General features: G+C 38.9%; 1 protein-coding gene across 1 annotated transcript; it reads right to left on the minus strand.

Annotated features, from left to right (window-relative positions):
* Window positions 1-38323: 38323 nt before the first annotated feature.
* ANOS1 (anosmin 1) lies at window positions 38324-193819 on the minus strand. The gene is made up of 15 exons (XM_059821007.1): window positions 193622-193819; window positions 161313-161360; window positions 106916-106978; window positions 103505-103727; window positions 97966-98150; window positions 88665-88794; window positions 78835-79037; window positions 75993-76140; window positions 69925-70074; window positions 50714-50716; window positions 50438-50532; window positions 48057-48228; window positions 46582-46802; window positions 43687-43828; window positions 38324-43022 (listed from the first exon to the last, which is right to left on the minus strand). The coding sequence occupies exons 1-15, from the start codon at window positions 193817-193819 to the stop codon at window positions 42964-42966; spliced, it is 2040 nt and encodes a 679-aa protein (XP_059676990.1). The 3' UTR covers window positions 38324-42963.
* Window positions 193820-288358: the final 94539 nt, after the last annotated feature.

The following is a 288358-nucleotide window of genomic DNA, read 5'->3' on the forward strand; positions in this document are numbered from 1 at the left end:
TGCAGTTGAGACCTTGCCATTGAGGTGTAACCTCTGACCTCTAGTGCAACATGCAGCAGAAGAAAGCAAACTCCCTGGTCTGTACAGAACACCTGCCTCAAACATCTGCAAGCAGCAGAGTTGGCAATTTAATGAACTGGCCTGCTCACAGCCCTGTGATTACAATAGCTCTGCAAAAATCCTTAAGGAGGCCAAGACTAAAAGTGCTCAGGATAGTATGATTTATAATACTAAAATGTTGACCTTTTACAGACTTAGTATGATCAAGCCTCATACTTGCCTGTTACAAACACCAGCCACTTGCCTGTTGTATGCTAATGCTTGATGTGCTTAATGTTTTTATTCTCCCTTTTACTTATGGACTTGCACCCATTTGGAACACGCAGTGGAGGGAAACCCCACTGTAAAAGCTTGGAGAGAAAACCTCTGTTTTCCCATTTTTCCATTTGTAACAGTAATATTTATATCTGCTTACACAGTGATTGGAGATCTCTGAATAAAACCATTTTTTTCTTAGAGTTTGCACAATCCAGGCCAGTGTAAGGATGTCATATATAAGTCCCCATAGGTAATCTAGACAAAAGTCCCACAGATCTGTCTTGTCTCTCAAGCTTGCTGGGAGCTCTGCTGTAAATAACATAGTGTTTCCACCCTTGGGGTTTTTTGGAGGGGGGGTGTGGTTGGTTGGGGAAGGGAGTGGTACCTGAAGGGAAAACAGTATGTAATTTCACCCATTTTGGTTGTTTCAGAAACATAGTCTGCTTAGGAAAGTGTTCTGCTGTGGGAGCACGCAAAGCCTCTTTGACACCCTTGTGGGTCACTTCTCCCTACCTACCAAGGTCTGTATATGTGCCTACGATGAAGTAAATGGCACTTGTTCTCGCAGCTCTACACCACCTGGCTATGCTTTGTGACAATCTAGTCAGATATAAGTACTTTTTAATAGTTATTAAGCAAGCTTAGTAAGTATGGCAATCATGCCGTATTCTGAGCAGTACATCTCCTACTGGAGTTAATAGTTCTCACTTGCTGAGGACCTGAAGTCACACTGAAATCAAGGAAAAATACTGGTAAGCAAAAAAGACTACCCAGGATAAAGTCCAACATGCCCTTGCTAAAACACAGTATAACTCTTCTTCCACTGCAAAACTTGTAAAACAATTTTCTGCTGAGCCTTTACCAAATATAAATCTTACTTAGTTATCTAGAGCATCCTAATTGAGTCATTAGCTCTTCCAACTTATCTGATCATTGCTCAGCTTATCTTTCCTATTTGGCCTTCTTTGCTTCTTTCTACTGCAAAAAGTGCACAATATAGTCCATGCCTTTCACTGTAGTAAGACTGATAAACCTCTAAGGTCCCTAGGATTTTAAATGAGGAGAGCTTGCCCTTTGTTAGCTTGAGTGTTTGGAAGTTAGGTTCCCAGATATATTTATGTACTGCAAATTGAAATTGTGCAGAGTGTAACTTGAGTGCCCAGCCTGATTTCCTCAGATAAATTATTTTCCTAAATCTCTTAAAAACTGGGATTCTATCCAGTCATTGTCTATAGTAACACCTGTAATGCTGGTACCCTGACCATCCCAGACGAGGAGATCTGTTGAATATTCTGAAGTTCCCACTCTGTTGAGCTCCTAAATCTCATTCTAATTAATCTAAGGCACAGGGGTGGGATAGCACAGGTAGAAGACTCAAGAGACAGATTCATCTTAACATGTTGCGCTGTCATGGTATGACAAAAGATCACTAGGTCTGAGAAGTGCTTGCAGGTGCTCAAAATACCCCGCTCAATATGATTTGGAAATTAAGTCAGTTGGTTTTGAATATTGAACAACTCTTCAATGTCATGGAAGGAGGAAAATCCATTAAAGAAAATTTTGTTTAGTTATATAATCTTCTGCAAAAGTTGCTTTCCAGCTCAGTTTTTAATGTACCAAACAGTCATGGTTTCTTTTAAATGTCCCTAAATTTTTCTTCCTATTGTTCTGTTGTGAGAACGATTCTAACCTAATTAGGAAACTCCTTTACTCTCACGGAAAAGTTGTGAGCGTGTAGGGACAGAAACATCTGAGAAAGGACAGATTTACAGGTTCCCAGTTAGTTACATTCCAGAACAGTTCTCTGCTAGTGCTCCTCTTACCTACCTCTGAATCGGATGCAGTGTAAGTTTTATCTGATGAAAATCCCTAAGAAAAATAACAGAAAGACTATCTTTCTCAACTGAATCTCTAGTCTCATAGGCATCTACAAGAGTAAAGAATTAAGATGGTCTGCAGGAAGTGTATTCACTACAAATTATGTAATTAAACACCAAGTAACTCAAAAGTGCACAACTGACTTTATCCATATCCATGTTGGATCCAAAAAAGGAATTTTTTTTCTTTTTAATGGAAGAATCATCCATTGCCTAGAATTAAAAAATCCTGTCACTAGTGGTGCATCTCACGGATCACTACTGGCTCCTATACTGTTCAACATCTTCATTAATGACCTGGATGATGGGACAGAGTGCACCCTCAGCAAATATGCTGGGAGGAGCGCGTCATATACTAGATGGCAGTGCCACTATTCAGAGGAACCTAAAACAGCTGGAGAAATGGGCAGAGAAGAATGCACGAAGGTTAGCAAAGGGAAAAGGAAAGTCCTCCACTTGAGGAGGAATAAACCCTGTAGCTGTACAGGTGGGGGCTAACTGGCTGGAAAACAGCTTGACAGAGAAGGACCTCTGGGTCAGTAGACACCATGTTGACCATGAGCCTGTAGTCTGCTCTGGCAATGAAGGCCAATAGCAGCCTAGGCTGCATTAGGCCAAACGTTGCCAGCAGGTCAAGAAAAGTGATCCTTCCTCTTTGTTCAGCACTGGGCAGGCACATCTGGAGTGCTGGGTCCAGTTCTGGGCTCACCGGTACATGGACATAGTGGAGCAAGTGCAGCAAAGGACCACAAAGGTGATTAGAGGACTGGAGCATCTTCAACACGAGGAGAGGCTGAGAGAGCTGGGACTGTTCAGCCTGGAGAAGAGAAGGTTCAGGGGGGATCTTATCCATGAGTGTAAATATATGATGGGGAGAGTAAAGAAGAGTGAGCCAGACACTTCTCGGTAGTGTCCGCTGACAGGACAAGGACACAAACTGATACACATGAAACTATGTCTGAACATCAGGAAACACTTTTTTACTGTGAGGGTCGCTCAGCACTGGAACAGGTTGTCCAGGGAGTTTGTAGAGTCTCCATCCTTGGAGATATTCAAAACCTGACTGGACACTGCCCTATGCAACCTGCTGTAGTTGACCCTGCTTGAGCAGGGAAGCTGGACTAGACAATCCCAAGAAACTAGACAATCCAACCTCATCTATTCTGTGTAATTCTGAGTAATTCAGCCTTTTTATGTTAAAATCAGATGTCAGTTCTGGGATCCATCTTACAGGCTACATGGGACAGATGGCCAAGATGGCTCTCTGATCTCAGTATTAAAAGCACCGACTCAGCAGTGTTAATAACAACGTCATTTCTCTCTGTGCATAAATTCTCTGGCTGCATTAGGCATAGCAGGCCAGATAGAGTCATCCCCTGTGACAGGTTGCCACCTTATCCACTCTGCTTCAGGGTGGACTGTAGGGAAATGGGAAAACCAAAATCTATTCTTAGGTTAGTCAAGGGCTCGTATAGGACCCAGAAAAAGTTCTTAAAGGGGCTTTAATCTAATAATTTTAAAAGTTGGGCAAAAGTAGCCTAGCTTCTAGGACTCTAACATATGACCAGAGACATAAGAACTTTCTGAGTAAACACTGACATGATAAGGTAGCAAAGCTCTTCTTCCTCTCCAAGCAGTTGAGAGGCTAATTGTCTCCTTGAGCATAAAACAAGATGGATTAACTATCTGGGATGTTCAAGATGGTTCTGGCAATACATGCAAGTTTCATATCAGCTACTTGATCCTCAGTCATCAACAAAGTAACCCTTCCCACATGACAACTCACGTGATGCTTCCTTTTGACTTTATTTTAAAAACAATACTTGTTTTTAAAACTTGAACATATGTTTTAATTTTTTTTTCTCCTTCAGAAAACATACAGGCTCAAAGAGCCATTTACGGATGGAAAAGACTGTTTTTCATTAACAATTACTGGCGTGATAAAACAAAATAAAACCCTTTCATAGGCTTAATTTCAACAATTTTACCTTTCTCATCTTGCAAGTTCTTCAGTTCTTTTAAAATCATACCACATAAAGCAGAAAGAAATAGTCATTGCAAATTAAATGATAGGATTTTACTGTAAAAAAATTCAGAAATGAAAGACTGTATTGTGAAAAGTGTATGAAATAATTAGCACACTGAGCTGTTATGAAAGCTGCTGGCACTGTTTAGAGATTAAGTCAGCCTTTGGCATTGCTGATCATTATTACTTCAGTGTTGTATTTTTAAAGGGGGATTTTAATGAAAGGCTATTGGATTAGTAGTTTGGGAAAAAAGGTCTACTTTATGAAGCAGATTTATAATGAAAGACCGTGTTGATGGCAAGGGCAACAAAAGGAATATACTTCTGGTAATGCAAATTTCTAGATATGCTTTATGCTGAGCTTTTACCTGAAAGTACAACTTTGAGCAACAGCTAGCTTGTCTGTGATCTTGGGAAACAACTGAATCTTTTCCTTTGCAAAAGAAATAGAACAAACCAAATCCAAACCAGGTTCAAATGTAGCTTTGAGAAATTTGGCAATATTCTCTTGAAAGGGAATTTCAAAAGAGTGTGTTGATTCCTAGAGATGTGTCTCAATCCATTTCCTGATTCTCTCGTATTTTGTTTCCTTTTTGGAGTTAGAATGAACTGTTGACTTCCTCCTCTCCTCATGGAAAATGGAATTTTTAATTGTGTCACTTGTTAGCTTAGATATATGAGAAATATTTGGCAATCAGCAAGCCTCTCAAAGCACAAGGCCTGAGTTACCAGGTACAGGTTTTATCAGGGCAATAGCCATTAATATTTGTGAAGCAGTTCATGAGGACAATGTAAGTGAATCACACTGAGAATCAGCAACTTTTTGCTTCTGTTTTCTTTTTTTCTGATAACATTTTATGCAGCTGTCTAAGCACAAATACATATTGAAAAAATAGATATTGAAATATTGATACAGTAATTCACAGGAGATACATTGCTGTATATTCACTGCAGATCTAGGGTACACTAGGGAATCCCTACCTTAAGGTTAATAAGAAACACTAGTTCATCAGAAACTAGGGACTAAACATTAGAAAAGGATGTTTGTCATTGCCTCACTCCATCTGATCAGATTAAAGCAAAAAAGCAGATTTTGGAGTATTCATATTTTCTTCTACAGGAAATCATACAACTTCCTATAAGCACAAATGATGACACGACTTAGATTTCCAAAAATCCATTTCTGTTTGGACATAGTTAAATGCTGCTCAACTTTTGCTGTGATCTTCAGTTCCATTGACTTATACAGTATTTAAGCAGATCCAAACATACTGACCTGAATTAAAATGATCGCCAGAGCCTCAGCTAACATAGTATCATCAAACAAACCTGACCAGCAGTGAAGCTTGTAAGGTCAATTTAAGACAAGGTGATTGTCTTGTTGCAGAATCCACAAATGAAGGCCTCGAAAGTCTGAGAGACATTAAAAATATTTGCAATAACTTCTCTACTTTTCTTTTTATGCAGGGCAGAATGCTTTGGAAAGCACTTTTAGCAATACTTTCCTTTGAAAACATTTACTGGTATATAAATATTGTTATTAGCTATACTACTACAAGGGAATAGGATGCAAAGAAGATAAGGTAATCTAACAAGACAGAAATATGTTTTTTTCTTTCAAGAGCATTTCGAGAGAAGTTAAAATTGAGAATTGTATTGTTTATGGCTTTTTTTAAAACTGTTCTGGTCAAACACGAAGTAAGCCATGCTGCTGAAAGAAATCTCTCGTTTATTCTTCAGGTTCCAATAAGGACCATTATAATCATCAGAAATAATGATAGATCTCAATCTCATCTGATTAGATATTGCAAGTGGAATGAAAACCAGTTTTCTTTGGGATAAGAAACATTTATTCTGAAGGTATCTTAAAAATAAATAATTTGCAGGATACAAAATTAAAGATTAAAACAAGGGCTATATTTTTTATCTATTTAATATGTTGCCCTACGCAATCTTGGGAAACTTGATAATTTTGTAGTATTTCTAAATCACTTTGTTCTTATTCCTTTTATAAGCTGGTGGAAAGTAAAGTAATTCTGAATAATCAGACATCTTCTGTTAGCTACTTTATACCATCAGCTCCTAATTACACCAAAAAATTAACATTCCTTAGAGAACTTTACTGTTTACTAGGATGAAGTTAAGTCTGAGATTTACCATTTCACCAAAAAATCCGTATTCTGTGTTAGAATGAGGCAACAATTTTATCTGTGAACATCAGATGATGCAGATTTTTAAAATGCAAATATATGTAAAGAAACACTCCATACAGACTTAAGCCATAAAGAAAATTATTCTATTCATGTTTTTATATTAACTTCTCATTAATATGGTAATGTCCTATCAAGTATAAATGTAGTGCTTAGAATCACAGTAAAGATTAAATAAAAGTAAATGACTCTGTCACAGCCTCAATCTTTTATAGATACTTTCCAGGTGACTGGTATGCCTGACGGTTAAACAAAGCAAATATGGACCATTTGGAACTACTTGGAAATCCTTTCATCATTTGGTTAAAAGAAATGTGTCCCAAATAGTTCAGCACATCATTTTCTGGAAACCATTTAACTAATTTATAAAAACAAGGCCACTGTTGAGAGTGTGGACTGCATCTACCAGGCATAATGATGTTGCCTTATGTTTTGTTCATTCTGGAAACAATCAGTCACACACGTGCCAGGAATAATAGTTACTACATGTTCAGAAAGCACCCAAACACCAGAGACATATGTATCTCATTGACTAAGTGGAGAGTATAAATCTACACGAACAAGCATCATATTCTGATATTCATAAGATATTTTATTTCAGCTGCTGACAGTTTCAGATAATTTTTATACCTAATGCATCATAGTTCAAAAATACCATGGAGATAAAGTATGTGAGTGAGAAAGAGAGGGCTGTGGTGAACTGAGAAGTGAAAGCTGCAGAAAAAAGACAAACAGAAGACAAATGAATAGTTTTCTGTGACAACTTTTCAGAGCAGCTGGATATATCAAGCAGACATCAGTAACAAAATATCCCATTTCTAAAATTCAATGTAATATGCAGTTGTAAAATAAAATTCACACAGCCCAATAATATCTGTTAGAAATTAAAACCAGGATGTCTCAGAAGCACAATCTACTTTCCTGGGACCACTCACAGGATTAAGTGTTATACAATTTCAGGAAACTCAACAGAATCAATTCCATAACAATTCTGTTCATAAGTAAGTATTACTGGAAGGAACCTGCTTCCCTAAAACTCCCTAATAATCTTTTTAGAAAACCAGCCACCCATTCTACCTTCTTCTAAAGGTTTTCCATCCCGGTTAACAGTGAACTGGGGAACATTGCTGTATACAAAGGAAAAAGAATACTGAAGGCTAAATCAGTTGTATCTGATTAGAAAGATTTTGTTAATAGCTTGTCTAATAGTTGATATATTCCTGAGGACTACAATGTGTCATCCAGTCTATGAAGAATCTCAGCCCTTGTTGGAACTGGAAGATACTTTGCCCTCATGGGTGATGGACAGCCACAACACACTAGCATTATTGACAACAGTATCTTGTTGTCTTGTGTAGTTCACAAAGTATTTATGGGGATATATCCTCTGGTGACAGGATGGGCAGCACAGTCTTCCTTTTAGCACTCTGATGGGAGAAAGTATGTCCCTCTAGTTACGTGATTTAGTTTAATGTAAATTCAGAATAACTACACACAGGCCGATAGGTTGAAACAGATGTAAATCAGCATGTTTGAGTCAGATTTAGTAGGTGAGCTAACCAGTAAAATGTACGTTTACACTGAGGCAATAGACAGAAAACACAACTGACCTACTAGAGGCAGGGTACAGAAGTCACTGCCTAGGGGCCCACAGGTTGCCTTAGCATAAAATCAATGAAGGTTCAGATTTGATCTTGCAGGATGAAAGGATTAGTGTATCTGAGAAATGTCAAAGAAAACAAGATTACAGTGCATGTGATGCATAAAGAACCGAGGGTTAAGTATGCACGGGGTCTCTGCTGGGTCAGTTTGCTGGATCTGCTCCTTTTCTCTGAAGGCAGAGTAACCTACTAGCAAATCTTTGCTGAAAATGCATTATGAACTGTGCTTGCATTATGGTTCATCTTAGAAGCATTACACATCTCATATTGAGAACTGCATCTTTAAAGTGTGATTAATACAGAATTAGTTGTAGGTAAGCTAATGGAGGACTTGATGGCTGTGATGAGACACACAGCCCCACACAGCCTGGGAGTGATTGACCATAGGGGTGATCTTCCTGGTGCCTGTGGGACCAAAAGGCACCACCAGGCTCCCAGGGGTCCCCCACCCTTGCACAGGGCCCAGGACCCCATGTCAGCCCCCTGGGTGGCTGGCTCATGACCATGCTGCCGAAGGACCATCACGGCATTTGTTCTCCCTGCTTCCTGCACCATCATTACTACCATGCGGTTTTTGCACTGAACTCTCTGGAATAGTAAGAGGATTGTGCTGTAGCCCACTAGAGTGGTTTTACTATAAAACGAAACTGGGGGATGAGTGATGCTGCCTGAGCTGCCACATGAACGGGTGCTAGGGTGACCATGCAGGGGGACCTAAACGGTGTGGTTTAACAGAATGCCCTGATTCCATCTTTTCCACACTGCCTCTGGAGAGTAGTGCCAAGAGAAACTTATTCAAACTCTGGGCTTTGTCCTGGGCCTCGCTAGTTGGAGCGGTTCTATCTATGGCAGGAAACAAACCAACAATTAAGCAATGTGGCCGGTCAGGCATCTGGTACTGAAGCTTGCTACACGGACCTCTTTCAGACAGACTCACAGAGGCAGCGCATATGCCTTAATTGCACAAAGCAACTGAGCATATTCTGCCTGAGAATTTATGATGCTTTTCCTAACTCCGCTTTATCTATCACAGGAGCACAGGATGGTTGAGGTTGGAAGGGACCTCTGGAGATCATCTGGTCCAAACTCCCTGCTCAAGCAGAACCATCTAGAGCTGATTGCCCAGACCATGTCCAGATGTCTTTTAAATATCTCCAAGAATGGAGTCTCCCCAAGCTCCCTGGCCAACTAGTGCCAGCACTCAGTCAGCACTCAGTCACCCTCACAGTGAAAAAGTGTTTCCTGATGTTCGGAGGGAACCTCCCGTGTTTTAGTTTGTGCCCATTGCCTCTGGGCCTGTCACTGGGCACCACTTAAGAGAGACTGGCTCTGCCTTCTTTACAGCCACCCTTCAGGTATTTGAACACATTTGTACCTACTGTGGCTTTGGGCTTAGGAAGGGAGAAGCAGAGACAGTGATTTCTTCTGTAATAATGAATTAAAGACACAGCATGGGGTTCAGGACAAAACAACTGACTTCTTATTGTAACTCCAGAAGTAACTTTAACTCTGGTATTTCCTAATTTTCAAGTACTCAACTTTTCAACTTAAATATACTTTAATAAGTTTGGAGGATGTAATGGAATATACATTTCCCTTCAGCTATAGCACAGCATAAAATTCAAATAGTATCTCAGTTTTTGCACCCATCTAACAGAGTTAGGTGCATCAGTTGCTAAGAACTGTGTTTGACTTATTGTATCTTTACATTAAAAAGGACTTAATTTAATATATATTATGATTTGAAAACCTTGTGTCAGCCAAATTGTCTTCTCAAAATCATTTGCGATAAGATAAGCAACAATAAATTTGCTCTAGTCTCACCTGGAAAATCAGCTTTGGTATCATGTTTAAGCTAAAAACTGAAAAGTAATACAGTCTTCACTTTGCAATTTACATAATTCCTATTTTAATGAAAAGGAAAAATAAAAGATAAAAATCACTGGCAGAAATATTTATTATTTTTATTATTTAGTTATTATTGCTCATATACACACACCCCCTTATGATACGCATGCATACACATATATATACATATGCTGTTTCTAGATACAGTGAGGTTTTATTGATAAACAAATGTTATCAGGGAGAATCTCTGACCTGGGTCAAGCTGACAAGGCAAAACTGATAGGTCATGAAGGTCAAGACCCCTTTCAATTAACCCCACACCATGTGAATGGCATTAGGTAATTAATGCTTTAGATGTTCCAAGGTGGATTAATTGTGTGTCTATTAGCATTTAGACATGGAAGTAGTTATGAGTAAAACTTACAGTATACTACTACAGTCTACATTACCTGTAAGATGGTAAATACTGATACTTAAAAATACTTTAAAAACTAAAGAAATTTCATAAATTTCTGTTTCTAAGCAATAAATTACCATGATGACCAAAATACTGTCATTACTCAGAGGAACCTCCCTTCAAGGCTTCAGAATGAGGGGTAAGCACGCTACCATTTCATTAAAGGAGTAGCTATAGGCCCTTATTCAAAAAGCATTGAAGTCAATGAATGACAAGAATGCTAACCAATGACAAAAATATGGGTAGTCTTTAAAATCATTAACAGACAATAAACTTTAAAGAAATGCATATTACTGATGTATGAGTTACAAATTTATTCAATTTGGCACCATAACTAGTTTTTATGGCTAAACCTTTCCAACATTCATCAGCATCTCGATTTTACTTGAGAGTACGTTCATAATTCCAACATTTATAAATACTTCTGAGCAAGCAGACCACAAAGGGTTTTTCACTGAATTAGGGCTCAGAATATTTGGTTTACTCCTTTCTCTACTAGTACTCATTGATTAAGAAAATTTCATTTCCATTCTATGTAAAAAGGGGGAAAAAACAAGAGACATGAGAACTGGAAAAGTGGGAATGTTTTGAAAGATTTGCCTCTTCTTGATTATCATGTTCTATTTAGGCTGACAAATTGGCTTTTAATACCATAGAACACTTTTGGACTTTAGGTGCACTGCAGCTGGGTACACACAGGAGTGCAGCTGCCAAGCATTCAGGGGCACGACTTTTAGTTCTGACCTGGCTTGATCAGAAAATTGCACCTCTATTAGCATCTACAGTTTAGGCCACATAATACTGCTACAAAATTCATCAGTCTGTATGTTTAAATGCACAGATTGCTACAAGTAGATTACCTTTGTACGCTGGCTTTCTCCCTGTGTCAAGACATGGCCCTTGAGCAGTAGTCTCCAGTCTCTGCAGCTGTCCCTGCCTCTGCTCAGGATCAAGGCGATCTAGAGAACACCTTTCCCGGTGAGTGGGTTCCTGATCCAGGACCTGTCTGCTGGAAGCAAGACCAGCTGTGGTGTGAGACATGAAGAAGAGCCCTGGTTACAAGCAAAAGTACTCTGCTATGTTTGTGTGCTTCAGTAACAGTGAATGACTTATGGCCTAAGGCCTGGAAAATAAAAAGTGAGAAAAGTTCTGAGCAGGTAAATAAATGCTACCTCACGTGCAAGAGAAGAAGAGTGGTTGTGTGTAGGTACCTGGAAGAAATCTGAAATCCAAAGCTCTGTAAAGCTTTGGAGCAGTTCTGTCCCTCTAAATAGCATAGGGCGCTGGCCACAGTAAGGGCTCACAAGATAAGCTACCACTTCATTGAAAAAGAGAATCCAGTTCTTCATCAGTTTACTAAAGTGACTGATGTTACATACATGATATTGGCATCCCTTAACAGCTGTGTCCACAAAAAAGAGTATAGCAATGTTCATAAGAGGGAGAGACTATACTTCAACTAAGCAGGTTTTAGGCTTTGGATTTTTATAATACAACAAATTAGATTGAAAGACTCACTTTTTCGGAGCACAACAAAAAACTTGTGCTTGTCTTAGCTCTCATTCAGTTTCTCATCTATATGCAAACTTCTAGTGCACAAACAAAACTAAAGAACCATGAAAAAGCCTCGCAAAACACCTCTGTATCCACCCCATTCTGATTTTTCTTTTTCTTTCTCCTGTACCTCAGCAAGCCACTCTCAATGAAAATTTAGGGAATATATTTTGCCTAAAAAGGACACTTTTCCCAACATTTCTGCACCTGAAAATACCAGTTAATCTAAACTAAAATCTTTGCATTAAAAGCTTTGAATTTCTATCAAGGATGAAAGTATTTATCAAAACCAGAATACAACTGCCAATAAGAGGAGGAGCAACACAAAGGATTATCTCACAGACCAGACTTGCAGCTGGGTCTCCACCATTGCAAGAAGATATTTGAACAATAAAATTTTACTTTTTATGGGCTGGATGTCTGTTTTTACATGGCCAGGTTTATTCCCATGTAGAATAAAGTATGGAGGTTCTCTGAATAATCCTTACCTTTTTTTAGGCAGAGGGTTCGGTAAAGAGAGAAAGAGAGAGACATTGTGTTCTCTGTGGGATCTTCAATTTGGGCTGCACTTTACTAGCTACAATGAAGTAAAAAATAATCTCCTTCCCAAAACATGGTGAGAGAGACAAAGTGCCTTATAACAGTCCTTGCCAATGTTTTATTGCGAAGACTAATGCAGCAGGATTATTGACCTTTTGACCTTGGTTAACTACATCTTCAAAAAATACCATTTGCTCCATGCATTTTCCCTATGAATGGGAGTAATTTTTTAACCTTGTGGTATTTGTTAGGCATAGTTCAGTCAGGAGTAGGGAGAAAATAGATGTTCTAAACATAGCTGATGACTTTATGAATTCTGAGCTTTATCATTGTAAAAGTTGTTTACAGATAGTTTTTTCTTTTTTTGTTAACTTTGCATTATAAAAAAAAAAATTCTTCCTATCAGCTTGAGAAAAGAGTAAAAGATTGTTATTTCTTTCTTGAAATCCTCATGAGTTACACACAAACTGCAATGCGAAGTATCATTAATGTATATGAGCAGTCTGATTATATTTTTTGTTACTCATTTAAAATGAAAATAGTACATACGTCATTATAGGTTGTAGATCTTTAGAAACACAATTCTTCTTTCATCTGATGTCCCAGCTTCTTGGTTTACGTGTTGACTTTAGTGACAGAAAGCACAAACTTGATGGCAGAATGAAAGGCTGAAATCACTGCATTAATTATCATTATTAAAAAGATTTGTATTTCTCTTTGCACACAGTGTGTGTACTTACATTTTAACTGAGAGAGAATCAGCGCTTCCATGGGCTTTTAAATGTCAGAATTATTTTGGGAAGATACATCCATTTCAAAGCTTTTCTTTTTTCTTTTTCTGCTGAGAGCACGTCACAAGGAAATATTTCTCCCTGTTCAGTTCTTTACACAAATAATGACTCTATCAACATTCAATCACGGTTATTTTTGCCCCTTTTTCAAAGCCAGAGAAGCAATACTGTACTACTTCACTTGTGCTGGTCCTCAAAAAATTTCTTTTCTATATTATCACAGTATAATATTCCATTCATCTTGATAACTTTTGTATATAAATATGTTGCCTTTACAGTCTCAGAGCTAGAATTTTACAAAACCCAGAAATGGTAGAATATGGGCTGTGCTAGTAGGAACATCTCCATTCCAATCCCATTGATTCACTGAGCCTTGACTCGGTGAATTATAAGGGATAGTAAGACTTCCAGCTACTAGGTTAATTACAAAATATATTAAGGACATAGTCCCAATGATGTTTTGTTCTAAGAGTAGTACTAACACAAGCCTCAGCTGCACTCATGGATTTCAAAGGTGTCAGAAACCACATATTTTCTGCTTTCATTACAGTGCTGATAACATCAGAGCTACCAGGGTCTGTGAAGAGTACTATAGTTAGTAGTTAAAGCTTTCTCATCTGTAGCAAATGGTATGCATGTCACTAATAAAGTTTACTGTTTTACAAATGTGTAATAAAAATACATCACATGTTTTAGTGTGAAAAGACAAAGTCTCAGGTGTTTCTGAGATTTTATGTCAATCTATCCACTTCTGGATGAAAAGTAAATGCTAATTACCCCCAAATGGCACTTGTGAGCTAACCAGCTATTAAACTGGGGGAAAGAGGTGAAGAAAGGACAATAATCCCACCTCTGCAGGTTTTACAGGCTAAAAAATGGAAAAAATGTCTTTTAGATGTAAAGCAAGATAGAAGATACTGTATACAGTAGCACTGTAACAACTGATGGACAAAAACATTCTTCAAATCAAATATTTATCTACCTGATAAGAAGGAGCCAGTTTTGGAAAAATATTCAGCTCTTCTCTAGACTAAGCTGTTCATTGTTCTTGAATTAATATTAGTTAAATCACTCAGTATCTCCTTAATCTTGGTTGCCTTTCCAAAAAGGAAATAAATCATAGTTTCCATTAACTGTAATGAAATATGATTTGGCTAATGTTAATGAATTGTTCTAGAATGTGATCAATCCATTTCTTCCAGAAGTATTCCAAAGCACTGTATGTCCAGTACTTGGATTAATAAATAAATGTGTAGGAAAAAAGAGCAGGGAAAGGTAGGCATTTGAGAAACGAAATTAATCAAAGTGGTTTCTTTTAAAGTTAACTTGATTTTTCTATGCTAGACCAAAAAAACTTTAACACCCACCCTCCAGGTGTGCACATTCAATGCTGTTTACCTTTTTTACTGAAACACCAATCACAGAATCACTAAGGTTGGAAAAGACCTGTAAGATCATCAAGATCATCAACCAAAAAAAAAAAAAAACAAACCACCACCATGCCCATTAAGCCATGTCCCACAATGCCACGTCCACACATTCCTTGAACACCTCCAGGGAGGGTGACTCCACCACTTCCCTGGGCAGTTTATTCCAGTGTCTCACCACTCTCTCAGGAAAGAAATTTTTCCTAATATGCAGTCTAAACCTCCCCTGGTGCAACTTGAGGCCATTTCCTCTTGTCCTGTCGCTAGTCACTTGGGAGAAGAGACCAACACCCACCTCTCTGCAACCCCCTTTCAGGTAATTGTAGAGAGCCATAAGGTCTCCCCTCAGCCTCCTCTTCTCCAGACTAAACAACCCCACTTCCCTCAGCCGCTCCTCATAAGACTTGTGCTCCAGACCCCTCACCAGCTTCGTTGCGCTTCTCTGGACACGCTCCAGCACCTCAATGTCTTTCTTGTAGTGAGGGGCTACTCAACAATCAAGGGATGAAACCTTAGTATTTACAAAGTACAGTGCCGCAATTGCTCTGTGCTCATTAATGCTCATTTATTAGTATGCTGCAGTTTGAATCCAGAGGTCATGACTTGCAGTGAAGTTCTGGTGGATCTCTTCACTACTAATGCCATTCTTTTGATAGAAATACATAGAAATAGAAATTTACAGGAAATTTTTTGAAGTTGTATTCATATCACACAAACTCTGATGCTGAGTGTATCACATAGATCTCATAATAAGATATGAGTAACTTTTCTGGGTCTATTATTATTAATTGATTTTTTGTGTGTTTTGGTGCACAATCCCATTCCGTTATTGTATTACTCTGAAGTTGGATACTTCCTTTTCCTACTACAAAACACAACAGACACACTCCTCAAAAGAACACTGAAGCATCAGGAATATCCTTGTTTATTTGTTTCTAGACTAAGTGACCCTGAAGTTAAAAGACCCTTGGTGGCCTTTTCAAAGTTCCTTAATATTTTATATTTGATGGAACCATATTTGGCAGTGTGGTCCTTGTGGTGCAGGGACTACTTCATGAACGCCAGAAAGGTTTAGCTTTAACTTCAGATATGAACTCAAATCTCCATAAAAATCTTCTACTAAACCCCTCATCTGTTAGTTGAGTCTTCATGGTCTTCATATTTGGCCATGCACCTTTAGTGTGCTAAAATATTCATTGACTTCAGTCACAAACCTAGTATATTTTCCCTAGGTATTTAAGCAAAAAAGCTAGAGGAATAAAGGAAAGGATTTCTCTTTAGAATCAAACAATTTCTCTTATAACTTCTCTTTTTCTTTTTCTTTTCTTTTTCTGTATATATTAGCTAGTGCAGAAATACCAATATTTTATTAGAACTCTTAAGAGCCTTCAAAGCCATTCAGAGCATTAGATCCTAACCCTTATATGGCCCTATTATACCAGTTTGTGAAGTGGAACTAGAAAACTTCATTAGCCTCTCAGCTGAGTATACAACACCTGAGTGTTAGCTAGTCCTCCCAGTATAGAGGACTCATTATGAATAACCTGGGAAATATTCTGGGAGAAAATGTGGATCACTCCCAAATCACTCAAAAAATCTTCCCTTTCATCATAAAATCCCTGGATTCCACCACAGGCTGATGCAATTTAGGGGCTGCTTCAAGGATTAAGGGGAGAACAATGATTGATTAGTGCACAGAAACAGGATTAAACTGCTCTGGGTGTTATCCCAATCACCAAGCATAAAAGCTCTGAAGTACCATCATATTGTTAATGCCCAGAAATAGTTACATTACATATTTCTTCTGAAGTATTAGCACAATATTCATAAATGTTTCACTATATGATTATTATATTAATCCATTATGGAATGAATGTCACTGTTCATCCTTTGATAGTATCCTGTAAAAGAGGTTATAAGTATAGTAATAACTTTTAGACATGCTTCACTAATTATGCTATAGGAACATACTGAAATGCTAATACACTCAATACAATGTTTGTCATTCTAGCATGATGTTTTACTGTTAAAATACTGTTCTGTGAGCAGTGGCAGTGATACTGCTCAAAGGTAGCATCTGTAGTTCTACAAACATCCGTATCAATTTTTTGCAACCATTTGAATACCATTTTTATAATGGCAAAACTGATTTCCACCCTCATGAGTTTGACCTGATCAATGAACGCACCTTTAACATTTAGCACATAAGCCTTTTGCTTAGCTTTTGCTGAATATACACTTAACAATAGAAGTTTAACTAGAAGGGTCTGTTTCTCACTTCTGCAGTTGATTTGCCTACTGAAGGCAAGCTTCCTATTAGCTGTGAGGATCACAGCATTTATATTCAGTGATGTGTATTATTCAGCAAATTCAGTCAACAATTTTTAGTCCACCAAAATCATTCAGTAGGCATGCTTAGAAAGCTTTAAGGGGGGTAGTTGCATGTGCCTGGAAGCTTACTTTAGATAAGAGTAGTTCAAAGCATTTACATCAAAGCCCTAATTTTTTTGCCATTAAAGACTGTGGAGGTGAGTTTGGCAGATGCAAAGTCTTGCATTCAAAGCCAGAGGCAAATGGATATATCTCTAGGCTTGTTCTGTTCATGTTTTTATTAATTGCAAAGAATGTATTGCTTTAGGCTTACTTTGTACTATAGATAGCAGAATCACTTCAGCAGAAGTAAGAATTCTTTAAATCACCCACAGAATTATCTTAGATACAAACATTGAAGAATTTTGTGGTCCCTATTTTGCTATGAAAAAATACTTCCGATTTCTCTTTATTTTTTACAAGAAGAGCCATTCCTTTCACCAATAGAAGACAGTTTGCAACTCTAATGGTACTAATTCTCCAAATTGTTCTGAGATGGATGAAAGAGTTAGGGGAAATGGGAGGAGAAAACTCAGTGGGGATCAAGTGATAAAAACCGATATTTTAGAAGTTCTGTGGCTCTAGACTACAGTGACTCTGTGGATAATTACAAAATTTTTATTCTTGAACCTGACACACCTGCAGTGACCCATGTTGCCCCCATTGACAGTAGCAGACAGTCAGTGTCTCTGTTGGTTCCTCAGCTATGCGTGAGAAGGAACAACAGAAAGAAGGGCATTTTTGTTGATGGTGTTCATTATCTGTGGGAGTTGCAGTGACAAATATAAAGGAACTAAGCAAGTAAGACAGAAGAGCGGTGAAAAATAAACTATACATAAGCTGCCAGTATAACTTTCAGGGTAAAAAATAATCTTCATTCCTTCAGGAGGAAAGGAAAATCATGGATTTAGACAGCCTTATTTTCATGCACTTCTTATACACCATTCCGAGTCACAGCTAGAAAACATCCTAACCATACCAAACTCATTCTGGTAGGGAGGTGACTGTTGAAGACCAAGAGGTAAAGAAAAAGGGAACACACACCAAGGTCATCTTGAGCAGAAAGACCTGTGTGTTTGGGATCCCAGATGATTTTGGTTTCAGCTATGGAGAGTCATGCAGCATGAAACAAACTTCAGAAGAAACTCTTCAAAAGCCCTAGCAGAGTTGGGAAGCTCCTTATCCAACATGTCAAGAGAGTTGATGTGCAATATTTGTGGCGGTAGCAGCCCCTCCAGCTGGAATGAGATCAACATGCAGTGACCTTGAAATGCCTGGAATACTAATGTGGTAATTAACATTAATACTAATGCTACAATTTGCAAGTGAAGTCTGAGGTAGCTGGAGTCATCTGTGATTGCAGAAGCTTTGCTCACTGGGTTTTCACAAAGATTGGGGTGTGGGTGTGTGTAACCAATCAATTTAACAGTCTTAATTAATTATATCCCTACGAAGTGTAGACACTCAGCTAGATACTTTCCCTCCAACTGGAATGGAAAGATCAGAGGGGAGCCAAATTCTTTGGTCTTTCCATAAGCGTTAAATTATCACTGGGGTTCCTCAAATTCCAAGGCCATGTTTGCCCTTACTAAAGATCACTCTGTTTCACACATACAAATAAAGAACTCTCGAAGAACGAAAGCTCTGCCTGTGCTTGGGGCAAAAAAGAAAAGCTTTCTCTTTTGTGATGAGTAAAAGCTCAGAGCAGTGTTTTCAAGCACATAGGACCAAGTTCTCAGTATCATTGTCAACTGCAGAAGGTTACAACAGGAAAGAAGCAGCAACTCAGCAGGATAATGTAAATATATGCTGGGGAAGTAAGGGTAGCACTTAAGAAATGAAGGAAGTTTATGTTTTGGGTTAACGATATTTTCTCTGGAAATTCTTGGGAGGTCTAACTGTATTCTGGGAGATCTTTGGTTTCTCAGGATTGCAAAACTTCTGAATTCTCCCTCGCACACAAAAAAAGTGCCAGTGTTACGTACTATATAGTTGTGCTAAGAAGTGAAGCTCTCTGTAGGAATAACATTTTCACTGCATTCCAGTGAAGCCACTAGTAGATGGTTGGATGGAAAAAAACCTTTCGGGAGGGTCTGCCCAAAAGACAGCATTAGCAACACAGGGATAACAACTGTCAAAGTTGTGCATTTGCTTCACCCATGCGTGTGTGCATACTGATGGAGTAATTTGAGTATGTTTTTAAAGGCATGATCACTGCTTGGTTGGTTTAATAATCAAGGATTTGAAAAAAGGAGTTTTTCTACAGTAGGGATTAAATTATCTGTCTTTATGGTTTGTGTTTCTTTTTGCCCCCTTCACCCTTTCTTCTTATTACCTGGCTCCTTACTCCCTCCCTTCTCAATATCCTATTTACCCACTGCTGTTTAAATCGCCCACCTCCTCAGCCCTGCTTTTGGTGCTGTTCTGCTCCCATCTTTCACCACACTTTGTTTGTTATAAATAAGATGTGATCATAGTTGCACACCTGCTGTTCTTATTTCATGATAGCATCAGAACACTACTTTCCCAGCAACGTGAGACCGACAGCAGTCAGAGCTTTTTGTTGGATTTTTTTTTTTTTTGCACATCTTTTTGAATATTTGGCATTAAGTGAAAAGCAGTATTTTCCTTTCACATTACTGCTGTTTTGAACAAGGCAGGTTTCAATTTCTTTGAAGATAAGAGAACAAAAAATCTATTCTTTGGACACGTCTTTGCTATTTTGCTGTATAATGACAATATTGACTCTTCGCCTCATGCCATTAAATCACCTACCTCAAGGCCAGGGAAATAAAGATGCTTAATTTCTCTCACTTAACCTGGACATTTATTTTAAAATCGCGTATGTCGTGTGTTATGGGAGAAGACTGTCTCATAGGTAAAGCATATACATCATGACCATGTCCATTTCAGATTATCTAAAATGTACATCCCTGCTTGTTCTACCTTTACCTCTCCTTTCAGTAAGTTATTTCAGAGTTGCTTCCTCTAGTTCCTAACCATTGGAAGTTAATACTTTTTTTTGCTTTCAGTTTTGTTTGCTCAGCATTACCCTGACTTGTGCCTTGAACATACCCCATCACCATCCCCTTCAAACTGTTTGCGCTGTTAACAGTGCCAGCTCTCTATTTGTTGCCTTTTTTCAGCCCTTTTTTCCAACTCTTGTCATGTGTTTGCTGTTGCCATCTGCTTGCTGCACATTTACATCTCACTTAAAAACCTGTCTATGTTCACGTGGGTTGCAGATGGAGAACTCTTTTTGTTGATTTGTTCACAAGTTAATTTAGTATCAAAGAAAAAGAAAAAACTTACCTGAAGTGATTACTTTCTCTCAGTCTCCATTTTACAGGGTGGGAAATGTAAATTAGTCTTGTGTAAAAATGTAGAATCAAGTATAGTGTTGGTGCTAAACAACTTTTTCATATGTATTTATTAACTGACACAGAGAAATATATTTAGGAGCAACAGCTATAAAAAGTTTTCACAGTTCCTTACTTTGCTTTGAATTAGGCTTTCAAGTTATCAGTTGCAGTATCTGAGTTAGAAGGTAATCTCTTGCAGCTTTGGGATAAATGTATAATGCTAAGATTACATGGAATGCTATTACTATTTGCATATCCCTCAAATCAATTAAATAAATGAAGCCAATAAAGCTACAAGCCAAATAAAGCATTATTATCACAGCAGATTTTAGTCATGATTATGTACATAGAACTCTGAAATAGCACTGCTTAGAATCTCTGACTTCATCCAATTGCCTTTGAATTTACATTAGTAAAACTCAAGCTGGAAATTCATTAATTCTCTTTGCAAAGAGACTTCTATAGTAACTTGACAAATATGAGTGTTGCTTATAATCATTTTATCAATGGAAATTAATTCTACTGTGTATTTGGTAGATGTATTAGAATATTAGATATCTTAGAATATGTGGAGTCTTCAATACTGAGAGTATTTTCTGTTATTATTGACGTCTTGTAATGCTACATGTGCACAAATTTTATATGAAGAATTTGAACTCTATGTGATCATACTTTCACAATATGTATATTATAAATGAATATACATGTTCAAGTCCAGTATTGTGAGTTTTTCCTTATTTTGACCTTTACTGAGGAGTTTAACTTTTTTTTTTTTTTTAAGATGAAAATGCAGGTGTTACCTCTTGGGTCCCACTCAGGGAACAGTCAGTTTATGCCAAGAATCTGTAATGTGGAAATAATTCAGACTTCTGCAAAAATATACACAAGAAGTTGATTCTTTTGCACCATGTGTACATTGACTATGAAGAAAAATGGGGAAATTCTGAATTATTATTTTTGTTCTAACCATCTGTCAGCAGCTTTCACCCTTTTTTTTCCCTTTGACCTACCTAGTTATCTGTATGCTCTAATGAAACTGAGCTACTCTGGGACACTGAGAGAACTGAAATGAAAGAAGAACATGAGGTAGTCAAAGGTTCTTGTTTAATGAACCTTTATTAACTCCTACACATTCCTTCTCATTATGTTGATTTGAGTCTTAGAAAAGATTTTAAAAATATATTCAGAGAAACTGCCTGCTGTGGAAAAGTTTGGTTTGAGAGGAATGTGGTGGTATGCCAGCTCTTTCAGCATGGAAAGATAAAAACTAAGAATGCTTACCAATTAAGGCAATGTAATTCAGCAAGCCAGAGCCAACTGCAAAATAGCCCTGCTAAGACCGAGATGATATAACTGCAGCATAACAGTGCAATCCTAGTAAGGATTTGTGAGAGTCAGTTCCTGTAAGAGAACCTTACAATAAAATTAATTTGTGGCTGAAGACCTTCACCAAGCAAAGTAACGCCGAGGAGGAAAAGAACTGCCCCATTGTTTATGGTGTGACTAGATAGCATAAACCTGTAGAGACTAAATAAACCATTATTAAAGTCACTATTGAGCAAGGAGATAATGGAGTATTGCAAAAATACACTTTAATTGGTAGCACCTTAAAGTCAAAATAGCTTTGTTGATTTATGGTAGCTGAGAATGTAGCCTTTTATCTTCAATGAACTCCAACTCAAGGAGCTTTGAATCATATAGGACTGAAGTAGTATTACTTCCCTCAAAACAGTTTCTCAGTATGTGGATGTTGCTACAGGGTGAATTTATTGATTGCATCTTTGATGCTACTGACCAAAAGGAAACTGCACTGTATTTGCTCAGATTGCAAGCTCAACTTTCAGGATTTCAACTTCAGAGCTCCTGCCTTGTGGAATGAAAGAAAAACTTACTAATTTGCTCTTGACCTTGAGGGATAACTGTCATGAAAGACATTGTCCCCCATTAAGTAGCTTAATATTTCTCTTGCTTTTCTTATTTGTAACAAGAATACAAACTCTTCCCTGACCAGGTTGTGGCAGGAAGGATGTGCCTTTTTCTACCTTTAGCAGTCAGTCTAGCTATAGTTTTAGGTGTTCGGTCCAGGTATACTTGCATTCCTCTTTGGTTGTACAGAAACAAACCAGTTTGTGCAAATCTCTGATATAAAATATGCTGTTATCTTAATAACATGACTGTAGGTGAAACTGATTATTGAGCATTATTAAAAGAAGGACTTAGTCTACGCAGATTCTGAGATGCTGTAGTAGCTGTGAGGAGATTACTAAAACCATCTGCATACCAGACGTTGGACATGGAGCAGCAGAACTGACAGAGTTGCAATTATCTGTGACATTATGCAAAAGTTAAATCAGGACTTAAGTCAAAATTTTGCAGACTAGCCGCATGTCAATTAAAGATCTGAATCAACATGCTGCCCTCATTTTTACTTTCTTGTTTCAAACACAATTATACAACATAAAAAGCTAGTCAGTCCAGCATCCTCAAACATGCCACGTTCTCTCTGTATTGATTTTCTAGCAGTTGCCTGTTCAGAGAAAGCAGTTTAGGATTGTACGTTTACTACATACACTTAAAATTTTGTCAGCACATCTACTTCTTTCTCCTCCTGAAGGTACGCAACTGGATGGTAGCATTTGTGGGAGGACACCAGCTGTAGTGTATCCATAATAGTAGTATTGGGACATTGGAAGGGGAGGCAGCAAGCAGAAGAGAGAGAAAAGAAGACCAGAAGGGAATAATTATCTTGCAATATAGATGTCTTGTCCTAGCAGCAGGCTTTAATTACCTTATTAAACTAACTAAATTTGGTGGGTTTTTAAAAATATCCAATAAAGTCAGAAATTCTAGAGTACAAGGTGAGTATTTTTCTTTTGAAATTCTCTGTCTTTACTTATTTTCTACCAAAGAAACACCTAGAAGCCTGAGGATATATTAATATATGCATTATAGGATATTATGTAAATCTCTAGCCAGAAGAATTCATTACCTAAATAGATAACAAAGAAATTGCTGTTATCTATGTTTCACTAGGACAAAAAACAGGAAACAGCAAAATTCAGTGATTTGCCAAAGGTTATACAGCAAATTGTGATGCTTTGAATTCAGTCACAATTCTTCTGTCTTCTAGTCCTGAGAAAGAGGTTAGCCTTCCATGCTGACAGGATGAGTGTCTAGCAGCATTTCTATTTAGACCTGTGCAATAAGACTGTACTGAACTATGTCAGGACTCGAACTCCTTTGACTATACCCACTTCCATGGGTAAACCCCGAAAGACAATGGAACACACAGCCACTTGGTCATTCCTTTTTCCACACACAGTGAACAGCATTAAGGCAATGTCATATGCAGAGCTGACAGAAATAAATTTCACAAAAGTGTTGAATTATTTAGTAACAGCAGAAACTTCTAGTCAATACTGATGTTTACTCAAGTGGCAATATTTCTAGGTGATGAATAATTGCAGACATACAACCAATGCATATATACCTTTCGTATATACCTTTGACTTTCTATGTGCTTTTTGTCTATTTAGCCAATATTTATTCTTCCTCTATTGTATTTGTCTATTAAAAGATAGCAAAACGAAAGCAGTCTAATATTTTTTTTCAAAGCTTTACTTATTTTCTTAGCAATTTCAAGACTTTTTTTTATCTAAAGCAAATGTTAATATATGACCTTCTACAATGGCAGTTTTACATGCTGAGGTGACAGATTTTAAAATATATCTGGTAACTTTCATCTCTCAGTCATAAGCGTGCTTCAAAAACAGTGAGAATATGCTATGACCAGCTTTGATGACATTCCTGGAAGAGTATGGTATAGCTCAGAGTTGACAAAGGGCAGCAGAACAGAACTGTCATTGAACCATTTTCTAATTACCCAAAAGTTTACTGACAATTTTGGCCACAAGTCCAAGTAAATCACATTACATATTTGCACCAGCTGCATGGGTTTAGTGCTGCAATTTTTATCTCACGAACTAAAAACATTCCCGAAAGTACTCTTGAACTAGTGGAGAATTCAGCTGCAGTAAAATGTCTGATTCTGTTAAATTAACAGGGAACACACCATGTTTACATTCCATGTTTTCATTTGAATGGAAGAATTTCTGTAGAAATAGCTAGTTATTTTTCTTGCATTCTAAAATTGGAAATGATATAGAAAAGCACTGGTAGGTTGTGCATGACTGGAAAACTCAGTGCTTGTGCTGAGGCTGTAGGAAGGGCGACATCCTGTAGTGTTTTCTTGGTCCTGCCCTCCAGAGGGGAGACTGGGAACATTTTCATAGCGTTCTGCAGTCCCCCTCTACTCTGCAGGTCTAGGCTGCCTTCTGTAATCCAAGGCTGCAGAGGCAGGAGGAAGGACGTCGTGGTTTAAGCCCAGCCGGACTAATCACCACACAGCTGCTCACTCACTCCCCTTCCTCAGCTGGACAGGAGAGAGAAAATATGAGGAAAAGGCTCGTAGGTCGAGATAAGGACATAGGGAGATCACTCACCAATTACCATCATGGGCAAAACAGACTTAACTTGGGGAAATTAGTTTAATTTATTACCAATCAAAATCAGAGTAGGATAATGAGAAGTAAAACCAAATCTTAAAAAACCAACACCTTCCCCCCACCCCTCCCTTCTTCCCGGGCTCAACTTCACTCCCGATTTTCTACCTCTCCCCCCGAGCGGCGCAGGGGGACGGGGAATGGGGGTTGCGGTCAGTTCATCACACGTTGTTTCTGCCGCTCCTTCCTCCTCACACTCTTCCCCTGCTCCAGCGTGGGGTCCCTCCCACAGGAGACAGTTCTCCACGAACTTCTCCAACGTGGGTTCTTCCCACGGGCTGCAGTTCTTCACGAACTGCTCCAGCATGGGTCCGTTCCACGGGGTGCAGTCCTTCAGGAACAGACTGCTCCAGCCTGGGTCCCCCTCGGGATCGCAAGTCCTGCCAGCAAACCTGCTCCAGCGTGGGCTCCTCTCTCCACGGCTCCACAGGTTCTGCCAGGAGCCTGCTCCAGCATGGGCTTCCCACAGGATCACAGCCTCCTTCAGGCATCCACCTGCTCCAGCGTGGGGTCCTCCACGGGCTGCAGGTGGATATCTGCTCCACCGTGGACCTCCATGGGCTGCAGGGGGACAACCTGCTTCACCATGGTCTTCGCCACGGGCTGCAGGGGAATCTCTGCTCCGGCGCCTGGAGCCTCTCCTCTCCCTCCTTCTTCACTGACCTTGGTGTCTGCAGAGTTGTTTCTCTCACATATTCTCACTCCTCTCTTCTCCGGCTGCCGCTTCCCGGTTTTTCCCCCCTTCTTAAATATGTTATCACAGAGGCGCTACCACTGTTGCTGATTAGCTCAGCCTTAGCCAGTGGCAGATCCGTCTTGGAGTCGGCTGGCATTGGCTCTATCAGATATAGGAGAAGCTTCTAGCAGCTTCTCGCAGAAGCCACCCCTGTAGCCCCCCCTACTACCAAAGCGCTGCCACGCAAACCCAATACAAAGGACCAAATGATATCTTTAAACTCCAGATGTAAAGAGCAGTCAAAAAAATCCATCAATTTAGACATAAATGAGATGTAATTCGTAATGTGATTGAAATAACAGTGAAACGATCTATGTTGGGGTTTTTTTTTGGTTTGGTTTGGTTTCTTTTTTGGTTTTTTTTTTTTTCCTCCACAGTAGATGTATATTCTGGAACAAGAAACCCTACCTAGTTAAAATATAAGAAAAATATGTTTCTTTTTCTTCACGTTCAGATGACAACTAAAGAGTTTCTTTTCAATAAGATTCTTATAAATGATAGAAGTATCTGTCACTGTGCTGTTATTTGGAGCTTTGGTTCAGTGGCCATTAATCTATACTAACTTTACTAGTGATTTTTTAAATAGGATTTATTAATTTATTAATAAGATTACTCATGGACATAAGAAATACGCCTAGTGTTATGTTTACATATGTAAAAATGATCTTTGGGACTTATGAGAAATGCCAAACAAGCTTTTAGTCTTGTACTATTGCACATGTATAACACCAACACATTAATAATGCAGACAAAACTCAATTTAAAAAAGCTACCATACTTATGGCAGTTTCTTCTTAAGATCTCCATTTCATACTACGCACCCTTTTTACATAAGCACTCCATATTCTCTGAAGTCAAAGGAACTGCTCTCATAAGTAATGCAATACTATTAGCCCTTTTCAATTTTAACAGCAGCCTTCTTTTAGAAAAAAGACTCTTTATAAAAGCAATTAGAAACATTCCTGTATTAGCAACACGGTATTGTCTGAATTGCATACCTCTTCACATATTTTTTGGAGAAGTATAATAGTGTATCCAGAGCTGGGAGTTCAAGTTCTATACAGAATAAAAATATAAGCAACTCATGTTGGAAATCAGTAGTTTTCTATTTAACCAATAACAGCTCAAAGGCTGTCACAGATAAGTAAAAGCCTCTAAAAATCTAATAAACCTCTGAAAAAATCAGTCTAGGAACAATTCTTATTTAAAGTGTTTTGCATGATGGCATTACAGGGCATTGTACATAAGATGGGAGACTGTCTGCACCCCCATTCCTTGACATGAATTCTGCCATCACCACTTTGGCAACTAGCTGGCAGGAGAGAGAGCTTTCTTTGGAATCTCGTTCTTTTACCAGTATAACCAACAGCAATATGCATCCTTGAGCTCAGAGTACCTGGTGGCACTTCTTGGGGATTTTCTCACTGTCCACTCAGGTTGTGCTGCACCTACCCAGATATCCAGCTCTCATGAAGACAGGGAACGAAGTAAGAACCTGGTCCTCATATAGTCAAAGCTGGCTAAGACCTTTAAACATCCACATGCCTGAAAGCAAAATGAATTGTGCTTAGGACAGAAGTTTATTTCAATGGCTTTTAAGCCCTGGAAACCACACAAATCTCTTCAGGCAAGGTTCTCTGGTACTTTATTGTCCTCACTAATACAAAATATTTTCCAAATACTTAAATTTGAGTCCATTAAATATACATCATCCTGCTTCTCACTGCAGTACATTTCTAAATAGCTGGAAATAAATAATGCTTCTTTGCTCCTTCTGTTCTCTAAATTACCATACTCCAGAAGTCCTTCATTTTTTTAATCATGTTCTCTGAACTCTGATCATTCTCTTTGCTCTTTAATTTTTCCACAGCCTTTCTTAAAGTGAGTTTCATTCTTGGAGTAATACTCCCGCAGAAGCCATAGTACTGCCATGTAGAAGGAAAAAATATTTTAATGTTGAATGCCACATTCCTGTCTAAATAATTCAGTATCGTTTGCTTTATTTTCTTTTGCAACAATACAATATTTTTGGCTTATGGACAATTTTTCATCAACCTATGAATTCTTGTCTATTAGATGACTACTTAGCCAATTGTTCCGCAACATAGTGTCCAGCAGATTATTCTAGCTCTAGCAAAATACTTTTTTGCTTATCCCTATTATAGATAGCCTTTTAAAATAGACCATACCATTAACGTGAGATTACTTCAAATTCTAATCTTTCTTTAAGAGGTACTTCCTTTATCAAGTCTGCAAATTTAATAAGAATACACCCTATTTCATCCTCTAAAATGTCCATGAAAACAGTACATAATCCTGGACAGAGCAGGAATCCCTGTAGTACATTAGTGGATAAATTCTTCAAAATTGACATGTACCATTAGCAATTACTCTTTAAACATTTTTTTTTTTTTTTGAAACAAAGTTTCCATATACTCTGATATTTTTATTTGAATAACATTTTTCTAATTTGATCTTATGAGTAGGGGACAAAGTCAAAAGCTCTGCTAAAATCAAGATATGCAGAAATGTTCTTTACTACCTTCAAGACTTGTTGCTATGTCATACGAAGAAATTATGTTACTGTTACGGTTTGCCCTTTACAAATTCATGTTGGACATTATTTGGTTGCCGATATTATCTTCTAAGTTCTTACAGGTTGTGCCTTGTTATTCCTTTCCATCCTTTGCTAGGTGTACTTCCTTTATATTTTTGCTTTCGATGTTTGTTCTAACATCCATCTTTACTGACCTGCCCACAGGCAGTATATGTTCTGATATATGACATCAATACCTTGCAAGTTAGTCAAGGCGCAAGTGCAGCTTGGTATTGTTTCTCTAAGAGACTCCAGCTTATCTATAACATCCTCTTCTGCAGGATTTTGCCTCCTGAGTTTATTAGTTGGTAACACCAACATGTTCCATAAACTTTCTGGACTGCCTGGACGGGATTCATATCATCCTACTTTAAGTATCTTCTGCATAGATATCTGTATCTTAGGTTTCCATTCAAACTTCTTTTTCACAATGTAAAAAAAAATAGACCTTTTTAATGCACAGTTACTCAGATCTCAGCACCTTTTATGTGCCTCTACTGACTAGAGAGTAACCAGCACACATACAGATGTCCTTTCTGTAAAATTCTGCCCTTAGTCAGGTGAGTTCCTACCTCCACGTCTTGCTGTATTCTTTCCATAGATTATGGTTGAGTAGCAACTAGTAACTACTAAGTAATTACAGTATTACTATCAAGTCCTACGCTTGGATTATTCTGATTTTAATCTCCGGGACCATCACCATGATAGCGTCCATCTTCTTTCTCCTTTAATTCCAAGCAGTATAAAGAGGGTTCTGACCACCTACAGGAAATTTATGCTTCTCTGTAATCTGGATCTCAGAGCATATGTAAGCACCTTTCACATTTAAGAATATTTTCTTGACTTCTTCATTAGCCTCCTGCTTGCCTTTTCTGAGCGAGTGATACCCTTCAATACTAATGCTATGACGCATGTGAATCATCCAACAAGTTTTTAGTCAACCAATTGTCATTTACAGCAAAATGTTGGCCATGTAATAAAACCTCCAGTTCCTCCTACTTAATCCCTACATTATTATAATATGTTTGGTGGACAGACCCACCATTCTCCTTTTTGTCTCTCCTCTGACCTTACAGTAAGCACTTCTTTTCTTGCCAATATTTAGACTTTTGTTAAAGGCAGAATAGTGCATACTAATCTGCTGGGTTTTGTGAACCTGTCTCAATAAATCAGTAAATTGGTGTGAGAGAGAGGTACAGTTTGTCCTTGTGCTATGGGGTTGATGGAACACTATTCCATGGTCAAGGCAGCTGACGTTCTGCTGGCAGCACCATCTGCTCATTCACATATTTATCTGCATGTCACATCTGTCCCTAAGCCTTGACCTTTGATGAGCAGAATTGACAGAAAAGCCACCTGAGCTCTTGACCCCTTCACCTCCCCATTCCCAGAGGCTTACAGTAGCTTTTAATCTGTGTAAACTCATTCCCAGTAGTGTTATTAACACCCACATGGAACATAAGCATGGGGTAGTGTTCAGTGGGTCAGAGGAGCCTTGGCAACATTTCAGTAACACCAAGGATTTGGGTTCCTTGGAGGCAGCATGCCTCACAGAATGTCAAGCCTTGTCAACAGATGGGTCCCACTGTCACCCTCATCACCACTGTCATTAACAAATCTTATAATCTCATCACAAAAGTGGTGTTACTTGGTGTTTTTCATGCAACCTAATCCTTTAAATTCTTAACTTCATAAGAATTTCACATTCTTCTCTTCCAGCCTCCCCCCACCCTGTTACTGTTACTCTTGTAAAATTATAACTTTTCTGTTTACACAGGAAAGCTCAGAAACATAAGTCCTGAGTGGCAAAAAAAAAAAAAAGAATGTAAATTAAAATGAAACAAAATGAAAGAAAACCAGATACTTTTTCTCTTTAGAGACGCCTATGATTTTTCAAGCACATACGAGTTTGGTAATTCCAGAGATTATTTTGCCAACCACAATTAAAAGTACAGTAGAAAAAAAGAACACAAACTCATCCATCTTTAGGGGTAAGTGCTTGAAGAGAAGATAAATGTCTTTAGTAATAAGCTTTTGCCTTAGCTAAACCTCTGACTGCATTCTTGAAATACTTCCTAAAATATACTTTTGTAAACAGTGCATGTTTACCGTGGAATGAATCTATACACAGAGAGTGCAGTGCCATAGACAAAGTCACACTTCTGAAACATTTTAAGGGACACCTGATATAGTATCAAATCAATCTTTTTGTGACATAATGATTAGCTGCTGTGAGCATGCATCCTTCCCTTTCTTTAAATTTATAACAAGAAAGCAAGTGAGGATAAGAAAATTTTAGGGAAAACCTCTGAAATGAAGCCAAAAGTATAAACATTTTATGGTGCAAATAGTGACCCATTATGGAAAAAAAAATTGCTCATCATTATAAACATTTACTTTTTTTGTCGTTTTTAGACCCTTTATGGGAGAAATAGACTCATTTTGAAGAAGACTAAATAAGAAAGACAATCAGCTGCAATCTAGCCTTTTAAAAGATTTTTCATAGCTCACTTATTCAATCACCTGGGAGGAAAGAACAGGACACTAAATATTGGAAAAAGGAAACTTCTCACAAATCTGTGAAGCACAAAGCATCTCGTAATGTATGCAATGAGGAATGCAACAATATTTCTAGATCATCTCTATAAAAAGTAATGGTGATGTTATTCTTTAAAAAAAAGTAAGCAATCTAAAATGTATATTATGCCCAAACAGGCAAGTCTTTTGCCACAAAACAGTCAGTGATCAAGAGAAGGTAAAAACTTTGTAAAGTTGACATATAAACAAGAAGTGCAATTTTGAGACTGAGGAACACATAATAGAGTGTTTAGTAATTGAAATTTTAAAAACATCTTGCAGCTAACAATTGAATTTCTTCTTAAAGGAATGATGGAGAAGCATCACTGTCCAACTCAGGCAAAATTCAAGATATCCAATGAAAAAGTAGGGGGACAGTGGTCAAGAACAAACAAAGGCAAAATCCCCCGAGAAACAAGGAAGCCCATAAAAATGCTTTTTAGAAGAGTGGATTTCCCATGGCAAAATTATGGCTGTTAGGGACAAGGCAGAACACAGCAGAGAGGAGAGAGGGTCAGGCAAGAGGAGTATCCAGGATGTGTAAAGGAAAAGTCAGAAGGATTATCTGTCAAAAAGAAAGAATTAAAGAAATCACCTAATCAAGGGTAAGAGCTTCATGTAACCTAGGATCTGTTTTCAAAGTCAACAATGATGAGCAGGTTGGGTTTGCTAATCTCAAAGCTGGCAGTACTGCTATTAAATTTAAAATGGATTTAAGGGCAGAGGTGACTGTGATTTGTAAAGAGACTTTACAAGAGATGATCCCTGGAACCAGATGGAGCAGTTGTGGGTAGTGCTGAGTAGCCCTGGGGACATAGAAGTTGCCTTGTTTAGTGCAAAGTCTACCTTAGCGGCACAGGGAAGGGCTGTGAGTTTGACAAACTCAGCATTAATGGGATTCCAAACACTAAAATGCCTAACTAAATCACAGTCATTGAGAAGGAGATTAAAAGCAATTGGAAGAAGCTTGGTGTAAATTTGGCAATAATAACTTAAAATCAGTGTAGAATTTACTGAAACAAGAGACCTTATTTCATGCCTTTTTCTTATGCATTTTTGCCATTCTTGCTGCTCATACAGCAGGAAGAGTAAAGAACATGGCAAAAACCAAAGTAGCAGTCATTATTAAACTGATAGTGTGGTGTGTCCTTACAGTGTTGATGCTAGTCATTGCTTAGCTAAACCATACATACATTTTTTAATGACATCGACATGTCTTAAGAGTAATACAATTTTAATAACTAAATGCAGTATTCCAAGATGTCCAGCCTCACTGGAATGCTGCAACTAAAGGCTTCCCAATATTGCACAGGCTTTTTTGATTCCCATGACACATTAGAAATATATTTCGCAGATTGATGCTATAGAATTTGCAGAAATGTTCTCTCCAACAGTTTCTGGCTGATTTAGTCACTTCATTTTTTATATCTTTCTATCATTTCTAAGAAAGTCTAGGTGATATTTAAGAGAAAAATAAGAATTTTTGAATCACATTTATTAATTTTTTTTCACTCTTCACCTCATTAAAAACTTTCTTGTTCCCCTCTCAAGTCCTTTTTTTGATGGTTTTCTTCCCACAGTGGCTTATCAAATTATCTTTTTTCAAGCTATGGCTCTGTTCATTTAAGGGGAAGCTAAGTATTCTCCTACCATGGGAAAGTTTACTAGGACAATGATAGCAGCCTGCCAGAGACCAGAAGAAGCTTTCTTTTTTGTTTTTACAGTGTGCTGGCTCCATGGCAGTGAGATAGCTATTGAATTTGCTGGCAGACTAACTATACCTGGAGCCGCCCAGCAGCCAAGATGCAAGCAAAGAGATGTGCAGGGAGACCAGTATTCACATCTGGTCTCCTTCTGTTTCTGGCACCAAACCTCTGGTGGGCTATACTTGCTGATCTTTATCCTCTCCTTCACAAGTCCGTAAGAAATTCCGTAAGTTTTATTTTCTTATCTGTGGCTGTGGGTTCATTTAAAGAGTGACCCTTTTTCTTGTTTCTGAGTCATCATGAACTATCTAAGGAGGAAGAGAAACATATACCTGATCTATAAGTATTTCATTATTTCCACATTCAAGATGATTGTAACATATGCTTTGCAATGCCTGGAAATGGCTTTCTTTCAATTGTAAGGCAGCAAGTCATGCATTTAGACTTGTCTTTTCGAATGTAAAGGAAACCTATTGATTTCAGAAGTCTAAGCTTCAGAATATTTCACAGTAACTGTTGCTAAAGCCTCATTATAAGTTGCTAAAAACCGGAGCAACACCCCTTTCTTTCATCTGAAGCTAACTGGTTCAACAGGCAAAACTGGAAACTGATGATTATGCAGAAATGCTTTGCCTGTATCACAGTTTCCCCATAGTGAGGACAGTTGAGGAATTAGCATAAATTCTCTAGGTCTTTTCATTGGCTGTCTTCTCTTGTGTGCAAATTGCCTCTTATTTTTAATGTTTGACCCTCACTTTTCTGTCTATAGCAGGACTTCTACAGAGAGATAAAAACTTTTGCTTGAAACCTAATGCCTTGCCAGAAGGACTAGGCGTGTGAGGCTCTGGATTTCAACTGTGGTGTGTAATGAGTCTCCAGGTGGGCTGAAACCCTGCCTTTAGGAGGAATGTTTTCTTTCAGCTGACACCCAGTTGCAGCTCCTGCTTGTGGAAGCTCAGGACCTCATTACTGTAGGTGCTCTCATAGTACATAAAAGCAGAGCCCACTCATTTTCAGTCACTGCTGAAACAACACAAGCAGAATCCTCCTTCTGGTTTCCTTCTTGGAAGCTCCCTTCCTCCACCCAGCTCAAGAGCTACAGCCTCTTTGCATGCAGTGCCAGGGTTTACTCTTTCTAGCTTGTAGGGTCTTGATTTACTCAGCTTATGATCCAACACGTTCCCTCTCCTTTCAGCAACAGTGTTTGACAGCGATGAAACTCACGCAACTGTCCCTCTGACACTAGATGATATTTGGGTGACCAACTGAGATGGGGTAGACCACAAACCCATGGATGTGAGGACCACCTGCAGGGGAAGGCTTGCTTAGGACAGGTCAGTGTGAATTTTCCTGAGCGCATGGCAACCCAAGGGAAAAAAGGAAGAGAGGGACAGCAATTCATATGTTCAGCACAGAGGTGAAACAGTAAGGCTAGTGGAGCCCAGGGATGTGCTCCCACAAGGGTCCAAATCCCACATCTCAAAGTTTTGCTCAAACACTCTCCAACTTGGAGAAGCTGAGCTTCCTACACAGTTAGTGCCAGCAGTAGACACAAAAACCTGTCAGAGCAGCAGGCAGTGTCAGTCCCAGCTATAACCCCAGCCATGGTGATACTTTGCACTGAGGTCCCAGAGTTTCAGATCTGCATCTGCAGATGTCTGGGCTAACAGCAAATCAAGGTATTCCTATGAGTCTTCTTCAAACCAAAGTTCCATGGAAGTAGGTCTATGTGGATTCCAGCACAACGGTCTTTGTGCCAGTCGGCTTTGCATCTTGTCCACCCTTCCCACCCTCACCTAGTCCCCTCAGAAAGGGGTGAAGGTGTGAGGTGCTCCTCTCTCCCCTTGCTGTGGACACAGGAGCTCAGGACCATTCTGCTGCCCCCTGAATGGCATGGTGTGCTCTGCCCCATTTGCTTCTTCTCATGCAGTCAGTTACACTTCTTCGCTCCCAGCTAAGATCAGTGGGCACCTCTGTGCTGAATCTCTCTTCCCTACTCACCCTACAGTTCTGCAGTGGGACAAGAGGCCTTTCCACAGCATTTTCACTGAAGGCACCCCTTTCTTCCCACTCCCAGGCAGCCACCCCCTCTCCCCCTGCCATCCCCAAGCACAAAGGGTTCAACGTCTGCAGCACCAGCAGAGCAGAGCTTGTGAGGTAACTAATGTCTGACAAAATAAAAATACATTGAGAAGCTGTAGGTTTCATTTTCTGCTAGCTTTGAATTCCCAGGGCCAGTGTAAGAAGGGTTTAATCACAAACCTACTGAGAATAAAAGAACCTATAAGCCTGTGCTTCAAAAGAATATTTTACAATTTCTTTGTGATTTGACAGGCCCATTATGCAATTGAAATTGTTTATGCCATGTGGTTTTTCCCATACAATTTCCTTGAGAGTTAAGATGTCACTATTTGTCCTACTATTGTTTCACAAGTAATTAGTAAGAGAGGATGTGGAATCCTCATCCTTGATTATCTCCAAAACATGAAAGGGCAAGGCCCTGAGCAGCCTATCAACTATGAATGATAGCATGCAATAAACTATTCTAGAGATTCTTAGGTTAGCTGAGATAAGAGAAAAAGTTTTCTAGATAAAGTCTAACAACAGCTACCAAAACCACTGACTACATTATTCGACTCATAGTTTCCCAATAACTGTATACATAATTTTGAAAAATAAGAAGATTTTTTTCAGTCAAAGGTTGAATTTCAGTGAGAGAATCCCAAACTGAACTGTTCACCCAACTGAACTACACTGTTCTATACAAGTTTTCTGATGAGTGATTCTGAGAATGATATTAGGTAAATACTAACTTTTAAATGAAATTTAATGCAATAAAAGGATTGATTTCTTGTTATTGGTTTCACATATTTTATAAAGTTACTTACAAAAGTTACAAAATTGCCTACAAAATAAATGTGGGATCATCTTATGATTTTATTAAAGTATTGAGTATTCTCTATTAGTGATTGGAAAGAAAATGTATAAAGATTATTTAAGCTGTGTCAGCTTTGTGCTTTTTGATATTACTTAGGCACAGAAGTTTATATTGTTCCTGCTACATCTGTCTCCAGACTTCTGGTATTCATCCACATTTCCTGTTTTGCAGACGAATTGGAATCAGTTTTGTTCAGCCTAATTGATGTATTTAGCTAACTTGAACATAATTTTTTGTCTTAATGGCATTTGTCAATCTGCAAATATGAGTGGTACCTATCAGTTTAATATGCTTCTGTGTGCTTGCTACAATTTCCTGAGGCTAGCACAGCTGTTGTTTAAAAAGACAGTAAGGTTTCCTATTCTCCAAAACTATAATATATACATAATAATTTAAATGCGATACAGCTGCAGATATATTTTATATCTAAAAACTAATATTACTTTGTTGACAAGAGGCCCTTTATTGAAGTCACCTCTAAAATACATGAATGAGTATATATATTATTTTAATGGCTTTATTTTTTATTGGAAAGGTAGCATAAACCTAAATCTTCATAGCAATGAGCAGAGAAGAGAAACATGCTTTGAGTATGTCATGTATGACCAAGATAAATACCTAACTGCAGGTATGTTCACTGAAAGTCTGAAATATTTATATTTATATTTCAAGCAAGTATTGCAGCACATCTCAGAAAAGAAATATAAAAGGTTATTTTGAATCTTTGCAGACAACTACTAATACTGGAAAATGGACGTCTGCAAAGAAATAAATACATCAGTTGATTATCTTCTTTTTGTGCCACGTATGCTCTTCTGTCCTCAATCTGCTTCCTGTACCTTTCACTTAGATAGAAATAACAGAGTAGAAATTACAGCCTATCACTCTGCATCTACTAATAACTATGCAGACTGAACCATTTAAATCAGGCAACATTTTCTAAATAAAATAATAAAAATATGAAAAATATGTTGGCTAATCAATACTAATCGGCAAACCTGAAGTTACTTTTAAACATTGACAATTCTGAACCTATTGCACATATGTATTACTGGACAGCTTGTGAAAAAGACAAGCAAGCTTTATGTGGTGCACAAACATATTTGCATACAAATATAATGGGATATTTCTGTGTAGAATATTTGCTTAACTCTCCTGAAAAATGACAGCCCACTATTTCCAAAGTTGATCTTCCATTGAGATGAAACAGACCTCCTGGATGTAGCTTATTATTAAGTAACGTGAATAAATCACCATCACAGGTGAGGAACTGGGTACAGCAAGCATTCATAAATTGTTTAGTTTCTGTGCCACACGGCACTCTCAGTAAATGCTTATAGCAAGGCATGTATTAAATATTAATCTATGCTCCTGCCAGCACCCTGAGTAGAAGCAGGAAGGCTATTAAGCACAATCCGAAGGGGGACAGAGCAATTCGCTTCTGCTGAACTGCATCCCCTTCAAATCTGCAAGTCTTGCACACGGGCTGTATTTCAAAGCTTACATTCTCAGTGTTTTCTCCGGTGATTTCTCTACCTTTACAGGTGCTGCACTGCCACTGACAGGCTAACAGCCAGTGTTTTGGCTCAAGGCCTTCCTCAAGGAGGCTGGCATATATTCACACAATGACAATGCAACACCTGTAATAAAAGAACAGAAGTATAGAGGGAGGTTTTTTGTGCTGTAAAGAGCTTTCATTGTATTAATTTTTTTTATGAAATGGAATCTTTTCAGTGCATTCTGGTTTTAAATGCACAAAAGCCAAGTTGCACAGAAGCACAAGGCAAAAAACCCAAACCCAAAATGATCGATACTGTTCAATATATAGCAAATTTTCTTTATTTCATATGATTCATATCATCCAGTCATTGTCTCTTTTAATTCAATGTTGAATAAAACATTTATTTGAAGTTATGGAAGGAAAAAATGAATGGATATTGTGAATTACAAATTTTTATTATGACAACTTACCTGTCCATGGTGATAGATCATTCTTGCCTGGGTTTACTGAACCATAATGGCAAACGTCATTGAAATAGTCTGACTTGCAGAGAAATTTAACCATATGGGTTTTTCTAAACATTATCTGGTTATGGAAAAGGAAAGCCTAAACCAAAAATTTAAGCAGTTTTTCTAATGAGAAAGCAATACCAGGAAATTTTTGATTTTATATTCAAGTTAGCAAAATCTAAATGTTTATTAGGTAAGTCAAGAGTAAGTCAAAGGCTCATCCCCAGACTAAAGATATTGTATCTCAGAATAATAGCACATCCATGACAATTTGAAACAGTTAAATGTTTGTACTAATACAGATATTTGTATTTATTAAAAAATATAGAATTTAAATTATGGGATACGGCACTTCTTTAAAATAGAAAATACTACAAATCTGGTGTATACATGGATTTCACCATGATTTTGTACCCTGAAAATCTTGACTTGCAGGATCAGGCCACTCACATAGATCCAGCAACATTTTGATTATTTTAAGGTAGCATTACAAAGGGTGAACAAATCTTCACTGTGAACTATTCCATTAAAACAGAGAAAGGGATGGCAAGGTTTTGAGTCTAATATTTTACTTCAAGGATTGCTTTTCAACGTAAAAGACTCAAATGATACCTAAATTTATTTTCAGACTATTTTGATCACTTTCTAAAGAAAACAAAATGCTGTAGTAAACAGAGGATAAAATGGTATGACTATACACAATGAAATATAGATATAGCAAAGGTACTTGGTGTGATGCTGACTTTTCTTACATGATTCTATGTCTTCAACTTAAGAAAAACAAAACTATAAATTCTGTATGGAGGAGATAATGTAGCAAGATTTAGATGTAGGATAGTTTATTACCTAAACAGTATGTACAAATTCTAAACACGAAAATAATGAGTAAAGGAAATCAGACTCTATTTACATTTACATTTTTTTACAAATTATTTTTTACAAGTGTATTTTTTCTCTAAATAACAGGACAGACACATAAGACCAATCTTTTTGTATTACATACATAAATAAATATTGACTTTAAATGAGTGTTATAGGAACATAATTTCTACAGCCAATTTGAGTAACAGAGAAGCAGTTCTGTTACCTCTACTACAATATAATTAAGTAAAAAGAAAAAATTTTACATATAGAGCTCTGTTAATTACTTTGTAAATTGTACCTTACTAATATATTCAGTAGAGGTAATACAGTCGTTACACTTCATGCCCACAACTGAACAATGAGTTTTGGCATGCAAAACCATATATAATCATTAACATCTGCAGGTATTCATTTACATTTTTTAAATAAAGGGTTTTCTTAATTATTTAAAACTACATGCAACAGCTTATTAGCATCATATTCCTGGTTACAATGCACAAGTTTGCATTAACATTATTCTTAGTAATTGATGTTCACAGGTACTGATAAAAAGGGTAGGAATATACTTGGCACATAGTATAAGAAAATGAATTAATAAATAAGTCAATATCACGACTACATTTACATATACACAAGACAAAAAATTTTTTTTTTATGTTGTTGTACACAGAATTTAGAACTGTCTGGGCCCCACACTTTGTTCTATAAGGCCCTGATTTAAGACGGTATTCAAGCAAATTTTGACATCCATGCTTTATTCGAGAGATCACTAAAGCTCATTCTTAACTGCAAAGGTTTACTTCCATCCCACTGACTTATTTTGTGCATATGGAAGTTTCTTTGTCTGCACACCTTCCTGAATCAGGGCCTGCTTATCTGAAACTCTCCCTGACTCCAGATGAGAGCATGGAGATGAAAGTATAGTGGAATAAATTGACTCAGTATTTAGTTTTCTACACAGTTCTGCTAATGCCAATAGTAAAATTCCAATTCATATTAGCAATGAGTATTTCTTTGATTTTGTGTGTGACCAGGCCAAACATTCATGTTAATGTTAGCATTGCCACACCATGTCCTCAGCTCCTTCTGAAGCCACTAAGTTGTGGATGTTCAGCATTTCAGAAGTCAGACTTCTTATTTATTGTCTATGTGCTATATTCTTAATGAATATTCAAGATCATACACATAGTAGTACATCACAAGCTCTGTCTTATTTGAATTTCTCCTGCTCTATAAACAAATCAAAAATGGTCAAAAAAGATATAACAAGAAAAAACCATTCTCTCCTTAAACAAAAATCACCAACGAACAAAAAAAAATCCACTTCACAAAGGAGTTAGCAAAAATGGCATAATCTTACAACTCTCTTTTAAGAAATAATGATAAACAAAATGCAACCTGAAGTCAACTGACAAATCCATCAGAATCGTACATAGCAAATAATACATTAGTGTAAAGGTGCAGAATATCAAAAACCATCCCAATATGTATATTAACTCTGTATTACACAAGATCATTAGAGAAAATAAATCCTTAACTAGTGAAGCAAATAGTGAGTTACAACTCTATTGCTGAATTAAATGTTTAATGTGACTTAGGCTAGTAAACTAGGACAATACCCTATACAATTCAACAAACAGGGCTTTATGAATTAGGCACTAACAACTTCAAATCTGTACTGCTAAATTCAAAGAATAATCAGGTAATCACTCATAGTTTGAAGTTAACATCCATTCATGAGCTTTGTTGACCTTGTATTTTTCATTTTTGATTTGGAGGGTGACATGAAAGGTGACCCTCCAAAGAAAGTGACCTGATAAGCTGATTTGTAGAAGGAAAAAAATAATTTACATCTTCATGGACTCTATGTAATACACTTGTACAATACAATTCTACTTTATCAATTTTTTTTCTTGTTTTCCAGAATCTACTTTAAAAGGGAAAACCCCTCCATGTTCTTCTAAAGTACACTGTTACTTTTAAAAGTTGAACGCTTCAAAGAGACTGGTATCGACAAAGAGTATCCATTTTGATTCATTTCAGAAGAATGAGGCTTCCCCTTAGGAACCAAGACTAATGGTATGATCATTCAGGGCTGCTAACTTCCAGTTTATCTCCAAGCCAGATTTGGCATTATTGTAATAAAGACCGACATCCATGTTCTATGCTTTACCATGTCACTATGAACGAAACATAATTTCATTAACGTTAATCAAGTCACCACAGATTTGCTCCAGCATAACTAGAATAGACTGTGATTGAAAGGTTTGGACAGAAGTTTTCAGAGAAGCCTGAGGTAATTACTTTCCCTGATCCCACTGACTCCTGCTCTCAGCAAACACCATGGAGATCACTTCTAGCCTTACCAATGCCCTGTGCCATTTAAATGTTGAAGCAGCGCTGCACACCGGTCTGATTCAAATTGTGTTTTCTTTGTAAAGACTTGTACACATGAAACATTTCAATGCTGACAAAAGTCTCTGAGACTCTGGCCTTCTGCCAAAATTGAAAATAAACCTTTATACTACCTATTTTATGAAGAATAGTTCATCTATTTGCTAGTGTATTTTGGAAAAGGGGAGATGACAGAATGATAGAGGAAGGAGTTAAAAGCACCATAGCCTTTAATATTTTTAAAACTACTGTTAAAGGCTCAAACCATGTAGCAACAGAAATTTTCTGGAAAAGTTCTTGGCCACTGAGTACATATCAAAAAAGACAACAAGCAAAGTAGAAAGAGAATGGCAAAAAAGAGCCCTTTAAAACCAAAGGTAGAAATGTAGGAAAACTGGAATGAGCAAGTGATCAGAAATTAACTCAGTTTCCTTCATCCCCTGTGGTATCAACCCACATAAGATAAAAAGCTATAAACTTCAGTATAGACAAACTGTATTTGAGTCTTTTGTGAATGTTCTACTGTGATAAAGATAACTCTGATCCTCAGTTTCAGGTATGTATTTCTTTTCTCCATATTTGCTTTCCACAAAACAGTTTGTCATCAAGAGACGGAAAATATATTTACCACTAATGTCTGAGCTCCTCTCACTGAATATCTCAGGCAAATATGAAGTACAGGTGAGTCTTTAGCATCTGCTGGTAGAAAAAGTGGCCACCTTGTCAAGTTTGACTACTAAGTGTTTGAGCTCCGTTAGCCTCATCATATGATGGTTCAGGGAGCAATGGAAACTGCCAAAAAATGCAGAGGCACTTTGAACATCTTCAACATGAGAAGCTGATTATGAGTATTTGTATGGACGTTTATTGGCAGATACTTTCCACCCTCTTGATAATAAATCCAAGCAGTTTCTGTTTACTATCGAAGGATGTCTCTCTGTTTGGCAAATTATTCTAGACAGTTTATATTGCACAATAAGGCAATATCAATACCCTTATGGTTAAAAAGGGCACCCTTCTGTCTAAATTTGGAAAATGCATTCAAATAAACTATAAGCCAATGTTTTCCAGATGCCAGAATATTGTCACATAATTCTTTCTGTAAGCAGAATAGCATGGAGCCAATACATCCATCCTTCTGTTCAAAAAGATCCACAGGGAAAAGAGATACGTGCATCAAAAGCCAAAGCCAAAAAGTAGCTCTATGGCTACTAGAATAATAAACATGCCTCAGAATTTCAATTTCTAAAATGTTCGAGTTAACTATTCAAATTTTCAACTAGAAAATTGGTGTTTCTTTTCAAGATAATATTATATACCAAAAAATTATAAGTGGGATTTTAAAAGTAATTCTTCCAGGCCCTATCAATTAATTGTATTAATTGCCATAGCTTTTCAACAATTCTTTTAATTGCCATTTGTTTCTTTACAATGGTACATCTACGCTGTATATTTTTTAGCTATTAACTATGTTAATAGAAGATCTACATGCTAAAACATTACCATTTCAGAACAGATGGTTGATACAAATGTATCATCATTCTCCTCTGTGGTGATACTGCAATTATTAAATACTATTTTAGGGTTTCTGCTGCTGGTATTTATTTTACTTATGTCCCTATTTCTGACATATGGAGATCTTCTTCAATAGCAAAATACACTAGGGCTTAAACTGGTGACAGGCAGAGCTTTAAGTAAAATATATCATTTAAACACACTGATGAGAACATGGCCTCCAGTGTTCAAAAGTATGTATACATCCCAGGACAACTTTGCAAATATTAACACTGAAGTCACTAAGAGACAAAGCTGTATACACTGCACCATTTCAAATCTACTTTAAACATAGAAATACAAAAACATTATAATGCACACACTTTTGATTTCCTCACAGGTGTTGAGTTGGATGCGATCTTCCGTTTCTTGAATAGTGGTGATATTGAAATGATACTTGCTGTATGTTTCATCCTGGCCTTGGTGCAAATACGATTCATCATGGCTAAACTACAGAGAAGTAGATACAGATTGTACAGGATGGTAACTTCCACTGGAAAACTGGGTTCATTGCTCCTACAGATGTGCCTTTTCCTAGCCTCCATTTGGGAGCTCAGTTTTTCTCTCGGTTATATTAGAAACAGTCTAATATTTCTCTGGGGGTGTCTTGTAGTGATGTGGATGATGTTGCTTCAGATGAGGTCCTAAACAAAAGAATAGGAAAATATGCACATATCAAACCCTGAACATGTAACACCATCATTTATCCATACTAAATGATCCTTCAGCTTGTAAGTAAGTGAACTGCCTGTGCTGACAGCTATGTGCATGTTCAGTCTGACAACTTTAGTGACTGTGAGAGGACAAAAGGATTCAAGCAGATGAATCTTGGACTAATTCATTATATATTTTTGTTGAGCTTCACAACATTGAGCTGTACTTTTCAGAAACTTATAAAATGCTGGAAATGGCCATTAGGATGTCTGCACTGCTTTAGAAATATGATCAGGCTCTAGCCATGCTGGACTGAATGCACCCAGAAAAATCTAATCTTGAAACCTAAGCAATCCCAGGCCTAGGTAGTACTTGGAGGACGGACCATCTTTGAATCCCAAGTGCTACAGGCGTAAGTCAAAGAGCTGTGGTGGAATGAATGGCAAATGTCAGACCACAGAAACTGAGTGAGAGAAAGACTGCATTGCTGATGGACAGTTATGGGGGGAATAAAACCCAGTATTTTCACGCATATTAAATTCATGGAATGCTGCTGGAACCAATAAAGACTCTAAGGCTTGAGCTAACTGTTTACATGTGGAGGACTGAAGTTCTGTAACATGTAACTACATGTCAAAACAGGGCACTGCTTACTGTGGGGTGAAAATGGAGGAAGGTCGGGTGTTCGGAACAATTTTATTGTAGCTGGCCCTTCCCCACCAGTCGTCAGCACTTGAACTTCCAGGCGATACAGCATCGATGGCCTCAGATTGGGCACGGTAAGTACATAATGATCCTAAAAATAAAAAAATTGTGTTAATTCTCAGAGCATCTACAAATAAAACATAGTTGATCCACTCACACAAAGCAGTGGTTTAAACAGGTTCTATCAGTCTCAGCATCCAAAAATTATTTTCTTAGAAGTCTGTTAAAATGATTTAATGTATGCACCACTTTGTTGAGAGGGTTTGCTTTGAATTTTTTGCATGCCATTGCCTTTGAGCATACTTTTTTACCATAATGTGTTTTCATGCGTAAGAGGTCCAAGTTGTTCCTTAGTGTTCTTGAAAATGGGTGATGTGCTCATCACTAAAAATAAAATAAAATTTTAACTTCCTAATCATTCTTTTTAACAAATGTGTTTATTATATAAACTTGTTTTTATTTAGGATCTATCTGTGAATTCCACTAATTGGTAAATTAATTCATGACAATTCGCAGGTCTGGCCCCCTGCTGCAGCTAGTGAAAATAAGTGTGGCTACACAGATTTCAGTATATTTGTCCCAATTACACCATAAGAATCTGTCCTTCTGTTCTTAATGCCATTTTTGTCATGATGGCCTCAATTTTCACTGCTCCATACCTTGCGTAGTCACTTACACCTGTGCAAAATAATTTCAGAGTAAGTTTATAAATGCTCCCAGATAGATAGGAAACTTGACTAAAGACTAAAGAGCACTAAGGTATAAAAAGCCCTGATTCACCTTATTCCCAGCTGAAAAAGACCAGTCTGGAAAGGGGACAGTGGGGCAGTGACACGGGACAGTGCTGGCATAGTGTGCTCCTGTAACCAGGCAGGCTGGGCTGGCCAGGAATTTGCAGGGCAAGTTCCTCTGGCTGGCACTGCACCCAGCGCCATACAGGGGGACCTAAGTGGACTGTGGGAATAATTAATAATTTGCTGTTACTGCCAGAGCAGACAGTAAAGGGGAAAGGAGAGACAGAAAAGGTGGGGGTATACATGTAGTTTTACTGCCAAATGTGTATTCTGAGATGGGGTTGCTCTTAATAGACCTTGCTGAAGCTGTTCCACCTCGTATAACATACTGAATGGGTAGGAGAGAGAGAGAGGAGTGCATACATCGCACCCATACACTTGCTCTACCCATTCAGGCACTCCTCAGTCAGTGGGGACCTGTGGTTTTCAGCCCCTGTTGTGTAAATATTAAATTTTTATCAGTCAGAGGCTACCAACAAGAATGACTGAATGATTCTCACCATAAAATACCCTACCATCTGGTGATTTCTGAGAGGTAGGAGATACTGTTTCAGCGCAAACCAGAGTTTTCTTACTCAGTTGCCATAAATAGACAGAGAGATACATATAGTGATAGATAATTAAATAAAAGGAATGTCCAGGCTCTACAGTAGTGAAAACAGAGGAAAACAAAGATAAAAAATTAAAGCATAACACAATGCAAAGGAGTGTTTTAAATAAAACTTTATATATATTTCAGACCTAACTGGACCAAAAGCTTAAAAAAAAGGAATAGAAATTCTGAATAAAACATATACCTGCTCCTAAAAAAGAAGATGAAAACTGAAGTGAAAAGTAACATCTCATGGTCTGTAACTTTGCTTATCATTGTGCTAAAGTGGCTGTTTGCAGCCAAATGTCTGTGACCGAGTAACCACTTCAGGTAACCTTGCAAGGTGGCTTGCTGAAGAGAACAAGCCTTAACCTGCACTGTGCTTCTGCTCTGGACTGTGGGTCGAGCTTTGAGTGAATTGGTGCAGATCACACTGAGTCTGTACTAAGCTGCAACAAAACAGCTCCGCACACTGCATGGTGGCTTCGCCCATAGTTTTAGAAAATCCACAGTCAACTTTGTTGCTCTCCCCCAGAACAACAGCCTTTGAAACATAGGTGCCTTAGGCCTTAGGGCAGTCTGCTACGAATGAAGACAGAATGGTGAGAACCTTGCCTTGGAATTGTGGAAAACGTGTTGAATGTAAGATGTGTCCAACAAAACATTTTACACATTCTTTGATGAAATGAATGTTGTGAAAAGATTTTCAGCCAGCCCTGCTGTAGATAGAGTCGCCTTGATCCACTTCCCTGAAGTGAATGGAAAAACTCCCAATGTTGTTAGCTGACTGGATCAAGGCCAGCTGCTTAAGCCCTTTTGTTGACTTTGGTGGATCTGGCAACAGAGTCTGAATGAAGTGCTCTTCACCTGCTTCTGCCAGAGGAGGAACTGAAATAGCAAAGGCCATCTTAAAGCAAATAGGGGGAAGAATTCAAGTTGCTAATTCTCACACCTTCAATAAACAGTGAAATCTAGTTCTCCTTTAAATTATTTGTCTGTCTGACAATGGTGTGTATTGGCAGAGGGGGAAGTGATTTTTATTTTTCTTAGAGCAATGAGGGACTCAAAGGAAGAGAAATTCTCTTAAATCCATCGACTTGGACACCAAATAATTAGTAAAACTAAAGTAACTGCCAAGTTGCACAGCCTGATCATGAAAAGAAAATAAAAACTATCTATTGCCATGCAGATGATCTTTTCCTCCCTTCAGGCATTTCTCAGACAATGGTAGCTAATTTGACAATTGTGAACATTAAAATGTTTGATGTGTCATCAAGAAGAGTAGCTGTGCCTTGTTTCTCCAGCAAGGAGGGAAAATTAAGCACTCCCTGCTCCAATTTGCCTGCAGAGCCAGAGAACGCTATGTGTGACATCTGCATCACCACTAAACATTAAAAATAGGCCACATATGCATACACTTATGAAGCCACTAGCAAAGGAAAGTAACAAACAACTTACTGCTGGCAGTATCTGCGACTGTGAAATGATGCTGTTGGGTAAGCTGTTCTGCCGGCTTTCTGTGGTTACTTCTGCCCAAGTGACTTGAAACCCTGTCATGGGCTGGTGAAGGTCTGCCTTAGATATCTTCCAGGAAAAATGACCAGTGATGTTACCTTCCTGGACAATGAAAGACGCAGATAGATTCTCCGGTTTGGCCAACACTTTGGGTAGAACTGGCACTACAAATTTGGAAAGCAAAAAAAGATAAGCTAAACTTTGAGAGATAATGTTCAATAATGATCATTTCACAAATCAAGGTCAGACAGAGCTCTCTTTCTGGTGTTACCCAGGATCCTGCCAGCTTTCTGCCATCACATTTTTGGTGTTAACCAAAGTCTATCTTTGATATATTCCGTTGGCATTTTTGTGCCAAATTTAAACTTGAAATCAAATCCTGTCAGCTGCAGGCGACAAAAAGGAAAGCCTATGGCATGTAAAGGCTTAAGTGCCTCATTCACAGGCAACCATCCTGCTGCTTCTCTGTAGATCAGAATACCTGAGCTCTGGTTTTCAATTTTGGGACCACAAGAAAACCCACAGGATAGCACAGAACTCCACGATGCAGGCAAAAAGTAAAATTCATGCTCTAAAACTGTCGTACGAGTTAATAGAGCCACTCTGATTAGGGGAAACGTATAAGTGAGTTGCAGTTGCCGAGGAATGAATTTGTAATGCTGGAAACTGTCAGGAGGGGCAGTCAGGAAATGGCAATGGTGGTCAGCAAGACTCTGAGGTGACACACGAAGCAGCGGAGTTCCCCTGGGGACAGCAGGGACTCAAAGTGAGAGGGCCACCCTCTAGCTGAAGAGAGAGGTTTCCAGACTTGGCTGTGCAAAGCCATGGCTGACCTGACCTAGTGCTGACAACAGCCCTGCTTCAAGCAGGCGGCTGGACTAGCTCACCCCAGAGGTCCTTACCAGCCAACATCTCCATGAGTCTACAATTTTCCATAACCTTCTAGCTACACCTACCATAGTGGCAACACTGTAAAAGGTATGAGTGCCTTTATTTGTTATTTGAGAGCAGAATTACCTAAACAAAATCAAACTGAAAAAGTAGCTTGCATCACTAGCAAAACATTCAAAAGATGGGTCATGCCAGCATAATGATGTTTACAGTTACCATCTGTCATTATAATGAATATAACTGGGAAACTGTTCCTCCTTACAAAACTGAAAACTGTAATAAGAAATGCAATCATATGTCTATAAAAAGAAGTCCACTAAAATTATCACCTAATTGACAAAACAGTAATGTGGTAGCCAAAATCTATACTGCTTTGTATTTTAGTTGATTTTTGACATAAGCATGAGTCATATTTTTATTTGTTCTGAATCATTCATTTCCCATTTAGAATTGCTTTTAAATACCTTTTTTTGGTGATTATAAATGCATTTGAAACTATTTGGCTACTTCTTCAGATCATGCCTTACCTCCTTCAGCAGGACAATTAATGTGCTTGTGGTTTTTTTCTTTAAATGCAGAGCAAGGTGGGGTAACAAAGAAAATACTCTCAGCCTTAAAACGACCTTTAGATTTTGCAGGCAAAACAGTTACTTTATATTTGCATGAAAATGACAGGTCCTTCAGAATCATGTAGTTTTCCTAGAAGAAAAACAAAAAGATCACATGCTGCAAATAGACCTCTAGAAAAAAAATAAAAATTGAAAAATGAGGTTGGCAGAAGATGAAAAGTTTACCTCAATAAAATATTTTTCTTATATGATTAACACATGGAAACATGGCTTTCACTTAGAGAACAAAGCAAATATTGCTTATGTTATGATTATTTTCAGTAGCAAACTACATTAGCATGGTGTTTGGATATGTCCCTCAATTCTACAGAGTTCCTTCGCCACGCTGCCTCAAAGCAACTGGCTTCTAACATTTAGAACAGTCCCTCTGACATGATGGCAATGGGGTTAGCAATGTGAGGATGTAAATGCTAATAGAATTAAATAAATGTAAGAAGGCTGAGTTAAGCTGCTGTAAATGACAGGCTTCATCTACATTTAATTTTTTAAAAGCGCATTCGAAGTCCAGCATGGCATTATGGATCCATTTTCTTCCCCTTTAGTACATTAACTACTTCTACCTTCTTATCAGGAAGAAAAGCTCCACAGCTGAATTACAAAGCACAATTGTCTATTTAAAGACAATGACCGGAGAAGAAAACTTTACATAAAGTGTAAGTGTCCTGCTAAATTTTTACTGTTGTCTAAAGTACTTCAGAAATTCACAGCCTGAAAACTTTAGCACAAATCATAGATGAGAAAAAAATGTTTGGTTTTGGTTTTTTTTTTTTTTCTGGGAAAATGCCCAATAATACCTTACTGGCTAAGGTCAAAAGTCTTTCACTGCCATTTAGATCTTTACTTCCCTACAGAATCACTAATTACCAGCATTCTTCTGCATAGCTCCCTCTTTTTTCTAATCCCAAACTGGATTAGTCTAACCTACACTTGGAAGGTCTTTTTCAATGGGATGCAGAGATTGGGCTGAGAATGGACTTAAGTCCCCGCCTTCTACCTGCTGGGAGAGTGCTCTAATAGGCTTGACTCCTGCTTAAAATTGTGACAGGAATATTTTTATGTATTGTGACAGGGCCTAAATTCTCAACACTGGAAACATAAGGCCTTTATCCAGCTTGACCTATCATATCCAGTACCAAACCTTTTGTAGCATCAACTTTCTTCTGTTTGCTTGTAATTATTTTCTTCCTCAAAAGAAACACAGAGTTTCCCAAAGTAGATTGGACCAATTACCATAAGGTGATTGAGAGGAAATAAATGAACTAATCCCACAATGCATTTGGGCAGATGTATAAAGAGTCTTTCCTGACCTTTAGTGGAAATAAACTTCTTAAAGGTAAATGTTCTCCTATCTTCAATGTGCATAACTTGAAATATTGGGACTCATCATACCATTATGTCACAAAAAATTTTTTTAATCCACCTCTAATATTTGCTTTGCTGTCTTCATGAAGCAGTAAATCTTACAAGCTAACAGCTTTCTGTGTGAGAAATGATGTCTTCTGATTTACTCTACTTTTACATGCCATTAACTCCACTGATTTGATCCAGTATTATAGGTCGGGGCAAGAAGAAAAGGTGAATTGTTATTTCTCCCATTTTCCAGAACCCACTAAATCAATTGTGATGCACCAATCACATTACTGTGTTGTTCAAATAACGTGTTACAGAGATGGATGACACTAGATTGCCAACAAATTGAGTACAAAGAACTGCCACTGCAATATATATTTGGGCTGACACGTACTTACATAAAGCTTTTCTCCTTATCTGATATCTGTCCAACTTCCAGATTTACTGTCTAGTTTTTTTTAACTATGGTCCTTTTTTCTTATTCTGTTTTTCTCCTCAGGGTTGTGAAACCCACCTGCATGTCTAAAAGAAAACCTAGTTTATTAATGACTATTATTACTGTTCAATATTTGCACTGTGCTAGAGTCCTACAGTACTAATTATAGATAAAGCTTCATGTTCTATATGCTGTAGAAATATGTAAGTACTTAACTAAGAAGTTTGTTTGCCTGCTCTTGTTTTCTGAATAACACCGACAAGAAAAATATGATTTTAGCCTAGTGTGGATTTGAAAAAAAAAAGACAAAAAAACCCAAAACAGTTCAGATGCATCATTTTTATCTTTTGCAGAAGAGGAACATAAAAAAGAAACATTCTTACTTATCTATGAAACATGGTATAAAGCATACTGTGTTATGTTACAGAACCATCCTTTCTCTTGCTGCTTAGAAGCTATTCAGAGTCAAGCAGAAGGCTGAATGGAGACTTACATAAGTCAGCTCAGTTACTTTCCCAAGTCCTTTGGTGTCATTGTGTGCACAGGACTCCAGTAACCAGTGGACTTGGAATTGATTCATGCTGATATCTAAATGATATAAAAAGAGAGGAAAAGACATATAATTATGCTTTCACCATTGCAAATTTTCTGGCTTCTCTGGATAAAAATAGAAGGAGTTTTAAGTATTGTAGAGCTGGTAGTTCCTCACCTGTTCCTAAGCATCCTTCAATAGAATGGAGAAAACACTATACACATACGTAATTTAAACCTTCTATCAGCTAATGGAGATAACTTTAAAAATAGTGAATTGGCATTTTCAGATATGCAAACATATACTGCTTACATTTTTTTTAAAATCAAGTATTTAAATTGAGCATTAAAAAAAAAGTCTCAATGCTGCTACTTCTAAACATCCTGCAAATGATGGAAATGGTTTTGCATCAATTGCCTGTGAGTGTTTATAGTGTCAGAGCATTGCAATAGTGCTGCCTGGCACTGCTTGAGAAATCTGTGCCTAAAGACATGTGAAAATGTCTGTAAATCCCTGAGCTTTCTCCTTTCAGAATATATCATAAAACCTGTTCAGTATCTGTTCCAAGTAATATTCTAGTCTTGACTTAGGAGTAATACCAAAGGCCTGAGTTTGCTCCCATTTAAATCAATGGCAAAACTTGTCGCAGTATCAACAGTATAAACTTTCAACCAATTCCCAGCTCTTCTAGCTTTTTGTCTAATACTGATTGCATAAGGAAGGAAAACAAAGGGGAATAAAGAATTAGTCAAAAGAAGAAAAACTCATCAGGTAGTGCACATACATCCCGTCATTTTTCTGGACTTTTAAGTTCTCCTTTATACAGGTGATGCAAAATTATGTCTGTTATTAATTAGCTTGGTATGACATAGCCACTAATGCCAACTGCCCGATTGCGGGTTTCAGGAGGGAAAACAAGTATCTTTGATGCCTTAAGGGCTGATCTGGCATTAGACTACTATGAGCAATTTGGATGCAGAAGGGAAGCATTGTAAACTAAAGAGAAAATAAGTAGTGTCTGAAAGTAGCTCAAATGGTATTCTGGCAAAAAGACTGATCAGAAGCTCCTTGAAATACATTTTTGCAGCAGCTGTCTTCATAACAGCATGTATGCTAATTATTTCTGTGATTTCTTTGGAAACTCAACTTTTTTTTTTTAAAAAGAAATATATAAAGAAATAACTTGCTGCCTTGTGATTGTTCCCTCTCATTTAAAAATAAATAAAGGGATGTGCTTTCACTTGTCCTTAGTCGCTGGGCTTTCCCACTTCATGTGCCTATTGGATGAAGACACAAACTCACAGTGCATTTGTAAGTAGGTTTCATCTGATTTCATCTCTTCCAGTTCACTCAAGTATTGCCTATCACCTGCTTGTGCCCCTCTCCTGGGACAAACAAACAAAACACCCAGCTTCTTGGGACCTGAAAACTTTGTGCTGCTATATTAATCATGCTATATTAATGATGTACAGTCTGTGCCAATTAACCACAGTGAATCTGTTGTTGATTGTATATTACCTGATAATCACAATTTATTATGTTAAACTATCCGCACGTATGGTGGACTGCTCTTTGTAAAGCTACAAACTGGCTATTTTCACTTATAATAACTTTCACTTGCAATCCATAAATAAATCACTCTGTCTTTGGTAGTGATTATCCAAGCTAATCAAGCCTTGCCATTATCCGGTCATCAAGAACTGGATAAGACACATACCTCAGGTAGGTCACTGAATATCACTACATGGGCAACCAGGGAAAGATAAATCCCAAGCATCAGGAGCTTACAATAGCTCAGCATCCAGATATATTAGTGTAGAGGTTTACTAAGCCTCTGTTCAAAAATGTAATTAAACAGGTTGTAACCCAAGATATTTGGTATTTCCAGTTCCTGGCACAGTAGAATTCTGTTTAGATTTTATTGCAGCTCCACCTTCATTCCTTATGTGAGCTTCTACCCTCAGGCAGTTCTTTTCTTCCTTCCTACATATCCTCTGCTGCATTAACAAACCCCTAGTAACCCATTCATAAATAGCTGTGGTTTCTGATAACCTCTCTATTTGAGCTAGAAAATCAGGAGGAGGTTAAAAAAAATGTTATTTCACTTCCTATCAACTTGGACTGTAAATGTAGGATGAAGGTTTTTAATAAACATAATTTAATATTGTTTTTAATTTAAACAAAATGAACAAATGAATCTTACATTTGATAGTGCTCACATCTGGTATTCTGATAACAACCTATATTGAAAAGACAGGATTTTCTTTCTTTTCAGTGAGTATGTAATTAAAGTTATTTCAAAAAGGTTTTTGCATACATACATAAAAGTACATCAACTGCTATAAACTGGAATGCATTAGGACAGCACCAGATAAGTTTATCCAAAACTTTTCATTAGAACAGGCTTTTTTTACTTCCCTAAACTTTCATTTTCAAGACTAAAACTTCTTCAGTTCTTATCTCCACCTTTGTGATTCCTGTTTTCTAAAAGATTTGAACATAAGCATATTAATTGCTTTTTGTTAAAAAGAAGACTGTAAAAACAATTGACAACACTAAAAACATCTCCTTTTAAAAAATCTATCCTGTCAGGGTCTAAAGCCTGAGTAATTTGGGTTGCAAAACTGAAATATAATAGGGAAGTAGATCCTACTTGAGACAAAAACTTTTTAAAAAATAGGGAAAGGTGGGACATTTTGTGATTAAATAAAGCTAGAAGCATGAAAAACTCAAAAGTGTATGTGCATGCATGAAGTATGCATATTAAATATGAACAGTGGTTTAGAAATTTTCTTTAAATTTTTTAAAAGCAAAAGGAGACAAGATGTATGGAATGATCTAAAAAGTCACATAAGAGACTTCAAAACAAATGATAAAAATATGCATTTGTTTTATAAAATTGCTCTTAAAGCTCATGGCTTTAGAGTTTCATTTTTATGCAACATGATACATTTGACTTTTTGTTTACAGCACATGCAAAAGAAAAGCTTCTCCCAGCCTTCCTTTCAGCAATATACACTCTCCTAGTGAGATCACTACTATAATTTTATTTAGATTTTTGTTTTCAGCTGTCCATTACAAAGTCAGTGGTAGGTACTGGACAAGCGATCCAAGCTGCAGTCTACCTGAATGTCAGCCACTACCACAAAAGCTAACGGTCCTGAATTAAGCCCAGCTGAAGTTAATACATTGTAACCCACAGCCACATCTTTTTTGAAAACTCATTTGAGTAGTTAATATTAACAGAATATCCAGTATCTAACAGGACTAATTTTGGCCAGTTTTATCAGAAAGCTCTGCTATCCCTTCTAGAATAGGTAAATAACACTGCAAAGAAACTGCCAGAATCCTTCAGTCTGGTTCCCTGATATTTCAGATCACAGAATCACACAGAAACACAGAATCACGAAGGTTGGAAAAGACCTGTAAGATCATCAAGTCCAACCATCAACCCAACACCATCACGACCACTAAACCGTGTCCCGCAATGCCATATTATGTGATGTCACATTAAAAAGCCTTACTTGCATATAACCATCCTCCTTCTTAATAGTTTGGATTTTCTTGATTCTGTACTTTGAATTATAAGTCTTTATAAAGCTTTATAACTTCAATGTTCTCATGGTTAGAACGTATACCATTTAACACTAAAAAGACTGATGCTTGAACAAACAGCAAGCATTCATCTTTCCCAGAACTCAAAATATTTGTATAGAAACACTGAACTTGAAGGACATACTAAGTGGTAGCACTCATTTGAGCAGCTCTAAGCTTCTGAAATTAGTCAACATAATAATCATTTAAGTAAGAACTCCTTAAAGGACTGTTACAGCAGACAGCTTATTCAAACAGCTTATTCAAACAATTACTTTAATTCTCAAGCGTCTTTAAAAAGAAAAAAAAAAAGAGAAAAAAGAAAAAAACGAAAGAAAGAAAAACAAAAAAAAAGAAAAAGCAAACCAGAAAAATTACTTTAAAAATCCCTGTAAATTACTGTCATGGACATGACCTTCAGCTGCTCAAGCTAAAGATTTCTTGATGTTTCAGACAGTTGCACAAAACTAATCCTCTCAAATAACTAATAGCTAATGGTAATTATTTTGGCTATGATTTTTAAAGTAAATTTTCTGAAGTATAAAATGAGTTCCTAGCCTTAAGAAAACATTCCTTACAGACATCACATGAGCATGCTCTTAAAATTCCACATATGCTTAGTTGTTTTACTGAACAAGGGTATGCAGCCAACATTGTTGGACAGAAATCTTAATCTCTAACTAGAAATGTATTGATCAGGGAGTGCTCTAAAGCATGTTGAAAAGATGTCTGTTTCGATTCCCTCTCTCTTATGTTTCACCCAAGAAAGTCTTTAACTCCACATGAGTATCTCCACAAAGCTATCTCTCTATTGATTGTGTTTATGAAGATGTTCTTTGTCAGATTTATCTTCTTTCTCTCCCTCCCCAACCTAAACTCTTTAGTTCCATTTCAATTAAAATAAATAAATATATTTCAGATTTTTTTTTTTTTGGGGGGGAAATGCACATGTATTCTGTAGCTTTAACCTGTAAAAGCAGTTCAAAATGCCATTAATGCCAATGCCAAATACATCTGTTTGCCACTTTGAAAAGTCCAGGTTCATATGCACGATTTAAGCATCTTACATTGAAAAGTTTTGCTCAAAGTACTGCAACATAGCCTAAATCATGGCTGCATGATGGTTAATAGGAATACCCTAGGCCTACATTCTACATTTGCTAAATCTCATCATCTCCCCACAGAATTTGAAGCTCAAGACCCATTCAGAAAATAACCCAACCCAATGCGAGGTAACTGCAACTTTTCCTAGCTGGAATTTCTGGTTTAAATAGTTCTACAGTTTATTGGAAATAAACTAAATAAAAAAGTAATCTCTTTTCCTCATCTTTGCCAACGTTTTCCACATTCCTGTTCTGCTGTACATTTCCATTACTGTCAGCCATGTGAATAATTTCATCTAATGTGGTTTCTTTTTTTCTACCATGTTACTGCAAACAGCTCTTTTCTTTGCCTCAAATACTTTTTTCTGCTTTATATTACATTTATTGTTGCAGAAGGGTGCCAACTTGACAATCATGAGGAACTGAAGTCTGCTTTGTAGCTAGAAAACTGGCATAGCATAGGCAGGAACGGCAGTGAAGTTTGTTCACACAACCCAACGCCACCAATTGAACAACAACGTACTATCACTCCAGGAGACCAGGTAAACAGATTTAAAAGGTATGTATTTCTTGTATATATGTATATATTTCTTGCTGTGATTCACAGCAAGAAAATTGCAGCATACTGTTTTGGGAACTGGGGCTAGTACTGCCGCTGGTTTGCTGGAGGTCTTTAGGCAAAGCACTTCATGGCTCCTTACCTCTGTTCCACCCGTGTCAAGTGGTGATAATGATAACAGTCTCTGTTGTAAAAGTATTTCAGCTATAGAGTTGTATATTATTCTGTTTGATGGGTGGTTGTTGGATGATGAGTCTCTACAGTTTGGTATAAAAATGCCAATTAATGCCAGCTGTGACAGCACTATTTACGCAAGCAACCAAATTACAAAAATTTATTAGAAAGAAAAATTAAATGGGATTTGCTGGAAAACAAGATTTCAGAGCAGACATGTTCAACAACAGCAGCTCAAATTAAGGTTTAATTACAATCAAAATGTCTGTCATCAATAAACACAGTAACATCAAGCTGATTTCTGTATTATGAAGTAATTAACAAGCAGTGTCTGATAGATTTTCCCATTAGAATAAAATACAGTAAAAAAGTAAAGATTATAAAATAAGACATACTAATATGAAAACCTTTACCTGGCAGCATAGAAGTATTACTTTAATATAAATAACAAGCATATGTCAAATGAGTATTTCAGTAAAAAAGCAAACGGTGTTCTGTATTTTTTGTCAAGTTACCTCAGCAAACTGACTCCCACCAAAATATATACATATAATTAATATGCTAACAGTATGTCAAAAAGAGTAGTTATCAAAGTTTGGAAGATAATTGGCCACATGGAAACCTGCTGTCTTCATTCAAACCTAACCTTTCTTCAGCAGAATGCCATAAGAAGGCTGAAATTTCTGTGAAGCTATTCAGTAAGAAAAATACTGAAAGAATTTGTTCTGTATGTAGCTAAACCTTTGGATTTATTACATATTGTTAAATCTGATATTTCATACAGCAAACTGCAATGATTATTTGTGACTGGCCACATGTTTTTTGTTTTTCTTCTTATACTGGGGGGGTTGATCTTACAAGCTTCTGAGCACTCTGGCCCTGATTCAACAAAGCACTTAAGCATATGAACAGTCATGTTGACTTCAATAGTTAAGAGTAGCTAACAGATCAGGCCAGAAAGTTTAGTACCCACCAAGATCAAGACACTAATGACCATACAAACTATAGTTAAAAGATGGTCTTGAACATGTCTTTCATTGTCTTAGACTAATAGGAAGAAGGAAATACAGCAAAATTAAGTAATTTCCTTCCTGGATCATGTGTCTTGCAGCATAACTGCTCTAAAAATAGGCTATAGCAAGGGGTAAAGATTTTATGTTTAATATCACAGCACAGGGCAGAATCTGCTCAGGGCACATGAAGTGAATGTCTCAGTATCTACAAGCTTGATTAATTGTTTCTATGGCAAAGTTATAGTATGATTTTGGGGAGCTCTGTATAAATCCTGTGTCAAAAAACACACCATCCAGGACAAAAATTATTTATTTCATTGTATTGAATGGTGCAGCTGTGATAAAGTAAAACTGGTAAATGGTGACATTTATGATGCCTTGCATAAAGAAAAACATTTTGTCATCTCTGAAATGCCCAAAGATGTGTGCAAGTCAAAGGCTTCCTGAAGAAATGTTCCTGCCCTATCTTCTTCCAGTATGCAACCCCTGATACACCTTTACAACTGTGTATCTAATACAACACCGCACTGCTTCCAACCCACCATTCTGGCAGAAGGATGAGCAGCAGTGTTTGCTCTGCAGCATAACCTGCCTGTATTTCCACACCAAGAACTATTATGAAAATGGTTGAGAGAGAATATAATGAAGTGTCTTCTGCTCTCTCAGGCTTGTGTTCATCTGTTTATCAGGCCACTATTCTTCTCCATGTCAACACAGAGTTCTACAATATGCAAGTTTCCATCAATACTTTTTCTGCTAAAACTCAGTTGCTGGAGATGTCCTGAAAAATATGCACGGAAGGCTTAAATATGGGGAAAATCCAAGTGAATAAATGAAGCAGTGTTATTTACTACCAGTTGCTTCAGTTTTGAAGACACGATTAGTATAAAGAGATCCACATGCTATTTATTGCATTATAATAACAGCATGACTGAAGAACAGTTTGAGAAGGAATACTTCAGTGTACTGCAGAGAAGCAAAACATGATCTCAGTCAGTACTTGATCATAACACTTATTTATTTCTTCACATCTTGGTTCATGAGCCATTCTATGCCTCTCTGAATCATGGCATTTCTTGCACCTGAAGCTAATGATAGGACAAGAAATAAAGGTAGAATAACAAGTGTTATTTTACTTATAGTAGTTTAGCAAATGCAAAGTGAGTTATCAGTCTTAGGATACGTAGGTAAATACAATTTACCTTCAACTAATGATAAAATGCTGCATTGATGCGCTAATGCATTGCGAGACTCTGCACTCCTCTTTTCCCTGTAAAAACTATGTTCTTGATGTGTTCTGTCTCAGGCATTTTAGGTAAGTTCTCTTAAAAAAATGTAATGAAAACAGCTCTGGCTCTTTAGCTGCCTGTGCATTGATTCACCCGGTGGTATACAAAAGGCAAAAAAACCCTGAAGTGTCAAATGTTTGGTTATGAAATTAATGGTATCCGTGACACCTCTGAGAAAAAAGAACTTTTTAATAATCACCTGTTCAAGCAGTATGATTAAAATAAACACCAAAAGCCTCAGCTGACATTTAAACTTCATTCAATAAACACTTCCTAACAAGGCAAACTATACTGTTTCCTGCTTTTACATGGAATATAAGCATTATCATTTAAATCGCAAAGATTTTGTTTCTCACATTATGCCATTTAAAACAAACTTTCTTTCTATAGAACACATTCTTTGTATAATACAATACAAGCCTTTCCAAAAATGATATTAGCAATTAGTGTGTGATTTAAAGACAGGCCTAGGCCACCGTATTTGTGTCCATATCTACACCTAGGAAGCCTCAAGGTTTAAAGATGTTTATATTGAGCAATTTAAGTTTGGGATCATCTCCAAGCCAGATTACCTCTACTCACTGCTTTTCCCACACACAACATCCTATAAAAAGTGAGTTCAACAGTATCTCACTCTGGTTTTCTGTTACAAGGAAATTTGCCTCTTGTAAGCTCCAAGTCTCACAATAGCTGCTTGTAGCCTGGATAGAAGCTTCCTGCATTACTCCCTCATAGCCAGATTTTCAAAGGTATCTAAGCGTCCAAAAACTGAACTTAACGAAAAAGAAAAAAACCCAAACAAACAAGTCCAAGGCTTGCTATGGTTATACATGTACTGAAAATGTCACTAGGTACTCTATCATTAACTTCAGCCTTTTGTGTAACTTTGAGAAATCTGGACATTAATTTAGGTGAGGAGGCTATATTGAGGGTAGACCATCTGGGAGTCCTTCCCAGTTCCAGAGTCAAGGTACAGACCCAGCTTACCCCTAACTCCATAGTGAGAGGAGATGCAGAGATGCACCTACTACTCCCTTCTCTCTCATACCCTGTGCAAGAGCCGTACGGGTGGGTTTGCATGCATATACAATGCTCCATCAAGTTCCAAAACTGGACTTTAATGGTATGCATCATGGCATGCCATATCAGGATGTTGCTTTTCTGAACTGTTATTCATAAAGTTAACAGCATTAATATGCAGTTTCTAATCTGCAGTTTAAGACTACTGAGTCTATGCGAAAAAGAACAGAGCAAAACCAGGTTAAATATCTATAAAATCATGTGCGTACAGACAGGGTCAAATGAGCTTGACTGTCTTCTGGGTCTCCAATGTAAGAATTAGTATTCAAATGAAGCTAGAAGAAGTGGTTTCAAAACAGATAAAAAGAAGTGGTTCTTCATAGAGCAAGCACTTAAAACTCTGGAACCCTATAACCCAGGATGTTTCCGATGCCCACAATTTATGTGACCCTGATGGGACACTGGATATTATCATGGAAGAGAAATGCATCAAAAGTGAATAAATACAATGAAATTACACTGGGTTCAGGAAATCCCATTAACTAGAAGTTGTCTGAAGCTGGGACAATAATCTGCAGAAGTATGATTACACACTTGCCCTATTCTTATGTTCTTTTGGGTTTGCTTTTGGCCACTGACAAGAACAGAATACCCGGTGGGAAGGAACTTTGGTCTAGGCTGCTATGGATATTTTTATATTCAGTTTATGGTCACAGGAGTAAAAGCAACTGCTGTTTAAGAACTCATTATTCATTAGCTGCATACATGTGACATCTTTAAATTTAGATTATAATTTCAGTGTCAGATACCCTTTTTTGGTGTATTTCCCTCCAGCTCTAGCTACTCATTCAAATAGTCCAGTTTCCTTCCCTGTCTGTAGTGTTTATGCAACTGGTTTTATGGCCACCTTATAAACTAGGCTAATTAAACAATATAGGTTAAAAAGAGGCATGTGGAGTTATTCAGACTGCCTAACAACAGACATTGCCATTGACAATCTTTGTGACACTGTGTATATATGCAAATATATAAATTTCTGTATTTGTTGTTAAAATAATTAACCTTATAGGTTGTCGTAGTACTCAAGAGGTAATAAGAAATGTAGAAAACTGTGTACTAGGTAGACAGATATTATTGAAGGAACATAACGATACTGTTTTTGGAAAAATATTTTTTCCTGAAGAATTAAAAATCAGGTAAGAGTTTATTTATTAGTTGGCCAGTTAATTTTTTCAATGCTTGAAGTGAGTTAAGTCTTGATAAATGATTTTGCAATGGAATATTGAATGTGTACCTGCAGTCTGACTGCAGGTACTCATGCCACATAATGATGGTCTATCTTTGGACTGCACTCATGGACCAGGTAATTTGCATTACCAATTTGCTGTCCACAGGGTGCATGGACAGCATACACTATGTAAACTTTAAAATGAAGCAATAAGTGGATCAACCATACAAAGTGTTAGAACTCATTCGATGAATGTTCGGGACCAAACCAGTCCAATACAGCCACAATCTGCGTTCAGCAGATATCAGTGGGTGCCTGCTAAGCAAAATCAGTCTTCTGTGCTGCCTGAGCTCCAGGACCACAGCGGGTAGTTCTGATTTGGATTCTGATACTTGATTTCCTGGCAGACTTTGAATCAGTTCCAACTACATTCCTGGGACTAATCGCTGGACAAATTTGCCCCTAAGTCTCTCATACAAAGAGCTTTAACCACCTACCCTGAAAGGTATGGAAGTTTGGAAGCGAGTGAACAGCATTCAGTAATGGTTTTCTGTTGTTCCTGTGGAAACATGAAGAAATGCAGTAAACTGTGCCCTTGAAAAGGCTCCCCAGTATTGTCCCATTTGCAGGGGAGATGCCACTGAGGTTGCCTCTATTGTAAATGTGATTTTAAAACTTTACTATTTGTCCCACTAATCAATTGCATACTATTTGAGAAGTTGGACAATATCTGCTCTACCAAATTATATTATTTGTTGATTTTTTTCATGACTCCAACCAGCACCATTTTAAGTATTGTTAGCACATCACCTTTGGACATAAACCAAATAGTCCAAGTCCTGTAGTCAGTTTATACAGTACAACTGGAGATGGTCAGATGCTCCCCTTTTCAGTCTTTCCAGACAGCAGAAAGGCAAAGAGGTTTTACAAAACAGCAGTGGGATAACAAAAATTTTATTCCTGGAACTACATTAGGTCTACGTAAGACAAAGTTAGGGAGGAGTAGGAATCACACAGAGGATTCTTCTGACAGGATATTCTTTTAACTCTGGAATAATTTCCCACAACAGTTAAAGCTGACAGCATTACCTACCTCCCCATGCAGGATGCTGGGGAAGCCCATAGGATACAGGCTTCTGAGTCAGCTGTAGCACGTGTGGAAAAGCAAAATCATGCAATGTCTACTGATGAATTTGTAAAGAGTTGCTCTAGTTGAAGATTCCCATGCTTGGGACCAGCTTTACTAATTAAATCCCTAAATACAAATGCACATTACATGTACCCACACAATCAGCCTCTGCTGAGCCAATGTCTCTGTATTTGCATAGAAATATGAGTGAAATATATTGGTGTATTCTTCACTATAATTAACAGCGAGGTTTCCTTGTTGAAAGAACCATCTGGACCACAGTGATACCTTCAAATACAAATATTTTACTGCTTAAATATCTATAATTAGAAAATGGCCAGCTGCTCAAACACTGATCTTCCTAGTGCAACAGTTAGTACCAAACTAAATAATTCCTTAGTGTTGTGCAACTACTGCTGAATTCTTTACAGTAACAGCTAGAAACTCCAACTGGCATTGAAGGGTTTCATTAGCTCCAATGGCACTAGTTCCGTGAGAAAGGACCATAGGATAACACAGGGAAAGCTTTCAATTATTTTAAAACCTGCCATATGAAATACCTTATTGCAAACAAAGAGTCAGCACATACAGTCACTTAATTTATCTCCCTGAACTAAGTGAAAGTTAATTCTGTTTTCCTAAGATCTGGTTTTAAAAGCATTCATGGCAGCTTTCTGTTTGCTTTGCCTTGCCTTGCATTTTATTCTTCCCTGTAATTTAATTCATTATTCTTGTTTGGTTGATTTACCAGACAATGGAGGATTCTTTGCCTCTCACTGCCTTGAGTTTTTTTTTTTTTTGTTTAGCATTTACCAGAAACACAAAGAAAGAAGCCTGAAGCCAAGTCTTAATGCATTTTAAATATTTGCCTTTTTAAGCAAAACCAAGGGTCAGATATATTGTTTTTAAATATCTAGAAGTACTTTAAATGTTTAATTTAAACAGGGGACGTAAATGCTTATAGACTTTACTCAAAGAAAAGTGAAGGAAACTAAAGCTTTACCTGAGCCAGGAGAGTTACATTATACTCAAATAACAGGCACTACAAGAACAGTAGTGAAGGCAGAGTAATGGTTTAGAAAATATTATTGTGACATGTTGCTTTGGAAAGAAATTGTCATACTAAATTATATTCTAATATTTTAATGTATTATCATTATTGCAGCAAGTGATGAGAATTGATGCAGTGAGCTCATAAAGAATATATTTTATTTTCCTTCTATGGGAATTATCTTATTTTCATACCCTGAACATACACAAATTTGTAGCAACTTGAAGGCTTTTCATCTGAAGTCCAAAACCTCAGTTCTCTAGTTGCCAAACCACTGAGCAACAGAGGAAACATAAGGAACTTTTTATTTTCGCACTTTCAGTCTTGATTACTGCACAGGATACTGAGGATCTTAATTATTCTAAGTAGCTAATCCTTTTAAGTAGGGGGATCAGAGTGCATCCATTCTTGGTAATGGATGGTACTCTGTAACTCCAGCACCAAGGAGTTAAAAGTGATTGTTTAAGTTGATTCCACTATTTGACATAAATAGCACATAATTTCTAATTTCACACAGTTGAGATGGCCAAAAAATCTGGCCACAAGCAAGTTCTTCTCTTCATTTACAAAAGTGGGATTCATGCTGTTTAAGGAATGTACTGTGTTTCTCTAATCCTTGGCCTAAGTCAGAGGCAGCAAGTGAAAGACATTTTCTTCTTTCAGAAAGAAGCTATTGTATTCCTATAATTACAATATGCTTTTGTGATGACTCTGTGTTGCAAAATTATGAGCATTTGCTAAGCACCCTGTACTGCTTGAAGTGTGGAGTTATTCTTGCTAGCATGCCTCCTGAAGTAAAGTTATTATTGCCATCATACCGAAGCATTCAAAGTGAAAGGTTATTTCAGAAAGAGATTTATTTTAATGTAAAGTCCAGATCCTACATTCCATTCATGCCTCATGCTTACTAAGGCTAACGGGACTTAGGAAATGGCACTTGAAGAACAGGTCTAAATAAGTCTTTCCTGCTACCAAAGTGAGGTGCGTTATGATGCACAGAAATAGGATCTTTCATCCACTTACTTAGACTTTAACTCAAATACTGTGTTCAGTTTCTGAGTACTGATAAGCAATTACTTCTTTACTGTAAAATAAAGCCAGTTCAGCAATAGTTTGCAACACTCCCTCTATTGCAGTTGTTGCACACGATAGAGGTCTGATGAATTCTATTCAGAGGGACGATATAAAACTAAGAGCTTCAGCCCTGATGTCATCATTATGGTCTTTCACTGGCTTCCTAGAGCACATCTGCAAATGACACTGAAGAATACATCTTCTTTGTAGTAATGGAAGAACTATCTTTGAATGTCAAGAGACATCACCGTACATTCTGGAAATCCTAAGGTACAGTGCAATAAAGTGCTAGGTGGCCTCTGCAGCCTGATATTCATTAAGGACAAATTCCCTGTCATTCAGAAAACAATAACAACATCTGTTATAGGGCCTTACAGATAGGACTGAACAACTTGATTTAACTTCAGAGTTCTACTTTGAGCAGATGGTTGGACCAGCTGACGTCCAGACGTCCCTTCCAACTCGTTTAAATTATTCTATGATTCTGTTCTATTTTGTTCTTTTTAGAGAGAGTAAAATGGTCTGAGACTGCAAGAAATCCACATAAGTCTTTCCTTCTCTTTGATTCTGTAATCTGTGGTGTGCTGTGATGCTACAGTGTTGGGAGGCAGTGCAAAATTCTTCTATAGAGCCACCTTGGGTTTGGACAGAATAAATAAATAAACAAACAAACAAACAAACAAACAAACTCAGGTCGAAGTAGAATGGTAGGGCCACTGAATTCAGGAATACAACAAAAATTTCTGAGCAGTTACTACTATAGAAAATTACTAACATTCTTACAAAGTGAAGACTGCTGTTTCAGTAGTTGTTAAAGTTTTTGTTACAGTTAAGACACTCTATATCAACATATACTGGTTTAAATGTCTTCATCTTAAAGAAGTCAAAAATCTAAATAACATATCTATCTCATCACCACTGTAACCACCTCTTGTTAGGACCATGAAGTCCATCACAGAAAGTACAAAAAAAATTGAAAATCAAACCAGATAAAGCAAAGATTGATACAACCAATTGAATTTTGCTTAACATACAAATGTGCAACATATTCAAGCTTGAGATTCTTGAATTACTTCTTATGTCATAGGAATTCTTACAATTATCAGTACACTTATTTCACATGGTTTCATGATATTTTCTTAATTTTTATTTGTTTTAAAGGCATGAAACCTAATTTAGGATTATAGAATGACTGTATTGCTGTATCAAAAAAAGTGGGTTTTTTAATAGCAAACTACAAAATAATAAGAACATGAGAGCAATCAACAGGGACTCCTGTTTTCACCCACCACATAGAAGACAAAGAGGTCCATTCCCTGTCAGCAATGATTTGAACTCTGATTGCCTACCTGCAATGAAAATAGCCTAGATGCTAAGCCATAGAAAAGGCTGAGGTAAATGATCTCTCAGTATTTCCTATTATAGTTGCTGTACTTTTATACTTCCTACAACTCGCTAAACACAACTTGAGTCAGTGGAATTCCTAAAGGAGAAAGACCTGTGGGTACAGTTCCCAACACAGCTGGCTCCAGTAACTGCTGCCTTTCATAAAGACAAGATACAGACAATATGCTTCTCCTGCTGTGTTCCTTGCATGGTGAAAAAGACTTGCTCTGCAGTAAATCGTTACTAGTAAATCTACAGTCAGTACCTCATCCATGTACTACGTAACCTCCAAACTCCTGTAAGAGCTTATAGAAGCTGCTGGCTTCTCAGGAGCAGATAACTGGCTATATTTCAGTTCCTCATGAGACAATGACTCCTGCTGAGTTACTGCATATGCTGTCACTCAGAACACAGATATTTTATTTTTAAAAAAGAAAAGAAGAAAGTAAGTGTCACAAACTGCCATATTCTGCCCCTCTTCACACACCTTTGATATCACTGTCAGTTATGTGAGAACCAAGGATGAGGAAAAGGCTGAGGTACTTAATGCCTTCTTTGCCTCAGTCTTTAATAGCCAGACCAGGTATCCTAAGGGTATCCAGCTCCCTGAGCTGGAAGACAAGGATGGAGAGCAAAATAAACTCCCCATGATCCAGGAGGAAGCAGTTAACGACCTGCTATGCCACCTGGACACTCACAAGTCTATGGGGCCTGATGGCATCCACCCAAGGGTACTGAGGGAGCTGGCGGAGGAGCTTGCCAAGCCGCTCTCCATCATTTATCAACAGTCCTGGTTAATAGGGGAGGTCCTGGACAACTGGAGGACTGCCAACATGACGCCCATCTACAAGAAGGGCCGGAAGGAGGATCCAGGGAACTACAGGCCTGTCAGTCTGACCTCGGTGCCAGGGAAGATTATGGAGAGGTTCATCTTGAGGGCGCTCACAGGGCACATGCAGGACAACCAAGGGATCAGGCCCAGCCAGCACGGGTTCATGAAGGGCAGGTCCTGCTTGACCAACCTGATCTCCTTCTACGACCAGGTGACCCGCCTAGAGGATGAGGGAAAGGCTGTCAATGTTGTCTACCTGGACTTTAGTAAAGCCTTCGACACTGTCTCCCACAGCATTCTCCTGGAGAAGCTGGAGAATCGTGGCTTAGACAGGTGCACTCTTCGCTGGGTAAAAAACTGGCTGGACGGCCGAGCCCAGAGAGTTGTGGTGAATGGGGTGAAATCCAGTTGGCGGCCGGTCACAAGCGGAGTCCCCCAGGGCTCAGTTTTGGGACCAGTCTTGTTTAATATCTTTATCGATGATCTGGACAAGGGGATTGAGTGCTCCCTCAGCAAGTTTGCAGATGACACCAAGTTGGGTGGGAGTGTTGATCTGCTCGAGGGTAGGAAGGCTCTGCAGAGGGATCTGGACAGGCTGGATCGATGGGCCGAGGCCATTTGTATGAGGTTTAACAAGGCCAAGTGCCGGGTCCTGCACTTGGGTCACAACAACCCCATGCAACGCTACAGGCTTGGGGACGAGTGGCTGGAAAACTGCCCCGCAGAAAAGGACCTGGGGGTGTTGATCGACAGACGGCTGAGCACGAGCCAGCAGTGTGCCCAGGTGGCCAAGAAGGCCAACGGCATCCTGGCCTGTATCAGAAACAGTGTGGCCAGCAGGAGCAGGGAGGTGATTGTGCCCCTGTACTCGGCACTGCTGAGGCCGCACCTCGAATACTGTGTTCAGTTTTGGGCCCCTCACTACAAGAAGGACGTTGAGGTGCTGGAGTGTGTCCAGAGAAGGGCGACGAAGCTGGTGAGGGGTCTGGAGCACAAGTCTTATGAGGAGCGGCTGAGGGAGCTGGGGTTGTTCAGCCTGGAGAAGAGGAGGCTGAGGGGAGACCTCATCGCTCTCTACAACTACCTGAAAGGGGGTTGCAGAGAGGTGGGTGTTGGTCTCTTCTCCCAAGTGACGAGTGATAGGACAAGAGGAAATGGCCTCAAGTTGCACCAGGGGAGGTTTCGGCTGGATATTAGGAAAAATTTCTTTACTGAGAGAGTGGTGAAAGACTGCAACAGGCTGCCCAGGGAGGTGGTGGAGTCACTCTCACTGGAGGTATTCAAGGAACGTGTGGACGTGGCATTGTGGGACATGGTTTAGTGGGCATGGTGGTGTTGGGTTGATGGTTGGACTTGATGATCTTACAGGTCTTTTCCAACCTTAGTGATTCTGTGATTCTGTGAAAAATGAAAGCAACTTCCACTGCATGGCTGGGGCATATACCTAAACACCCTAGTGCATTTGACAGAGCTTGCTCCCACCACGTGACCAAAATGGACCTCTGAGTGTCCCCCTTATATCACTGGATGTACACAGATTCACACAAGATGAGTCAGCTGTACAGTCAGCCACTCAGGAACTCAATTGGTCCATCCCTGGTACAAGGTGACAGTATGTAAATCCATGTAATTTCTAACAGATCAGTGCCATTTCTGTCTTTGAAGATCTCCAGTTGTGGAGATTACACCACTTCCAACACTGTTATTTCCAAGCTATAAATATAAAATATTCCCTGACTTAATTACCTCTTGTGTCAGCCACTGTAAGAATGTTGACTACCTTATTTTTTTTATAGGCATTTATAACTTTTACTACAAATATTACTTCCAGATACATAACACAGTGTGAGATTCAGCTCCAGATTTAGATGTCAACATTTAAGTAACTACGGTGTAACATCTACTTATAAGCTCAATATCCAAGTTACCACTATAATTAGTGGGCACCTAGTTCAAGATACCTACTTTGGAACAAGATGAATATTGCTGTACTGGTCATGATTTTTCCTCCATTAAGTATAACAGTGAGTTTGGAAAACTACTTCTAAGGTGTATTTCACTAGGGGTGCTGGCATTTTGGCCATAGGACACATAATCTTCCTTGTGGAAAAAGGCTGGCAGGAAAAGGGCTGCAGCTGGATCAGTTATTCCACTGGGCTGAATCTTGCCTGTACATTGTGGGTTGTGCAACCCTGCCTTACACTTGTGGGAGACATCAAGGTCTCCTCATCTTTGAATGTCGTTACTCAATTTTTTCAGTTCAAACTGCTCAGAATTGAACCTCAGCTCACAGAGACATGTTAGGTATCTCTAGCCTTCTGCAAATGAGTTGTCTAGGCTCCCTTCCGTACTCAGTAAGGATGAGAGGCATCTCCAGAGAATGATTCAGCTGCTGCCTGGGATGAATTGCTTCAGAAGTCACCTGCTTTACTTTTTTGACTATAAAAGGAGCTTGGACATTGAGTTGACATCTCACTTCCAGAAGGCTGAAGCTTAAGGTGATCAGTCCCAAGTTCAGAATATATAACTCTCACTTTGGATAACCAAAAGCATATTGTTAGGTAAACTTTTATTTAAACTTTAAATTATTCCAGCTTTCCATGAAGTTAGGCAAAATAAATATAATGGGGAAATCTAGGAAAAAAACCACTAGCATAGCCAAGATAGGGACAAACATTTGTGTATGTAGTGAGGCTGAGCCAAAGCTTGAAGATTTTATGGAGGAATAAGCATTTGATTTGAAAGTATTTGATATAGCAGGGCTAAAAAGGTAACCATTAAAAACAGGCACGCACTTTTCAGAAGCAAAAGATACCTCTCATAATCCACACCATCCACTGTGACATATTCTTATGTTACATAGCATAATTGAATGGTTATATAGCCTCTCCTTGTTCAGGGTCGTGCTGCATACATCTAAACCTGAAAGAACTTAAATTTTTCTAAAATTCTCTGAAAAATTCCAGAAGACAAGGTGATTATCCATTTCATAGCCCTTTATTTCAAACAGAAAAACTGAATGGATTTTATACATGTGCTACTGCTACACATGTAGATTGCTCCAAGTTAAAACACTAACAGTGTTAGCACATTTTCAAATAACAGCATATGAACATGTTATGGCTAAGCTGGAGCAATGTATAACAACCTATATGCTCCTAGAGGGCAAGAAAGGAAAATCCCTTTTTTGATTTCTGAATCTGATTAGACACTTAAAATTGATGGCATTTTCCTTTAGACCGGAAGACTTAAACATAACATTGTTGTTAGAGTTTTCTGAAAAACAGAAGGGTGCATGCAGCCCAGCAGAAAACCAACTTAAAGATTTTTCCAGTGGTTGTGGCCAACTATTCATCCTGTTCTAATTCAAGGTGACTGATAAAGTTTGGCATAAAGCCTATTGTGGCCTTACTATGAGCCAGTATAACTCTAAATCTTGTGGTTAAAACTACAGTTTAGTTTTTGTGACACCACTGCATGATTTCCATATGCATTCATTTCCTGACTCATTTCTCAGCTGACAAAAAGTCCAACAAGTGACACTGCAGTGGCATCAGCAGAAAATCTGCCCGGGAACTGTATGTGTTTGGAACCCTCCGACCACACTCCAGGGAGGCAACATTCATAGCCACAAAAGCTCTGTTGAACCTAAGGCCAAATTCTGCTTCCCTATTTAAAACTTTACAGAAGCAATTTCCACCGAACTAAAAATTATCTCAGCTCTGGGAAGATTCAGTGTCCCAACATGACTGACTGTAATTTTTGGATAGCTGATTCATGTCATTTCCCTCTGGCAGATATTTATACATCCATAACACAAAGAGGAGAGGCAATGTTTCACTCTAACTTAAAGGTGAAGGGAAGGAAGGATGGGTGTAGGATTTAACTTTGAATGATTGTACAAGGTTCATTATATTATACCAATGTTCTATAACTCTACGGCAGTTAATGAGAGTTTCTCCTTAGAAAAAATAGTAAAATAAAAATTTGACAAACCTGTCTTCTTCCAGTAGACTTTGACCTGAAGTTGATTGTCCTGATAAAAAGGAGTTCCAATTTTAAGAAAACGAGTGGTTTTCCTTCTTTGAAATGTTGGGTAAGGATCTATCAGTCCTTTCTGGGGTTTCCCAGCAGATATCTGTTCCTCTGCAATACACAGAACAATTAGGATTTATTTATTTAAGTATAGTGCCATACAATGACTATGTTAACAGTGCTGAAATTCAGAAAATAACACTATCTTTAATCCAAATTATCTTATATCAGTATCTTACCTAAATGAAATTAGTATAAAAACCAAACTGTCCATAATGGTTGCAAAGCATACAATTTGTTTGAATTTCAGTCAAAAAAAATATTTTGGACAGAGAGAGAAAAGACGAATATATTTTAATATGAAAATGCTCTGTAAATTTTCAAAAGAATAATAAGGAAAGGGAGTGTATTTATATCCCCAAGAACAAGAAATGTTAACACATTGACTTTTTAAACAGGCATAGTATCTAGCAGTAGTTCTGTATAATCATTCATGGTCTTTATGTTTGTGCAATATTTGAATATACACAAAACCCAAGAACGACATTGACTAACCCACAGAGTGCCACATGTGGTTATTACATCAAAGTAAATATAGTCCTTTGGTATGCTACATGAGAACACTCTGGTCAGATTAAAGATCTTTCTTGCCCACTTTCCTGTTTCCAACAGTGAACAGTGAATGCTTAGGAAAACATTGTAAGAGCAGAATTAACTTTGAGCAATTCCCTTGGTGTTATGTGCCTAGCTTCCAACAAGCAATGGTAATGGGATGTCCTTCATCAAGCATTTCGTTTGGCAACAGGTCATCAACATCTAGCAGGGTTGACTATTTCTAGATATTTTCAGTTGAAAGGGCAGCAATGCAGCTGTGCATTTTCATTGCACACTTGCAAATATATCAGTTCTGATTAAGAGGACAGTATTTGCATCAGATTAACAAAAAAACTGTATTTAATTCAATAATACACCTAAACGAAAAGTAAAGATCTAATAATTAGGAAGCGGCAAATTACTAACTATATACTTGAGAGAAAGAGGGAAAGACTCAGGTTTCAATAATTACCATGAGTAACATGTAAACTTGAACATTGTGCCCTACATGTAGTTTCAGCTGAAACCCACTTGCTTTTTGGCCAAATTTTACTTTGCCAGTCCTTTGCTTAATCTGATAACAATTTTACTTTTTCTTTGCGTGTTTTAAATTAAACTACCAAACTTAAGCAAATTCTTTCTCAAGGTAACCATAATGTTTATACTACCTAAAAGGAAATCAAAAAGTGATACAGAGAAGTACGAACTTAAATCTATTAGGTATACCCCAACTTAAAGTATTTTAATTTTACTAAACCTCTGCTTTGTTGTTCTCTGTCTGCTACACTTACAGAAAAACCAGGACACCAATTTAGAATATTTCTATATAAAGATCAAGAGAGAGAATCTTGCTGCATTTCCCAGAAGTGAAGCATACAAATATAGTGACGCAACATATTTCTGAGTGTGGGGAAATATAATACCAGAGGGCCAGGATCAAAGCTCATAGAGGTCTGTAGGACTAAATACATCAGCAGGTTATGGACTAGTCTCTATTCTGACAATAGGAACAGAGACCTAAAAAGCCAGAGCTTAATTCCACAGATAGCAGAGCAACTGACAGTGGGACTTCAGCAAAATTGGCATGTTGCTTCTGGAACTACTTACCAAAGGCCATGGAAGTCCCCAAATAAAGAAGGGGTGTGAATGTTGTGTCCTAGACAATATTTCAGACAATAGTTTTTTTCTTTTTCATATTTCTCCATCTGCTTCTGAAAATTCTCAAAAGTACCTCAAGCAGAACTGGCTCTGTACCTAACTACCTTCACTGAGATTCAGAAGATGAATTAGCACCTCCTCCAGGAGCAGTTTTTATTTGCTTTTCTATGTAAGATATAATTTAGGCATTTTTTTTAAAATGTCCAAAAAGCTCCAAATATACTTCTCAGCAGAGTGCTCCATGCACTAAAATGTGTGATATCAGTGGTTTAGGCTCAAAGAATCTTGTACCCTTTACTTCATGGCTTTAATAGAAAGGATGCTCAGATTTGTCTATAAACTTATTATTGAAGTATTCTACTGTAAAACAAATACGTATTTTAGTTCTCGCAGGCACTGATTTGCAGTTAAGAAAATACTGCTCGTTAACTAAATGGATGTTCATAACTTGAACATAACAGTCAAATACTTGAAGTATATGAGAAAACAGAAATATTGCTCTTAGTATAGTATTACTCTGGTTTAAAAAACAATACAACAATTAACAAACCTTTTAGTCCAAAAAGGTCACCACAGTAAAGTGAAATAAAGCACAAGGCATTAGAAAGTCTGTATTAATTAGACGTTAGTAGATAGCAGACTTTCACAGAGACTACTGATGGACTGTTTTCTGAAGTAAAACAATCAAGGAGAGGACAGGTTATCCAAGCAAAACTGTGGAAGGAATTTAAATCTAGCTGTGATGATGATAGGAAAGAGGTGCCACTGGAGTGGACAGAAAATTATGAAACCACCAAAGTCACAGGTGAGGTATAGGGTAGATGAACTCCATTTGGTAGAGGATTTGTAAGTAATAAATCAGATGTGATCTCCATCAGATTCTGAAAAACACAATGTTTTGGAGAGGGAAAAGTGAAACAAAAATCTTCCTCTCCCAACATAAACCCATTGGTGATATAGACCATGAGAGACACGCCATTAGTGAGACCACAGAGAGTTGATACAGCACTACCAGTGAAGTATAGAATCGTACCAAAACCGACACAGTCCAATCTCAATTACTCAGCTTCAGTTTAGAGGGGTTTTGTTATATACAAAGTCTTTATTTACTATCATGTTTAATGACTATGACGATGTGACCTAATGTCAGGACTAGCAATAAAGCCTGACAAACATCCGTTCATTAATTATCCCTGCTCCTAAGAAGGGAAATTTTATAAAGCTGTTCTCATAGTAAAATGAGAGAAAGAAATTCAACAGCTTGGCCAATGTCACTTTGGCTAGATGTGTATAATGGCACCCAGAATTCCGTCCCAGTTACCAGGACACAGCTCAGACTTATATTCAGGTGAAATCCAGGCAGCAGCCTTCTCCTGGGAGCTGATGTAAAGTAAACACAGTTACATGTTCTTTCTCAGAGCTGTGACATAATCTGGTGAAATGCCAGTCAAGATGACTGGACTGAAAACTAAACACCTTAAAGGTTAGCACTGAGATCCAAAACTTCACAGAAACTTCTGATCAGAAGAGACAAGAAGACCGGGGGGGGGTGGGGGGGTGGGGGGTGGGGGGGGGTGGAGTGTAAAAAGAAAGGAAATTTTTGTTTGTTTATCTAGCAAAATGTGCTTTGCAGAAAAAAAAAAAGAAAAAAAAAAAGAAAAAAAGAGGTGCAAACCCAACAAAAAATTCTTAGGAAAATACTCAGCAAAATAAGAACATCTCTCATAAACACCAATGATACACTTGTAGCTGAGCTCAGTGGTTGAGTGTACTGGAATTAAACACCCAGTTCCCACTGTAGTTTTTCTTCTATTACATCTCCTGTGTACATACAGAAAAGAAAGGAAAACTAAATGTGGTAACTCAAAGAGGCTTTTGATACCATGCATATTATATTTTGATATCCTGCCAACAAGGTGACTTTTCTAGGGAATGACAGAAAGCACAGGTACAATCTAGGAAAGCCAGTATGGAAAGGGCAGAACTCTTATATTCACTTATATTGGGCTTCACTGAGGATTTAACCCATGCTTGCTTTATGTACACACTGTGAAGATTCAAGCTCATATTCTGGTATGGATTTCAAGCAAAGACTCAGTGTATTGAAGAGAAGAAAACTTGGCCCTCTGCTGTATCTTAAGATGGAGCAAAAAGGTAGTAAACATGAGCTTAATATGGGTAAAAAGAAGGATCTTTAGGTCTATTTTATCTTCTTGGAACATTAAAATGGGAAGCAACTGCTGATATGAAGGTCTGTCACAGCTAACAACTACTTTAAAATATTTTATGTATATCCAAACTGAATATGTTTGAAAAAGGGTCCAGCAACAATAGCAATTGGTAAGAATCATAGAATCATAGAATCATCTAGGTTGGAAAAGACCTTTAAGATCATCAAGTCCAACCATAAGCCTAACACTGCCAAGTCCACCACTACACCATGTCCCTAAGCGCCTCACCCACATGTCTTTTAAAAACCTCCAGGGATGGTGACTCAACCACCTCCCCAGGCAGCCCATTCCAATGTCTGACAACCCTTTCAGTGAAGAATTTTTTCCTAATATCCAGTCTAAACCTCCCCTGGTGCAACTTGAGGCCATTTCCTCTTGTCCTGTCACTTGTTACTTGGGAGAAGAGACAGACACCCACCTCGCAACAACCTCCTCTCAGGTAGTTGTAGAGAGCGATAAGGTCTCCCCTCAGCCTCCTCTTCTCCAGACTAAACAACCCCAGTTCCCTCAGCCGCTCCTCATAAGACTTGTGCTCCAGACCCCTCACCAGCTTCGTCGCCCTTCTCTGGACACCCTCCAGCACCTCAATGTCCTTCTTGTAGGGAGGGGCCCAACACTGAACACAGTATTTGAGGTGTGGCTTCACCAGCGCCGAGTACAGGGGCACGATCACTTCCCTACTGCTGCTGGCCACACTGTTTCTGATACAGGCCAGGATGCTGTTGGCCTTCTTGGCCACCTGGGCACACTGCTGGCTCATCTTCAGCTGGCTGTCAATCAACACCCCCAGGTCCTTTTCTGCGGGGCAGTTTTCCAGCCACTCGTCCCCAAGCCTGTAGCGTTGCATGGGGTTGTTGTGACCCAAGTGCAGGACTCGGCACTTGGCCTTGTTAAACCTCATACAAATGGCCTTGGCCCATCCATCCAGCCTGTCCAGATCCCTCTGCAGAGCCTTCCTACCCTCGAGCAGATTAACACTCCCACCCAACTTGGTGTCGTCTACAAACTTACTGAGGGTGCACTCAGTCCCCTCATCCAGATCATTGATAAATATGTTAAAAAATCTGGCCCCAGTACTGAGCCCTGGGGAACACCACTTGTGACCGGATTAGTTAGGGTGAGAGTAATTATAATTACATTATGAAAATGGCGACAAGTTTAAACTTTGAGTGTGCTTTAAAAAAAAATAATGTAAATGGATGGAAAATGAAATGGAGTCTGGAGTCAGGACAGGATACTTAAAAGTATATTCTTAAACACTATTATAATTTTGCTGTATTGGCTAATCAGAGACACATCAGCAGTTGGGCAGTAACTTGGTATTGTATGGTAATTATACAAATAGCATTTAACTAAGACTAAGAATCATGGTTTACTTTCAGATATGCTTTTCAGTTATATTTCCTAGCACATGAGGTTTTAAAGAAGGTCTTAAGAAGAAATAACCTGACATCTAAAGACCTCAAGGTTCCAATTTGAATGTGGGTCCTATGTGTTCAATCATTTCTTGAGAATTCATTGCTTGTCAGGCATGGAACATTTTAGATTCCCTAAAAGAAGAGTTGATGTTTTATATCAGTTCATTGTAGATAGGTACATATTTGTGTGGTCCAAGAATCTGAATTAATGGGCTACTCAGAATAGTCAGGATTTTGAAAAGCATTGCAAGATAAAACTGTCCAATTAAACCAAAGACACAGAAATGGTTTTATTCCAGCCACTGACAAATACCGTAAGCATTTGTACCTGTATTGCATTTAAAAAAATATTAACACCACAGTCATGCAAATGCTTCCATTTTCACTGCATTTGTTTATTTCAGGTGAGTAGGATCTAAGATAATTAGGCAAAACCTGTCACCAATTTTCAGATAAGAAATTTAACATTAAGAAGTTACTCAACTTCACTGAGACGGGATGACTATGATATGAAACAGAAAGCTTTAAGAAAATTATTTTTTTTAATTTGAGAAATCACTACATAAAACATTTGAATTCCAGATAAAGAAGAGATAAAGCATTCAGGTGTTTGAATACAGTTACTCACTATTACTCCTGGTGTCTTGAGTAGTGCTAAAATGGAGAGAAACCTTAGCACTTTTTAGGCGTATCTGACCCCAACGTGTTACTGCCTGAAGTTCTACATTGTAGTTGCTGTTGGGTTGGAGTCCCTCCAGTACCACATAATTTTGGGCCTATAACAGAGGAAAACAAATATACAAAGTAGTTATAGCATTACTGAAACACAGGCCCTTATTAAAACCAGGACTGTTATCTTAGGCACACTACTCTCTTGAAATTAGAAAAGAAAACTCATGTATAAATTTCAACAGAGCAAAATTTCCTTTCTTTAAAAAATATATTTTATTGGACTCTGTTTTTCTGTGCAATTTTTAAAATACTAATCTTCTTGATGTTTACATAATTTTGGCAATTACTTGGCAAATACAGACACATTGTTTAGGTCAAAACTAAAGGGTTTTTTTTTTTAGAAATAACAAGTTTTTTTCTTATGCCAAAATTATTTTAGCCAAATAAATTTAATTTTTTTATTCCCCAATTTCTGTGTTAGCAAAGCAACTGAAAACCTTTTCTAGAGACAGTCAGTCTGAAGACAGCTAAAATCCAACATTCAATACATTTGTCAATATTTTCTATTTGTTTCAACTGTTGAAAACAAAAATGAAAAAACCCCAAACCCAAAACCCTTAAATGGGGAAACACCAGAGTAGGATTATCATTCGCTGGTCAATAACCCATAAATTAGGCAAGTCCCATGATATTGCAAAAAAGAGCCAAGGCTTCTCAGTATTCTTACATTTCTAAATTTTTTTAAATGTATTTATAAAAATGCCCTTCTAGCCCATATCTCAGACAGAAGACATTACTCCATGTTTTCATTAGAATACTTTATGCCTCTGAAGTTTGACAGTCAATCAAGAATGAAAAAGATAACCACATACTGCCATATTTAACACTTCAGGGATTGTCAAAAGCATTTCTTATCAATTACCTTTACCTGTTTTATGCTGAGATATTTATAACATTGGCTATAACACTGAATTAACAGTGTTAATATTGCAGTCAAATTATTTGAATGTCTACCTGGAATGATTTCATATGGAAATCATTATGAAATTATTTGGACTAGGCTACATCTAAAGGTAAAAACTGGGTAAAAAAAAATCTTCAATGATCTTTAAAAAATAAGATTTTTCCACCTTTAATTTATTTCTTTTTAAGTTTTCTCCAGTTCCAATTTTTAGACCGAAGAGTTGCTATAATATTCAAAGAACCATTGATTAGCAAGAGTCTCAGGAGTGTGCTGTGGGGGAAGTCTGAATCTCACTGGCATTGCTGTACAGTTTCATGACATGCTGCAGAACAAAAAGTACAATGAGCCAGGAGTAATATGAAAGATAGTCTAAGAGCCTGCCTTTTCTCTAAAAGATGTCTTGGCTCTTCTGGATTTCCCTATATTCAAGGACAGAACTTGGTCCCGGTTACCGTAATGTTGTATACTGAATCTGTTTTAACGTATTTATACATAGGATGTACCCTACACAAAGTGCCAATGCAACATTAAGGACCCAGCTCAATTTTAAAATTCTCTGGGTTTTGTGATTTAAGGATCAGCTTGTGGAGAGAAAGCTCCCCTGTGTCTTTAGGCTGTAGCCTCTGCCATGAAGATCTCTAGCCAATGGCAGCTTTCCTGAGAAACACAAACTTTCCTACCTAGCACAGTCCAACCCTGCTCCTATCTTGCCAAAGTGAGTACAAGAAAGCACTTTCTTTTCTATGCATATTTAGTTTGGTTTTTTTTTTAAAAAAAAAAAGTATTTAACTGAAGTAGAAACAAAGAACCAAGTTATGTCAGCCCTGAAATTACTCCATCTTGTCTACATTTGTGGGGAAATTTCCTTTTGCTGCCTGCCCGCACAGAGCTGGTGGTGGTGGCTCTGCAGCCTCTGGACCCTGATCACCCATCAGTTCCCATGAGAAGGCATGGGTCTAGCATGCTCCCACGGTGATGCCTCTGCTGTGTCCAATCTGCTGTAGATGAACTCAGCACACAGCCTTCATTGCCTTTATTTCTCTCAGGGTTTGGTGACTGAGGGATAGAGAGGGAAATATAACCCTCTGGTTGTCATTCATCACAGTGCAAGTGAGCAGCCAGAACCAAAACACAGTGTTAACATAAACATGGGACCAAATTCTCACAATGCATTTAATAAGAGCACGGAGAATTAAGTTCAGCCTGTTATCTGTACTTAATTTCTATTTCTATTAACTACTTCAAAATAATATGCAATATGCTTAAGGATATCACAACAGATAGTTTTCCAGTAAAGCAGTATTTGATACATCATTCAAGAAACTCATAGGAACTTCCTGCTATGAAAATATGTCAGATCTTTGGTACAGCAGCTTATTTAAAGAGTTTTGGGTTTGTTTTTTCCTTGACTAACTATTTAATGGTTATTCTATGTGATAGTGTCACAAGCTTTATTTGCATAGTGAAAGAACAGTATGACAGATGATGTGAGGATTTTTAAATAAAACAAGCACTGTATGTTTAAGAAGCACTAATAAAATAAGACTGGATTTAGAGGGCAAACAGCATTTAATTTCCTACTCATCTCTCCTGCAAAATCTTATAGTATTTACCTGCATTTTAAAGCAGAAACCTACTTCTCTCCCTGCGTTCAGTGAAAGATAGAGATTGAGAGACCAAAATTGTCTATGGGGTTGGTGATTTTAAAAATTAAAAGACCACTACTTTACCAGCTGCTGAAATCATTGCAATTTATTATATATTTTACACTTAGATTCTATTTTGTGCCAGAAATAAGCCATATTTCTGTCTCATTTACTCTTTTCTTTCTTACCCCATCAGTAATCTTCCTTCTCTTTTTTTTAGCTGGGATTACATATTTGCTATATGTCCAGCTCCAGAAAACTTTGTAGTGGTGCACTGGGATATCAGGTTCTTCTGGAAGATCCCAAGTAATCATTACATCTACACTCCCATCATTGTTTGCACTGATATTGGCAATTCTGATATTAGATGGAGCTGGTGGAGCAGACGGATCTGGAATTTAAAACAAACAAAAAGATCCTAAAGTAAAGATCATCTTCAATAAACTAAAGATCATCTTCATCTTATATATTTACCAGGCATACACGAGCTGGATTCAACACTCTCAATACACTGAAGAAAATTCAGGCAGAAATTTCCCATAAGTGATATGGCTTCTTGAAAATTCTAGAAATTTGAGCTCTACTGAAATAAAAATTATGGGTTTGCATCTGGTTTTGTCATTATTCTATGTTGTTGATAGTTCACAAATATTATGAAACTCTATCAGAATGTACTAGACTATCAGTTTTACTTCTGTCATTCACTACTTCAAATACATAGTGAGTGTAAAACACTCGTGTTTTACAAATGGCCTGTATAGTCATCACAGAAGTGTATGGTGAAAACACTGAATATTTTTTTGGTGTTGCCACACAATTCTCGGATGATAAAATTATGTTTCTACATGTTGAATCGTTCTTCAAAATTCTAGTATTGATATATACCACCATAGGACATAAACACTTCCTTAGAATAAATATAATTAAGATGTAATGATATATTATGATGTCATAGAAGTCTATAGGGTTTTTTTAGAACAACAAAAAGCAATTAGCTATTCCTGTGATTTATTTCACTATTCTAGTTTAATTTCTGGTCAATAACAACTGAAATTTTATTCCTTCAGTTGTATCTGTGCTGACCCTAGCATCAAGAAGGGTACCTGACAGTCAGAGGTTCCAATATTAAACCTTTTCCAATATTGAATGTTAGGTCCTCCTTGTGGACCTACTATATAATATCCTGGCCCTGAGTAATGTGAATCAATGGAAGTTTTGCAACTGAGCTTCTGAAAGTCCAATTTACTATTTACTAACTCCTACTTTTTAATTCTACTTTTTAACTCCTACTTTTTTTTAAATGCCTGTGGTAGCCAAACATTGGTGACAAAAATATAAGGAAACTGCAAAAACAAAATTTAAGTAAAAGTAAACAGTGTGACTCAAAAAATATTAAAAGTATATCAGGCAGAATAAAGGAAATTCATAGCAATTAAGGCATGTTATGAACTTGCAGCCAAGAAAAAACAATCTGATGGAAAAAACCATTTTCATATGATTTTTTAGCCAAATGAGCCACCACTTATTTGTCAGAAATAAAACTGAAGGTGTGCAGAGGGGACACAAGGCATTCATTTACTGCATGGTTCACTTGCATCTTTTTATAATGGTAAATGAGCTGTTAAATAAACTTTCCAGGCATACTAAGTTCATCAGATAATCCCTATGACAAACAGTCTCACTGAAAAATTCCATCATTTAGTTCATTCAAACTGACACACTCAGAATTAATAAAGACAGCATTTCCTTTTTAAAGATCAGCAGATGTGAAATAATGGCTTATTCCTGTTATTTAACAGGACTCTTGGTTAAATAACAGTGGATGCTCCTGTTTCCTCACACATGCCATTTTAGTTAAATAGTAATGGATGCCCCTGTTTCCTTACACATATAATTCAATCTAACTTTTGGCCATAAAAGTTACAAAGCATATTTGAGTTTAAGAATTCTGGAAATTTAACTTAATTTTCAAAATAATGAGAATTCCTTATTTCTTCTCACTCATTTTTTTAATCAGCTTACAAGCCAGTTCCCTTTATTTTTTTCTGGCTTTAGAGAAGCATTGTTCTCAAACTTATTTCCTCACCTGTGAAGTAGCCAACAACTCCATCTTAAAGTATACAAACTATTTATATTGGAGGGGATATATTTAAGAGATTAATTTAGTTAAGTGGTTTATACTGTTCTCTAACACAACTTTTCATTTAATTCTATCGTTTAAAAAAATAAGTAGATACAAAATGAAATTTAGGTACAATAAACAACAGAAATCACGATTCATAAATCAAAAAACTTTATTAAGTACTCATCTTCACTGATTTCAAATGTTAGGGGTTTTTTATGTTATATGACAATGTATTATGGCAATAAAACATTTATAACCTGAAGTGCAACATGATCATATTACTGTAGGTGAATTATTCAGGTTATCTCCCAGAAGTACTAGGCATCATGTATTATGCATACATAACATATGGGATAGAATTAAAGTGTTTCAGAGAATATGTCTTTACAAATGGTTAGATAGAAGCAAAAACAATTCTAACCATAAAACATCTTTGTCTTCATTCTGCATCTATGAAAAACTCTGAGAGTCATAAAAAAAATCTAAAAGTTAAATGAAATAGCTCTTCTGGACAAAGTGTATTACATGATTAAAAATATTTTGAATTTCTATTCACCAATTTTTCCTAGGTCTAAAAGCAAATGAACAAATTTACGTTCTTCCTTTTCAAATGTTTCTGTCCCCATAAGAATGCAAGCTGGTGTGTAATTTTCCTTGTATAAAGTTATCGATTGACCAGAACAGAGCTTTTATATTTCTCAGAATCAGAGGAATTTTTTTTTTTTTAAGGTAACTTCAAACATCCCTGCTTTTTCCAGTAACATAAGCAGAAAAAGAAAACAGTAAGGAAGAACTATGTGCATACTGAAACCAATAGGTCATTTCTTCTGACCTCTATAGCAGCAGCATTTTACCCTGTACTTTTTATAATTGCACAGTTTGTTGAAAACATTATCAGTACCATTTCTTCTGTGTTCACTAGAAACAGTCCAGTCAGCAGACAAAATGCTGATCCACATTTAAAAGAAAACCTAGTAGTGTTTCGCGTTTGCTATGGGAGAATGTACACATTGTATTAAAAATCACTGGGTAATTACAGTTCAGGAAAGAAAAGAATGTCCTCTTAAAAGGAATAGACATGTGAAATAATACAGCAGTAGCAGAAACATTTTCCTGAGTGTCCCCTTTCTTCAAAGTCTCTTTTTTGCAAGCCTCGCAAATGTCATCCACAAAAATGCCTTTGAACAGGAGGAAGAGTGGTGGTGGTAGCAGTAGAAGACAGAAAGGAAGGAGATCTGCAGTTGACAGACATGAAAAAGCGAGACATTTGAAAGTGCCACATTTTCTAGAAGACCTTTTTTAAAACTTGTAAACTAAGCTGGAGAAAATAATAAACTAGAAGGACGTAAGATGTCAAAGATGAACAAAACTTAATTTATTACAGTTTTGCACTTCATCATCTGAAAAAAACCTGTCTGATTGTAGAGACAAAACAGTAAAATATTTATTGGATTTGGGGTGTATTCCCTGAAATATGAAGCCACTTACTGAGCATTTTATACCAGCTGAGAATCCATTCCATATTAAGTATTTTAATACCACGATACAATTTCATCATCTATTTCTATATATTTCTGTGACCCTCACCACTGTTACAACTGGCAGAACTATAATTTTGTAAGCCAAACACCCAAGAATATAAATCTTTTTTTTCATTTGAAAGCACTGAGCTTCACCAGCAAAACAAATAGGTGAGAAGGAATAGCAGCAACGCAAAATATTGTGATCTCTGCTATTAACATGAAAAAAACCTGAACAACCCAATCCCCACCCTCAAATCACAAAGAAAAAAAACACAAAAAAACCCCAGACCTCTCCAAAGCCCCCCATCAAAAAAACCAAAACCCCCCAAAACCCCAAACCCCAAAAAACTGTTAAGTATAAGAGCATGCTCCTCCATAATCCATGCTGGCCAATTACCAGATAACAGATTAGTTGGTTTTTTCCCGATTTTTTTAAGCCTTCGCTATTGCATTATTGAATGCAAAAGTCATGCTTCTACAAGGTGCTGTTATGCTTATGTCTATGCAGACATTAAAAGCAGTATACAACTCATGCTGAAATACTTCAAGGTCTAATAACTGGTACTGGATTATAAAGCTTATATACATAAGGTGTTTGTTAACCTGACTATGAAGCTAAACTGGCATTCTGTTGACCATGAAGCTAATAGCCATTCTGCTGTTAGTCTTTATATATATCTGTGATCCCTTTGACTGACTGCCCACATGTATAATTCAGATACATGAACATTAAATTACTGGAATGGAAACTACTGCCTGTTTTTCAAGTGTAAAGTTCTGAAATCTTATATACATGAATTTGTCGTAGTGTTAAATCAAATTCTTTGGTTTACAGAAAGAGTGATGCTAGCTGCAGCTTTTCCTTTGCAGTTTATACTACAACTCAAATAAAATAAAAGTCATTACATATATACTAGAATTTGGCACAGACAGCTGTCCCCAAATCCAAAAAAATTCTGGTCTCAGCAGCCTGACAAGTAAATCACTTCTTGCTGCTAGAAATGATAGCTTCATTAGGTCAAGGCTGAAGCTCCTGTTCCAGCACATGGAGCAAGTACTGCATTTGTCTGGATTGTATCTGGCTTGAGTATACCCAAAGGACTTAAATTCTTGTCTTGCTGGCTGCTCAGCCATCACAAGCAAAACTCTGTTTCCAGTCCCCAAAAGGGAGGATTCCTTGCTGCAAATAAAAGAAAAAAAGAAAACCCTCACATCATCACCATGTCAAAATGCACATCTTCCCACACTCATATTCGTAAACATAGGGACAGACAATTTATATTTTACAAAATTCTTTCAATCAATAGGATCTGGAAGTACTTTGCAACCTTAAGTATGGGCAAGCTATACACAAGAATCACATCACACACTGCTGCAATGCATCCACTTCGGCTATAAATGTGGCAACTGTAATGAAAACAGTAAATGATTTGGAATATATGTCAGAGAAGAAAATAATTACATTGGAACCGGAATTCTCATTCTCAGCTGTAAAAGTGATAGCAAGTTTGACTCTAATTTAAACCCTTTTTTATAGAGCTTTTTTTCCTGACTTAAAATGGATCTCCCATTGCTATCTTTTAAACATTAGACCTTCCAACTCTAAAAATCTGCTGAAGCTGCTCTACAGACAAGTTTCCAACCATTAAACAGTTCCAAGGCGTAAGCAGGAGGACTGGCTTTGCCCAGTGGAAATGGCACACATAAACCAGCTGTGCAACAGTATAAAAAAGTCATTGGTCCCAAAGGAGCAACAGAAAGAATTTTATTGCTGGGAGTGGGTGTCTGTTCTGGTTTTACTAACACTCAGTAATGTATACATGAAATCACATCCACCATAGTACTTATGTGCTGTGAAAACAATGTTGTCTGCTTCCTTTTGCTTAACAATTTATCCTGTGTATGCTAGCAACTGCCTTCATGTTGAAGATAAAAACCTTTAGCAGAGGTAGAAGGATCAGATGGTTTGGGCTCATTGGGTTCATCTCATAGCCTCTTTTTGTCTCTGAGAATGGCACAGTACCTAAGTACAGACCAGCAAGATAATGTATTATATGGGAATGCCTAACACTGATCCCTCCAGTTGACTGCAGTCTCTGTTACTAAGAGTTCATACTCATTATAAGTCATAAAAAGCTAGAAAAGAATAGCCTAAAAACTCCCACACAAATGCCACAAATTAAAAGCTGTATTTCTGGTGCCAAGCAGCTTCTGATCAGTTGGGTTAGGCTATCCGGTGCCAGCTTAATGCGAGAAAAGCACAGGAAGCTTTTCATCCAAGGAGACTAATTTATGTATTGCAGGAACAGTTCTCTCCTGCTTCCAGAGAAAATTAAGCAGCTTGGAGAGAGCCAGTCAAAATATGAAGAGAAATATATTTGTATCTTTGGGGATCAAAAATGGTCTGCCAGGCATTGTTAGCTTTATTTATTGCTGTTATTGCAAATTGTGGCCACTCAGTTGAAGATCAAAAGGAAAGCACACACAATTTAAAAACCCTAAAAAGTGAAGTAGAAAGCACTGTCAAACTAGCAGAAAGTTTTGATCAATTTTAGCTGACAGTATCAATCTGAAAATATATGTGCAGAGTCCTACTTCTATGAAAGAACTCACTCTCCTAGGTGCAGTATTCACTTCATGTTCTAGCCACTCTGCTCCAAACAGATAGGCATAATCTAATATGTATGTCTTGTAATTTTGGAATTGCATTTTGGCAAAATGAAGATCACTTCATTCCCTGCGAAGGGCCACGCAGGACAAGTACATGCAAGCCCTTCATTTCCCTTATAAAAAAGCAATAAACAACATAAAAAATTTCCCTCTGCTTAAGTTCTGAAAATTTCATAAATTATCTCAACTATGTCACTCTGATTATTTATTATTTACAGATCAATGCCATAAATGAACACCTGAAGCAGTGTAAAACAGCTAATAAACCTTCACCTCAAATGTTTACAGTATAAGAGCATCAAAAGCTGCAGTAGATAAAACCTCAAAACACAACTAGATGAAAAATGGTAAGCTGGAATGCTTGATGAAATACTCTTGTTTTCCTGTTTTTGTCTTTTTCATGACTGGGAAATTAAACTAATTTGGATAATAAGGAACTTTATTTAGTGATAGACAAGTTAATGGAAATTACATACCTCAGATCACTTAACACTGTTTTGAATAAAGCAAAACCTTGCTTTGCCATGTCTACTTAGAGATCACATTTTTTGCATTTGCAAAAACACAAAATAGTATAAAACAGTATTGTGGTGACCAGAAAAAATTCTGTCTCCAAATAATTACAGCAGCAATGTTTGTACATATTCTTTTTAACAGCTTAAAATATTTAGTGACAGAGACTTTGTGGTGCCGTACTCCTCCCTAGATTCAGATTATATATCATGTTTGTCCTCCTTTAAAGAGAAAACAAACCCAAATAATTTGCTATTCATTATAACTTATGAGCAATTGGTAAATGTTCAGCAACTTGTCTGAGAAACTGTCTTAGGAATTGCTGTCATGTTTCCTGATCAAAGGGTTTCTTTTTCAAGAAAACTTCTATCAAGCCTGATGAAGATAATAATCTTTTCTTGGTCTTGGCACAACAGGGTGAATTGAAACAGTACAAGAACTAATGTGAATTTCTGTCCACACTTCACACAAATGTAGCACATACAATCAGCAACCTTCCAAAGGTGATGTGCCAAAGTCCGCTTTTCTTTTCCAAAGTGGAGGTTAAATGTGCCTGTAGGAGGAGCTCAGCAGGGGCCAGTAGATGCTGGCACTCAAAAAACTAGGCATCTCTGAGCAGCATTTTCTTGCCTCTCTGCCAGGCAGGGGCTGCCACTTCCCACCGAGCTCCAAAGTAGTAATTAAATGTCTATATGACACTACAACTGTTACCGCTATGAGCACCTGCTTGGGACATGGAGGCTAAGAGATACTGACTGAAGCATCCCAGTATCATTCCCGACAGTCACCACCTAGCATTGTCTTCACCTGTGTCATCTAGTGCTTCTACACATTTCATCTGGTGGACATAGTATCTTTATAATAACCACTGACAATACCAAAGCCTCTAAAATAGTCAAATGAGCTGCCAGAGTAGGATGATTTTGGCTACGAAGCTGACAGATAACTGAACTCCTTGCTGTTCGTCTGGCAATTCACAATTCTCTGCCAAGGACTGTAGTTCAGATTTGAAAATTGTTGTTTTGAGGTTATAGAAGCCTTTTGAACAATGTTGGCTACATACTTTCTGCCATTACCAAGATCCCTTTATTTTGGTTTATTAGGTAAGAACAGGCAGAGGTACTACGGGCTCCTGCTGTCCTTGTCACAAAGACCTAAAAGTGCTCCCCACCTCCACCAGACAGCCCTGAGCAGCACTCAAGGAGAGCAAGTGCTTCAGGGGTAGCTGCAGAGATCACAGAAGACGACGACTCTGGTATCTAATTTGTAAACATTTCAAAACCGCAAGCTCCTGAAACACAAATCAGTGCCAGCTGGAAGGCCATTCAGAAGAAATATCCCTATATGCTAATCCTGCTCTTATCCTGCTCTTATGCTGTTCTCCAAAAATCCACTTTTGGCTAGGGTCAGATACTGGGCTAAAGAGACCTTCAGTATGACTTACCATGGATGTTCTTATATTCATTACCAATGTAGGTATTTTGAACAAGACACTCCTGTGGCTAGCACACTCAGTAGGAGATGAAATTCTTGGAAAGTAATAGAAATACGGCCTGAAAATGTCACGGCCAAGCCAAAACCTCAGTGATATCAAGATATACCTTTATGTAATTGCAATTATAGTGGTTCCAAGCAGAATAGTTGGAAAATCTTTACAAACTCAGTAAAACAACTGAAAATGTTCTGAGTTTAAAACAAAGTCGGTGCCAGATTCAGCAACACAGTGCTGTATCTGCTGAAGTGCTGCTCATGAAGAAAAGCAAAGAGAAAGCTACTGATGCTGCTGAGTCCTTGCAGTAAGCTCAACACAGCTTGAAGGAAGTGTATTTTTGATGTGACTGAAATGATATGCTACTTAAGTATAATAAAATCTTAAAATAATACTTCTTTTATACTTCAAAAAGTTTGTGGTCACAGCAGTAATGGGATAGTTATGCCAGCCAACCTTCCTACCACATATGTGGTTATAGCACCAGAAAATTATTGCGTCTAACGTATACTTAGTAAGTAATTGAACCATCCATACCAGCAAAAGCACTTGCATGTCTCTATAACTGCATCTACAATAAGATTTTTTCTAGGACTGACTATGGCCAAGCACGGGAACCCATAGATGGCAACTGCCTGTATTGCAAGATAATGCTATCTGCAGAAAGAGGAGGAAATGCATTCCTCGAAGTATGCGTTATACCAGCGTAAAGATTTTGTCACCACTAAAACAAAGACAAGTCTTTCTATTAGAAACTACCTCTATTAGTACAGTGAAGAGTGAGACAGATCTCATTCTTTGGCACTAAAGTCAACTAGCGCGATCTGGCTATTCCCACATTATCAACTACCTTTAAGAGAGGGTGACCACATCCAGACCATCTGTCTGTTGGGAATAGTTTCTGGCCTGTGCTAACTCCTATACTATGCCTGAGAGTCATCTGGGAAAATTCTGCTTTGTGTGGGTCGAAGGCACACCAAGGACAATGACAGCAACTTCACAGGATGGGAGATCTGTTTCCATCTCCCCCATTCCCCAAGTACCATTTACTGGTACAGAAATAATTTTCAAAGTTATTTTATTACCCAAACCCTTGCAAAACCAGAAATGGAAACAAAAATTCCTACCATACTTTTTGGATTGTCTGGCATGCCTTTCTAATGAACAGAAACATGCTACTTAGCATTTATAGCCTTTTTATTCTTAAGCCCTTACAATTAGTGATAGCAAGGGGAAAGTTATATTAAGATGGCGCACAGTTCCACCAAAACAATGCTGCTACAATTATTTAGATATAGGCAACAAAATATTTCAATACTCTGCTAAACATATGGCAGCAACATATTTCTCATAACTAAAAAGAAAAATAAGAGAAACCTCTGGGAATAACACACTGAAACCCCCTTTTCTTCATGCTTCATGGTCAGGGTCATGTTGTTTGATACCAACTGTGCGTAAAACGTTTAAAAGGAGTTTTATTCGTTGCGACCCCTTACCGATAAAAGAATGATGACATCTTTAACCTTTAATTCCTTTGCCGACTTCAAACAAATCTCACACCATTTCTAAAGCTGGTGGCAGAACTCCCTAAAAACCCACCTGTTAAAAACCTTCTGCCACAAAAGCAGGCAGATCAGGTTGCGCTCCACGTGTGAGTGAGCAGAAGGTGAGAACCAGACATAGCAAACGAAAACTAACCTTTCGATGATCGGAAGTGCTTGCTGGGTGCCGTGAAGCCTCTCGTCCCATGCACATTCACAGCTGCCACGCGGAACTGGTACCACCTGCTTGCTCGGATGTCCGGCAGCCGAACCCGCTCATCCGTAGTCTGGTGGGGAAAATGTCATGCTTACACTTGTTCTGACATGGCTAGTTGTGCTATCATCTCCCGTGCAACACTAATTAGTCAGACTGAAGGGTAGGGGATGCACTTCTTTAACATGCACCAGTGTCAGCAGGCTGTGTGCAACCATCTCACCTGGCTCCAAGCATCATTCTGCACTGCAAAGCACTTACAGCTGTGAACAACATCATACAACCACCCAATTTTACTGTGCATTGCAGGTCTCTTCTGGAAAAAGGTAACTTTCAAAAAACTGGTGAAGTGTTAAATTCACAAAATTAGTTTTCCAGTTATCACAACCTTCACCAGTATATAGGGCCTAGCTGTTCAGGTGTTGATGTTTCAGGGAAACATCATCGTCCCATCTCATTTCCCCAGGTCACAGGACTCATTTCTCCAATTCTCAATTCTCAGAGAATTAGGGGTCCAAAATGGCTTCATGAAATCCAGTGCTGTGAAAAGCCACCTTTTCTGGTTCATAGGAAACACAAAACCCTCAGGTAATGAATGTAAGCCTTCTTCAGATCTTTGGCACTTATGTCAAAAGACACTCACAGCCTTAACTCTTCCCTGCAGACCTTTCTCAGGTCATAGGAGATGACCTTTTCTCCAACAACATCCACTGAGACTGCTAGTGTCATGAGTTCAATTTCCACCTTCTGTGGGGAGTGCCTTAACTGCTGAAATATGGAATAAGCATAGATGCACTTTGAACCGTTTCAGTAGGAGGTGCTTTACGTGCTCTTATTCTGAGCCCTGCTTTCCTCTATCTTTTTTTTCCCTTTAAACTTCTAAAGAGTTGTCTTCTGCACTGTTTCTTGTTTTTCCTAAGATACAAACACCAGAACTGAACACAGCCTCCTGGTAACCCCTGAATCACTGCCAAGTACAGAAGACATAGCATTTTTGTAGAACTCATCAGAAATTCATCCACTTGCTGCAGATTTTACTTTTGCAATTACCTCTCAATTATCAGGTTTTCAATTTATTTTAGGATGTCATGTTTATTGCTTTTTAATTTAATTCTTTAATCAAAATAACACATGAACCTGAACCAAATGTCCTGTATATGTCTAAATATACCATACAATCATTACTGAATATCATTACTAACCAAACATACAAGCTCATTAAAAATGTAGTGACATCAATTTGTTTTCACAAGCTCTGTTTTCCATAACTTCAAAAATCCACCTTCCTTGTATAGGATTCAATGTTACTTGCAATGACACCAAGCACTTCCCAAAGAAGGCACAGTATCGTTTCTGCTTTTTGCTCTTTCCAAGCTGTGTAAGAAAGAAGCAGCTGCTGATGTAACTCAGATAGCCAGAACTTGAGGAAGTTGCTTCAGCTCTCCAGCAATGGTATTTTTAGAGCCCTGACCAATAAAACTTGTAGGTGTTATCCTGCACTTAAGCTCCTCATTTGGTGACAAGCAAAATTTATGGAAATGGATATCTTGTTTTTGTGTGCATGTAAAGTAAAGAGAGCCTTTCTAAATTGCACTACAGACTGGTCTCAGACTGGTAAGCGTTGCAGACTTTGAGCCCCTCATATACTGCTGCTACTCAGAGTCCTTCTCCATTCAGACCACTGTATTTGTCTTTTTAGCTTAAGCAGGGGTAACAGTCCCGATGCTTTCATTGTCTGCCTCATCTTCTTTCCTATTTCTAGCTTTTACGTTACCTGTAGAGTGAATTATCTCATCCAATGAAGGGGTTTCCCTAGGGAAGAAAGAGCCTAGCTGAACCAACTTTTACTATTATTTTCACTTTACGGAGCACTCACATATGCTAGTTTTTTCCAGCATGCAGGCCCACATACTCAAGAACTTAAGAAAAGACACGACAGTGAACTAGAGTAAAATAAGCTATCACCATATTAACAGAAAAAAACCCCACAGATATATTCAGGCTACTGCTGCAACTGAGATGAGGGTCAGGATCAATCACAGAATCATAGAATCACAGAATGATAGGGGTTGGAAGGGATGTCTGGAGATCATCTAGTCCAACCCCCCCACCAGAGCAGGTTCACCTAGAGCAGACCGCACAGGAATGCGTCCAGGCGAGTTTCGAGTATCTCCAGAGAAGAAAACTCCACAACCTTTCTGGGCAGCCTGTTCCAGTGCTCTGCCACCATCAAAGTAAAGAAGTTCCTCCTCATGTTTAGAGGGAACTTCCTATGATCACGTTTGTGCCTGTTACCTCTTGTCCTGTCACTGGGCACCACTGAAAAAAGACTGGCCCCATCCTCCTGGCACCCACCCGTGAAGTATTTATGAGCATTGATAAGATCCCCCCTCAGTCTTCTCTTCTCCAGACTAAAAAGACCCAAGTCCCTCAGCCTTTCCTAATAAGAAAGATGTTCCAGTCCCCTAATCATCTTTGTAGCCCTTTGCTGTACCCTCTCCAGCAGCTCCCTGTCCTTCTTGAACCGGGGAGCCCAGAACTGGACACAGTACTCCAGATGCGGCCTCAGCAGGGCAGAGTAGAGGGGGAGGATAACCTCCCTCGACCTGCTTGCCACACTCTTCTTGATGCGCCCCAGGATGCCATTGGCCTTCTTGGCCACAAGGGCCCATTGCTGGCTCATGGTCATCCTGTGGTGCACCAGGACTCCCAGGTCCCTTTCCACAGAGCTGCTCTCCAGCAGGTCAGCCCCTAACCTGTACTGATGCATGGGGTTATTCTGCCCCAGGTGCACTACCCTACACTTGCCTTTGTTGAATTTCATCAGGTTCCTCTCTGCCCAGCTCTCCAGCCTGTCCAGGTCACGCTGAATGGCAGCGCAGCCTTCCGGTGTGTCTGCCACTCCTTCCAGTTTTGTGTCATCAGCGAACTTGCTGAGGGCACACTGTAGCCCTTCATCCAGGTCACTGATTAATATATTAAACAGGACTGGACCCAGTACTGACGCTGGGGAACACCACTTGTTACAGACGTCCAACTAGACTCTGTGCCACTAATCACAACCTCTGAGCTCTGTCAGCCAGTTTTCAATCCACCCCACTGTCCATTCATTTAACCCACACTTCCTAAGTTTGCCTATGAGGATGATGTGGGAAACAGTGTCGAAAGCCTTGCTGAAGTCAAGGTAGACAACATCCACTGCTCTCCCCTCATCTATCCATCCAGTCATGCCATGGTAGAAGGCTATCAGATTGGTCAGACATGACTTCCCCTTGGTGAATCCATGTTGACTACTTCTGATAACCACCTTTTCCTCCAGGTGCTTTGAGATGACACCCAGAATGAGCTGTTCCATCATCTTTCCAGGGATGGAGGTGAGGCTGACTGGCCTGTAGCTTCCTGGGTCTTCCTTCTTGCCCTTTTTGAAGACTGGAGTGACATTGGCTTTCCTCCAGTCCTCAGGCACTTTGCCCGTTCTCCAGGACCTTTCAAAGATGATGGAGAGTGGCCCAGCAATGACTTCTGCCAGCTCCCTCAGCATTTGTGGGTGCATCCCATCAGGACCCATGGACTGGACATTGTGGGACATGTCCGGTTTACTTAATTAGTCTCTAACTTGATTCTCCTCAACCAAGGGACAGTCTTCCTTCCTCCAGACTTTCTCTGTTACCTCCAAAGTCTGGGACCCCTGAGGGTTGGCCAGAGCAGTAAAGACTGAAGCAAAGAAGGCAGTAACTCTGCCTTCTCTGCATCATCTATCACCCTGGCACCTGTCTCATTCAACAGCAGGCCCACATTTTCTTTAGTTTTCCTTTTGTCTCCAAAGTACTTGAAGAAACCCTTCCTGTTGAGTTGACATCCCTTGCCAGTTTAATTCCAAGGAGGCCTTGTTTTTCCTCATTTCGTCCCTGTATACTCTGACAGCATTCCTGTAATCTTCCCAAGTGGTCAGTCCCTTCTTCCACGTACTGTAAACTTCCTTCTTCCACTTGAGCTTTTTCAGAAGCTCCTTGCTGAACCATGCAGGTCTCCTGCGTCCCTTGCCTGATTTCCTGCTCTTAGGGATGCACTGATCCTGAGCTTGGAGGAAGTGGGACTTGAATACCACCCAGCTCTCTTGAGCCCCCCTACCCTCTAGAGCCCTAACCCATGGGATTTCTCCAAGCAGCTTCTTGAGGAGATCAAAGTTAGCCCTCCTGAAGTCCAAGGCTGCAATCCGACTTGTCATTTTGTGCATACCACACATGATCCTAAACTCTACTTTCTCATGATCGCTACAGCCAAGGCTGCCCCCAACCTTAATGTCCTCCACCGATCCCTCTTTGTTTGTCAGTACTAGGTCCAGTAGTACACCTCTCCTTGTTGGCTCCTCCACCACCTGAGTCAAAAAGTTATCATCAATACACTGGAGGAACCTCCTGGACTGTATGTGCCTGGCTGTGTGGCCTTCCCAGCAGGTATCAGGGTGATTGAAGTCCCCCATGAGAACCAAGACCTGTGATTGCGAGGTGACTCTCAGCTCTCTATAGAAGGCCTCATCAGCTTCCCCATCCTGATCAGGTGGCCTGTAATAAACACCCACAACAGTGTCTCCCATATTAGTCTGCCCCTTAATCCTTACCCACAAGCTCTCAACTTGCTCTTCATCCACCCCCAGGGAGAGCTCGATACATTCCAGTTGCTCTCTCACATAAAGAGCAACTCCACCACCTCGCCTTGCTGGCCTATCTTTCCTAAAAAGAACATAGCCATCCATGACAGCATTCCAGTCATGTGAGTTATTACACCATGTCTCAGTAATTGCAATGAGATCACGGCCCTGCGACCACACACAGATCTCTAATTCTTCCTGTTTCTTCCCCATGCTGCGTGCATTGGTGTATAAGCATTTCAGGGATGGAGTTATGTGTGTAATTTTCACCCTTGAGGGGCAGTAGGCCTTCTGGTTCTCAAAAATACTAGCACACTGCCCCACAAGTGCTGAGCTACTACACCCAGGCGCCTCTCTAGCAAGCCCAGTTACCTCTCCATCCCCCTATGAATCTAGTTTAAAGCTCTCTCAATGAGCCCAATATCTAATTGTAATTAACTAGTTACAACACTGTGGGTTTTTAAAAACAGATTTGCTGAATTTAGTTACAAAGCAAGCATAATCTGAATAGACTTGACCCCAAATTCCTCAGCTAAGGAATCTTGTTTGTCATTTGCATCAGCTCAGTTATTCTGCTAGGACTGATTAAAAGAAAGAATTTCAGTTGTGTCAGTCTTCCGTGGAAACCATGAAATCCTGTAAGATCAAATAATCTGTCAATCCATATCACCAAAATTATTTTAATTTATGAACATGCCTTGGGCCTATTACTTTCATCATTCATTTTGTTGGCAAAGCTCCTGCTAAACTCAATGGCATGCAGGAGGCGTAACTCCTGCATTATAGATTATAAACTACTTTGGCATCTCTAAGCAACCTTTACATAGATTTAATAAATTTCAAGAAAGAGCTAAATACTACTGAGATATCTTATACTACCTTAATGGTAAATTGATTTTTTTGTTTGTTTAATTGCTTCAGTTCTCACTACTTAAGAATGTTTGGAGCTGAGATCATAATATTCACAGTCCTTTCAATATCCGTTTTATATTAATGTAAGCCACTAAATGGTATGCTGAGTGGTATTACTTTAATCAATGGACTGTTTCATTGTGTTCATCCCCTTTCTTTCACACTATCAATCCTAGATTCCTTTCTGTAGTGCAAAGATTTAATGGAAATAAGAGAGGACAGCCTCACCCTGCTGAGTTCATAGCTCTACACCTTATTTTGAAACAACGCACAGTGATAAAAGAATTTGCAGTTCAGACGGAAGGGATAACACTCGGAAGAGCTGATTTTGTTTCCTCTGATATAGAAGAAACCGGATAGTGCTGCATCCACCACTCTATCAAAGGACAGCAGACCTCCCTTATTTTGAGTGAATGCAATCCCACACAAGGTGGGCACTCTCTGAGAATGCTTACCAAAGCAAGCCCTCTCCTGGGAGATGGAGATATAAACCTTTACTGTACAGCACTGGTGGTTAGCTCTAGCAAGGATTTCTCACTGCCAAGAGCTGAGAAACTTTTTGTGATCCTCAGAACCAGAATTTTAGGTGTGTCAGAGACTTTAAGTTTTAAAAAAGATTAGTCGTCCACAGAGTTTAGACAATTCCAAGGTGAAGCACTAAGGTTTGTTGCAATCAAGTTAGCAGTAAATACAGCTCCTTATTTGTTTTAATAAAGGAATAAATTAATAAGTAAACTTCATTATTGTCTGCCCATGTGTATGCATATATATGTGTGTGTGTGTGTATATATATATACACACACACACACATACTTGACATCCATTCACACAACAGAGACATGTGTTCTGCCTGAAAATAACTGACCTGGCACATTTGAATTAACTTCATTATTTAAAGAGCCTTCCTCCTTAAAAACAAAACATCAAAAAAGACCTGATGACACAATACAATACAAAGGAAAACAACTTTTTCAAAATTATTTTTTCAATACCAAGTAAAAATTTATGTGAGACATGAGAAATTACTTGCAAATTAGCTCATATAAAGACAATAGAAAACATCAAGTATTTTTGAACAGTAAACACCTTAAAATAAAGTTATTGAAAATTATAACCCCATTTCTTCTTGGACAGATAATAAAAATAGAATACTGGATGAGGAACTCTGAAAAAATATTATGAAATTTCTTATAAGAAGATGCAGACAATAACTTTGCATAATTACACTACATATGGGCATAGCCATAGAGAAATTCAGATCCTCACCCACTGCCTTTTTGATCTTCAACTGCTTTTTACATGCTCTCTAGCTTAAGTCGCAGAGTAATGAAAGAACCAGCATCATCTCCCCTAGACTGAGATGCCCCAGGAGTTCTCAGCTGAATGGCTGAGCTCTTCGCAGCCTTTGCCTATAATTAAAGTCTCATAGCCCAATGTTTTGGAATCATACAAGAAAAAATCTCAGTTATACAGACAAGAAAAGTCTGGAGGCTGTGCACACAATCACTTTAGTCAAACTGGATATCCATTCTTGTTGCAGATACTGCAAATTAAATTCTATTGCATGCAGCCACACTTAACAAATTTGACTGCCTGGTGGGATATCTAATACTACAAACACCATGGAGGTAGATTACTCTATAAAGACAGAAATTATGATTACTAGCACCCCTCAAGGGCACTCAGCCTGTATGTCCCATAAGGTATACACAGTTCACAAAGCCAGTTAGGCATCCTGAATCTTGTTCTAAACTGACATCCCCAGTGGGGTCCATCACACAATCAAACACGTGCCTCTTGTGATGCAGAAGGGACAGCAAAGTTCTCAGAAAGATGTCAGTTGGAGGAAGCTTCTCTTGCCACGGACATTAACTCAGCCCCTTCTGCCTGCATGTAACAGACCCCCAGGAAAGGCACCTGTCAGGATTCTTATCATTCTTGCACAGGAACACATTTCTGAAACACCCTCTCCTGTACATCCACTGCAAGAAGGCAGAGGTTCATATATGCTCCACTACTGTGGACCATATGTAGTGGATGCTTCCAGAAATGTGCATGAGGTCTGTTTCTGGAATGAGAAAAAGCACAGCAGTGTGTCACCTTTGCAGTCCAGATCCACCAGCCAGAAGAGCTGGGCTCCTACAGTCTAGCACATTTAGATGGCATGATAACAGTGAAGAGTAATTCAGATCTGGCTCATTTTTGCTACATGGTATTTTCCTAGTAGCAAAGGTAAGAGGTTGTTTGCTAAATATGAGGAATGAAGATTGAAGACCTGCACCTCAGCAGAGAGATAATAAATAAGTCACTGCAACTTTATCAGATTTGGAGGTGTGCACGTTCCCTTGGGCTTGCACAAGCAGGGTTTCATGCTCAGCTCTGCCACAGGTGAATTTTCTGAGCAAGACTCTAACATAGTGACAGCCCCCTGTAGCACCACACTGAAGCTAAGAACTTCACTTCTGAGTGTTCAGTTTCACAAGCTTGGCATTATTTTAAGATAGCTTTTTCCTACACAATCTGAATTGAGAATGAACACAGACTGTCACAGAATTTAAACTCCTTGCTTTATTTTGTGGATGGTTCCATTTATTCTCTCTTTGCTTTTTTTCCTAGCTATCATGACATTTTGCAGGTCTTTTCAAAATCAGCATTTTACTTTTCTTATCAGCAGGGATGAGGGTGAAGCAGTTAAGATAAACGATTGGAACTCTGCCATCCAGGTGGACTGTCAGCATGTTAAAAACCAGATTGAAACTGGGAAGGAACTAAGTGAAAATTTATGCTCTGTTGGCTGCTTCTCATTAAGAAACATTTGCTCATGAATCTTACATTTTCAGTCTGGATTGCACTGAGTGGTAAGAGCATGACATCATAGTCTTTTCTGAATTGGGAGGGTAACATCTGAAAAAAACAACTTTACAAAGAATAAAGGTTTTAGTCTTTTTTTCACTCTTTGTTTTATTTTTAAAAATTAAATAGCCTTTTCACCAATTGTATTTCTTATCTTTTTTACAAGACCCAAGCTATGCCTTGGAGACTGTGCACTGAGTGCCACTGACCTCAAAAGGACTATGTTCTTATGTGCTTCCTTCAATGATTTTGGTATATAATTCTACATTTTTCAAGAGATTTGTGGCTTTCAGAGACTTAGGAATTCCCATCTGAATAGATCACAAGTATGTGCTTACAAGAAAGTGCGACTCACCGGCCTGATGAAAATCAAGCCTCCAGCTAGTTCTATAGGTTTTTATCTATAGAAAGCAAACCCACAAAATAAACTCATTTTGTAAACATAAACCTCTGAGTATTTTTTCTTCTGGGGACAAGGAAACCACTATTTACTTCTTTACCGATACATTCACACATTTTTTATGAAATCATTTTCAATACGTACCAAAAGCATTTGATGTTTTTATAACTGAAAAACTGGAAGTGAAAATACTGAAGTTCATTTCTCCTCAGTTAATCTAGAAAACAGTTCATGAAGCAGTGAAGTAAGGCCTTGGAGATCTGGATTATCTTTGCAGCTCTGTCGTGACCTGGAGAGAGACCCTATAAAGGGATCCCTCTGCATGAGCCTCCCCACCTGTAAGTGATCTAACCCTTCTCCAATCTGAAGAGGATCTTTAGATCATGGTCTGGAAGCTAGGGATCCATATTGCTTTACAAAGAACTGACCTGTGCCACAGTTTGCCAGTTAGTAGCATCATCCTCACTTGGATGGATTCCTTGATTCCACCTCCTCTGAACAACATACATCACAGGCTCAATGGAAATATTGAATTTTGAAGACCATTTCACCTCCAGGTCTCCAGACTGAAGTTCTATGAATTTTAATTCTTTGCGGGGTTTCAGTGGAACACCTGTAATAGGAACGTGTGGACAAAAATATGTGAGTAATTTACAAGATGTGATTAAACCATATGTAGATGAAGCTGTATAAAAAAAATAATTAAAAAAAAAAAAGAAGTTTGTTGGGCAGACAGAAGGAAAAAAGAGGGGAATGGATAGGCTGATGAGCATGGGAGTTTCAGAAGTGCTTATAGCTGACCTATGTCTGCTAACAGTAAAACTTGTTTTTAAAAAATCTTCAAAATTGCTTCCTTATTTCACTTAAAAACTAAAGGATCTGAAAGTTGTAAGCTAAAACTGATCTCACAGAAAACACTTCCCAAATATGCTTTGATAACCTGGAGAAAGGTCCTTTTAATCCCAAGCAGAATCAGCTATACCTGTTGTTCAGTTTTTCACTTAATTTGTCCTTAAACACATCTAATGACATAATTTCCACAGCATCACATAGTAATCCATTCTACTACTTCTCTATCCTTACATTAGAAAGCTTTGTCACTACCTTCTTTAGTCTCCTCCACTGCATCTTAAAACTCAATACTTGTCCATGATGTTCATGGATCATGCCGAACAGATTCCTTCTTTCACCTATGGAGGAGCCTTTTAAGTACCGCAAGACGGTTACACCTCTGAATGTTTTCTTCTTCAGTCTAATAACCACAGTGCACTCCATTTTCCTTATAAATCAGTGTTCCTAGACCTCTGATCATTCTTGCAGTTGTCTCTGGAAACTCTCCTTTTGGTCCACAGCCCTTCTCCAGAGTCAAGCCTAAAACTAGACACAGGCCGTGTCTAAGCTTTTACCAGTGTAGACTAGAGAAGCAGGATTATTTCACACATCTTACATTAGTCTGATATATTTAAGAAAGCTGTTTGCCTTCTCCGAGGCAGCATGATCTTACTGACTCACGTGCAGCTGTATTGTATGATGTGTCACTCTCCACTCTTTCCTAAAGGTCTAGGAAAGGTAATTCCAAGGCATCTTGGAATAGATATGTTATATCTAATGTATATTGTCCAATTGTTACATTTCAGAGACAAAGATGTCTTTCTAAAATTTCACAGTAATTTCTCATTACACAGTGACACTGAGGACAGTTATTTCTGTTATTTCTACTGCTGCTAACACCACTTTTGTCAAAACATCTGCAATAGCCTGAAGGAAAAAACAACTCTTCAAACTTGGTATCTTTTGATTAAATCAACAAATCAAGTGTTAGACACATTTCTCTAGACAGACTTTAGGAACTCAGATATTTGAGTGCACAGCATTTTGTCATTTCAGGATATGTCACAAATAAGATTTCTATGCTGACATATAAACCTTCTTAGCAAGTTATCGTATGCACTTTAGTTATTTTGTCATTTCAGTGGGTGTCCACGTAAGTCCAGCTGTATGTGTTGGTTCAATAAACTGTTTCCTATTCAGTCTGCCACAGATGACCAAGTACCAAAATTTCCTTAGGTGAACAAACTGCTTTTATATTTTAAGAGGTCTTCTCCTAAATCTGATTATACAATTAGCTATAAGTAAACAAAAATTGATTTTGTAGCCCTTGAAAAAACCTAAAATCAACCTGAGGAAAATCCAGTACTTAAATATGGTTATCACAGCAGTTTAAACCCTGGATGTCCTTCAACAGTCAGCAGTCCTAGTCTAATATAACGAACATCAGAGAACATGTCAGTTTGGATTTCCACATTTTAAAATCCTTCTTTAATTATGATGCACAATAATCCTACAATTTGCATGTTAAGAAAACTTCCATCTGCTTTGCATTAGGGGCAGTTGGATTCACTTGATTGCAAGTATCTCAGCCTCTCTGCTGTTACGTAATTGCGTGCAGATGGAGCGCAGCAGCACAAACAACGAGAGCATAGCACAAGTGCATTTTAAAATACTTTTGTAGACCCAGCACCATCGATTTCATATCCAGATGTGTAGATCCAATCACTCTTCAATGTGCTTTTTATTATGTAAATGGTCAGCTCTTTCATCGTGCTGGAACAAATTAGTCCTCTGAAGTCTGCAGTGCTTAACTGAAGAATTCAAATCACTGATTGCTGTATGCGTGCAATACCAAAGCCCAGCAAAAATGTTTCTAAAGGTGTCTTTCAGATGGCACATGCATCTCCATGCCATGCAAAATAAATGCTCACTGGTCCATCATAAGAATCTGCATCTTAAATGTTGGTTCCCGAGGAACTGAAAATGTTTCTGTGGAAGGGTTTTGGACAGTAAAGGGTACATTCATGGTGTCAGTACGATTGTAAACACAGTTGTTCAAAGACTCAGAGATGCGCAACTTTAAAACGGTACACTATTTTTTTAATACAAAACTATTTTTCGTTAAGCATGAAAAGAGCCTTTAAATTGTGGATGACCATCTGGCTCCAGCTATCCTATTATGATATTGTCATACCATCATACCCTTTAAATGTCATAATCTTCTCTTCACGATTTATCTTGCCCAGATCTGCAGTTTGGTCTGCTGTATGGATTGCTCCCTTAGACGGTTCAGACAAAACTAGGTAGGCTGGTTTAGTCAGCATGAACCCTAAATCTTTGTTAAAAAGGGGTCCTGGAAAGTTCACACAAGTAGGTGTATCATCACGTCTGAGAGACCACTAACTTCTGAACAGGAAAAAGATGATGGGCAATTTTTTCAGCTGTCACCAGCTGAGTGTAGAAAAAGATACATGTCCTTGTCCTTATTTGGGGATGTATACATGCACGTTAGACAAAGTGAACCTGATCAAGCATTTTCCTTCCCTTTCTCTTCCTTCCTTTTTTTCTCCATTTTTAAACTGTTTTAATTCTAAGAAGAGATATTGCCCCCATTTCTATCTCTGAAGTACCAAAACTACTTTAGGCACTTACTGTTATTTATAACATTATTATGTCCATATAGAAAAAAAAAATTAGGTAGGCTGTGGAGAAGGGACACTTTCTGAAGTCCTTCAATAGTTGAGACATGGTAAAGGAGGTAGATGAGTCAGATGACAGAAGAGTAGGAGAGAACATTTGATATCTCCAGTAAAGGGAAATAAAAATGTGAAGACTATGTAACACATTAGTAATACTCCCAACAGAGATGAAATAATGCAATGATAATGGACAGCTTAAAGATTATAACAAATGCAAGCCAATAAACAATTAGGATAACAAATAACTGGAATTGTTATGTTAATCCAACAACACTTGCCACATATGACTGGTGCAAGTGTACTTACATTAATACTCTTTTAGGATTGGGCTTTAGCACTTAGTACTAGAGGGCAAATCCAGTTTGTAAATGCAGCAAATCAGATGGGTATTTTATATCTGCTGTTGTAACTAATCTCCAGAGCTTGATCAACAGCGAACTATAGGAACTTCTGTAGACTCTTAGATTCAGTCTGAGTTCATTTTCTAGCTGTGAGTGCTGTCAAAATGATAAGAATAAATACTAAACTTATTCACTAGATCTTAGTCATGCTTGCAGTTTGCTCTTCCTTGGTAACAGGAAGGTCATTTACCCCTGGAGGAAATGAATAGCAAGCCTGTTCCGCTTCTATTTGTCCTTTATTGCAGAAAGACAGGTTGAAGAGGCTAATTAGCGGAATTCATCAGCTGAGAAGGCAGTACAGTATTGGGTTTGCCCTTCCCCTGCAAGACATATATGCTCTTACAAGCAAGGACCTCCTGCAGATAGGTGATAAAACATTAGAGAAGGTTAGTTCTGTTCCTATATAATTAGGCTGAACAGCAGTAGACTTCCCAGTGTGCAGTTATACAATGTATCATACCCTGTTATATCCTGTGTCCTCTCCAAAAGCATGTTGTCTTATTTAATTTGTTTGTTTGCTTGCTTGCTTGTTTTGTTTTTACCTTTTCCAGCTGTTACATTTACTGGAATGCTTTGCAGTTGTCGTATGGAGCCTGATCATGTAAATCATTACATATACAATACAAATGCCAGTTTATCACTCTGGTCATTTGTCTCAAGAAGACGAAAGAAATAAGTAAGTGATGCATTTTAATAATTTTCATTTTGAAAGGTGCTGTGTATAAGAGTGTATTAATTCCTTATAGTTTTAAAGGGGCTGCTCTGAAGTATCTTGGAAGCAAGAGAATTCCCCTTCTGCACTGGAAATCTGGATAACAGTATTGCCTGCTGTTCAAAATATTTTGAGTACTATCTTCATCAGTTTTACTCTTACTCAACCTCTATGACTTCTAGATCAAATTTGCTCCATTTATGTAAGTAAATAAGACATTGCTTCCTGATGGCCCACCCTGTACACTCAAAGACAGGATTCAAAAGACAAAGCACATTATTTCTGACATACATTCTCATCACTAGGGACATTCAAAAAGATGCATCAACATTTCAATTAAAGCAATGAACTTAAGAATAAAATCAACATCTCCTTCACATATTTTACCATTTTTCCATCCACAGATGGAAATTAGTCTGGATTCAGACATAAGCCTGGAGCTTAGGTCAGAGTTCTGCTGATTAAGCTCTCCACAGAAAGACCATGCTATCAGAAGAATAACTGATTAATATTTATTTTTTATCCCCGAAGTAAGGAGAATGGATTTCTAACAAAACATTCCAGTTCTGTGGAACAAGAAAATGCCTTTCATAAATGCTCATTGTTCTGCATTAAGAGCACACTTTCAGAATGTTTCCATGTATAAATCTTTTTTTAAATTCCAACAAATTAAAATCTGGAGTTTGTCTAAGTAAATAATTTCTTAATCTATATGTCCTTGCTGATGGATGTCAAGGAAAATCGTTTTTCACAGAATCGCAGGACTCAAAGAAATTAAAAAAATTTTAATAATATTTCCTTAGGCTTAAATAATGAATTAATATATATATATGGATATTATAATCTTTCACTATTTTTGCCAAATATACTGCATTGATTTGTTCTTTTACCAGATTATTTCACACTTCCTATTTGATAGTCCTACCTGCTTGGCTTAGAAACATAAATGTTATGTGATTAATAGGACTTGAACTATTTATTGTTAAATATTTTCCTGCTGCATTCTCTCTCATCTGCCTCAAATTAAGTGAGATTTCACCTAAATTGGCAAGTTTGTTCTGCTTAAGATGTTTCATAATAGCCACATGTTTGCATTCCACAGATTCCAGACATGGGCTTCACAAGCAGAAAGAAATCAGAAACTTCAACAACATTTATCTCTGGCTTTCCATCCTTTCAGTATCCAGCCACATCTCTTCAGGTGCCTCTCCTTCTTCTTCCCATCCATACAAACTCCTACGAAATGAAAGTCCTGGTTTTCTAGGAGACTTTATTATGGCCTGAAGTTATTAGTACAGTATAAGTACATACTAATAATCTCTACCTTTGTACAGATTTTTTGGAACTTGGCATGTATGACCGCATCCATTGGAACAGCATTTCTTCACTCCAGAACATTCACTATCAGATTCACAGCTTTCAACACAGGCAGCTGCAAAACCACTGGCCTTCTCAGGTGCTGGGCAGTCCCCTTGCTTCACAGACAGGATGTACTTAAGGAATTCACAGCTAGTTAGGCATTCATAATTCTTCTTGGGGAAAAGAGGCTAAAGGGAAAACAAAAGAATTGTATAAAGTTTTCAACAGGAACAACAACAAAAAAAAAGATAGAAAAGAAAAAATGTTGTACATTTTCCAAGACCTCCTAAAGGAAAATTCAGATTTTCAGCTTTTGCAAGACTGTCCCTGAAGATTTATATATCCAAGCAACTTCTAAAAAAGAATTCCAAGTACAGAATGATGAATTCCCTCAAGTAAGACCACCATCTTTAATGAGTAAAGTTGTTTATATCTGCTAGCTTTCCCTTGTTTTCCTCCTGGCTACAAGTTGCTCAATGACAGATTAAAAACATTCCCAAAACAAAGAGGAAGCAATGGTCAGACAGTCTTTTTTTTGGACTACCCCACATTCCTCCCTTTGTACTTCATAACACTTTACCCACAATATCTCATGTAATGCCACTCTGGATAAATAAGTGAAATCTTATTTCATTATACTGTTTGAACTGAGTTGGCAACGAGAAGATTTTGCAGCATCTTTATGTTCTTGACACCATATTAGTAACTGTGTAACTCTTCATGGAACTGGAACTAAATTTCTGATAAAATGATCAGTAGAAAATACAGATTAAAATAAGCCTTAAATATATTGATTAAAGATCAAAGTAAATACTACTTCTTTGAGAAATCAAGTCATAGATATATGAGAGGTTGCTTCAATGCATAGACTAGCATGCGTACTACTCAGAGGTTTGCAAGGTTCACTTAAAACTATATTAAAAATAGCATCCAGCACTCTGGGGATAACATTGTGTGTGACACGGGGATTTCATCTTCTCTTTTATCTGGTGCTTTATTTAGTTTGGTGCAAAACCAGCTAAAGTGATGCCCGCAAAGTGATTGGTGGAACTGTAGATGGGCAACCCATGTAACTGGAGTTATCTATAGCCTGACTTTCTATCTCAGAGCAACGAAAAACCTTCCACCCTGACAGATCTGATTTACAGATTCCTAAGCCTACACAGGAATATAACCCACTCTCCATTCAACTATTCATGTAACTTCTGCAACTTCCTTCCATATTCAAATGTTTTACTTTCTTATTTTTACTGTTCTCATATTTCTGGCAAAATGAGAAAGACTTCACTATTATGGAGGCCCAGGTGTTTCACAGACTATGTGTCAGTTTATTCTCCAAAGTCACCGTGGTCCAAGAATGTGCTACTACATTACCTCTTCCACCTTGTCCTACAGAACAGTCCAGAATTTTTGAATCAGGCTTTTAAGGATGCATTTGGGTCTTATGGTTTAACCAGCCTAAAAGCTGCCAAAATGAGCAGACCTTATATCTCCTACTGACCCCAGTGATCCTTGGACACACAGTCCTGCTATTCCCCCCATTGGAATGCACCTGATCCCATGGTTAGCCAGTTAAGAAGCTAAACCAGCAGGAAACTGAATTTACGGAAAAAAAAAGGAGCCAGGTAAACTTTCTCCTTTTCTTCTTCACACATAAGGGTCCTTTAACATTAGTACACTCATTCAGTAGGTAAGAGGTAACATACCAAGCAGGGACCTTGAGAACCACAAAGCTAAATTGTTGCTTCCAGATTTTTTACAAAGTACAAAAAAATTGAAAACAGTCTCAAAGGAAAACAGCCTCGTTTAATTCAATCAAACAACGTCTATGGAACATACATGAGTCTGAGAGAACAGAAAGTAGTCCTGCGCTTTTGTGTGTGTGAAGCTAATTTCAAATCCTAAAACATCACAAATTTGCAGCTACTTAATTAAAAACTTTATAGCTCCCTGAGGCATAATACGTCCTCAAGGCTTCTCCTCCTCACCCTATTTCACAGCTCATTTTTCAGTTAGCTGCTAAATGTGCTGCTCTTCATTACGGGCCTTTGAAGTTCTAAATTTAGCTTCAACCACAAAACACTAATCAAAGAAGGATGCTCACTGGTTTTAACTACAATAGAACAGTGTTCTACAAATGTTTTCCTTTTAAACCAATTTTATACATATTTTCACCCATACCTGGAAACACACAGCCTGCGTGAGAAGTGATATACGAGAATGACATAAATTAGATCCACTAAAACTGCTTTATGACACTACCCTAGAGTTTTGTATATGAGGAAGAAGCAATTAATCTGGGTTAAAGAACGCTTACAAGGATTGGTTTTCATGTGAAATTTTTTGTCTTCTAATGTAACTACATAGATCAGTAATCCAGCCATCCCTATTTACACATAGTTGGATCTAAATTTTTTTTTTAAATTACAGCTTTTCCAAATCATCTTCATGATGCTTGAAATTATTTAAACATAAGACATGCTCTTGTACCAGAAGAAGAGTGCCCACAGTGATGAGGGAGGAGTTAAATCAGTGTATCAGTGAGATCAATATATCAATTAAAGTCACTTCTATTTATAGGAAAAGCTGAAAATCTTCATAAATATACACTTTCATAGACTTAAATAAATTTGTATCTTTATATTGATTTAGTTATCATACAGCAACTTTCTATTGAGATATTTCCATTTTATACCAAAAAACACTTAAGAACTATAACAGCTGACTTCCACCAACTCAGCAGAACTATGTTTTAAATCCAATAAAACTGCCTCCTTTTTTGTACTAGTTTAACTGAACTAGGTTTGCTTATTCACAAGGTTGTTCTGAAACATGATTCAGAAACAGTTTTCCAAAGATTTGTTCCTGAATAATTACGTATTTTGATAGTAGTCTTCTGAACTAGGAGTCCACAATCCAGTTACTCCTGGAGAGATATTTTAGAAATCAGATTGACTTTCACATACAGAAAAGCCATCTTTTCTAGCTACCCTGCACAAGGATTTTCACACAATGAGATTTTATCTTTTAAACAAAGATACTCTTTCTTACACATGGCCAGAAAAGATAGAAGGGCATGTGGTAGAAATAGCATCTTACAGGAGGGATTTAACCGCAGATTCTGAGAGAAGCCATGTAAGTGTGGCTGGATGAGATCTTAAAACTTCAAGTTGAGATGAATTGTTTGGTCAGGAAAAAAAAATCCTTCTTTTTAAACTCAAACGTAATATGGCTAAAATGTTATACATGTATCCATTCAAATGAAGGCAAATGCTGTAAAAATCCCATGTTTGTTAGCTGTTTCCTTGAAGCTAATAATTTAAATGAAAGAGACAGCTAGAACAAAGTGAGAAAGAGTGCCCTTGGGCTGACGTACCTCACAGAAACTTTGGCAATGGTTTTTCTTCAGGTCCCAGGACTCTTTGCAGGGCTCCAGGCACTAGGAAGAATCAGGAAGCAGAGAAGTGTCAGAAAGAGAAAGAAATAAACAACCGCAAATGACCCCATTTCTTTTCCAGTTGTTTGTTTGGCCCATAGGAAGTTAATAACAGGCTTTAAAAATCCACTTCTCCTGAGGATAAGATTGTGTCATTGAGTCATGGTGTCAGAGCAAGGTCATGCCAAGCCATGGTTAGATTACAAGAAATATTTTCGGTATTTCTTACTGTACAAGGCAATTGCCTCACTTGTTTATATGCCATCCTATTTTCCGCCTTATTGAATCTAGGTCTCAATACCGTTTAACGCTGTGTCACTGGATCACAGAGACAATGTCAAAAGCACTACTCTAAACTACAGAAAGTTAAAACTTCTCCTTGCTGACCAGCCTAAAGATTAGACAGGCACATTGCCTTCCCAAGCGAGAAACTATTTCGTCAAGCTATGGAGTAAACTCAGCAGAGGTTTAATCACTATTCCTGTAAAAATAGACAATGTTCACCTGTCTGTTAGCAAAACCACTTTATTTAAAGTACCATATTATCATTTCTTCACCTTCAACCTCTATTGCAATGGTTATACAGAGAGTTGAGATTCAAACTCTGCAAACCAGAGTCAAGCTTCACAGCATAGCATAAAGAAAAATCACACTTTTAACAGCATTTGCTGCAGCTGAAACATAAATTTAGATTCACATCGAGAAACCTTTTCTCCTCCTTTCTTAGACATATGATCTTGGTAAATACTGCCATTGTTTGGAATTAATAACACCTACTCCTCCTGGTAATAGTGGAAAGATACTTATTGCACCAAAAAGAAAGGCCTTTGACATGCAATTTAGTATTTATATGATTTGTTTCTCTTATACATAGTATTAGATTGGATCCATATACATTTATGCTATTCATAAACAAGCATGAATACATATAGGCTGTATCTCAGCTGCCCACCTGTACCATTCATGTGTTGAAAAAATTAGTGTTTTAAAAGCTAAGCATTTTTCATACTAGCAACAAAGCCTGGAAAATATAATAAAACAATTAGTTACAGAGGCTACATATTTCAGGAATGAAGAATACCACTCAAACATTTTCTCTATATATATTTTGGTATTTTAGACTCGATTTCTAGCTCTTAAAAATTCACAATGTGCTGTATACAGAGTAATTAGAAGGATACATTATAAAATGTCACTGATGTCAGTAAGTTTAATTAATTCCAGAGTGTTGTTCCTCCTGTGGTATAGTTGAGCCCAATTCCACTGACATGCCAATTTTACAACTCTCCTGTCTGATGGATTTAGCCCCAAATTACAGAGATATAAATGGTGTAAAGACAAAATGGGCAACATTTTGACCACCCTGGGACTTTGCCAGTGATCCCCAAGGCTGTCAGGACTTCCATATCCTTGCCTTCTCTGAGTTCTTGCTTCACTGCTGCACAGCCACACAGAGCGTATCTAAACCAGCATATCCACAATCTTGAGATGACAACTAGGACCACGTTCATGCTGACTGGACCACCTTCCTTGAAAGCTCTAGAGCAAAAGAGTTGGTACTCCTGGAAGGAAATACCAAGATGCTGTTTGCTTCAGAGGGTTTGTTCAAGGCAATTGTAGCATGATGTCTTTACTTGCAACGTAAGCAGGCTCCAGCACTTGATGCCTTGTCTGGCTGCCGCTCTGTCTCAATAATCACCCAGGATAGCCCAGGCTACTTTCAGTTGAGTCCCAGCATCTCCTGCCATCAGGGCAGGCAAAGACAACGGACATCTCAACTCAGACACTTCAAAGGAAAGATGGACAAAATGAACCAGGGCTGAGCAGTATCCTGCAATCCGACTGGTCTCAGAATACTCCAAGGAAAACAGATGATGTAGCAAGCCATAAGGCCTCCATCATAAGATTTATAGGCTCTGATTAGAGTACAGACTCTTACCTATACATAAACAAAAAAAAATTCCTAGTCCTGCTGTATGAGGGGTCCTCAGAGCATTAGGCTTAGCCTAGCACCATGGGCTGCTGCAGAAGCCGATTGTCTAGCTTTAGTGGAGCTGTACAATTCTGCAGGTTGAGGAAAAACTGCTAGCAGACAGAAACGTTGCCAGTAACTTTGCACTAGAAGAGTTTGGGACTGTCCTTCTACAAAAGTAGTTATTAAGCTTGCAGTAACAAAAATGAGAGCACCTCACAAACACTGAGGTTTGTGCATTTATTCTCTTAGCTACTCTGTTATGAGGTTCCCCTAAAGTGGAAAGTTGGAAAAGCTAGAAGCTTGGATCCAGGTCTCACCTTTGAGTCCTTGACTTAAACTGTAAATCAGCTGAGATCTTGAGATCCCCCCCCACTGTATGGTGAGCTTTATCCTCTGAATGGCAATAAGGTACAAAGATATCTTTTTTTCCCTGTGACGTCTTTCCTGAGGTTTCTTATAAGGAGAGGGAAATGCGTTCTAGATCCAACATGTTAAATACAAGCTAGCTCTGAAGAAGGGCTTATGTACATTAATTTGTCCTCTTTCAGAGATCTCAGCTTTCCAACAAACTCTCTGTCCTCATAAACTTTAGCCTGCCCGGTTCTGTTAAACTTTCTCATCCCATTTACATGTGTCACTCACAGAATCACAGAATCACAGAATCACTAAGGTAGGAAAAGACCTGTAAGATCATGAAGTCCAACCATCAACTAACACCACCATGCCCACTAAACCATGTCCCACAATGCCTCGTCCACACGTTCCTTGAACACCTCCAGTGAGAGTGACTCCACCACCTCCCTGGGCAGCCTGTTGCAGTCTTTCACCACTCTCTCAGTAAAGAAATCTTTCCTAATATTGAGCTTGAACCTCCCCTGGTGCAACTTGAGGCCATTTCCTCTTGTCCTATCACTCGTCACTTGGGAGAAGAGACCAACACCCACCTCTCTGCAACCCCCTTTCAAGTAATTGTAGAGAGCCATAAGGTCTCCCCTCAGCCTCCTCTTCTCCAGACTGAACAACCCCAGTTCCCTCAGCCGATCCTCATAAGACTTGTGCTCCAGACCCCTCACCAGCTTCGTCGCCCTTCTCTGGACACCCTCCAGCACCTCAATGTCTTTCTTGTAGTGAGGGGCCCAAAACCGAACACAGTATTCGAGGTGTGGCCTCACCAGTGCCGAGTACAGGGGCACGATCACCTCCCTACTCCTGCTGGCCACACTATTTCTGATACAGGCCAGGATGCCGTTGGCCTTCTTGGCCACCTGGGCACACTGCTGGCTCATCTTCAGCCAGCTGTCAATTAATACCCCCAGGTCCTTTTCTGCGGGGGAGCTTTCCAGCCACTCGTCCCCAAGCCTGTAGCGTTGCATGGGGTTGTTGTGTCCCAAGTGCAGGACCCGGCACTTGGCCTTGTGGAACCTCATACAATTGGCCTCGGCCCATCGATCCAGCCTGTCCAGATCCCTCTGCAGAGCCTTCCTACCCTCGAGCAGATCAACACTCCCACCCAACTTTGTGTCATCTGCAAACTTGCTGAGGGAGCACTCAATCCCCTCATCCAGATCACTGATAAAGATAATAAACAAGACCAGCCCCAAATCTGAGCCCTGGGGGACTCCGCTTGTGACCGGCCGCCAACTGGATTTCGCTCCATTCACCACGACTCTCTGGGCTCAGCTGTCCAGCCAGTATCTTTTACCTGCATCAGGTTGTGTTTTTTTTCTTATCTTTGGCATGCTTTTGGCATGTGCATCAAGATTAGTCTACTGAAGAACATGCATTTTGCAGTGCTCTGCACAGTACTGTATAAAACTTTTCTCCCTCCACTATGAATCTCCCCCATTTTTATTCCATCTAGCCAAGGCAAGCATCAAGTTGAAAATTCTCTCAAGAAAAAGCAGAATCAGGCCTTACATTTACAGCAGCTGAAGCTTTTCTGACAAGTATAGCTCTGTGCATAATAAAAACTAAACTCAAGAGAATGTGAGTCAAATCTAGCGGCAATAACATCTGTTTTCTTAAATCCAAGTCTTCAGAGAACACAAAAAAAAGCACACAACTTAAAATTCAAAATTTGGATAATACTTTTCTAATCATTTCAATGCAACTCAGCAAAGACCTGACCCAAAGCTCCCCCAGACCATCCAGAGTTATTTCACTGGTGTTTAGCTTAGCCTTGATGTCTGAAAGGAAAGCACACAGTATTTCTCACCAATAAGAAGAGTTTCAAGGAAATACCTAAAACACCCATGAGAAAACTATTCCCACCCAGCAGGTAAACACATCCAGGTTTTCTGGATTAGTGTAAATGTGTGTGCCTGTTAAAAGGATACTGAAATCCTCTATCCAGGATAAGGAGGAATCAAGGCCAAGCAGCAGCTGGCAGCTGGTTTTGGCTGTACTTTATGTAATAAAAAATACCTTGCAGACATTACCACCCTCCCTCAGAAGCTAAGCCTAGGTATGTAGATAGCAGATCACCAGCTGGCAGGAGGGGAGCGGCACAGAAGCGTCCCGGCAGTCCATTCAGCAGATGTCACTGGTCCCTTGGAGCCACCACTGACTGCCAGCCCGGCACCACCATAAAGGCTGCTCTACTGCTGGGGCGGGAAGAGCTATGAAACAACATTGAACCAGTCGTTATGGGCCGGTGGCACTCTTTAGAAGATGGTGAGTGTTAATCACACTGGCCTCACTAAATTGAATCCTCCTAAAGCACCTGGTTTATCATCTCCTGTGGTTAAATCTGGAAGTTGTAGGCTTTCTTTCTTCATCCAGACTGCTGCAGGGTTGTTATTCAGTACTAAACAATTGCATCAAAAGCCAAAAGGAGTGCTAATAGAAAGCACCCCAGCGTTTGTTATCCTTCAAAATCTATGTGTTCAGGTACATATGCACACACACATAGGTATAAATATATATCCGATAGTACTATAGATCTGTTAATATTCAGACTGTATAAAATTAGGAACAGGGGCAAAGTACTGTTTCATTCAAGGAAGAAGAATTACTATTGCTTTAAAATATTTTGGTTTGTATTTTTTATTTCATTTTTTAAAAATCTGCAGTTAAGGAACCCTTTTAGAGAAGTCTTTTTTGTTCTAATTTTTAAACTATAAATAATGCAACTATGAGATTAGCAGATGATGCATGCCATTTACATTAATTAGTAAAGGGATTTTCAAAATAGTCCACCAACACTTTTGCTTAGGAAATGTTGCCTTTGACCTGAATGGGAGAGACTTACACCAACACAGCAATTTTGAAAGTCTAATGAATTGCAAAACATCATTTAAGTATTGAAATAAATATTTATTCAAATACTGTATATTTATTCAAACATTATATTCAAATCAAATAGCTGAATATGACATATTTATAAGTATTTAAAAAGCAAACAATTATTTATTTCAGAGTAGAAGAGTCTACCCACAGTATTTTTGTCTAATAAGGCTTCTCCCTTCACCACAGTGGAACCAAGTCATACGCAAACTGCTGTAAAAAGAATGGAATCAAAGTGTTATAGTTGGAGTATAATTATTCTTTTCATTATCATTCATCATTCCAGTTGCTCACAACAGCAAGGTCAGAAATTAATTATTTATACTTACAATATGTATTTAAGTGTTTTGCTGTCTTAAGGTATTTAACTAAATGGAGCTCTAGATGGTTAAAAAAAAAAAGGAAAAAAATACCTTTCAGTGTACAGTCTCCTAAGAACAAGTACCTGAAAAATGAATGTACTCACTATCAGGCACTGAGCAGAGAACATTCTTGGAGTCAGGAATTTAACCAAAGTCAAAGGAGAACGTAGGGTTCATCACTCTTAGAAAGAATTATTTTGTGATGGGTACACTTAAATATATGACTGCGCCCAAAGGAAACCGTGAGAAAAGTGATTTTCAATCTGTAAATCTTAGCACAGTGGCAGTAAAGACAATGCAAAACTTAAACAGGCAGCAAGAGAGAAATAACTGATTTTGAGGATTTTTTTTTAACTACATCTGCTGTTTATCAATAGGAATAAAATTGTTACTTTCTGTGTTTCAAAAATTGAACTGTGAGTTGTCTGAAGAACACAGTTTTTTGGTTTCAGAACAGTAAATACATAGCTGAATATTTACCCAATCCAAATCAATTAATAGCATGCTAGCTTGGTAGAACTATATTAGGTATTAGCAATATCACATCATAGAACATACTATCTTTTGAACAGTTTGAGCAACTACTTTTCTTCTTTACCATACGAGTCATGAGATGCAGGATGTGTTTACTGAAACTATTTCTCATGATAAAACTGAGGAAACACATCAGGAGGATTTATAATTTAAAAAATTTTGGCACATCAATTAAAAAAACAAATCTCCCATTAGTTCTTGATTATATTTTCCCAAAAGATCCATACACGCAAAAAAAAATCCTCAAACATTCTCTTCCTAGAAGATATATCTCATTTATTAATACCAAAAAGAAATAACAATATTTACATTACTGTTTGAATCAAAGGCCAAATTAGATTCTCCAACCTGATGCATGAGTCTGATTTGGTATTTCTGCACTTAAGAGGACATAGTGTAATTCTAAAAGCCATAAATATAAGGAAATAATTTAGCAGAATAGGGGAATATTAATTATGCATAAAAGTAGGTAAGAATCACAACTCTCCAACAATTTGCAATGAAACGTAAGCAAAGCATCCTGGGATGAGACCAATGAATCCATCTGAAGGACTTTGGCTGCCCACTTCAGGAACACACATAATTTTTGTCAAATCATTTTATAAAAGTCTATTTATACATTCGTCTCTCAACTTCCTGTGGTAATGCATGTCCTCATAAACTTGAAGATGGGTATTTTTCTTCTATAGATTCAAGGCAGCTTAACTGAATTCTGCATATTAAAATGAAAGAAGTGTTTGGTTATGAAATTGAAATTAGACTCACTCTTTTTAAGATCCCGGTTCTATTTTTTTTTAATCTCCAGTTTAAATCTTCACCCAGTCCTAAGGTATGGGCTGCCTACCCACCCGGAATGCACAGGTGTGACTGTTTCATAATGTATGTTACAAAAAGAGAAGCTCAGGTAAACAGAAGTATATGCAGTGAGAATTTCAGGCACTTAGAATGAGGATCCTACAGAGGCAGGTAAGTGAATCCAGAATCGTGATGCAAAAAAACCTTTTCTCATTTCCATGCTGGATCACTCTCAATGCTCTCTAAAACCCATGCTTGATAGTTTGATTGATTCGGAGGCTTCATGTGAGTAATCCTCTCTGTTGGCGGTTCATGGTATCAGGTTATTGCACTCAAGCTTGTGGGCACCTTTCCTAGTGATCAAGTGCCTAAGATGAGGCACTGCAGCCCTTCACGTATGAGCAATTTCAGGTTCTCATACAGTCTTATCAGGTCAGGCACCCACTGCACACATCTATCTATCTTGTTTGAAACAAACCATTAGAGGTAGAGGTGCACTAACGAAACAGTCAGTTCCTCAAGCCAAAAAAATCCGCAAGCCCAGAGAGGAGTGTTCAGCTGCAGAATCAGTAGCTGTCATACTAGCTTGTAGGTTGATACATGCTGCTCAAGCAGCCTCTGAGCTTTTTGTGAGATCCATTTTAAGCCAAGTCAGTCTCTTGCTTCTCTGCTTCTTTTGCCTCTCCTTCGCCATTAGCAGACTGAACCATCACAGCAGTAGTTATCAACTTTCTAGAAACTCCGTGTGACATTTTAGCTCCTAAAATTCAGTTACATTTACTGTAGACTGGGAGAGGCTTAAGTATCTTTAAAACTTTGAAAGTCTAATAGAACAACTGTGGAACATATTCTTTTATGTAAAATCGCAGTTTCCTGTGGCTACCTTGAGTTATTCCTCTGTTCATGTTAAAGAGATTCTCATGAGAATTACATTAGTAATATATTTCCCTCGTAACTGAATAAACAAAAGGGTTAAATGACAGAGAAAGGGTCCCTGTTTGTGTTGCCTGTTTTCTCTCCTGTAGGTCAGTGAGCATCATGATTTGGTGAACAGGAGTGATTTTGTATTTGAGGATCAAGTCTTAATTAAATTAGTTACAGCTGGGGTTATTCTGTGACATTATCATGTACACTGGGAACCCAGCTGATACTGTCTGAAAGTATTGCTAATTGTAGAGCTGGTTTTGAATGAAAGCCAGGTCTTAGATTTTAAATGGTCACTAAAGAATGTGCTACTTGGTTAGAGAGATCTGGGTCTTTAAAAATCCCTTTAAGGAGCACTTCTTAGTCTTTCTTGAAATGTATTTTTTGTTGTTCTATACTGATGACTCCTGATGTGTACTGTGATGGGGTAGTTGACAAGGAACAGGTTACTAATGTGGAATTTGTTATCCTCTGCAAGTACTAATTTATTCTAATTAATAAAAGCATATATAGACAAAGAAAAAGAAAAATCCTTCATTTGTAATCAACATTCAGACAGTGCATCCTTATGTCTCAGGACAGATGACTGCTTTGTATTTTTCAGAAGTCAATTGCTCAGAAAAAAAGTAACAAAAAAATACCTGGGGCTGGCACTGAAACTAAGGGAACAGTGTCTCTTTTTGCAGGTGTAGTTACAGCTACCTTAAATATTCCGAGTCCTTGTCAATTGTAAGGTAAAACAGTGCAGCACAAACCTCCAGGGTCCAACAGGAGCAAGTAGGGACAGATAGGGATAGGAAACAGCAACCACATGGCCACTATCACATTATATTATATCAAATCACACAAGTATATACCTGCAGTGGTTGGGATTAATCTGAGGATAACACCCTAACAGACTTTCCTGGTTAATTCACATGTGACTTCACCCAGAGCAATTTGGCATTAAAGTACTAAGGGTTAAGTTATACAGCAATTTGTGTTGAGTTCTAACATCAGAACGTAAGAGGGCATATAAGCCATCCAGCAGTGGTCTTAGTCAAGAGGAATGAGAGGCACATTTCCCAGTAGAATTCGCTGTATCCCTTATGAAAAGAATAGCAAAAGCTGTATAACAGAGATCCAAAACATATCATTAAATATGCAACTGAGATCTATTTTTAATAATTCTTATCTAAGTAAGATGACGTGTACAACGTGCAGCTGAAATATGGAACTTAAGACACATCACTTGCTTTAGATCATTTTCCAGGAATTGGATTCTTTCTATTTTTCTCACTGTTTTTACATTTTAAGAAAAAGATGGTAAATTACATCTTCCAAATATATGCTAAATATAAACCCACAAAGTGAGACCTTCCCTATCTGGCACCTTGAACTGAAGTCTTCAAAGATATGAACAACCCTTATTCACCTCAAAATGGTGTTAATGCTGAAATACTTTTTAAAATTACATTTTAAAACCAGCATTAAATGATTTTACTTCTGGTTTCACATCCAAGCAGTGTGCTCTCAATAAATGTAAATTGGTTCTGCAGATGGGACTGTTAGTGTCTCATAACAGACCACTAAAACCTTCACTTCACCAAATCACACAGAACATAGCTACAGTATCTTCCAATTACAAATTCTAAAGGACAAAAAAAAAAAAAAATTATTATTCAAAATAATATCCAAATAAGTAAGAGAAGGACAGAAGCTCTGGTTTGCTACTTGAGCAGAGAGGTGCACAAACCCTTGATTTCAGCTTCTTAAAAGGCTTAGACATACAGTTACTGAAGCAAACTACAGCAGTTTTAGGTGCAACTGTCCTGTTACCAGCACTCTGGAGAGTGGTCTGGTCATTTGAACGGTTATCTCAGAGCAGAATGGAACATTTCTGAGAAACTTTACTGGCTGCAAAGTCGAGCAGCATAGTTTAAACTGCTATAGCAAACAGCTGCATTCAATGTGTATTTATTTTACTTGGGTGTGGAGGGCCTAAAGGCACACACATGGACAGGTATTACTGCTCTCCACAGTTATGCAAACTCCCTAATATCAAATCAGGACTTGTGGTAAAGGAAATTTTCAGAAGTGCAATTGTTGCATATCTAACAAAAATATGAGCTTGAAAAAATAATTTCCTTTTCTTAATTGTCCAGTAGACAACATCAGGGATGCCAATACCACAATTTTAAGTGTTAGCAATTCGAGTTACTGAATGCCTTCAATACCCTAAGCAAATAAAGGAAGCCTTATGACTTAGGATCAGTATCAATATTTCCTGGAATAGAGATAGGAAAAGGGCTAGTCACAGTATATTAGTTAAGTCTGTCCAGACCTTTGCATATACAGAGTAGCATTACAGGTTTTGTTCCTAAAATGGAGGTTCTGTTTCAAAAATTTGGATAAAAAAGCTGTTCTGACTGCACTGATCTCTGAAAAACCACCATTTCAAATCTCCATATACTCCAAGACCCTGCATTAGAGCACCAGAAAGACCAAGACCCTTGCCAAGAACATCAGGTCAAATTTTCTGGAAGTCCATGTAGCCTTTGCTGTAAATTCCCAGAATTAAACAGAAAGTAAAAGCTACCAGAAAAGTTGTACATGTACTGAAGTTGAGAATCACTGAAGGTGTTGAAAATGAAGGAAATGTTTTGACATAAAATACCTGGAAAGCAAATTACTATCAAAAAAAAAAGAGAAGTCATATCATCACACTGTAGCAGAAATGCAGCAGTTTCAACTCTAATCCTTTTAGAGTGAAAATAACTTTCAACACTGACAGCTTGATATCTATCTGTATGGCTTAGTTGTCTGGCATGTCAAACTTTGCCTGCAGAAGTGTTTGTTTGAAAGGACAGAAGAACAATCCTAGGACGCTTTTCATGTTTCTATTCTTTGTTACCAAATCAAAATCATGGCCATCGATGTCAACAGAAAATTGGCTCCCAAACATTAGTTCATTCCTGACCAGTTCTTTTCAAAGTTTGTTTACAGAGTTTTGTACCAGCAGATGAACTGAGACACATACTTTCTTCCCTTTTCCTGCCTTATACCTAGAGCTTAACACGGTCACCAAAAAACAACTGTGAGTTCTTATTTTGCCTTATTTTGAAACATGGAATTGAACTTAAACCTCCCACATTCAAGAAGAATCCCCTAAACATAAAGTATTTGATGGAGCTCTCTCTCTCCTGTTGAAGCTGTTTCATCTTGTATAAGCAATGAGTTCTTCTCTAGAGGGGAGCATTAAATGTAAACCTCTCACCTTGAAGGGGCATGCCCTAGCAGCACTTTCTGATCTTCCTGAAGTTCTTTTGAAACGCTTATAACAGGTACAAATATTTGTTATGTCTCAGTGCAGTAGCTGTTCCGCCACCACTTCTTGGCTACAGAGATAATATTCTTTTTTACACTCTCCTTTTTTCACATCTTTGTTTCCTCTACCAGCCTACTCTGGCCTTAAAATTGTTGTTCCAATTATCCCTATTTATCCCTATTCAAACTGTTCCCTCAAAGATCCTTTTCCTCTTCTTCTATTGCCTTGCTTTTATGTGCTGCATCAAGTGCAATTAGTTCTCTTTTTTCAAAACTCTTCCTAGCCTTATTCTAAATCTCCACATTCTGAGGTTTTACCTGTCAAGATATAAGGCGTAGCATTGGCAAAATGCTATGAAGCAGCAAGTCAAGCCTGGAGCACTAGTGTGCACACAAGATACATACTGTGGCAAAGTGCACAAATTATTTTAAAACAAATGAAGAGTGATACAGTCTAAAAGGTTAAGAAGCTCTTCTCTAATAGACTTCTTTCTGACAGTGATAATAGCTTTAATTACTAGTGCCTTCCTGCTTCTTTCTGTGCTATTGCTTACGTATGGAATTCATTGGTAGTATAGCTACCATATTAATGAATAATGAAATGAACTACCTGAATTAAAAAACAGTAGCAGTTTTGCTTCTCTGTCTGAACTTTCTTCCTTCAGGCTGCAGTCCCGCAGTGCAGTTTACCAATAAACTGATTTGTCGTGTTTGCATCTGTTCCACCAATCTATCACGGATCAGTCATGCCAACTCTTTCTGCTTTTAAAGCTCCTCCAAGATTGCATGTATTACCTAGAGAGTAAGCAACATGGCAGAAACTTTCTACTTGTATGTCCCTACTGTTTCTAGATCCCTGTTCCCTGACACCCTTTCCATGTGGCTAGGGTCAAAAGAAGGTAATCTAGTGAAAATAACAATAATATTTACTGCTAACAATATGGGTCTGCAAAATGTAACAGCTTTTTCTTTCCAGATATTAGAACTACAGATGATCTTTCACAACTTGTTTCCAGCAGTAGCAATAGTGATCAGCTGATGGATAACTTTACGGTTGGACTCGATGATCTTAAAGGTCTTTTCCAACCTAAATAATTCTATGACTTTAGGATTCTGTGATTCTATGAAAAGAAGCCCATCTTACGTTCTACAATGTCTCTCTCATAAACTGTCTTTTCATTTCCTAATAGTTGACTATTTGCTTTACTGATTCCATAATACTTTTAAAATAAAAGTAAGCATAAACATTTTGACATTTTATATATGCACAGAATTTTCATTGAGAAAACGTGATTCTTTTAATCTCAAACAGACAAGGGAAAGCCTCTTCAAGCTGGCACTTTCCCCTTCCAATCTGTTACAAGGCAGCTCCAGATAACCACACACAGTCTTGTTATAAACACCATCTTGCTATGCAACTTAAAGTGTCTGTCAGAGCAGCACTGCTCTTTCCAAACAAAGTCAAGTTTTTTGTTGCTGTTTTACAAATGAGTTAAACTAGTGAACTCTTCTGATAACAGATGACTCTCCTTATACATCACCCTGCAAATTCACACATACATTTCTGAATGAAAGAGCTGCAACTAAATGCTCTTTTTGCTTGTATCCACCACAGTACTATGGTTTTACAGACCACCTAACAATCAGATGATGAAAAAAAAGGGGGCCCTCTTTGTCTAAATCGTTACTTTGTTTCTCTTCCCTGGCTTTCTATTTCCCTCCCAGCACTACCATCACCATCAGAAACGACATATTCCGCATTACTAAACAGCAAGAGCCATGGGGCTTTTCACTTCTGATTTCACGCCATAATAAAATGCAGTGGTTGTTTCACTGGGGGACCTGAAAAGCCTTCCTTTGTGAGGCTTGTTTGACGGTCAGGTTAAGTATCACACTCTGGCAGCAGGCATCTGTGCATGCCTCTTCATGCAGTTATGGCAAGGGGGGGAGGAAAAAGAACAGGAAAATGAAAAGGACTTTGTCTTGAAAAAAATATTCATCCCCTACTCCAAAACGTTCAATTTACATTCTATTGCTTGGCCTAAATATTTTTAAATATATCTGCTGTCTGCCTCATTGATAAACCCATCAATCTAATAATAGCAAGTCTAGAAAGTTTTCAGTGTACTCAGAGTTACACTTGTTGCTTTAACGGAAAAATCTATTGACCTAAAGTAGACTGATGATACAAATTTGTGTATGTGAAAGGAAGGGGAAAAAAAGGATCTAAAGAAAAAAAAATTGCATTTTTATTAATTTCAGAGTAAACAAATTCACAAAAAAAACCAGTGAAGGTGATCAGCAATAACAAATACGGTGTTTCTAAAAAGTACCAGCATCATATGTAAAAGAAATATTGCTTCATTCTATAAAACGGATGTTAAAATTCTGTTAATCTCAAGTATAACAGGAACAAAAACCCAAAATGTAACAGGAAACTCTGTGAAGTGTTGTAAACTTAGCTTTAAATATATGCCCACTACACAAAGAATGTTTTTCTGTCCTGTGTTTAGAAACCCTATTGTACCCATTGAATCTTTTCTAAAAAGAGATAATGTGATTCCTTTTCACAACAATATCTTTATGTCTCTTAAGATAGTCTACTGAAACACCAAAATGAGTAAAATTCTATCAGTTTACATGACAATTCATAGAATAAACACTGCTGGATAATACTTTAAAAGTTAGACAGTTGCACATATTATTTGGAAAAAAAAAAGAAATATTGTGATTTAAATAATATGGTATCTGAATACCTTAGAAAATTCAAACACAGTAACCTAAAATAGCTATCTTGTTACAAAGGAATTTCTTTCAAAGGTTATTAAATAAATGCCTTCCCTCCTATTATTTTTCAATGCATGCTACTCAGGAAAGAAAGACTGCACTTACATGCTAAATTTCTTGAAAAGTCTCTCTATTTGTTATAGGTTTTAGGTTACAGTTATGTGATGGGCATAAGTGAATCTAAATCTATAATGCCACCAGAAGAGGAGCAGTCCTGTACTGGGACTAGCACTCCTTTGGATGTAAATGTGCTGAAACAGGCACCCTAGATGAAAAAGTGACCAGTTTTTATCCAAGTAAACTTCCCCATTCAGCTCGCTCAGTAGCCTCATGAAAACTACCTGTCTGAGTCAGGGACGTGCACAAAAGGGAAGGAGAGAGGAGTGTGCAAACACCTCTTTAATTGGTAGCCTGCACTTACAGCAGCTTAAGCCAGTCATAAAACCACAGCCTAAAAACCAACTACTATCTCATTTTTTCTCCAAGGTTGAGTATTCAAGGTTGACATTATGGTGTTAAGAGGTAAATGGGACAAACTGGCAGCTGAGTTAATAAATAACTAGTTCCGATTAAACTATCATTGAATGTAATAAACTGTTGAATCAATCCTCAGCCTTGTGCTGGAAGAATTGAGCTGGATACATTTTCCCTGGCAAGAGATCTGGTCCAGATCACTGGCTACTTCTACTTCCAGGGCAGAAGGGAAGGCAATTCAGCTGTCCAGACGGCGCCCCAGGAACACATTTTGCTTTCAGCATTCATGAATGCGGTAGGTCACCTCTGCAGCGCAAACAGGCATCACTGCATTACTTCACAATATAAATTCAGCATGTTAATTGGGCAAGAAAAATTTTCCTTAAATATGAAATTTGGCTGGCAGATATTACTCCTAAAAGGATTCTAGGATTGTCGACAAATATGTAGCTTTTTTTTTTTTTGAACTTTCGCTTGAAAGCTGAGTATTTTGATTAATTATCCACTGATTTCTAACATTATTAAAACATACTGACCCTTCCAGTCATGGACTACAATACAAAAAGCAAGAGATTGATAGTAATATACTTCTAGACATCCTAAAGTGACCTATTGTAGTGTGCAGATGTTACGATGATTAAATGGAATATAATTGTGACAAAGGTGATGCTATAGCACAGTAAAAAATGTGAAGTGGAAATTTGTGATTTGTAATGCTTCATCTAGTTTTCTGCCATTCATCTTAATGGGACTCTTGAGCAAGCTCTCAGAGGAATCAAAGAGAGTAAGATTATGGAAGCATGTTGGTATTAAGTCCGCAGAGAACAACCGTCTGAAAAGCAGCTCTTTGCATAACACTATGTATGCTGACAGATTAAATGGATAGCTTGCCTTTTTATGTAAATATATGCAGAGAAATGCACACTAGTTAATGAAGTATAGCCGTAGGGTCACAACCAGAAGTCATAATTCTAGATTAAATCAGCACAGACTGCAGGTGCCCACCAACCTCAGGAACTGACTCCCTGTGATTGCTCAGAGGCATCCTAAATCTCATGGTAATTCATGTCTAGATAAGAGTACCAGAATGCTCAGTTTTGTATAGAAAGCATGTACGTGTGAGCTGCTCTGTAGTTACTGCCATAGTAAACTGCAAAACTTGACAATCCTGAAAAATCTTCACTGAGGGCTCTGGAGTTGCGGTAGCTCTAACTGGATGTCATTTTTTACTACTCATCTCAATAGAAACAGGGTTAAGTTGGGCAGTAGTGGTGAGATGGCAGGTTGGAGGACTCCATGCAAAAGGAAGAAGGAAAACAATGGTACTGGATGAGGGAAATAGAAAAGGGGTTGGGGGGGCGGGGGAGGATGGGGAAAAAATAGTTCTGCGAAGCTCTCTGTGTGAAGTCATCTGTAAGGATCGCAGTACATCCTTGAGGGTATATTAATGTGTAATCAAATACTGCAGCTTTTCATTCAGTCAGGAGATTTCCAAGTTTTCTGTTTTCTATATAGCTACCTCTTTTAATGAAATGTTTTAGGGATTTTCTTTTAAGAGTTAAAGTCTCCTTTTGAAACCAAACATTAGGAAAGACAGTTACTCATTCACAAGTACCTATATCCAATACAACACACAGTATGGCAACTAGCCTCCAGCTGCCACTCCTGAAAGGCAAACACCTTTTTCTTAGATATCTGTCACACCTGCCAGCCCCACATGGATGCCTCCAGGACTCTACAGAAGCTCAAATGGAACTAGGTGCTCATGTGTAAATGAACAATACAGCCCTTCTGTGGGATTCAGCCTCAGACATCGAAGATGCATGTCTACATATGAGACAGGGACTCAACTTCCCATTAGCTGATGGAAATCTAGTCAATACAGTCAATGGCATGTGGAGAACCACTCAGTGGACCAAATCCAGGTGTCTCCTACAGGGTGAGATAAGTAGCTCTCTGGAGGTTACTGACTGTACTAACTTGATCCCTCTTGACAACAGAGGGAGCCTGGATACCTCCATTATGTATAAATTGCATAGAACCCAAAATTCAGGTGTCTGAATCTCAAGTCTCACCACTGGTGAAAGTATTGTTAATGTGATTAGCATGGTGGGATTATCGCATCAAGTAACCATTTCTTACCCAACAACTGGGATATTCCAGAATATTTCTGGAAATAGAATATTTCTGTAACAAGTATTTCAGGCAGCATATCTTGTGGCTGTATTCTATTTTTTAAATGTAAGAACACTCAGTCATAAAAGAAGATAGAAAAGTACTAATGAAGAGACTTCTGAACAAGACATAAAATATAATCTGGTTTGTTTCACTCCCAGTCATATTTGTTACATGATTTTATTCATTTTCACTCCCTCAACCCAATTTGAATTTATATAATTTTCAGTTGCTGTAACATTCAAATATGTTTAGGTCTAAGCATGATACCACCAAGGTACTATTTTTTGCTTATTCAAACAAACTGTCTTAGTAATTTTATATTTTCCAGAGTATTTCTTTAGGCAAGTGGCTAGAGATTAATATGTAAGCACCTCGGGGTAACCATCCTATATTTGTCTGAACAAATGCATCAATTGATGATGTATAATAAAAAACCAAATCTCTCTTTTCCCTAACTTCCACAAGACAGTTAGATAAAAATTTTCTACCACCATGTAAAATTGCCACTGCCCAGTGGCAAAACTGCTAGTACACTGAAAACATTTACAGAACTACTTGTAATATAAAACAGATGTATAGTCTATTGTAAACGCCAATTCTAACAAATCAAATCTCAAAAACCTACCCTTTTTCAGGAACAGTGCAAAATTTTTTGAATAGTGTGTTTTATATACAGCAGAATGAAGAATATTTCAGGATTTGACTATTAAAAACATCTTAATAATGTCTGACTGTGAAGAAATATAGTACCCCTCTCCTACATTTTACAATTGCCTAATGGAATGTCCGTAAAAGTTTTCATGCATCTGACAAATGTATTCTTCAAGTATCCTAAAATTTGCTTACACATTCATACTGAAATGACCTGTTTTATGATTTAACCTCAGTGACTCAGTGTCATAGGGCCAATTTTGTGCTTGAATTAACATATGTAATGTTCATTAAAATCAATAGGAGCCACCCAGGCAACCAAGGAGACAGAGTTTGTCCCAAAGTATCTTAAAAATAATTTATGTATTTGGCACAAATTCTGGAACAACATTTAGGCCAAGCCACTTCCATAAACAATCTTTCCATTCATATTCTTAAAAAAAGCAACAGCAACAACAGCTGTCACAGCCTGTTGTCCAAATACATCTTTCTCTTTTTAATTTTAACCTCTTAGACTAATCTGTATTTATTTAATCTTTAAGAAACTAATTTCAAATGATGTCTTTTTCAGTTCTTTTCTTCTATGAATACAATCTTCCTTCAGACATTAAAAAGTAGCTTCAAAAGGATAGTCTTCTAAATTGTGGCCATTACAGTTGATTCACTTACTTCTTCCTCAGTCCTTTCATGCATCCTTTTCTTGTTCAGTGTAACTACTGAAATCCTTTCCAGGCCCGAAGATAACCAACAGAGATGGTTATATCAAGATACTTTAGATATAAGAGCCTTTCCAGAAAAGGGGCATCACTGTAGGCAAAGATGGACTTCATCCATGTTAGAAAATCTACACTTCTTGAGCGTATTTCAGGCTTGGCTTTGGTTACTAAGACTCGTGGTATGTACAAAATCATTCTAATTTAGATTTAGCTTACAGTATCATATAATATGTTCTTAAAGATATAGCCTATCACAGTTAAGTCAAATTATTCAAATTGTGCCTGTAAAAGCCCTTTTACGCCATTATAATTGCACCCCTATAAGTATGTTGCTAGAGGAGTATCAAAAAGCTCTACCACTCCAACCTATACCACCAAACTAGCTGCTGCTATAGTTTTATATTCTTCTCCTCTCCCAGATCTGACAACAGCATAACAAAGGTGAGCTGTTAAGACAATTGAAGTATTTTTTAAAAGAGAAGAATTCTAGCCAAAGATCATTATAACTCAGTTCTTGAAAAATCTCATCATATCTCTTCAGGCACAAATCCAATCCAAGAAGTTGAAGAGAAAAAACATGCCAGCCCCATCTGTAACACATTTTAAACTAATTTATTGCCACTAACTGTTCTCAAATAACTGACTTGCCCTGCAAATACTATAAGCTAAAAGCTTTCATTTAAGAGCTTTATTTTATTTGCTTCATGGATCGTTTTGGCACATTTTGCCTTTTCCCACCGCAAAAATAGGACTAAATTTCATGTACTCTGCAAACCTCCATGTAATACCTCAGAAGAAAGAGAGAGTACTCTGAAGTTTGTTATTTGCCACATTAATAATCCAAACTGCTCCAGTTACCCCCAAGAAGGACAATCAATCACAACATTTGCTATATGAGTCTCCAGAAGCTATTTCCTCCATCAAAGCCTTTTACCGATTTTTCTAAATGACATACGATCTTACAGTCAGATTTGCTTTTAAAAAAGTAGAAATGTAGCTTTAAAAGGATAGCTTTGAGTAATATAATACAATATACAGTATAGAAGATAGGGACAATTTGATGTTTGAAATAGTGATGTCAAAACCTAAGAAAACAGAAGCAGACTAAACAGCGGCATCTACTTCCCAAGTTTACACAAGGAAGACTTTATCAGTCCAAAATACCCACCATCCTCTCCCTACACATGAATATGCTTGAGGGTCTGTATATCCTAAAGCTTTTCAGGGTGTTTATTGTTTTGTTCCACCACCCTCAGCCTCATGAGTTATGCCAGTGCCTTACAAAAACTTTATTCAACTTCATGCTGATTATGCACAATACAAGACCTGTAGCAGGCTTTACCTTCCAGTACATTGCTTCTTGTAGAGCCATTCAAACCAAGCACAAATCAGGTGATACAAAAACAGAACAATAGTATTTTCTAACTCATTGGATCCAGTTTGGAAATTAGAGATGGTGTCTTTACAAAGCAATCAGTGAAGGTTAAGTGAGATGCATACAAAAGTATTTGTCAAGATGTAGTGGGGAAATGGCATCCTCCCGCACTGCTATTAACTTAAGTAGTACAAGTGAGAGGAGACTCAAGTCCCATTGCCCTTTACAATGAGAGAAAGCATTTTGCAGAGATGAGCAGGTGAGTCTTGAAGAACAGAATAAGCCAAAACAACTATGGGCAGGTGTCCTGGTTCTGTCCTCCCACTCTGTCTGGGCTGCCCACTGTATTTGCTCTTTTGCACTTTAAATGAAAAAGTGAACACACTTTTGGGCTGGCAATGCTGAAAACTCTCCCTTTGCTCATCTTCCCCACCCCAAGAAGTTTTCAGCCAGACATGTGTGGTGACCTTGCTCACTGCAAAGTCAACATAAGGTAGTGGGACAGAACAAGTAGCTGGGGAAAGGGAAGACTTGCCTTGTCAACTGATATATAAAACAGCCTTATGGCCAGCCCACACCAAAATGTATTCTGTTTTGAAAATTTCCTTTTTTCCTCATCCTTTTACTAAACTGAAAAAACTGGGATTTTAAAGTGACCACCAAATAAAAAAAAGATTAAGTGTTAATGTTTTTGTCTTCTCCTTCTGCATTTAGAAGATGTCAGCTGTTCCCATGATCTTCAAAGAAAGCAGTATCGCATTCTAAAATAAAGCCTTATTTGCCCTATTTCTGTTCAAGGTCTCATAAACAGAGACATAAATTTGAGCAACCTGAGCGTTAGAAAACATACTCACAAAGAAGATAGTTATGTCACCATTCTGCTCTATGAGTGGTCCAGTGACCAAATTCTCACACTGAAATTAAAATTTGGTCATTAAATTATCTTTTATAGAGATAATATACTACTAATTCAGGCAGAAAGCTTATACACTTTTAGGCTGGACAATACTATTTGCAATCATATATTCTGACCTTCTTACTTCACTGTCCAACTAGCACAGGTGTTAAGGAGCAGAGTAAAGCTTTTTTTCCTAATTTCACACGCCTCCTCTTAAAGCAACAGGTGATGAGAGTTGAAGAATTTACCAGGTTTCAATTCTGGACTCCCAGCTGCCTGCAGCAAGCATTCCCAGATCTCAGCAGAGAAAAAAAAAGAAAAAAAAAAAAAGAAAAAAAAAAGCCCTTGCCTTTTCCCACTCTAAAATGTCTCACCTTCTATCCGAACTACACATTCTTTGCTGTGGATCTTCAGAAGAGCCTTGGGTGCATGCAACTTTTTGCAGTGCCTATTCTGGAGAAATTCTCCTTAAAAAAGCTCAGGGGCTTCTCAAGTGCTTCTCAGCAACATGAAGAATCCAGGCTGGAGGAGAGAGATAAGTATTTCTTATCTCTCCTGAAACTGGTATTTTGGTAGATAGTAAAAATGTAAATGAACAGATCTTTATCAAACCCTGAAAAGCTTAAAATGGAAGAAATTAACATATAATACTGGCCAAATTAATAATAATGAAAAATAATCAGAGGAAGGGCAAGGAATTGCATTCTGAAAATTCCGTGGTAAGAAATAAGATTTTTAAAACTGAAAACAGTAATTACAAATAGCCAATAAGGTTTCAAATCAAAGTCAACTGAAATTAATGGTACCTTTGCATTTACTTCAGCAGGCTTTCAATAGGACTATAATAGCTTTAATTGAGTCTTGAAAGGTAACCCGTGATCATATCATGTACATTATAATAATAGATAGTTGAAAACTGAGAATGTTAATCACAAAAGGCTTTTTTCCCCCACTTGTTTACCATCTCTGTAGTTTGAATTAATACTTTTTTTGTAAATATATATTTAAGTTTGTATCTTTTTCACCATTAACTTCTAAACTAAAAGTTTTACATTGTTCAAACATCTTTATGTATTTCTGTTTACTCAAGGTGTGAAGCAGCTTGCCTTTCGAAGAAAAGTTGCAATTCTGTCCTACCATTTCCTTCCAGTGTAACTCATTTTTCATTTTATCAATGAAAAATTAGCAGATTGCTGTTTCCACAGTTAAGCACATTTTCAGTGTGATGTCAAAACATGAAACATTTAAAACTTTGTTTACTGACCTTCACCAATTTTATAGCAATAAGCATTGTATGCAAATGATTAAATTTTATTGTAAAAATGTCTATAAAGTGGTGATTTTATTAATCTGTCCTCATAGTTCTTGTCTATTACTTTGAAAGAGCAGTGGAATTATTGCACAGGATTTTACAACACAACTTGTCTCCTGAAACGTTCCTACAAAACAGAAGACATTAACTTCTACACAACCTCACAACTGTACCAGTTTTCTAGAGCTTTTTATCACTTTCAAAAATATTGTGTCTAATTACTAACCTTGTCTGTTAAACTTGATAGTAACTTCATTAGCATAGCTCATAGGTGTTCCATTCACACATTTATAATAAAGAATTGTTCAAAGAAAATGTGTCCAGCTCAAACTACAGTCCTTAATTGCTAAAGCAGATCCAAATTAGCATTCACAGCCTGCAATTCCCTAACAACAGGCTTTCAAGCTGAAAATAATTTGTAATTCAAAAAGGATTTTGGTCAATAGATTCTGAGCATGCAAAACATGTTTGGCACTTAAAAATTCCAAGACCTGTTGAAAACTTAACTTATGAGTTTACATTTTCTTGTTTCCTGTTATTTTTCAGTGAAACATAAAATGGGTGTATGAGTTGATAAAAATTGGAATTATTCCCAGACATTCAATTTAGACTAGGTTTATGCTAATATCTGATGAAATCTTAATCTATATTTACAACAGTTCTTTACTTTGACTCCAAATGATGTAATGTCCTTATGGTTTAATAAACAGGAAAAGATGTTGAGAAAAATGTCTTATGTAAATGTGAAACACACCAGCCTCCTCTTCAAAATGTTTGTCTGTACATATGTACAGATTATAAGTATAGCTGCTGTAATATGTTTACTCCAATAACAGATGCAGAACAAATCAGGCTGATTCATTGATTAATTATAAGTTAAGTTGTGTGCAACATCTAGTACTGAATGTGCAACATTTACATGCAATTACATTTTTATGAGAATTTATGGTACATAACAAATCATGATATTAAAAAAACTGAACAGTACTTTCCTATCACAAAAATAGAAAAACACATACACAACAGTTTGTTTTTTTCCATATTTGGTTGTCTTCGGAAGCCTGAAATATGTAGACATGGTATGATGGAAGTAATATGTACTATTAGTATTTCTGCACTGCACCGCACTTTTGTAAGAGTGCTGAAGAAACTTCTGAAATAGTTCTCACAGAATTTAAAATGCGATTTCCCCCCTGAGGTCTGTTCATGATTTGGGCAATATATGCCTTCCCTTTATTTGCACTGGAGAAGAAGAACAGAGAAAAACAAAACAATAGACCTGTCAAGTCTCCTATGACAAAAGAGACGCTTTGCCATTTTAGCCTTCACCTTAAATGCTCTCTGCTTCCCCTTTCCCCCTCAAGCCTATCCCTCTAGCTTGTTCTGACACATCTGCAGCACAGCCTTGCTACCTATCAACTTCTGCAACGTATCTGGCCAGTTGGAAGAGCTTGCTAACAAGACTTTCTTAGGTGTTGCAGGGTATCTAACACTTCAAGGCAACAGAACCACGCTGCAACAAGGAAAATGTACGCTTAGACACAGACATGTGTATGTCTGTCTACAAAGAGACTCTGTATTCTTAGAGAAGAGCACTGATTCCACACAGGGAACAAGACTCCAGAAGACCGGAGGAAGATTGCCTTCTGTATGGTTCCCAGATGCAGTATTTGCCCTGAAGAGTAGAAGTGTTCTGAATAAGTCCCTGGTCATGTTTGAAACAGATTCAAGTATTATGTCAGCCACGAGAACAAATTAATGCAACATCCTAGTCCACTGGGGATTTAGCACACAGCAAGAACTTCTCCCTGCGTATTGGGTCTGGCTGAGATGGAGTTTATTTTCCCCATAGCAGCCCTCATAGTGGTGTGCTTTGCATTGGTAGCTAGAAAGGTGTTGGTAATACTCCAGAGTTTTGGCTGCTGCTGAGCAGTGCTCACACAGAATCAAGGCTGTCTCTCCAACATTGCCCCCTCACCAGTAGGCAGGGGGTGGGCAAGATCTTGGGAAGGGACATAGCCAGAACAGCTGATCCGAACTGACCAAAGGGATATTCCATACTGTATGACATCTGCTCAGCAATAAAAGCTAAGAGAAGAAGGAGGAAGGTGGGGGGCATTCATTATTTATGTTTGTCTTCCGGAGCAACCACTATGCGTACTGAAGCCCTGCTTCCCGGGAAGTGGCTGGACATTGCCTGCTGATGGGAAGTGAGAATAAATCTTTTGTTTTCCTTTGCTTCTGCGCGTGGCCTTTGCTTTTGCTGTATTAAACTGCCTTTAACTTGACTCACGAGGGTTTTTTTCATCTCATTTTCTCCCCCTGTGTCCTGCTGAGGAGGGGAGTGATAGAGCAGCTTGGTGGCACCCGGCGTCCAGCCAAGGTCAACCCACTACACCCTGAAACCTTAAAGCTGTAACTATACTTCACCACAGCTATAGCATTTTTTTGTGCACCAGGGGGCACACAGGTTTCATCTGTATTTTTATTTCATGTTTGTTTGTCATCTTGCATATTTTTGTTAGGTAGGCCACCGGTGGTGTGATAATTCAGCCTGTTGAGTGAAAAACTATGGGAAATCATATAAAGGAACTTTGAAGTCAATTTTAGTACAAATTCTCTGAGACTGAAACAACAATATTTATACCAAATTCACTTCTTGCTTTCTGAACCATACAATATGTTTTGTGTATTGTCATGATTTTAGGAGACATGCCATCTAGGAAAAAGCAAGATCCACAAATCAAAGACTTGGCAGACAACTTTGCAGATTATTTCATTATGTAACCATCCTTCTATGCTAACCCCAAAAGCAAAAGGGTGCTACAGATGGCTTCTGATGGCCATTTTTTCCTCATTGTAGTTGTAAGACACATTAGAACGATTGACAGCTTAAAGAATGTCCAGCCAGAGCTCTATTTCTTTTGAATAAAATTAGAAGTAAGATCATTATGAGTTTATCCAAATGCTTCCTCCATCCCCACACCCCACACATAAGAAAAAGTTAGCTGTGATTGTTTCCCACACCCAGCTGACATATTAGATGCTTTGGTATGAAATTATTTAATCAGAACAGAAAATTAAATTTGTCTCAGACTCACCCTGTCACTCTTTTGTCTCTTACATATGATTTAAATAAGAAAATGAAAGCCAGTTTTTTACTGAAACTGAAAAAAAATACAGAAGAGCAACATAAAACAGTATAAAAGTTTTCGTTTCACAGAGCAAGAGAAGGTAAAGCATTTGATTTCCTATGAACCAGATTATTATCTTTTATATTCAGGGTCACAATATAGGAAATAAATATTGCACTTTGATAACATTTCCCGTCTCTGTCACCAAACTTAAATAATCATCACTAAAAAGACTGAGATGATTTACACAGCAGCATGTCACAGCTTTAAGCCAAAGAAAGGGAGAGAGTAAGTGGGTAGTGGAGGGGATGAGACATGACTTCTTAGTTTTGGCTCTGCATATAAACATGCAGAAATACTGGTGTCATGGATAAATGCATTAGCTTGGTGTTTCTGAAGCTTTCTGAGAGGTTTATTTTTGGCTATGCTGCTTTGACAGTCATATCACAAATCGTGTTGATTTTGCAGCAGCAAACTAAGAGCTGATGAGGGTTTTGGTTGCTCTACCTCTCTCATACTGGCCACCTGCTCCTCAGAAGAGACTCTAGAAAAGGACACGTGTTCAGTGCCCATCATCCTTACTTGACAAACCTCCATCTTAATATTTAACAGAATTAAAGTTTATGAATTTTGTTGATACAAAAGAGGAAACTAGAATCCATCTCTCCTTCTTTCTTCTTTCTTCCTGTCTTTGGGACAAACACTGAGATACTGCACTTTAACCCACTTGGGCTATACTAACACTAGCTATGAAAGCTCATCAGCATGAACCTGATTATATTAAAGTACCAAAGTATAATGGTTAGATGCAAGTTTAGATTTGCAAGTGTATATAACAAGAAATGTATATAACAAAACAGGGATTTCTGATTAGGGATTGACAATAGATTTAATTTCAGTTCTGATGTCCCCTATAGCATTGCAAATACCTTGTACTACCTTTTGTGTTAGCGCTGCATACAATACTTGCTTTAACAAGAAACTCTAAGTTAGTCTGACTTCAAAAGTTAATACATATATATAATAGATCTTGTGCTTAACTCTGTGTTATAACTTCTGAACGTTTCTGGAAAGACCAAACTGTGCCTCGTAGGATAGCAAGCAGTTAACCAGAGGGGCAAGAAGTAGGGAAAATACTACATAGGCCACCAATTTATCTAGGTTAGCAAATGTGACACCCATCTACAAGAAGGGCTGGAAGGAGGATCCAGGGAACTACAGGCCTCTCAGCCTGACCTTGGTGCTGCAGAAGATTATGGAGCAGATCATGTTGAGTTCCATCATGCGGCACATACAGGACAACCAGGTGATCAGGCCCAGTCAGCATGGGTTTCTGAAAGGCAGGTCCTGCTTGACTAACCTGATCTCGTTCTATGACAAAGTGACCTGCTTAATGGATGAGGGAAAGGCTGTGGATGTAGTCTACCTGGACTTTAGTAAAGCCTTTGACACTGTTTCCCACAGCATTCTTCACAGAATCACAGAATCACTAAGGTTGGAAAAGACCTGCAAGATCATCAAGTCCAACCTAAAAAAAAAAAAAAAAACCAAAACAAAAACCACCACACCAAAAACCAACCCACCCAACACCACACAGCACCATGCCCATCAAGCTACATCCCACAATGCCACATCCACACGCTCCTTGAATACCTCCAGGGAGGGTGACTCTACCACCTCCCTGGGCAGCCTATTACAATGTTTCACTGCTCTTTCAGTAGAGAAACTTCTTCTGGAGAAACTGACTGCTCATGGCTTGGAGGGGTGCACTCTTCGCTCAGTAAAAACCTGGCTGGATGGCTGGGCCCAAAGAGTTGTGAATGGCGTTGAATCCACCTGGCGGCCGGTCACAAGTGGTGTCCCCCAGGGCTCGGTACTGCGGCCGGTCTTGTTTAATATCTTTCTCAATGATCTGGATGAGGGGATTGAGTGCACCCTCAGCAAGTTTGCAGACAACACAAAGTTGGGCGGGAGTGTTGATCTGCTTGAGGGCAGGAAGGCTCTGCAGAGGGATCTGGACAGGCTGGATTGATGGGCCGAGGCCAATTGTATGAGGTTCAACAAGGCCAAGTGCTGGGTTTTGCACTTTGGCCACAACAACCCCATGCAACGCTACAGGATTGGGGACGAGTGGCTGGAAAGCTCCCCCACAGAAAAGGACCTGGGGGTGTTGATCGACAGCCGGCTGAAGATGAGCCAGAAGTGTGCCCAGGTGGCCAAGGAGGCGATCGGCATCCTGGCCTGTATCAGAAATAGTGTGGCCAGCAGGAGTAGGGAAGTGATCGTGCCCCTGTACTCGGCGCTGGTGAGGCCACACCTCGAATACTGTTTTGGGTCCCTCCCTACAAGAAAGACATTGAGGTGCTGGAGCGTGTCCAGAGAAGGGCAATGAAGCTGGTGAGGGGTCTGGAGCACAAGTCTTATGAGGAGTGGTTGAGAGAGCTGAGGTTGTTTAGCCTGGAGAAGAGAAGGCTGAGGGGAGACCTTATCGCTCTCTACAACTATCTGAAAGGAGGTTGTAGCAAGGTGGGTGTCGGTCTCTTCTCCCAAGTGACAAGCCATAGGACAAGAGGAAATGGCCACAAGTTTTGTTAGGCCAGGTTTAGATTGAATATTAGGAAAAAATTCTTCGCTGAAAGTGCTGTCAGCCATTGGAACAGGCTGCCCAGGGAGGTGGTTGAGTCCCCATCCCTGGAGGTTTTTAAAAGACGTGTGGATGAGGTGCTTAGGGACATGGTTTGCTGGTGGACTTAGCAGTGTTAGGTTTACAGTTGGACTTGATGATCTTAAAGGTCTTTTCCAACCTAGATGATTCTATGATTCTACTTACTTATCATTTTCCTGCTCCATTACACCAACTGTTATCACAAGACATGGCACCAGTACACTGCTGAGTTTACTTTCTATTGCCAGCCATGTAGGAGTTTACCACAATCAATACAGTAAATGTTCTTGATAGACCAGTATATATTAATAAAGTTAAAATATTTCATCAGCCATTATCTTCTTTAGAGGACACTAATTTAAAACAATCTATTAGAATAGTTTCTGATGTGTAAGAAGAATCAAGCTTTTTATCTATTTATCTGTGGTGCTGGAAATAGGAAGCCAAAGTACGGCAGAATTATTTCACATCTATCAGTTTATCATGGTGTCTGTCATTTATCATCTGAAAGAAATGAAAAAGATCAGAATTAATCCAAAAAGTAAGTCTAGCCAAAGGGAACATATATCATATTATGACACATCAATTATTCCATAAATATCCCAGTAAAGCTTCCACTTTGGCAAAGCAATTTATACTAATACTGTATAATCCCTTTCCTACTTAGCACAAAGAAATGTAATCAACACATAGTTATTACTAGAAGAATCTGTGAAAAGGGTTCATGATTTCCCTGGTAGAGAATATAATGAGTCCTTTTCATCGTTGTGTTATTTGCTACTCTTGCTTTGTTGTACTGAGATCAGATGTCATGAAAAATGATTATAGAATTCAGTAGTATTATGCAAGCAGACACTAGTGACCAGGCACCCTACAAGCCTGCATGTGTATCCTGAGAATAAATTCCCTATCTTGTTCTTAGTTGAAAAAAAAAAGCAATATAAAACCAGGACTAAAATTTCACAAGAAAACAAGTACTCCCTCCACCAGCGTCACCCTTGGAGGGTATTCTGTTAACGTGTCGTGTACTCATATTTCTTTCTTCCCCATCTTTCCCCGCTGATTTACATAAAAACATAACACTTAGATTTGAGTTGGTGCAGACATCTAGCAAAGACATGGGACAGCAAATGTTTCCTATATTCACTGAAATACTTCATTCTACAAAGACAGCTGTAGGAGACAAGTAATATTTTAATTTCAAACACTGTTACAGATTTTTTCTCAAGAAAAATTTCAATTCTTAGATAAACCCATATACGTAATGCAAAACTTATGGAACGGAATTATTTTTCAGTACAACAGCAACCTAGTGGTATCTATGTACTTTATTAACTCTGAAAAAACATTTCCAACAAAGTCCATGGGAGGTAAATACCATTCCATTTGACAGATGGGGATGTTAGAGAAGAGAGAACGCACAGAATTTACCAAGACTACTTGAAGTGTATCAGTGATAAGAATATGTGTCTCTCAACTCCAGCTAAATCAAAACAATCTCGCTCCTACCTGAGTTACAGTCACCTATAAGGAATTCACTGTTTAAAATCATTTTCTATGCCTGTATGACAGCATAGGTACTCCCAAGCCTTAAGTACTGTGTTCAGATTTTGCTGTGACAAGCCCCATATCCCACCTATGTCTTCTGCTGTGCTCCCTTCACAGCAGAGAATACTGCACCCTGAGATTTCCTCAGGCAGGTGGGTCTGTGACTTTTTCCAGTCAAAATTAGGCTGGTTAGCAAAAACTGTATATTTGTCCAGCTTAACTTGTTTTGACAGAAGCAGGTTAGGATGTGCTCACTGGAGTATCAGAGTGGAGAAGCAGTAATCAGAGGGATACTGTGGAGAGGGAAGAAGTCATAAACAGCTGGGGACCATAACCTCTTCAGTGGTACTATAAGAAAAAAGTGTAATACACAAACCAGAATCTGCAGCCCAGCTTGAAGGAAATACATTATTGTGCTAGCCAGAGAAATTACCTAGTTTGCACTGCACTAAGCTGAACTCTGAATGATCGTTAAATGAATGCTCACAGTGAGAAAGCCCAACCAACTGAACCTGAGGAACAGAGAGGATGAAGGTAAATTACGAGCTCCAAAGGACAGGATAAAAAGGGGTTGATTTAATTCTCATCCACCAACTTACAGCAGCCTGATTTCCCACTCTTACCAGCAATAAGAGTGAGTGTAAATCAAAAAACCAAGGAAACTATTTAGCCAGTTAGCTAGTGTCCCAAATTAAACACTGGCATAACTCTATTTAATGATAATATGGTGTTATCGCAACTCAATTTAGAATAATGTGTATTTTTTTCTGTATTCCTCTTATATTTGTGATTTACACAAGAAGTACTAGAAGTGTCCCCCTTGTGAATAAAGTCAGCTGCAATTATAGAGTGACCAAATAACCATCAGTCCTAGCTGCAATACTCCTCAGTGATGAGGACTGCTCAAAATTAAGTAATGATACTTTCTTGCAGCTCAAAAGACAGCCTGTGGAAGCCTAAAAGTAGCACATACCCCTCCTCCAAGGCATTTTATCTGTTCCTTTAAAAAAACCCACATCAACCTGAATATGAATTAAATGCTGCTTCTCTTTTTTTTCCTCTTTTAAAGAAAATCTGCATTTCAAAGGAAATAGACAATTTTATGTTGGATAATGAAGACAGTATGTGCCAACTCTTCCTTTTGTGTTTCATGTTTCATATCTCCCCTTTTCAATTTTGCATCTTAAAACACCTGGTTTGGCTGGTAAGAAACACACTGTCCAAAGTAGCACATATTACAAACAATCAGAGGGTCTAATTTTTTCTTGGGATATTATTTCATGATATCTATGTCTATATCACAGAACAGTTGAAGTTGGAAGTGACCTTTGCAGATCATCTAGTCCAAGCCCGTCTGCTCAAAGCAGAATCCACTAAAGCAAGTTGCTCAATATCTATATATAGAGAAAAGGGTGTTGTTACTATACATTATTTTATACTACAGCAGCAGGCCCATGCTCTAGTTACATTAGGATCCCATGTAACTCTGTGCACAAAAGCTCTGTAAGAAATAACTTTGTGGCCTGACAAGTTTCCCATACAAATAAAAATGATTCAACAAATGACTACACTACAGTATAAAGAATAAAGGTAACTGCAATTGCCAATATGCTCAGCCTTCACAGAAATCTATTTCACCATAACCTTTTGAACAGAAGCGACACTAGAGATAAATTAAATTATACTGTCATAACAAGCTACATAACTGCTGCATTTTAAGGGCTGGCCAAGTGCACAATGTGGGTATGCTTCAGCATGGGTACGCTTGGGCACAGGCACTACTTGAGGATGCACTTTCAGACATGAACTAGCTACCAGACAAAAAGATAACTAAAGAAATATTAGGGGGTTAGTATTTTTTTTCTTGTAATTTCAGCCTAACTAGACCTATCAGTCACTAACAGAGATTTAATCTGTTTTATAAATACTGACATGAAGTTTAGTATCCTCACGGTATTTTAGACAGACATAATCCTTCAGTAAGATACAGTTTACAGTAGATGCAGATAGACATTTTACCTAGACATTCTTTTAAATAGCACTCTATAGGTTCTAGGAGCTCAGGCTGTAATCATCTGTAAAGATATCTGCACCAACAAGGAAAAGCAAATCCTGAAGTAGTATGAACTGTCATAATGATGGTAATATCTGCAATGATGGTACTCCAAGTTCAATGAACTTGTTCCTTACCACACTGACACTTTCAGAGAAAATTACACTGACTTCCTTGGGGACTGGATTTTACCTGAAAAACATAATAGAGAAAGCATGTAAAAGCATCTCTACATTGGGACCCAAGTGGAGAAATTTATGATGGACGATCACAAATCTCCTTTAACAGTTTTCTAGCTTTCCACTGGAAATGACTGGTTGTCATTATTTTGGAAGCCTGGTTATGTTCAAGAGCAAACATGGCCATTTTTAACAAAAGCTTGACTGGCCGTGTTTTACAAAAATATATACTGTAAACCAAAAATGAAAATCAGATGACTCTCTCACACTGGATTTCAAGCAGAAAAAAAGTTTTAAAATATTGTGTAATGTTAAAGAAACAAACAGACAAAAAGCTCAGTGGAACTAAAGTATTCACCAAGATGAACAGCTCATCTTCACCATTTCAGTAGCTCAAAGAGAGGCAGCAGTCCCAAACACATTTCAGCATCTGTCTCAAGCCACAGTTTTCTCAGTGTGGCATAGCCTGTGTTCCCTGCTAGTGTAATAGTAACATTTTGTGAAGCAGCAAAACCAAGAACAGATATAGATATAAAATTTTAAATCTGTACTTAGATCCAACTCAAACTTACAGTTTCCAAACAAAAATTCTTCCCTATTTTTTCCCTTATGGAGGGAAGGATGCCTCTACTTATCTGAATGGACTACTGGACCCACGGGAAGGCAGATAAGTTTTCCCAGAGAAATGATGTGTGAGGATGAAAGCTGAAAGATGAGGTGAGATGATGTGTAGGACATCTGGAAACAGAAGATGCCAAATGTTTGCGCTTCTTTTCTGCCTTTTCATGGCAACTCCCTCTAATAATCAAAGGCACATCCTTGTAAATGCTAGCAAAAGTCACGACAAAGGTTAAGCCTAATCCACATATTTGAAGAATCAAAATGCTCTCCAAGCATGTAGCACTTTAAAAACAGAGTTTAAGCAAATGGAATTTAAAAAGCAAGAGAAATGAGCATATTCGAGCATTGTGCATTTCTGCATAGGTAGATGCTGGTTTACATAGATAATGCAGCAGAAATAACAAGTAAAAATGTTCTATCTCTCCCAGACACAAGTTTCTATCTTATGTTATTTTTTAAAAGCCCAAGTATGGGAAAAGACAACTAGACTTGAAATATGAATTCTGTATAAAAACTGACATTTCCCTACCCAAGGTGGTTTAATAAAAACCTCCATCATTAACCAGTCACAAAGAATGAATATGTGTGTGTTTTCACAGCTGTCTCCTGCAACTTCCAAATAGAAAATCACTGCAAGTTTGGAGCCCAGTTGCAAAATCTTCAACTTAAAGGGAGTGATGGCTGCAAGACGACTTTGTATCACTTCAGTGTCTTGACTTTCACTGAAATTTTGCCTGGGTACAAAGTAAGCAAAGCCCTAGGATATTGCTATGCTGGATTTGTCCTGTGGGAGGTCTGACCAAGTAAAGATCTCTGGATTCAGGTCTCAAAAAAAGCCTCCTGAGCCAGGTAATTGAATGTCATTGCCAACATCAATTCATCTGCTTCAGTGAGAACAAAACTATTTATTTTCAAATATATATAGACATATACATACATAACTGTATTACTAATCAAAAATAATTATTTTCTCAGGGGTTAAATGAACAGGTTCAGAGCATAGAAACAGGTAAAAAACAAGGAATAGTTTCAGTGCTTTCAGTAAAGGTCAAAAACTATGGTATAAAACCAGATTCAGATAATTAACATTTGAAAATACATCACAGTAGCTTACATTATAAGATCTAGTCGAAAATTCCTATATCACACATAAAGGCTGATTAAGGAGGTCAGGCTGGTATATACACATTTGGACTGAAACACCTATTCATAGTTTTACAATTTTCTTTCATACAAATTTTCAAGAAATTTTTACTATTTCTCTCTCTATAAATCAAGTATCACTGATGCACTTGCCATATATTCTGCAGCTGGAATATAACTGGAATAATAATTTCAAAAAACAACGTTTTTTGAGAGATCCAACTGCATGTCATAGTGTTCTGTACTAAAAGGACCAAGAAAAAGGAAAGAAACTGTTAAGATTCTCATCCTTTAAAAGAAATGAAAAAAACAGCAAAAGAAGAAAACAACAGAAGGTTGTCTCTTCATGTGTTTTTCCTTAAATTACTGTTAGGGAATGTGGGGGGGCATTTTCTCCCTCCCCTTCCCCCCAGCTTTCTCTTGCTCTTTGTTTTTCTTTCCTCTGTGGGAGAATGCTATTACACAATAAAAATGTCTTTTCAGTAATTTGTCATCTGCTTTGAAATCATTCCTTTCAATAAAACCTTTTGTTAAAATCAGGCAGAAGAACACATCTCTTTCTGCAGAAAGGCACAAATTAAATTTCTTCCTAGTACACACTGGGTGGATGAGTTCTACTGACAAATTGCATTACATGAACATTAATACTTATAGTTGGAACATGAAGATATTTGACACACTTAGATCATACTTTGTGGTGTAAAAATTTGAACTAGTGCATATTATCACTTTCACATTCTAAAACTTAAATTTAGTATCTCAGGAGCCTTGTAAAATGGATATCATTGGACAAATGTTAAACTTCATACTTTTACAAAATTATTCTCGCCTACTCATTTTGTGTGTACTAAAAGGGAGAAAGCAAAAAATGCATTTTTAAGCATATGCTGACTTAGAACCTAAAACCTTGTCTTCTTTTCACCTACCCCAAAATTACCTATGAAGTGGTAGTGCTATCATAATCCTTATTTCCTAACAATTTCATATTATTGGAAGTCCTGCATAAACACAGACTGCAAGGTTGGACTTTTATGACTGCCCTATATATTTCAGTAAGTCTGAAGGAAGTTTACCAACCTACTTCTTTACAGAAAATGTCCCTCTACTTTTAGTGGTCAGATATTTAAACTACCTCGTGTCCTGAAGTGCAGAGACCATGCTGTTAATGCCTATATTTGTGCATATAAATCTCTAATCTGTCAATCTAGTTCCCCATGAATAGTCTATTTAGGTCGGGTTTAAAGCAGTGGGAAGTCGACCTACACGAGAGAGCTCTCTTATAAAATGACCAGAGGTCAGTGTCATTATCTCTGTAGGCTACCAATGGTGCATTTGTTCCACCCTATGTATGAGTCATTCATTTATAATAAGCTCCACTGCACTTTGAAAGTGCTGGGAGGGATGGGTACAGAAGCTTATCTTCTGTCAATTGGCCAAAGCATAAGATGACTCAAAAAATAGATGTCCTCAGTATTTAACTGTTCAACTAGAAGATTATTAACTTTGTTATAAATAAATTAGAGACCTTACACCCCAATCCCAGTAAAAGTATGCTATAATCACACTTTCTATTCATACTGCCACTTTGTTATAGACTTCTTTTACTTTTGAAGTTCTCATTGTTTATAAATACCTACTGAAGATATATACTGCCAATAGCAACTTCCTATTAAAAGCAAAAGTAGTTACAAAAGCCAGTTTAAGCAATTAAAGTACAACCACATTATCAAGATGTGATTCTATACCCCAGTGTTTATCTTTCACACATAAAATTTAAATAATCCAAATAAAACAAGCTCAATATTCAATTGAAAGTAAATTATGTACAGATTTAGATTCAGATTTTCAAGAGAGCCTACAGGAGTTAGATGCAAAACTCCCATATGGTTTGAACAGTGGAACTTTTCTCTTTTATAGGTTTCTTGAGGGAGTGAGAGAGGAAGGTGAAAGGAAAACACAATAAACCAAAACCATTTCAGAATTCCTGCAATCACTGACGTTTGTAAATGGCTGTGGAATTCATGCAAAAAAGTATTCTCCTACTCAACATATTTGTACAATGTATTTACACACTAGCTTAATTCACAGTTATTTATAAATTATAATATAGAAGTGTTATTTAAATGTTTCATACACTCTTCTTATGATGCACTCTTGTCAATCTTGGAATCCCTTAGACAATTTAGCTGCTGTTATTTTTTCCCAACTTATTCCATCTCCCTGAGGCCGGTCCTTAAAAGCCTTTCCACCTGTTCTCTTTATAAGATGTGGCATTTTTAGATGGTAGACCATAGAACTAAAGAGAAGTTAGTTAAGGCTTTCTTAATACAAGAGACAAAGGTGTCAAGACAAATAAATTGCTGTGGCTTTGTCTTGAAAAGATACAGAACAATACAACTTGGCAGCTTGACAATCCTTCCAGGCTTTGTTTACTGTTCTTGCAACATTCACAGTAAATGAGATCACCAATCAGACAAGGTCAGAATATCATGCTATCCAAATGCTGGATAAAATATAGCACAGAGCATGCAAAGTGAATGTCATACATCATTACAGAGGAGCTCAGATTACTGTAGGCATACAGTACCATGCATCAGTAGCATGTGGATTTGATGCAACATTTACCACTTTGACAGACCACCCCAAAATAACTATATATAAATAATTTATTTAAATAAGAAAGTATTTTTACTTGCTTTAATAATATTCTGGAGCCATGAACAGAAAGTGTAATCATTTTTTTGAGTGCAGTTGCAGAAGTTACAAAAACTGGGGTTTTTTTTTCATTGCACGATAAAACATTTCTGAAACCTATTCATATCCTTTCCAGGTTATATGATGTCTACTTTCAATTCAAATACCAAATGTGGAGTCATTTGCAAAGCTGAAACAGTAGAATACAAACAAGGGGCAGAAAGGTCAAAATAGGCCTGACATCTTTACAGGCCTGTCTTCTCACTGACAGATTTCCCAAAACACACTGTGCTTCTTGTTAAGCAAGTGTCACAAGTTTCTTTATTGTCTTCTTCCAAGGTGTTAAACAGCTCTGTACTGTTTGATAACCTGTCATCACCCAACAAATGTTAGCAATAAAGGAAAGATGCACTAGCTTTCCATGACAGCACTATAAAACATACCCAAGAGCTTTTCCCTAAATTCACTATTTGATAAAACTACAATAAACAGTACAACTGTATTGAGGTATTTCAGCCTTTCCCCAGAAAAAAAGCAAAAACCAAACTGTAATGCACTTAAAATGTCACTCTGAACTAACAGATCAATCAAGTGAGTCTCTGTGCAAACACAAAACACACTTGCCACACACGCGTCTGTTTGAATTGCACTGATCTACCCAGAAAATTGTGACAACTCAGGGGGGAAAAATCCTTCAGATTATTGTGATATAAGCTCTTCTTTCTTTTTTTAATTTCATGATGAACAACTTCATTTTTTTAATAAATGGTAAGTTAGAGCAGTAAAACCACAGCTCATTTTCTATCAAGGGAAGATTTTGTAGCCACATGGCAGAGGTGCAACAAGTCTCCACTAGAAGGATCCTGCTAGTAGGGCAGGAACAATCCCCATCATTTTTCAGCAAAGATGTGAGTTTGCGATCTGCCTACACTACTATGCTACCTGTTCACTGCTCCTTTACCACCACACTGTCCTCTTACTATTTCTTTTACAAAATACCACCAATGTCTTTAACATTTTGACATGATCTGCCAAAAGTAGAAGTTTAAATAGCCATAAAGTGCGACATACACTTCACAAACACTTTTAAACAGTATTACATCTAACAATCTTTCTAGCACTGAAGCAGTAAAAACAGGGAAGAGCTGAATTTCTAATTAATTCACTCTTCCTGTATGAGAGATTAAAAACATTTATGTATATGAATAGTGTTTGCAAATCTATTTTGCTCTTGATGTTGTCTGGATAAAATAATTAAAAGGACATCTTTAAAGACTGCATATAGACACACCCAATTCCTTACAATAACTACTTTAAAGTGTTTGATAAAATAAATTTGCATAATGTTGGAGCCAGGAATAATGAGGAATAATGAGGACAAAATAAGCCCTTCCCTGAAGATGATGATGACCTACTTACTTGCCATTTAAGGAATTAAATTCTTCTTTCTGCAATACTTTCAAACCCCTATTAAACCTAGGAAACATGAAAATCAGATGATTTCCCCTACAGCCAGGTATTACTTTGAATGAAGTACATATTGTGATTTTATGCACCACTATTATCCTTTAACAAAAAATGTATTTCCACACAATAAAGTTATATTATTTTAGTTCCCCTCGTTTCAGTTTATTTAATGGTAGGGGTAGAAATTAAAAGGAAAAAACAAGGCAAGAAAGCTACTAACCAAATCTCTGCTTTTTTTTAAACACTAATTTGTTATTCAAATGTATTATGTAACTATAGATTAATTTTTAAATAGTCTGTTAAGAAACTGAAAGATTTAATTCATCTGTTGAAGAAAATGAGTGATTAAAAGGTGATTATTTTCTGTATCATGACCCCACCAAAAAACATAGGTCACAATTATCGTAGGAGTTGTGTATGATGACACAAAGTGAAAGATGTCTTTCGATGAGGAAATCGTGCAGCAGGAACAGCTGAACTCTAAAGAAACACAATACTTCTATCATGCAGATACCTTTAACAATAAATAATGGTAGGAAAATAGAACCCTAAATAACATATGAGCAGAACAGATCTCCAATAGAAAGATGTTGGAGGTTTTCTCTGAGACACCAGCGGTTCTTTAAGAAATATTTGCTGATCTGATGATCTTCCAAGGTTGCAAAGACAGGTTTAGTAATGTTTTCATTGACTTAAATAGTTACTCATCAGCTCTCATTGTCTCCTAATCTTCCAAAAATCTCACCCAAAAACTCCAATTCCCTCCCTTGCTCATAGCCCTTTAGGAGCTTTATACCTGCCACCCGGTGAGTGAGTAACGATACCCTCAGATATCACTCAACAATATGGTCCAGATCCAAACAAAAATTAACAACTGCAGTCAGACTCATCTCTGCCTGCTGGGTCTGACCATACGTCCCATGAGCACTCCTGCCACCCAGAAGCAAGCATGGTTAGTTCTCCTCCTAACAACAGCGGCATGGACCAGGCCGAGGATGCATTCTCAGGCCAGACTGAAAGAATTCCAGACATTAGGAAGACCAACACATCAGAATCCACGTAATGATAAAGCCTGATTCAAATGGACATAAGTTGAAAACAATGATAAAGTGGCAACTACTGTTTAACCAGTATCTTCATTGTTTACTAGGGCTAACAGGGTGTTCATATTTATGTAAAACAAAAATAAGTCTATTTCCCTCCCAAAGGAGTTCAAATTCAGTTACTAACAATATAGCTAAATATTCTACTTAAACCACAATACGAAACTGCTTTGAAAATTGATTCAGCATTCCTAACTCTGGAAAATTCCTACTATCTTCAGAGGATGAAGTTCAGATCCCAAGTGCCATAACTGAATTTTCTTTTCCTGTTCATGCCCTGAGTTATTGTGGATATTTAGATTTAATATATTTTGGATACAACAGTATCAACTCTGTGAGAAAAAAACATAGGCGCCTGTTTTCTTTATCCAAAGTCAGAGGTTCCAAACTCTGACACTTGTTGGAATCAACAGGTTTTACATCTTAAAGCAAGCACAACATTAGTTATTCCGGGGTAAAGATCCTTGTTCATAACTCAAGTCTCCTGGTTCACGCTCCAAAGGAAAAATCCCTTTCCAGAATTAATTATGGCAATCCTTTCATTCCTAAATGCACAAGCTGAAAACATCTTCCTGAAAAAGGAAATCCCTTTTATGCATACATGCACCAGCACCAAAATAGTACAATGCTGAATAGTTATCCTTTGTCTTCTTTCATTTCAGTGTAGTGGATCCTGCTGGTGTTCCCATATGGTGAACTCCTTAGGTTGAACATGAACCCAAAATACCTCTTCACATTTCCCATACACATTAAATACGTATGTCAACATTCAAGAAATATGGCTATGATTTTCCCCTTCAATTGAAACCCCATGTAATTATTCACTTCTATATGATGCAAACCAATTTTAAATTAGACTGCAGGAAGCAGCCTTTAGACCCAATTGCAGATACACAACTGACTTCAGAAAGGTTACGGTATTGGAAAACAGGCCTGAGTGTTTTCCTGATCACTATCTCAGTTTTGGGGATTGGTATCTGTATAGTTCTGTGCCACCTCTGTGTGCTTAAATTCTTCAGGCCATTTAAATAGCTAAAAATATTTGACTAAAATCAGAATGCATGTTTGTAATCCATAGAGTAGGTGTGATTGTTATGGAAGAACTGTCAAAATCAGTTACATTTTTGACCTGTTAACCTGAGACTATACCCTGAACTGACTTTAAGCAGAACTTTCTAAGGAAACTCAATGAGGTAATCTGCTTAAAATCCATGGCACAAACACAGCTCTTTAACACTGCACTCCCTCAGAAACATTTTTGTCTGAGAGTTATTCTAATATACAGGCAGTGCTAAAAGGCAATTAATTCTTTAATATGTGATTAAATATCACACTTAGTGTTATGAAACAAAACCTCCAATTTCTGTTTTAGGACAGAAGATGCTTCTGTGCGCAGATAGCTTCCCAATACTTTGCAGGCACTCAAAAGCAGAAAACAGACATAGCTCCCACTTCCAGCTCAATGCTTTCCTTACAACTCAATGAGTGTGTGGAGAAAAGGGCGCTTATATCCTTGCCTGTGTGCCTCAAAGACAGTTGCTTTCCTCTCAGCACAGTATCCTCATCTACCTAAGCACATTTTTATACCTTCTTCAGTATTATGGTAATGGAGAAACTCCAAGGTAGGTCACTTGAAAAGGCACAATCTTGCCTTATGGATGGATATAAAGCTTGTTTAAAGTCAGTATTCCTTACTTCAGTGGGTTTTGAATAATGCTCTGTGTCTAGTCAAGCAAAACTCCTTTTAACGTCAAGGCTAAGATACAGACATGCATGGTTTTCAGGCTCTGTCCCTTTACAGTGGCTTGAATATATTTTATTACTACATTAAAGGTCAATGCAAGTACATTTTGTCTTTGTCACTTAACTAGAGCTATATTTGATGTAACTCTGCAGTTGTCTCCCACAAGAGGAGAAAACGACCATACATTTAAACAGACTATTACAGCCTGTTTTGCAGCAAGAATTAATTAGGTTAATGAAATGTAATTTAGTAAGATAAAATTAATATTCTGATCTCGACTGCAAAGTTATAAATATTGTACAAATTCTCTGACTTACGTGAGCTATTAAAATTCCCAAATAGTAATTCATGGAGCTGAGCTTAGGGAAGATTGTATTTGGGAAATCAAAATCTCAAATACACTTCCATATTATATATTTCCCTCTGCATATAGAATGCAAAGTTATTGAAAGATGAGAAAAAAATATGTAGAAGGTTTGAGCAAACTGAGTGGTGAGATACCTGGGAAAACTCTGAAGATTTAAAAGGATACATTTGTTACTTGCTTTCAAACAGATTTACTGCTAATTTTCCTTAGTCTTAGTAGTACTGTCTGTCTTTACTGTCTGACCAGTGTTGCCCCATTGATGACTGGCCTTCTGCTAGATGTTACTTAATCAACTCCTTTCTAGATGACAAAAATTTACAGTTGATTACGCTTCATAGCTCCATTGCTATTTCAAAGTTTCTAGGAAGGGATTATTTTTGTGCTCAAATACCTCTAAATAAAGGGTTCTGCAGTCTGAATATCCCTGGATTCTGAACAGTGTTCACTGAAGCAGATAAAGCTAAGTTAAAGAAGCATTTAGTGCTTCAGCATGCCAGCTTCAATAAATATCTGTTGGGTATGTGTGTGTGCACGTGCGCCCATGCACACGTTTCTCCCTTTAGCTGTAGTGTACGTCTGCATATAGTGTAGAATATGCAGACTTCAGATCTAAAGCCAGCATTTGCATTTTTGAGACCGGAGTTGAGACTGCTATGCTATTATCCTCAAAGCCAGTGTTGGCACAATTCAGTCATTAATGACAATTTTGTGACCTTTCTCTGTGAAAGAGGGCTACTTAATCTTTGGCTGGTTATGCTCAGCATTGGCTCAGTTTCCTCAGTATTCAGTACTACAAATTTCAAACAGCACAGTGATCAGACTTGCTTATCTCCATTAGCAAGTGGACGAGATAAAAGTGGCCAGAAAAGCAAGCTCCAAAAGAGTCAACCTCTTCTATAAACCCACGATGAAGATCAATGAGAAATGCAGCAGAATTCTGCATCAGTGAAAACCTGGGGCACAGGGACAGACAACCAGTATGATCCTTTCCTCCCTACCCATTGTAAGGGCTCTAGCAGTGGTGACAATCTTTTAGCAGAAGAAAAATGATGACACAAAATGGTCACAAAAATTATCAGAGGGATGGAACACCTCTCCTATGAGGAAAGGCTGAGAGAGTTGGGGTTTTTCAGCCTGAAGGATCCGGGGGCACCTTATTGCGGCCTTTCAATACTTAAAGGGGGCTTATAAGAAAGAGGGGGACAGACATTTTAGCAGGGCCTGTTGTGATAGGACAAGGGGTAATGGTTTTAAACTAAAAGAGGGTAGATTCAGACTAGATATAAGGAAGAAATTTTTTATGATGTGGGTGGTGAAACACTAGAACAGGTTGCCCAGAGAGGTGGTGGATACCCCATTCCTAGAAATATTCAAGGTCAGGTTGGACAGGGGTCTGAGCAACCTGATCTAATTGAAGATGTCCCTGCTCTTTGCAGGCGGGGTGGACTAGATGACCTATAAAGGTCCCTTCCAACCCAAACTATTCTATGATTCTATAAAAAATGAAAATAACTTGATTCTAACCATTTGTCCTAGAGACAGAAAGTTATCAGCAGGACCATTCAGAGTGAAGGCCAAACAAAACAACTTCCGTCAAGCCCTGAGGTCAGTTCTTCAAGACAAAACCATTTAAGTTGAATAAACCAATAACCAGTAAGAGCTGAGAAACCAAAACTAGTCTCTGGGAAAGGACATACCCTTTATGTTTCAAAAATAAGTAATAGGGCTTAAGTAAGTTTTTTCTAGCAGCAGGTTATTTCACATCTCCAGGTTAACTTATCTATGGAGAATCTAGCTGGTAACACAGTATTAGACCAGAAGGATGACTGACGTGATCCAACACAGTGACTATGAAGAATATGAACTTTCTTCATTTCCACTTATTTCAGTGTCCCATGTTCTAATACAACTGGTTTTTTGATACCCAAAAAATAAAATTTGATATTTACAAATATGGAGTGATACATCAGAGGATTACAAAGTACTGTAAACATTGTTTGGATTTTAGCTCTGTTTATTTGTCAGTTCTCAAGGACCTTAGAGAACAAAGGGATTCCTGTCATGACAGCACATTTATACACTAATGCTTTTGTATAAACATAAACACTGAATCACAAAGCTCGCTCTTCTATTTCCCTAAACACGAATATCCAGAAACTTCAGTCAACCTATTTCTTAGCTAGTTCAGCTTTAATCATCCAACCACAACGGCTCTCTCAGCACCTTCTACCTTTTTATAGATTAATATAATAAAAAAATAAAATCATCCATAAGGATGCAAGCAATACGTATTACATCTGCCTTCTTATTTCTTATATGCTCAGGATTATTTTATCTATTCAGCACACCAATAATCTGACCAATTCTTATGAACTCTATTCTATTAAATGGTTTTACCTTATCTTTTACTAGATGAAAGAAAAACACTGTGTAGCAGATAAAGAAAGAAATTTTTATTCATTCTTTCTTTTTAGCCAAAAATCAAAACATCCATTATCTCACCCTCTCATGGGTAGTACTTAAATCATGATAGATTGACGATACCAAGAACCACTATTCCTTTTAAATTATACAAAGCTATCTCTATCCTGCTGTAGCTTTCTTGTGTAAATAACAGTGGCTCAACATACTTTCCAGCAGAGATGTGAGTTTCCAGGCTAAGAAACCTGGAATGTTCCAGCTACTTCAGGCTAATGATCTCTCAAATGCACACTAATATGTTTGATAAAAGTCTCCCAGCATGTGTGCACAGAATGCTTACCATAAGAATGACAGTACTGTGGGCAGGGCAAATCGCTGACACCATTTCAGACTGAGTTAGACGCTGGAGGCACAAATTAAAACTGTGAGCTTTCATTTCAGTGGGCTTTGACAGATGGAAGAGTGCATCAAATCTCTAATTGTTTAAACCATTAACTCATCTTTCCACCTGCATTATCTTTGGAAAGAGCTCAGCTGGAAGCCTGAAACAATTGCTCACAGACTGAATTCAGGAGTGTGTATTATTCTAAAAAGAAATCAGAGCTGTCTTTTTGAAACAGTCTATTTGGCTGCGGCATTTGTAAACTTATTTATCTTTATTTTCACATTTTCCTCTCAGTTCTGAAAACCCAAAAAATAGCCTTTCAGCCTTTCTGCAGAATCAATCAATCAGGGACCACTGCCTTGGCTGCTGGGAACGAGAAAGTTGTATTGCAATTCACAGTGCATTATGATGATCCCCATTTATCTCCAGTCCTTGTAAATGCCACTGCACATGCAGCTCTAAATTATGCCTGCTGGTCTTTTGACTTTCAGTTGCTTACAAATAGAAAAACTTGTGTAAGGAGTTGCAAAAAAAAAATTATCTCTACTTCACAAACTCTCTTGAAATGCCTTTCCCAGACATTTTGCCCCCCCTTAGGGCTAAAATACATTTTTCACTAAACCAGCATCAATGTAGGGCACTTTGTCATTTCATGTTACTCTCACCAGCGTTCAGCTCTTACTGTTGTTTTTATAGGGAAGCACCTGTTACGTGCTCAACACTTCCAAGTACTTGAGAAGAATGGCCTTGGCACTATGGAGCTCACACTGTAAAAGCAAACTGGCAAAATGGAGTAGGAACAGCAGGTGTCATGCATTTACATACAGTTTAGCAAGACTCACTGTTAATAAGACGACAGAAGGCAGTGGGATTTTAAGGACAGGACAGGAGCTTTGTGAATGACAGTAGACAGGAGTCATTTTGGGCTTAGAAAGCGTAAGTAGAGAAGAAGAAAACATAGGGCCGTGAATATGATTAAGGGACTGGAGCTTCTGCCATATACGGAGAAGCTCAGAGAGTTGGGACTGGTCAGCCTGGAGAGAAAAAGGTTCAGGGGGATCTTTCTTACCCTTGTTTATAAATGCCTGTTGGGAAGCAATGAAGAAGAGGGAGCCAGGGTCTTCTCAGCCATGTCCATGGACCAGACAAGAGGCAAAGGGCACAAATTAAAAAACACGAAATACAAAAACTTTTTTACTGCACGGGTGGTCAAACACGGGAACAGGTTGCCCAGAGACGTTGTGGTCTTCATCTGTGGAGATACTCAAAATCCAACTGGACACTGCTTTGGCCAACCTGCTCTAGCTAACCCTGCTTGAGTAGGAGAGTTGCACTAGAAGATCTCAAGAGGTTCTTTCGAACCTAAACAATTCACTGATTCTTTGGCAGATTTGCAAGAAACAGGTAGATGGGCATACAGAATAGTGACACTAGTGGAGAGAAGGAGGCAAAACACCACATAAAGATTTTCAGAGGATAAGTTAAGGAGACGCAAAGTTTTAAACAAGAATTATGTAGAGATTTGAACATTAAATCCAATAGCAAAGGTGAAGTCAGTGGGGGAATTCAAAACACAACATAAAAAAGTTTATTGCCATTGCACAAAAAGAGCAAACCTCCAGCGCAACATTGTTATCCTTAAAGCACTTGAGTCGTCCTTGCAGACTATTTTATTGGGCCAGACTCTGATAGTGTTGCACACATCAAGTAGTACCTTAATCCACGCATAGCTGTTAGTAGGAGATTGATCAACAAATGTAATGGTTACTGTAATGCTTTAGTTCAAGTGGATTACATAAAGGGGAAGTTATTGGTCAAAGTAAACAAGAGGAGTGAAACAGACCCTTCACCTGTGTGCAGTCAGTATATGTATATTATCAGTGGGTTAATATGCATAAGAAAAAAATACAGTTGTGAAAATGGGTGGATGTTTACTGCTTTTCTCCTGAACCCACTAAGTAAACTGTATTTCATTGTAAGAAGCAATACAATGAAATAGCCAGATAACATCTGTACCTAGGATAAAAACAAGAATACTATTTTCGACCCTCATGAACATTGGGAATTGCAAGTAAAGATGTATAAGATCAGCTCCAGAAAACAAAAATCTAGTAACAACCATATCTGGGCAAAATTATTCTCTCAACACTGAACACACATCTCTCTACTCAGAATTTCTCATTAATGTCAATGAGAATTATGCTTGCAGAAAGAGCAAGAATCCATACAGATTTCATTATGTGACTTTTATTTATAAAATATCTCTTAGAAAAGAAAAAGGAAAAATGTTCTGAGACCTATGACTATAACAAATAATAAACAAATCTCTAACAAAAAATGTCACAAATATTTCTCAACAGCAGAACTAGACATTCTGTTTTAGACACTGTATATTCAACCAACGGGATTTTAAACACTGATATATTAGTTGCCATTACACTAAAAAATAAAAAAAAAATAAGTTTATTTTTCTACATGTTGTCATTTAAAGAGAAATTTTCCAGTTTTAATGAGGTTACAAATGTGTATCAAACCCAGCTGACTACCTGTGTTGGAAACAAGTTGAATTCTTTAAACTGAAATAAGAGATTAGATTATTATATGTTAGACGATATCAATTAATTACAGACACAACTTCTTCATCTATGTGGTGAATGGAGTGAAATCCAGCTGGCAGCCAGTCACAAGTGGAGTCCCCCAGGGCTCAGTGTTGGGGCCGGTCTTGTTTAATATCTTTATTGATGATCTGGATGAGGGGATCGAGTGCACCCTCAGCAAGTTTGCAGATGACACCACATTGGGTGGGGGTGTTGATCTGCTTGAGGGTCGGAAGGCTCTGCAGAGGGATCTGGACAGGCTGGATCGATGGGCCCAGGCCAATTGGATGAGGTTCAACAAGGCCAAGTGCCGGGTCCTGCACTTGGAAAAAAAAACCCCATGCAATGCTACAGGCTTGGGGAAGAGTGGCTGGAAAGCTGCCCTGCAGAAAAGGACCTGGGGGTGTTGATCGACAGCCGGCTGAATATGAGCCAGCAGTGTGCCCAGGTGGCCAAGAAGGCCAACAGCATCCTGGCCTGTATCAGAAATGGTGTGGCCAGCAGGAGCAGGGAGGTGATCGTGCCCCTGTACTCGGCGCTGGTGAGGCCGCACCTCGAATGCTGTGTTCAGTTTTGGGCCCCTCACTACAAGAAAGACATTGAGGTGCTGGAGCGTGTCCAGAGAAGGGCAACAAAGCTGGTGAGGGGTCTGGAGCACAAGTCTTATGAGGAGTGGCTGAGGGAGCTGGGGTTGTTTAGCCTGGAGAAGAGGAGGCTGAGGGGAGACCTCATCGCTCTCTACAACTACCTGAAAGGGGGTTGCAGAGAGGTGGGTGTTGGTCTCTTCTCCCAAGTGGCGAGTGACAGGACAAGAGGAAATGGCCTCAAGTTGCGCCAGGGGAGATACAGACTGGATATCAGGAAAAGTTTCTTTACTGAGAGAGTGGTGAAACACTGGAACAGGCTGTTCAGGGATGTGGTGCAGTCACCATCACTGGAGGTGTTCAATTAATGTGTGGACGAGGCATTGTGGGACATGGTTTAATGGGCATGGTGGTGTTAGTTCATGGTTGGACTTGATGATCTTACAGGTCTTTTCCAACCTTAGTGATTCTGTGATTCTGTAATATAACCTGAACTGCATAATGCTTTAAAAGAATTACTTAGGTAACTCGGAGTATGAGATATCACAGAAAGTAGGACTAATCGGAGAGGAAAAGAAGGAATAAGCCCGAAGTAGATTTTATTTGCATACCTACACATGTAACCCCTGTCAAAATATTATTTATTTTTCTTTTTAAAGACAGCCTACAGATGATAGGCATGAAAATATTTTTAATTGCAATACGAAAGCCAAACACTTTGCTATGATGCAAGAATTAAGTCCAACTTGCGTAAGTATACTGGATCTATCAGATTCCAGTTTTAACTGTCTTCTCACAACCAGACAATACACTTTGCAGAGCTTATATTTTGCATTTCTCTGCTGGGCCAGCTGTTGGCAAGAGGAGCTGGGGTTTTATGTAGTCATGTACATGGCAGAAAAGAAGGGAGTGTCTACTTGTCTGGTTCTCTCCCCAAACAAGCTTTTGACCCGTGTGGTGTCCAGGAATGAGTACAGATGACTGAGATCCAGGCGCTGGTCCAATGACTGTGTGTCCAGAAATACTGAGCCCATCCCCACCAAGCCCATTTTGCTTTTTCTCAGTCCCTCCACTTTGCAGCTCCACTTTCTCATGCTGTTGTTTATTAGCTCACCTTCACATCACTCAGCAAGTTTGACAGACTGTCAGTAATCTACTGATAAAGTAAAAGAAAAGAAATGCTAAATTTTAACTTTCATTATCTAGACCAAATCTGAAGGAACCTCAGGACATAAAGCAAGTTCTGTTCCATGTAATATCAATCCTAATGAGGGTGTCAATGCTAGTGGGAACATTTATGCTGCTCCTGGGAGCACAAAGGGCTCAGGAGCATATCTGAAATGCTTGTGCACCAACACACGCAGTATGAGAAACAAATAGTATGAACTTGAAGCATTGGTCAGCTCCCAGAGCTACGGTATCATTGGTATTAGTGAGACCTATGATTGGAGTCCTGGGATGGAGGTCTACAGGCTGTTCAGGAGGGATACAGAGGGCAGGTGAGGTGGAGGTATGTATGGGAGAGGTTTGACTGTACAGCCCTTACCATTAGTGATGTGGTTGAGAGCCTCTGGATGAGGATTAGCGGGATGGAAAACAAAGGAGATGTTGTAGTGGATGTCTACTACCGATCGCCCAGCCAGGATGTAAGCACTGGTGAGTAACTCTATAGGCAATTAGGAGAAATTTCTGGATCAGTAGCCCTTGTCCTTATGGGAGGTTTCAACTTCCCAGATATCAACTGGGAATATCATACTGCAGTGACGAGCAGGTCTGGGAAATTCTTGAAGTTTGTGGGAGATATAACTTGTTGTCAGAAGTACTCAGTGAGCCAACTAGGAAAGATGCCCTCCTAGACTTGCTATTTGTGAACGAGAAGGACTCGTAGAAGATGTGATGGCAGATGGCTGTCTTGGCCACACTGATCATGAAATGGTTGAGTTTAAAATTTTCAGCGTAATGAGAAAAAAGGACAACAGAGTTGCTACCATGGGCTTCAGGAGAGCAAACTTTAAGCTACTCAGGGAGCTATTTAGCAGAGGACCCTGGGAATCTGCATTTGAGGGCTTAGGAGTCCATGACCGTTGGTGAGTTTTTTAAAACTACGTTTTAGAAGCATAGGACCAGGCAATTCCGCTGTGTTGAAAGTCAAGCAAGCAGTGCAGAAGACCACCTTGGCTGAACAGGGAATTCCTCATGTAGCTCAAGAGGAAAAAGAAATTGAATGATCTCTGGAAGTGAGGTCAGGCTTCACAGGAAGATTACAGAGCTGTGGTTCGTTATGCAGGGAGAAGACATGAAAGGCCAAAGCTCAGTTAGAATTGAAACTGGATAGTGTTGTGCCAGACAACAAGAAAGGTTTTTTTAGGTACATTAATAGCAAGAGGAGGTCTAAAAAAATATTGGACCGATACTTGTTGAAGATTGTCACCTCACAAACAGGAATGAAGAAAAGCCAGAGGCACTCAATCCTTTTTTTGCCTCAGTCATTAATAATACTGATAGACCTTGAGCTGCCTGGTCCCCTGAGTCAGATGACCACAGGGGTGGGAACAGTGACTTTCCTTTTGTGGACACTGAAATTGTAAGGGACCGGATGTATCAGCTGAATGTTCACAACTCCATGGGGCCTGATGGGATTAATCCCAGAGTACTGAAGGAGCTAGTGGATGTTATAGCAGGACCCCTCTTGGTCATCCGCCAAAGGTACTGGGAGTCTGGGGAGGTCCCTGCTGCCTGGAAGCTAGCCAGTGTTATTCCAATTTTCAAGAAGGGCATGAGGGAAGACCCAGGGAACTACAGACCTGTTAGTCTAATCTCAGTACCTGGAAAAATTATGGAGAAGATCATACTGAGTAGTCTTGAAAGGCATTTAAAGAATAATGCAGTCATCAGGCACAGTCAACATGGGGTCACAAAGGGAAAGTCCTGTTGAACTAATTTGATATCCTTCTATAAGAAGGTCACCCACCTAGTGGATGAAGGGAAGGCAGTGGATGTAGTTTTTCTGGATTTTAGTAAAGATTTTGATACTGTCCCTCACAGCATCCTTCTGGACAAGTTGTCCAGCTGTGGGATGAGCAGGTTCATGGTGCTCTGGGTGAAGAACTGGCTGAAGGGCAGGGCTCGAAGGGTTGCAGTGAATGGGGCTACATCTGTCTGGCGATTGGTCACCAGTGGTGTTCCTCAGGGTTCAATTCTAGGGCCAGTTCTGTTCAATGTGTTTATCAACGATCTGGATGCAGGAGTTGAATGCACCACTAGCAAGTTTGCTGATGATACCCCACTGGGAGCTGCTGTTGACTCTCTTGAGGGACAAGAGGCCTTGCAGAGGGATCTAGATAGATTGGACCATTGGGCAATGATTAATGGGATGAAATTTAACAAGTGCAAATGCCAGATTCTGCACCTGGGACAGAGTCACACCAGGCACAGGTATGAATTGGGAGAGGAGTGGCTGGAGAGCAGCCCTGCAGAAAGGGATCTGGGGGTGCTGGTCGACAGCAGGCTCCATATGAGTCAGCAGTGTGCCCTGGCAGCCAAGAGGGCAAACCGCATCCTGGGGTGCATCAAACACAGCATAACCAGCCGGTCAAAAGAGGTGATTATCCCACTGTATTCAGTGTTGGTGCGGCCTCACCTTGAGTACTGTGTGCCATTCTGGGCCCCACAATTTAAAAAGGATGTGAAGGTCCTTGAATGCGTCCAGAGAAGGGCAAGAAAGCTGGTGAAAGGGCTGGAAGGCATGTCCTGTGAGGAGCGACTAAGGACTTGGGGTTTGTCTGGTTTGGAGACAAGGAGGCTGAGGGGCGACCTTATTGCTCTCTACAGCTTCCTGAGGAGGGGAAGTGGAGAGGGAGGTGCTGAGCTCTTCTCCCTGGGATCCAGTGATACGACGCATAGGAATGGTTCAAAGCTGTGCCAGGGGAGGTTCAGACCGGACATTAGGAAGCATTTCTTTACTGAGAGGGTGGTCAAACACTGGAACAGGCTTCCTAGAGAGCTGGTCGATGCCCCGAGCCTGTCAGTGTTTAAGAGCCGTTTGGACAATGCCCTTAATAACATGCTTTAACTTTTGGTCAGCCCTGAAGCGGTCAGGCAGTTGGACTAGATGATCCTTGTACATGCCTCCCAACTGAAATTATTCCATTCTATTCCTATGATTTCCAAAGAAAAGCCCACCAAGTTTTCAAGAGTCAGCTTCATGCTTAATATATTAAACATTAAAAGAACCAATTTCTTAACTAAATAGTTACTGGATTAATAGTCACTGTTTTTATCGATATATACACACCATATGGATGTTGTCACATTAGTTTGTGTGTACAATAATTCTCAAGCATTATTTGAATTCTAACCAACAGTACCAAACACTTTTCTCCTGGATAAATTATAGAAAAATTTCTAAACCTTAAAATAAACTTCAATGGCAAATTATATTTTTATAGGGACTATAAGAAATTGAAACACACCAGATATATTCTGTAATTAGAGGCCCCCCCCCAAAAAAAAAGTATTTGTTCCATTCAATTTCTAATAAAAATTCTTACCCTTGAGACCATGAGATTTTAAAAAAAAAGAAAACCAAATACCCACCATGAAGTAGTAACAAGAAGAATGAACACAGTATAAAAAGAGCAAAACATAAGGAAAAAGAAAGACAAAACTATAAAATAAGATGAAGAGCATAAGCTCAAATAAAACAATAGAACTATGGACAAAGTCAGACAAAAATAATTTTGGTTTCAAATCTCTTCCCAAAGAAGTTCACAGAAAACTTCACTGACTCCAGTGCCAATTTTACCTCAATACTCATATTTGCAGTGGAAGCCATGTGGGCAATTGACAGGATCCCAAGAAAGCCCTCAGTCTGCTTCAACTCTGCACGAGCAGACAAGTAGGAGTGCATGATGGCAGTGAATAAATAACTACTGCAACCAAAAATGGCAATTCAGTTAATGAGCCTATAGCTGTCCTAATTATAATAGAGTATTTTTAATGTATTGAAATTACCCACCTCATGTCAAAACAGGGCAAGCATTCAAGAGCTCTCTTGTGTTCTGCCTTGTAAAACAGACCTCTAGAGAGATCTTATTAAATTAAATTACATATAAAATCATTGGTGCATATTTTGCTGTTCAGAATCATGATTTTGTGATTGCTCCATTAAAATAAGAAAAATAAATAGCCATTTGGGATGTAGGTAGTGATCTACAACTGTTTCTGTGAGAGCTAAAACCATTTTAGTTCATTAGATTCGCACCACTTTGAAAAACTAGTAGTTCTCAAAGGTATTAATCTTCAAACTAACTGTTGTTGTCTATACTTATATTAGAGGGCAATGGTATAATAGCTTTTATTAACTTTAGAGGTACTTCGCTGACCAAACGAACTTGCACAATATCTTATCAACAGCTATCTTCAACTACAGAAGTACCTTTAAATATAAAGACCATAGACTTCCATGAGGAAAAAAAATTCATTTTCACTGTATGCCAGTATTATGATATTTTTCCCAGTTATTCTATGTACAAAATTGTCGCCACAAAATTTTGACAGAATTTTATACCAGACTGATTTTACTCTCAGAGAATAATGGACAGAGATTTTAGAACAGCTTTTTCCAGTTCAGTTTCCAGGCAAACTGAAGCCAAAGCAGACATCAAAGGTGTTTGCAATGAGACGAAACACAAGCAAAAGCCCTGTATTGGATGCTTTATGATGATTTTTTTCTTCTCCATATCTCCATCTCCCATCTAGGACTTCTACTTTTACAGGCTACTGTCTGTCCTTGGAATGAAAAACATGCTTCCAAAATAAAATTGGGTTATGTTACAATAAGATGGACTACACTGTACCTTTTCCAGCTTATAAATTGTTCTATGAAAGAATAAAATAATAGAAAAGTTACTAAATTGCCTACATCATCTTTTATTGCTGTATCAGCTACTGTCTGATACATTGATGCAATTTCCAAATAACATTTCTCCACTGTGTATCAGATGCAAATACTTGTACAAACAGAAGATGCTTCTGTGTTTCAAAGTCCCCCTGCTAACAAAGTAGCTGGATGTTTGCTGTCATCTGCACTTACACGCAAATCACCTCAAAAAGCTGTGTCACTGCCACAAAATAAAGGTGAACACTGGGAGAATCCTTTAGAAAAAATGTGATCTGAGATACTTAGCAGAATCGCATTCATATAAAACTGTCCCACTGAGGTGTTGACAAGCAGTGAAAGCAATTTGCATTTTTAAAAGGTTAACTCAATCCCCTGCATTGCTTTGAAAGTTTCAGTTAGGTAACGCAATTGTTTTACTTTGCATTGCAAAACACAGAAAACCAAAGCTTTCCTGAAACAAGAAAACATTCTGCTAATGTTCAGCTCTGCTAACAATTTCACCAATTTATATTTATTTCTTTTTCTAAATACGGCAAAGCTGCTTTCTTAGGGAAAATGTATTAACTTCCTAAGAAAGAATTAAAACATAAGGTAACATGACTGCAAAGTATAAGTAATTTAAAACTTAAACTGTTGTTGCATTTTATATTATAAAAGAATATTGATTTGTAGCATTCTTACACTGATTTCAAGAGATTAATACAATCATAGGGTAAACCTTAAATTCAAAATACCTTATATCCATCTTAAGTGGATTCTATGAACTTGAGAGTGACTCAGAGATGTTCCTATGACCTTTGCCTTGCTTTAAAATCTGGACAACTTTTATTGTATGTTTCCTTCTTTGTAGGGCAGACACAAACCCCTGGAAAACCTTTCAGATTACATACCATGGCAGCCTTCATAAATGAATAAAAAAGAAAATTGCATCAGGAATCACTGCGGTACTGGGCAAGACGCCCACACTTTCCTTAAAATGCAGCTCAGTTACGATGAGACACATTCTCTGCACCTCTGTTTGTTTGAGTTTTTTTAGAATGATGAGATTTCATTGCAGAAGTGCAACCCTTAGCAGCATGGCACAGCCAAAAGGAATTGTTCCACCCTCTTCTTATACTAACGTTGTTATACTGTGGTTTTAATACTGACAAAAGCGATCAACTTTGGTTTATTTTCCTGTGATGGAGCAGTCAATAACAAATTGGTCCATTTCCAATCCCATTCATTTCAACGGAAACGACATCAGTGAACCAGTAATCTCACTCTTTAAATGTAAAGAAGAAATTGTCATGAGTTAAAATCAAGGGTTAGCACCAGCATTTACAAAGATTACATTATTAAAACAATACAGAGCAATGCTACTTGGATTTAATCCCATTTGCAGTACACAGAATAAAGAATAAATATTGAAGTTAAAAAGCCTAAGTTATTGTAGAAACACATTTTCAGGAAGATTAGACAAAAATACTACCTTCACCATTTTCAGGTAAATTTCCAATGGATGCATCTTCCGTGACATTTACAAACAGTCAGCACTAGAGTGTGTAATTCCACTTTGACCCACTAAAGCTCCCAAATCATTATTGTTTCTATCCAGGCACCATAGAAAGACTCTTACACAGGAGAATCAGTTGACAATTAGCTCACTTACCCTCTAGGCTTTCAGGGTTAAAGGGCTAGGATAGGACAGGGCATCAGTAGAGCCACCAGGATTTGTATCAAGAGTTTTTTCAAAGAAATTCAGTGTCAGGCTAAAAATTAAACACCCAAACTGAATTAAATGTTGAATGTGGGCATACCTCCGTGCTATTGGAGTAAGATTTCAAAGTGATTGACATTTTTACTCTCTTATGACCAAAAATACTGAAAGAACACAAATGATACACCAGATTTTAGTGAGTGTAAAGTTTGTTGAGAACCACAGAATTATATTCATTTAACTAAGTTTGATACTTATCCTCAAACATGATTCCTTTGTCCTGAAAGAGTAAACCACTTGGTTTAAATTTTGGATATATTATTATATGTTGAGGTTTCCAAATAAAATACAAACAGATGCTTCTGAAACAGGTTAAAATGAAAAGCACTTAATCTACAGACAAAAGATTGAAAGGACCTAAGTAACTTAAATGAGAAGGGGGGAAAAAAAAGGGCATACCTTTGAACATTGTTTATGATTCTGGCACCAAGCAAGTGACCCATTGTTCTGAAAGACAAAGAAAAAAATACATGAATATTAATATTTCTTTAAGACTAGACATAATCACCCTGACAGGTTGAAACAGAATTAATTTTCAAGTTCTGCTTAGAGAATGATGTTGTGTCACAACACCAGTATCAGTCCTGACCCCCACTCCCTTGTGTTGACTAAAAGGCTCGGGCAAGTGTAAAGTGACCAGAGAAAAGTTAGGAAAGCATTTCATCAAGCAAGGCTGGTGGAAAACTGACTGAAGTCACCTTTTAGTCCATCTTTGTAAACACTTACTATCTAGACTTGTGAAGAAGCAAACAAAAGTAACACTTGTATTTAAGAAATTGATAGGGATTGGTAGTGATTCATGAATGGAAAGCCCATTAGCCACATATCAATATTGCACTATACTTAAACTAAATTATCAAGGGAACATAATGAACAGTCTTGAAGCAAATCGAAAATTCAATTAAATGCAACATGGGTTTACCAAAAGTAAACCATGCCAGTTTTATTTTACATTTTTGATAACAAAGTGCATTTCCCAGATCAGGAAACACTAGCTCTCATGTGTCTTGACTGCAGTAAAATAACCAATACAGTAGCACATGCAAAATAATAGTTTAAGCTAAAGGAAAAGAGAACATGATGAAAACAGAAAGATAAATACGAAACTGGCAACAGGGGCAAAGAGCAACCTGCTGTTCTACTAGATGAGCTTCTGAAGGGTCAACTTTGGAAACACTATTTCCTAATAAAAAACCACAGCTCAGGAAGGAGAAGTGTATGTTTCTGGGGTTAACAGATGAGACAAAATATTGATTCACTTTCTCTATAGTGGAAGATCAAAATAACATCAGCAAGATCTAAGTGACTCTGTCGACTGAACACGAGAAATGGGGTAAAACTTCGCAACACAGAGTGCACGTTCATGCACTTAGGAACTTATATGTATATATTTTTTCCATAATTTATAAGCTCATATTCTTGAAACAGAACAGATGAAGATTCTGGTAAATTTGTTGTTCACAATCTCACTACAATGGTGAGTATATGAGGGAGTAATAGGATGTCCTTTCGTATGAATTAGGCAAGGTATTTCCGCAGGGATGAATTAATACGATTGTACTATGCCTTCACCTTTGGCACCGACTATAGATCTGGACATCAGGCTCCAGGGATAAGGAATTCAGATAAGCCAGGACTAGCAAAGGACTAGCAGAACTACACTTTCTTCTTTTTTTTTTTTTTTTGTTTTAATAAGGAAGGATTCAAATAATGGAGTAATATAAATACATAACTTTTTACGTATAAAATCACATAGATAAAACCAAAATTATTCTCTGGATGTATGACTACAACTAAGAAGCAAAAATAGATACATTAGCATGCATTGTAGCTAAGCCAACTAGACCAGTTTCTCAAAACAGTGCTCTGTTCTGACCTCAGCACAGCTTATCAGCTTGAACATGGTGGCTTGCGACCACAGCTATGAAGCCTATGCTTTGAAGCTGGATCCCTCTTAGCGAATGTTTTAGGAGATCATGTTTGTGCATGTCTTCACATAAGTATGTAGCCACACCTTCACACAAGCTCCTAAGATGTGGCCAGCAGGTCAAGGGAAGTGATAGTCCCCCTCTACTCCACTCTCATGAGACCCCCCTGGAGTAATCCATTGACCTCTAGGGTCACCAGTAGAAGAGAGACATGGACCTGTTAGAGCAGGTCCAGAGGAGGGCCATGAAAGTGATCAGAGGGCTGGAACACCTCTCCTCTGAAGAAAGGCTGAGAGAGTTGGGGTTGTTCAGCCTGGACAAGAGAAGGCTCCAGGGAGACCTTATTGCAGCCTTTCAATTTATGAAGGGGGCTTATGAGAAAGACTTCTTGCCAAGGACTGTAGTGACAGGACAAGGGGCAATGGTTTTAAATTGAAAGAGAGTAGATATAGAGTGGACATATGGAAGAAATTGCTTACAATAAGAATGGTGAGACACTGGAACAGGTTGCTCAGAGAAGTAATAAATGCCCCATCATGGCAAGTGTTCAAAGTCAGGTTGGATGGTGCTTTGAGCACCCTGATCTAGAGAAAAATGTCCCTCCCCAAGAAAGGGGAGTTGGACTAGATGATCTTTTAAGGTCCCTTCCAAACTATTCTATGATTCTACAATTCTATGACTACGAAGATTGTTCAAGTCACACACTCACAGAATGGTTGAGGTTGGAAGGGACCTCTGGAGGTCATCTGGTCCAAGCCCCCTGCCCAAGTAGGGACACCTACAGCCAGTTGCCCAGGACCAGGTCCAGGTGGCTTTTGAATATCTCCAAGGAGGGAGACTCCACAAGCTCTCTGGGCAACCTGTGCCAGTGCTCAGTCACCCTTACAGTAAAAAAGAGTGTTTCCTGATGTTCAGAGGGAACGTCCTGAGTTTCACTTTGTGACCATTGCCTCTGGTCTTGTCACTGGGCACCACTGAGAAGAGCCTGGCTCTCTCCTCTTTGCACCCTCCTTCCAGCTATTTCTATACACTGATGAGATTCCCCCCTCAGTCTTCTCTTCTGCAGACTAAACAGTCTCAGCTCTCTCAGCCTTTCTTCATAGGAGAGATGCTCCAGTCCCTTCACCATCTTCATGGCCCCTCACTGGACTCAAACCAGTATGTCCTTGTTTCTCTTGCACTGAGGAGCCCCAGAACTGGACATAGTACTCCAGCTGTGGCCTCACCAGTGCTGAGGAGAGGGAAAAGATCACCTCCCTTGGCCTGCTGGCAATATGTTTGGCAATACTAATCCAGCCAGGATACCATTAGCCTTCTTTGCTGCAAGAGCACATTGCTGGCTCATGTTCAACTTGGTGTCCACCAGGACCCCCAGGACCTTTTCTGCCAAGCTGCTTCCCAGCTGGGTGGCGCCCAGCATACATTGGTGTAGGGGGTTGCTCCTCCCCAGGTGCAGGACTCTGCACTTCCCCTTGCTGAACTTCATGAGGTTCCTGTCAGCCCATTTCTCCAGCCTGTCGACGTCCCTCTGGATGGCAGCACGACCCTCTGGCGTGTCAGCCACTCCTCCCAGGTTTGTGTCATCAGCAAACTTGCTGAGGGTACACTCTGCCCCATCAACCAGCTCATTGACAAAGACCTTAAACAGGACTGGAGCCAGTATTGACCCCTGGGGCACACTGCTAGTCACTGGCCTCCAACAAGACTTTGCACTCCTGATCACCACCCTCTGGGCCTGGCCATTCAGCCAGTTTACAATCCACCTCACTGTCTGCTCATCCAGCCCGTACATCAAGAGCTTCTTCAGACAATGTTTCTGTATTCTTCCCAGTTGACCGGTCCTTGCTTCCACCCTCTGTATGATTTCTTTTTGTGTTTGAGTATTGCTAGGAGCTCCTTGTTGATCCACTCAAGCCTCCTGGCATTTTTGCCTGACTTCCTATGCATTGGGATGGCCTGCTCTTGAGCTTGGAGAAGGTGATCCTTGAATATTAACCAGCTTTCCTGGGCCCCTCTTTCCTTCAGGGCCTTATCCCATGGAACTCTTCTAAGCAAAAGACTGCTCTCATGAAATTGTTCCAAAAATCTTTCCAGCTGCCACAGGAGCTTGGCCCCAACACAGAAATGTAGCAAAAACGACCAGAATCCCTTTTTATTCAAGATGCTGTACACCAAAAGGACCAGAAAGCACAGCAAGTAAAAGGACAGAAACATTATGGATTTTGACTCACATCTTCCCATCACATAGTTTGTGGAAGCCTTCATACAGCAAACAACATAAATTAAACACAAGTTATTCTAACAATTTCAACAGGATAAGCGCACTCTTCCATGCTCTGATAGACCAACTGAATTTAAAAAAAAAAAAACAAAACAACCACAGATCTACTCCAAGATTAGCAGAAAAAAAACTTTGGTTAGATCAGTCATCTAGCTGAGGGCACATCCTTTCTGTACATAAAGAGATGAACACAGGTCACTTAGATGGTTCTGTAAAAGCACCAATAGCAAGTCACTTCCAAGGACAGTTCAGAATCACCTTCCAAATTTTTCTTAAGCTTCTGTTAGCAGGAAAGAAAAAAAGACAAAGAATAAGGTAATTAGGCTACAAACTTGTGTGTTTCAGCCACACAAGATAAATCTTTGCCTTCTTCATTGTGACCATTAAAAATATTTTGAATCTGATACAATGCAAAGACAAGTCAGTAGCACAGATTTGGATTAGATACAATGGGAAATTCAGGAACTGAAACTAAAGCATTGAAATTGCATGTCACTCTTGTACTAAGAGCAAAACTATTGCAAATTATACTCATGCTTTCCCCTCAACTTTTAACCTGAATTTCAGAAAATTTCATATATGCTGCTTTTTTTTTTCATATGATCTGTAATGCTAAAAATTTCTATTTCTGCGTTACCTAAGGAGCTCTGGGGATGATAAATGTGAAGATATATCCACTCCTTTCCACTTGTAAGCTTATTTAGGAGCAATTTAAGAATTTTAGTTCACACAATTTAATTGCAATATTCTGTGAACATTTGTTTTGTCATATGTTCCCAGCAGGTTACAATGCAATCATTATTTGACTTTGTAATACCATTTTTATCTGCTGTTACTGTAGAATTTAGCTAAAACTGAGATTTGCTAGCATAAGAATAGCTACCTATGAGCAACATGTCAGGTCCAACCCCTTCAAAAAGAGAGAGACATAAATAGAAGAAATAAAACTTTAGAACAGCTGTAAATAACATAAGCTAGTGGGAATACTTTAGTATTACCCTCAATGCTGTATGAGGATTTATTATTTCCATTTACAGATCTAGCCAGCAGTAACGTTAAAACAATATTTTATGTGCTACTCTCAATTTATCCCCCCTTTCTTCTTCATATAAAATGTGACAGCGGTATCTGATTGCAATAACAGATTAGTAGCAGCTCGCTGCTTTGTTTCAGTTAGGCTGCTTCTTTCCACTGAACTAGAAAAAGCACTCCTGCTTTTGAATTGCATCTGTTACTTGAGACAATAACATCATAAATGTCCAGATGTGTGGCTTTTCTACTTCATAATTTTAATGTCTACAATACTTTTCATTTTTTTACTGAAAACTATTAACACTTGAATTAAAAGGTAAGTTTAGCAAAACATAAAAGTATTGTTTAGCAACTTCAACTTCATACATACTAACATGATGTGAATGATCTTTCATTGTACAAGGTGAAAGAGCAAATTCTACAGGCTTCCTTTGAACAACAGGGTATCAGAGGAAGCAGGAATGCTAAAACGAACGCTCTCTTCCTCCACTCTGCGTCTTAGCAAATGGTTAATCTAAGTTACACAAACGTTCAGCTGTGATTTTTTTTTCTTTTTTAATCTAGGGTACCTGGCTGAAACTGTAATTTCAAACTATCAGAAATTTGTGGTTTATCTGTAGCATTTTACGTGCTCCCAGATTACATCCTCAGTTCTCTCACGTCTGTTTTTCTTCAAACCCAATCCTAATCTAACCTATGCCAATGAGAGTTTTGACTTTGTCTTTAGTGGTGGCTTAACTCTGCTGTGCAGAAATGCCCTCGAGGAGTAGTTAAATACCACTGTTTCTGCCCATCTATAAGCCTTCCACCAGTGTACCTTCAGGGCAACCTTCAAGTATCTTAATCTATATACTGAAGAGGAGAACAAACTGTGCTCAATGGGGCAAACTCGAAATAGTCTATCTTCCCAGCACTGACATGTCATATGAAAGATGTCAGGCAGACGAGACTAAAACACTCTCCAACATCACATAGTAGATGGAGACAACAGGAACTCAGGCCACGGCCTGAGCCCCACACGCTTTCAGCATGCCAGAAAGGAAACTGTAGACAAACAGAATCAGCCCTTCAAAGACCAGGACTCTTTGACATGTATAAGGCGAGAGTTTACAAAACCGAAGATAGGAGGAAAAAAAAAAAATCAGACAAATATTACAAGATTTAACATTCAAATTCTTCACAAAAATACAAGCCACAAGTATTTTCAATGAACCTGATAAACTGACATCTCTCATCGGTCTTACTAGGCTTCATTTCAGCAAGTATACCTGCATGCTTGCTTTCCTCTGGTAAACCACAAATGCCCTTGGGCCTAAACAGTTAAGATAGAAACACCCGTGTTCTGTGCCCTCTTATGCCTTGAAAAAAGGAAAGTTGTGCAGCATCTCTTGTAAGAAGAAAATGCATATAGAGAGGCAATGAAAAATCAATCTTTATCTATTTACAGTGTGGCCCAAGAAAAAAATTAATAACTTTCACAAGCAAGTAAAAAGTGGACTTTCATTGGAGCAATGGCAAAAAAAAAAAAAAAATTTCCTTGATTTGCATCTCTGTCCGTAATTATGTTAAGAGATACAACCCTTCTTCTGAAATGCCAGAGATCAGCTGTGAAAAATGAACTAGCCATTTAATCTGCTATGACAATATCTGCATACCTATTATCAGTTTTGGAAGGCTTTTCTCCCCTGCCCAATCTTCGATTCACTTTTGAGTGAAACCGCTGTCTCTCAGAAGTGGCCTCTCCTGACGACCTCACTGATTCTTTCAAAATGACAAAAAAGCATAGAAATAAGCCCTTCAAATAACAGTACCCACTGACATGAAACAGAGCATTTGAGTAAACAAATCAATAGCTGCTGCAATGATGAATTTAAAGAGACAGGTTCCCAACATTTTCCTTAAACTTTCAAAAATCTCAACAGCATGAAACTATATGTAATGGTAAAATATAATTTATACTGTGCCTGACATATGTTTCCTGACTGCATGCTCACTAAGACACGAATTAATATAGGGACTTATCTATGGCAGTGTTGTGTGTCCCCAGTATGGAATTAAGGTGCAGAATGGAATCAACAAATTCAAACTAGGCTTTCCAGTTCCTAAATACCAAACCATGTACCTAGGAATGAATTTCAGAAAAGCCTGTACACTTGGTGGGGAAAGATACCAAACCCAGCAGATAGGAAATGCCAAAGAAAAATTTATTTCTCAAAGCCTTTCTCTTGAGATTAAACACAAAATTGTAGTAGATGTATGGACAGGGTAATTACACTCCCACCTCTCCTGGGCTCTGGTATTTAGTTATCCTTTTGCATATAAATAACTGGAACACATTTTTCTTTGAAAATATAGCAGGAAAATGAAAAGAGGATACCCTTTTATACAACAGCTTGAACACCTGCCCCAGAAGTCTTTCACCAAGCTAGAGCAAATTTAAGCCCTTATGCACTTTGAAATTACTCTTAGCAACAAGCTAGAGTGAAAACTGAAACCTGGCCAGCAAAACTGAACCACTCTGTAGAAATGAACAGGAGATACACGGAGTTAGGGATGGTGAACGAGCAAGGTCATAAATCCCAATGACAAGGTCCACCTCTGGGAAACAAGACTGCTCCTTCAAGGACAATTTATGCAAATATATTTTTAACGTCTTCACTTCTATGTGCTTCTCCAATGTACGGCAAATTTGAAGACCATCCACTGGAGAAGCCATGGATAAAGAGGATCAGTGTGAGATGAAACCACCCATAAAATACAACAGAATCCCAGAAATATTCTGGTTCCTTGGTTTCCATCAAGGGAAGACAGGAAGGACATACAAACAACTGAAAAGCGTACATTTTGTTCCTTTTATAAAGCTTCTTATTTCACTTTAAATTATGTCTTAAGGAAATAATTAATTTCTTAGTAAGGGATTTCTGCTGCCTTATAATGATTCTAATAAGGAATGAAATTGAATAAAGCAAGACAACAAATCATAAATTGAATGTTATTGAGTAGGACCACTTCTGATACTTAGATGAACAGGAATGGTGTTTGCATGTATAGCAGCAGTTTCCATTATAAACATTTGATTAAGATACTTCATCCCATCCTGATTGAAAACAATCAGACCTTGGTTAATCACGCTTTGATCAACTCTAAGCTGTATTAAACCATGTGATGACCCTAATTACTACTAGGAGATTCCAGCTAATATAAAACATTGTCATATACTGCAGAAAACGCAAGTCTGCCTAGTAAGTGCCCCTGGATCCCAGTCTCCCCAGTTGCTGGCACCTGGATATGAGCCCCCAAGAACACAGCCCCACTACAGCTGCTGGTACAGCCCATCTCACACACACTGACAAAGCAGACTGGGACTCCAGTAGCCGAACCCCTGTGGTTGGTGGGGTTACTCCGGCCACCAGTAGCCAAGCCCCCTGTGGTCTTGCCCTTAGAGACACACTGTGACACATCCAGAGCTGGCTCCCCTGGTCCTGCAGTAGCCAACCTGCTGTCCTCTCACCCCGAGAGGCACACACTCATATCCAGCTACCAGGCCACCTCACCTACCCATGGGCTTGTCCAGCTGCCTCTTCACTAGTGCTCACACACTCATCCACACTTGGTCCAGCCTCTGGCACCACAGATGCACAAGTCAGGCCCCTGCGACCCACAATCCCATGCCAGGGGCTGGCAATTGGTTTGAGTCACTCCAGTCCCTCCAGCCGCCGGTTCTCAGCACATGGGCCCACTGGCCCACAGTCCCAGCCCAGCCACCAGCACCCAGACCCTCGCTCACTCCAGCCACTGGCACCGTGGACACACAGGCCTCTGCCCCAGGGTCTGACTCTGGTTGCTGGCTCTCAAGCCCCCATACACACACACGCACACACAGAATAGATGCCCTTCAGCCAGGAAAATAGAAGTGGAGTTTAATAAGATAGGACAGACTATGCTGGTCAGGAACAGGGCATGGCCAGACAAGCGTATCACCTATTTACACACATCCAGCCCTTTTTAAACCCTTATCCCTTTATTTCCCCGTAATGAGTCCTGTGCAATCCCAAAATGCTCTTCCTCTGCACCCCATAATATGTTCCATACCCCAGGTTTCGTCTCCACTCAGTTCAAAAGGGGATCTGGCTTTGATTCACCTTGATGGGTCCCATGGCTGGACAGTGGGGATGAGGCTTTCTTGGGACAGGCTGTCCCTCCCTCCGAGTCCTTAATCTGGGCTCCCATCTGCCTTCGGGACTCTGTGCTCCCCTAGCCTTGCAGAGATGGACCTCTGATGGACTGATGGCTCCTGTGGTGGCCCTTGGAACAGGCGGGCAGGGTGTGATTTGGGATTCCCCACCTGCCGTTGCTTCTCTGAGCTCTTTCATGGCTGTGCAGATGAGCTTTTATCACATAACCTAACAGTTCATATCTAAATATTTTACAGCAGTCGTACAAAACTGAACCAAATTCCAGATAGCCCAATGTCATGTATCCAAGAGTGGCAAAAAACAGTTACTGAAGCAAAAGTGTAAGAACTGGATGACCAACTAAGGGCTTATTCCATAGTTTTTGTCTGTCTTGTTACTCTTCTCTGTAATTTTCCTACTTCTACTATACTTTTTTGAGATGGAAGGACAGCAACAGCATGCAATATTTAAAATGGATCATAGCATAATTTAAAAATCATAGAATCATCGAGGTTGTAGAAGACCTTTAAGATCATCAAGTCCAACCATAAACCTAACACTGCTAAGTCCATCACTAAACCATGTACCTAAGCGCCTCACCCACATGTCTTTTAAAAACCTCCAGGGATGTTGACTCAACCACCTCCCTGGGCAGCCTGTTCCAGTGTCTGACAACCCTTTCAGTGAAGAAGTTTCTCCTAATAGCCAGTCTAAACCTGCCCTGGCACAACTTGAGGCCATTTCCTCTTGTTCTATCGCTTGTCACTTGGGAGAAGAGACCAACACCCACCTCACTACAACCCCCTTTCAGGTAGTTGTAGAGAGCGATAAGGTCTCCCCTCAGCCTCCTCTTCTCCAGGCTAAACAACCCCAGCTCTCTCAACTGCTCCTCATAAGGCTTGTGCTCCAGACCCCTCACCAGCTTCGTCGCCCTTCTCTGGACACCCTCCAGCACCTCAATGTCCTTCTTGTAGTGAGGGGCCCAAAACCAAACACAGTATTCAAGGTGTGGCCTCACCAGTGCCGAGTACAGGGGCACGATCACCTCCCTGCTCCTGCTGGCCACACTGTTTCTGATACAGGCCAGGATGCTGTTGGCCTTCTTGGCCACCTGGGCACACTGCTGGCTCATCTTCAGCCGGCTGTCAACCAGCACCCCCAGGTCCTTTTCTGCAGGGCAGATTTCCAGCCACTCATCCCCAAGCCTGTAGTGTTGCATGGGGTTGTTGTGACCAAAGTGTAGGACCCGGCACTTGGCCTTGTTGAACCACATACAGTTGGCCTCAGCCCATCGATCCAGCCTGTCCAGATCCCTCTGCAGAGCCTTCCTACCCTCGAGCAGATCAACACTCCTGTCCAACTTGGTATCGTCTGCAAACTTACTGAGGGTGCACTCGAGCCCCTCTTTTATCCAGATCATTGATAAAGATATTAAACAGAACTGGCCCCAGTACCGAGCCCTGAGGAACACCACTTGTGACCGGCGCCAACTGGATTTAACTCCATTCACCACAACCCTTTGGGCCCAGCCATCCAGCCAGTTTTTTCCCGAGCGAAGAGTGCACCCCTCCAAGCCATGAGCAGTCAGTTTCTCCAGAAGAATGCTGTGGGAAACAGTGTCAAAAGCTCTAGTAAAGTCTAGGTAGACTACATCCACAGCCTTTCCCTCATCCACTAAGCGGGTCACCTTGTCATAGAACGAGATCAGGTTAGTCAAGCAGGACCTGCCTTTCAGAAACCCATGCTGACTGGGCCTGATCACCTGGTTGTCCCATACGTGCCACATGATGGAACTCAAGATGATCTGCTCCATAATCTTCTCTGGCACCAAGGTCAGACTGACAGGACTGTAGTTCCCCAGATCCTCCTTCCAGCCCTTCTTGTAGATGGGCATCACATTTGCTAACCTCCAGTCAACTGGTACCTTCCCCGTTAGCCAGGACTGCTGGTAGATGATGGAAAGTGGCTTGGTGAGCACTTCCAGCAGCTCCTCAGTACCCTTGGGTGAACCGCCATCCGGTTCCATAGGCTTGTGCGTGTCTATGTGGTGTAGCAGGTCACTAACCATTTCCCCTTGGATTGTGGGGGCTTCATTCTGCTCCCCATCCCTATCTTCCAGCTCAGGGGGCTGGGTACCCAGAGAAGAACTGGTCTTATACAGTATCATAATATCTTCAATTTTTTAACTGTTGTTTTTCAAAAATCTTTAACTTTCAGTTTATAGTTTTGATTCCTCCAGAGAAGTTAGCTGATATTTCCACCTTTGTCACTTGTTTCAATGTTGTGTGTGCAGGTGTAGGGGCCCTTAAGACATGAGTAGGCCTTAACAGCCCTGACATGCTTCACCTGGGGTCTGCACCCTCACCTCCTCCCCATGGACCCAGTAGTCCCATTTCGGCCCGCTGGGGTCATCAGTCCTTCCATGAGCTATGCTGTAGCTGTGCCTGTCTCTGGCCCTGTCTCCTGGATGGACATCTCACCTATGCTGTAGGCAGCTCCTGGGTATACCCTGTAGCTTGTCTCTGGCCCCGTCTCGTGATTGGACCTGGGACTCCTTGCTGAGGCCTCGACTCCAGCCCTGTCTCTAGCCCTGTCTCCTTTTAGAATAGAACAGAATAGAATAGAAAATTTCAGTTGGAAGGGACCTAAAATGTTCTAGTCCAGCTGCCTGACCAATTCAGGGCTAACCAAAAGTTAAAGCATGTTATTAAGGGCATTGTACAAATGCCTCCTAAGCACTGACAGACATGGGGCATTGACCAACTCTCTAGGAAGCCTGTTCCAGTGTTTGACCACCCTCTCAGTAAAGAAATGCTTCCTAATGTCCAGTCTAAACCTACCCTGGAGCAGCTTTGAACTGTTCCCACACATCCTGGGGCAGGCTGGAGAGTTGGGCAGAGAGGAACCTTATAAAATTCAACAAAGGCAAGTGTAGGGTACTGCATCTGGGGCAGAATAACCCCATGCATCAGTACAGGATAGGGACTGACCTGCTGTCGAGCAGCTCTGTGGAAAGGGACCTGGGAGTCCTGGTGCACCACAGGATGACCATGAGCCACCAATGGGCCCTTGTGGCCAAGAAGGCCAATGGCATCCTGGGGCGCATCAAGAAGAGTGTGGCAAGCAGGTCGAGGGAGGTTATCCTCCCCCTCTACTCTGCCCTGTTGAGGCCACATCTGGAGTACTGTGTCCAGTTCTGGGCTCCCTGGTTCAAGAAAGACAGGGAGCTGCTGGAGAGGGTACAGCAAAGGGCTACAAAGATGACTAGAGGACTGGAACATCTTTCTTATGAGGAAAGACTGAAGGACTTGGGTCTTTTTAGTCTGGAGAAGAGAAGACTGAGGGGGCATCTTATTAATGCTCATAAATACTTCACGGGTGGGTGCCAGGAGGATGGGGCCAGTCTTTTTTCAGTGGTGCCCAGTGACAGGACAAGAGGTAACGGGCACAGACATGATCGTAGGAAGTTCCCTCTAAACATGAGGAAGAACTTCTTTACTTTGATGGTGGCAGAGCACTGGAACAGGCTGCCCAGAGAGGTTGTGGAGTCTCCTTCTCTGGAGTTATTCAAAACTCACCTGAACACATTCCTGTGCAATCTCCTCTAGGTGAACCTGCTCTAGTGGGGGGGGTTGGACTAGATGATCTCCAGAGGTCCCTTCCAACCCCTACCATTCTGTGATTCTGTCCTATCACTGAATACCAGGGAGAAGAGCTCAGCACCTCCCTCTCCACTTCCCCTCCTCAGGAAGCTGTAGAGAGCAATAAGGTCGCCCCTCAGCCTCCTTGTCTCCAAACTAGACAAACCCCAAGTCCTCAGCTGCTCCTCACAGGACATGCCTTCCAGCCCTTTCACCAGCTTTCTTGCCCTTCTCTGGACGCATTCAAGGACCTTCACATCCTTCTTAAGTTGTGGGGCCCAGAATGGCACACAGTACTCAAGGTGAGGCCACACCAACACTGAATACAGTGGGATAATCACCTCTTTTGACCGGCTGGTTATGCTGTGTTTGATGCACCCCAGGATGCGGTTTGCCCTCTTGGCTGCCAGGGCACACTGCTGACTCATATGGAGCCTGCTGTCGACCAGCACCCCCAGAGCCCTTTCTGCAGGGCTGCTCTCCAGCCACTCCTCTCCCAATTCATACCTGTGCCTGGTGTGACTCTGTCCCAGGTGCAGAATCTGGCATTTGCACTTGTTAAATTTCATCCCATTAATCATTGCCCAATGGTCCAATCTATCTAGATCCCTCTGCAAGGCCTCTTGTCCCTCAAGAGAGTCAACAGCAGCTCCCAGTGGGGTATCATCAGCAAACTTGCTAGTGGTGCATTCAACTCCTGCATCCAGATCGTTGATAAACACATTGAACAGAACTGGCCCTAGAATTGAACCCTGAGGAACACCACTGGTGACCAATCGCCAGACAGATGTAGCCCCATTCACTGCAACCCTTCGAGCCCTGCCCTTCAGCCAGTTCTTCACCCAGAGCACCATGAACCTGCTCATCCCGCAGTTGCCCCTGGCTGACCCTGACCCTGGCTCATCACTTGTTGTGCCTGGGGCTGTTGATGATCCTGTTCCCAGCACCCAACTCTGCCCGCCCTGTGGGGCTGCTCCCCTTGGAGAGTCCACAGCCTGCTATGGGGTCACCCTCAGCCGCTGGCTCCCCATCCCCTGGGAGCAGCCAATCCTTACTGAACCTGACAACAGGAGATTGTGCTTTGGGGTCTGTAGTAATATCTTAATTTTTTCCTGATGCATAAGAAATGTCCTTAGACTTTGCACTAGTTAACAAAAGCACAAGGCAAAATTTCAACAACAAAAACAAATAAAGATCACTCAAACCAGAAAAAACAACAAAACACATAACACCTACCAAAACAAACAAAAAAGCCACTGCATAGGACTCTAACATGATAAAAGGTAAAAGAACAAACAGTACTTAGCAGATATTAGTCACATTGTTTAATATATTACCATCAGACACTTGGATAACTTTATGATGAGTGTGTTATATAAAAACTTATGTAGAAATACAGCATTAAACTTACTTAACTATGTACATATATTTCCTCTGCCATCTTACAAGTACATACAACTCTATTAAAAAAAAAAAAAAATCAGCTGAGCAACAGTATTCTGAAAAGAAAGCCAAAGAGAAGAACACATTTTGGAACATACACCTGGAGTCCTTCTGTTACTCTAACTAGCCACTGTGAGCCCTCACAGCTAAATCAAATGTACATCCTCCTTAGCAGAAGCCGTTTCTATACCACAGATGTTTAAACTGTGGAAAAGTAAATGTTGGCAACTGGTTAACCCAACGTAATGAAGTTAAAGAGGTGACTGAATGTAAGAAATAATTATAAAACTGATCAGCCTAACAATTAATTCTGGTGACATAACTGCAGGTTTTAAATATAAACCAAAATTAAATTATCATGGGTAACAGCTTGACTAACACTGCAGTCTAATTTTAAACATTTGGATTTAATACCAGAAAATGCATATCACAAATAATTTTTAGAAAGTCTTAGTCATGTTTTCTTCTGGATTTACACTAATGCTGGCATCACCTGTAATGTGCTAACTCCTTTCACACTGATATGGTGGGTGCTCTTGTAGATGAACGGTTACAAATAGAACTGTATTGACGTAAACCTTGCATTGATATTTCCTAAACAGTTCATGCAAAGTCATCTTCAACCTTTGTTTCTATTACAGACTGTTTTCATTAGAGTTTACACTGAAATATTTAAAGCCACAACTTTACATACAACAAAATGAAAACACAGAAAATAACATTGAGATCAGTGTAATTACAAAAGAAATTAAGTAAAATCAGGAACCATCACCTAAATTGTGAGACACAACAGTATTCGTTTGCTGGCTGCCATTGTTAGTAGGTTCCTAGACAGTCATCAAAATCCAAAGGTCATTACCAATGAAACAGCAAGAGATCAGTAGTTTCAAAAATACAGACTATGTATTGCTTGGATTAAATTTGCATCTCAAGTATGGAACACCTTTTCTCTTTTTACAGCAGTGTCTTCTCAAATGGATAGAAAAACTACTAGATAAACACAAGCTGTAAAAACAAATGAGCCACAGGAATCCTTGTGTCTCCATCACACTTGTGAGTTATGACTGCCTTCTTGTGGTTTCACAGACTTCACTCGTACCACTTCTAAGGCTGATCTCAACTGAGGTCTTATTCTACTTAGCAGAAGTTTCTGTCAATCTGTAAAAGAGTCCAGACGAAATAAACTTCACTTCACTAAGCAATAGGAGGAATTAAATAAACTGACACTAACTTGAAGATATTAAAACTAAATATGGAATCTCACACTAAAGCATACACTTTGGGCCAAATCCTGCATGCATTTCTTGGGGTTAAGTAATCCAGTTGAAGTTAATAGAAACTAATCTAATAGCATTAACAGGGGAAGCAAACAATGGCTTGTCAACTATTTGTTTGTAGGCTCTATTTCAAAACTCCCACCCTTCCAAAATGCTAATGTGCCTTTTTTGTCATGTCATAAAGTAGATTTGCTATACAAATGAAATAATGAGACAATAAAAATATATGCCAGCTCAAGGATGTGACAGAAATGTAGCCCACTGGGAAATTAACACCAAATAGAATAAAATACATTCTAAAAATGTAATGCTTACTTATGCAAAATAGAATAGAAATGTAGACATACATGACCTATTTTAGTGTACTTGAAAAAACATGACTGATTTACCAAAAAACAGTAATATTCCAGGTTTCAGAAATGCATGCATGCTGCTTTTAATGCTGATTTGACTTTATAACTGAAAATTATACTCCATATTACTATTCTGTATAATTATAAGATTATTGGTTAGTTGGGTGATTCCCAACAGCATGTGATGTGGTACATTTACCACAGGCTGCATTTGCCTGCGCTCGCCTGCGCTGCATTTGCCTGCGCTCGCCTGCGCTGCCTACCAGCTGGTCATTCCAGAATCAGCTACAAACACCCCAGGGTGTCTCCACACTAGGAAGTCATGTGAACCACAGGAACACATCTGTTGAGCAAAACAACTGGTGTTGATAGACTTGATGTCTGCACTACACATATACCAACCTCCCCTTTCCCTTTTCCTTCAACTAGTTCTAGCCTGGTCCCATGGACACGATGCCCATTAGTCGCTAAAGCACATTAGGTCCCCCTAGATCATCGCTTCCAGTTATGTTCATCCAGAAGAAATCCACCACACGAACTCTCAGACTGGACCATGATATGAAACAAAAGATGATCATGATGCTCAGGAGGCTCACTCCAAAAGCAAACTCTGAACCACGTTAAAACACTGACATATAGATGCACCTAAGACACTTCTAACACCTCCCACAAACACACAAGAGTAGTATTTCAGTGCCTCGTACTAGACAGAAGCCACACTGTTTCAGGGCCATTCAGGACAGCGTTGCTTTCTGGACTTGCAAAACGCTTAGGGTTTGCGGTGTCTCATGTCCTTAAGAAACTAAGCATGAAAAAAAGAATAACAACCACACATTTTTAGATCATCCAAATGTCCATTATAAATAGTCTAACCACAAACTACATGAACACAGGATACTCCATGCAGGTTGCATTGTCATGGAGCAATTTCTGATTACAAAACTGCTAAGTGCATTGTACTACATACCAGCCATGTGATGGTTTACTGTATTTTCTCCTATTCTGTTCCGGTAGGTATGGGAGGGACATCATTATGTACTACACTTGTATCTTTGGCAAGAGTATATATACACACCTGCCCTTTAAACTTAATAGCTCTTCAGTACCCATGTTATTATGACTCAAATTCAGGCACTATCAGATTTTATGCTCACGTTCTTATACTAATTATTTCCAACATAATTGCATGAAATTCACATGATAAATTTCAGGAATGTATTTCCTTTCTCTTTGGTGTGTGATACTAGTTTACAAGATACTAAATATTTAAAGCAGTAGTAGCAGTCATATCTGCCACAAGCTGATGGATACATATATTTTCATTTCCCTTTAAAAGAAAACAAACAGACAAACAAATAAATGAACAAATTCTATGCAGTACCTTTCTCAACAGAAAATATTTGTGACAAATATCCCCTATCTTATTCCAACTGTCTTGATATATTACTACACAATTTCTCCTCTTTGATCTGTGAAAGGCAACAAGCTCAATAAACATCATTGCCAATATAAATACTTTGTTTCACTACGCCAAGTTCTTTTAATATTGTAAAAACATATAGAAAAGTGTAATCTCAGCAGTAAAAACAGCACAAATGATGATCCTACAGATTAAACATGCTGTCTAAAATTTGACTATAATTTTACATCGGTAGTTCCACAGACCCATTCATATTTATAAATGAAGTTTTCTATACAAAAATCCTGTTTTAGAAGAGTTATTGAAGCACAAAGCAAAGGTCTCAAAAGTAAGAAGTGTCAAAATTAACACAGTCCTTGGAGCTCTAACAGCTGTTTAAAACAGTCTTTGGGGATTTTTTTTTCCTTCTTCCACAGAAGACCCGGCTCAGTGAATGAAGTGCACCTCACCAGACCTGGAATTTCCTAGAAACGTTTGCAAAAGGGTTCTGTGGTCATTCAGGAATTAAAGAACTGTCCAAATTAAAATGACCCTTGGACTCATAAACAGAACAGCCTATCTTCAATCTGAACAAAAAACAACGCAATATTGTTAACATACACTCAGAAAGCACTAATTCAAAGAAACATATGTCAGCCACACAAAAAAAGCTTTCACCACAACATTTAAAGCAGCATTTCAGGAGGAAGTCTTATTTCCCAGACATATTTTAATTGCTACAGTCTTTCCATACATCTGCCTTCATTGTAGGCATTACAGAAAGACAGACAAGATGAAATGGGTATAGTTTAATTAGCCCACAACTTTATTGTCTCATCTCTAAAGCACAACCCACCAACAAATCACACCGTGCATGTTAACACTCTTCTCTCCATTGCTCCTATTGGTTTGGGCCTCAACCTGTCCCTTCCCAACCCAGCTCTCACTTCTGCAGAAATCCACCACACAGGACTGCCACATTAAGCCAATAATAAAGACTGGTGGATGCCAGTTGCGTATTGGTCAGGTACCATATACCACATCACATAATTAATGTCCTCCTAATTGTATCCTGTAACAAAGAGGTAGTCGTGGTCCTCTTCCCTTGACTTTAGCTCAGTGCTGCTCTCTTTCCTTAGCTCCCAGACCTGTAAACCCTGTGCCTATTTTTCTCCAGACCACATTTTTACTCCCATCCTATTTTAAGGACTGCATCAGCTCCCAGAACAGCAAAGGCTGCAATGACACTGTGTTGACAATGGATGAAAAACAGGCATCAAGTGACGGAGCACACAGAAGGGTGGGTGAGTCTTTCCCTTTCCACTTGAAATTTAACATGCCTGACCTTATCTGGGATCCTCTGGCCCTGCAACACCAGTAGTATATTCCTGAGAGAACAGCCAGCCTTTTAATGCAGGTTACAATAGATACAATCCATTTCTTCCAGTTTTCTTAAGAGCTTTTTCCAGTTTGTTAAGAACTGTATGCCACAAGAAACAGCTATTACAAGGGACAAATGCTGCAGTCCAGTCTTCTAGACCACCCTGCAACCAACCTAAGACTGTGAAAGAGAGGGTGAGGAAATCAACATGAAATTCTATTAATTGAGAAAGGTATAACATACTAAAACTACTTATACAGTTCAAGCTACAGGGATATTAACTGGATCTTTCTACAGTAACAATCTTCAGTGGAAGATTTACGTTGCTTCATCATATTGTCATAAAATCTTCCACAAACATAAGAGCCTTTCATATGCCAGCTTTCTAGAATACAGTCTGATAACTAGCTAATGAAGACCTACAATAAAAAGAAAATAAATCTCTCTCCAAGGCAGGACTGAAGCATTTGTCATTAACACGTCTGGTTACCAGAGATACAGCTGTTATGCAGAGCAGTAACTTCCTGACATGTCCATCATGTTTCAGACATTTCTGGCATCAGGTGAAAGAGTTAAAAATTAAGACAGGTTAATCTACATTGAAGTTATCGAAAGGCATGTAATATGAGAGGTGTCAAAGCTCAGCCTAAGTCCCTACCCAAGCCACAGTATTTTAAAAACTCCAGTTAATGTAAACGGTTGGATATGGAATTTTCGCATAATTCCACTGCAAGGATCACAAGAGTTCTAAAGCCTAGAATCTTCTTTTATATCTTTGGTCTAAATTAACGGTCACAAGAGAAAAACATTATAATGTATAGCCTTAAGCTCATAAAATGTGGACAACTGAGGTTAATACCAGTTGCCAACATCTTGAACTATCAGCAGGCTTTTTATATTAAAATTTTGTTTCTTTTTCTTAAATCATCTATTTTTGCAGAACTGACAAATATTTCAGTTGTTCCACGTTTGGAAAGTCTCAGATACTGGTGGCATGCTCCAGGAATTCTATCCCAATTATAATGTTTCTTTCCATTTTACCAGCTTCCTCACCTGTGTAAAGCAATTAAGAAAGACAGTGAAGTGAAGTGGGTTGTGGTACTACAAATATGTTGATAATATTCAAGTTTCTTTTTCATCGGACTGAGGAGCTCTGCTTGATTTGCTTTCTCAGTGGGAAGGTCATGGATGAGAACAACTTGACTGAGGCTCGATCTATACCAGATGGATCTACTAGGTATGAGTAAGCATCTTAGGGGCATGAAAATTTGACATCTGCTCCTATTATTAAGAGGATAAGCCATGCCTGTTGATGAAACTTACAGGGATGCTTTGGAATCCCTGAAGGCACCTGGATAGACAGAGAAACAATCAGTAACTGGGCAAGATCTCATTTTTTAAAAAAATATTTATTTACTGTCTTTAGCAGTACTCAGCTCTGTTTATATCAAAAATTCCTTCTACCTTCCCTTCCCCATCTGAAGGAATCTCTTCTAAAAATATCTTAATTTGAAGTCAAGGTGCTTTGCATCTGGCAAATAACCAGCAATTCAGTTTTACTTTGTCCTAATGGCATAGTATCATTTACTACCGCTCTGAATTGTAAAGGATGATGTCAAGATGCAGTAAGATGGTATTTAACAAATTCAAGTTAAGTGTCTTTAAACAGCACACCGGGAATTTTCTTGTTTTTATCTATAAATTCTGAACAGACATTCCCAGCACATTCGCACTGGCCTAAGCTTATTTCCATTGAAACCACTGGATACATTACTATCAACTGTAGGGATATAAGACTCAGGCCAGCAATGAAAGCTCCAGAAAAATCCTGTATTAAACTATTAATCACATAAATGGGATAACAGATAAGTATCAGTCAGAAGACTGAAAGATCTCCAGCTAAAGAAAACAATATGAGCTTATACTACAGCAATCTGCAAAGCTTTTGTCTTTAGAACTACCTGTGAGTCATACTTTCTATCCCAAAAACAAAGGCAGCCAGTATATTCTTTAGGAAACTCCAAATGTTCATTACTTTCTACAATTTGGAAAATGTCTGAGGATAGGTTTAACTTTCAAGTTTAGTCCACATTTCTTAAGCAGAAGAAAAGAGCAGCAAAGGGAGGTTTTGAACACCAGAAGGAGGCCTGAAATAATTATTATTTGCTGTTGCACATTTATCGCCACTGTAATTACAGCTTTGGTGCTGTCCATTGCTCAAATGTATATATGTGTGGTTCTATGATTAAACTAAATCTTTTACAAGATGAGCTAATATGCTGCATGTGCAGCATCAAATGCATTCCTACTCCACTTGGTCAAAGAGGATACATTGGATAGAAAATGCATTAAATTTACCAAAACCCTACTGTCTTTCACACTATTTATTCAATTTTTTAACTCAAAGAAAAAATCCAACAATAAGCTGCTAGCTGCAAAACTCTACATCTTCCCTCCTTATTTATTCTGACAAACATGTCCCATAGCTGCTACTAAGTACAGCATGAAGAGTGACACACACCTCGTTAATTGGATGATTTTTACCTCTTTGTGTCAGTTTGTCTAACCCTTAATGTTCCTTCCACCTACTGCAGATGCAGAATGACCGATGCATGGCTAATTCATGATCTCTCAGTTCATAGTTGCACAGGAAAAAAAATCTCAAAACAGAAGAAAGCCTCAAGGTCTCATAGTCCCAGTTCCCTTCCCAAAATTGCTAGATACAAATCAAATGTCAACATATTATACACTCTTCGTGACTAAGAAAATGGGGGCAGGTAATGATGTGTTTCATTATTGTCTAGCTGTAGCTACACAGTAATGTGATTTCATTGTTTTCAAAGGAGCTATAACCATCACCTAATCAGAAAAAAAACAAAAAACAAACCCACCCTGTTGAATTAGTTTCTATGTAGGAACTCAAATTCTGAAAAAAAAAAAAATTACAGTCACTGTATTAGGACACATTATTATTAATATTATTGTTATCAGCCCTTCCTCAGCATTCAACTATTTGCTGCCTCACGTATCTGTTCATCCATGTACTAAATTCCAACAAAACCCAAAGTCTTCCAGCAAGTGAGGTTAAGAAATGAATTTATAGTGTCTAGGTCCAAAAATGCCCTGAGGCCTGACTGGAATGTTCCAGTAGTACAAAGAAATCATTAACAGTTAAAAAACATTATCAATTAACTACAAATGACATCTAGCCCTAGGTCTATGGCCTAAATCACGAGATGAGAAACCATGTTCATGTATGTGAACTGTGATTACTTGTATTCTTTTTTTTAATATAAGTTAATGCGAAGATAACTCCCCTAAAGAGTAATCCATAAGAAAGAAGAACAGAATTATGCTTATGAATTCTTGTAAGAATGGCAAGGAAGGTTGAACTATGTTTGCACTGGATTAGAAGAGCATATTATTCTCACCCAACCTTCACCATCAACCTCAATCTCTGACTCTCTGTACAGAAGACATTTGTCCTGAAGCAATCTTACTATTTCCCTTGTATTATCTTATTACAGGATCCATGGCAGCTCGATTGCAACCCTCACAGGCAGAAAAAAACAGTCTTCACAACCTCAGCTATGTTTGCAGCTTGAGTTGTGACCACTTGCAAAATGACAGTGGCAGCAGTTTGTCAAAATTCTGACTTGAAAGACAACATCCCTGTAGCAGACAGTGCCCAACATACTGCCTGGGGAGGCCACTTCACTTTCTCTACTGTATGGGAATAAAACATATGTACAGCTCTTCTCTCATCACATGACCGAACTTTACTATATATGTACAATACAATAAATCCAGCACTTCTGAAAACACACAGAACACATGCATAAGAAGATTCAAAGCTTCTCCTGAAGAATAGGGATTACTATTTAATTCAGAATACATGTAAGTAAATCACAGTATTGACTCAAGAGAGCAGGCTGCCATCACCAGAATGTATTTCTGGTTGAAAACTCTCCAGAAAGTTCATAGTGTCTGGAGAGCAGGAATTGTTCAGAAAGCCAAAGCAGCCTGTTCCTTTGTCCCTCTTTTCTCACAGTCCATCAATGTTGCTAAAGTCTTTAAGAAAGACAGAAATGAGGAGCAAGCTGCCATCACCAGGACACACTCAGTCCAGAAACTGTCTCCAGACTCCCAAGTTACTTTTAGGAAAGAAATTAATGAAAAAATGCACAAAAGAAGCCAGCCACAGGTCAGCAGCATTACCTGGACAGGCTGCACACTTGAGCATCCCTGGACTAGAACAAACTTAATGTTTATTTGCCTGCATCAGTATACATTACAGGACTACATATTAGCTGGAACTTTGTGGTGAATTTTTTTGGAGGTTTTACCTGTAACTGGACTTTCCAATGAAGACAAAAGGATTTTCAAACCACATTTTTACTAAACTACAAACAAGAAAAATTAATCTTTTTAAACCAAGTAAAACTCCATGCAGCTGAGAAAGAACAGAAATAAAAAATATTTACAAAGAACTCTTCCTACGCCCATTGTGTCTGTTCTCTGTTTCCAGCCTTAGTTTCAATTAATTGTGTCACAGTAAAATCTACAGCCCCCTCTACTCCTAGACAGTTTCTCTTCAAAGCATTGAGTGCCTGCTGCAGGTCACCTATCTCCAGCTTTCTCCCTTCTGAGACTCTCTGTCTCTTCTTTTGCTTCTCCTGCAAGTTCTGGAGCCATACCTTCCTCAGGAATCTTAGCTGCTTACTAGAAGAGTCACTCCTTTTGCAAGCTTGAGTCAAGTCACTTCTGTTTTAAAGGAACATAAGGTAACATACAGACCAAGAAAAAACAAAGCAAAACGTGCAGTGTCCATAAGGTATAATAAGGGTTTTTTTCTGGTGAATGATGCATGTATTTTCCTGTATTGTATTTTCAATACATTAATATTTTTACATAACTTTGATGTCATACCTCTTTGACAGTCTAGACACACATTGGTGAAAATGTGGTTCACAGAAGTCAATGGAAATTTATATAAACTTTGGGCTGGGGTTGTTCCCCAAATCTGGAAATACCCAATATTCTTTTCGGTGGATGGAAATGAATGTGTAATTCTTTTTAATGAGAGATGAAAGGAACAGTACTCTACTTTCAAGTTTAAAGGGTCCACTTACCTTTCAACACCCCCAGTTCTCCATCTTCATGTCCTGTGATCTCTTGGGAATTAAAAGACTAATAAAGGGATACAACTAGAGCTGGGATACCAAGTTCACAGCGCTCCTCTTCTTTGTTGGCAAAGGCTGCATGGACCTAGTGTTCATACATGGACCTGATCCAGCCAAAATCAACAGAAGGCTTTTCATGGACTTCAAAGGGTTTTGAAATATAAGGCCTTATAAGGCTCAGCTGTGAGAAAGGTCAAAAAATGAAGATTCTTGGTGTAAACTCCTAGGCAAGTGCTTTTTTGGTGCAAGGTTTACATTTGCTGGGCACTGACTACTTTAATAGCAATATGAGTATGTCTTTCTTCTGCATCATATTCCTGATACTCAGTTATTATTCGTATTTTCGGTCTTTAAAAATATGGATGCTAAATAACAGCACTTTCTTTTTCTGTTTACAGAAGTCGGATATATACTCAAATCCAGATAATCATGGAATAGCCAATGGAGATGTAGACCAGCTTGTGAATAATAATCTCCATTTGTAGACACACATAAATTCAGCACTCAGTCTTAAGAAGTTTGCCCTTTGCAAAATGACAAATGTTCAGCATCTGGGAAAGTAGTCTGGTTTTCAAGCTGTCTCAGAAATGTATTGGGTTTTTTCTTCCTTATAGGCCACTTACTAAACCAAACACTTTAAATACAGTTCAGAGCACTAGTTAACCACAGAGACAACCCATCTGAAGACAATGAATAATGTTTTAATAATAGTTTTAATATGAACACTACCTAGCTTATAACCTTTCATTCTGTAGTAAGTGGATATATGTTTAAATGGAAAAAGGATTTATATTTTAGAACTCCCAGTGTTTTTCTTTCAAAAATTTTCTAATGCATTTCAAAAGCAACATCTCCTCCCCCTCCCCGACACGTGCCTGTGACATAAAAACTATGTTTTGCCAATATTTTCTATACATAAAACGTCTGCCTCAAAACATATTAGTAACATTCCTATTGGTTTTATTGCATTTGGTATCAGGCACATTTACCAAATTAAAAGCAATTTTAATTTTATGAACAAGAACAAGATAGCATAAAGAATTTTTTTCTAGTATGTAAGCATCCAGAAGTAAAATGCGAGAAAAGCATCTTGGCAATTCTTATTGTTCAATACAATTGCTCACCATTCGCTTATGTTTTCATACAGTTCATTTGATTTGTATTTAAAACTTACACTTGAGGCAGAGCCAAACATTCTAATTTGGGAAAGCAATGGTCAAGGTTAAGGTCCCAAATTTGAGTAATCAAAGCTGCTAGAAAACAATGACCAGGCTCTGTAAACCCTGCACTCATATCAACTGTGCAAGCCTTTGCTGCCAAAGAGATTTGAGTTTGGTTGTAAGACAGTGAACATAACTCCCACCGAAATCAGTGAAGTTCGTACCAGACCAGAATACAACTGCAAAGACTAACTGTGGCTTAATTCCACAATATGGTGATTAATGCAGGTGTTTTCACTAGATGCAACCATCATTATTCAAAACAAACCTTTCATCTTCAAAGTTCTTACATAAGATAACGTTAGAAGATCTGTGCACCTCTTGTTGATGACAGCAGATCTCAATAATAACAGCACACCAAATGCCAGAATAATCATCCGGATCATACGCCACATAAACAATAAAGACTGAAGAATGATTGGGAATTTTACCAAGTTTTGAGAAAATCATGAATTAAGGACAAACGTTTAAATTTGTCTGTGGAAAGAAATTAACAGCAGCATGCTTTATGAGACATATGAAAGTCAGAATTATTTAACACAAGGACTATTTTTGGAAAGGAGATAAGTACTGAAATGGCAACACAAGCAGATGGCACACATTTCCTAAGTAGTAACATGTAGAAAAGATTGTGAACATGTCCCAAAAGATCTAAGCAAACTCAGTGCCTGGGCAGCCTATCCATTGGAACTGAAACATTCCAGGAATAACGCGCTACATATCTACTACATCTCATTACAAAAGTACTACATATCTTTTCAAAAGATTTCATGAAGAGTAATTTAGGGTTTCGGAATGATTCAAGGCAGTTACAATAAATAGTTTCTACATGATCTCCATCTTCTCTACAGCAGAGCACAGGGAGGCACATGCACCCTAGCCTTTCAGCCTAGCCTACAGCCTGGCCTACATGTGGAATGAATTGCAGATTTTTGCAGGTGCAGTCACTTCGGAGTTACAACCAATCTGAAGGCAGATGTGCTGGCACGTAGACAACTAGCTGCCTGACTTGCAGAGAAAATCTGGTATTGGGTATCTAGAGGTAGTCACTTGCACACTATTTGCTTACAGATATAAAATCTGAGAACCTTTTCTCATTTATGTAAAAGAATTGCCTGGTTTTCCTCAAAAATTTCAGTTGTCCTGACAGGCAACAGTCCATCTATAACAGTGAAACAACCTCCTGCCACCATATAGTTATCAGTCATTCAATATAACAAACTTTTAAAGCCTTATTGTTCCCTCTTACAGCTATTAAACATTATGCAACATATAGATCTATTAGCCTAAAAGAACATTTTTCCATCCTTTCAAAAACATTTTTGAGTTAGCCTTAGCTGATCTAGCTTAGTACTAATTCCTAAGTACTAATTCCTAGTACATTACTATTAGATTTATACTAAATCACACTTACAAGGGGAAATCTCTCAACAATTTCCCTTCATATAACACAAAACTGGCTTACTACTTGAGAGATGTCTACACTGTATCAAAAGTTTCAACTGTAACTCATCCTCTACTCAAATAAGTCAGCTTAGGTATGAACACAGAACCCCTATGTGACCAAGCTCATCCGCACTGTTGCTGATAGGCTTTTAAACAGTACACATCTGAACAAGTTTAAAGCAGTATCTCATGAGCCTATTCAAGCAGTAATCACAATTTTGGATCACACTACATGTACACATGCCAACATACCTGGATTTCCCTCCTAAGAATAAAGAAATGGATTTGGTAAGATTCAATTTACTATTGAGGACTACCCAAACACCAAAAAAAAAACAACCCCCCCCAAAAAAAAACAGTGAGATGTACCAATATCTAAAACTATGGGGGAAAAAATCTGACTGGATTTAGCATTAGGATTTTGTTTTTAATGCATTAACAACCATAAATGGTCATATATAAAATAATGTAAGAAAAAAATAAATAGTAAAAATTAATTTAAAAGTGAGTACCAATATTTAGCATTCGTTGTATCTTTGAAATGTAACTACTCCTATTCTCTGTTCTAGTCACTGTTCTGCACCTGGAGAGCAGGGTCCAGTGCTGAGCTCCCCAGCACATGACAGACATGGACTTAGTGAAGCGAGTATAGCAAAGGGCCACTAAGATTAAGGGATCATAGCATCTCTCATATGATAAGAGGATAAGAGAACTGGGATTGTTTAGCCCAGAAGAGAAAAGGCTCAGGGGGTTCTCATCAATGTTGATAAATATCTGATGGGAAGGAGTAAAGAAGATGGAGCCAGACTCTTCTCAGTGGCACCCAGAAACAGGACAAGAGGCAAAGGGGGAAAATTGAAACACAGGAAATTCCACCTGAATGTAAGAAAACAATTTTTTTTTTTTTTTACTGTGAGGTTGGTTGAACACTAGAGCAGGCTGCCAAGATGTACCATTCAGCCTCAATTACTCTGTCACTCTGCGAGCATGTGGCTGCGGCCCCTCTCTGTTCCTGTGACTCCATACAGCAAACATGGCTGGTCAGTCTGACTGGTAACTACTGCCAACCTCTTGCTGCCACCATTCTTCCATCCTCTGGCATGTTTACCACACTCGTAGCTTCTGACCCAGTAAACAAGACTGACACCTCCTCTACCTTAGCCAACTTGACAAGTTTCACATATTAAGCAGGAAGACACTTGAGAGGTCTGTAACAGATGGCAACGAAGACAAAAGAACCATGAGTTCACAGGTCCAAGTAAACACTGCTCTCCATACGATTTTTATGCTGTACCTTTAGCCTATGAGTTTACACTGATGTTCAAGCTCTTATTCACAAAGAATATTTTTAATCATGTTGTTTTCTGAACATGGCTCAGACGGCTGGCAGTAGAGGTTAAAATCCAAACTGTGTTTTCACTCAACTTGAAAACAGAACACTAAAGGTCACTGCCATGCCTGCTCCCCGCAAATGGAATGAGTTCATCCACAACTAATATCACAGATGGGAAAGGCTATAACCATAGACAGCAATGCAAGAAATTTAGTCTCACTCCACTACAACAGGTAGGTTATACAGAAAAGCTAAACTAATCTGAGTATTCAAGCCTCTTTTCCAGCTAGCTATATGTCATCCCTATTTATATCCATACTCTTTTCAGGAATGCAAAAACTTGTGCAGTAACTGTGACCTCATTTTCACAAGGGTTTTACCAACTGTACTAGGTTACTATAAAGCTAGATTCATAAATAAACTTTGGATACATCAAGTTAAAATCTCTGAGTTTTTCCCGCACATCAGCTAAAACACTGAGAAAGAAACTGCCATATTACGAAAAAGTTGAGGGAAAGAATGTATCCAATGACATCACCTTTCTTTATAAACTCAGTCCCTAAAACAGTGTGCCACACAGGGTTCACAATCTTGATGTTTCTTGTGGAGCCAGGCACCCTTAACCCTTCCTTCCATTCCAAAATAGAGGAAGAATCTCCCTTCCCTTCTTATAAGGGCAGCTTTTGGGTTCCTCACTAACACAGAGACATGCTCTTTTAGACAACAGCCCAATGGGTACAACACTGATTATGATACAGGACTGTCAGGTTCAAATCTACATCTTCGCCACTGTAGACAGGCCACTTGATTGTTGTGCTCCTGGTTGCTGGAATAACACTCATCATCGTCCCCTGTTCAGGTGATTTGCATAGAATTTTGCCAGAAACAAAGCACAGCAGTAGAAACTCTACTCTACTGGTCAATGCAGTCACCCAGGAGCACGGGTAGGTTGCAGTAATGCTCCAATTACTCCCTCATACATGTTACACAACAGTCATTGTAAAACCCTGGTCTCAGCACCCCGAATTGCTAAAAGCAAGTATCCTAAACATTAGGATAGAGAGCCATGTTCTCTTTTCCCTACTCTTTCTTTTCACAGGTCAATGAATGCTTCATTCAGTGCTGTCCAGGGGCCCAAGTTACACAGTTGGGGTAAAAATGTTTTCTCTCATCTGCAAAAGTCCAAAGCAAGCTAAAGCTCAATAATGCACACACTCCAGGAAGACAGAAGAGATATGTTGGAGTCCCTTCATTCACAGATTGAACATCATTCTCTACTGTGGATAAGTATGTAATTAATATGCTGTTATATAAAAGAAGAAACCACTATTACCCATTCTGCTTACTTTTTTTTTTTTGCTCTTTTATGAAAGGACTTTGTGCCAGCATGTTCTGTGTGAAACTTCCCGACCTGTATATAGGCCGTAGATAGATGTAAAACATACATATTTCATTGGGCTATAAGACCCATGTGGTGTGATATCTCTCATATTGATCCCAAATGTCCTTTGGTGTAACCTCTACCCAGAATTCCCCAACACTCCCAAAACTGGAAAATTCCCCTGGCCATAGAAAAAAGCAGGCATCTGTGCCTCTTCAACAGGCGTTCTGAAGATCACAGACTTTTGATTTAGGTGACTAATTCTTCTTACAGCCCACATCAATAGCCTACATGGAAAAAAAAAACATAAATTATTTGACCTGTGCATTGGTTAGAATAATTTCCTACTGAGAATGCACCTTTAAAATAGTCTTAGAACTGCTTCCCAAATGTAAATTAACAAATAGACTTTTTTGTTATAAAAAGAACACCTCTCTTGACCCTTTCACAAACAGGGACGGTAAAGAAAAATGGGTGAAAATTCTCTGGGGGGGAAAATTAATTAAAATCTCTTGTGAGCATTTTGGAAATTTGAAAAATATCAGCTGGCATTCAAACAAAGGAACTAGAAGGTATAGAATTAATCCTGATTTCCTGTTCATACATCTTGGCCCTCATTCCCTGTAAAAGGTTGTTTGTGGTGTGGTTTTGGTACAATGAACTACTTAAAATGAACTCTCTCCAAAGTGTCGGGGAGTCCACCTCCCATGAAGCATCCAGACACTGTCTCCCTGAGCTCCACCACTGAGGCTGTATCTAAAGCAGGGCTGGGAAATGAGTGGGACAGCCTTCTTTCAATTCTTGTCCTAATTGGGAGACGCTCAAGTTCCTTCCTGCTCCAGTTGGGACGAGCTAGTGTTCAGTTCGCTTCAAAGGTTGAATCAGATTACAAGATAAGTGGGCATCTCTGAAATGAAAAGAACTCCAGAAATCGCTGCCAGTTGAGATGAAAGATTGGGGGGGTGGGGGTGTTTAGGAGGAGGGAGAAGAGAGGGGGATGAAAGGAGGATCGTATCCTTTAGCCCTCGTGGAATAATATGGCCCCAGACCTACATGTCCTACAGTCCACTGTGTATTATTAGTCTCCTGTGAGAACACTGGATGCTTGCTGTACTCTAAAACTCTCCTCCCTTCCCTCATTAAAAGACAATGGAAAGCTTAACTTTTATAAACGAGAGCACTTTATCTTCCAAACACTACAGTCGTTTCATGACTAGCAGGAGTTTAATCCCTGGTAATTTAGATAAATTACCGTGTGCTTTAGCAGGTTGGGGTTAAAACTCCAAGATTTTCAACTGATTACAAGAAACCAGCCAGTTATCAAGTCCTAACTGAGTAATTTGCAGCTTATTTTACCCTGGCTAATTAAAATGTAATCATTATTGTTTGGCAATGTGCAGTCTGTCAGCAGTTTCACGTCGGAAAAGAAATCTTGCCAAGAAAACACAAAAAAAGCCTTTCACCAGGAATTGCCTTCATCTAAACTGCCTCTTTAGCCACTGAAACTGTAAAGCAAGTAAGTTACAACCGTCTGACAACGCAATAAAAAATGCTAATCCCTCTCCAAGATAACGAACTATTTTAATGGATACCCTCCTTTCAAGCCATCCCGTGAAGCGGGGGCCACGTTGACGGCCGGCGTTCCGCCGACCCCGGTCCCAGTGGAGCTGCGGAAGAAGCCTCGCCTGGGGCGGCCCCGCCCGCCGCATGCGGGCAGCTCGCGGGGCCGCGGGCAGGGCAGGGCAGGGCAGGGCAGGGCAGGGCAGGGCAGCTCCTTCCCCACCCGCCTCAGGGCGCACCCTCGGTCTCTTTAGCCCAACTCCGGTTACGGGCACCGAACACCTCCTGCTGCCGTTGAGACGAACAGATGAAGCTTCCCTTTCACACTGACTTCTTTTTAAATCGGGTTGTCCTTAAACATCTCTCATACCAGCCTTTTGTGCCAACACCTTAGCCCTGAACGCTGCTTCACCCAAAACGCCTGTCCGAGTGGTTCCAGTTTCCAACTGACAGGAAAGCACAGGGCAAGCGAGCGGCGCGCTCCCCGCTTGGTTCCCCTGCGCGCTGCAGAGACCTGCCACCCCCGAAGGCGGAGGGGGCTGCCTTCCCACCGGGCTGGCCAGCCCTTTCGGAAAGGGGCTCGGGGGGTAGGGAGGGAGAAAGACCGGCGGTTCAGGAGGGTTTCCATCATCTGGATGGAGTCGACTCGGTTTAATACTTGCACAAGGTAGAACAGGTGGGGAAGGCAGAAGGGAAGGGTGCGTGTATGACTGGAAGACGAGAAAGGAGGGGCAGACACCCGCTGCTGTTACGCCACCTCCTGCGCTGCTTCCAACGCAGTCGCCTTCGGGGCTCGTTCTCCCTCATTTCATTGTATACCCCGCAGGTCTCCCGCCACTTCACCCCCATTTCCCCTCACTTCATCCCCATCTCCCCAACCCGTTAGCCAGAGATGTGCCCTTTCGTTTCAGAAAAAGAAAGTGTTATCCTCCACCCACACCTTCCAGGAGGTCGGAACTAAGTATTATTACACGTTCCCGACCATCGCTCTTAAAAATAAGCTCAAAACTTTCCCACCAGGCTGGAGAAGCGAACCACCGGCGGGCAGCAGGGCGCAACGACTCGCCCGGCCCGCAGGCAGGCGGAGCCCGTGGGATCGCCCCAGCACCGCCCGCCGCTCGGAAGAACAAGCGCACCCCCGGCCCGGGAGCACCGTGCTGCGGCCACCCTGCACGCCCCACGGTCTCGGACATCACCGGAGGCAGCGGCCGGGGCCCGTCCCGCCCTGCCAGAGGCAGCGGCAGGGCGCGCCGAGCACCTGCGAGGAGCCGGGGCAGAGCGGTGCCCCCGCCTGGGCCCGCCGCGGGCTCAGCCCCGCCGCCCAGCCGGCCGGCGAGCAGCTGACAAGCGTGTGGCAGGGCGCGGCGTGCCGGGAGCCCGCGGCCTCCTCCCGGAGACCAGTCACGCGGGGAACCCGGCCGGCACCCACACGCACCGGCGGGTCTCGGCGCTGCCGCGGGGCCGTGCCCACCTGTCCGCCGTCTCCAGGTGCCGGCGGCGGCACCCGCAACGCACCCGCCATCCCTTGGGGAAACGGCCCCCCAAGTTTGCCCTTCCGCCCCCACCCTGCGCCCGCCGCGCCGGTGCGGTGCCGAGGAACGCCCCGCCGTCGGGCGGGCCGGGCGGCGGCAGCGGGCCGACGGCGGGGCGCCCCTGCGCGGCGCCATGCCCCTACCTGGAAATGCTTGAAGAAGGCGGAGATGCGGGTGATCTGGAGGCTCAGGCACCTGGAGGTGCATCTGGCGGTGGAGAAAGCCTCGTCCTGCCTACGGGCGGCGGCGGCGGCGCCAGCCCCCGGCCCGGAGGGGCTGCCGCAGGCGGCCGTTACCCAGAGGAGCAGGGCGAGGGACGCGCCGGGCGCCCTCCGCACCATCGCTCTGCGGGAGAGGAGGGCAGAGGAGCGGCCGGGCGCTGCGGGGGACGGCAGGCGCCGGGGTAAGCTTCCGCTCGGCGGGCTGTTGCCGGGCTGCGCTGGGGACAGACACCTCCGCACCGCAGAAACTACACAAGAAAGTTCAATCATTCAACTCTCCGCACCCCCGCCCTCTCGCCCGCCCGCCCCGGCCCACAGCCCTCCCCCGCCCGGCGGCGGGCGGGCCGAGGCTGACAGCGGCCGCGCCATTGGCTGCGCCGAGCGCCAGTGGCGCGGCGGGCGGGCCGTGTGGCCGCGAGCAGGTCGGCCCGGCGGGGCCGGCGCTGGGCAGCGGGTCCCTCGCCGCACGCTGCCACCTGTGGGGCACCGGGGCGGGCAGCGACCCGCGGAGCCGCTCGCCCTGTCCTCCACGCACGCGGGCAGGGTGGGGGTCCCGCCCCGCTGGCGCAGAGCTGGGCGCCGGGGGCGCGCGGCCCGCGCCCGACCTGTCCGGCCGTTGGTAAGCGGCCGTTAGCGCGGGGCTGACATCGCCGGCGTCGGGCCCGGCCCGCTGTCCGCGCGGGGCCGGGCGCGGCGGCCTGGCTCAGCACTGTCGCTGTCAGCACCGCGCTGCCGGCCCTTGCGGGGCCGGAGGGAAGCGGCGCGGCCCGCCCGAGGCTTTGTACATCAGCAGCCCTGCTAAGGGGCCGGTCCTTAAAGCCTTGCCTGTGTTAATCTCTTTTATTTCTTCTTTTTAAAAAAAAAAAAGGACGGGGAGGCAAGAACTCAGGAAATTTCTCTTTGAAACTCGGTGTTTCTTACAGAGGAACACTGGGGTGAGCATTTGTCCCAAGGTGAAACCCGTAAAGGCTCCTCTGAAGAGTTATTTAAAAATTAAAATCTACAAGTCATTAGCCCAAATACCTCCGGGTAATAGCTGCAAAATTAGAACAGTGCCTTGGGCTTTAAAATGGCTACCAGACAGTATACATCAGCCTAAGGTCCATCCTTTCTGCGCCTTCAGTTCCAGGGCCGGGAGCTCATGCCGCAGTATGTAGTGCAGAGGTTGCGTACTACATTCCTCTCCGTGAGCACGATGTACGGACTCCTCCCATTACAAGTATGCACTACTAGAAAGAGCAAGTGGATCTTTTCTCACTGGAGCCTGTGGATTGAGCCTCCTGCACTTGAAAATCCCAAGGTTGTATGAGCTGAAATAAGTAGTCTTTAGGCCATTTCAGGAGTTAATACTAGATTAGTTACTACTGTAAGTAGTAGTTTAATGCGGTTATCAAACCCTATATTAAACAGACTGCAGGAGTCTTCTTTACTGGAATAAGTTTTAGCATAAGTTAAGTGCTCATTTGGAGAGTCACCTAAAATCTCATCAAAAGATAGCAAGATCTTCCATCAGTCTTGCTTGGACTAATTTTACATGGCTGTAATTCCTCTCTTTATGGATGGATATTCTTAGGTACACAAATGTGAAATAAAGCATATTCCCCAATGTCATTGTTCTTACCAGACAATATGCATACACCTTCCATACACCCATATATATCAGAAAATCAAGTTATAAAAAGGTTTTCTACATCCAAACTAATAAATCAGTAGTTAAATTCTAGCTTTAGATTCCAGCTATAATTTTACTAGCTTACCAGAAAAAGCACAGATTAAAAAGAGAGTCGTTGTCATGAGTATTGTTAACGTATAGATATAATAGGAGACGAGACAAATTTTAGTTTAGATATTACTTTGCATCTAACAGTGTCTCTTGTCAGCTGACCAGAAGTCTTTACTTGAAAGAAGCTGGTAGACTATATTCACTTCTGCAAGTGTTAACAAACTGAAATGACAGTTTGTGCCCTTGGATGCTTGAGGGACCGCAGTTGCCAGAAGGTGAGGGCACCTGCCACGTCCTGGCACAGAAGCTGCCCCGCTGCTTGCACTGTGTAAGCCTACTCCACCAGCTATTTTGGAAGTGCCCTGATTAGGCAAGGAAGACCGTCTCAGCTACACCTCCAGAAGTCTTCCTCATCTTTGGAGCTGGAGTGACTACCCACCTCTTGCAGTGAGCAGAGCTCATGAGTGGCTCAGAAATGCTGTTCCCAATTCTGACTGATTTCTCACTGCTAGAGAACTGGTTACTTCACCTAATCCAGCATCTCTATCTTCAAAAAGAAAAAACAACGCCATTACAGAACAGCACAGAAATAAATGTACAGTCCTAGTAATATTGTGACAAAAAGTGGTGAGACCATTTAGGCCTCAGTATTAAGCTCAGGACTTCCCAGTTCCTAGCTGACGAACTTTCAAATAGGTTTTCTTAAGCCTTGACTAAAAATTTCGCACCTTTTTGCCTTGAGTCAGGAAAAGAAAATTGCTTCACTGATTCTTAGTGTTTACAGGTACACCAAATGCTTTCAACTTTTGCCATATTTTAGCAGATAATAAGAACTGCCTGAAAAAACATACAGTTATCTGTAAATCAGATGCAAATCTAGAGAGGGCAGATGGTTCTGTAGATATATCCCCTCTGTGTTAGTACTGTTGCAATTTATGTTGTATATTGTAAACCCCAGTTTCAAGTAAAAGGGTACAAATCCTGTTTCTTTTGTTTTATAAAGTCTGGTAGCAAAGGGCATAGAGCCCTTAATAGTTAAAAAGTTCGTGAATACACAGTTTACTCAGTTGCTTTTGTTTGAAAGGTCATGGTTACAGAGATCATCAGCGTAGTCTGTGAATTCCTTTTTAGTGAGGGCTGACTTGGTTAGCACACAAAAGCCTGGCTGTTCAGTTCCAGTAAAACTGTATTCACACAGGTCCTGTTCCCTTACATGGAGATTAAGAAACAGGCTCAGTAGCTCAAGAATTTAGTAGGTAATTAAAACCCACTATGGGCTAAATATCCGATAGACCAAAAGACAAGATACACAAGTTTGTAAATACACTCGTTTTAAAAAGGTTAATAAATTGGTTACAGAATACAGAAATTTGGAAATAAACGATACATACAATTCAACCAATCTTTATAGATAATCATGGTCCATAACCACATAAATAGACATACAGACACATTTGTACGTTTTGCTGGGTGACTTTTTTTCATCAATAAATGACATTAAATAATCTTCTAGTATTAGAAGTAGTAGAATTATTGCCCTTAAATTCGTGCAAATGCAGAGTATTGGTCTTATGTTAAAAATAATATTTTCCTGCTTGAGCGTCAGAGCAGTCTGACAATGTGAAAACCAGCTTTTTTGAAGACGCGCTTTGCGAAGCTCAGGGCTGATTTTTTACAGGAGGCAGCGCCACATGCTGGCCTTGCGAGGTGAGAACTACTGGGCGCTGTACTGATTTATTTCTGTTTAATGAGTCGGTTTTAATCGATTTTAAATTAAGATGACTGCATCTTAGGTAATTGCTTCTTAGTCTAAAGGTAATTTCCAACATTAGGTTCTAATTTCAGGTAAACAAATAAAGGAGTTATTGTTAATGTTAAAAACATTTATCGTTTTCATATAAACCACTGTATTCGAGCTCACCGATTTAGTTTATTATATTAAATCATCCTAATGTGCCATTCTTTAATTAATTCTTTTCAGCCTTAATTTTGTTATGTCAAAAATGATTATAACTCTGGGTACAATATAATCCCCCAAACCCATTCCAGGAAGACAATATGCTGGGGTGCCTCTCTGACGTGCCTGCATACTAATGCGGGCAGTATGGGGAATAAACATGATGAGTTAGAGATCTGTGTGCAACTGCAGGGCTACAGTCCTGCTGGGATCATGGAGACACGGTGGGATGGCTCCCATGGCTGCAGTGTTGCAGTGTTGTAGGAAGGACAGCATGACAAAATGAGGAGGGGGTGTTGCCCTTTCTGTGAGAGAGCAGCTGGAGTGCATGGAGCTCTGCCTGGGGGTGGATGAAGAGCCGACTGAGCACTTAAGGGTTAGGATTAAGGAGAGGACAGATAACAGTGGGTGTCTGCTATAGGTCACCTGAAGAGGAAGAACAAGTGGATGAGGCCCTTTACAGACAGATGGGAGTAGCCCATCAACCACCCCAATATTGGCTGGAGGGACCCCACAGTAGGGCATAAGCAATCCAGGAGGTTCCTGGAGTGCATTGTTTAAAACTTCCTCCTCTGAGTGATAGAGGACCCAACAAGGAGAGGTGATCTGCTGGACTTCATACCAATACGGAGGGGCTCATTGAGTATGTGAAGGTCAAAGGCAGCCTTGGCTGCAGAGGCCGTGAGATGGTGGAGTTCAGAAACCTGAGGGCAGGGAGGAGGGTGAGGAACAAGCTCACAACTCAGGACTTCAGAAGAGCAGACTTTGCCCTCTTCAAAGATTTGCTTGGAAGAGTTCCGTGGGATAAGGCCCTGAAGGAAAGAGGGGCCCAGGAAAGCTGGTTAATATTCAAGGATCACCTTCTCCAAGCTCAAGAGCAGGCCATCCCAATGCATAGGAAGTCAGGCAAAAATGCCAGGAGGCTTGTGTGGATGAACAAGGAGCTCCTAGCAATACTCAAACACAAAAAGAAATCATACAGAGGGTGGAAGCAAGGACCGGTCAACTGGGAAGAATACAGAAACATTGTCTGAGCATCCAGGGATGAAGGTAGGAAAGCTAAAGGCCAAATGGAATTGACTCTGGCCAGGGATGACAAAAACAACAAGAAGGGCTTCTGTAAGTACACAGGTGACAAAAGGAAGACTGGGGAAGCTCATTGCTCAATGAGACATGAGACCTGGAAAAGGCTGAGGTACTGATGGCCACCTTTGCCTCAGACTTTATTAGAATGAATCCCAGGTCCAAGAGACCAGGGGGAAGAGTTGGAGCAAGCAAGATGTATCCTTGTTGGAAGAGGATCAGGTCGGGGAAAAGCAAACTGCACATACTAGTCCATGGGCCCTAATGGGATGCACCCATGAGTGCCGAGGGAGCTGGCAGATGTCATTGTGAGGCTACTCTTGATAATCTTGGATTGATCGTGGCCATTGGGAGAGGTGCCCGAAGACTGGAGGAAAGCAAACGTCCCTCCTATCTTCAGGAAGGGAAAGAAGGAGGACCCAGGGAACTGCAGGCCGGTCAGCCTCACCTCCATCCCTGGGAAGCTGATGGAGCAGGTAATCCAGAAAACTGTTTCCAGGCATATTAAGGACAAGAAAATCATCAGAAGTAGTCAGCATGGCTACACCGAGGGGAAGTCATACTTGATGTACTTGTTTATCAACTTCTATGATGAGGTGACTGGCCTGGTAGATGAGGGGAAAGCAGTGGATGTTGTCTGCCTGGACTTCATCAGGGCCTTGGACAGTGTCTCCCATATGATCCTCATAGAGAAGCTCTTGATGTACGGGCTGGATGAGCAGACAGTGAGGTGGATTGTAAACTGGCTGAATGGCCAGGCCCAGAGGGTGGTGATCAGGAGTGCAAAGACTTGTTGGAGGCCAGTGACTAGCAGTGTGCCCCAGGGGTCAATACTGGCTCCAGTCCTGTTTAAGGTCTTTGTCAATGAGCTGGTTGATGGGGCAGAGTGTACCCTCAGCAAGTTTGCTGATGACACAAACCTGGGAGGAGTGGCTGACACGCCAGAGGGTCGTGCTGCCATCCAGAGGGACGTCAACAGGCTGGAGAAATGGGCTGACAGGAACCTCATGAAGTTCAACAAGGGGAAGTGCAAAGTCCTGCACCTGGGGAGGAGCAACCCCCTACACCAATGTATGCTGGGAGCCACCCAGCTGGAAAGCGGCTTGGCAGAAAAGGTCCTGGTGGACACCAAGCTGAACATGAGCCAGCAATGTGCTCTTGCAGCAAAGAAGGCTAATGGTATCCTGGCTGGATTAGTATTGCCAAAAGTATTGCCAGCAGGCCAAGGGAGGTGATCTTTTCCCTCTCCTCAGCACTGGTGAGGCCACAGCTGGAGTACTATGTCCAGTTCTGGGGCTCCTCAGTGCAAGAGAAACAAGGACATACTGGTTTGAGTCCAGTGAGGGGCCATGAAGATGGTGAAGGGACTGGAGCATCTCTCCTATGAAGCAAGGCTGAGAGAGCTGAGACTGTTCAGCCTGCAGAAGAGAAGACTGAGGGGGGAATCTCATCAGTGTATAGAAATAGCTGGAAGGAGGGTGCAAAGAGGAGAGAGCCAGGCTCTTCTCAGTGGTGCCCAGTGACAAGACCAGAGGCAATGGTCACAAAGTGAAACTCAGGACGTTCCCTCTGAACATCAGGAAACACTCTTTTTTACTGTAAGGGTGACTGAGCACTGGCACAGGTTGCCCAGAGAGCTTGTGGAGTCTCCCTCCTTGGAGATATTCAAAAGCCACCTGGACCTGGTCCTGGGCAACTGGCTGTAGGTGTCCCTACTTGGGCAGGGGGCTTGGACCAGATGACCTCCAGAGGTCCCTTCCAACCTCAACCGTTCTGTGTTTTGAACAATATAATAATTTGAACAAATAAATGTATTTTCAAGTGCATTTCCCAAATAAAAAAGAAAGCTAAATAGAAAATCATTACCTTAAATATTTTCCTTGAAAACTAATTGCTTGCCATAGTCATCATTGAAGTCTGCAGGTATTTGTGCAGAAGCACTTATTTAATGCAGCAGTGCAAATGATATTTGAACTATATGGGCTTTTTGAAGAGCAGTTGTCTATTTGTTTTGTTAGTGAATTAATGGCCAGGGATTAGACAGATTATTACATGTCCCACCTACACTGCATGTTTAGTTCACTAGTATTCAGGACATACATGAGGAACATAATATATATGAGATATACAGTAATTTAGATGTAATATTAGATATATTTTTAATCTATTTTAACTGTTCTTATAGACTTATGAAGGTATGGGAGATAGCTGGCTTGCCTGTGATTTCTTGCTAGCAGCAGTTCACCAAAGAATCTGCAATAAATACAACTCTGCTGGATACTGGTCTTTAATTTTCTGTCTAAGCTTTGAATCTAGCCTGTGTCTGCTGTAGTTTGCTGCTGCTCAAGGGAAGCTGAAAGCATTTACCATGGAAAATGAAGTGATTTTGAAAGATGCTTCCACAAAATAATTTTTTTCTGCAAGTAAAACAATGGAAGCCAGAAATGACATTGAAAGAGGAATTAATTTGTGCCAGAAATTATGCCGTCTGTGGACAAACTCTCATGCCTGTGAATGGGAGGATGAAACAGACTTTCTTATGGCTTTGAAAGTTTCTTCAAGGACCAAATACAACTCCGTCCCTGTGGTAAGGGCCGCATAGTAACTTTTTTTTTCCCTGGGCTTTTATAGGTGGCCTATAGCATTCCTTCCACATGGGATCCCTGAAGTTAATGACCTTCTCAGACTCCTTTTGAGGAATAGGATTTTGCATAGTCCTAAATCAAGTCTGTGAGTAAAATCCAGAAATCTATCTCTGTGTCTCATATAACTGATATTCTTCATTTGTAGGTGTAGAATTGCAGTCCTTATAATAATACTTTCTCCCAGGAGCAAATCAGTAGGAATTTTCTGAGTTACTGTTTTCTCTTGTACAAGGGAAATCAGTAATAGATAGTAGGAATATTAGTAGTGCAGTTAGCAGTCACAGTGGAAGGCAGAATGAAATAATGGTTCACTCTTCCAAAAATCTCATCATCTGTGTGTAAAGCAAGAGAAAACAGATGCCTATCCAAAGATTGCTGGGGAAATGCGGGAAACCAATTAGGTAATTTTGAACTATGTGGTAGGCCTCATTGCGTGTGTAACAAACACAAGAGCAATGAGGTCTGAGGAGGGGGTTGAAGCTAAATGATGGGATAGCTTTAGAGAGATTCTCTGGGCACTCTTCCCAAACATAAGAAGAAACATAACAGAAAGCATAAAGGTGCTTATTTTAAATGTAAGAAATTAAAAACAAATGCTGACATTATTGGTTGACTGTAAGAAGGACTGGATTTTTCAGTCTTGAACTGGAACTTAATTTTCTATGTCTTAATGCAGTGCAGAAGAGAAGCAAATTCAGAAATACAAGGAGAGAAGAGATTACTAAAACAGAAGGCTGGAAAAGCACCCTTTGCTCTGTTGTTGACAAATGAAAATTTGCTATTATATCAAGAGCAGAGAAAAGAAGTCACGGTGTTTAGAATGGAAAATGAGAAGAGTTTAGCTGCATGAATGATAGAAAGGACTGAATATTAGAGACATTATGCCAAAGAATGCAGATTTAAACAAACTGATTTTCAAGAAGTGGAGATCAAAGCCTTAGAATCAAAGATAGTGCCCAAATGATACTCCTGAATGAGGTTTCATCCACAATACTAAAGAAAGGAGACAAAACAAGACAAATTATGACCATACTGAACTTGAGAAACCCATAAAGAAAGGTCAGAGGCAAACAATGCTAGTAGCTGAATGAACGTACTTATTTCCTCCCAGGGACTCTCATCTTCTTCAGGGTCACAGAGAACAGGGCAAAGCCAAGGCCTCACTCACTCCAAATCTGTGTCTTCAACTGGTTTGCAAAAATAAGTTTTCCAATAAAAATATATCTTACTGGCATGTTCCCAGCTGCCTTTTGTCACTCCAGTCATTTGGTCTGATTTCTGGTTTCAAACAGACCATAATTCATTGTCTTGTGTTTTGTATATCCCATACTTATCTTCTGATTGAACTAGAGCATGTTTTTAAAGAGGCAGCCACTCTTTATATCAGGAGAGAAAACAAGGTAGAAATCCACACATCTTTAGGGAAGTTTTTTTGTGGTTGTTTTACTTTAAAAATGTCTACCTTATTTCTAGCCTGACTACAGTGTTTATTGATGTTTAGACATTGAACTTTTTTCCACCTTTTGGATAGATGAAAACTGCCTTTCATGTTGAAATCCACCTGAAGATACATTGAGATCCATCTGAAGATAAATCTGGGATAGAAGAGGAGGTTACTTGCAGACAGTGATTAACTTCTTTTATAAATTAACCAGACTGAGGTTTCTTTGTGAAGTTTTGCTGTATTGCAGATTTTGTATACCTTCTGTTTTTTTCAGAAACTTTCTAGCCTTGAGGTGTATACCTTAGGATTGGGCATGGTATTCTAGTAATGGTGTCAATTATACCGTACAGATGTAATATGATATATATAGTCTGTCTTATTTGTCTTCACCTTATATAGTTAAGAGCTACATTAGTCTTAGTCACTGTATTACACTGGGAGCTCATGTTCAGCTGGTTACTCACCAGACCCCAAAGCTTTTCATGGATACAGGCTTTCCAAGAAACTTTTTTCCATCCTGTGAATGTGACCTACTTTCTGTGTTCCTAGATGTACAATCTTGCATATGGCAGCATTAAAATGCATGATGTTTAAAAATGAATTCAGATTACTGAGTGATTCAGAATTCTCTATATATTATTTGTCACTTAAGTCAATAATCATGTCATATGGAACCTTCATAAGAAGTGATTTTATTTTTTGTTTCTAGATTGCCAATACACAATCTAAATAATACTGAGTCAAGAACAGACAGCACTGAACTCATCAATTTCTGTTATGATTTCCCATTTACAATTAGTTTGGGAGATGGTATAGTTATCAAGATATTTTTTTTTTCCAATCTGGATAACACAAATGTTTTACATTGATTATTGCTGAATGTCAAATTTTGGTTAGAAAGTCAAGGAGAGGCAGACCTATCAAGCTGAAAGCCCTCTTGGGCTAGGCTGCACAAAGAGTCAACCTATGTGTGCAGAGTCTGAAAGGAATATGTGACACAATTGTAATAATTCTTTTTAATTAGCCTCAATCTTAAGCAACTATCCAGCCTGTTACACAGCACGTATCAGTTCTTCTCAACTGACATCACTGCATAATTTTAATATCATATAACCTTTAAGATATATTTGCAAAATATTTAAGAAAGCAGCATTCAGGATGACAAAACTACAACATAATGAATTGATCCTTTATAAACAGATCTAGCTAATAACTATTAAGTCTTAATATTCCTGTTCAAAGTCTACAATAACTTTTTTTCTACAAAAAATACCTAAAGGTAAGGCATGGTGTATAAAAACATGCTGTGTTCCCTTGAATTAAGCTGAAACCTTTTGATGTGCTCGAGAGGTTGTTGTTTGTGCACTGCGTCCTTCAACCTAAAATAACACTGAAAGTGATAGAATGAAAAATGACAACAATTAAGAAGAAGCTGAACCTGCAAATTTGTTTTTATGGATTTTCCTGCTCTGTGTTGCAAATGTTAAGATTTAAAAGACAGAATCATTCAGGCTTCTATTGTTCACAATTCTGTCTTCAAGGTTAATTAATTTTGAAATGAATAGAATGAAAATCCATAGCAATATGTTTGCCTTTATCCCCAATCTTTTATTAATTGTACTAAAAATGGTAAAGTATGTACCTGTGCTTTTGCATGTGCTACCCACTAGCCACCACTCTCTGACCCTGCCCATCCAACTAGCTTTTTACCGTCTGGTGGTCCAGCCATCCAGACTGTGATGGTCTAATTGGGCTAAAATAAGTAATTAATTATGGCTTAGCTAGACAAGCAAAATGAGTCTGTCAAAATGTGGACTGATCTATCCCCTACACTAATAAGCAGAATTCCTTCTGATTACCTGCAAGGCTAATGTTGAACTGCGTATCTTAAGCAACATACATAGTTGATTTGTCTGATTTGTCTTTACAAATGTCACTGGGCAGACAAAGTTTGGCAGCTTGCCCAGTGTCAGTTTATGTATTTATGATATTGGGTACTCACCAGGCCTTCGCTAGCAAAAACTAGTAGTTATAAGAACTGCCCTTTTTCTCTTGGCTAAGAGAAAAAAAACTCATTTTTTTCACAAAAACTCTGAAACTTTAGTTCAGAGTTTGAAGTAGTTGGAGCTTAATAGTGAAATAGTGATACAGTGTGGTGGCTCTCCCACAATATACACTCCAGTGTACTTAACTTTTTGTGCACAGTTGATGCCACTCCATACACAAGTTAAATAGGGAACCTAAATATTAGGTCAACTGAACTGATCAGAATTATTCCATCTAAATGTTTGTCATTGAAAAACATGTTTTTAATATAGCATGGAAATGTTTTTAAAAGATTTAATTTTAATTAGAATTCTCCCAGGTAAAGAATGCTTTGAAAAGAAAAAGTGAATCGGTTTGATACTTACATTAAAGCATCTCCTTTTTGTGTTTGTAATGAAACCTTTTGATACACAAAAAAAAAGCAGTGTTCCAAATATGCCAAAATCAGTTGTTGGTATTGATTTTAAGAATAATGAAATACTTCAGTATTTTTTCTTACTGTCACGTGCCAGTAGTAGTGCTATATGTGAATATGCTGCTGATGATATGCCATGAACTAACTAATACCTGTAAAAATAACACGTTGTATAAATTTTGCAAATCTACCAAATTAACAAAATAATTTATTCTTACAGTTTCATTTTTTTTTTCTTTTAGCTAAGCAAAAATCACCACAAAGTGATATGTTTTCAACTTTTTTGTTTCCAGGAGACTTTTTTAAAGTTTAGTTTTAGTTCCAAATCATAATGAAACCCTTTTTTAAAGTGCTGCATTTTCGGTTGGAATTAGAATGCCGAGAAATGAAAAGGTCTGTCCTCAGTCTTATCAAAAGCAGTTTAATAGTTGTAAAATCTAGAAAAAAGGGTGCATGTCTCTGAAGTCTTGGTGATCTGTAGCAAGATATGAATCCTCAGAGAATGCTTTCTTTTTGTACTACTCTTTAAATTTCTCTAATTTAATTGAGAGGTTGAACTGATATTAAACTGGTCCTGATGTTGAGCTGTTCTTTGTTTACCTTTTAGCACTTGTATCAAGTCCATTCACCCTAGCCAAAAATATCCTTCCCCCCACTCCCGTGAAAAAACAAATCACAGTTTTAATGTTTGTTACTGCAATGACAAATTCCTGTGTTGTTTTATATCATGATCTTGACAGGAAATACCATTTTTCTTGACCTCCTCAAGTCATTTGTGTATCTATCTTTCACACTTTTATAATGCTCAACCTTGTTTAATAATGCTTGTCTGATCATCTATATTGCCGTGAAGACTTTAAAAGATGAAAGATAACATGCTTGTCAAATCTTTTATCCCTACCAAAATTCTATGTTGTCATGGTAACTGTGAAAAAAAAAAGGGGGGGGGGAAAAGAAAAAGCAGATTGTGCCTTTCTTAAAAGATAGTATTTCATGGCCATCAGAAATAAAATAATGAGAAAATACTGTAGTTTCTCTGTTGATCTGTAAGGCAGGATACAAAGAATGGTACTTAATTTTTACAAATAAAAAAATGTTTTCTGTTTATTAGCAATGAAATCAAGTCTTCTTTTTCATTTCAGTCTTCCTAGCCCAGGGTATTCCTGACGAAGTAACAAAATGGAATTCAACCTGTGTGTTCTAACAGCAGTAAACCCATTCATGAACATTATAGTTTTTGAGACCTCCTTAATTACGGAGTTTGCCCACCTTCCTTATCTTCTCATCATCACAAGCGTGAGATTGTTCACCCTGTTAAAATAAAATTTCATGACTTTGAGGAAGCAAGGTAATTTCCTCGTGACAAATGACATTGTGATAAAGTGCTCCATAACAGTTTAGAAGACTTTAAGCATCCTAAAAGCCCATTGATTTTACTAAAGATTTTTTTCTGATAATTGAGCAAATGACCTCAAATAACCTAATTCACCTAGTTATTTAAAAATAAACCTAGTGAATGTGAAAGTGAGTGGTAGGATCAGATTATAAAAGAAAAAGGTTTCTTCTCTTCTTCCATCTGGGGAAAGATTTTTATTTTGAATTGGAGTAGTGTATTTATTACACATGCAGCCATACCATTTTATTCCATATTGCCTAAGCCTTCCCATCTCCAAAAACTTCTTGGAAATGGACAGATGAAAAATCTATGCAACTGCTAAGTAATGGTACCATTTTGTCACCATTTAAGAATCACATTCAGAGTATTTGGAATATGCTTTCAGTTTGAGACAAAAGAAACTGTAGGGAGACTATCCTAAATACGTAGAAACTTGACCTGTAATGGTCTGTATAGTCCTTAGCTGCCATGAGAAAATTCTACCAGTGCAGCCCAAAACCGTCTGTGAGGCTGGAGTTTTGAATGAGACACTTACATGTCTACTTTGCCAAATATTGGAATGGTGTTTTCATGCTAATTTACTTCACCAAACTGGAGATATTTAATTAGTTGTACTTTGCATATTGATTCCTGCCAAACCCAGAAGGATTCAGTCCTGATGTGACAAAGATATACAATGCTATGACTGAATCTGAGAAGTGTACCAGTTTCTTGGAATACAGTATTTCTGCCATTCTTGTGATACATTTGTGTAAAGATTTGGGTGACAGATTCAGCTCTTTCAAAATTGGGGTATTTGTATTTCCAATAGAAGAATTCAGCTTCATCTTCATGCTTTTTGTGTACCACCTGAGGGAGAAATCCTATGGAAAATGTGAGATTTGATCACATAACTAAATACCTTAGCATGATGTACATGTGAAATGGACGCAATTAATTGTCAGGATAATTTAGATTTTGCATTGTAATTCCTGTTTTGGAATGCTTGAACTTGTGATTTTAATACCTTTGGGTTTAGATGGGGTTTTATGGCACATAATATATTAATACCTAAAATTCCTTTGCTCGGTAGTTGTCCTATGTCTTCAATAACTACTTTTTAATATAAATTATGAGACATGGATGTAATATGAAGAACATGGCAACATAAAAGTCACATTGTAAAAGAGCTTTCTGCAGAAAACCGCCTTGAATCTAATGATCCCTAGGTGATCCAGTTTAAATGAAACAGTAGGATAAACAAAAGTATGTCTGTAAGTCAGGATTTTTATTTTGACAGGGCAAACTTTGAGAAATTATGAGAACCAATTTTAAAGAATGTCTGGATTGAGAGTTTAAGGCCTTTAATATAGAAGAGCCATGCACATTAATTCAAAAGAGAAAACCCTATCTGGAATTTGCAGGCTAAGCAAAGAAGAAAAGGTTGCAAACAACATCCCAGGACTCTTAGAGTAAAACTGCCTTCCAAATTCTGGTGGATATAAAAAGAGAAATGGGTAAAAAGAAAAAAATAAGGATTGATTTTATTTGGTGATAGAAAGAGTAGGAGTAGAATAATAAGGTAAAGATAAAGCCTTGCAAAGGACATTTAAATATGTTAAACAGTACTTTTAACCAGAATTATAAAAAAAGAACGACAAAGTAAATCTCATGATATGGAGTTGGAGGTAGTAATGAAATGCGAGATTTTATTAGTGTAGCTCTAAAACAACATGCGTGTTGTGCTTCAACTTTCAATACAGCTGATGATGCAGAACAACAACCACTGGGTCCCAGTCTTCCTGAGGGCCAGCCATGTGCCCTGTGCAGAGTTACATGCTGCAGGGCTTCCTCTTGCCACATTATCTGGCATGTATAAAACATAATAGAGCTAAGAATTCCTGTGCAGAAGACTTATATTGAAAAATGAGATAATGTTATTATCTGCAAATTTGTTTAAAATTTCTGTATCATAGGAAGAATCTGCAGAAATGAAACAAAAATATGAATTTAATCTGTTTTGTTTGCTGCAATCCTTACATTTATTGATATATTTCTTTGAACCCATACTGATTTTACCATTTTACACTTAGCATTTTATCAACAAGAAGTGGATTTTAAGTGAAGTATAAATATTTTAGAATTCCATCTTATCTTACTTTAGAAAAAAGCTTACAAATTAAATTAGTTGGATTTTAGTCTAGATAACTGAAACCAGGTCTGTTCAAGAAAGACCAGTATTCCACACATTTATTCTTAGATGATTACTTTTATGGAGAATAATATTCTGCTGTAAACTTTTTGTTCTGTACAGAAGAGAACAAGTTTCCTCCTCTGTGGAGGACTTCTGCATGAAGTTTACTGGGAGAATATAGTTTTGCTTAGTCCACTGAGAATACATAACAGATTCACATATGTTGTATTAGAAGAAAACTCAGGGGCTGTAATCATTGTATAATGCATTTAAAGACCACATCACAGAGGCACCATCTGCACTTCACTAAGGGCTTGTTCCAGCCTGTGCTAGAGCTCAGATTTGTCCACAGAACTACTAACATGAGGAAGCTTAATTCAGTTTTCCTTGGTCCTCTGTCTTTAGTTTTGGTGAAAAGATTAATTAGTATTTCCATATAGCCGCTTTTCTCACTAATTTTATTGGGTAAGTTTTTATAGTCTGAACAAAATATTGCTGCTAATGTATGTGTGGTTTCACACACATCAATAAGAAAAAATAACCTGTGCATTGTAGCCATTTCTTGTCATTGCCAGTATTATCCCTGATTTGGAGGTTCCTGTGCTGGATAGTTTAAAACCAATTATGCCAAGTCTAAATAGGATTTCTAAGAACCTTACCAGTAACATTTTCTAGATTATTCAGAAACATTCAATAATATTTCTGATTTGTACTTCTTCGCACCTTACAAGAACTTTTCATCTTGCTCAAGGTACATAATAAACATTAGACGATCAGAATTACCAGGGGACTTACAACTGATGCTCTTTGAAGTCTCTGTGTATTGAGAAGCAGGGTATATTAGCCCATGTGAGATTTATTCCCAATATAAGAGTAATGAATTTGATGTAAGACCTGGCTGTATGCAGACATACTTTTGGAGGTAGTGTCATGGAAGATGGAAGAGAAGCTAGGGCTTTACTGTGTTTCACAAAGTACTTCGCTGTGTCCTAGAGATTCTTCATTGCCTGTTTTTTCTGCACTGTGGAAAAGTCATTTTCTCCACTTTCTTATTTCTTTCCTCCTTTCTCTTCCCATCTCTCCATTTCAAGCACTAAATACGCATTTCAGACATTAGCTTCTAGAGCTCCAAACCCCATCTGAACCAAGAAGGAAATGTTTCTCTCATTCACACCAAGGGGTTGATGTTATTCAGTTCAAATGAGACCAGGATTTTACCTCAAATATTTATGGCAAAACTGTGGACATCAAGGCCTATTAAATTTAGTGAAAAGTTAGAATCTAAAATAGTTTCTTAGAGCTTATTCTTCTTTGATACCTTCTCTGGTAGGAATGGTATCACTTGCCACATAGCTGAAGAAAAACCGTGATTTTCCCCTTACAAATTTGCTTGGCAATTCTTCTTGATCAAAAAATATTTAAAGCACTAGACATTTATAAACTCTAGTATTCCATACTTCTGTTTCCCCTTTGCTAGGCATTCTGAAGAAAACAGTTCGATCCATCCTTGGATCAAACTAATGAAAACTAAGATACACTTATATATATCATTGTTAAGTATGAACACACAGATAGTACTTGAATACAAGTGTGTGTATGTATGTATTTTAGCCCTGGAAGATAATCTATTCATTTCCAAATCAGAAAATAAAATGGTTTACCATATGGATGCTTGCAAGATTATGCTCATTCTGAAGATTTGTATTTTTGCAGATTTGCCATCCTTGTACCACCAGACCATTTTCTATTATGTAATTCTTGAATGCTTTGTAGAATGTTAATTAGAAAGACTTCTCACCCCTGCTCCCACACAGCAATTTTCATTTTTTTTTTTCATTTAATAATCTAGCTAAGGAAATTAGTGTTTATTTGGGGGGGGTAAAGTCAAGAGCGGCAAGAGTGACAAGCCTGTGATGATGACTGTCTTAGAAACACATGCTTTGTTAAAAAAGGAAAATCCAGTGGAACACAGTCAGAGACATCACAAACTTAGATTCAGGCTTCTCTTCTGTTGAATTTTCTGGTGTGATCTTGGGCAAGTATCATAACTGTCCTGTGCTTCATTTCCACATCTTCAAAAAGAAGCCAACAGCTCTTCCTATTCCACAGAAGCTGTGTGAGGAAAAAGTATGTGAAAGACTATGTAGTGATTATATACAATGTGAAAATCTATCCGAGGAAGAGTGATATTCATTTACTCATCTGTTTAATACAGATGTCCACTTTTCAACTGCTCACTTCTTGTTTTCTTCATAGTCACTGGAAATAAATAAGTACTTCCAGGGCACAAATCATCTCATCCTAAAGGAGACATCAAAAATAAGTCAGCTGAACAATGTGCTGAATGCCTGTTCCTCTCCACTGACTCCAAAGGAAGTCTCAGGTGTAGATGTGCAAATGTCTGTAACTGAAGATATTTGGTCAGATTACTCACACTTCAAGTATGCTGAGTTCCTTATAATAACCATACAGATGAAGTGTGAGGCAGTTAGTCAGGCAAAGATATACCATCTCCTCTGTGTCAGTTAAGTGTCCAATACTAAAGCAATTAGCTCTAGAAAAAATCGTACCCTGTAGAGCATATAGAAGATAGACATGTAAATATATTTCAGTATCTTGCTGAGGGAGGGAATGTGGCTTTCCATGCACACCTTCTTGAAAATTCACATCCAACTGTTATGTGTAGTCTTGAGAAAATCTATTTAATATGTGATTTTTTTTGATGATAAAAAAGTTGTGGATAACATTTTCAGCCAGGAGCTCTACTCCTTTTATGCATACCAGCTTACTTTCAGAAAAATATTGACATCTCTGGAGATGTCTTTTTGAAGACTACTTTCTTCTATAAATACCCCTATTGAAGTAATGAGGGTACTTGTAGACTAAACCACTGCCTATCACAGAATCAGAGACAAATAGGCTGAAAGAGACCTCAGGAGGTCATCTACTCTATGCTTTTGCCTGCAGGCAAAATCAGCTGTACCTGTCAACTCTGATAGATGTTTACCTAACCTCTCCTTAGAGAATTCCAATGACTGAAACTCAAAAAGCTCTTCAGGCAATCTATTCTAGTGTGTCATGATCCATGTCATTAGAAAATTTTACTTAATATCTATCTTAAATCTTCCTGGCTGCAATTCAAGCCCGTTAATTCTTTTTCCATCCTCTCTAGACATACAGAACTGATTATATATTTCTTCATTCCAGAAGCATTTTACGTACTTGCAGATCATAACAATGCCATCCTCTTTTTTCTGTTTTTCCTGAAGCATTCCTATTAGTACACCTTCTCAGTCCTTCCTGAGGTCGTCGTCTTTTTTTTTTTTTTTTTTTTTTTTTTTAAAGCCCAGTTATTTCATTGTTCTTTTCAGTTAGACCAAATGATAATTCTACCTGGGAAAAACAGATCTTTTCCAACTTCCTTAGACTTTGGAGATGGCCTTGGTAAGACTGAATACACCTGATTTTGTTAGATAAACCTGATTTATATAAGGCATACATGAGAAAATTAAAATTTTTAGCAAGTGATAAAAAGGAAGGAGTGTGTGATCATGACATTGCAAGTGATGTCCATTACCTGGCATGCAGACTAGATGACAAACATAGAAGTCTGATAATTCTTTCTTTTATCCTAGCATCTGAATGATGTAAGTATTCAAGGGGAAGAGTAGTTAGGCAGAATGTATTGAAAAAAAGTTGTAATATAGCCATTTATTTAGAAGCATTAGGAGGATATACCCTGATAAAAAGTTCTAAAATATCCAAAAATTAATAATCTCTTGTGGCAGCAGTAGATAAATGTTACACATTTTTAAGGAAGTTTTATACCACTCTGCATATGCTTTGACAAAGACTAGTGTCACAAAAAGTCTTAGTTACTCAACTTCCAACTTTGGCAACTAGAACATTTTGATCTCTTGAGACACATTAATCATTGTTAGATCTCACCAGTCCTATGCAGACCTATCTTCTTGACAGCAGAATTGCACAAAATTTCCTTTCCTCTAACATTTCCCAAGTTTGGATGCCTTAATTGTAGGAAGTTTCTTAAAGCAATAATTTTTTATTTTATCTTGAGAGCTGCTTAGGCCAGCATACCTGTATCTTAAATGTATGTTGGATATTCAAGACAGTCACTTAATATCTGCGGTTGAATTTTCTCTATAAATGAATTAAATCTTCATCTGGCCAAAGAAGAAATCATGGAGGTTTAAGTGCTATAGTTAAATGATGTGGGCATTTCTTTAGGATTTAGGAAAGATAGATGAAACTTTCTGCTGCAATTAAGAGTTCATCATTTATACAAAATACCACATATCCAGGAGAAAACAAAGAGAACATCCAGTAGATTAGTGACTGGAGTGGTCTTTCAGGATTTAAACAATCTGGATTCAAGTCTTTGCTTCAAACATGGCAGAAGAGTAGTTTTAAAATAGGTTTCTTACCTTCAAGCACCACTGTGAGGCTGAGTTGCAACAACTTAGTTTTAGGCACCTCATACATGAACTTCAGGTAGAGTTAGCTACCACAATATGAAATTCAGAGCTGCCAGCATGCTGAAAGTAGATAACCTGAGCTCACCAGTAACCAATGCTGAACAGAGAATATGTTTTATGCATGTCAGGTATTTTGATGACTAACATCAAAACCCTCTTTCCTTCTTCCCCCCAAAAGGGTTTGTATCATATAGCTTAGGATGGGCAGAAATCACCCTCTTGCCTGTGGAAGGCTCTTCTGTACAAAAGCATCCATGATTTTGAAGCTGAAGAAGTAACAAGGTCACCAAGTCTCTGAATCGGGCATTCAAGAGAAAAGAGTCTTGGATTCAGAACCATATAAGTATTTCACAATCAAGTTGAGGAGAGCAGGTGAAAATGCAAGGGTGCAGTTGTCCAGAAGGAATGTACTAATACCAGGCTAAGTTATTTTGTTCTAGCTCTCTGTCAAATGGAAAACTGACATCTTCTTTGGGAAATGGTGCGTTTTCAACAGGAGACGTGGAAAGCCCCTGTCCCACAACAGTTCAGACCAGGTTATGCTCCTTTTCTGTCCTCCCCACCAAGAGGGGTGGAAACGTGTGTTTCAAACTTCTTCAGCTGAGCTGATGCTTGGGTAATTGCTGTGGTCATGGAACAAAAAAAATGCACCACTTGTTCATCTGCAGGAACCTAAATTCCACCTGCTCCCACAATAGATCAACAAATATTTTTGTGAGACAGCACTTTGCTCTCAATAACCTGTCATATAATAGGAGCCACACTAAATTACAGCAGAAATCTGGCATTTACACATGTTTTAAATAGGAGATGTAAGGCCATCCTTCCAATGTTAGTGTATATTGGGTGTAGGTTGCAAGGTTTTGGTAATGGGAAGGGAGCTACAGGGGTGGCTTCTGTGAGAAGAGACCAGGGGCTGCCCCGTGCTGGACACAGCTGTTTCCAGCTGGCTCCACAACGGACTTACCACAGGAAACAGCTAGGCCCATTAGCCAAGCTGGTGGTGCCTCTGGGAAAGCATATTTAAGAAAGAGCAAAACACTGCACAGCAGTGAGGAGTGAGGAAAAAAAGCATGAGAAATAATCATGCAAACAGCAAGGTCAGAGGAGGGGAAACAGGTGCTCCAGGCACTGGAGCAAATTTCCCTGTAGCCTGTGTAAGAGACCATGCTGGAGCAGATGTACACATTGCAGCCCATGGAGGACTCAATGCTGAAGAAGGTTTCTCCTGAAGGACTGCAGCCCATGGAGAAGACACATGCTGGAACAGGGGAAATGTGTGAGGAGGAAGTAGCAGCAGAGAGGAAACGTTATGGACTGACCACAATCCCCCATTCCCCATCCTCCCTGCACCATTTGGTGAGGGAGGAGGGGTCAGAAATGAGGGAGTGAAGTTGAATCTGGGGAAAAAAGGTGGCTGGGGGGAATGTGGTTTCGTTTTTGTGTCTTTGCTTCTCATCATACAGTTCAACTTCTAATTGGCAATAAATCAATTTTCCCCAAGTCAAGTCTGTTTTGCTTGTGATGCTAATTGGGAAGTGATCTCCTTATCTTTACCTCCACCCATGAACTTTTTTAATCTCATTTACTCCCCTGTCCTATTAAGGAAAGGGATTGAGAAAGCAGCTGGATGGGTGTCTGGCAGCTACCCAAGGTCAACCCATCACATTCCCCCTACAGGATAATTGTTTATATTAAACATTTTTTCCTGCTTTTTAAATACATTTTACATGTTTAATGTAAAGAATTAAAATAAGGAAGCCAGTTAACATGTCCTTTCTTATCCTATCTTTCTATCTCAAACGCCATACTTCAAAAAATTACAAAATAGTATTCAACAACTACAGTTTCTGACTTTCCTATGCAGAACACAAAAATGTGAAACAACCATCTGAAACTCTAAAACTTCAGATCTTCAATGATTTCACCTGCAAGAAGCTAAACAAAAACGCTACTTATTTTTACTTGAGAAAAATCAGTCCTTACTAAAAACTAGATTAGAAATCCAGCCCACACTCCTTATGGTTCCATTTCTGATGAATTATGTCAATTCAAAAGTGTCAATTAACCAAGATGTTATTCCATCCTAGTAAGAAACTGAAAATGTTCAAAACAGCGGGAGTTTTGTATTTTACTTTATTGCTTCGATTATTTTAGCAAGAAATTACAAAATTTTAAAGCCAGAAATAAGTTTGTTTTTTATAATAATGGTATCATATTTTTTTAAAAAAGCAGTCAGCCTTCATTCACATATTTCAATATGAATTCAGAGTCTAGAATGATGCTTTAAGTATGAAGTTAATTTTAAGCATTTTATCTTAGAAGTGTATCAAGATTCCATATAACAAATAGGGAATTGGGCTACACCATTTGCTGCATAATTCATACTTCATAATTAGCGTGGTTGAGCTTTATTAATATGCACATTCATGGATTCCTGGCTCTACTTACTTCAGTGTGATAGTATTGAAAAAGGTGACAGATTTACATCCAAAAAAATTGAAACAGCATGGATCCCCCATGGGGTCACAAGTCCTACCAGCAAACCTGCTCCAGCATGGGCTCCTCCTCTCCATGGGTTCACAGGTCCTGCCATGAGCCTGCTCTAGCACAGACTCTCCATGGGGTCACAGCCTCCTTCAGGCACCCACCTCCTCCAACATGGGGTCCTCCATGGGCTGCAGGTGGATATCTGCTCCGCCGTGGACCTCCATGGGCTGCAGGGACACAGCCTGCCTCACCGTGGTCTTCACCAGGGGCTGCAGGGGAATCTCTGCTCCGGCGCCTGGAGCCTCTCCTCCCCCTCCTTCTTCACTGACCTTGGTGTCTGCAGAGTTGTTTCTCTCACATTCTCACTCCTCTCTTCCGACTGCTTCTGGTGTTGTGCAGGTTTTTTTTCCCCTTCTTAAATATGTTATTACAGAGGCGCTACCACCATCACTGATTGGCACAGCTTTGGCAAGCAGTGGGTCCGTCTTGGAGCCAGCTCCACTGGCTCTGTTGGACATGGGCGAAGCTTCTGGCATCTTCTCACAGAAGCCACCCCTGCATCCCCTCCTGCTACCAAAACCTTGCCACGCAAACCCAATACACAGCTCTTGTCCAATTTTTTGTCCACCAGTATCCCCAAGTTCTTCTCCACAGGGCTGCTCTCAATCCATTCATCACCGAGTCTGTACTGATGCTGGTGATTGCCTTTACCCAGGTGCAGGACCTTGCACTTGGCCTTGTTGAACTTCAAGAAGTTTATAATGGCCCACTTCTCAAGCCTGTCACGGTCCCTCTGGATGGCGTCCCTTCCCTCAAGCAAATCAACTACACCACTCAGCTTGGTGTCATCCACCACCTGATGAAAACATATTTGGTATAGCCTTGACTGAACCTGCTATAGCCTGGGGTTTTTTTCCATTAGACTGCATGTGCAGTCTGAGAGGTTGTGCATACTGAAGTGGAAGTTTAGGCTTGAAATGAGTGCGTGTAAGGATTTGGTGTTGGTGTTGGTTTCAAGGCCTTTTTTGGTTTGCTGCAATACTATGTAACTTTGCCTGGCTATCACAGGAGAAGAGCATCAAAGAGCATGATATTAAAGTGTGCCGAAGGTTAAATTATATAACAAATAATAGTGAAATTCTTAATGAAAGCTTTATGGCAGGGGTTTTTTTTTATCACAGAAGAAAAAACTTTGCTTTTTTGGAGTCATTCCAAGCAGTCAAAACATTCTCTCGGAGAATTCATTCTGCAAAAAATTATGCCTTCATCCTATACTACTTCAGAAAGCCGTTTTTTACCTCAAGCATACATGTCATGGTTCTCTGCTATGTTCTGATCTAACGGCACTTTCACAGGCTCCACTGAGACTCCACTAACTGCACTCTATTGCAAGTCCATAAAGAAGATTTAGACCAGATCCTATAAATTCAAGTGTTGTACAAATATAGTGGTTGTCTGATGGCTACTATTCCGATGTCCTCAGTACAGTGTAACTTAGTAATATGACCTCAGCCAACGGTTATGTTTTTATGCGGTTAGAGTCCCAGGCTGGCAGTTAGTAACCTCATGCTCTGTTCCCAGCTATGCTTCAGATTTACTATGCAACCATAATCAGATCTGATGTTCTCTCTGTGCTTTGGGTTGCTGTTTGCACAAGGACAATAATATTTCTTTACCCTGGAAAGCCCTTCTGAGAAATATGTATAAAAACTATTAATCTGTTGATTATTTATCTTACTTACTACCTGCAGCGTCAAAGATAACATCAATAATGCAGCCATCAATTACATAAAGACTCCATGACTTTGAAATGGATTTCTGCAGTATTTAGGAATGCCCATGGATTTTGCTTTCAGAAGGGCTCAGTATCTTCTAATGGAAACAATATTATATGTCATGGCTATCGTAGTCACATCATGAGATTCAAACCAATGTAAAGCATTGGAATTACAGTTTTGCTTTTTGTACTCCAAGTTTTCTGGTCTAATTAGTCTCATCCATCAGTGCTTTCTGCATGTCAAGTGAAATTTCCTGTCAAATGGAAAAGAAAAGTTTTTCATGTGGCATGGTCCTTTGTTCTTTTATTATAGCCAACATCTAGCTTTCTAGCTTTATATACTTCAACATAAAATAATGATGTAAGAATTACCTAATCTAGTTATGCTCTTGTTCTGTAAATTTTGTCACGGGTATAGTGATAATTGAGCTCTTCATGTTTCTTTCAGAGCACTCCACCACATGCTATTTCCATTTATTTCATGTCGTATTTTATATTCCTTTCCATCCAGGTTAATAGATCTATTCATAATAATCCTTTAAACCTACACACAGTGCCTATATTCTGAATTAATATTTTTCCTTTTATCATTGTGCGAAGAAGCTGCATATGATAGTTAAGTACTTAAGCACACTTTCTGATCTCCTTCTGCATACATTTGTAATGTTTTTCACTTCCTTCCACTAGCATTGCTCTCCCTTCTGTTTTTGCTGTTGTATACATAATTGTCTGTTCTGTTATTGAAATACCATTAAAAGTCAGCCTTTGCAATGGCATTTAAGATTCTGTAAAGTTTCCCTACGCTGCAAATACAGAATAACAATCTCGCTTCTGCCGCAATGCTTTGGAGCAAAGCCAGACTTTTGAATGGTGATCACTGGCATTTTATTTTACAGTTCAAACAAATGCATTTCCTACAGTAGCACACTGGAGCCCAAAATTAACTTATGAGTATGCATTGATGCTACCTAGTATGGGGTTTTTTTCATTACTTTTGATATTTTAGAGCTACAATGTGCACTCGATATTTTCATGAAATGAGATGGTTTGTATTGTTGGGTACCTTTTGTCCTTTGTTCTAATGAGAAAGTATATTCAGATTCTCTGATTTATTAGATGGAGTTCATCTTGCATGTACAGAGAAGGAGCACTTCTAATGCAGACGCTGTGCAACAAATCCTGCCTCTCTTGCAGTTAGTAAGCTTTGGAAAGATGCCAGAATGGGAGCTGTGGTGCCTAGAGGCACTTTCAGACGCTGTGTACATACAACACATGTAACAGCAACCCTCGGTCTCTCCTTTGAGGCTGTGGATGCAGCTGGCCTTGGAGGCTCCTGGAGCCTGCGGGAAGGCCTGGAAAATGTCTTACCTGGACATTTGGAACTACTATGGTTGAGTACAATGTTCTCTGGCAAGGCAGAAAAGACATGTGGGAGATCACTGAGGTAATGTCCCCTAAAAAGAGTGTTTTCTCTTTGACAGCCTCACACTTAAATGCTTCCAGCTATGATATTTGGTCTTCAAGTCATAATCCAGTTAGAGCCAGAAGACCACAAACAACAAAGGATAAGACCCATCTTTTTTAAAAGATTTTTGTAACAGGTAAGAAGTTAGGTAAAGCATGCTTGTCATGCCCTTCATAGAATAAATGGGGCAAATTCTACAATGCCATAGACAATGCAGACTATCAGAAATGAAGTGTTGTTCCTGCATTGCTGCACACAATTCTTTATGGTTCAAGTGAAGGAAGAAGGTATGCGGCAAGAGCTGGAACTCTCGCATTTAATGAATCAGAGATATTCTGGGCAAGGAAACTAAGATTCCTAGTATGGGAATGAACCCATGGAATTTGAGGAAAATTTTTGTCATCCTCCTCCAGTTGGTTGCTCTGTGTGATGAAAATGTAATGTAATCCTAAGTGCTGATCAAGTTTTATCCAAAGGTCAGGCTGAATTATTAAAAGAAATACTGAATCTATTTGGTATCAAATCATCTGTACAAAGGGACTGTGACTGTATCTCATGCAGTTACTATTAAAATCTGGCCTCAAAACTAAATGAAGTAATGTTCAAAGTTATGTCTGTAACTATTAAAAAAAGAAAAGACGCAGCAATAATGGAGGAAAGAATAATCCATCATATGTTCTTCAATATGAAAGTCATATATCCTCTTTCGATGTAAAGTGGCTTATGGGTTACTATATTGTCTTCTGTATTTCATTAAGGTACATTTACAGCAGTCTCTGAAATTCACCTAGGGCTGGTCCTGACAGGGAGTTCTGACCTTTTGATGGATATTGTTTTGCCTGTAAAGCAAGATGATGGTTAGCCTCATCCCCAGTGGACAAATGCCTGTAGTGCAAAGCCTAGCAGTGCTCAGCAAATCTGGGCCAAATCCTCAACAGATGCAAATCATCATGGGTTCAGCAAGCCACTGGGCAACAGCTGAAATCTAACCTCAGTAAAGTCAATGATGAAATTCATATTGCTGCCGGTGGAACCAGGATTTTACACTTCAGATTCAGCTAATATGAAGTCAAACATAATATTATTATAAAATAAATTTTTAATTGCTCTGTAATATGCCACTTAGAGCATACTAGGTGCTTTGATTTGGAAGTCTCCTCTAGCTCCACTGTATTATATCAGGGCTTCTGTGCAGAGGACTTTGCATTCTCCACGCAGCATATGCTGTGTACGGGATAGGCTCAGACCTAATATAAAAGGAGATCTTGAGTCCTTCTCTCCTCATAACAGTTCACGGTGGGGAGGTGTGAATTTACAGTGCTGGGCTGCAGTCACACAGAACACATCTTCTGGCGACTGTGCGGCATCTCATCTCTCTGGTTCCTTGGCTGTGGTGCATCACAGAATCAAAGAATCACTAAGGTTGGAAAAGACCTGTAAGATCATCAAGTCCAACCATTAACCAAAAAAAAAAAAAAAACCCACCCCAAAAAAAAACCCGACCAAAAAAAAAACCCCACAAACAAAAAAACACACCACCATGCCCATCAAGCCACGTTCCACAATGCCACGTCCACATGTTCCTTCAATACCTCCAGGGAGGGTGACTCCACCACCTCCCTGGGCAGGGGAATTTGAGGAAACAGAAAAAAACCTTGGTGCTGCACTTTCTGCTGTATTAGCAAAGTGCTAACATCGTGGCAGGGGAACGGCAGGTGGGGTAAACCCTCTTTTCTCTCCTCTTCTCCCCCTGTCACTGGTAACATCCATTCTGTGTTTTAGGTCTTCTCATGTAATGAAAGTAAATGTAGACTCTTCTCCAATATTTATTTTTAAATTACACCTTATCTCTTTATCTACTGTTGAGCCACTTCTCCAAACTATGTTACGAATTTGTATGTAAATACTTTAACACAAAAAATGTGGAAAGTGGCATGATGTTGAAGTGCTTGACATTTAGGGCTTTCTTCTATATTCGTGTTTATCTGTTTTTGCTTTCCATAACAAACACTTGCTTTTCCCTCCAAATGTCATTCTGCCAAACATCTTGAGTCATGACCTTTATGAGTTAGACAAACTGAGCAACCACAGATACATACTCAATTACAGTAACTTTAAGATGTATGTACTTATAAAGCATGATGCAGCTGTAGGCCACTTAGAAGAAAGTTGTTTTATGACTTCTATAGATTAACATAGGTCATAGTAGATCATATTTGGCCTGGATTTTCACTGGTATGATATCCACTGCTTAGATGAACTACATTCTTAGAAGATGTAATTGCTAAAGAGGTGGTCCTTTTCTGATTTTTTCAGGAAATTTCAGTCCACAAATGCACCTCATACTTGATAAGGGATTGACCTTATCTTTATGTAACAAAGAAGCAGGCATTTCTGAGACAACCATTACAATAGCCAACAAAGCCACACGTAAGTGGATATGAATAGCAAAATAAGTTTTACTATAAGTGCAAGTATCTCATAGGTTTTCAAAATAGATCTATAGGTTCTTCAAGAATATCTCAAGTGAAGAATGAATTTCCTTTCATGGAGCTCTAATTTGTAAAACATTGAAGGCTCACCAAAATGATATTCTTTGCAGCCCACATATATGCAGCTGACGCATTAGTCTACTTATAAGTAAGGTTGATATAAAATGCTGGACAGTTTTGCATGAACAGCTTAAAGTAGAAGTGCATAGACTAAAACTTATCATCATAAATATGTTAAAAAAGCTGTAAATTACGTTTGATGATATCTAATCCAAGAGAAAACGAACTACATTAAATATTGTAAATGCTTATCTTGATAATGCCTTAAATAGAACAGACTGTGTAAAAAATAAGCAGTAAGAAGAAGTGACTAAGTAATGTAATGGGTAAATAACCTTTGATCATTCCTTCTCTAGATGTGTGCTGAAATAGGTGGGTTTGCTTTTTGGGTGTTTTGCAAAGTATTTTCTTCTCTGATTTTGCCAGACAAAAAAAAAAAAAAAAAAAAAAAAAAAAAAAAAAAAAGAAGTCTTTAATACACTTATTTCTTATTTGGTTAGCCTAAGTCTAAGATTTTAAGTTTGTGAAGCTATAAATTCCTGGCAATACTAAAGTTAAGTGAGCTAGCAGTGAACAGACTGAGGCCCAAAAAGTATCAAAATACCCCCTGGGGGAAACAAATGGGTTTCCTATTGTTACCATTTCCAAAGTTTAAGTTTTACAAAATGACAGATTTCCCCTCTCTCTCATATGAAGGACCACCTTCCACTGAAACTAAATTCAGCATAATTCATATTTCTTCTCTGACTTGAATAGTTCCATACACCCAAGCCAGTTCCAGAATAATTGTGACCAGAGCTTTTCAACTAAACACAAAACCTGGAAACTTTTTCATGGCGCTTTTGGGGAAAAAATGAAACAAGTAAATAGAAAAAATAATTTTATAACAGTATTTCAACTCTCTTCAGTACAGTTTCCCTCAAAGATTTGAAACAGAGAAGCTCCTAATTTTTTTTTAATCACTAAAGAATATTTTTGATCTGTATTCATTTTTCTTTTTTATCTTGGTTGCCAGTTGATTTAATTTTAAAAACTGTGGGATTAGACATTCTTCTTGTTTTCAAAAACAGATGAGGGTAACTTTCCTCCTTATAAAAGTTCTAATATTGAGGATATTTTGCAATATTATGGAGCAGGAAAAAAGGAACAAAAACATAAAGATAATAGAGCTGAGTTAAACAACATAGATATCAATGAACTTACAGCAATAAAAAGGATGATTGATGGCATAAACACTGCAAGTTTAGATTTTTCTTTTGTCACTGAGAAATAAAACAAATTTTAGCTAAGAGCAAAAAAAACCCAAGATTTGTTTAAAAGACTGAAATGTTAAGTAATAATGAAACAAAATAAAAAAATTCTTAATAAAGGTTTGAATCTGTAAGAGCTTTTCTTTGTGTTGTTTTTTCTAGCTATGTCTAATAAAAACTAGTTCCTCTCTGTACAAATTCTGATTCCACTGAGATTAATGATATCTTACTGTGAAAAAAAACAGAACCAACAAATCTTTCAGGGAAAACGTATTTTCTCTAAAAAAAATTAAAAATTATTCTTCATCACATTAATGACAGGAAGCAATCTCTTTCAATATAATATAAAATCAACTGGTAAATAGTTACAACTAAGAATTTAAAATTAATGTTCATAGGATTATTTCACAACATGGCAAACAAATTACATATAAGTACCTGGTATCCATGGAACTACTTATATATGAAGTTCATTACGTTTATGAGGTCCATTCTTAGCAGTCAGTTTGTCAGTTTTTTCTCTAAGATACTGCTTTTGGAAAGTAAGGATTCGACTTTCAGTATAATTTCTGGTCATCAACAGCTTCAGCTTTCATCTTCTTGAATACTGTTTGGAATATATCAGACCTTTAACACTACTCTAAACAGGATTTTTATGATTTAATGTATATTTCAGGCCTTTGTGCTCAAGTAGGGTAAAACCCATCTGATGATCATCACATCACAGTTAAGATCTGACCAGTGTCCCAATATGTAATTTAATCCATATGTCCAGTGTAGCCTGGCCTGCAGTACATAAGCAATAGATATGACTTAGAGAGCTAGAATCACATATGCTTGAAATTAATGTCAGAAAAGAGAAAAAACACAACTTCATATTTTAATGGTAGCACATGAAACATTTAGATGCAGTAGGTGCATTTAGCAGTCTATCAGTAATTCATCCACCCCAGCAAACTTGGTTAGTCTAAAAGGTCATGACCATTCTCTCATTGATTCATATGTATATGTCAGTTGCTCCTAATGTCTCAGCAGAACATAGTGGTTTTAACATCATTGCCCATTTAAAACCAAGAGTGGATTTTATACACATACATGGAAACTGTCACATTCTCAGCATTTTACCTTCAAGCTAATAAGATGTGACACCGTGCAGTCATGTATTTCTGCAGGAATACATAGGTAGACAAATATGTTTATCATAGGCTATACCATATGTACAATATATCATATAGGCCATATCAGTGGCTATATTATGAGCCTCAGCCTAATTTTCATCTGCACTGTTCAAACTTGGGTGCCCTTGCCATCTTCAGCTATACGTTGTAAAAGTGATACTTGAGCCCACAATTTCATTTGCTGGAGCAGCTTTTATTTAGATTGTGTTATACTTCTTAGATTGAAATTTTCCCTAAATTATTTTCTCTGGAAGATTTAAAACATGAAGCAAAACTGAATTATTACTGTTGTTGTTATTATTATTATTACTGTTGTTGTTGTTGTATTACCTCAAGGTTGTAACTGATACAATTCATAAGTAAAATTTAAATAATATTTGTAATAGTTTTGTGCATCTCATTTCAAACTGTTTCTATTTGTTATTTGTAGGTAGAATGAAAATAATTTGCATATAATGAAACTCCTTTTTTCACAGGCAACATTTCAACTATTTTTTTCTTCACTTTTGTTATTTTCTTTTATTTATGAATTGTTTTTATCAGGATTCAGTGAAATGTAAATAAAAAATTCTTCTTGCTCCACCACATCTCAGATGCTACATGACATTGTGTAGTTTGGCAAAAATAGTAATTCCTAATCTGTGACTGAACAAAATTGATAGCTGAAAAAAGATCAGATAACAACTATGATTTCAAAGCAAACTGACCTAAAGGAGTCTTAGGATAGATTCAGCAATGCAGCAGCCAGATGTCTCTCCACAACCTCAGCTCCTAAAAACTTCTTGCCAGTTAAACTGGGAAAAATCTCTGAAGACATATAAGCTTTCAATAAGTTCTGTCTTCTGTAAAAACTAGATTAGAAACACCTGAGAATGAAATGCAAATGATAACACAAAATTATGAGACACTGAATCTGCTTAAATGAGAAATATTGATGAACATAATGAAGGAAATGATAACCAAGCTAGCTGCCTGCAAAAAAATAGACTTTCAGGTAATTACAGAATGAAGTCATCCACACCCTTCCTTCATGAACGTGTATGTAGAAAAATTCACTCTTAATTGAACTTAAACTCAAGCATAGATTGTATCAATTGAATGGATCCTGCCACGTGGATTTCCAGACTGAGGAATTCACTTATTATCAGAGGTTTTAGATTTACAGGCATATTTAGAATAATGAATGCTGTCAGCTTGTTGATAAGTATGGACCTTCCAAGCATCTTGGGATTTCAAGATGTTGAACAAAATCTCTCATTGACATTAGTGGAAAAAATTAGGCCTGTGTGTTGCTATTTTCACAGAATTTTAGTCTTTCTTAAATTTCCAGGAATTAACAAGCCTTCAGTGAAAACCAAGAGCCATGGAAACTAAAATAAGAAAATGCTCCTATACCCCTTTATATTACATCTTGCAAGTGTCCCTAGTTACAGAAGCAGTTATTGCCAAGAATAGGGAGATATGAAGTGTTGAAATATCTTCATATCTATTATCTCCTTACTTGATTTAACATTTTTGTGAAAAGCAAGGATTCCCCTCAGCCAGAGGAAAAATGGAATTTACTAATACATAAACTGCAATTAAATTCTTAGCACCAATACTTGTTCCAGATGAAAAAAAAAAGTCTTGTATTAATTACCAATTCATTCCAGATCCATTTTTAAAGTTATTTTATCCTTCAGTTATTTCTACATTCCAAAAATGCCTAATGCTATTAAATCAGTTTTCTCTTGAACTGCATTAATATTCTGTAATGAAAATAAGTAATAACTAGCATTAAGAGTTAGCTACATTAACAGCACGTAAATACCTCTGCAAAGGTAATAGGAATTAATGCAGTGGTTACAAGAGAAAAGGTTGCTCTGGGTGAAATAACCTGTCAGGGCAAAATCCTTGATAGCAGATGAATAATGTACAAAGGCATTAAACCCTACCTTAGTACTACTAATAGGAAAGGAAAAGCAAATTTAAAATTCTGTAGGTATTCATGGAAGCAGGAAATATATCTCACTCTCTATGAAGAGTGTTGGCTTGCAGCAAGGTCTGCCTCAGGGTCTGTTGTAAGCAATGGCACCTAATTCATGCAGTCTTTGAGCTACTTGAATCAGCGATGCAAACTTACCAATTCCATTGATATCTGCCTACACTTGCAGGATTTAAGCACTTGTTCATTACATTTCAGAAGAGTCCATATCTGGCATGTCTTTGGCTTTCTGAGCTGTTTCACTCCATATGTAGTATTAGACATATCCAAGCACAGGTTTTGTGGTTTTGTGATCTTCAATGTAAGAAAAAAAATTTAAAGCAAAGCTGTTAAAATATCTGCAGGATGTAGACATTAGAATCTAGTCAGTGCTTTCTCTGAATCGCTTTATAGTAGGGCAGGCATGCTCTAAAACACACTCCAGTTGATGGGGCATATTTGAATTTTAATTGAAGTGGGAACAGGTCCATGTTACATAAAGTTTTTATATGCCTTAAGTCAATTTTTAGTGGTTCCTGTCTGCGGTTGATCGGAGAGCAATAATACTCAATGCATAATTATAACTAATGTCTACTAACTACATAATCTATAACCTTAGCCCCACTCATTGCTGTTCTTTTTCTCTTTTCTTGGGTTTTTGCTTTAATGTCCTACAGCTCTGAACTCTGGGCTCTGATACCCCACACAAGCTGCAGAATGGGAATGATTAGTTCAGTATACCCTCTACTGTCACACCAGAGTTTCTCAGCTTAATCTTTTTTGAGAAACTATACTTGGCTTCCACTGTTTGTTCTGTCTTTTGTTTCTTACAGATATTGCCTACAAGAAGACAAAATAACTTTGGAGTCGTCATGTCCCTTAGAGCTAATGTAAAACTGAGCAGTTTGCAGAGTTTTCCACTAATCTGAAACTGCCAGGACATCAAGATTAGGGGAAGGCAGCTGTTGTGTTTCTTTTCTCTTATGAAATTCAAATAAGATGGGAGAAGGATGGTAGTAGAAGAAAATACTGAAAATGGATTGCATTATACAGTTATTTTCCTTCTGTTTTTTCTATCACAGGGCAGATTAAGAGAAGAGACATTCATATTACTCCTCAGAAGTAGCTCATTATAACATGATGAATGAATGAGTGAATGAAAGAGTGAATAGGAAACAGCAACCTTAATGGACGCATAATCCCAAAGGTGAAATGAAATTTCATGAAGTTTTATGTTATGAACTTTTATGTTTATGAAGTTTTTTCTGACTGAACATTTAGACTCCAAGACATCTTGTCTCTAAACCCCTCAGGTCTGAATTCACACAGATTGTGTTGGAGAGTATAAAGAGAATTTTTGTGGGAAACTTCTTTAAATGAGTATTTCTTTCTTGATTTATTAGGATCAGAAGCTTTTCAGTCCTATGGAAACAGAACTTCCTATGGAAACTTGCTTCTGCAGCAAGTTGAAAAGTGTTGTCAAGTATATTTTAATATTTTCTATATTTTCAAAAACTTTGTGCCAGAAGAATTCTGTTTAGGTTGAAATTTCTCCTTTCTTTCTGTAACTGATTATTTTCGACCTCACTACTTTCCTCCTCTTTCTAGCCAAAAACCAAAAGACTTACACGTTTCTCAACTGTTGTTTCCGTAGTGAATCCCTTTTCTCTTGTGTATTGATCACCATCACATAGGCTATTTTAATAACGAAAACAAAATCATATGGTCAAAAGAATGTTAATGCCTTTATATTACAAACTTTATATTTTAAAGTATTTTATGTATTTAAGATGTAACCAAAGCTTATTCAAAGTAAGAGTTTAGAAATTCAACACAAATACCACTTTCATGCTCTCCATATAGTTTAGCCATCAAATATTTTTTCATGATGTGCATTAAAGGATATAGATGGTTTGTCATTGCCATGCATTTCCTTGCACATTTCAAACAATAACTGTACTTCATAGCTCCCTAATAAAGAAGAAAACTTCTCTCTTTTCCTTCATAAAAAATCAATGTTTTATTGCTTCCATTTACAGCAGCAGGTCAGTAACTAAATTCCTTCATCATCCCACAGCATTTTAGTGGCATATTGACAACAATCCATAAATCCTGATTCCATTTCAGTTTTTATAATCCATGGGTTTCCAATTATGAAAAGTATTCTTACTGTAGGTATTGAAAACAGAAACCATTTCATTTTTGACCCCTTTAACAACCTCTTCTTTTTATCTATTTTTAATAATTAGGAAATTACAAATGGAGATGATAGTGAGCTTATAGAGTTGATAGCTCAATCATTTTACACTGCTAAAAGTAAGCTGTAGGTGAATCTATAAAAGTCACTGACTGTATCACTGGAAAGCAGATAGTAACAATATTGTTGAAATGAAAGGATGTTAAAGATACTTGGGAGTTCCACTACAGGGTTCTGCTTCTGTCATGCCAGAAACAAACATCCACAGTCTCATTCAGGGTCTTTCATAAGTTGGGGCATTCATTCTTATTTTTTCTCTGTTGTGTCACTCTATGTCTATTGACATCCCAACAAAACAAAGCAAATACCAAACAAACAAAAAATACCAACAACAAAATACTGGGTTAGCCCTGTTAATATATAGATAAACATGCAAATAAGAATCAGCAGGGCTGAGTCACGACTACATGTAACAAATAACATTTGCTAGTTTTACCTGTTCAGTAAAGAACACTGACAGAAACAGCCTGTTCACTATCTTCAGAAGATTCAGAAAGTTTTAATTTTTTTATTATATTTTTCCCCCTCTAAATAAGTTTCTCCAAGTTACCAGCGGAGCCAATGACTGTGTCCATTTTGGATTAGTTGTACTTTTCCACTTTAGTAATTTAACCCTGTTAACCACAGTTACTGCTGAACAGACCTACTTTAAAGCAGAAAAGGAGAAAGGCCAAAAATGCCACCCTGAGAGGAAAAAAAATTCTTTGAGATGGTGATTCAGTATATGTTTGAAGGTTAGGAGTCCAGAGAAGACACTGTTGTGTGAGAGAAACTAGAATATTATTTCTGCAAGGGAAATATCTTGAGTTTTCTTATTTGAAGCAAATGTCCCTTACAGGTTATTTTAGGTGTCTCTCAGAACCATCTTCTAAAAAACTGAGGAGCAAAGACAGCTGGTTTTGATATAAAATGATGTCCACTTTCCATTTTGGCACTGGTGTGTGATTTATAAGGGGGATTGTCAGCAAACCTAGGGAACACACTCTAAAGGACCACCTAACTTTTTTCATGTCACTCTGATTCCCCCCTTTAGTTCTCAGAACTGCACCACAAGGAAAGCACCCGACTTGCAACTTCCCTGTAGACAAAAATGGTAGCATAGCTGCATAGCAAAACTGTACTGAGATTGAGGTACAAGAGCTGTTGTTTTCCCGACTGCATACTTCAAACACACTCTCTAGTATCTATATGAATGCGTGCAGATGAACAGATTAAACTAATACTGCTTGCATATCTACAATTACCATTAACATTAATGAACTTAGGAGTGTGAACACTGTTGTTTACCTAGGCATCTCAGAGGTTCACTGTGTGAGCTCAGGTGGTTTTTTAACTTTTTTTCTTAACAGTGCTCCAGATAATACAGCTGGATATTTATGTTAAGTAATATGGAATAAGGGCAGCTATATATTGCAAAATTTCTAAATATTATGGAAAATACATCTTGTCAAATGGCTGATTTTATTATTTTTGTAGGGGGGTGTGGATCTGATACAGACTTTTGGCAAGCCCTTGTCATAGTGCTTAATTGGAATTTGTGGTATACAATATCAAGAAAGCAAGCGTTAAGTAACTCTAAATATAGTTGTCACTGAAGATTCACTTTTTTGTGATGGTGTTTTATGTGGTGTTTTTGTGGATTTGATTCTATTTGTTTGGCTTCCAGTCAGATTCTACTTAAAATTTTTCACGATTAAAACTTCTAATTAATTATTTAGGTAATAGTGGTGTTAAGCATAGCAGTTTGAGATCTTTTTTTTCCTAAAAAATGTAGATTGTGTCAATTTCATATATAATAAGTGGCATGACTGACATATATTTTTGTTAATATCTGCATATCTCAATTGTGGTATGTAAAAGAAGTGCTTTTGTTTTTACATCAAACAGATGAAACATTTACTGTTTGAAGTGTCCCATATCCCACAGCGTAAAAGAATGAAAATTTGGAAGTAGACCAATAATGTGTGCATGAGTCATGGAAATTTCATTAGCTCACCGCAGAAACATCAGAAGGCAGGTTAACCATTCAAGGGAGTTCACTTGTGCCTCCTTAGGGATCTCTTCAGGACTGTGCCCCAGAAGAGCAGAACCCATATTTTACCGGAGAAAGGAAGTTAGTGTTAGGGAATAAGCAATCAGGTTTCTGCTTGATTTGAGTGGAAGAGGAAGGCTTGCTTTGGGCACAAGTTGGTGTTGGGAACTGCTGAGATACTTTACCACAATGCAAGAGAGTGATTTAAGTGGCCTAACCTGGAAAGGGTTATCCAGAAGATCTACAATTAGACTATATAGGAGCTGATTTGAGGATAATTCAAGGGATTGAAGTTGAGAGTCTTGGGGGCTTATCCTCCCTACTTCTTAAGGTTCTCCAGGTGAAAACCTTGTATGACGGGATAGGTGCATTTCTGTGTGACGCCCCTGGTCAAGAAGATTCTAAATGTCTTAAATTATGAACTTTGTGGCTCTGATAGAGCTGATGGGCTGTAGGTTCAGTGAGATAGTGGTAGTTACTCCCCGTCAGGAGTTAAAGCAAAACTATTCATGTTTAACTCAGCTTTATAGCACAGTTATGTTGGATTATTCCTGAACTGGTAGAGCTAAGAGTACTTCCGTGTTTTGTTTTCCACAGGAAAAAATGTCAATATGGAACAATATGGAGTGCTCTGATCATTTCCTTAATCTGGATAACCAGAGGCAGGGATCATAGCACACGCCATGGCAAACACCTCATGTGGTACGGATTGGCATCACTGCTACTACAATATTAGGGATTTAAAAGCACTGACAGCTGAAGGACCACCTGGAAAACACAGGCAGCTGATCAGAATGGGGGGAAAAAAGTAAAGCGAGGGCATAACTGAAAACAGGGAAGGTAAGGTGGTCAGTACAGTGTTTGCTTACCTGATCATACACATTCATAGACAGAGTCAATTTATAAAAGAGTTTCATGAGTTTTCTCTTGTTTAATAGTAACTGAAGATAATAGTTTTTCTTCGATGTGGAAGTTAGGGAGTCAACGTTCTGAGAACAAGATAAAACGTAGGTAAAAAACCCTCTACAACCATGCCCATCGGGGCTTTTGCCGTATGCAAATCTGGTGGGGGTTTTTTGGTGGTGGTGAGGGAGTTTATTTGGTTTTAGTGGAAGGAAAGATAGTTTGTAAATAAGATTGTGGCAAAGAACAGAGCAGTATTTTATGCAGTTCTGTGATAGGAAACAGCAATACTCAAGGGAAATAGATCAGGAGGAACTAGGAGTTGCAAGTGTGCATCATATACAAGTCCAGATTTCCTACAGCGTAAGAAACTACACTATTTATATACTGTAAAACTGGAAAGCTACCATGTTGTTGTGCCAAGTGAAAAACCCCCAAAACATACTTTTGCTATTAAAAAGAGAAAAGTGACAGTTTGTTGTTGGTGGGGGGGGGGAGGGTGGGTTTGTTACACTGTAAAAACAAATGCCAGATAAAATTAGTCCCTGCAGTTGTGAGCAGAATGAGAATGGAGTTGCATCAGAACTTCATACAGTCCCTTGTGGGTAATGAATTGCAGATCACAGAAATGGGGAAAATACCTTTCTTTTCTAGGAACACAGCACTGTCCTCCATCAACATACACTTGACTGCTGTCACTGCTGCTGACCTGATTGTGACTTTGGGTAAGTCCCTTAGCACATGTATGGGTTTTTTCCATTGATTTCAGTGTTAGCTCAGTCCTTTGACCAGTCTGTGCTTACTAAAAGCGCTGATATGCATCATCATTCCTAAGAGATAGCATAACTTCAGAATTTTAAATTCCTGGATAAATGCAAGGTATTAAATCTCATCCTCTTTTTGCTGTCTCTCAGGTTTTTGGAAATAATTTGCAAGCAATTAGATCCTGCAGTCGCTTGCCCTTTTGCAAACTGGCTTTGTTAAGCAGGAAAATTGACATGGCTGTAATTCTTAGCTTGTGGAGAAAGATGACCTTACATAAACTTATAAATGTCAAATTCTGGCAAGTATAGAGAAAGCCCTGTGGGATAGTTCGAGTCAACTATATATGTTATTTTAGAGATTCAGACTAAACCTGCCATCAAAAAAAGTACAGTCAAAAAGAAAGGGTTTGTCTATTAATCATATTACTGGGTAAAGATAATGTGGTGCTATGTTTCCATGTCAGTTTGACATATTAGACCGAGGCTTGGACTTACTGAAAAAGATAAAGGCCTTCTAACTTCCTGGATTCAAGCACCAGATCTGAAGAGAATTTTTAGATCTTACTTAATAAAGATGCAAGGTAAGAGACAGCTATTGTAGTGAAAAAAGAGTAAAATGTCTTCCTTTATTTCTCCTGTTTTCTTTTGATGATCAGCAATTGCCTCAATTGTGATGACATGATTCTTAAGTGAGACGGGGTAGAGAAAAGAGGAAAGCTTATTCTGTCTGGATATTGAAGGGAAAGGTGAAAAAGTATATGAAAAATTATCATATTTCCGTAGAAATTCTTAAAGCAGACTATTCAGTGCTTTTCTATCACTTTCTGAAATATTTCTACTTGTAACAAAAATTGTTTTTCAGGTATTTAATGCAATTAACATCATCTCTGGCTTGCTTTAACTCATGTTAAGCACACCAAGCTACCATAATTACTGATTTAAAATGTATTTAATTAAAATTAATTTTCACACTGAAGGACATAAAATGTTAACCTGACATTTTATGCAATTTGACTACAAAGAATCTCGTAATATAATACAGCTTTGAAGCCCATTACTTTATAATTGTTATGGTGATATTTTAAAGTTAATTCTAGCATTGCTAAGAATATGACCTATCACTGCAGACTGTTATTAATAAAAAAGGTTTCAACACATTTTGTTTCTTAAGTATCCAGATGCTGTTATATATCCTGGAACACTAGCACTGGAAATCATAAATTACTTAAGGTGAGACATAAAGTAAACCATTTATCTCATCTTTGCTGCTAATTGACTAAAGTGAAAATTCATCTGAAAGGTTTTATGTATTTACTGATGACTTTAAGAGACTGTTTAAAATTGCTGTTCACTGAAATGAGGACGCCATCCATAGTACCAGCAGGTTTTCCCACAATGTTTCCTGACCTGCAGAATCACTGCTGCTCCACTGTTTGGCATTTCTTAAGCACAGACCACCACATGTGTTAAATTATTCTGTAGTATGTGCCTGAGGAATTATGTTGATTTCAGTGCCTGAAATACATCCCTCTCTGTTGACATAAGATGACTACATAAACTTCTACCTAATTTTTTACATGCAAGCTGTATTTTGAAAAGAAAAGCTTCTAAAATCCTGCTTCCAAACAACTTGTGTAATAGACTGTGCTGCACTGTAACTTGGTTATAAAATGTTTGGTATACACCTTCCATTGTGTTTGCATAGGACAAACAGTCACACAATCTAGTAAACTTTAGAATAAGTATCTTGATTAATACTGTTTTACAGACAGCAGATTTTATCCAAGCTTTTTTTAAAACTGTATTTTGACATGGCCAAAAACATGAAAACCATGTTACAACTTGCATGCTGCTTACAAGCATACTTTAAAGGTTTAGGAATGATCTGATCTCATATTTGAACTTATGTCAGTGTAAGATAATAACATATATTACCGCTAATTGTCTTTTCTGTCTAATGAATAAATTAAAAAAGATGAAGTTTGAATACACCAGTACCACCAAAAAAAAAAAATCTGTATTTTTTCTTTTAGAAAAACATGATTAGTGTAAAGAACTTCATTAATTTTTCTATGAGGTTATTTAGAGCCTTAAGACTCAATTTCCAAAATAACTGCTTTTCATTTTCTAGTTCAGCCTATACTTGCTTATAATAAGTTGTCTAGTTTTTCACAGCTGTTCTGTATTTATAGTCTAATGGGAAATTTCACTTGTCAGGGATGGTATGACAAATAAATGTCCCATATGTGCATTTTATTCTTAGGTGTATCTTCGTATCAGCCAACAAAATGTCAAGAAATACAGTTTGAAGCCATTTAACTGCACACACGCAGAGGCTGTGTTTTTTCTGTGGCACATCCCAAATGATTCAGAAATTATCTGCAGTTCTCTCAAAGAAGTGTAAAATTTTCCTGAACTTTCAGACCTTTTGGGACTCTTTACTACAGCTATTCTCATCTCAGGAACTCTTGGAGTGGGCAGATGGAAATTGTCCCCTTCAGTGTGGCAAGGGAGACCTGTAATAAGTCTTCTACATGTCATCAGAATTTTCTATGCAGTGTCTTCAAGACAGTATGTGAACTTCTCTATTTTCTCCCTGTTCTTTCCTAGAATAAAATAAAATCACAAAGACCTTGTGAATAAACTCTAACCTGACACTTCCAAAATTCCCAAAAGACTGAGGCTCTCCAGCCCTATTTTCAGAAGGGTACCTGCACAAGACGTGTGCCTCTGGAAAACTCCATTGGCATGGCCTATGTGCTCTTAATGTGTGGGTCAGGCAAGGAAATAAGTAAAGTCTTGATATCATTCTCACTATTGGTAGACATAGCAGATGAGCCAGCACATTACAGCAGATATATGCTATTGACAGAGGTTCGTAGAATAAATGGAACCTGGAAAGAATTATTAATAACGCTTCACATTTTTCATATACAACTTGGCCTATCTAGTCCATAATAATTAGTTCCTATTACATTGTCAAAAGGAAGTCATAATGAAAATGGCAGCTTCATTTTAACTTACCTTAAAGCTGCCAGACAAGTACTAATTACTGAGACATATATTGCTTTTTTTTTTTTTTACAAGAGAGAGTAATGTAAGGGCTAAATGAATTAGACATGATTTGTGTAAGTCATAATAGAATGAGCTCTGAATTGGCATATTTCATGCCAGTTATGAAAGATAAAAAGCCTGGCAATATCCACAAGAAAGATCCAACTTTCTTTGCTAATTTTCCTTTGGCAAAAGATGTTGGGTAGATCAGCTTTAAACAACAGGGAAGGAAGGAAGTACAATGCACAGGAAAGCTGAGTTGACAAGTAATTACGAGGAATGTCAAGGCAAACAAGGTCCCAAATAGAAGACTTAAGTGTTAGGTAAAACTTGTCTATTATCAAACATCTAGGGATGAATTGATTTTTCTGCCTTGGTTCTCTCTCATGACTTGACCTCTGGAGGTGTTTATCTTTCATTATAGTCAATAAAGAAAACCTAGGTAAGCAGAAGAAAAAGGCTGAAATTAGGTGAGACAAATCTCACTTTAGTATTCAAGAACCTAAGTATTCTCTACCAGCCTTTCTTCTGTGACTGGTACTGGACTACAGCATTAAAAATGTGATTCCTACAACAATGATGAATTCGTGAATTTCATTTATATGTAGTGGAGAATAAATATCTCTATTTACAATAATGGGTAGTATTTCTGCTACCTGTTTATGCAATAGATGGAGTGCTATGTTGTTGTAGTAGGTACCATACAGATCAACAAATGTTAGAGAAAGGCAGTTGCATAAAGAGGTATTTGGGTATATTTTACCATTCCCTGCCATGTGATATGAATAAATGAAGTCAAATGTCAGTACGATTTTCCAAACAGTATTGCCAAAATAATCTCTACTTGTTTGAATTATACTGTAAAGAACTTCAGTTCTCTTGAGCTGACTCCTTCCAATTACTAGAATGAAATAAATGGGATAATCCTTTTAAGCTTTTGCAGCTTACCTATAGCCATATCTGTGCTGTTAATAGGCTTCCCTATATATCACACAAGATTTACCAGTTGCCAGCATAGTTCAGGATATCCTATTAAAATGTATTTTTGCTAAAGGCAGTCATATGTGATGCTGGTGGCAGAGGTCCAGAGAACAGTAACTTTGAAAAGCATTTAAGAACATGTCAACAGAAATAGCTAAAAAGTGTTTAACTTAAACATTTAAGTTACAGCTTACTTAAGTAAGTGGCTAAATGTTTTATTGGACTGCAGCAGCTATGATGCAAAAAACCACAAGCTCACTGTTCCCTCAAGAATTATTGTATAAACTCATTATGTGAACAATTTCTGTCCACAAGCAGTCTCCTGTGAGCCGTCAAGATCTTCTGGCTCTTTAACGGTATGCCGCTTCTGCCACACCGTGGCTGAATGTCATGCCCTATGGTTCTGCTTATGCAGACCGTGAACTCATATCAAAAGCCAGGCTCACCTCTGTTCCATAGATGCACTAACATCTCTCCTGCTGACCCCTAAGTTTGCCTTCAGTGCAGGACAGCCAGAATCTTTCTGAACATCAGTGCCCAAGGCCCTAACCCTACTCACTCCTAAGGTGGATTCAGAGCTTCTCTGTATCCAGCAGGTCCTTCAAACAAGTCTTCAATAGCCTGCAGGGTTCCCGTCATTAATCCTCATTGCTGCTCTCTTTTATCTCCTCAGTAATTTGATTTCTGCCACCTTTGCTGGAAACAATAGATTTTCAAGAGGCAAAGGAGTGGGTTTCTTGAAGGGTTTACTTGTGGAACAAGCTTCATTCTACAGTCAAGTTTTGACAGAGTGACAAGCACAGGTGATTTTCAGGGTTGACCTTAAATGTGACTCTAGTGATGATATGGCCTCACATATTTTTGTAATGTTTTTATAATGTAAGTCACCAGCAAATATTCCATCTCCCCTAGCAATGTAATTACACTGTTGCAAATGTGGTGCTTTTACAGAGTGGCAAATGCATTTATATTCGCTTATCCTCTTACCTGACTGGCTAAAGATTTTTAATAATGCCCAAAGTAAGGGGAGCTGAATAATTCATGTCCAAATTAGATGTGCATTAATGGTCCCGGTGCAGTTAACTGGAAAACTAGGATCTGGCTTAGAGCATGCTTAGCACAATAAAACACTTTGAAGGCTTCTGTGACTGTAACTGCTAGGCTGAGTAAAGCTGAGTCACTAAAAAGAGATGATTTAATCTTTCCTGTTTACCTTCTCTGAAGTACGCTGCTTGTTGAACCACTGCCATAAAGAAACACTTTAGTTTACATGGCAAAATAAACAGATTTTTGCTATCTTTATTTGCAAAATACAATGATTTAATCATACTTTTTTCAGTGAAGCTGATTTTGTACATTCTCTGCAATATATTACTTAACATTTAAAAAATTGATAAATTGCCTGTATATAAAAATTTATAGGACTGTCTGCACAGCTCAACTAAATTTTTAAGCACTATCTCGAACTTTTAACACAGTGGCATTTTCTGTTGAAATAAGTTATCCATGTTCAGGTAAGGCTCTCTTTGGCATGAAAGCGTAAGAGCTTTTTTTAAACGACAAGCTTAAGGCTACAGTTGTGGCAGCTGACTTATCTGGGGGTAGCAGCCCTATCTATGTACAGAAGTGGGTGAGCATCTTGTGCGCTAAAAGGGAAAACGAAATCTTCATGTTCTTATAGCCAGTACTATGATCGCTCTGTGTACAGTATTTCCGGCGAATCCCAAATCCGTGCGCATCTCTGCAGCAGTTCAGGGCAGAGGTGAGAGGAAGGAGGGTTTCGGCCGGAGGCTGTGCGGGGCGCGGTGCGGCGGCAGCGGGGACGGGAGGTGGCACTGTTCCCTCAGGAGGTGGCACTCTTCCCCTCGTCCTCGTTGCGTTGCGGCGCTGCTCCGCGGGGGCAGGGGCCGCTGTCGTGGCGCACAAAAGCAATGCCTGTCCTGGCAAATTAGGGAAATTAGCACTTCCATTTCTTCGTTAAATTCTACCCATGTGTTTACAAGGTGTAGAGCTGTAAAAGGAATATACAGTCAATTTTAAAGTGTTGTTTACGCTAATCTAACTTTATTCTTTTTAATAACAAAACCCTCTCTTTTTTTCCCCTTAGCATTGTTGATTTAAATGTGATTTCATATTATGCTTTACATTATGGCTATAAACTCTTGTATAGCAACAAACTTCTCTCTCTGACTTGTGTGTTGCGGCTTTACCATTGGTGTGGTGAACCTCTTGCTTACTATGTTTCTCTGTAACACTTCTGTATCCTCCAAATAGATTAATTTATGCCTTCTTTACCATTTCTGTCCCTGAGTTTATGCGTAATTGTGAGGCTATAAACAAGGTAGGTCAAAATATATAGATGACATAGCTGTTTGTTCCATTTTGCATGCATGCAACCATTTTCGTCTTAAGGCAGCCCCAATGTTCAACTGAGATCAGTATCTGAATGAAAGAACAGATGGCTTGTTTGAGTGGTGCATGGTCTAAGCAATGACACTACAGAGTAAGCAGAATGCGGTTGTCTTTGTCCCTGACTTCCCTCTCTCTTCTGTTTGCTCTTTGCTCATCAGACAAGATTGAAAATCCTCTTTAACTCATTACATTGATACGTAACGCGTAATTTCATTTATTTATGATTATAGAAGAATACAAGCCCAAATTCAGAATCTGAGTTCCTCAGCCTCCAGCAGACTGGCGGGCCATTGCTTCAGGGCAGTAGCCTAGATAAGAATATGAGGGGATAACAACAAAGAAGAAACAGAAAAAAGGTACAGTAACTTCCTCTTTTAATTTTTATGTTAGAAATACTATTCTCTATACAGTTAGTGATGGTATAATGTCTCAATCTGAAATAGTTTTATGTTGTCGAGAACACAGTTAAAATTTTAATATGTAAAACGCTAAAGTGAATGTCCATGTAAATCCTACCACAGTAACAGGACAGCTGTAGAATAATGGAATAAAATAATTTGGAAGGAACCTTTGAGGTCACCTGTTACAACCTCCTTCTCTAAGCAGGGCCGACTTACATCAGGTTGCTCAAGTTCTTGCACAGTCGGGTTTTGATTATCTGCAAGGATTGAAATTTTACATCTTCCCTAGGCAACTCATTCCGTTATTTGACCATCCTCATGACCTTCCTTGCTACATGGGCATAGGGCTGACTCATGTTCAGCTTTGTGCACCAGGTCTTCTTTGGCAAAGTTACTTCCCTACCAGTCCCCAGCCTGTGCTACTGCAGGGGCTTGCTCCATGCCAGCCAGGGGCAAGACTTGCATTTGCCTGTGCTGGACTTCATGTGGTTCCTCTCAGCCCGTTCCTCCAGCCTACTGAGTTCACCCTAGACAGCAGCCCTGCCTGCTGATGTATCAACCACCACCTCTAATTTTGCATTGTCCTCAAAGCTGCTGAGGATGCACTCTGTCCCATTGTCTAGATGATTGTCTGCTTTGGGAGATCCTCCAAAAAACACACTGAAATAGTAATTAGGAAATGTAAATGGAGGAGTTTAAGAAGTAAGAGTTATGGTTGTCCAGAAAGTCTGACGTTTTTCAGTAAAGGATTGTGCTCAAATGGCAGAGAGGTGGCTGGCAGTCAAAGAGAGCGGGAATACAGAGTACTGATCCTAAGGTTCAAGAGACAAACAAGTGGTGAAGAATTGTTTTATTGGAATGAAAATAGTCACGCAATGGTAGGGGAAGGGTTTATGATACAGCTGGAAGGTAAGAACTTCAGACGAGCACTGTACAAAACGGGGAGAGGAATCTAGCAGATTTGGTTGTGTATTTTTGGCAAAGGAAATCAGTTCATATTAAACCACTCTTCCTTTGATTTTTGGAGATGTTTTTGCTCAGTTAATGAACTTCAAATAATTGTTACTGTCTTAATACCTATGTAAAGTACTAGAGTGCATCTGGATGGCACATCTGCATAAGGGTTAAAAAAAAGAAATTACTAAAGTCCCAAATTGTTCCATTTCAATACTATGACTGGGTATCCTGTGACAAAGAGATAAAAAAAGAACATTCCTCTGGAAAGGAATAACCCACTGCATTGGTAAATGGTAAAGCTGTGTTCTGTTTCTATTTAAAATGTAGCCAGGCTTTAAATGAGATGGAATTTCAGTTTACCCACAGTAAATGTGAAACAATACTCTGCTTGTTTATTCATTCTGGAATGAGTATTACCAGTGAATTTTCTTCCATTACAGTATGCTTAAATCTGTTGTTCCTCCATTGGACAAAGTTCCCACTGTAATTATAGGTATTGTGCTTCCCTTAAATTGAAGTGATAGCTAATTATTAGTTTTCCTTCAAAGAGACATGAAGGTTGAAATATTGAAGAGCACTGTCCCATTCCCAACCGTAGATCTGACAGATAGGAAAACACTGGGCAAGAAAATGAAAGCAATGGTTTTAGCCACATCAATAGTGAGCAAAATTTGTATAAAGACTTCCCTTTAAATAGGGAAAAAATATTCGAATCAGCTGATGGTTATAAGTGGAAGTAAGCACAGACTAACAAGAAGAAGGGCAGACAGGTTGTGTGGGAAGTCCCCAGTTTTGGACTTTGAGACCATCCTTTTGGCTCTGACCTCAATTTTGTCAGTACCTGAACCTGACTTTTAATCAATTCTTTAAACTGGAAATAATGTGCAGACAAACTTGTGAGTAGATAAAGGGAAGTAAAACCACTGGCAAAAATGATTGTATGAGATAGTAACAAACCATTTTAGGGCCTGATACTATTTCTTAATACATCTGGACAAAATTCACTCTCTCTGACCTGTGAGAACCCAAACCCCTAAAAAAACCTTCTTTTTTGGTCCCATTCAACACTTTACATTGAAACTGTTAGGGATCAACTGAAGCAGCTAACTTCAATTATGATTTTAAGTTTTGATTGATTTGACATTTAAAATAAAAATGGTATCATACAAGTAAGGTCTAAATGGTTTTCTCTCAAATCTGTTGCCATTCACCAATGTGAGGACCAACTTTGACTCTTAATTCACTTTACTGTAAAATGGACAAGACTGTCTCGCAAGACATTCTTGTAAGTATAACACTAACCTCTCTGTTCTACATATCATCTTACCGCATATTACCTTCCCCAGTTAAATAAATCAGAAGAAATCTGCTTTAGGTTTTTTTAAACATCAAGTGTACATTTATACTATCAAATAAATGAAATAAAAATAATAGGAGGCTAACTTTGTCTCCAAACCTTAGTGATTTTTCAGTTAGAATTTCTCCAATCAATATAATATATTGATTGAAGCCTTTTCTGAAATAGTCCCAAACCCCAGACTTCACAACTGAATCTCTGCAAATCTCTCATGTAAAAGATGAAACAAATTGTTCTCTTGAGCTAAATTGAGCTACTCTTGCACTGACAAAGATTACGTTTGTGAGTTACAAAATGCTGTTTAGATTGCTAGGCTACTCATGGTGAGGTCTTGATTTCTTATATTAAGGAATTAGAGCATGCCGCTCTAATTGACCCCACCTTGAGCAGAGGTGGGACTAGAGGTCTCTTCCAAACTCAGTTACTCTTGTGGTTCTGTGGTCTGACTCATTAATGTCTGATGCATTTTGTTACAGTTCCAGGTGCTTCTTTCATACTTGTGTTGAGGATTACCACCCTACTTAATAACTTTGGTTGAATGGCATGCTTATCCCCTCCTCAGCCTCTTCAGCTTATAGCCTCACATACTAATGTAAACGACTGTGATACATCCTGCAGCTGCTACAGCTGTCTTCCAGCAATGATCAGAGATGGTTTTCATTCATCGGTAAATATCAGATCATGAGATTACTGTTGGCCAAGCATTAAACAGATAGAAGTCTCTTCAAGTTCACCTTACCAATATCTTATCTCTCCCCTTCCCATGTTCAGTACGTGTCTCATAAGAGTTTCTAAGCAACTAGTGGCATGCTTCAGCGTCATTATTTTTCGCTGGCTGTAGGATCTTTGTTTTGGCACTGTCTAGAATGTTGAGTAGATTTTCTGCTAAAAGCTGCTAAGAATTTACTTTTTAAGAATTAAGATTTTAACGCTTTGTAGTACAACAGTCACTCCTTCTCAACAGCACTGCCTTGAGACAAATTGCATTATAATGTTTTTGCATGGACTATGGTCCTTATTATGTATTAAAATCTATGTACTAATTGATACACTCAGACAAAATCAGTTTTGGTAAGTCAAAGATGTCTCAATAACACCAGAAAAATTATTGATAAAAAGTATCACATGTGGGTTTATTGTTCATGAGTCAAAGTCTATCAGAGGATATTTATCAAATTGCCATAGCTACATAAAGCTCTCTGATTTAACAGCATGGACTCACTTTCCTCACTTTGTATTTATTACATCTTCAACTTGGTCTTATTATATCTTCAAATATTATCTTCAAGTGTCAAATAAATGAAGCACTTTACTGCACCAGACATGCCTGTTAATGGACACAGGCCATGAAGAAAAGTGACTCAGTCACTGGTTGAAATTATGTTAAGCATCTAAATAACATTTCAGTTCTTCTGGTTTCCTTTTATTTGTAATAGGCCTGCCTTTTTAAAGGTACTTATTAAACTCATATATTTATTTTTTGTGGCTGCACATTTAGTTTACGGACACAAACATACTTTTGCTAAAAAGAAAAAAAAGTATGGAAAGTGTAATATTAAATGGAAAAAAACCCAACTATTTTTCTAATCAAAACCTGGTACTTTTAGCTTTGCACTTCAGAGTACTTACTTATAAAGTCGTATCTCTAGAAATGATAGCTGAATATCACAAATGAAAGGAGAGAATTATTATCAAATGCCATGATGTTTAAATGTACATAGGAGCATAGGTGGTTATTTACAAAACAGCATAAATAATGAGATATTCAAAAGTCTTTGTAAGTTGCCTTTTAGTACAAACTTGACTATTGAATTCAAAATAAATAAAACTTCATATCAAAATGGGGAAAAAGCTATATCAGAGCAAAGGAATTTGAGAATTTTAGCCTTTAGTTAATTTTTAAAAATGGTAAAAGAGTGTGAAGGTGTTAACTTTGAGATCAGAGAAGAAAATTAGGTCTTTACTATTTTTAATGACTTTGATTCCTATCATCTTTGAGCAGTAAGACTTTTAGCTGTTAACTATCTATTTACTAGAATTGTGAAATATAAAATAGTATTACTAAAGAAAAAAAATTGTAGAATAGCATTATTACCATGAAACTCATACCCTTTGACAGATAAAATCTTGAGAGAAATGTGAGAATTTACTTTAATGATTTTTTTCATCAATTTATAGTGTACTTCTTCAGCAATAACCCAGGATTATTCTTCTGGTTAGAAGCATTTGCATTATCACCATCAAACCTGAGAAATACTGAAAATTGAACTGTGTGCTTTTATTTGCTGCAAGTCTCACTGGACCTGGTACTTGGCTCCAACTGAGTACTCAGTAATAATGAGAAGAGACTTTTAAAGCATTCTTTTGAGACTCTGATAACACTGTACTACTAGATAATTCCCATGTTGAGATGCAGCTCCTATGGCCAGCAGGCTGAAAAGCACGTCTGTCTTTCCTGTTTCCTCATGTGCCTCTCCTGCTTTCACAGAGGTCACAGCATCCTCTGGTCTCTGTTTCTGGTCACAGGAATCTTGCCTTTCTATCCAAGTAGCTTTTCTGCTCATTACATTAACCTGGATAATCTAACTAGCTAATAGCAAGACCACTAAGCAAGAAGTGGAAAAGAAAGATTTGACTGTTGCACAAAAATCTCAGAGGTCCCCTACCTTTTAGGTAGTAGTCTAGAAGTCAAAGTATTTAGATGTTGAGGGACAGTTTTTTTCCTGGACATGTTTTAAAACCTCCTGGCCCCAGTTCTGTGATGAGAGACCATGTCTGCTCACAAGTGGTGATCATCTCTAAGTATGCTAGCAAAGGTAGGAGATTTAGGACCTCAAACCAGCACAGATGCACAAGTGTTCGGGTCAAAGCAGTTATAAGCCTGCAAAGGAAGAACTAGAAACATCTGAAGCACAGATCAAATCCAGGCACACACCAAACTTAGGTGACTGATGTGTAATGATATTTTGGATAGTAAATTTGGCTAAGGTTCCTACAGTCCAGCTTAACATCCTATTTCAGATCTTGGCTGAATGTCTTCATTTCTCTTCACATAAATAAGTGGCTTAGGAAAAGCTTGAGAAAGTCCATCTGTTCTGCTTTCTTACTGAACTGCTCAGCTCTTTTTTTTTTTTCAACAATGCCTGTTGAGATTTCATTTTACCCTCTCCTACCATCCAGGTTAAGTGTGCAGGTTAAGATGATTGTTTCATACTAGTAAATTAATGTGAGCAATAGGCCCTTATTGTCCTGGAAAGACAAAATTTTATATGTGCAGACCAGCAGCAAAACTCATGCACAGCTTCTGCACGTGAGCTTCTTCATCCCCCTGTCAGCTCAGGTGTCCAGTACCTTTGGAAAAGCAATTTTTGCAATGAAAGTTTGCATCCTGCATAAAAACGTATGGAACAGATTATTTTATCAGATAATAGAAGAGAGTTTGTATTATGTGGAGCAATTAGCAATCCTAGTGCTTGCTATCTTTCCTGTGTGGGGACCTGAAACCTCTAGCCTGGTGGACTTCACCTTGGGACCATGTTATAGGAGACAATTCAAACCTAAAAAATGTTTATTTAGACATTAATTAAGCCAACCATCAACTGACTGGTGATATTGTAGTCTGTTGCCTGGTAACTGCTAGAAGCTGAGAAGTTAATTCTTTTTTTAGACTGATATTAATTGCCTCATTTTATTAAGTTAAAAAAAAAAACCCAACAACATTACTATGAATTTAAAAGTAAAGGAAAGAGAAGATAATCTGAGGAAGGGAGGGGACAAGAAGTAAGAATACATCATGTAAAAGGAAAACTGAGTTAGAGCAGAACAGTGATTCATGGGAAAAAAAGAAATCGGAGAGGAGAGGAGAGGAGAGGAGAGGAGAGGAGAGGAGAGGAGAGGAGAGGAGAGGAGAGGAGAGGAGAGGAGAGGAGAGGAGAGGAGAGGAGAGGAGAGGAGAGGAGAGGAGAGGAGAGGAGAGGAGAGGAGAGGAGAGGAGAGGAGAGGAGCCACTGTCACAGAAGAATACCCATAAGGACATGAACAATGAGATCAAGACATAGAACAACATGAAGAACGGTCATGCTGGGTTAAATTAGCTGGGTGTAATTAGCTGAGATGATGAACATGGCTAGATTTGTGCCAGCAAAGAGTGGTTATCTTGTAGCTCAAACACTTCTTTGTAATCAGTTCACCTGATTATTTGGGTTTAACGAAAGAAAAAAAATGCACATTATAGTACAGGCACATTAACTTCAATACAATTAGTGTAATTGCAGTGTAGTTATAATGCAGTTACAATTTGTTAAAAATAATTATTACTGATGTATCTGAATTATGAAGTGTATTTAGAAGTTTGACTTGCTAGTTTCATTTTATGTATAATACTAGAGAAATTGCTTGTTTATTGCTTCTGGTGTCACAAATTCTTGGTTTTGTTTTTTCTCTGAAGCTTTATAAACAGCCACTGGGCAAAAAGCCCTGGTATTCCAGCCCCAGTAAGGATGTCCAGTCAACTGCATGATCAGGATGTCTATTCACAAGAAACCAGTGCTTTTGTTATGAGAAAGGGATTTGGATTGATGTTCCTTTCCACTGCATACAATGTCTTCACATTTTGTCAGTCTAGGTTACATTGATTCCTTAACACAACCTTAGGTGACCCCTAAAGCAGAGGGACAAGGATGTGCCAGTGCTGAGCACCACCACATATTTCTCTTAGGTGCTCAGTTCCAGAGGCTGAAGTTGCAGCTGCAGACAATGGTCAGTTAGCAGAAGGAGCGGGGCAGGGAGAGAAGAGGGCGCCTTTGCTGGCTACGAAGAAGTGCTAGCATACTACCTCTCACTTAACCCTAGAGCTAAGTCAGGGATACAGAGTACTTACATAAAATTAGATTTCATGCCTGAAATGATCTCTGGGATTTAGATGCTGAACATATCCCTTTCAGTACAGACAATTGGCTTCCTCTTTTTTCCTGCAGTTTTGTGAGAGGATTTACTGCCACTCACCTTTAAACATACTGCCTTAACTTGATTTGGTGTGAGCCAGAATGAGCTCAAATGCCTATTACCTGTGTCCCAGGTGATCATCTTCAGTGTTGCCAAGAAGGGAGAATTCTCCTCCTCTCTCCACTGCCCTGCCAGGCAGGGCAAGAGAGCACCAAAGGAGTCTGATCCAACTGCCCATTGGCAAAGGCACTCTGCTGGGAAGAGAAAGCAGTGAAGTCCTCTGAAAGGCTTCTGTAGATTGTTTCCCATGACCTTTTAATGCAAAATGCCTAAACAGTTGTGGGAGCAGGGGCCAGAACTTTATGGATTACATACACCTGCAGTGCAGCTTGCTAGAGAGTGATCTGCCTTTTCTTAGGGACAGCAAGTATTGGAGCACTGTCTTGAAAGTCTAAATACCAAAAGGAGGACTCCAGAATAACCTGCATAAATGAATGACCTTCCTAAGTTTCAGTGAGAAAGGTGCTGGAATGCATCTTGAAAGAGATGGGTTTCTATCTTTTTCTAAAGCCCCTGACCTCAGTGGTATCTTGTGAAAAAGAGAATTGCAGGAATGCAGGAGAAGCTTGTAGTCTGTCAGTTCTGCTTATTTCTCTGTATGTAGAATTAAGTTACTAATTAGGGTAGGGAGCAGTAAGAGAAGTCACATGCTCTTTTGCCCTGAAGATCTTGAAATTAAAAATACTTGAAAAGCCATTCTGAAAAAAGAACTGAGAACTAATTAGTAGTGGCCATACACAAGAAAGTGTTCATTATTTTCATCTTGTGAAATACCCTCATCCTTAGTATTTCAAGATTCTTGCTAGTACCTAGATGGAAAAACATCATTAAAAGTGAATAGATTATACTGAGGTGAATTTTTTAACATGAGGTACTCAATCTCTTGCTGGAACTTAATGATATTTATGATGTGAGAATATCTACCAGCTGAAAAAAACAACTTAATTATTTTTCAGCTGTAACAATTCTATAATAAAAGAGCCCTTGGAGTAGCTACATGGTTGATGTTCACAGGCACTACACACACAGCCTAAGTGACTATGCATAGTCAAATGTGTAGCTATTTGTGGGAGACCTGAATTCATTTTGGTGTGGAAAAGTAGCTAGTCTGCTAACAGCCTTTCTCTGGCAGTTGTTCCCAGCTGTATACATTAAGTGGATCTCTTATACCCTTCCAGGTGTTCTTTGACTAGCAAAGCTGTATGAGTAAAAGCCCACAGGTCTTTAATGAGACTCTTCCACACCACTCCATGGGACAGCGACTACTGTTTGTGAAGAGTGCTTTGTGCGTAGCTGCTTCAATTGACGTGGTCCTCCTGGAAGTCCCCAGATCTTCCCAGGGACTCGGATGGATCCAGCCTGGAGCAAGGCATTTCCAGTGTTCTGAGCTGAGGCGGGCACCGTCCGCCTTACCAGTTTCAGTGAGGCAGTAGCAAGCCCTTGCTGCACAAACAGGAAAGACCCTAAGGAAAGGGCATTATCTAGCTGATCAACAGGGAAGCATGAATCAGAAATGTGAGCTTTGTCAGACTCTGAGTAAAGCATATTCTTCTGTGTGATGAAGGAAACTCAGTACACGGAAAAATATTATTATTTAATGAACTCCCATTGTCATACTCATTTGAAGTTGCTAATGAGACTGAAGTCAATATCCTTCATCTGTTCAGTAAAGTGAGTTCTTCATCTTGACAGTCTAAGATTGCCAGTGGGTAGACACAGATTTGTGAGAAGAACTAAATGGTGTTTACTGTGGTGACTGATTATCTCTTGAAGAATCATGTGTTTTTCTCCAACAGTAGAGGATATAATTTAATTAGACTGTTATTTTAAATGTTCTCATTTTTTTAATGCATTAACTTATGGCCTGTGGCTGATAGAAAAGAAATTAACACTGACTTCTTTGAGTGTGGAATGAATTGCAGTTTGCAAGGGGAGAAAATTAATTATAAATGCCTGCTATTTAAGTTTTCCAGATTCAGATGATAAATGAAGCAATTATTACATGTCAAGTATATAAACAGTAATTCGTCAACATTTCAGCTTATTAATTCTAACATTTGCCATTCCATGTAACATATTTATCACATTTTATTGCTTGTTGATGAAAAACCTAGCATAGTTCTCTCAATTATCTTTACACAGCTGCATAATGAAGCAACAAAGTAGGGATGTATATCACAGTCCTGAACGTCACAAAAGGGTTCTTGTTTGTCTTGACTTCAGATCAGAATAAAGCACTGAGACCTCAAGCTGTCCTAGCTACAGGTATCCGTCCTCATTTCAGCTTCCCAGCCTTGCTTTCAGGGTGTTGTGGTACTGTGCTCCTGATCGCATTTCAGAGCCTGTTTGTGTCAACTACTGCATGCCCAAGCCCTGCTGACTCATCCTGCCTGGATGCTCCTTCCTGCTCTTTCTAATCACATCTCTAGGGTTTTCCTCATGTTCTTTCTGTATCTCGAACGTCCTAAGAGCAGGACACTCTCTGAAATCCTGGTGTTCCACTGCGCTCCTCACAAATGCCTTATCGGTGTGTGTGATCCATTTCCTTTCACCCTCTCATTCTTGGACGTAGCTGTCAAATCCATGATGCTCCAAACTTTACCTTATCGACTGAGAAGAGAGGCTCAAGTGCCCTCTTTACTAAGACAGACAGCTATGTTTGTTAATGACCTATTTACAGAGCTGTTGTAAAATCTTCCTGTTCTGCACTACGGCTTCAGTCCGGAGGCTCTTCCGATACAGGGTGTCAAAATGTGGGAGCACGGCCATGTGATTGGACAGATCACAGTTTGGACAGTCTGGGTTTCACAACAGCTTTGTGCTGCCGCGTGACATGTGATTAATCGCTTTATATCCCTGGGTGAAATCCTGGCCCAAGTTACATCAATGGAAAACAGCCATGACTTTAACCCCGACGTTTTGTTATTCGTTAACAAGGTTAGCCAAACCAGGATTTGATAAATCAAGTGTGAGAAAAAGAAAGCTCATATGAATCTCTTGAGGTCATCATCATGTCTTGGGGTAAAGGGATGGCTGTAACTGATGGTTAAGAGGCTGCATGAAGCTCAGTGGTCATTCAGGGATTAGAGTACATCAGTTACTGAAGCCAACTGTACAGGGGATGGTGAGGGTAGGTTTCTGGCAGGTGTGAGGGCAAGAAGAATTTGGATTTAGTTACTTAAAGCTAAAAATTAAAACCTAGAATCACCAAAAAAGAAATCTGTTTATCTGTACTCAACAGAGTGAAAGGGTTGTTTTACAGACTACACGTGTATTTACACATCTTACATGTTGCAGAAGAAAGCCATTACTCAGATGATTCATCTGCTTATCAGCTTGTGATCCACTACGACACCTAGAGCCTCCTGTGCACAGCTGTTCCCTAGCCAGCTATTTCTTAGTCTGTCAGTGCAGGCAGTTATTGCTGCCTAAATGTGTAATTTTATGTTTATTAAATAGCATCTTTTTTGTTTCATTTTTCTATTTGTCAAGGTTACTCTGAACATTAGTTCTGTCTCCTGAGCTGCTAATAGTTCCTTCCATTTTGATGCTGTCTGTAAATTTAGAGCATACACTGTCATCATCTAGTTAATGGATAAAAACTTTCATCAGTTCCAAGATAATCTGGTTTAATTCGGCTGCTAGTGTGAACTAAAAAAGGTAATACAAATTTTGGGAAAAACACATGATTAAAGATTAGGGATAACCTTACAAAGTCACTCTAATGGGGCTTCTTGGATGCTGACAGTAACAAGATAAAGACATGCTCAGAAAAGTGTGCTTCTACCTATTTTCCAGAAGATAAAACAAGAATAATTTGCGTGCAGAAAACTACACTTCCTTTACACTAGCTATCTTGGGGGAAAAAAAAAAAATAAGATTTCATGCTTTAGAATTATACAGAATCTGCAGCAAAAAAAAAGTAATAAACACATGCCACCTCTAGAATTTAAGGACTTGGGGAAAGGAAGCTTAAAAAAAGCAATTTACAAACCAGTCATTTCAGAGAAGACGTATGCTCACAGTTACTCAAATGGAGGAGCTGGCCACGATGTACTCATTTTAGGCTTACCTATAACTGTATGTCTTTGCTAACAAACTCTAAGTCTTCTAGTCTTAAGGCTGCATCAGCCCCTAAGACCACTTAGCCACAAATACATGGTATGTGTGCACTATGTAATAAGGTAGAAACCTGCATAGCAACATACCTTTCTGATGAGCACTTATCCACCAACAAACGTGATCTTACTCCCCTATTGACAAGACTGAGGCTGAAGCAGATTGTAGGTGGCCGGGATGATGAATGCAGCCAGTCCACGTTGTCTTGTGTCCTGGAGTCACACAGAACTCAGTTCTTCTAGGCCATCCACCCCCAGAGCAATGTCCATAGTATCTCCCTCTGAGCTTATCAAGCCCCATCTTAAGACCGGTTGAAGTCTTCTCCCTCCTTGAAGTTACTCACTAATACCTTCTATCATTTTTGGCTATTTCAGAATACAACATATTATAAGCTGTGGCACATCAAGTAACAGGTACTGCTCTGATGCATTCAGGAGCTGAGCCGCTTGATTTATTTGTATGTGATATTTTTATATTTATTATGAAACAGTTTGTTTAAACAAGCTGGCGCAATGTTGTCACCATAGGAAAAGTTGGCACCAGAGTCTAATTATGTCATATAAAAGCAACTTTTGCATTAGTTATCATAAGCGTCAGTCTCAGTTGCCCTAAGTTAAGCAGGCTTATAAAGAAATAGTTTTAAAGAGAAACTTAGAGAGAAATACCCAACTTTGTAAGATTAGCATTTAATTTTAATTCTCAGTAGTTTTAAAAAGCCCTCTAATTTACCCATACAAGACATTAACAGTATTCTATGTAAGCACAGATGGAACAAATGACAGGCTGATAGTGTTTATTCAGAAAGCTGCACAGGGCAGTAATAAAGCCATAGTGGAGGACATTATAACATCTGACAGCACTCACCCCAAAAATAAGTTATGAGCTCATGAATCTGACTTATTAGCTGACAATCTCAAGTTTGTTCTTTATAATTCCACCCATGTCTCGGGGTCAAACAAATGTTACCTCTTTAACGATGGTCTCTTCCCTCTTCTTGCTGTGGTTCAAAGAACAATTTGCAGATGTTCAAGGTTACTTTCCTGCAAGAGGGAGGCAAGTTATTTCATTTCTCTTAAGAAAACGGACTTTTGTCTACACATGCCTAATATACATAACAGGCTGTGGCTGCCTGTATGCTGTCACAATGTAAAAAATAAGTAATAGAAGGTATGTTTGCATATGAAGTGGCATCATGATATTCGCCATGTGACTAGGAAGAAGAAATAAAAGTGTAACGTTTCTCTCTCACACTCTTCTACACGTCTAAGAACATCACACACAGGTAATTTCTGAGATGGTTACCTTGTTCAGAAGAACCCGGGTTTGTTTTAATTTCTTCTTCTCTATAATGGTACTTACTTTAACTTTCTAACATTTTTAATGAGAATTGAAACAGGTGCTTACTTTCATCTGAAGATAATCTGAAGCAGTGTCTTGGAGATGTGTATGTCCCTACTTAATTTAACTTGCTTTAGCAATGTTTGAGGATGACTTAGTTGCTCTCTGTTGACTTTCTTATGAAGCATGCTAGAAAAGGAGAGGATCATGTACTAAGGCACTACCCTCCTCATGTACTAAGGCACTACCCTACCCACCAGTGGGTAGCAAGGGATAAAATAAGGTCTTAATGGGTATGTCTTTATAAAAAGCAGGACAAAAAATGTCACCGGAAAATGCAAACCAAGGGCTCTGACTCAGCTTATGGCTAAATCATATTTGGACAGCTGAAGACACTGGATTAATAAAGCTATCCTGAGGTGGAGCCATTCCTGAATTTCCTTGCTTTTAAGAGCAGCTTACACTGCACTTGGCTTACACGGCTGAATGTGCCAGCAATTCAAAGACACTATACAGCAGAACAGGTATCTCTGTCCCACCCATCCAAGTGGCAAAATGAGCAGCAAAGTCCCAGAGCAGGGTTAGCCCCTGACTTTTGCAGCCAGTTTCATGAGCCACCAAGCACCCCAGAGCAAACCTGCACTGCCAGGGCAGGTCCCTCACAGGCAAAGGAGTGCAGCGGGGATGCTGCCGAAAGAGTGGTGGTGCAGAGCTAATGGCAGCACGTAAAACAGCCTCAGCACCCCACAGCACTATGCACAGGTTTGTAAACTCAGTTCTATGCTGTGACTAATTACTGTAGACACAACACTACAGTAATTCATCTATATCACTTTCTGAAGCCCAGCGAGGACTCTACTTGATGCTGCTTTGTTTGACGGGTCGGTCTATCTGAGTATGTCAGTCCATTCAGAGAGATCTCTGTACGCTATATCCAGCTGGAGGCTATAGACACATCCTAGGAGATGTGATAGGAATATTTTGAGTGTATTCTATTAAAAGAATCCTTGCAGTAAATAAACCAGATCTTTTTGCAATGGATACACTGACATTTACAAAGATAATTATATTGTACAGAATTGAAACCTTTAGCTACAGTAAAGGGTCTCAGAATACTCTCCAGGCAGCCTCAGTAGAACTGTTTAACAAAACGATAATCAAAATCTAATAGCAAAAATCTAAGGCTGATACTTATCCAAACTGTTCTCTTTTGGTGCTGGACAAGAAAAGGAAAGAAAATATCTCAGGATCTAAAGGGTATTGAAGGGAGACCACTTTCGATATTTCTGAGCATAAATCAACTCAATAGCTAAATTAAGATGTACTTGGTGTGCAACTTCAGCTCTCTCAAAATGCAAAGCCTGCTTTTTTTTGTAGGCCTTCCAGCAAAAACAGCCCCAAAATAAAAACACATAAATCCATTCCAGTCTGGGCTGCCTGCAGGGAAGTGAGCGAAATAAAACATCCCAACAAGATGTATTTATGACTTCTGGAGCAGGATCAGTACAATGAGTTTCTGACCAAAGGCTGAATCACCATTTGCTAAGCTACCCCCAGTGACAGCTAGCAGAGATGGAAGATATCAAACCATTTACCTGATTATTGAACAACAGAAATGGTCTAGACCTTTTTTAACAAAACTATCCTTTAAAATATTTCAGTATGAGCTAAAACATTTGACTAATAAAACTCCTTAATTTTGGCCAGGAGCACTTGCATTAGGCCACAAAGGAACATAACTGGTATCCTCTCTGTTTACCATTATTACCATAGAAATAAAACAGGTAGTCCTAAAGTTTCAAGAATTACTAGATGCCAAGAATTTTCTTGCCAGGACAGAACAACATTATTTATTGTTGTGTTTGGTCAGAGTTTTTTTGCTGTTTTCTTTGGCTGCAGGGGGGCAAGGATAACACTGCTGAACGTCAAAACAGTTCGATGATTTTTTTACCAACCTTAAAAACAAAGTTGTGATCTGCTTTCAGTGTTGACAAAATTAAAAATATTATGGAATAGGTAAATATTCTGTGCAAATACAGGTTGAGTCAATTTGACTTACGGAATTGCTTGCACATCACCAAAAGCAATCTCATTAATATTAATCCTTTTTCTAGGTTAAAGAAGGAGCAGAAATGCTGCATATTAGATTTATCAATATTAAATATAGAAGTAATTTCAATTCCAAGCATGTTTTAATCTTGGCAGTGTTTGATACAGAAGTCACATACCTGTCTCTTTAGACAAAGAGGAAAAAAATGTGCTTCTTTATATGCTTCCTCCCTTTGGAGGATATACTCCTTTACATCATCTGGATTGAAAAAAATTCCCCAAATGATTTTGCTGTTGCACTTAAGCTGACAGCAGGAAGCATAAAGCATAAGAATACCTGGCTTTCCATTAAGCTATTACAAAAGTAACATATTTGGTATGAATTTTTTCCTTAAATTTGCAGGTGCTTGCCTAGCATTTGGATTTGCTAAAACCTTGTCCTTCAGTGCATAGCTCTTTTTTTCATGCCTAGTTTTAAAAGTTCTTATTCTGTCAGAATATTTACAATCAAAACATTCAAAGTAATAGTTTTGTTTAGGCACAGAAGCTGGCTCTGAATAAATAGTCTATCAACCTCTCATTTAGAGAGAATATCTGTAGAGAGGAGGCGAGTAAACACAGAATGGAAGTTTGCAGAGAATCAAGAAACATTTAGGAAAGTATTGAAGATGAGAATCTGTAAAATTGTTATCAGGCTTCCATGTTGGTGTATTTATTCATTGTTCATGGAAACGTGAATGTGTGAGTGCAGTACTGTCTCCACTGATGTCAGAGGAGCTGGAATTTGTTCTCTGACATGGATCCAGGTGTATGTAGAGAGATATATCGCTAAGAAATGGTTGTCTAAAAAGTACAGAAAATAGTCTAAAGGCGCCTTGGCTTGCAATACGTCTGGGGAAAACACTGTGCCTTCTATTGCAACCTAGCCACATGAAAGCTGAGTTACCTATAGGAATTACACATATAACTAATGTTCCTTTTAAGGGATGCAGTGTCCTCATTAATGTGTAATTAACTAGCCCTATGAAAGAAAGGAGAAAAACAAGCTGTGCTATATCTTGGACTCAGTTCTTTGAAAAGTTGTTTTCAAAGAAGCCAACACAAGCATTCCCGCAGCTGTGGATACCAATCCATGGAGCTCACATCCTCCTTACTTGGCTTTTTCAGGTGTACGTCCAGCTTCTGATCTCCTCAGCACTTATGCTTTTTGTGGCAACAAGAATTAAAGTCCTGAAGCTGCTCTGAAATTCCTACTTCCCGAAAGTTAAAGTGATGGGTAAGGACCTTCCCAGAGGTCCAGAGCCCAACCTGCCTGGCCTGCGCCCTCCAGATAAAACCCCTCCGTGTTAGTAGGCAGCCAGCAGACTGTGCCAGTAGTGGCCAGGAGCTCTGGGGGGGCACTGGTGGGATGTGCCTGACCCTGGCAAGCTGTACCATGGCACTCAGGTGCATTGGAAGTCCTGGTGGGGGATTGGTGTGCTTCCTAGAGCGGAGGAACCACTCGGCTGTGTCATTTCTGAGCACCCCTGTTTTGGTTTTGCTTTAGTTGGCGGGAGTGGGGAGCGGGGCGAGCCAAGTGAGAGGCTCCAGCTGCTGCCTCGCCATTTGCCTGCCCGGGAGAGGCCTCACTGCAGCAGGCAGCGGCAGGGCCCCTCCACACCAGCCCCAAGGGTCTCCCTAAAGCACTGGACATAGAGCCAAGTGATGGTTCCCAGAAACATGCAATGTGTACAGGATTTTACAGCTGCATGCTAAGGCCAAGACATGTAGCTGGGAAAGCAGTGGGTGAGCTCACAAGACCTTCTGGTGTATCTTTGGAAGATTACAGGCCATCCAGTTTGAGTCAGCATTGTCTGTTACACCAGGACTGCCGTTCTTTCCTCCTCAGGTCAGTCCAAACATAAGGGAGAGTGCAAGTCCATCCATGAGGAAAAGGTTTCAGGGATGTATATCTCAGGCACGAAACAGAGCTCAAACATACTATAATACACATCAGGTCAAGGAGCACTTCAAAGGCTATTCTAGCTCTTGTGTAGGACCTTGTTCCCTGTAGCCACAGATCAACAGACCTTTGTACTTGTGGTGCCCCACCTCCATTGCCGTGACAAGATTTGGTGAAAAAGAGAAAACTGTTTTTCACAGTATTCGAATTTACCTTTCACGTTTCTTCTGTTCGTAGTGTTGCAATATATTGTCTCATCTGGACAGCAGCAGCTTATCTGGCTCCAAAGAACTAGTTGTGGATACATGCAGTCTTTTTTACGAGAAATTTTCACTGCAAAATAATCAATTATTAAAGCAGCATCTCTCTCAAATTTCTCTTTGCATTTTTTAGCCCGTTTTATGCAGCCAGACTTCAAGGTGGGCAGTTTCTGATAATCAAACACTAAATAAAGAATTCTGTTTCATAAAGTATAATGCCACAACTAACACAATCACATGGGAAAATACAGAGCAGGTCATACTGCTGTCTTTGGTGCTGCATACAGTCTAGTGATGAGGTACTGAAATTAGAGACATAGGTGTTAAAGGCAGGCATAATTCTCTTAAAGTTAAGGCTGTGTATGGCATTGATTTTGCTTTCACACAAACTGAAGCTCAAACCATCCCTTTTCTTCTCCATAATCTTCTCTCCCCACGCTAGATGGCACTGCGATGTATGTTATTAGAGACAAAAGCAGCTTTTGATATAATGTAAAAACAACACAAATTTCTGAAGAAAACCTAAAATGACAGTGGCAAAAATGCTTGCAAATGTTCTGGAGCTCTCAGAGATACCTTGTAAAAAGCATGTCTCATTTCCAGTCCATGAATTTTGTATCCTCTCTGCCTCAATGTAGTTTTGAGATGACTGTTTTAGGAGGAAGGGCTGCTTTCTGGAAGCAATGCAGAATTTTATTTCCATAGCTGTCAGTTTGCTAAAAATTGAGAATGTGAACATGCTTGCAGGTATTCTGCAGGAAAACTTAATTACACAGCTTGAACTTCTGGTAATTTTTGCAGCTTCTTGAAAGAAGTAAGGTTTATATCTGGGGTTTTTGGTTTTTTTTCCCCCACCCAGCTCTAACACTATAGTATTTCAGGTCAGGAAGATGACAATTGAATCGCTTGAATATATGAAAAATACTGTTTGAGTTCTTGTTATTATGACCCCAGTTAATCTTGCACCACATAGTGAGCTCTTTTGTGAAATAACTGTTCTCCCATCAACCCCTAAAAAAAGGATTGCACAGCCGGGGATGTTAGCTGATGCACAACTTTTTCAATGTTATTGCAATGACACTTTTGGGTTGGTGGTTGACATTAAAATGAAAGAAAAATATTTTCCAGAACAGCTAGTTCAAGAGCCAAGGCCATGGCAAAGTTGTTTAACAGTACAGTTATTACAAAAAAGAATAGACTTTTAGAGACTTTTTAAAAGAAGCCTGAAGCAACATAGAGGCACAATGTCATATCAGATAGTAGCACCACTTTTTTAACTGGAAAATAAACCTATTTGAAGATGTCAGCTCAACAATTGTTTTGCATTAACTGAATGCAATGATATCAGCATGTCCAGAACCTGCAAGACTGGTTTCCTTTATGTTGCTATGATACCATATTATTATTTGATATGATATGCTTTATCATCAACCAACATAAGAATAATGGTCAAGAGTAAAAATGAATAATTCAAATCAAGAAAAAGCTCCCTTTCTAAAAAACACTGTTTATCACACAGTTTCCCTCTGAAAAGTGACCCTGTGAAACCGATATACATAGGTTTCATGTTTACTATCTTTCAATAGCTCCAGTATCAAATATGGTTACTTTCCAAGCTGTTTGCTTTTTCTAACTTCTATTTCTGCAAATTCATCTATGGTCCAGTCTGATTTCCTCGCTCTCTGAAGTAAGAGAACACAAGATACTAAAGATTATTGTCACAAGGGGCCCGGTACAGCCCATTGTCAAGCTGGTGAGGTTAAATAGGTTCACAGGAGGCAGCTAACTAAATTATTCTCATAGGAATGGGTAAAGCACAATAAGCTCTACTTGCTCATCAGAAGTAAAAATAGAGGCAGCTGACATTTTTCACTAACATTTGCAGAATCAAGCTCGACATCCTATGTTTGGCTGAGTGACCTTCCATCACTGGAGGTCGGTCAGGGGGTCTAGGAAATTCATCAAGGAGCCCAGGGGCCCTGAGTGCACCTGGCTCTGAGGAGAGGCAGGGCAGGATGCAGGGCAGCCCGATCAGCTACAGTCATGCTCTTCCATGGAGTCAGGGCCACAGCAGCCTGGCTTTAACCCACAGACCCTTGGGATGCATCCAGCTGTTTAATGAAGTTTATCTACATCTAAAAAATTTCAGTTGCACTGCTGTAGGACCTGGGTCACAAGTGGTCAGTGAGGTAACATTTGCTGCTTTTCCAAAATGGAACTTCCAACAAATTTGTACTTCACAGGAAATTTTGAACAGTTTTGCTTGATCAAATGATTTAGAGCGTAATCAAATTTTGAAATGTAATTTGTCATAAATTAGAAATCCTTCTTCTCTGCAGTGAAGACATCTTTTGCCATTAATAGAAGAAAGCATGAATTAATATGCCAGCAAACCATCAGGGTTAGGAGGGGTCACTTTTAAAATTACGTGACCCAGTAAAAGTGAACTCAAGTTCACACTGTTTAAGACAAAAGCACAGAAATATCTGAAGGATAGAAGAAAAAAAGTTATAACTCCTGCTCTGCATTTTAAGAGTCTTTCTTATTCCATGCTTCCTGTCCTTATCTTCTCTCACTCTGGTAATTACCTCTTTAAGTATTTACTACCTTAGGAATAGGCAGTGTTCTGTAGGCATGTGGCACTGTGTGAAATATAAATACACTGGCGTAGTCCTCTTGAAACACCACACTGGGTATGATGGCACAAAACAACAATAAGGGACTTTAGCAAAACACAGCAACAACTGATATTCCTTTATGCTCTATGGCAAATATGCAAGAAGTGAATGGCTATATTGTTAACCAGCATATTCATACTATATTATTCTTTGTCAGTTTAAAAGTGTCTGGTGCACAAATGGAAATGTATATATGGCATGATATTTATATATTAATGTGTTATAAATTACGCATTTTTAAGTACTTAATTCACCTATGGGCATGCTTTGCATGCTAACGCAAATTAAAGATGACTGAAGTTGGTTTATGACATGCAAATTAATGTCTCATCTAACTCATCAGAGCCTTATCATTTGTTAGAAACAGCGGGACCAAAAGACCACTAATAACTATGTGGCTGCCTTTTCCTGAAAAGACGGAGTCTGTCTCTGTGGCACCATGGAGTATCTTGAGGGGATAAATGAATTTGCTATAAATGAACTAGTTTGGCTACCAAAATCAGTACAATCCCTGATGGAAACATCAGCTCAGGCTGATCAGTTGTATCTGATTTGTATTAGCATACCAAGTATGCCCATAGGTGAATTTAAGAAAAATTCAGTCTTGCAGTGTAAGCCACCTTTACCCAGAGAGCACCCTTACCGAGAGCATGGGTGCTCACTTCAACATTTAAATAAGATTTCCACTGCTGTGTGGCAGGACAATAAGGAATGATGCAGCATGTTTGATACCTGCTAATTTAGAAAACAAGAGGAACTCTATCCATGTTAATTGTCTTTCACAAACAGTACAGGTATTTCTTTCCTTGAGAACAAAGTATTTAACATTGCATCTACTGTATATTTTTTAAAAAATCTGAAGTGTGTAAAATGCCCTGAATCCGTAGTATCAAAGACTTATAGCTAAGAGGCCCCTGAAACAATTGTATGGATTTGCTGCCATTTAGTTGGTCATTCCCAAGAATTCAAGGAACCTGCTTGGGTGTACGATTCACTTGTTGCCAATCTTGACATTACTTTGCATTTCCTTTAAATGTCTGTATAACCCCAGCTACCACCTCAAGTGTGCATTTCTGCAGGTTCCAGCAGGCCGTCACATAATTGTTTGTCTAATGTAGACCTGAATATGGTGGGGATACACCTGAGGCATGTTTGGTGTGAATTGTTGTGTGAGCAAATGAAGCTCGGGACAACTGCTTACACCTAAAGAGTCCTAAAGATAACATGATACAGCTAGTGCATGAACTAGTTTTAGTTTCAAAGCCGTAACCTGCACTAGTGAAATTTGAACTCACAGCTTTCAAAATATGCTCAAATACACCCTATCAACATTAGCTGCCATTCCCAGTGACAAGGATGACAAGCAACCAAAACCTCTTGATGAACACATTTGAACTTAGCATTTTAACTGCAAAAACCAAGAACAAGACATCATATGAGTTGCCATGCCATGTGTGTTACTAGTACTGTGTTCCTTGGATTAAAAAGAAATAAAGCACAATTAATAAACTCTAATCTAATTTGCTAATCTCCCCATCTAACCTTGGAATTTATGAGAGAGCAGTCAGGTTTTAATGGCCAGCCAGCAGGTCCTGTTAGCTACAACAGAGAAACACTTTGTAATGTTTGTATAATTGTCATTACAGTATTTGTAATTTTGGTTTGTGTGGTGATATTTTATACCTTCAGAATACCTTAATAAAAATCTTGACTGTTTCAAAAGCAGGCTAGGTATAGCATAGCCATGTTACAAATAAATACAGACTTTAGCTGCAGCTACATATAGGGAGAAAGCTAGTGCTGTACTAATACAGAAGTAAGGGAATGAAGACCAGGAGGAAAACATACTTTTAACACCTACAGACCATGAAGTGTGAGTGTTGTGTGCATACAAGCATAAATTATGTGCAAAGACCATTTGCAGTTCTGTGAGAGTAATGCAAGCCTTTAGCTAGTGTAACAGAAATAAGCTGAATGCCACATTCAGCATCCTGACGTACTCTCTCATGGATGAGTCCCAGACAGTAAGGTTGGCAGCAACCTACCTATCAATTGAGTCAACAAGAATTTTGTAGCAGAACACCACCTGCCTGTTCATTCACCTCTGAAATAATTAAATTACTCAGTTCAACTCCAGAATTATTTTTGCCTTCTTCATTGATATTGAAACATTAATACTTCCCTCTTAAGCATTTCTTCCAAGCTGAATTTGTATTATAATGTCAGACAAAACCCTGCACTTCCCCAGCTTCCAGCCTTGACTGCTGGATTTAAAAAAAAAAAAAAAAAGTTTGGTGCAGAATATTGAGACTATTGCCTGCATTTCTATGCATCTGTTTATATTTTTATCTAATTCTTCCTATTTTTTATTATTATTAAGCAGTTGGCGAGTGGTTGACTATGCAGCAGCATAACCCTTGAGAACTACCACTTCTCATAAATAAGCTTAGTTTGCCCACCATCAATTCTGCATGCCACTGGCTATTTACCAAGTATTAGTATTTGTGGTACCATCAGTGGACTTCTCATACAGCAGTAATCAGTGCTCTAATAGCTACTGGGCCACCTCTGCCAAGCTCCTGTTAGCCTGAGAGACGAAGCAAGGCACTGACTGCTGCTCTACAGGATACAGGCTTGCAAAAATGTGAGAAGAGAGTAATTGTCCTTGCCTCCCCACACCCTCCATTTTACTTTTTCTTCCAATCACTTTTTGGGTCATTTCTATGGTGAGGAAGTGTTTTAGCACCTTTTGTGTTATGAGCAATCTGGTCTTGAATTTGCCTGTGGATATCTCGTACTCCTGCCTAGTGTAACCATGACTGCTATATTCCTGCTTTCTTTCCAAAGGTCTCCCCCGTTCTTTGTGCTTGGTTTGGTACTTTCTTGACACTAGCAGACTGAAACAGAACTTCTTCATGCACTCTGAGAAAGATAAATGCAGGCAGCTTTAGTTCATAAGCTGTTGCTCTGAAGAATTTGAGAGTCATTAAATTTGATTCATTAATATTTATTTATTACCATAGTACCTTAAGACTGAGCAGTACTGGGTCTTCTTTAAGCTTCATCACACACACACACAAAGAGAGCACCCTGCCCCAAGGAGTTGCCAAATCTATTCAGAAAAGCTTTGGGAAAGGCAGACAAGAGGAATGGCCAGTGAAAGGATGGCAAATGCCATGTTCATTTGACAGTTTTACTTTGAGGTGCATTTAACTGAAGGGAAAAGGGAAGGAAAAAATAGGAAGGAAGCCTGAAGAGAGAGTGTGAAATGAGGAGTGGGGGATAAAAGGAATTTGGAACATACAATTAGCAATTTATTTTTTAAAAAAGCAAGGAAGCTTGGAGCAAAGGGCAAAGACATTATCTTTGCTCTGGCTTAAAATATTTCTGAAGGTACTACAGCTGCTGCAGCTAACATAGTTTCCCCCATCACTACCACTGTAAGATCTAACTGGATGACCATGGGTCAAGCACCATTTGTTCTCCACCTCCCAGCTCTGGACCTGCAGGTTGAGGGGAAGCACAGTGGAAAACTGCCATGGATGACTCCCATTTTATTCCCTTCTTCTTCTCCTCTGCCTGAGCTACTACTATTTTGTTAGTACTGACATATCTTGGAGCCCAGATTTACTTCCAGACCCTTCAAGATTCATTTGTTTATCTTATGATAAAAAACCCGACATCCTTTCAGCCAGAGGAAGACAGAGTTGTCAGTTTCTCTTCTGTGTATAAACAGTATTGCTCATCCTGCTGGACAACATCCATGCGTTAAAGGTTAACCTATGGACAAGGCGCAGGTGCAGCAGTATTATCAGTCTGTAAGCACATATCTGGTACTTCTGTTTTATTACTCACTTGATGTTCCTCCCTTTTGGGGGGCTTCTGGGAGTGTCATGTACCGGCAGCACTGGAACCACACTCCCATTTACACCAGGTCACTGGCTTCTAGATGTTCAGGATACTTTCAGATTATTAGCTTCTTCACTCGTTTCAGAAAGTGCCAGAGGGATCTGGCAGCAGCAGTGTTTGTCCTGGCTGTATGGTGTCTTCCTACTGAATGCAAAGGCAGAAAAGGAAGATAACACCTCCTTCAGGAGAAATTTTTTTTACTTGAAGAACCTGACCATATGAGCAGGGTTCAGAACAGGGATGTCACAAGCCATATTATTAGTAGAAAACAGGATTACTGAACTGTCAAAGTATGATCTAAAGTTAAACCTTACCCTAACCTTGTCAAGGTCCCAGACATGTGATGTTATCTTCATCCCTATAGGAGATCCCATATTTCTAATGGTTTTCCCTGTTTGTTTTGGAGAGCAACTGCAACATTTTCAGGCCTGAAAGTAATACACAGCATTTAAACAGCTGGGCAGAGCTGAAGCTGTTGTTAGTGTCTTGCTAAATGGACACTGGCAAAAATTAGAAGTGCTTCTCAGGAAAAATCATGTAGAAAAATTTAGCTCTGATATTGCCATGCTGTCAGAGAAGGGAGCACATACCAGAGAATTCATTGCTTGCTCCACACCGTTAAACATTCACTGCTGAAAAGTGACATAAATAATGTAAAAATTGACTCTCCTATGGGAATGTTTCTTGACTCATTGAAGTATCTATCACGCCTGCCTTCCCTTCCTTCCTTTTTGTGCAAGAGCTTTGAATTAGATGTCCACTGTTGACAATATTTCTACAAGTTCCTTGCGAAATCATTCACTGTTTCTGGAAGCAGATGTTTTCCAAGTCTCGTATGCGAAGTATGGTCAGAGACCTTGTGCAGTACTGCACTGAATAACCACAGTAAATCAGGTAATTTATTAAGTTAATCCTTAAAATCGTTAAAACTTAAAACATAAATATACCTACTGAACCAGAACCCCTATGTCATTTGTGCTCACCACGTACACATGCTTTTAAACTAGAGAGAGTGCAGAAGCAAAGTCTAACTTGAAAGAAGTATTTGATAATGGAAAGCAAATTAGGATTTTGAGAAAGGTAGCATATACTCCTTTTCCTGAAACAAAAGGATTATGACAGTAAGTTCTCAAAAAATGGCACAGGCTGCATAAAGCTCAGTCCTCAGCTCAATCAGCAGCATCCTGATTTCTCTAACACACATTCAAATAGCTTCTGTAGTGGGCTTCTAATTGTGGTAAATTTCTCATGTGGTAAATCCAGCTGCACTTTTAAAAGTAGTACTTCCAAAGATAGATGTAGAGAAAAAAAGAAGACTACTAAATAAGACAACTGCAGTTTGCATGTGGAAGGTACAATATGAAGGAATGGCTACAAAGCAAGTAAGAAAGTCGTTGAAAGCAACAAAACACTTAAAAGGCTGCCTCTATTGCTAGTGAAAAGAGCCAAAATGACAAAGGACAGTACATTTGTTTCTATCCTGTCAAATAATCATATTGATAAACCATGTCTGGCTACAGATAAACCCCCTGGCCCAGAAGGACTTGTTCTCTAGACACATTCAGCTGTCTCCCACAGCTGGGGGGCACAGGCAGTCACCATGCACTTAATCTTTTATGAAGTTCTGTATTTTAGAAGATGCAACCCTGTTTACTCCTTGGCAATAAGCAAGTTACAGCACACAAAGAATCTCTTTTATTGGAGTGTTTTGATTATTCTTCTGAGTTTTAAAAAATTTCTCATGTTCTGCAAGGATAACATTAGATGTGGAAGTGAAAGAGTGAGAGATCCTAGAATAGCCAATACCAAGACCTCAGTATATAACATGTATATACCATTGTATATAACAATATATATAACATGTATATATATCAATGTTGTATACTGTGGCAAGGGTTGCGAAGAATAGTAAGAAGGGCTTCTACAGGTACGCTGGCCAGAAAAAGAAGATTAAAGAAAATGTACCCCCCTGATAAATGAGACAGGAAAACTGGTGACAACAGACATGGAGAAGGCTGAGGTACAATTTTTTTGCCTCAGTTTTCAATCGTAATCTCTCTTCCTATATCTCTCAGGCCCCTGAACCTCAAAGCAAACTGTATCCTGGGCTGCATACAAAGAAGTGTGGCCAGCAGGTTGGGGGAGGTGATTCCTCCTCTCTACTGCGCTCTCATGAGACCGCACCTGGAGTACTGCGTCGAGCTCTGGGGTGCTCAGTACAAGAAAGACATGGAACTGTTAGAGTGGGTCCAAAGGAGTGCCATGAAAATGAATCACAGAATCACTAAGGTTGGAAAAGACCTGTAAGATCGTCAAGTCCAACCATCAACTAACACCACCATGCCCGTTAAACCATATCCCACAATGCCTCGTCCACACATTCCTTGAACACCTCCAGGGAGGGTGACTCCACCACTTCCCTGGGCAGCTTATTCCAGTGTCTCACCACTCTCTCAGGAAAGAAATCTTTGCTAATATCCAGCCTAAACCTCCCCTGGTGCAACTTGAGGCCATTTCCTCTTGTCCTGTCGCTAGTCACTTGGGAGAAGAGACCAACACCCACCTCTCTGCAACCTCCTTTCAGGTAATTGTAGAGAGCGATAAGGTCTCCCCTCAGCCTCCTCTTCTCCAGACTGAACAACCCCAGCTCCCTCAGCCGCTCCTCATAAGACTTGTGCTCCAGACCCCTCACCAGCTTCGTCGCCCTTCTCTGGACACGCTCCAGTGCCTCAATGTCCTTCTTGTAGTGAGGGGCCCAAAACCGAACACAGGATTTGAGGTGCGGCCTCACCAGCGCCGAGTACAGGGGCACGATCACCTCCCTACTGCTGCTGGCCACACTGTTTCTGATACAGGCCAGGATGCTGTTGGCCTTCTTGGCCACCTGGGCACACTGCTGGCTCATATTCAGCCGGCTGTCGATCAACACCCCCAGGTCCTTTTCTGCCGGGCAACTTTCCAGCCACTCGTCCCCAAGCCTGTAGCGTTGCATGGGGTTGTTGTGACCCAAGTGCAGGACCCGGCACTTGGCCTTGTTGAACCTCATCCAATTGGCCTGGGCCCATTGATCCAGCCTGTCCAGATCCCTCTGCAGAGCCTTCCTACCCTCAAGCAGATCAACACCCCCACCCAACTTGGTGTCGTCTGCAAACTTACTGAGGGAGCACTCAATCCCCTCATCCAGATCATCGATAAATACATTAAACAAGACCGTCCCCAAAACTGAGCCCTGGGGGACTCCGCTTGTGACCGGCCGCCAACTGGATTTGACTCCATTCACCACAACTCTCTGGGCTCGACCATCCAGCCAGTTTTTTACCCAGCGAAGAGTGCACCTGTCTAAACCACGAGTCGCCAGCTTCTCCAGGAGAATGCTGTGGGAGACAGTGTTGAAGGCTTTACTGAAGCCCAGGCAGACAACATTGACAGCCTTTCCCTCATCCACTAGGCCGGTCACCTGGTCATAGAAGGAGATCAGGTTGGTCAAGCAGGACCTGCCTTTCATGAACCCGTGCTGGCTGGGCCTGATCCCTTGGTTGTCCTGCACATGCCCTGTGAGTGCCCTCAAGATGAACCTCTCCATGATCTTCCCTGGCACTGAGGTCAGGCTGACAGGCCTGTAGTTCCCTGGATCCTCCTTTCGGCCCTTCTTGTAGATGGGCATCACGTTGGCAAGCCTCCAGTCATCCGGGACCTTCCCTGTTAATGAGGACTGTTGATAAATGATGGAGAGCGGCTTGGCAAGCTCCTCCGCCAGCTCCCTCAGCACCCTTGGGTGGATGCCATCAGGCCCCATAGACTTGTGAGTGTCCAGGTGGCATAGCAGGTCATTAACTGCTTCCTCCTGGATCATGGGGAGTTTATTTTGCTCTCCATCCTTGTCTTCCAGCTCAGGGACCTGGATTCCCTGAGGATACCTGGTCTGGCTATTAAAGACTGAGGCAAAGAAAGCATTAAGTACCTCAGCCTTTTCCTCATCCTTGGTGACAATGTTCCTCCCCTTGCATCCAGTAAAGGGTGGAGATTCTCCTTGGCTCTCTTTTTGTTGTTAATGTATTTGAAAAAACATTTTTTGTTATCCCTTACAACCGTGGCGAGACTGAGCTCTAGCTGGGCTTTTGCCTTTCTAATTCCCTCTCTGCATGACCCAACGAGATCCATGTACTCTGCTTCAGTTGCCTGCCCCTTCTTGCAGAGGTGATAAACTCTCCTTTTTTTCCTGAGTCTCAGCAAAAGCTCCGCGTTCAGCCAGGCTGGCTGTTTTCCCCGCTGGCTCTTCTTACACCACATGGCGACTGCCTGCTCCTGTGCCTTTAAGAATTCCTTCTTGAAGAAGGTCCAGCCTTCCTGGACCCCTTTGCCCTTCAGGACCGTCTCCCAAGGGACCCTCTCAATCAGTGTCCTGAACAGGCCAAAGTCTGCCCTCTGGAAGTCCATTGTAGTGGTTTTGCTGACCCCCCTCCTTACTTCACTAAGAATTGAGAATTCTATCATTTCATGGTCGCTAAGCCCAAGACGGCCTCTGACCTTCACTTCTCTACCAGACCCTCTCTGTTTGTAAACAGCAGGTCAAGCAGGGCACCTCCCCTGGTAGGCTCGCTTACCAGCTGTGTCAGGAAGTTATCTTATCTTCCACACACTCCAGGAACCTCTGGGACTGTTTCCTCTTGGCTGTGTTATACTTCCAGCAGACGTCTGGTAAGTTGAAGTCTCCCACAAGAACAAGGGCTTGCAACTGTGAGACTTCTGCCAGTGGCTTGTAGAATGCTTCGTCGGCTTCTTCGTCCTGGTTGGGTGGTCTGTAACAGACACCCAGCAGGATCTCTGCCTTGTTTGCCTTCCCCCTCATCCTTACCCATAAGCACTCAACCTTGTTGTCACAATCATTGAGCTCTATACAATCAAAACACTCCTTGACGTACAGAGCCACCCCACCGCCTCTCCTTCCTTGCCTATCCCTCCTGAAGAGCTTATAGCCATCCATTGCAGCACTCCAGTCATGCGAGTCGTCCCACCATGTTTCTGTGATGGCAACTATGTCATAGCTGTCATGCTGGACAATGGCTTCCAGCTCCTCCTGTTTGCTGCCCATGCCGCATGCATTGGAGTAGATGCACTTGAGCTGGGCTATCGATTTCACCCCCAACATCAGCATGCCACCCCTAGGCTCATCTCTAGGCAGCTTGGTTCCATCCCCTCCCCCTTCAAATCTAGTTTAAAGCCCTCTTGATGAGGCTCGCCAACTCATGAGGGCTGGAACACCTCTCCTCTGAAGAAAGGCTGAGAGAATCGGGGTTGTTCAGCCTGGAGAAGAAAAGGCTCTGGGGACACCTTATTTCAGCCTTTCAGTACTTAAAGGGGGCTTGTAAGAAAGATAGGGACAGACTTTTTAGTAGGGTCTGTAGCAATAGGACAAGGGGTAACGGTTTTAAACTGAAAGAAGGTCGGTTTAGATTGGACATAAGGAAGAAATTGTTTATGATGAGTGTGGTGGAACAGGGAGCTGGAACAGGTTTCTCAGAGATATTGTGGATGCCCCATCATCGGAAGTGTTCAAGGTCAGGTTGGACGGGGCTTTGAGCAAACTGATCTAGTGAAAGATGTCCCCACCCATGGCAGGGGGTTGGACTAGATAATCTTTAAAGGTCCCTTCCAACCCAAACCATTCTGTGAGTCTATGTTTCCAACGTATAACATCTGCGACATTATATATGGACCAAATGGTGTTAGACATTATTTATATGCACTTGCAAATTATTATTTTTATAAGATGGAACAGCGCCAAGATGAGAAAGAAAGGACATCTCAGACTGCATACCTGGTACACCAGCTCTCAGAATCTGAAACAGGAAGACTAAAGGCTTAAGTCATGTTTTCCCAAGATCCATATAAGTGTTCTTTCTAATAAAGGGTTGATTATTTTGATGTTGAGTGTTATTCATGGTTTCTTTATTGTTTTTCAGATTAATGTGCTATCCATGGTGAAACTGATAAATTTAGAAGTCCTCTTAAAAGCTCTAACCCATATAAATTAATGCTTTCTGACATTTTTTTTAACTTTTGCAAAAAATACCAGTCCCATCTGAGCTACTTGTCTCAATATCAGCTATAGATAACACACACAAATGGGCACCTCTAGGGTACTGTTCATTATAGCTTACAACAGTGTTCTAAAATAGATCAGATAATTTGCACAAAGAGAAGACAGATTAGTCATTTAAAACATGTCTGTAAATAGAAATGAATCCTACCCCCAATTCGCTGTTGAGTCTGTTTTTCCTAAGTAAAACATTACTATTTTCTGTGTCCTACAATTTCTCTATGTTTTCTAGATAAATTATATGCATTTTTGGACCAGGGTTATGTTTACGCTTGCCACCTAGGAAAATGGGGTACAGCTCTGTCAGCAGTACTGCAATATAAATAATGCATATGTTATCAAATAAACTTAAAAATTGCTGAGTATCAGTTGCAGTATCTAAAGCAGTAGTTTCATTAGGTAATAGGCAGTTGCATAGGAAATCCTGCTTACAAAATCAAAAATTTAAATGCAGCTGAAGAGCAGCTGTCTCATTAAAACTTTTTGTATCTGTAACACAGTATTTCCAAACTTTTGCTTGGAATACTCTTGGAGAGAAGACTAGCAAATATGCATTGGAATAGCCCCCTTCTTACTTGTATTTCTAATGTAATGACTTGAAAACTATTTTTATTTTCTTCTGCTTCTTGTTTCTTTCTTCTGGCACTTTTTCTCTCTTTCTTCTGTGGGGTCTTTACATTTCTTGTCATTCACTCTTCTTGGTCCTTTTTCTTGAGCCTTCCCATATTGTCCCTAAAAATTTGGATTAACACCTTCCCGTCATGAAGTCACAAGCAAAGCTTGTGTGGTAACTTCAGTGGACACATCCATAGATGTCGTCCCAATTATAGCAACAAAAGAACAAGATGATAGTGAAATGTGCTTTTGTAGTGCAATTAATAGTCAGGTAAGCTCTCCAGACAAAAAGGCTCAGTCTTACAGTAAAAAAATGCCCAGCTTTTCTTGAGAAGGTGTCTGATAAAAGGCTTTCTAAGCTTCCACTGTAAGATAACGCAAAATCTCCAATAAAATCTTGGAATTCAAATTAACAGGTATAGATATGCTGGATAACTGCACATTTATAAGATGATGTGAAATAGATCCTTATTCTATATATAGAGAAGTATTAAGGAATTTATTATGCCTATAACTAAACTCAAAGCTCTTATTAGGCAAAAGCATCTCTCACTAAGGCAGCCAACCATTGTCTTGCTTCTGATGCAGTCTTCTTTTTGAAAAAAATCATGTAAGATATCCCTCCATGCAGTGAACCTGTTTGGATACAGTTAGTGCTTGAACTGCTGAATTCCATGTGGAATAAGGAACACGTGTCAGCCCTGTTTGCCTGCAGGCCCATGAAAAGGAATCTGTCCATGGAAATAAGATAATTTCTTAGCAATGTGATTTAAACATTCCTCTCATCTCCCCATATTATGAAAGATATTGTTAAGCACTGCAAGATGAAAATCAGAAGCAGCTCAGACATTCCTTTTGGCTTGCTGACTTGCTATTATCTTCCAAATCCATGCAAATTATTAACACACAAAACAGTATTCAAGATGCTCTTGACTTATTCATAAGAGATAAGAGATACCAGATACGCACAAGCTCCTTTAGTTTCTGAAGGAATTGGAGGTCCTCAGCAAAGAATTTTCCCCAAAGATTTTGAGTCTTTATCATTTTTCATTGGACTGCTAGTGAAGGTCATATTTGAAAGTAACAATTAATTTATCTGAGATTATAAAGTTAACTGTATTCTCTAAGTATTTTTATTACAGTGCCCCAGCAAAAATATTCCATGAAAAACATGAAATCTTCTGCCAGATTCTGGATGAGTGTGAAATGATGTAGCTCTGATAAAATTTGTGGAGCTTTGCATGGGCAACTGAAGACTTGCACAGTTATAGGGAAAAAAACAATTAAATAGAATAAAAAGTTCTGTGTCCTTACTGGGGTAATGCCCCAAATCAGCTTGGAATTCAACTTGGGGATGCTCATCTCCAAGGATTTTCCCACTTGTAGGTCATAACCATCTGGGGATGGATGACTACTGGCAATCATCAGGCAGTCTAAGGTCCTCCCAAGCTAAAGTGCTATTTACTCTATAAGGGAACAGTTTCAGTAAGTTTGAGAAGCTGGTGTCTCAAACTCTGGTTTAGGATATGCCTTATAACAACAACAGCAAATCAAAATGGTACAGGTAAAGCTTAACAGCATGCCTTCAGAAGCCCTCACAGCTCTTAGTAATATTGCATTCCACAAAAGACAATTTTTTCTGGTATTTCCTGCGCAGTAGGTAACTCCCTTTCCCCCATTCCTCCCCCAATCCAGGAAAACCTCTTGACTGGTTCCTTACATCTGGAAAGAGCCCAGAATAATACAGATTAAATGGATATTTCTGACCCCTGCTCTACAAGAATGTATTCTAACTCTTCAACTGATAACTTCAATTGTCCATATAAATCATGTATGCCTTGTAAAATAACTTACTAATGGTACTTTTTAAACCATACATTTTTCTCACCTAGAATATGCATGGAGAGAGAGACAGATATATGTGCATACATTTATATGTTCAAAATGGGCCCAAATAAAATAGTAATGCTAAACTTTGATTAAATTTGGAGTACAGTGCTGCAGCCAATGCATAATAGCTACACAAACTTTTTCCCTTTTTACTTTCAAAATCTTACCATCTTGCAAAGCAGAAGTCAAAAGAAAAGAATCCACAGGATTCCTCCAGTTGTATATCAGTTTTCTAAGCCTCAGAATGAGGGAAATGGGTAAATAAAGTTAATGGAAAACCTTCAGCTGTTTAGTGTTGGGAGGCGGCTCTGCATATTCACTGTAACTTAGTGGAGAATTTATGTTAGTGTTCAGCTCGCTGCCCACCACTGCCCCAGGGCCTTTCCCACAGAGCTGCTCCCCAGCTCCTCTAGCCCCATGTCAGTCCAAAGGCTCTGCCCTCTCTGGGGCAGCACCTGGTATTTGTCCTTGTTGAATTTCATGGAGTTTCTCTCAGCCTATTCCACCAGCCTCTGTGGGTGCCTCCGGATGGCTGCTCTGCCCTCAAGCATATCAACTGATCCCCTCAGTTTGGAGTCACCTGCAAACATGACAAGAATACACTCAATAAAACTGTTAAATAAGTCAGGTCCCAGGACAGACCTCTGTTGTTCTCCAGTTGTCACAAGCATCCAGGTAGAGTATGATGCATTAACATCACCCTTGTAGACCAACCATCCAACCAGTTTTTCGTCTAACTAGTTGTCCACCCATCCACCATAATATCCTAATTTTGGAACAAGCATATTGTGGGAGACAGCATCAAAATTCATGCTGAATTCAGAGTAAATGAATGCTCCTTTTTATACATATCTAGCCACTTTATCATAGAAGGTGATCAGGCTGGCCAGGCACAATTTACCCTTGGCAAATCCATGCAGCTTCCTGTCACCACCTTCTTCTTCATAAGCCCAGAAATGTGCAAAAGCATCTTTGACAACAGGCTGGCCAATCTGGTAAAGAGAGCTTTAAACAAGTCCTAAATCAATCAAAATATTCTATACAATTAATCTGAGGTGGCATGAACATGTTTCCTAGCTTCCCTAGCTTTAGGCAGACATGGGATTCATTTTTCCAATGTATGCCATGGCATAATTAGATGCGTAGACTCAGCTACTCTAAATTACATCTACAAAGTGACAGTCTTTAATGACTTACAGGCAATAACGGCTCAAGAAAGAGCTCTTCGATATCCTTGGAAAACATCAGCTTAATGGTGATGATGAAGACAGAGGCAAAAAAGTAGTACATCAGAAAATATTTGAAAAGAACTTGAGAATTGAACAGTTGTCATTCTGCTGCTGCCTATATAACTCATGCGCCTGCATTGTCATTCATGCACTTGAACATGCAGTTCTGATCATTCAGTCTGAAAACCAGTTGTGAGGGAAAAAAGTTGCACAGGAACAAAACACCTTCAATAAAAGGAGAGAAAAGATTGCAGAAAACAGATGAATGTAAGGCAACACATAAGTAATCTGTAAAATCCTTAAGGATGGCATAGAGAAAGTGAATGGAAATCGCCATTCACTATTCCTTAAAAAAGAGCAAACAGGCATGAAATGACAGCAACTTTGAACACAAGAACTGGTGTTTTCATCCAGTGCATGTAAGTGGTAGAACTCATCAGTACAGCAGAGGCCAAAAATATAAATTAGTTCCAAAAATATCTAAGGCATGATTACAGAGGAGACATTTAACAGGCGTATGAAATACTTCACTGGAATATTAAACACTGGCTTAGGAAACCAGTAAACTACTGCAATATGGTAGGTTATGCTAGGGAAAGGATGAGTCTGTACTTGCCCTCTTTCCTCTAAGAATCCTTTATTAACCTTTACTAGAAGCAAGATAGGCTATATGGACTTCTGATCTGAATGTGTCTTACATTCTTGCTACGTATTCTTCAGGCACATCTATTTATCAGTAGATGTGCAGTTTAAAATATACCTATATAGAAAAAATACCACACTTTTTTCACCTTTGCCATCCCCTATAATCAACTTACAGTTTTTCTTCATTCTCCCATCAAACTCTATAATGATGTCAACAAAACTGAAGAAACACATAACCATGGAGTAGAGAATGACAGCTGCATTTATAGGTGCCAGAATGATAGCTGAAGTGTGCTTTTGACATTGCTCAATGATGCTGAAATCTGTAAAAACACCAGTTTCAGATATTTCTTTTGACCTTCGTAATAGTGACCGACTTTTTTTTCTAGATGCTAAAAACTGCAGAAGTCATCAGCTTGTTCCATGTATTCAACTTGTGCAGGACCAGGGCCTATCAAGTGCCTTTTACACATCTGCTATATCACTTTTACTGATATGCTTCATACTGCTCCATGGAGAGGGACTTTGCAGAAATAGTATTGCTCAACATCTTTTCACAGCATCATTTTGAAACAGCCTGTGCTTTGGGATTCTTTACTGTTATTTGCAAACACTTGTTTCTATCAATCCACTATCTCCTACCTACATGGAAAAAAGCACTAACCCAAATGGTCAAGCCTACCCTACATGTAACACCATTTTCGAATTGCTCTGTAAGTAGTATCTCATAATGAATCTGTTACCTGTGTTGGAATAATCTTTGAATAAGATGTGTATTTACAAAGGGGAAAATTCAAAACTTCCCTTCATTGGAATCTCCTTTCCTCGTGACAGATTTTCGTATTTCATTTGATATTATCTATTGACCTGGTTTTCCATGCCTGCCCTAACCACTTTAATGTTGAGCTTCTCATTGCCCAAAGCATAGCTTTGTAATTCTACAATCTGCTATTCACTTTGTATGTATTCCTTAACGCTCTGGGGAGCTGTTGAATGGCATATATGGCTGCTTGATCACAAAGTTGCTTTACATTTTTAATCCTTTGGTTGTAAAGCATTGTTCTTCCTTACATCAGAAACAAAATTTCATAATTCTGGAGTCAAGACCTCATCATTGCTAGCATTCTTCTGGGAGTGCTATAATGGTCTTTGGTACACTGACACAAAAAATAGTGCCACATGGAAAATTCAGTGAATATAAAGAGAGCACCCAAGGAGATCTAAGGCTACAGCTATGAGCTTAAAATCTCTGTGAATTAAATCTCAGGACCATTTTCTATTATAACCATCTTTTAATTCTTGCAGCAAAGACTGACCTAACAGAAATGATAACACATTGGGGTTTCTGATTGTGGCAGATTACTGACTTTCAATGGGTGCAGGTGCCTTTTTGATCTTTTTCAATCTGAGCTTTAGGTGATATGTGTGAGGTGAAAGTTGGGATAATTTTTTGCCTTTACAATAGCTTTCTTTTCTTGGTTTTGTTTACTATAATGATGTACTCAGAAATGGTCTTATTACAAACTACTGATGTAAGATGAAAGATATGACCTGACTAATAAGGAAAACTATACAATATGAAGACCGAAAGAGGGGAGCGCTACTAATTTGTTGGTCTGTGCTCTCTTATGTGGATAGTGGTGTTCGTATGTTCAATATGGACATATTTCTTAACACTGATAAATCTTAGATAATTTTAGCAGGCCAGGTCAAAACTGCATCTTTTGTCATATATCAGAGCAGTACATGTTAAATTGTTACCAACAGACTTGGTATTATCAGGGAATATTATTCAAATAATATTATCTGTGTTTGGTAAACAAGATGATGTTGCTTTCTTTTGACCTAGGAATTAAAAGACTTCTTTTTCTTTTCTCATACTTTCTATTAAAAAAATTAACCATTCCAAATGATTTCTGTTTTCTGGCTAGAACTGATGTTGCACAGTTTTTGTTTGGGTTCATGTCTAAATATTCAGAAGCTGGCAGTCTTAAAAATTTGAATGTAATTTCTAATATGCCAGAAACCTTTAAAAAAAGGCAACACAGAACAAGTTAATGACATTTCCATGTAAAATTTGTCAATAGCTCCTATTTTCTATTTGGGCTGAAAAAAAATCCAGCCTGGTGGAATTTCCAATCATTAATCCAGTCTTGCAAACCCCTGAGGTAGCAGGGACACACATATGCCATGTATCTCACCTTCAGATTTGTTTTGAGCTTGAGGAGGAATGCGTGAATACTTTCTTGATACACCTGAGTAAATTTAGCCATTTTTATTCGAAGTCCATGCTAATCTCTGATCCTTAGTTACTGCCAGAGAGAAATGTGAAACCAGAGTGTAGGTTGAGTGTGGGAAAGTGCGCATTGCCCTACATGCCAGAGGCTTTCAGTTATAATACTCAAAAATTATATTATTTTCCTCATGACTGTCTTAGGACTAATGTAATGCTGTTTTTAATTACAACAGTTTAAGACAAAATTATTTTTCTTATAGTCATAGCTCAAGTCCAGGTTGAGCTTCAAAAGCAGAGCAATCCCTGTCAAATGGCAAGAAACTGTGAAATATAATTAGAATTACTGGTAGGCTCTACTCAAAAAAAACTTAAACCAGAATTATGTAATTATTTTTCTTTAGAAGAGTTTGTCTGGTGGATTTACTTTCCTATTAAATTAGAGAATAGCACAAGTCTTCTAACACACTTTGTCGAATAGTAGCACAGAATTTGCTTAAAGAATTTCATTGACCTTAATTGTGTTTTGCTCTGGGTGTCTTTGTGCCTAGGGAGACTAGGGGTGTAACACACTCTTTTGCACCTCTTACTCTCCAAACAACCGGGTTTTCAAGACGGGAAGTTCCCTTAGCCATTTTTCTGTACACTCATGGGAAAGCCTTTAACTACTGTTCCCAATAGCACATTAATTCTTAGATAACTGTTTTCTTGCGTGGTTATTCTGATGTTGTGCAATTGTTTTGGTGTTGCAATTTGCATGCGGGCTTGAGGAAAGGCATTACTTCTCATGAAACTGCTCATGCTCCTTATTGCTGAGGACCACAAGTGCTTCATAGATACCAACCAACACAACACTTCTGTGAAATAAAACAGCCTCGTCGCAGTTTACCAATGGAGCAAACTTGCAGAGAGAAAGGGATTAAACCCAGGCCATAATTTGTGCCAGGGTGGGTAACTGAACCCCAAAATTCTGAACCTCAGGTGCTCACATAGCTGGGTCTAAATGAGTAGAAGCAGGTCCATCAATTAATACATGAGGCTGTTTCAGTTGCAAATGCCGAAGTCACTTTTATGTTGGGTCATTGCTAATTTATTTGAGCAGGCTCATCCCAAGGTACCATGAGTAATTTTCTGCTTATTTTTTAAATATTTTTGTCTTGTTGCACTATCTGTATTAGAGATTACTGCCTTTAAAAGAGAAATTGCAGGCACTGAGTTTTTGAAGCTAGGGGGAATACTGATGCAGTATCTCAGTGTATTATAAAGAAATGCTGATTTCAGAGGCACTAGGAGAATAATGCATTCAGAACCTTTACCTTAATAGAAGGAGATAGGGAGCTATTAGTTTTGAAAATGCAAAATAAAAATTCCACTACATGTATTAGGCACTGAGCAATGTGATACAATATCCAATACATCTCTTACAATACTACACTGTGTATTTTAATATTATTCAGCATTCTTTGTACAGATGATGAAATTGTTTTTATTGGTCTGGATTTCAGATTTTCCCTTGTGTGTACTTGGAAATAGAAACTCATACCTGGGGCTTCTTGGAGGCCCAGTTAGAATGAATGATTCAAATGAAAATGAATTTTGTCAAATGTGTTTCTCACAGTATTCGTACCATAGTAACTGTGGTCTCATTTTTTAATGATACCAATGTAAATGTGCTCAATTTACCACTAAATATTTTTCTTTTCACAGCCACATTTGCAAAAACAACCCATGAGTTAAAAATCTTGGGTTCATGTTGGATTCCTGCCACCTTTTATTTTTTTGCTTGCAGTAAAGGTTTTTCAGTCTGCAACAAGCTTTCAGCAACAGGGATTGCGCCCTCAGTGAAAAACTACATGAGTTCACACAGGCTGACTGGACTTTGAGTAATGACTGGGTTAAGAGGCAGCCTGTGAAGGAGGGGAGTAACCTCATTTCCCCTCCCCAGCTCAGAAAGTCAGTATCCATTACACATTTGATCTTCAGAACTTGCAGAAATAAGCATCAATAGAAACTTTGCATCAAATAAGCAAATAAAAGTCATAATAGCCAATATGCAAAAAAGGGATTTAGTGAGAAGATCTCTTCTTTGGTAATTTTTGGAATAAAACTGTACATGCAGATAAGTAACATTCTTCAAGAACTTCATCCTCCATGTGGCTGTAGAGCATTGCAAGCCGAGGAAGGATATTAGAAATTTCCTCACACTTACTCATTAATACACTTCAACTCAGTTTTGATACGGTTGAATTGATTCCCACTGCAAAATTCAAATAAATGTTCAGGAGTTCTCCTGAGCTATTCAACCACATCACTATGCTGCATATAGCAATGTAACCAGAAATGGCCTCAAAAGTGCATTTTGCCTCCAAACAATTCTTTTTATGAATGTGGGCAATTGGCATTTGTTTTCCTTTCGATTTTCACATAACTAAACTGCTTATCAATATTTGTTTTTCTCATCTAACCTGCTTCATATTATCTCTATCTGGTTTTTGTATCACAAAATTTCTTTTACAAGTGTGAAGTTTCCTCTCCAGCTCCTTCAACCTGAATTAAAATTTGTTTTCCCCTCATTACTTTGCCCTTTTTTAAAAGATTTGTTCCCTCCTTTTAGATATTGAAAAAGAAATGTATTTAGAAGGGATTTCTCCTCTTTAAATGGCAACAAAAAAGGATTCTTTGAAATGGTGAAATGAAATGCTAATTTAATTTTTATATCTGTTCCATCAGCTTTTCTGCTTAAAATAATTACTAAATCCGCTTTATAAACATGATTAGTGTGATTGTTCTAAAGCACTTTTTTCCAGGGGATTTACCATTTACTGAAAAAAAAAATTGTTCAAACATAAATAGATGTTTCTGAAGGAAGAAGTTGGTGTCCTTTAAAGTATAAAATCTTCAGAGAAAGGATTTTATTTTTATAATGCATCATTTGCCTCTATGATGCCATCAAAGTACGAATAATAATTACAGAATGTGTAAGAAATACGAGAAAATATTTTCTTCTTCTTTTCTGTATATAGTAATATATTTAGCCTGCAGATATCCTCAAGAAAACAGCATCTTATCAAGGGCAACTAATGTTATTAATCAAAGTAGCTATTTATGACATTTGAATAAATGGCTTTCACTTCACACACAAGGACAATATAGACGATCTGCAGATATCAGTTGTTTATCACACTGATGTATTTTGTTATCATAATGCCATTACCTTGCCACTGATTCACTGAATGCAAACTGCTTATGGTTTCAAGGCTTATTCTGGTGACAAAATATGAAACGAGAGGTTTATGAATATTCAGAGGCTTTCCCCATGGCACTAACTCAGGTCTATTTATAGTTGTGATTTATGGAGCTTATGAGCACAGCTAGAATTTGAGTTCGACATTAATATTCCTTTTATGCGTGACATGACAGTTTATAGTTCACAGCATCTCTGTATTACAATTGCTGGAAAATAAAAATTATTATTTTCTTTTAATCCATTAGTTTAAGATAGAAATCGTCACTCCAAACCTATAAGCTTAGTTCACCTTTATGACCAGGTAAGTGGGAGAGAGGAGAAAAGAGCATAGGTGAGAATTCACTAAAATTTATCCCTGGAAGACACACGAAGTCTTCTGGTTCCTGGGCAATCAGAGAGTAGGTTCCTGTGTCCAGCTGCCATGTTCCCCTTTAGCAGGAAGTAGTGAAAATATAAGAGCTGAATCCAGACAAAGATGTCGTTTCCATGCTTTATGCTTGGTACATCCTTCCAGCTCTCTCCCAGGTGCAATCTTAGGACATGTAAGCAGGCTTGCATCTTGGCCGCAATGACAACTTCTATGAACATATGTGACACCCACAGAGTATGGACCTCTTTTGTCTGGCTGACTACCATAGCTAGCAGGAGGGTCAGTGTCTGCCCACAGCTAAGTGGGAAGGGAAATTGGGGTAGAGAACAAGAACAAGGGCCAGAAACATTGAGCCACAGCTACAGGAGTGCCTGCCCCAGAAAAGCAGAGAACTTTGATTTGCAAAGGGACAAGGAAGCAGGAAAAATAGGGACAGCATGGGGGATGGATTCTGTAATTAAAAAGGATCTCTGGGTGTGCTGGGGTAGTTAAGTGCAAGGGGATTTTATGAAAGGAATGGGTTTAGTCAATAATAACCATAGGAAGATAAGAAGGCAGCCTGTCACATATGTAAAGACTGGAGTTTGATACCCAAACAGGGATGCATTAGGCGCTCAGTTTGACCTTTTGGGTTGGGACTTTCATTTCTTCAGGTATTGTCTACAGCTAGGAATAAGATGTAAGCAGGGAATAGAGAAGTTTCTTGGGGAATTCAAATCTCAGGTGGCTGGTTGGTTATCCTGCTCACGCTCTGATTTAAGTTTATTACAAAATATACCCTTAGGAGAAGGGTTTTGTTTTTCCTAGATCACATTTCTAGGGCCTTCTCTTCCACTGTTGTTATTTTTACTTTTAATTTTAGGTTGATATTTTTGAAGACTTTTCTCCTCTTCATTAATATAGTCATTTCTCACTTTCTAAGAGACAGACTGGGAGTTTGTCTTTCAGAATTGTTCCCTCTAAAAATGCTATTTCAGGGACCTTAGGCACTTAGCTGTCAACTTTTCCTACTTTCCTCTCAAGGCACATTGTCTAGCTTTCAGTCTTTTACCACAGGCCTTTACTTTATTAAATGTCAGTGTCAAACGGACTTTCGACTGTAGCATCTGAAGCAGGTCTTCCATGAGCCTCTCTAAATTCATCATCACTGCAAGGTTGTTTGCAAGACTCTGTGACTCAAGAGTTGATACAGCTAAATTTAGATTACTTCTGGTCACCTGCCTTTGCTACTTCTTGTCTTTGCAGTAGGGCTCTATAGAATGACAACTCAACTGTGCAAGCTGGACAGGAGGCACTATGAATTTCAGTATGCCCTAAGTTGAATGATCTTAAAAACTTATGTCCTAGATATTCAACATATCCCAACAACAGGTAGTCTAAATGCAAGATATGTATTACCTTGCAAAAGGAGTTAGAGGATCTGTCTAATCCATGTAATTTGAGGACTCACTGCACCTCACACAAGCTGAAAGCAAAAAGCAAAATGCGGTTTTCATGAGCCTACCTCCTCACTGGGTTCTCTTAAAGTGTTATGAGGGATTTAAAATTAAGCACTAAACATGTGGCAAAGTGAGTTCATCATAAAGATCACAGGTGACTGTAAAGTTTATAATCACAGTTGGCAGATATGTTTCAGAGAAATAAAAATCTGACTGTCCAGTTGAAATAATCAGTCCTCTATAAATAGGAGTAGAGGCAGAAGCTCCAGAATTTTGTATATTGTGACAGTCATAGACCTCAATAATTTGGGGCATCCAGACAGAAGTCAGAGACTTCACTAAGCCACATGACTTTTCACCATGAACTCCCCAACTGCAATGGATTTTTCAGACTTTATTCATGCTTCCCAAAAGCTGCTTGGAATTTTGCATAATTCAACTTTTGAGGGTGAGTAAAGTTAAGAGGCATGAACTAAAGGAAACTTCAAAAACAGTTTAAATGGAAAATTCATGCTTATCTCTGGCAGAACGTAGTCACATTTCTACATTTATATTGATGTGCAAATAATGATATTTGATTTTTAAGGAATCATTACTCATGTTAGAAAATGAATAGGAAGACTGGGCTGAAAGAGTGATTTCAAAAATAAAGCTGTATTGAGAGGTTAAAAAATCATTGATCATTGATTTCATGCTTGTATAACTGTAAAAACAGAAGCAATTCTATTGAACATCATTTCATGAGTGTGCATAGCAGAAATAAGCCTCCTGCTTAGTTTAATGGTTTACTGACTCATTACAAGTAAATAATAATTACAGTCAGTGTTAAAAGTTAATTTAAAGAAGCTGAGACAAAGGTCTTTAATTGTGTCTTTTTCTGGCCTTTATCCTTAAAATATGAGGTTATTCCTTAGAGATAGCCATGATGTTAAGCTTTTTGTGGACTCATACCATTGGAAGTCAGGAATATAACCAGCAGATGATTTTGCTCCTAACTCATATTTGCACAGAAATTAATTTTCCATTCTTTCTAAAATATATTTCACATTCACTGTTTTCTATACTACTTTTCTTTAAATATGTCATAGATTCACAGCCCCTGCACAGGGACTTCTTGAAACAAAGAATTTTTCTATTCTTAGAAAAATAAAACCCCACATATATACCTTACAATTGTGTAGCTCCGATCCCATCTGTTCTGTGAAAGTGGGAGGGATCAGACCTTCATTTCCTTCTCTCTCCTTTTTTTTCTTTTTTCCTTTTTTTTTCCCCCTCTTTGGTTTGGCTTGTGCCTACAGGAGTGCTAATTGAGAGCTGTCATCCACTGCAACCCCTGCTGACACTGAACGGAAATCTTCAAAAATAATTAGCTAAAGAGTGAAAGTGACACAAGGAGAGGAGAGACATATTAACTCATGGATTTATTTACAGTGTTTGCAGAGAGAAGACAGTGTGTATGGAGGAAGAAGAAAAGCCTGAGTACTGTAATATCTTGGTTGTCCCTACTTTGGTGTTTTACCCTGAATATGATGGCCAAAGTCAGTCAGTTCCTGAAGGCATAGTAATATAACTCACAGACAAAAAGAGGAAGCAATACTCACTGCAAACAGACATTCCTCAATTAACAATGTTAAAACTAATTAACAAGAATAGGTTTAGATAAAAGGAAAAAGAAAACAAGTATAACAATGCAATATTGATATTATGAATAGAGGTTGCCACATATTCTATTATCAGATAGATACGTCAGCATCCAAACAGGAGGACCCAAGTGCAGTACAAGAACTACTCCAGAAGCATTTTGTTTCCCAAAGGAGATAATAAAAAGGCACCTTTTCAACAACCACCATTGAATAAGCAATCAGTTGTGATACTGCTACATTGCAAAAAGTAGCTGACTCATGCAACTAACAGTTCTTAAAGGATGCAGTAATTTGTGACTAGCAACAGGGATCAAAAGTTCAGGAGCACAGCTGAGAATATTTTTAGCTTTCATGCTAATAACTAAATGCTTTGGACAAGTGGAAAGTTAGAGAATATGCCAAGTTCAGTCCAGAATGTGAATCACAGCAGATAAAGAGCACAAAAAAGCAAGTCAAGAAGTTAATATACCACATGCATACTGCAAAGAAGCAGAAAAAGATATTGGAAGGGCAGATGTGGGGATATGGTGGTAAAATCGTGATGGAAGAACAAGATTAGCTACAGCTCTATCACAGTGCCCAACCAGTAGTGGTAGAAATGTATCTGTATCTTCTGTATCACTTCTGGTAAATCTAGCCTTAAAATGAAGTATCCTGAGTTACTAACCATAACTGTGACGAGACATCATGATGCCAAAACTTAAAGACAAATCCAAACAATCATCTTGCAGTATATCAAGGAAACAAGCAGGAACTGAGAGAAAGAGACCGTGCATGGAGGATATTAATGCAGCACAAAATGGCAAAAAATGAAAAGATTTGGAAAGCTCGGAGAAGCACCAGATGCAAAGACAAAGCAGCACGCAAATAGGAAATGGCATGCCAAATAGACAGCGGGACATCAGTGAACGCACCAGACTACAGAGACTTCCACAGCATTGTGGAAAAGGAGAAAAAACAAAACTAAAACCCAGACAAATTTAAATTATATAGACAAAACACAATTAGGACAATGTGAATAACAAGTAGACTACCAAGTGAAACTATCTAGGCTTAAACTTCAGAAGTGCCATAGCCTTCAGCTAAACTAACAGTCATTGCATGAACTTAGTGACAGTGGGCATGGGACAAGAAAATTTCTATGAATAGGTACAAGAGCTAAATTACAATTTTGAAAAAGCCAAATACTGACAGCATGTCTCATGACAGCATTTTGAGCATATTGGGTACTGCAGTCCCTGCCTCAGAGAGCGGAAGGTGTTTGGTGGCTTGTGGGGCACAGACTGGCATCTCTGTCAGCTAATGGTCTGGTGGCTTCTGATTGCAGGAGCCTGCTCTTGGTGCTTCAGGGGCTTGATTCTTAATAATGTTTGTATAAATTCAGAAGGAAAAGGAAAGAAAGGAATAAAGGAAAGCAAAAGACATTGCTGAAGTCAGAGGAACCAGAAGCTGGGTAAATGGCATAGTAATTATTCAGAGGCGTAGGTCCAAATTATTTAAACAAAATAGTGACTGAATCTTACTACCAAGCGCTTAGAAGCAGCAGGAAGAATACACTTCAGCACTTCAGTGCAAAAAGACTGATTTTGACAAGTTATATTGTGTGAGAAAGCCACTTGCCTTGTTACATGTTGAACATTACCAAGGAAATACTGATGTTTAGGGAAAAAAAAAATTGTGAGAGAAAACTAACAGTAGCACTACGAAAATAAACAGATATCTATATTACAAATCAGTGAGTGTCCTGCTGGCTTTAGGAAATATTCACGTGAAGACACGACAAAACCATTGCAGATAAGGACTTCAATCTCCCCAGACTTTTAGAAGAAATTGGGGAAGTAAATGTAAATTAAAATAAAAATAAGCTGGAATTGTACTTAACTGCAGTATCATATTCAGGACACTTGTTAGTATCCCACTGTAACACGAATCTAAAAAAAACAGTGAACTCAGTACAGTGGATACCTGTGCCTAAAAATGTGAAATAAATTCAGCAATAATACTTCTTAGATTCATGCAAATACTTTGAGGCATGTAGCCGAAAAATAAGCAAGAGCTGTGGTTGCCTCATTTTGAGCCAGACTCTGTAAGTCTAGCTGCTGGTCACCAACTCTCCTGTCCTATGCCGTGACGCGAATAAATAGGCAAATCTGCAGTGTGATGCCAATGAGTCAATGCTTGAGGCTTTGTTAAAACAAAAGGAACAGCTGGTAGCTTTCACTTCAAGGTCCCTATGGCTATCTGAACAGAAATACATACAAATTGAAAAAGACCATCAGGCAACTGAAGTTCATACATGCATTCAAGGACAAGAAATCATTTTGGAAGAAAACAAGAAGGAAATATCAAAAGGCATTTTAAAGGATACTCACAAACATCTTTAAAACATGCTAGTGAAAGAAGAATGTTGTGTTTGTACTGTGCTTTCCTGTGTGAAGCAGCCCTACAGTATGAAAATAGAGCTTTTAAATAGGGACATCCTCAAACAGAACAGAATAGAGAAATACATGAAAAAACCCAGTAACTAAGTAGTTATGTACCGGTTCCAAAACAGGGACTTAAAAAAAAAAAAAAAAAAAAAGGTAAGAACTAGCTTAAGGTCAAAACTTACACTTTCTCATACCTGCTATTCTCTCAGAGGAGTTGGTCATCAAGGGAGAAGCTTCACTTCATTTCTGAGATCTGAAAGAAGTGCATATAAAACAGCCCATTCATAATATCAGATCACTGAGAACAGAAACTTCCTTGAGAATACTTGGAATCCCCTCTGGAATGGAAACCTCTGTCCAGAGAACTGGTGGCATCTACAATAGCTCAATAGGACTAGAGAGTTGTGGAGAACAGACATTCGGCTTTCACACTGGATTCCCCATTTCAGATCTGAGCTCCTTTAGAAACAATCACAAATTCAAAACCACCAAATTTTTGTAGGAAAAATTCTCCTTACAAAAATTTCATTTTGCATTGCAGTGGGTCTACCTAACTTAATTTAAATTTAAGACTTTAGTGGGATCATTTCAAATAAAACAATGAAACAGAATGCCTTTATCTATCTTTCTCTACATATATGCATGTCATCCATTCTGACAATATACATTTTTTCTCAGGTTCTTTGCTGGTGAAATCAACACAGTTTATAAATTCCCATAATTTCAGTGGAAGTTTCCTGTCAAATGCATTCCCATTGAAGTAACTCTAACAAATTTAAGCACATGAATCCAAAGAGCTGACAAATAATCATTTTATACAGCAGAAACAACCTCTTTAGCATAGACTGCTATTTAGATTTCTGGGAACCAGGCAACTCCCAGACACATCCATAGTGACCATTTTAGACCCAGCAATAAAACATTTTAGGCATGCAGTGCCAAACTGCATAGTTTTTATTTCCAAGTTTTAATTGCAGTAAGTCTGTGCAAATTGCCAAGGACTGCAACTCCAGTAGCATCACAGCAAACAATAGGCAGTCTAATGGCCACATTCAACAATATCAAACCACTGGGGGGGTATGTTAAAAAAAATCAAGGAAAATACGTGGTAAGCCATTCTGTGATGAAATAGCACTCTCAGTGACGGTCTTAACAGCACTTCTGTATAATGTGGGATGTCAAAATGTGCATCTGCCTTAGCGTTGTGGAATTTTGCCTTATTACAGCCAGGCACAACAAAAAGAGATGCTAGAAAATCAAAGCCTACTGTCGGTATGTGTAAAATCTGCCAGAATTGCAGGTTATTTTTTTAGGAAAAACAATGTATTTGGAATGAAGCAGTGCATTAAACAAATAATGGCTACATAGTCATTCATATATCATGGCAGAAGATGGATATATATCTTACAAAAATGAGGATTTACTATTCTATCCCTAACAGAAGACAGAAATACAGACAGAGAAGTATACATCTGTCTGAGACTGAGATGCAGGATGAGCAGTAACAATATCCCATCCCCAGCAACCAGCAGAGACCCTCCAGCATGGCATCACCCAAAGAACCTGTACAAACCAAGATGTCTTTAATCCCTCCAGAATGACAGACTGAGAATTATGCCTGAATAACTATGCCTTGTGCATAACAGAAGAACCTTGAGAAAACGAAATCTTAATTTACAACCTAGTCTTTACTTAATTGCTATTAAAAAAAAAAAAAAGAGAGAGAGAGAGAAAAAGGGAGGTCTGCAGGTTTATTTTTCCAGTGGTAAAACTCCTAGGCATAACCTAGGTTGTTACATACATTAGCAGTTTATGAAACTTGTGATGATATTATCCATGTTAAAGCTGACCTGCTGTAAGCTACATCTATTTTGCTTTGCTTTTAAAAATTATTTCAAAGTAAACTTTAGGAGATGGTGTGACCTTTGTGATAGCTACCATCAGACAAGACTATGGCAGATTTGGGGAAGAGAGGGAATGGGAATTTCCTCCCATAAACATCTCACCTTTCACATTAGGCTCAATAGGAGCATTGCAGGATTGACAGGTTTCAGTGAAAGCTCTTCTGACAGTAAGTATCAGAGTCAAATTCTGTTCATGATAGTCATAAACAACACTTGGTAACTTAACAGGATGAGCATAAGTGTTTCTACAGTACACTTTGGTGACCCTCATCCTACTTATCTATAACAAATTGAGGGTCAGTAAAGGGCACATGTACAGAGGTACGGTATGTAGACAGGCCCAAGCACGTTCTGTGAGATACAAGCTCCATTCAATTCTAGTTTATTCAGGCACAGCATCACCCAGACATGACAGTGTCACTTCCAGCTAGGAACTTAGGTCTATCTGCACACATCTGTATGGACACACTCTGAAGAAAACAAACCAGGGACAGGGACTATGCATTTTTCACAGAATGCAAACAAATTGCCTCGTTACCTCCTACTATACAGTAGCATTAGTAATAAATCCAGAGAGCTTGTTACGACATATGAATTTCTTTCTGCGGGGCATTACACACTGGCTGCTTCAGCCTCTTAACTGTCTCTCTTGTATTCCTGATCACTTCAAAAGACACAGACTAGCCCTGGGGATTTGTCCTAGCTCACGATACTCTGAAAGTCAGCACAGCTCTCCTACACAGACTGCTGCAAAATACAGCATTGCGCTTGGTGTAAGAGCAAGCAGAAATAACACGTGGGCATGAGGAAAAGGGAAGCATGGACAAGCTATTTATTCTACTAGCTGGAAGCCTCAGGTGCGTTACCTGCCTAGTTCCTTCTTCTGTAAATGCGAAAGATGGAATAGGGAAGGTCTTGAATTGGGAAACTCTGAAGAACAGAAGTTGCATATTTATTAATGGTCTTGTGTTGTGTGTTACTCCAGCTACTCCGAAAAGCACACTGCAGCCAAAAGGTAGTGCTACTCATCATCGTCTTATTTCACGTTTATCCGGCAAGAAGTCAGGACAGATTTTATTTCAATGCACCAATGAAGTGCCAACACTGATTCAGGTCAAAGGGAATACTTACTTTAAATCACAGAGTTAATACTCTTTTGTTCCTGTGTTCCCACAGACTAAAAATTCCTTAATGTGTTAGGTAGCAGTAGCAAAGAGTTTAAAAGATTTTCTCTGTGTGTGCATGTGTTCATAATAATTCTGTAATTACTGTGTTAAGTCCTGTAACTTTTTAAACATACCATCATTCTATTTCCTTCCCAGGCCCAGATAAAATCTGCTGCCTCACAGATCAAAAAAAAAAAAGATGTTATAGAAAAAGAGCTTTAACTAAACTAAACTAAACTAAACTAAACTAAACTAAACTAAACTACATTTAGTGTGAGAGGAAGGAAGGATACCATTAAGAGAATGGTGGGAAAGAATACTTTCTTTCTCTGTGCTATCAGATACTAGCTACTGTTGCAGTCAGATTATTGAACTAGATATACTAATGATTTTCTCTGTCTCAAAACTTGTTGAAATTCAGTCTTCATTTTGTAAAAGTTGTGGGTTTATTTGAAGTGTTAGATTTTCATGTATCTCCTAACAAGGATCAATAGTTACAATCCTTCTTTCCACATTAGAGATCTAAAGCAAGTAGACTGTTCTTCACAGCTCAGGATGCAACGTGGCACAGCAATAAAACCTGCCATATTGACAGAAGTACAATATAAAGCAAAATATGATATAAAATATGACACTGAAGATTTGGAGCAATTCCTATGGGTCTCTAAAAGGGTACATGGTACTTACAGAAAAAGCGAGCAGCAGTGTAAAAAAACATGAATAAATGAAAAAGATGTTAAAGCCTGAGTCACAGTGCAAGATATTTTCTTTGTGTTTTACTTTTTCTTTATAGAAGAAAAAGATACAGATGTCTACATTATATTCTTCTATGTTCTTAAAAAAAGAAAGGAGTGTTCTTTTGCAAGGCATATATGGCAGTCTTTTTCTCTGTTGGATGTCTAGATTTAAAATGAGTGTCAGACATGCTTCTCTAACTCCTTGTTATATAGATTTATCATTTTAAAGTGGGGAGGAAGTCAAAATAATGGTATTAATCCTGGACCTTAGTGAAAAATGACATATGAGCTCCAGGAAATCTTGCTGCTTGGTAGTTAGACCATTCATCTGAGGGATGAGTGAAATGGACTGATGTTCTCCAGGCAAATGAGTCCTCCAGAGGTCTCCCTGGGAGAGTGTTTAACCACTGGCCTGTGGGGAGGATGAAGCAGCATTACCTTTTGCACTCTGTGCAAAGCCACAGGCAGTGTCCCGGCCAGGGACCTTGCAACCCGGGGATGTGGTCAGGACCTTGGAATTTGGTCCCTAAGCCTCAGCTTTC

The sequence above is a fragment of the Gavia stellata genome, chromosome 1 (assembly GCF_030936135.1).
Source record: "Gavia stellata isolate bGavSte3 chromosome 1, bGavSte3.hap2, whole genome shotgun sequence".
NCBI lineage: Eukaryota > Metazoa > Chordata > Aves > Gaviiformes > Gaviidae > Gavia > Gavia stellata.

What these genes read in the sequence shown, in the direction of transcription:
- ANOS1 (XM_059821007.1), bottom strand. Translation starts at nt 193,819, where the DNA reads ATGGTGCGGAGGGCGCCCGGCGCGTCCCTCGCCCTGCTCCTCTGGGTA. An exon ending in AGTCGCAGATACTGCCAGCA is followed by an intron (nt 43,829 to 46,581) that starts GTAAGTTGTTTG and finishes TTTTATTTTTAG; the next exon opens with GATCATTATGTACTTACCGT. An exon ending in TCCTCCATTTTCACCCCACA is followed by an intron (nt 43,023 to 43,686) that starts GTAAGCAGTGCC and finishes TCTTTTGTTTAG; the next exon opens with GACCTCATCTGAAGCAACAT.